Genomic DNA, 288,358 nt, shown 5'->3' with positions numbered 1-288,358 from the left:
ATTCATACACAATGTAGATTGACGTAATTAACCCGCTTATGTATCAGTTGTATGTAGAAAAGTGTGAAATTAGTTGGCACCAGCCCGGAGCTGTCAGAAAACACGTCTTTACACAACGGCGTCCATGTACTATCAAATGATGGTAATTGATTTCGTAATTTAGCTGAAAATATTTCTTGTCTTACAACCATCAGAACACAGTTGAGTGCATTATTATTGCTACCGCAAAATCCAAACAATTTATTTTGATTTGTAAGTTTGATCCTTTCCCCCGTATTACGAAATATCCAGAACTCTAAATTCGACCATACTTCATTAGAATAGTTACAAAAGCAAAAAACATGTATGATAGTTTCATCATTGTTACTACAAAAAGTACACTTCTTGTCAGCCACTACACCAAATCTTAACAAACTGTCCTTCATATATAGTATTCTATTTAAAATCTTGATTTGAAACCACCTCATGTTGATATCTATTGTTGACTGAAATGGAATTTGACAGTACGAACCCCAAAGTACATCTTGAAAATCTAAAAAACGTTTCCACTTTGTAAGGGCTTTACATTCTTTTACTTTGTTTTTTTAGCAAAGACTGATAAATATGTGAACAACCAACATTTGTTTTCACCACAAGGTGCACGGCTTAGGGAATGATAGGTTCTAAGGCCTTACTAGGAGCTACATGTACAAGTGTAGTCATTTTAAAACCTGACCGAATTGCATTACAAAGACCATAGTACTGGAGGAAATTTGTTTGTATGTCAAATCTCCGCTGAAACTCAAAATATGAACAAAAGGAACCATCTATTTTTAGGATGTCATTCACAGTATTCCTCGTAAATTCCAAGCCCCCCCCCCCCAATACCACTTTGTCATTTATTTTAATGTGGGGGTTATTCCAGAGAGGTTGACTTGCAATGTCGTCAATAAGAAGTTCGACCAAGTCTGACCAAGCGAAAAGGATCTCTTTCCAAAATGGATTTGGAGTCAAGTCTGCTAATTTTCTAAAATAATGTGAGCCCATATTCAGGTGAAAAAAATAGGTTTTGGGCAAGAATGAATTGAACATGTGAAAAGTAAAACTTTCTATCTGAGAATCAGTTACAAATCTTCTAATCCATGATATTTTCAGGGATTTAGCACGAATGTAAATATCAATCATCTTAACCCCACCTTTATTATACAGTTGACACATTAAATTTGTTCTCTACTGATTTTATCAGGTTTGTTACCCCATATAAATGCATACAAAGAACCATTTATATCTTTCATAATTTGCGAATTCGGTTCTGGAAGTGAAAGCAATAAATAGTTCAATTTTGGCACCAACAAAAATTTGACTACAGTTATTCTTCCGAGGACAGTTAAGGTTCGTTTGGACCATGAAATAATTTGGCGTTTTATATCTTTAATTTTTTTCAGTATAATTATGATTTACCATCTCTACTAAGTGAACCGAAAAATCTATTCCTAAGTATCTCGAATAACCTTCTGATACCCAATTTAGTTTGTGCTCTGGCATGAGCTGTTTTTTGCAGGCTAAAAAAAACTAAAGTTTGCTGTACATCTAAGCTCTCGTGGAATTAAAAACAAGGGTTAAAATGGATATAAACAAACATTCAACGTGAAGAAAACCTTGTTATAGATGTGCCTATAAAGTACTTTTTCTTCGACAAAGTCTCCAACGTGTAAATAATCGTACTCACCTGTCTTATTTCGAGCAACAAAGCGGAATCACCATCCAGTTATATATTCACGGGCAACTATCCTTTTATTGCATCAAGAGTGTAAACACCTCGATTTCAACAATCTTCGCTAGATGTTGAATCACAGAAGTTTCAGGAAAACTCCTCTTTTCAGAATAGTACACCGCTGACTTAGAACACGATGAACGGGTCAAGATGCCTGATAGGAACTGCATCCATTAATTGCTCTGCAAAATATTCATCCGATTCTACAGAGAATTATCCGATTGATCTGAAATGAGCCACTCTCGAACGAGGGCGATGAGTGTTTACGTACAACGGCGTGCGTTGCGTTGCGTGGGTGTGTGTGTTTGTATCAACAAAATTGTAATTCATAACATTCATAAAAGTCTTTAACGATTTTTCACCTCTGTGGAAAGGAACCAATCTGTCTTTTTTTTTTGCTCGTTATTTGAGGATGCCCGAAAATCTCATATTCGGGGAGCGTGTATATGACTAATTAATATCCTTAATGCAATTGTAAGTGTAATTTTCTCGCTCGTTTCCTTCGCTTGCACAGTTTTGTAGATAACATTGGGCGATGGGTTCAATTTATAGTTATGCCTGTCCCTGGCAAAGATGATACGTCACTGGAAGACCCCATCCGATGAAAATACAACCTTACATCTATGGAAAGCTCAATGAACGTATAATGCAAATATAACGGAATTTATAGTAATTCCATATCGGTATTGCACAAATGCAAATTAAACCCGCATTTTCCGCATACCTCCAAATCACTGGTCAACAAGGGTCAAATTCGCCGCAGTTACGGTGACGGCAACGAGCACATCTACAGGGAGGTGATGTTTTGAACACTTACGTGTGCTCCAAAGAAGTTCAATGGAAAGAAGTTGAATTGATCTGTGTGAAACTCATTTGTATATAGGAAGCTTTATTTCATCCTGTACATCTATTCTTGCAAATGATAGGCCTACGGTCAACGCCGTTACGTTTATGCAGCTACATTTCTTTGCAACAATCTCCCCCTTCAAATTCGCAATGCTAGTTCTTTAAATACATTTAAAACAATGCTAAAAACATATTTCTTTATAAAGCCCTGAATACTCCACTGACCGTTTGCCTTTATTATTTGTAGATTAACGTATGATACTTGTATGAACCATTTAGGCGCGTACGCAGGGGGGGGGGGGTAAAACCCCTCCTATAACTTTTTTATGTGTGTGTTTTTGAGGAAATCCCCCCCTTTTATTTTTTATTTCAATTTTTAAAAAAATTGTAGTAATGGCTGATCCCCAAAAACTGACCTTACCCCCCCCCCCCCCAAACGAAACGAAAATCGACCGGCCAAATTTTCATATTTTGAGAAACACACACAAAAAAGTCCTCTTACCCCCCCCCCCCCCTCCCCTCGGCTGTGTTGCGAAATTTTTGGACCCCCTCCAAAAAAAAAAAAAAAAAAATTGTCCTCTACCCCCCCCCCCCCCCCCCCCGCTTATTCAGCGGCTGGCTGAGTCGTTGCGAAATTTTCGGCGTGATTTTCAAATTTTAACCCCCCCCCCCCCCCTCGAAAATATCCTGCGTACGCGCCTGGAACATTTGTATTTTGATTGTAAGTGATTTGTAATTATGTACATGTATTATTTTTATTTGCAAAGTTTTAATGTTAATTGATTTGATGTTATTTGTAATGCTAATTTTGTTACCTTTATTAGGTGGTCTGTCAACGACAGATCACCTATTGTTTTCAGGTGGGCTGTATCTAATACAGACCACCTTATATTTTTGTTAAAATTGCCTTTATTATCAGGTGGGCTGTATCTAATACAGACCACCTTATATTTTTGTTAAAATTGCCTTTATTATTATTATTTATCAGGTGGGCTGTATAACGTACAGACCACCTTATAATTTCGTTAGAATTGCCTTTATTATTTATTTATTTATTTATTTATTTATTAAATATTTTTCTTATTTCTAACCACTTTTTTGTTAGCAAGATAACGAGAAAATGGCTCGATAAAATGCCTTGAAATTTGGCACACATATGTATAGGCATATGTACAAAGCACACTAACGTTTTCAACATTGACCTTCAATGATGACGTCATCTAGGCGCCATTTTGTAAAATTTTACAAAAATCAACTCATGATCATATCTTAATAACCAAATGCTATTTCTCATTCATATTTATCATGATCAAGGTCAATATCCGTCCGGTCAACTTCAGGTCAAAAAACGCGCGCGTGCGCGTACGTCCGCGCGTTAATGCGCGCGCAAATTTTTTGAATGCTCAAAATCATCTCAAAATCATTTTACATACGTTTTAGGCCATTCTAAGCATTTTTAAAAAATCGCCCACACACACGCGCATGTGCGCGGCGCGCGCGTTTTCGCGCGTAATACTATTACACAACATAGAATCGCCATTCTTTTTCTTTCATAATATTCCACATATTTTTACAAACAAATTGATACCATGCTTGTCTCTTTATGACTATTAATAATGGAATGATCGACCGTTTAACATAAATTTCCGTGCGCGCGAGCTCTTGTAATACATAGCATATATGGGCAAAAACATGCCTATACAAGATCCATTGTAGCCCTTTAGGATGCAAGGTGACCCCAATTTTTGGGTCATATTTTGATACAGTATGAATTGGAGATATGATTTCATGTCTCATTTGACCCTCAATTAACTCATGACGTCATCATAATGGCCTCCAAACTCAAAATTTCAATTTGCATATTATGACGTCAGCATATTTACGGAAAATTGATTGTTTCTCTGTAAATATTGATCGATTGTCTTCAACATTCTCTACAAATAAAATTGGTCAAATTTTCATTTTGACAAAGGCATCAGGGAGTATTTTCGCGATTAAAAAAGGCATGTCAATTTTTCACATTTTGCGTGTATTCTCTGTGGGACATGAGTTTTTCTCAAAACTGGATTCTTTCGCGAGCAATATCTCTGTCGTTTAGCTTCGTTTACGCTGAACTTCAAGTATGTTGTAGCTGAGACAATAAGCTATCTCAAATGTACCCTTTATTTTGTCTCAAATTTTAGTTCGACCAGCCCACCTATACTTGTTCCAAACAAGTATTACAAATCTAGTTTATTTTTCTTATTTTGACCTACTTTTTTGTTAGCAAGATAACTTTGAAATGGTTCAATCAAATGCTTTGATATTTGGCACACATATGTATAGGCATATGGACAAGACACGGTAAGGTTTTCAATCTTGACCTTGACTGATGACGTCATCTAGGCGCCATTTTGTGAAATTTTCTGAAAATCATCTTATGATCATATCTTCATAACCAAAAGGTATTTCTCATTCATATTTATCATGATCAAGGTCAATATCAGTCCGGTCAATTTCAGGTCAAAAAACGCGCACGTCAGTGCGCGCGCAAAAATTTTAAATGCTCAAAATCGTCTCAAATTTTTTTTGCATACGTTTTAGGTCATTTTAAGCATTTTATAAAAAATCGCGCGCACGCACATGCGCGCGCGTTTTCGCGCGTAACACCATTATACAACATAGAATCGCCATTTTTTTTTCTTTCATGATATTTCTCATATTTTTTCGAGGAATTTGATACCATGTTTATCTCTTTATGACCATTAATAACAAGATGAGCGTCAATTCAAGATAAATGTCCGTGCGCGCGAGCTCTTTTATTACATAGCATATATGGGCAAAAACATGCCTATACAAAATCCATTATTGAACCGTGACCTTCAATGTTTTTTTCATTTTTAGATAGAGTATGAGTCGGAAATATGATTCCATGTCTCATTTGGCCATTAAGTGTATCGTGACATCATCATAATGGCCTTGGAACTCAAAATACGAATTTGCATATAATGACGTCAGCATATTTATGTAACATTGATTGTATCTCTGTAGATATTGATCAATTTTCTTCCAAATTTCGATATGATGTAGCTGAGACAATTCTCTACAAGCTCAGTCAACACCATTTTTCATTTTGATGCTTCATCATAGTGAAAATTACGATTAAAGGGCACATATCAGAAATTTCTTACGTTGCGTGTTATGCCTAAGGAAGGTGAATTTCGTTTACATCATTACATCAATGACATTGTTTTTTTAGCAGTATCTCGCTTATTTTTGCTCTATTTTGTCTCAAATTTTAGTTGACCAGCCCACCTATACTTGTTCAAAACAAGTATTATGTCTAGTTTATTCTTTATTTTTATTTCCTACACTTTTTTGTTAACAGGATAACTCAAGATCAGTTTGGTCAATTTCATTCAATTTTAGCACAGTCATAGGTCATTGCCATAAGACGTTCCAGTAACCTTTTCAAGGTCATCGGGTCATCGTGACGTCATCCAGGCGCCATTTTGTGAAATCACGTTATTCATCATATCTTCATGATGCAAAAGCAAAGGTCATTCATATTCATATCACATATATTTCAGGTCAAGGGTCAACAGGTCATGTCATCAAAGGTCACATAAAGGTCACGACGCGCGCGTACATGCGCGTCAAAATTTTAGAATGCTCAAAATCACTTAACTATTGAAGGAGAGTACGAATCAGGTCATTTTAAGCATTTCAAAATTTTCCGTCCGTACGTGTCCCCGCGCGCGGAAAAGGTCAAATTCAATTTTGTTTACATGATTTAGATTCCTCTTACCGTAAATGATAATTTACATTAATTTCAGTCACTTTTGACCTTTCATAAGGCCGTGAGCGCGCGTCAAAGTTCAAAATCCGCGCGTACTGCTATGGGCAATATAATGCAAATTTGATCAAAAACATCCCATTTTAAAAATCAAAATAGCTCTTCAGATAGTCAATTGACCCCAACTTTTATATCATGGTTGGAAAAAGCATGAGTTGGAGATATGATTTGATGTCTCATTTGACCCTCAATTAACTCATGACGTCATCATAATGGCCTCCAAACTCAAAATTTTAATTTTCATATTATGACGTCAGCAGATTTTTGTAAAATTGATTGTATCTCTGTAAATATTGATCATTTTTCTTTCAAATTTTGATATGTTCTACCTGAGAATATTCTCTACAAATGCAGTTATCACGATATTTCATTTTGACAAAAGCATCATGGCTTATTTTAAAGATTAAAGGAGGCATGTCAATTTTTCACATTTTGCGTGTATTCTCTATGGGACATGACTTTTTCTGAAAACTGGATTCTACATTCTCGTCTTTCGCGAGCAATATCTCCGTCGTTTTATCTTTGTTTACGCTGAGCTTTGAGTATGTTGTAGCTGAGACAATAAGCTATCACAAATGTGGCCTTTATTTTTCGATCAGATGCCGGGATCATGCTCATATTTCACTTACAAAGTGGGATTTGAGAATTCTATTTTCCGTTTACGTGTAATCTCTATGGGAAATGTTTTGGTATATCGGTAAGGCACTTGACTTCCGACATCGAGGTCCCTGGTTCGAGTCCGGGCGTCTCCAACAATTTTTTTTCTTCACTTTTTTTTCTTTTTGACCTTTCACTGTATCTCATTTGAATATTAAAACACGTAGAATCGCAAATAATGTAATAAACAACTATATTTAATTTATTATTACCCTATTATCGCTTGATCCATTACTTTTTGCTTGTACTACTTATGGGAGATGACTTTTTCTTAAATCTGGATTCTACATTCCTGTCTTTTGCGAGCAATATCGCCGTTATTTCAGCTTGATTTTTGTTGATTTTTGAGTATGTTGTAGCTGAGACTTTACGCTATCTGAATGTCCCCTCATTTTTTCAATCAGATGTCATCATGGTCTGTTGATGATGATCATCAACATCACCATGATCATCATCATCGTCATCACCATTACTATCAAGATTATCATCATCATGATCATCATCATGATCATCATTGTTTACATGTCTATATAACTTCTCCCTTTTTCAATGTAGTAAATATTGAATTAAAGATGAGCATGAACATAGGAATTGAAGACAGACCACCTAATTCGTCCCCATGACGAATTAAATTTCTAGTTTATTAACTATTTCCCTTCTAAACTGCCTAGAGGCATTATACAATATGCGGTATAGAAACATCTTATTATTATTATCATTATCGTGAATGATATTCGATATACAACACCAGCTATATACATGTACCTGATGATCCTCCACTCTCCACGGGCACATGTAGAGGTAGGCGGGCAGATCTACAGGAGATGATGTTTTGACTAGGTAAAACACATGTAATCAAAAGAAACTCAATGAAGAAAAGTTGAATTGATATTTGTGAAACCAATTTGTATTTTGGTCATCTTTCGTTATCTTCTTCTTCTCGTGGGTCTTTCTCTTATTGGAGGCCACTTTCTTCTTTCTGTTTTCTTCCTCCCAGTTTAATAATTGCATGTCTATTTGTGAATGAACATTTTTATATTTGATATTAGTATTAGCTTTCAGATGAATCGAGCTTCATCACTGTCATGTTTCATTTTTTTATAAATGATATAGGCCTAGTGACGTTGTAAACTATCGAGGCCATTTCTTTCTTTTTAATCCCCCCTTTTTTCGGAAATTGGCAGAAATTGGTTTTGAATAATTGATACACATCACTTTTCCTTCATTATTATATACTTGCTCTTTCTCGACACTGAATTCATCAGTTGATGATGACCTACTTATCCTAATCATATCGGTTTTCAACGATTATACTTATAGCGGTGTTCATGCCATGACTCATTGAATGGATAATGATGATATGTGTATGTCGTGCACGAGTCATTGTACTTCTGGTCGCCATGGCGTTCATTCTTTCTCATCTCGTTTCTCATCTCGTTTCTATTTGTTACCAATGCTGAGAAATAATGATTTCATTTTGGCAGGTTTGCAGTTCAGTGAAAATTTCCCTTTAAAGGTATTTTTGTCTTCATTTTTTCTTACGGAGGGGGGGGGGGGGTTGCCAAAAGTAAAACAAATGAATCATATTATTTGTGAAAGATAATGTATTCAGTGGAAAGGATTAAATATCCAATACTTTGACGTAATACAATATTTAGATTTACACTGTTTGCCTAAATATGTAATAAAATAAATCCCAGGACATAATATCGGTAATAAGAGTACATTTTTGATGAACATCAACCAAACTCTCTCTATTGCTAGGTTGTATTTCTTAAGAGTGTATTTTCGGTATTTATATTTCCACAGTTCTTTACAGAAATCCATTACAAGTTCATCGAATATACAGCCACTAACCTATAAGCAAACAAAACAAACTTTCGTTTCGAAAAAGTTCCTCCTTGCTAACCTTCTTCCAACCGCATAACATTATTTTGTTTCAAAACATCATGCACAAGCAGCACAACCAAATACCATCACAATGGATTCTTTCTTTTGTCTAGGTTTGACACATACATTTTAATTTCATCTCACAGTAAGCAACAGCAAAGTAGAAATGAAAGCATCTTGAACATTTATATAACATTCTTTTATGTTATTAATTACTTTGATTCACGATTAACCTTAAGATATGTCAATGTTTGTAACATGTATTATGCTTTGTTATTTTTGCATCGAATATGAATAAAAGCAATCAATCAATCTCTCATTTGAAACAAAAATGCACATGTTTGAATTTAAAAAGTCATGTTTCTTAAATGTAATGACGTTTTGACCAATGTTGAGCATATAAAGGCTTGTAATATTATTATTGTGCTTTTTTGCAAACTCGGCCATGGACCAGACGCAGAAAATTGTACAGCTAGATGTGAGCATGGTAGATACCTACTTAGCCATCACAATACTCTACCTGTATTGCGACACTACCGTGTGAGTCAAAACAAAAGTTTACACCTGTAAATTACTAACTATTTTAAAAATCATGTATGAATAGTAAATTATTATACATCTTATAAAAGAGTGTTTTATCCCAAATCATTTGGTATCGTTTTTGTGTGGTATGTGTTCACGCTTGGATGAACAGGAGGCATTGTTTGCGAGAGTTTTTTTTATTCACACTGTATATGCAGGGAGGTGAAGTTTTGAATACGTAAAAACACGTATACTCGAGTAAAATGAATGAAAAGAAAATGAATTGATATTTGTGAAACTCGTTTGTATCTTAGGCAGCTCTATTTCAAGCTTTACATATGCATATGCAATACATTGTATACAACCTTAGCTGTACCCTCCCCTCGGGCACTAGTAGAGGTAGGCGGGCACATCTACAGGGAGGTGAAAACACGTATACTCTCGAGGCCATTTCTTTCTTTTTAATCCCCCCTTTTTTCGGAAATTGGCAGAAATTGGTTTTGAATAATTGATACACATCACTTTTCCTCCATTATTATATACTTGCTCTTTCTCGACACTGAATTTATCAGTTGATGATTACCTACTTATCCTAATCATATCGGTTTTCAACGATTATACTTATAGCGGTGTTCATGCCATGACTCATTGAATGGATAATGATGATATGTGTATGTCGTGCACGAGTCATTGTACTTCTGGTCGCCATGGCGTTCATTCTTTCGCATCTCGTTTCTCATCTCGTTTCTATTTGTTACCAATGCTGAGAAATAATGATTTCATTTTGGCAGGTTTGCAGTTCATTGAAAAATCCCCATTTTAAAGGTATTTTATGTCTTCTTTTTTTCAAACGGGGTGGGGGGGGGGAGGGAGAGGGGTCGCAGGGAGGTTTTTGACCGGCGACCGAGTTGACCACGTGCTCTTTGTTTGGAGTAGCCTACAGAGACGATAATAAGAATCGCCAAGTTTGGATAAACACGTTTTAAAAATAAAAAATCTATAACTATACTCAACACTCAAATACTACTGCCGCAAAAAACACAGACAATACAACTACTGTATATTAAAATGGTCAAATTTTGCCCCTGATTTGACGGCGCCATTGTGCTACAAGGTGCCACCTTCATACATGACCTCAATCTGCACGTACGTACATGTACGTATGCGCGAGGCCAAGAACTAAATAAAAGGGACTTTTAGATTTGCGTGGACTGATACGTGTGACGTCCATTCAAGGCAGTGCATTAAAAGGACGTTAGCCTATAATCTAGGCGGAGTGCCGAGCTTTTTTCTTTGCTGCTAGACTAACCCTAAGCAGAACGTCTGATACGGCGAGACTACGAACCGTGAGTCGCGAAGCGGCTCACCGCCTATAATCACTGGTCTAGCTAATCAATATTCATATATATTCTAAATGGCGGATCTATGAATCATTCAACAGCCCTACCAAATAAGGTACACCTATGTTACGTTCGACCAATCAGATATAATGCAACAAAAATATCCCTGCCGGCTTCAATAACGCTACGAATAGCGGATTCCTGCAGTTCTCTGAATTTTCCATTAGGAATGCCTAGTTTGTTGGCCGCATACGATAAACTTTCTCGTAGAAGATCGTCGTCGCATGAACTACCCGCCATCTTGGATGAAGAAAATGACGTAATGTCACGTGATTTATAAAATGCATATGCATAGACTCTTCTCCATACGTGTTTCTGATTGGTTGAGTTCATTTCGTATTCATGAGGTTTTTTCGTACGAAAAACTGCCACGGATTCATGGTCGATAATAAAAAAACAACGACTAAAGCTAGACCAGTGATTATACACCGATTCGGTTTGGGGGTTTTATGTACCTGCCCGCTGGTGGCGGCGCTATAACTGGGGGGCTTCTCCGATCCAGCTGACAGTACAGAGAGCTCGAGAGCGGTTACTAGCTAGCGGAGCAGCGACCCTGGCCGGCCTGGGCGAGGTTCGGTATAGGTTTAGCATACCCGTTGCAATGTAAGCTAGCTAGCTGCAGTCAGACGCCCCCCAGTTATGGCGTCACCTTATGAGGGCGCACTTCCACCAGAAGTCGCCCGAATCGGTGTATAGGCGCCGTATCAGACGTTCTGCTTAAGGTTAGTCTAGCAGCAAAGAAAAAAAAAAAAGTCCCTATTCATGTAACTGAAACGACGTCATTAGGGACTTTTAGATTTGCACGAAGATAATGTGGATTGCTACGATCGACGTCCTTTTAATGCACTGCCTTGAATGGACGTCACACGTATCAGTCCACACAAATCTAAAAGTCCCTATTACATGCTTATTCATGACCTCCTTGTATTGTAGATGTGGTCAATTAGAGCCAATTAACACGATTGTTTTGGGAGATTTTCTTCGATTCATTCATTAATGTTGATTAGATGGCGCTGTTTCTTTTTCTCTGGCTCAAATATTGATTCAGTCATTTGAGGGTTTCACTTTTTTTCAATATTGCTCCACGAATGGTCGCCAATGAGTTTCACAGTTTCCATTCAATCAATTTGTGTAAATACACAAATAAACATTGGCGCATAGACCTAAATATAATATATATATATATATTTTAATACAATTTGCTCTTTACATCACCTTGGCAAAGTTAGTTATCAATAACCAGCTACAGTGAGTGGTATTTGTCTGAGGCGCGTACGCAGGGGGGGGGGGGGGGGGGGGGGATAGTGGGTTAACCCCCATTTCAGTTTTTTTATGTGTATGTTTTGGGACCCCCCCCCCCCTCCCTTTTGAGTTTTGATTTTTGATTTTTGATTATTTTTTTTGTAATAAATCTTTTTTTTTTTAAATCCTATTAAATGGATGACCTAAAAAAGGTGACTTTAACCCCCCCCCCCCCCCCCCCCAACGGAACGGAATGTCGATCAGTCGCTTTTTCGAATTTTGGGACCAAAATATATATATATATATATATATATATATATATATATATATATATATTTCCTCCCCCCCCCCCCCCCCCCGCTTATTCTGCGGCTGGCTGAGTCGTAGCGAGATTTTTGGCCCGATTTCAAAATGTTAACCCCCCCCCCCCCCTTAAAAAAATCCTGCGTACGCCACTGACTACAGATACTAAAAGATAGTCGTCTATCCATAATGCTAAGATGATCGCAGTCAGTACGGCAGTCATAATATTTACTGGGGGGGGGGGTTCTATGGTATAACCTCTACTATACTAGTATCTTAAATTTTGGAATATAAAAAGCTGTATCTGTTAGCCCATCATCAAGTTTGGATCGATCTGTATATATTTTCAAACAGTAACTGTTCCATTTTGTTGAAATGTTTTTAATGCACAATTTAAGTGCTGTATTGGAAGCGACTCTTTCCTTTTCACTTGATCATGTATACTAAAAGAAACATTTGGTTTTAAAAAATGCCAAGGAGGAGTCGGATACTTATTATAATAATTATCATAATCACATCTTTCATTTCCTGAAATCGTGTTCCCTTCAATGGTTTGGAAAACTAGTAAAGAATATGACTAAAAATCTAAAACAAAAAGATATATTTAATTTCATAATATTTATAAAACCAATCTCTGCCTGATAAGGTGACTATTACCCAGATTTGAAATGACAACATCTCGAATATTAATACTTTTAAATTATCGGAAGGGGGAGGAAAGTGATGCAGCCTCTCCAATAGTATAGTTGTAAAGCGCTTAGAGGCATTTGTATATAAAAGCTAATTATTATTATTATTATTATTATTATTATTATTATTTTTTATTATTATTATTATTATTATTATTATTATTATTATTATTATCCCTCACCCTTGCCTCGTACGCACCTATGAAAATAACTCTAAAAGGAATCAATTTTGTCGTGTACGCATGCAGAAAATGAGCAACAAGCGTCTGCATGATGAACCTCAATGAGAGTTGAACCTGTAATATTATCACAGTTTGGGATCGTTAACTTATTCTTTGTTGTGTTTACAACCGAAATTTGTTTCACGTGTAAAACTGTGCCTTTATCTTTTCTCTCACATTACAGGTCCATGGCAGGGTGAAAGTGTCATTCAGATTGGTAGAATTCGGACACACCGGTCAGATAGAACTTTTCGGGTTCGATCTCTGCTTCAAAGTCTTCAAAAAGTAAGAAGATCCATGATGGCATTTAGTTCTGTCTTATACTTTTATAGCTATAATAGGCACCACATTTTCCCAATTTCATCCAAACACCTGTTTTTATCGAAAGGTAATTTTATTTTCATACAGGGTATCATAAAGAAGACATTTCCAAGTGCATCAACATTAAAGAGAGCAGTACCGAGCTTCATTCGAAGCAGCGAAGAAACCTTGTTTTTAGCCGATAAATTTTGTTGCTGTTTATATGATTTCCTGATGGTGATGATGATGGTGATGATGATGAGTGATTAAATTATTATCTGTAATATTCATACGGCAGAAGTTTGAATAGAAGACCCTTTATTGAAGACAGTTTAATAAACAAATTAAGACAAGAGGTTACTTATTAGCCCAAAGTCATTCTCATTTCACCGTTGAATAACATGTATCACCGCATATATTGAACTCCTATACATCTGAATGTGTATATGCTCATTTAACCACTTCATTATGTTGATCGACGACCCAGTATTACAGTCTAAAAACGAAGATTCTATACTCACTGGAATTGCAATAATCAAGTTTTACTATCCTACTGCATTTTCCTCACATGTTTAGCCTTCATCCCCTTTAATATCTGTCTTTACTCAGGGGTGGAGATATGACCGATTGTCCATATGGCAAATTCCAAATACGCCCCCTGAATTCAAACAACGGTGATCATTACTACCCTTCATCTCTACCCAGCAATCTAGACAACCCTATTGGGCCGTATGCATAAAAAGTAGCAATTGCTTGCAAGCAATATTGCTTCAAGCACAAGCAATCGCTTGTCAAGCAAAAGATCAAGCTCAAGCAATTGCTTAAATCCGTATGCATAACATTTTGCTTGTGCTCAAACCTTTTGCTTGCCTCCAGCAAGCAATTGCTTACGATCTCAACAATAGCGACGTCACGCCGGTGCGAACATCATTCATGGGAGAACAAAGGCGGGTTTCGCCAAGTAGTGGAGCGTGGCCTCCATGCTCTCCACCGTTGTCAGACATCCTCCCCGTTTTTCATCATGTTCAGGTATGAACCTGTGTGCTAACCACTCAAAGTTCTCTTTGTCGAAACGGAATAGTTTCCGATAGGTCTCGGGAGCAATTTCTTCTCGATTTATTCTACTCCTGTACAACTTTGGTTTTTCTCTAACGAGCATAAACATGATGCTTAACCGCGAACGTCCCGATTAAGCAAGAGCTCAAGCTGCTATGACGGAGCTTGAAAAGCGTAAGCAATTGCTTATAAGAACAAGCAAAAGGTTCGTTTTATGCATACGTTTTTAAGCAATTGCTTGATCTTTAAGCAATTGCTTGCGGACATCAAGCAATTGCTTGTGCTTGCTAGCAAAAGCATTTGCATGCAAGCAATTGCTTATGTTTATGCATACGGATTCAAGTAAAAGGCTAGCACAAGCAATTGCTACTTTTTATGCATACGGCCCATTGTATTGACTATTGACTCATGGTCGGTGAGTACATTTAGAAAAAAAAAGTAAGAATGGTGATAAGAATAATGGATAATAGTGAAAATAATGATAATAATAAAAATAATGATTATAATTATAATAATAATAATGAGAAAATGATAATGATAATAATAATCATGATAATAATAGTAGTAATGTGAAATTTATATATAGCGCTTAATACGATAACCGTCTCTAAGCGCTTTACAAATATTTTTAACCCGGTGATCGGATCCATTCACGCACGATGTGCACCATCTCCACTCCCTTGGGGAATATTAATACCATTAAGTTCACCGATACGAATGCCTGCATTTGCATACATGATAATCCGTACAGTTTGCACGGGTCATTTTCGCCACAGGGGCTAGCCCGAATATCAACTTTTCAGTTTCTAGATTTCGCAAGCAGGTGAAGGGAGTGAGCAAAGAAAAGCAAGTTTATTATGGTAAGAAAGACTTCGCAATCACATATAATATACAGACATGAAATACAAATTACACATTCAGCCAATCTCGTTGCCGTTATAACCGTGAGGTGACGGTTGCCCGGGTATTGCTATTTTTTTTAAAGTTCATTTTGTATCTTCCATAGACTGGATTTAGGTTCAAGATTGAAGTTTGGGCTATTGGTGCAACTAATCAATACAAGCAATTCAATTACATGTGTATTCCCGATCCAACATCAGCTTTGGCAATAGAGGACACCGTAAACCTGGGTGGAGCAGGAACATCGCTGTGAGTAAACTCAACTTGTAGTGTCCATCTTCAAAATTAATACACCAATTGTATTCATCTTTGAGATTATTCATTTAGTGGCACTAGGCATTCGTATTGCGCCATCTTTCTAGAACTTCTATTCCGAGGCACACGAGGGAAAACAAAATAGATAAGAATCCGAATGAGTTTTCATGTCGAGCAGTGCTGTAAAAGAAGGTAGGATTTCAACTTGGATTCGGAACTCTCTAATGATATTATAGTTTTCAACTGTCAAGGTAACTGGGGTCTTGGAATCTGAAGAAGATGCTGATGTGCTGTTTTTTTTAAACTATACGAACAGGTGTATAATAATAGATCGTGAATATATCAAAATCCTAATGGTATTAATGGTATATTTTGAAGATTACATTAACATAGCCGCATGTACAATCAAAGGTGAAGTTTGCAGACGAAGAGCCATTCATCTGTCCATGATCAAACTGAATGTACTAGAAAACATCCAAACAAGACTAACGAGTAGTAACACATCAGCTTTGCATCTATGTAAAACTTTCATGAAATTTACGTTTTAGAAAAGCTAAGTTGGTTTTAAGGATAATTCAATATCCAACTCCAAATAATACATGATTTGATTGATGATTGTGTTCATGATACTTGTAATTAGTTTAATCATGCACTATCTTTAGATAGAACAAATCATGCTTCTTTGGAACTGATATTTAGAAAAGAACAGCATTTTCAAATAGGAAAGCTAACTATTTTTGTTCTTTTTATTCTGTTTGTTAGATTGGTCGTTGCAGTTAAGGTTTACTGTGATGTGCATTACTACGGAACATCTTCAGGCTGCGGCACTTATTGTTTAGCGAGAGACAACTGTGAAGGCCATTATGATTGTAATGATACTACAGGAGCAAGGGTTTGTCACTCAGGATGGGACGGATCTTACTGCAATATAGTAAGCCGTGTTTTAAAAATAATATTAATTTGGATTAGGGTTTAAAATGGTTGATGATAAATTGTGTAGAGCTAACGCTTTTTCTAGCTATGTAGTGTGTATTCACTCACGCATGGGGATAACCCCCCCCCCCCCCCCCCCACCAGGCGCCGCATTGGCGTCCTAACGTGTTTTTGTATCCTTTTACCAGGGATAAGTAACATGTCGCTCAAGCCGATGAATTTAGTATGCAAAGGACCATTTGGAATGGTGTTTGGTTCTTTTGTCCCACGTGATAGGTATAAAATGTAATCATATCTGTCTAGAACTGCAATTCAGTAGTTTGAGAAGTGTAGTGCTTATACTAACAAAACAAAAACAAAAAAAAAACAATGCCCTTTCCAATTCCAGGTCATATAGACAGGTGGTATGCTTCATTCCTTTGGAATACTATCATGATTTTTTTTAATTATTCATATTGAACAGAGGAAAACCTGGCAGCATTTCTATGAAGCCTCTCCATATTGTAAATATATCCATCCCTTGGTAATTTGTTAATCTTAAGCTAATTTATGTTCAGCTTTATTTAATTTTTACTATTTTTCATCTGTTGCTTTACATAATATTGTTCTTCATAACCACTTTATTCTTTTTCGTTATACTTTTATATCATTTTGTATTCATCATCGCTATATAATATGCTTGATTTGAACCAACTTGTTATAATATACATATGAAAAAAGTTCTCAATATTTTATTGTATTATTATCATCTGTGGTAAATTAATATCTATTATGTCTGGAATAACTGCTGCCAAAGACTTACAATTTTTTTTTTTTCATATACGAACCATGATAATCTACAGACTGGATCCAGTTCTGGAGAGACCAACACCAGTCAAAGTGGTAAGAATTAACGATGGTTTCCTTTTAATTTAGAATTATAAGTGCACTTCCCAAGACATGATGAGACAAGAAAAAATGAAAAAAAATTAGCCTTTTTTTAATACGATGCGTCATTTTGTTGACAATGATTGCGTCAGAAAGCGGCATGATCTTTGACGTGCAGTGAAATTATAAAACAAACGTAATCAAACTGAACACTTCAAACGTTGCTTTTAATAACTAATGTATGTGCTCTTTGCATTTGCATGCTCAATTAGCGCAGGTAATAATTATGCATAATTATAATGGGGGGCGGGGGAGGGGCTAGACAGGGAGGGCAGGGAGGATTACCCTTCCTCATTTCGGTATGTCTAAACGTCCGTTGAAGTTCACATATATGATTATGACTGTTTTTGCCATGATATCTTATTTTGTTATGTTAGAAATCTTGTAATGTTAGCAATAAAAAGAATCTTAAAAACAAATAGCGTAATCAAAATGATGCTTCGTGCGCAACAAGTACGAAGTTATACGTGCATCCTAAACATATTTATTGCAAATTTGTTTCTATACAACTCCGGTATGGATATATTCCGTCATCAATAACGAAAAAGTTGAAGTTTAACCTTGTTTGTACAGAGTAAATTGTAAAGGAAATCGCAACATACGTCACAGACAGTGTTACCAATTTGTGTTTAATTGATCGCAACTTCGGAAATTCATACTCTCTTTAAAAAAAAGAGTGAATTTTCACTCTATTTTCACTTTCTTGGGAGTGACGTCCGTGATCACTTGTTTAGGAGTGAAAATCGATTGATTTTAGAGTGCTCTCTAAGAAGAAAAGAGTGAATGTTCACTCTATTTTCACTACATTTTCACTCTCCAGAGGAGTGACGTCCGTGATCACTCGATATTTTTTAGAGAGTAACTTTTGTATTTTTTGTCGGAATTTGCTCAAACTTTCACTGACCCCCTTTCATCTAGTTTTTCTAATTCTATTATAACCAAATTAATATCATAGTGGACTTCCTTTTTAAAACAAAGATTTACATGTGATTTAAAGGCATCACATAATAAGGATGGATTAGGAATATAAAGTTTTATGGGACAGCTTCGTATTTTTATTTACTTTAATAGCAACATGTGATTGCGAAAGTGATCCAACGGGAATCAACTACAGGGGATACCTATCGCAGACGAGCTCAGGCTTTACCTGTCAAACATGGAGCACACGCTGGCAAAACTGGCCCTCGTTTCTGTACAACGGGAACTTAGCCGATGAGACATTGGACCACAACTATTGCAGAAACCCAGGTGGACTTGGACTCACTACTTGGTGCTTCACCACTGGTAATGCGAATCAACTGGAGTATTGCGCTGTCGGATCTTTTGACCCTGCGTGTAATAATTCTGCTATATCAGGAGGTAAGTGAGTGCATGTTAAAATGATCTCATTAAGGAAAAGGTAAAATGCATGATTCAAAAGGAAGTAATCTCACCCTTATTCTCATAAGAAACGGATCCAAGGTAGTCAAGGGGAAGGGGGGGGGGAGCGAAACATTTTTTTTTCTTTCCCAGACATGATGATCCCCAGAGAAATCAAGGTTATAAACGGGTTCTAAAAAAGGCAAGGGGAATTAGGAGCGGAGCCACCAAGTGTTTCTCAAAATTGTGGAGACACTTCTCTAGGGTTTGTTGACCCCCTTAAAAAAGAAAAGAGATTTCGGATGAGAAATAGTCATATTTATCGTAGAGCAAAGCCTCAAACCATATCCCCAAGACCCCAACCACCAAATGCCTTTGATGCTCCACACCTATTACCTCTTTTTACGCCATTCAATACGACAGCCACCCCAGAGTCGTACGACACGGGTGTGTGCGTGTGTGTGTGTTTGTGTTTGTCCTGGGGGTTTAGAATACAGGAGCACTCTTTCGGGGGTGTGGGGCTAATATGGTACCTGGACCTGCCCAAGTTTTTCTCATCAATTTCTATCAAAACAGTATATTACAAGTATTAGTATAGATTTTAAGATGACTATCTAAAGTCCTGCTTTTTTTTTCGAAGGTGATCGAGGAGGGTAACATCACTTCACAAAACTGTTAGATGACTAAACAAATCGTATCACCTCCAGAACGAGGCTTTACCTCTCCGCCTTTTGCAAACTTTTGTTATTAACTCAACGGTTATTTTCTTCCCTCATCTTAATTATCCTGACTTGATCTTTCATTCCACATTCCGTTTCAAGTTAGAATGTATTATCAATCTTTGTATGCCCCTGTCACTCTTTTTTCTGTGAGTAAAAATGGATCGGATTGCACCATGTTATCTTTGAATTTGAATATTTACCCAATGAAACTGTATATATTGATGTTTCTTTGTTTGTGCTTAATCATTAATTGCTTCACTGCCGTCATAATACAGGTATGCTAGGTAGGAAGATCTTTGCTCTTGGTATGGAGTCTGGGAGGATAACCGATTCTGCTATCACAGCAAGCAGCGAGTACAACACACACAAGAGGGCTGCACATGGCCGTTTGAACAAGAACTTTTCATGGCGACCCAAAGAAGATGAGCATCCGTGGATTCAGGTTAGAAAGTCAGAAGAAAAAGACTAATAAATAATTCAAATCAATTGATAGAAATATAACAACAAATAAACGAATTAAAACATTTAAATACATGAATTAATAGAAACTGCGAAAAGAAATAATGCAGAAATAAAACAAATACTAATTTTCTAACATCATCATCACCACCACCACCACAACCACCACCACCACCATCATCATCATCCTCATCTCCATCGTCATCATCTACAGTGCATCATTCAGAAAGTGAATAATTGGAAAAGACTCCCCAAATAAATGTTTTAAAATACTTTGTGGAAATCTTAGGATCACTTCCAAGGATATGAGCAAGATATATTAAGGATGCATAATCCATACTCACGAATTTTTTGTTGGGGCAGGTATCAGCCAAGATGAGTGTCGTAAGATTTACGAATTTTTCATTTTCTATTCACTAAAAGACACTTCACTAAAGAACAATTAAGCCTTGTTCCTTGTATGTAATGATATATCATATCAAACGCTTATGCTTGAGTGAACAATTAACTGGTGTGTGCCTGGGAAGAATACATTCTTGCGATGTGTTTTCGGATTTAATCTAGCTTTCTCTCTCAACTATTTAGAGAAGATACAGAGAACCATTTTCATAAATTTTCTTGCAGGCGCGTACGCAGGGGGTGTTTGGGGAGTAAACCCCCCCCCCCCTTTGGATTTTTTTTTTTTTTTTTTATTATAAAAAAATTAAAAAAAAAAAAAATTACCCCATGGCTGACCTAAGAAAGGTGACCTTACCCCCCCCCCCCCCCCCAAACGGAGCAAAATGTCAAATTTTCAAATTTCGAGCCCAAGAAAAAAAAAAGTGTCCGCTTCCCCCCCCCCCCCCCCCCCCCGGCGCGATTTTCAAATTTTCCTGAGTCGTTGCGAAATTTTGGACCCGATTTTAAACCCCCCCCCCCCCCCCCCCCCCCCCCCCTTGAAAAAATCCTGCGTACGCCACTGGACGGCGTAACACGTGGACCCGATGAGCCACGTTTAATGATCAATGAAAATTCATTGTGAATATGCGTACTCCAATTATGATAATGTCATCAAGTCGATGGCTATTGTTTAGGTCGGCAACTTCTAATTGTCAAAGCTTTAGATTTCGAGTTTTCAGTGAGCTATTAGTATCACTCTTCTGAGAGACACTGAAATAACTTGATAGCATTGTAATTATTATGTGGCTTATAAGCTTATCGTTGATATTATATCAAATTTTCATCTATTTTATTAATCATTTCCGACAGGGTCTTTAATACAATTTTGTCTAGGGCACAGGGTAGGATAGCAAACAATGGAGGGAAATGGGAAGGCAATTATACACTAAAGTTGTCATCACTATATTATTTTGTCTTAGGCGGCAATGGAAATCACCAAACCGATGGATGTGTGCCGTTGCATGGGGAGAAACTAGGTATGAAGGAAGGAAGGATAGCAGACGCCAGTATAACTGTATCGTCACTCTCTGACCCTGATCAAGGAGCCTTCTATATGCTCGATTGAATCTGGATGCGATCTCGGGTGTTTCTCCTGGAGCATGGATACCTAACACAAATGATCCAAACCCATGGTTAAAGGTAGGCTACATCTCTTCTCTTAGATCCCCCTCTCTCTCTCTCTCTCTCTCTCTCTCTCTCTATCTCTCTCTCTCTTTCTCTGGATAGAGGCCATTAACAAATTCACTCAGTCTGATGGCCATTCGTTTTCTTTTTCTATCTTTTACTACTTTGTGTTTTGGAGTAGGTATGAGTTATGTGCGTGCGTGTGTTTGTGTGTGTCAACAAATTGGTAATTCATAAAATTCATACAATTTAATAACGATTTTCCACCTCTTATGGGGAGGTTGGTGGATGGTGCAGTGCATTTTATAAGACCTGTCGGTTGCAAAAGTAAAGGCCACACCCAGTGCCTCATAATATCAGATTGTGTTATCGCATAAATACCCTAATGCTATAGAATTCCCCATGAGAACCCAAGCTTATACACGTATGTCTTCGAATGGTACTAATCAGCTAAAAATAATTTGTGTACAGCTAAAATGTATAAACCAACCTCAAATAACTTGGAGGATGAAGAAAATGACGAATATATAAAAACCCGACACAAGGAGCTTGGTGTGTGTGTATGTGTGTGTGTAATTGGGTTTTTACAGACGTGTATCAATCAGATATGATTATTTACGTCTGGGGACCGACCTTTAACGTCACCATCCGAAAGACGTGACTCAGTTTCGAACCTGCGTCCTCGGCTGAATCAGTTTGTAACTTCCACTGTTAGCTGGATTACAGGCGCACGCCACAACGCCTAGCAATCACCGAGTTGAAGGGCCGCAATGGCTCCTCGCTGCAAGCAATAAAGAAGTATATCGCTACCAATTTGGGTTCAGTGTGAGCCTTTATATGCTGGCGCGCGTGGATGCGTCGAATTGTCTACTCACAAGTCGCTTTTATGATGATTGAGGATGTATTTCAATTTGAAATATTTCTTTTAACGCATATTTGAAGCTCATATTTTAACTACATGATTATATTAGCGACATTGAATCCCCAGCATTCAGAGCGAATATGTTTTGGTGATTTGTACACTTATACCGCGTCATACCAAAAGACGTTAAAAGACGGGAGTTGCTGCTACTTTGTTTTACGTTCAACAATAAGGGATAGAGCAACGTCGATCTGGCGCTGCTCAGAGGCTGCCGGGCTCACGATCAATTGGACAAAAAGAATTTCCATTTTAGATTTAACCCTAATAGGGCCGGGCTATTTGAAGTCTTAGTAGGGCCGGGGGGGGCCATTATGGCCCGCCCCCCTTAAGATCTCGGCCGCGAAGCGGCCGATCGCCGCGAAAATTTGCACGCATATCAAATGAAGTGTAAAGAATAATATGTTAATTTCAATTTTTTGAAAAATTCACTCATTTGCATATTTATGGTAATTTATGCAAATAAAGTCATAAAAATCACATTTTTACCCATAAATCATATATTATTCATATTTAAGCATTCTTTTTCACTAGATATATTCATTAGACCATTCTGAATAATAATACGACAACAAATTTGGAAGAGCCAGCTTATCTCTTATGTTATCCCTTGTTTTGATAATTTCTTATGTATTTCATTGTTTTTTTAAATTATGTATTTCATTGTTTTTGTTGTTTTATTTCATCTTTTACTACAATTCAACTATTTTGATTCCCAAAACAACCACCTAAACTTTAACCAAGACCCAATAACCCATGTTTGATCTGTTTTTAGGAAAAATGACTTTGCCATACATTTTGTACACAAATCACGAAAATGAGCGATTTTCAGGCTGACATGCAAGGACAAAAGGTCACGTGACCTTGTAACCGTAGGTCCGATTTTCAAAAAAATTATTTTAAAAGTTGCGCAAGGCTTGAAAGAAAAAAGTCAGCGAGCGGCGGGGCGCCATCCATATGCGTTCTCGAGCAATCAGAAAAATTGTGGAGGGGGGGCCATAATGGCCCCCCGGCCTTATTAGGGTTAACTTAATAAAATTTGGAGTCGACTTTAAAAGATTATTATTATTATTATTTCAGATCGACCTTGTGACTGATCATCGCGTGACAGGAGTTATCACACAAGGGCGTGGCCATCCAGTCAACAAGGATTGGACGACATCCTTCTCGCTCTCCCTCGACAAATGACATCGATTGGCAAGAATGGGAAGAGTGTGGATCGACAAGGGTAAGGCAAAGAAAAACAAATTGGTCTACGAGAACACGATCGCGAGGCTTTCCAAAAATAATCTTAAGAAAATTGTAATGGGAGATAACACCAGGGTATTGAAATAAATCTTGGTTGGTTTTCTTGATAGTCTCTATGATCATGTTCTGATGATGTATTTTTATAGTAGGCCGAAGTTTCACACTTTAAAGGTACTATGTCCCTTTTGCAGCCAACCTCAAATTCTGTAGAACTTTGTAGGAATTATGAATATGTCATGTATGTCCTATCTGTGAAATTTAAACGTTAGCAGTGTCCTCGTATTCAAATTATGCAAGGAAACCCGTTTACTTGCTAGACTTCACTGTCAGACACTATTGAGTGACTGACTGGCTTTTTTCTTCTTTGGTAATAACATACATGAAAAGAGTTGTAAAGGCTACATGAGCATTTGTCTACATCAATAACCCACTTCTTGTGATGGCCAAGATTAAACTGATTGAATCTTTGCGCAGCATAAAACGTATGACCATTCGGTACAATATTATTGTCTGAAAATCAAGACTATTACTTTTGGGCTTTATAGCCCTGAAGTCGATTTGACAACTGATATTCATTATTTTCCCACTTGAAGACATTTTCAAGCCCCAACTTTTTTAGGGAAGTTCTAAATAAGTATTTTCTTTCAAATGCAGTTGGAATTTAACTTTTTCATTTTGGGGGGCCTGCAAATGGGACATAGTATCTTTAAGGTGTGTCCTACTAGTCTGTGGGGGTGACCGCTCCCATTCCAAAATCTTGTTGAGCCTTGTCGGAAAGTTGTAAAAACTAATTATCCTCTTTACGGGGGGTGGAAGATTTTACTCTGAAAATAGTCTAGCGACAAAGCTGTTTTAACAGAATAAAAGTCCACCAGACCGAACGTCATATACAAGAGACCAAAGAAATTTCTGGTCTGGTATTCTGCGAGTTGACCGAGACCGAGGTTCAAGAGACCGAAGCAGCGGTAAAATGTAAAAAGAGGGGGCAGAATACTGCTTGGATGGACTATAAACCGGCGGGGTAGGTGTATATAATACCTGCTTTTTCCCTTACAATGTGAAAGTGTTGGTCGAGTCAATTTCTGTTTTAGTAGGGTTATCTGGCCTTGTGACTGCCTGTCGTTTACTTTTTCGTATCATGAACAGTATTCCTATCCGTTTAAACCTGTATAATATATCACTAAACAACTCGCTATGACCTCTAAACTTTATATCGTTTCATCTTTTAATATCAGCTTTAATTTAAATTTATATAGTTTGATAAAAGTATAGTCATTGTAAGTTGTATTGAACTTCCTCTCTTCGACTTTGTTCATTAGGTGTTTCCCGCCAATTACGACAAGTCATCTCCCGTCACTTCTCTGCTGCCTGAGCCTATTGTCACCAGACTGGTTCGCGTTCATCCTAAGACGTATGCACGGAGAGGGGTTATCGCACTGAGATGTGAAGTTCTTGGCTACACCATGTAGACTGTGTGATGAGGGGAATTTGTTGGCGCCATTTAGCTGCAGCCTTGTTGTGGGGAGATTTGTTTTCAAAGACGTTAAACAATGTAAAGCCACGGCGACAAATCCTTTTAGTGATGGACTCAGTAGGGGGACGCATCACCGGGGGGGGGGAGGTGTAGTGAGTACTATTTTTTTTGGGGGGGGGGGCTCGAAAATTTGAAAAATTGCACTCCCCCTTTGAGCGCTAGGGGAGGCCCATCTCCCAACAAATGTAAAATTAACGTGCTTTAACTGTATTTTTGTACCAGGGGAGAGGGCCCCGCTTCCCCCACCCCCCCCCCCCCCTGGATCTGCCACTGCGTGAATAACGACCAAATAATCAATGTTATTTTTCAGTATATTAGTACGACATATACACATGTATATATACCTGAAATTGATTACAAATTTTACATCTGCGCATACGTACATATTTCCCCACGACTTCACTGCCTTGATTAGGCAAGTTGTGCAAATTGTATATTGGCGAGTTCAAAGGCAGAGCAAATAAAAACAAGAATCAGACCTACACTCTTATTTCCACAGCGTCAAATTTCACTCTAAATGGCGTCAGCTGGGAGTCAACTCTATTCCTAGTTAAAGTGACACGGAAAAGGAGTCATATCTTGACTCTGAATTGAGTCAATTCTCAGCTGATGCCACACAATCCGAGTCAAATTGATTCGGAATCCGTGTCACTTAAACTAGGAATAGAGTTGACTCCCAGCTGACGCCATTTAGAGTGAAATTTGACGCCGTGGAAATAAGAGTGTAGTACAATTTAATTGTTACTTTAAAGCCATACTGTACACTGCCGAAAAATTCCCTCTAGCGCCATCTCAGGTCAGCCGAGTTACGCTCTGTTGGCAAGTTGACCATAAGATGGCACTGTCCAATAAACGCTATCAGTTCAGTATCGCTTTAATATGAACCGAACTGAACAGAATGCGAAAGAAAAAAAATGATTTTGAGACAAGACTGAATAGAATAATTATGACATTAGATTGTCAAATTTATAAATTATAGTATATTCTACGTTGATGTGGAGTCCATTTTCTATCATTCTGTTTATAGCTGTTTCACTCAGATTTATAACACATAAACTACAAGTTTTATTGGTTGGGGTTTGGTCAGTTTATCCATACCAACTCCTGTTGGCCATTTATTTATCTGTATTTATTTAACGCATATCAAAAGTAGCCCCATCATAAAGGTTGGCATGCCCTCTGTATTGTATTGTATGTAGACGTTTCTCTTTAAGTCATTCTTATATACAGTTGTACACGTATTTAAATGCCACTCGACTACAAAATGCAATATTATGATTCATTATAAAGTGTCATCTGAAGACAAAATTGTTAAGATATAAAAATATTTGGAGTTGATGTTTGTGTCCATTATTATGTATAGCATTGCAAATGTTTTACTTGATTTTTGTGAGAAAATAGAAATCTATTTTTCATCATTATAATCAGCTTCAGCTTTTTGTGAATAAATATATATATAATTATATATATCAGGAGATACAAATAGATGTTTGTATTGATCGTATAAAAATGATAGTTATGTTAACTAACTGTGAAATATGTATGTACATGTACATCGCAATCATACTGGAAAGCGAATTTAGTTAGAAAGTGCCAATTTACAAGTTAGAATGGTCCCCGAGACAATTTTAGGTCTTCTTACTGTCACTATATTGTGCATATAACTATGTTATAATAATTTACAAGTAACCCAACCCTCTCATGCTTGTGAAATACTTTGTTTTCATCCCAGAGTGATGGGAGAGTGATGGGAGAGAGAGAGGAAGAATTAAAGAATGAGGGAAATATTGGAAGAAAAAATACATCAGGAAGAGGAAGAAAAAATACATCAGGAAGAGGAAGGATGAACCTGGAGAGAATGTCCCCATCAACTTGCATTTCATTTAAAATTACATTTGTTATGGGATTCCAGCCACTGCATTTCACCCTAAAGAGGGAATATAAAAGTCTTTCAAAATTATGACCCATTTTAATGACCGTTTGATTTTTACGACAGGAGTCTTAAAAGTAATCTTAAACACATTTTATTTTTCATACAAAAAGAAAGATTAAACAATGATGTACACTGACATTCAAAGGAATAAAAAAGACACAGCCATGACATTTATTAAACAAATGTTGCAATTTAATAACAACTTACCAACATTAGATGACACAAACCGTACAAGATTTCTGATAAAACACCAGCAAAAGCCTTCCAAAAATGAATGATATTCTATGTACAGACACAAAACTTGTAGAATAACATGTGAAGATGAGACACATTTATCACGAAGTATTTCCCTTTGAATGCCTAAAACATCTGTATCATTTAAAACGTCAATGGCACTCTGGGTTTGTGCCCATGCTGGACAATTATGAAGTTATCATCCTTGAATTGGCAAAACGTTTAAAGGGTTTTCAATCACAGTTTGTTCATACCATTCTGAAAAAATATACCGGTGTTGCCAATTTTAAGAAGAAAGAGTAGCCCTTACGTTGTAAAAAGTCTTTTCTCGAATGGGTGAACAATAGTGCTGCCTCTATTAGCACCACAGCCAATTACAAATCATGGAATTTTAATGGTAAATTGAGATATGCGGGCTAAATTCAATCATTTGGCAACTAAATAGTAAATCTACTAGACAAAAAGTGGAGATTGAGGAAAATTGGATTTATGGCAGCATCATGAAATTTGTTTTTCTTTCATACTTTCGTAAAGGAGTGACACCCGTAATTACTCAGACATAGCACCATTGCTGTCTCATGGACATAGATAACGATATATGTATCAGTGTGAATTTTGACTAACAGCTCCAAAGATTTTTTAAGTAAGTTTACGATATGAGCTCCATTCATATTTTTGGAAACGCTATTCACATTTTTGAAAACTCAATTTATATTTTTGAAAAATCCATTCATATTTTTGAAAGCTTAATTCAAATTAAAAGTCCATTATATTTTGTAATAACTGTTGTCAAGAGCACTGGGAAAACACATGGGTTTACAATAAATAATGTCCCATGCATCAAACTGGAAATTACATTGAACATAAGACATGAAGAACACAAACATCTAAATATTCAATTTAACTCCTACATGAAGGTAATATTTCTTTTCTCCATTTGGGAACCTCAACCAATTCCCTGTGTATTCAATTGTAATTTTCCTTTCCTACACTTGTATCATTGTTTGATACAGAAATGTAATATATCTGGATGAAAAAGGATCTCAAAAAAACTACGCAAAATTCTTCACAAATTTGAAACACAGAATTATATTTACAGAGAAAATGGATAAATCTATACATACCAATAAACTGTAAACGAACAAAAACACTTTTACTTGTACAGACTTTTTTGAATAAAAATCGAGGAACATGACTATATGACGACAATACAAGAATACTTGTTACTTATTTCACTTGGTACATCAAAGGACAAGATTAAAACTTTCTGATTTATACTTGCTTGAAATTTGGTTTAGAAATATCTCTTCTTGTATGGGTGCATGTTGTAGCACAAGATTGATTTTAAAAACCAAATCCTACATAAAATTCCTGAATATTCATTATTTTTGCCCACAATGTTGATTTACAGTATCTTTAGTTTTAAGGAGCACTTAAATGCTTCAAACATGCTTATTCATGGAATGTCTCATCAGAATCATTTATCTCTATAAAAGTTGTTTGTTGTGTTGCTACAATAAGCAGCACATTTCCTTATTTGAATTGTACCTTTCAAAAGAATTGATTTCCTTTAAATAAAAATGACACTTGACATTATTTGTAGATAAATGTTTCTTGAGCTATCAATGCAATTTAATTTGTTACCACAATAATGTGAATACACATGAATTTAACAGGATAATGTTCAGAAGTTTCATGAAACATCTGAAACAACAAGTTTCCATATTTACAGCATTTTGTTTACTTTTTACAAGTGAATGCTACAACGGTACAACCCGATCTTAAAAATTACCCCTATGAAAAAATGGAGCAACCCAAAAGAGAGCTAAATGTCTATGTACAGGATATGTGATGTTTCGAGTCTGCAGGAATAATCCATTCAGAGGTAATCTGAATAATCTAGCGTTGATTCAAAAGAGAGAAAAGAAGAAGAAGAAGATCTTGAGTTACGTCAAGGGAGAGAGAGGGAGGAGGTGAACTACGAAATAAACCAGATTCCTTTGTTGTTGCGGACTTGTCAAACAACTTTAAAAGCACGACAATTCGATAAAGGGGGCGCCTATTTTAGTTACTTGTTCAGAACGTATTGATTACACGAAAAGAGATTTGGGGAATCAGAAAACGACCAATAAGAAAATGTTTACAGACACTTTGCTATATATGCAGCGCATATACTCGAACATTGTCAAAGATGTATACTCTTCCCAGAATGATACATCCATCTTCCGCCAGCATCTTGCCTCTTATATAGTTTCGTACATGTATTTAGCAATAAAACTATCACAGTGTATTATACTATTCATCGAGCCTACAACCAGCGAAGAATACTCTAATTTTAAAGGTACGTACACAGTTTTAACGCGAAAACAAAATCGCGAACATTTATTTTTCTTGCCGGAATACTGATTATGCTTATAAGTATCAAATGATGAATGATAATTTGGTCAAGAAAGGCTGACTATAGTTATATTCATAATAATATAATGATAACTGATAGGGCATTGACACATATAAATTGTGGCTCCCTATTAACGATCCACAAGTATTTTACTTCTTATTTTACCCCTCAGTGTATTTTAATTCAATATGTGCCTGCCTGTGCACTTTCTTTTAAAAACTGGAAAATGGCGCCACATAGGCTAATTGCTGAGATTCCTCATTCTTGGATTATATTCGTTTATTCATTTTCTCTTGAATTATTTTTCTTCTTTTCGTCTTGCCTTTCGACGCATGTGCATGTCAACTCATTTTATTTTAATAGTGAAATCGCGTACAACAATTTGATCCTTTTAATTATACCTTTTTGTATTTGCAGAATTTAAATCACGGAGAATGAATGGTACGAACATTTCTGATGAGAGTGAATGGGAATGGGCTCCATTTATGTGGACATGGTGGGTCATAGTTCAACTCGTACTTTCTATAACCGGTATGGTCGGAAACCTTCTCGTCATCGCCGTGATCGTACGCCGACGTCGCCCTGTCCAGTTCACGGCCAACGTTCTTATCGGCAGTCTTTCAGTAGCCGACTTCTTGACGTCGTTCTGGATGATACCACGCCCCAGTTTCATAACGGTGCCTCCAAACTGGAAGGGCATGCTCTACTGCCGGATCGAGTATTCAAATATTTTAATGTGGATATCCGTGGTTGCTTCAGTGTTCATACTCACCGTAATATCCGTAGAGCGGCTAGTTGCTGTCAAGTATCCGTTCCGATTCAGGTTTCTATTCACAGTCAAACGATCAGTCCGCCTAGTTGGAATGTCCTGGCTCGGATCCGCCATTTTGAATCTCTACATTCTGACTATTTCTAGCCACGACAGCATGCACTATACCTGTGTGACTAAATTCCCGACACGCGGAGTGCACGTGACTGCGGGAGTCCTGCTTTTCATGTTTGAATACCTGATTCCAGTCTCCATCATGACCGGCAGCCATTTTGCCATCATCCGGGAACTTCATGCTCTGGCGCGGAGTTTTCAGGTCAACGGACACGTGCCCCCACCCTCGCTGAAGCTCTTACAGACAAAGCAAAGAATGACACGAACTGTTCTAATTGTCGTCGTAACTTATATTGTCTGCTGGTCGCCGGATCAAATTTGTTTCTTTCTTTTCAACCTCGACCTTTATCGAACCTTCTTGTACTCGGACCTTTACCGGATATTCGTCTGCTTAGCTTTCGTATATTCTTGTTCAAATCCAATTATCTATTCGGTTAGAAACAAAAAGTTTCGTACAGCGTTGTTTGAGTTTTTGTGTGTTTCTCCATCCAAAAAAAAAAAGGCTTCTCTCGATAAGAATTTTTCATCGTTGAAGCAATTGACACTTCGCCAAAATACTTTCGGACCAAGATAGATTGAGGAATTACACGCAGGTAACATTCGCTAATAATTTACACACAGAGTCTTAAATCGATCTCTTTGCATGACGGTCTTTGTTGGCATGACGTCACGGTCGTAGAAATAAATGAAATATAATACAATCCATTTTATTCAGTTAACAACGTCATTGAAATCAGAGAGTTTTTGAGAAAAAAATCCGAAAAGAACAAGGGGTAGGATAGTAAATGATGATTGTTCGTGACGTACACACAGAGAAATAAAATGTGTTTTGGGGAGTAAAACGAAATTGGAAAAATAGGGCGCCCCCTATTACAACTTTTAGGGAGTAAAACACGGAAAAATCATTTAAGGGTGTAATTTTACACCCTATTTGTGAGTGCATATGCGCTACAGCAATGGCTCACCGTGTTGATATAGGTACTGCCAAATAAAGGGAAATTAGCATAATTGACATATTTTAGTCATGTTGGGGGAATTATCATGTTTCATTTGGGCATATTATTTGTGTGAAAGTTATCTGATCAAGAATAAGGGGTTGTACCCCTTTTGTACCGAAGGTTATATTTGATAACTGACTAGTACATATTTGCCTTCTTATACGTGTTCGAGAAGGCAGGATTGTGTATTTAGGTATTTCCACTACATTTGATCCATCCAGGCCAGCCTGCACTTGTCTTGAGTTCACACTAGCTGTTGTTTAGGTATTAAGCAATAAAGCTTTTCGACATGTAACTCGTAAAACAGGTGAGAGCAATGACAGGTAGACAAAAGGGTGATAATCAGTGACTATTAGGTGAATAGAAGCAGGGATGATTGATTGCGTGAGGGATGATCAATTGGTTGATGCTGTGCATAAGAAATCATAACCTTGGGGTGCACATGTACACCTTCTTGTAAGGTGTAAATTTACTCCCTACATTGGGGAGTAAATTTACTCCCTGAGGGGTGTCACTTATGCGACAAGCATCTTACTCCCTATAAATTTAAACCTCTTTTTCTCTGTGTGTACAATATGGCGCTTTCCGATGTAGGACAATTATCTCAACGCCCGATTTTTGTTTTAAGGTTGCTATTATTATTGAGTATTAAATTTGAAGTTTGTTTAAATTCGTTTCGCTTCATCCGTTTTGATTTGTTAAGAACATTTTTAGTAATGTGGTGAATGCATTTACTATTGACATTTTGAAGGTTAATTCCGTGGACAAAAAACCTTCATTGGGATGAATATGAGATGTCATATGTACTGTGACACCCCGTAGATGGATAGCCGCCAGTAGACCATATTCGGACACGCCAGTGCCCTGTGGAGTTGTGGGTCTAAATTTCCAAAAAAGATATTAAATTGGTCAATTAAATCACTGGCCAAAGTACTGACATTGTCAAAGACTATATGAAGAGCTTGATTCCAAAATGAGCTAAATCCATATTTTATCAAAATTGGGTTATTTGTCTTAAAATAATGATTTCCTACATGGGGACAAAATGCACTATATCACATTCGAAAATTTCACCAGGAAGTATGAAAACATTTAGGTACAATATCATGTTTCATTCCAAAAGGAGCTAAATCCAAATCGGTTTCATTCCAAAAGGAGCTAAATCCACTTTGGGTACTTCTGAGTAAATCACCTTTTTTATTTCTCCACTTTCCCTTTAGCCATGTACCGTCATGCTGTTATATATCTTAAAGGTGTCGTCCTTGACCAATAATATATGATAAGAAAAACAATCTACCAGTTACTTGTGATTTTAACAATTTTTTTTAGATTTTGTGGATTTAGCTCCTTTTGGAATGAAACGGATTTACCTCCTTTTGAAATGAAACTGTGATATGTTGTTTACTTTCTTTTCAAGAAGCGTCAAATCTCTTGAAACTTAGATTTTATTAATCGTAATAACTATTTAGATCCTCGCTCGTTAAGATTGTACACGTATGAATGTTTATATTAAATGCTGTCACAAATTCTTCCAAATTCGGATCTTAACCAGATCGTATGGTCGTTTTTACTCCTCCGTCTCCTCCTCTCCTCTCTTTCTCTATCTCTCTTCTTCTCTCTGTCTCTCTCTATCTCTCTCCCATCTCTCTCTCTCTCTCTCTTTATCTCTCTCTCTCTCTCTCTCTCTTCCTTTCTCTTTCTTCCCTCCTTCTGTCCCTTCCCTTGTATCTCGACCCTCTCTATCCTCTATCGTTTCGTTTACTCGATTATCTTGAGTGTGATTTTTGTTCGTGCTTTCAATCAGGTCACCTTAAACTGCTATCACGTAAAACCTCACTCACATCCAACCTATGATCGTATCAGAGAGCAGAATATAATACCACTCAAAGTAAGTAGAGGATATGAATTAAGGTAGAGGTCGTAGAAGAAATTAGAACCCCAAATTAGATTTTGTCCCATATCTTGAGACAAGAACAGATAATGCGGAGCGAGCAAACTAAACATGGTGTAAACTTTGGGTATTTGTACTTCAAACATAATTTTTGACATGTTTAGTGACACCTTGTCAAGCTTTTGGAAACACAGACCGTGTTTGGTGTTGGACGAAGAATAGGACGTGCTTATCATACCAATGGCTTAGTTGTCGAGTTTGGTTTGGTAAGTGGGGACGACTTGGTCAGATGTAGAATCAGCTTTATTTATTTTACCGTTTCCCTGCATGCGACGTACGTTACACCAACTTCCCCACGTATCATTTTAACATTTATATCTTAGTTGCATATGTACAATCAAGCATTAGGGTAATCTGAGTGATGAGATTGTTGCAAATATATTTTAAAAAGCTTTTCAAAAAAAGAAGAGAGAAAATAGATAACACGTTATGAAGGCTCATCGATCATTGGTTATACATGTATATGGCTTGCATTCAACCAACCCGACCAGAGAACAAGTCGTGCTAAACGTGTTTATCTCACTTTAAAAAAAAAAAAAATTGTTTTTTGTTTGTGTTCCACTTCTATTTCCATGATGTTTGATTTTGACTTTCCATCTTTTCATTCGTACGTGTCAAATAGAATGTTAACTTCTGGGAAAGATGAAAAATGATTTGTGAGCTTTTTCATTCACTTTATGTTGTGGAATAATATAATTGGAAAATTTCCCCTGAAAAGTATGGTTCTTTAAATGCCCTCGTACATTCGAAATATGACAAGGTGTTCGGACCAACTGTCATTACTATGTCTGTGTAGTCCTATATACCCTTTTCTTAAACTTTTGTCTTCTTTAAAACTGGTGTTGGTTTCGTTACCTCCAGTGCAATTGATGACTGCGGACCATATGCATGGACGAAACGATCTGATTGGTTACGGATACCGTTCACGTGGTCTTGATGAATAATTAAGCACGCAGCTGGTGGCGGCGTACGTATGTTGTCAACATTTATTTATGCATGCATGCATGCTCACAATTTCACAATTCATTGAAGTTAGCATCACATGAAAAGAATATAATATAACAAATCATTTTCAATTTTACAATCCATTTTAATTGACTTCACGTGAAAAAGAATATAACAATGTTTTATCAAAGACAAGTTGCAACTAATATACAGTATAAAGAATGAACGCACAAAGGTGATGAAACATAAGCAAATAGAGCTTGAATCGTTACAACACCTTTCAAATATAAAATAAATGACAAAAAATATTCCTATTCAAATTACTATTTACAAAGAACAAGAAAAGACAAAAATGAGACGGACACCTGCATGCAGTGCATATTCACCAACGCACTTGCAAACATGTATTTTTTTTGTTTAATTATGATAGAGCAGCTATAAGCCTTGAATAATGGCAATTAATCAATATCTTGGACAGTCATTTATTGTCATGAGTGCGTCAGGCATCCTTCATCAACACTGCGGCATAAAGCTCCGTTCACCATGTGGACATACAGGAAGATAAGTGTGCGTTTTTTAATGTTTGTTTGCCTAGTTTGCTTGCTTTTTGTTTGTTTGTTTTTGTTTGTTTGTTTTTGTTCGTTTGTTTGTCACGTCGGAATTGAGGCCATCGAAATATTTTGATATTCATCGTAGACGTAATTCTTAATACCGTACATCAGCAGATCAATTATATTACAAAATTAATTAAACACGTTCGCAAATACTCTAGACATCAACCTCAAGCAAATTTCAATACTCTCGTCCGTTACCTTTTGAATGTGCGAACATTACAAAGAAATAGTACGTAATCGGAACATGCTTCATATAGGTAATACATGCAGTACTGGGCAGGGGCGGCGATTTCTTTTCATGACCGGGGGGGGGGGGGGACGAAATGTGAGGGACGAGGGTGCAGTGGCGTAATGAGCAAAAACGTTGGGGGGGGTAGAAAAACCGCATTACCACCACTCTCACATGTTACGCAGGCCCTGGGCGGTATTCTGAACATTGTTGTAAGTATTGTGTTATCTTTTGTTGTATCTACCAGAGATAACACAGCGCTAATATTGTTGTAAGTTGGTATTCTGAACATTGTTTTATCCCTGTGTTATCTCTTGAAGGACCGCCTCTATCTTATCTTTGACCACTCTTGACACGCCCATTTTTTTGGACCCTACCAATCAAAATCTATTTTATATAAGCATGATAAGTAGGTCAACCAAAAGGAGTACTTTATGCTACATCTTCGCGGCGCATACTAATCTTTGGCGTAATTAGTTAATTGAGCGCTTATTATATATGCGCGTCCTCATATGCGCTGAGCATGTGGCACATGGATCATAAAGACAAGTCACGCTTTCAAGAAACATCACAGAGATGAGAGCATTAAAATCGTCATATTTTAGCATGTAATTTCTTAGAAATTTCTCATCTGTGATGTCTCCAGTCAACACACAACCTTCTTCTAACTCGTCTATTGGCACTAAGTTGTTCTGGGCAAGAAAGATTGCCGCTATTATATCACCACGAAAGATACAACAAACCCCTACCTGTTGTAAATATTGTTGTAAATACCATGCAAGATAAGATAAGATAAAAGATACAACAACTTTCAGAATACCAACTATCTCGACATATTATCTCTCGTGCGCATATGCAAATGAGGATTAAACGCCACTTTATTAATAATACGCACAATTACAAGCGCACCAAAGTATGAGCGCAGGCGCGGCCAATGAGATGAGAGAAAAGATACAACAAAAGATAACACAAAAGTTACAACAATGTTCAGGGGCGGTATTCTGAACCCTGTGTTATCTCTAATATTGTTGTATCTTTGAAGATAAGATAAAGTTGTTATTCTGAACATTGTTGTAACTTTTGTGTTATCTTTTGTTGTATCTTTTCTCTCATCTTATTGGCCGCGCCTGCGCTCATACTTTGGTGCACTTGTAATTGTGCGTATTATTAATAAAGTGACATTTAATTCTCATTTGCATATGCGCACGGGAGATAATATGTCGAGATAATTGGTATTCTGAAAGTTGTTGTATCTTTTATCTTATCTTATCTTGCATGGTATTTACAACAATATTTACAACAGGTAGGGGGTTGTTGTATCTTTCGTGGTGATATAATGGCGGCAATATTTTTTGCCCAGAACCAACTTCGTGCCAATAGACGAGTTAGAAGAAGATTGTGTGTTGACCGGAAACATCACAGATGAGAACTTTCTAAGATATTACATGCTAGGATAGGACTATTTTAATGCTCTCATCTTAACCAATATAGTGAAAGCGTGATTTGTCTTCATGATCCACATTTAACAGCGCATAATGATGACGCGCGTAATAAGTGCTCAAATAACTAATTACGCCCAAGATTAGTATGCGCTAGGCGCATCTTCAGATATGGCATAAAGTATTCCTATTGGTTGATCTACTTATCATGCTTATATAAAATAGATTTTGATTGGTAGGGTCCATAAAAATGGGCGTGTCATCAATGGTCAAAGATAAGATAGAGGCGGTCCTTCAAGAGATAACACAGGGATAAAACAATGTTCAGAATACCAACCTGTGTTATCTCTGGAAGATACAACAAAAGATAACACAAAAGTTACAACAATGTTCAGAATACCAACTTTATCTTATCTTCAAAGATACAACAATATTAGACATAACACAGGGTTCAGAATACTGCCCCAGGCAACGTTTTTTTCAAAGTGGGGAGGGGGGCTAAGTATTTACGATCAGGTAGAGCAAAGCGAGCGAAGCAATGGAGCGTAAATTGGCGTGGGGTCCAGGGGCAAATCTCTGGCGGGGGTCAAGGGGCGGAGCCCCATGAAACTCAGGGGTTTTAGGCATCTAATTGAGGTGAGATGAGCATCCATGGGGCAGATCCCCCGGGAGTTCAGGAGTTTTAGGAATTTAATTACGGTCAGAGTAGCACATTTTTATACCTTATTTGTGACTTGCACTGACATGCAGGTCACTAATTGGAGTGGGGTACAGGGGGCGGAGCCTCCAGAAGCTCAGGGGTTTTAGGCATGTAATTACGATCAGATGAGCATCCAAGGACCGCCTCAGGGCATTTAATTGGTGGGGTCCAGGAGGCAGAGCCCCCGGAAGCTCAGGGGGAAAATGCCATTTCAGCAACATTTGTAAATCACTGGTATCGAATTAGAAATAAACCACGTTTTAATTTAATTTTTTGAGGGAGAACTTCCCCCAAGCTCCCCCCCCCCCCCCCCATCACCATCAATACGCAAGTGCGAGGGAGCATAGTAAATGAGAGGGATGAAGGTGACGGAAGTTACTATCCTCTCACAGGTTTTGAAGTTTTGGTTGTATCAAAAAAACTACATTCCTTAGCAAAACTATAGTATAAAAACAAGCAATATACTTTTTCCACACTTCACTTTTCTCGGTATTTACTTATACATTTTGAAGGATATTATGCGAGGAAGCGTAGCTGCTGAGTGAGAAAATTTTTGCATTTTTATTTGTCTAAACGCTACACTCTTCGGCCCTCCAGAGCCTAAAAGTGTGTTGCAATCTTTAGTCAGTATTTGCTATACATTTTTGGGGGCATTTTTTTCAAATTTTGAGGGGGGGACGATCCCCCCCTAAACCGAATTGATCGTTGAGTTTTATTCTATTTTCGGACAAAAGTGTCTTCCGTTTTCTTCAGCAGGACTAAATATACATGCTGGTGAGCAATACAGGCATCCGTAAGCCTATTCGGTAGTAACTATCACTGCGTATCGTGCCTATGCTATAGCACTATCAAGTAGTTAGAAATGTCGTATAATGATGATAAGCTTGTCTACCCCAGCATTAGCCAGGTACTCATTTACCTCTGGGTGGAGAGTAGCAAAATTAATGTGGATCAATATTGGGTGCGTTTATTGACCAAATTTTTGCCTAGAATCAGGTTTCTCAAACGTCTTTCAGGCAAATTTAGAAGGTGATAAACGCAAAGCCCTATTTAAAGGTCTTTAGATATGGGCATATCTAAAGACGCAAAAAGGTGTTTTGAATGTGACATACAGCCAGAATCACGTTTCTGAGAGATGATAAACGCAAAGCTATTTTGAACCCCACATACAAATCGGACCACCCAGGTTAATTTCCGGTTCCGAGGCTAGTGCGCGCCATCTGTTGTGTACAAGCATGTGTGTGTAGATGACCTCCGAGAAACTGTCTGCTTCCCGGGTCAAAACAGCTGCGCAGACACAAGGCCTTTATTTTGAATCGTGAAGAGACGATAAACGCGACATCCTGCAAATCACTTTCGTATAGTGGGGTTCGATAGTGGGGTATGATAGTGGGGTACGATATGTACATATCTAGTGGCAAGACCCAATAAACGCACCCAATGTCTTACCAAAGGGAATTAGTGCCGAGCTGCACTGTAAAAAAAGAATTTGTTCATTGGTAATTTTTACGTATTTTTTCCATATAGAATTTATTTGAAAACATTAGTTTTGCCACTTACGCACTAAATTTAAGTCTTGTTAACTCAAACTTTCAATTTAGTAGAACATACATGGAATATTTAAGTAAAATCAAATACATAAGAACTTTAAGTAATTTCAGCTTGTATTAATTTAGTAGTTTTAACTCAAAATCAGAAATTATACGTATTACTCAAACAATTTATGTTGATTATTCTTATTTTTTAAAGTAAGGACCGATGCAGTGCGTAATAGAAATATTTACATAATTTATTAATATTCATTAAGACCAAATTAAACTCTTTTTTAAATAAAACAATTATTTTTTGTGGTTGAATGAAAATTTAAGGACTTTAAAACGTTTACTAATTCATTTAACATGGCTAAGCAAAGACAAGACAATTTTTAATTGTTACCCAGTTCAAAACAAATCAAAACTTGATTTTTCAGGAAATTGTCAACCAATTTTCCTTTTAAGATGCTACGATCAAGTATATATAAAATTTGGAGCCTTTCAATATGTGTCGAATTGAAGCGTATGTAATAGTTTGTGATGGTGGTAGATATATATATATATACGGTTAAATCTTAAATAGAAGTAGTGTTAGTGATTAGTGATTAATCTTAAATAGAAGTAGTGAATGATTAGTGGATGTTACTTGTTAGATTAGATGGGTACCAAATCGTGCAATATGTAATCCTATCATAGCTTTTTTTTAATTATCTAAAATGATGACAATACTTAAATTATTTACGTTAATGTAACTTGATTTAACTGAGTAAACATTTATTCAGCAAAATAAGTAAATTCTACTTAAGATGCCGTAGGTAATATTTACTTAATAAAAACAAGGCAATTCTTTTCCTCAATTTTATTGAGTTATTTCGACTATTATTTTTTTACAGTGTGGGGTTCGCACCATTAACCCTCGGATTGAGAGTCAAGTGAATGAACCACGATACCACGATATTTTCCCAATATTATTATGTTATCACTCTTATATTATTATCTTCTTTTTTCACCTCGCCTTGATTCAGCTTATTTTAGGGTTGATGTGGTTCGCTGTGAGATGCATTCTCTCAACAGGTAAATCACAATCAAACCAATTATCATTACTGCCCCACCTCCAAATGTTTTTTTTTTTTTGCCTTCAAGTTATGTATAACCATGATTATTCGCAATAAAATCATTCAATCATTACACTGCAATACTATCGTGCATCGATATATATGTAGGATTTACCCTTTTTCTGAAAAATCACATGAAAAAAATATTCAGGAAAACCGGATGACAATAAAAATCGAAATCACCCTTCCGTTGAGTACTTTTTTCTGACGTAAAACTGCTTCAAAAATGGATGCGGTCTCCGGTGCGCATTTATAAGAGTGATGTTGCATAAACAAATCAATAACCAAATGAAAAATTGCGTTTCTTTAGTGAGAGAGACATGCACTAATTGCCTACATAGACTTGATTAGTAGGTCTACATGTATAAGTAATAACATCTCGGCTGCAATTGAAATTTATATCGTGGCATCACTTGCATGTAGGCCTAAACGATTTTGTTTTGCCTAACGTAGAACTGCGTTTTATACCACTCACCAGGCGCGTACGCAGGGGGGGGGGTGTTTGGGGGGGTTAAACCCCCCCTTTGGTATTTTTTTTTGTGTAAACCCCCCCCCCTAAATCACCCTAAACCCCCCCCCCTTTGGATTTTTTTTGACCTTACCCCCCCCCCCCAACGGAGCAAAATGTCAAATTTTCAAATTTCGAGACCCCCCCCCCCCCAAAAAAAAAAAGTGACCTCTTACACCCCCCCCCCCCTTATTCAGCAGCTGGCTGAGTCGTTACGAAATTTTTCGGCCCGATTTATAAATGTTAAACCCCCCCCCCCTTGAAAAAATCCTGCATACACGCCTGCCACTCACCCACTATGCAATATTTCAAATGCGTTATTAGATGTGTTAATTAAGCCTGTTATAGTTTCAAGTGCATATCCTTAGTAATTCACAGCAACATTTGCACTTTTAATGTTTGCATTCACTTTTGTAAGATATCATTTTCACATGGCGCGTAAAACGTCGAGCCAAAATGACTCCTCGATCGTGTGTTTTCCCTACCAGACCATCAGGGGTCATCGGTGGGCACAGGGCGTGGTTTCATATCTTGCGTGCCGGTAACATCAGGAAATGGTGACGTCATCCGTACCGTCCCCAAACTTACTCCAGAGGCTCTACGGCTGGACTTGCCGTATTTACAAGAAGGACTGACTCATCTCATTTGCAGAATACCGGGTAAAGAAAAGTTAAACTTATGAACAACAGTATCTTTAAGACAATCTAAGCATGTCAAGGGTGCCACCAGGCGCGTACGCAGACGTGGGGGGGGGGGGGGGGGGGGGTCAGAGTTAAACCCCCCCCCCCCCCCCCCTCAATTTGTTTTAATGTGTGGGTATCGGAGGATAACCCCTCCCCCTCACGAAATATCGGTCGGCTTATTTTTCCAATGTCCGGAACCAAAAAAGTTATTTTAAAAAAGGTGCTCTTACCCCTACCCCCCCCCCCCCCCACCTTATTCAGCGGCCGGCTGAGTCGTTGCGAAATTTTCATCAAAAACTGGACCCCCACCAAAAAACAAAAAAATTGGCTCTTTATTCCTTTATTTCAACCAAAATAATATCTTTACTCTTTCTGCTCATGACCTTGTATAATGCGTACTTAGCATTCTGGATCAAAAGGAAGATGCAAAAACATCACTAAAAGATACATTGTACTGCGGTGAGTTACACTACCTAATTACCTAACCTAAAAACTAATTACGAACAAATTAAATTAGAGACACGAAAACAGAAAAAGCAATACATTTTCAATAATTAATTGCATTTTACCCCGGTTCCCAACGTAACAAAATCCTCTGTGTGCCCATGCCTTGAGCTATAATGCATGGCCGTCCAGAGGATTTTTTTAAGTTGAGGACCGGGGTAAAATGCAATAAATTATTGAAATTTATTGCATTTTCTGTTTTTTTTTTTAAATTTATGTAAACTGCCCCCTACCCTAGTCCCCGCTGTGTACAGTCATGGTTCAGTGACAAGCAACGGCCTCGGATCAGAGAGGCCCCAGGATCAAAACCGTGTCGATGTGCTATATTAGTGCCTTTTTGTGGGGCATTAATCCTTATTACTGTCATTTATGACTTAAGGGCGTAGGTCCTCTAGTTGATAAGCATAGTAGCATACACATGCTTTAGTAGTCACCGAAAACACACATTGGCATATTATTATTCAGTTAAATCTGAGAATGTATACTATTATCTAGATCTATTATTTTTTAATTATTTTTAAAATAATTCCGTAAATTGGGGTAAAACAAAAATATTCCAACTTTATGAGCAACAGTGTATATACTGTAAGGATTGCAATATCAACTTGGTAGGAAGGTGACCTGGACCTGCCGGAAGTCGCATGCACTGCACTTAGAAATGTGTACATAGGACTACATTCCAGGTATTTCTTTCAATATTTTTATTAGTGGCGTTCAACCGATGGCAAAAAAGAAAATTTCGCCACCCCTCCCCCTACTACTCCTTGCCCAGCTAGTCTATGTGATTAAACGAGTGATTCGGAGAGAAAAACAAATCGACCAAGTGGTAGTCCCCCCCCCCCCCTCTTTTTTTCTCCTTTAAACACACAATCTCTAAAGCTGTAGATGGGGAACGCAATGCCGAAAACTACGAGTGTCTGTTTTGGTAATTCCGGATAATTGGATAATTTCTTTTTTTGTTACTATTTATTTATTTTTATTCACATAAAACTGCCTATAATATCAGATTAATTGAAATTTTATTATAAGTATAGGCTAAATAATGTGAAACTTCCCAGCTATGTATACAACTTCTTTTATAAGCTTTCGATCATCTTTAAGGGCATATTAGAACAAAGGAAAGATGTGACATATGGTATGCTAAATTTTTAAAGATAATCATGCTCTTGGCAATAACTCCATTGACGAAGGCTTTTTGTGTCAATGGGAATCGAGTAAAAGGGCCTACTTAATGCTGATGTCCCTCAATGCCGCTCCTCAATTATATGAAGGATCTTCTTGCCATGAAGCAGTGTCACATAATTATGGAAACGTTGTATCATCCGCTCAATCTGACTTGCGTGCATAGAACAAATAAGTATTTTTCCATGAAAAGTGAAGTTTTCTAATATGTGCGTTTCTTTCCAGCATTGGGGCGCTCGGAAGTCATTCGGGTAACATTTCATAAAGTATAATATAAAAAGAACATATGCAAATTTTCTGTACTTTTTTCGGAAAAAATACATTTATCCAGCACAATGTCGTCTCTTTTTGCGTTGGGGAAGAGCAAATATCGAGTTTCAATCACACTTTGGCCGCTCTCGCAAGCTCTCACTCGTTTCACTGTGGTCAAGCGACTTTGGGGCAAGCGGTTAATGAAATACTAATCGTTAGCTTTCTTCTGGTATTAAACTTGTTTTGATTGATTGTATAATTTTGTCGGAATAAAGGAAACAAAAAGGCTCGACCAATAACTTATCAGTGTCTGAATTGACCTTTTGACCTTGAATTCCCTAATGCAAGCGCACTAGTGACGTCATCTTCGCTAAATCGGCGTCTTTTATCGTAGAATGCGACACTTTCACAATGTTTATACATCTTTTTTTTTAACTATTAGTAAGATTTAACATGTTTTTTTCTGATATCACTGAAGTTTGGGGTTTTATTTAATGAGTAATTTTTAAATAAGAGCCATTTTACTGTTTTAATTTACTGGATCGTACCATTCAAGTCGCACGGTAGAACGATTTTCCAACCGCGCCAAATTTAATTTACGTTTCGACATTCTTTTAAATGGGTTCGTGTTGTGAAGAATCCACTGCTTTCTGCTCCAACAAACGTCCACATGCTGAGTCGTTTATCTACTAAATTATTCAAATTTATGAATGCTTCCTAGCTTCCCAGGTGTTTGTGTTGCTGTTGAAGCATTTCATTCACCTGCTATCATTCTTTGTACTCCAATTGCCAGAACGCAAATTTCATTTTGGTTTTATAGTTTCATCGGAGTCGTTTATCAACTATATGTATTCAAATTTATGAATGCTTCCTCCCCAGGCGTTTGTGGTGTTTATGCATTTCATTCACCTGTTATTATTCTTCGTACTCCAATCGTTAGAATACAAAATGAATTTTGGTTTTATAGTTTCATGCAATAAGTAAGTCAATAAAAGAGTATGATCTGCACAATAAAAACAATGTGTGTCCCCAGGCGCGTACACAGGGGGAGTGTTTGGGGGGTTAAACTCCCCCCCCCCCCCCCCTTTGGTAATTTTTTATGTGAAAACCCCCCCTAAATTTCTCTAAACCCCCCCCCCTTTTGGATTTTTATAATAATAATAAATAATAATAATTGTTCCCATGGTTGACCTAAAAAAGCTGACCTTACCCCCCCCCCCCCAACCTAGCAAAATGTCAAATTTTGAAATTTCGAGACCAAAAAAAAAAAAAAAAAAGTGACCTCTTACCCCCCCCCCCCCCCCCCCCCCCCCCCCCCCCCCCCCCCCACTTATTCAGCGGCTGGCTGAGTCGTTGCGAAATTTTCGGCCCGATTTATAAATGTTAAAAAAAAAAACCTTGAAAAAATCCTGCGTACGCGCCTGTGTGTCCCTATTGTACAATGTAATGTGCCCCCTCATTTTGTAATAGTTAATTTACCCATTCACATAATGGAACTACCTGCCCGATGAAGCCAGTGGCCTGTGACCTCTGAGCACTCAACACCGTGTGGGAGTCAGTTTGTGATCAACTTCTTTTATGAGAGGATATTTTCAAATCTCGTTTAATACAAACATTATTATAATAGAAAAATGAATATAGAGATAAGTGATTATGGATTATTATGAATGGCTGACTTTAGGCTTGTGATACTTTAATCAATTTTTAAATAAACGACCGTGAATGAAAATTAAAAATTGAAAAAGCGAAGAGGATTGATTGATTTACACCAAAAAAATATTTGAGAGGGTTGTCGTATACTACAAATAAAGACTATTCATATGATAAATCGCACATTGAACATGGAATATTATGTAACATAATTAAATTTAGCATAGAAGAAGATTTAACAAAGAAGAAAAATACAATTTTGCTAAACAAATTTGTTCGGATATGATTTTATTTCAATATTCAATAAATTATTGTCTATTATTCACATCTGTAAATACGGAAAATTTACGTTTACACTTGCAACTAAAACGTAAACACACTGCCCAGACAAAATCCTACAACATCTAAAAAGTACATTGTATTTATTATAGTAAGATCACTTTACCGTTCGTATTAAACTGTATTATTTACCAAAACGTGTTTTGCTCTTGATAAACGGGGTTCCATGTTGATATACTATATTAAAATATAAGCTTTAAATATCATTTTTACAGGATATTTTGCAGTTTAAATAATTAGAAAACGGTTATTTAACGACTTGTTAAATAGCCAAGTTGACGCACGCGTATTCGTTTGTATAGAAAAGGGCACGCACGGAACCCAAGTCGTACTTTAGTTAACATAACGTTATTTGTTAAATTTAATTTTATTCTTATTCGTAATATACACAAAAACAAGTTTAAGTAATTGACACACTTTGAGTTGATGTGCAAATGATTTTGCTCGATACTTGAAATTATTAAATTTTAACAAAATGTTGGAAAAGAGCACCATTTGAACTTTCCGTAAAATGCATTATTCAGAATGAATAAATAAGTCAAATCTAACATTAAACTAACTTGGGGAATTATTAATGAAATCATCGGAAATGAAAAGTCTTATTTACCAAAGGCATTTTGTTTAAACAAACGATACCATTATTGATAATAATGATGTAGCTCATACTTTTAACTCCTATTGTTGTATAATTATGTAGGTCCTAATCTTAAAAAATGAACTGAATAATAGTGGCATAGATTTTGTCTACATTTCTTCCTGAACCTACATCCTCATCCCTTTTTTCAAGTCTACTAACCCTAATGAAATAATTAGTGTAAAAAGGACCTAAAGTAAAGCACAATGTCACGACAGACTAAGTACATCGCTCCTTAAACAATTTATATATGTAAACGCTTCTCCTTTAACTCACACTTTCAATCTTTCCTTATCATGTGGCGAGTATTATAACTCTCTAAGAAATGCTAAAGTAAATTCGGTTTATAAAAAAAGACAATCCAAGTGAAATAAGCAATGAGTTCAACTCTTCGTAGCATATCCTAATTTCTAGAAAATTGATAATAGGTTGTATGATTTTTTGGAATAATCATGAAATATTGAATTCAAATCAACATGATTTATAAAATTATATTCCACTGACATAACTTTGGTTCAAATGTATGATGAAATATTAAATACAAGGGCCAATATAAAAAAAGAACAGTTAGGATATTAATGGATTTATCGAAAGCGTTTGATCACAACGTTTTTCTTAAAGACCTTCAAAAATATGAAATTAGAGGAGTTGCTCTCTCTTTCTCGTGGTTTAGAGATTATTTATTATTCCGGCAACGGTATTTGGTGCATAATGGGTTTTCATCGGAATTATATATGGAATCCCACAAGGATCAACACTATGTCCCCTTCTTTTCTTATAGTATATTAATGATATAACGAAAGCTTCATCCCTTTTATCGTTTATACTATTTGATGATGACACCAACATTTTTTTATCTCACGAGAATTTGGCTGCAACTATCTCTTAATAGTAATTTCACCCTGCAACATAACAATTACAATTATACCTTTCTCCCCGAAAGTTTAGTTTATCTCTTTCAATCAATGGTAGCTTATATATCATGAAAGGTATCAAATTATTATTTTCTGTCGCTAATAGATATAATCATGATAAAGTATAATTAATGCCGCAAGAAGGGCTAGATACAACGTATTTTACGATTGATTGCATGTCAAATTTGAGGTTCCAGGCCCCTATTGGCAACATACAGTACTCTCATGTTTTGTAAATTATTTATTTAGAAAATAATAGATACTATTTTAGATAGTCACTAATCCAATGTAACAACCATTTACTACATTATTTACAACTGTTTTATAGTCATTTTTGTTAAACATAATCTTTACACTGTTAAATATTCATGATATTCACGATTGCTGAATAAATAAATGTTCATGACAATATGTACACTTCCATTACCCTCCGGCTTAAGCGTGACCTTCACCTCAGTCGAGAATGGCAAATATTCTACCTTAATGTCTTGCCAAATGATACTTTTACCGTGACAGGGATTCGAACCCCGTACCTTGTGCTTCATAGTTCACGGACCTATCCACTCAACCACGACAGCTCCACAGTATGTTTATCCCCTACTTGTGGGTAAAATCAGATCTTACCATATGATGCGAATGCTGCTACTTTTACAAAATATAATAGCAATCACAATAACATTAATATGATGATAATAATAGTAAAAGTGATAATAACAGAATATTAAAATTCAACAACAATAACATCTAGTAGAAATCTTCATGTTATCAAAGTTCCGTCTGATCTGGTATGCCAAGAACCTCATATCTCATGGCCTGGTGCCACTTCCACGTGAGTGGGTGTATTCTGACGTATTGTGCAGTGATTGGTCGAGGGAACAGTATGGTCTCGGGAGTGGTGTTATCGTAGTTTGCTGCGTAGATCTGAAGATCATGATGAAGAAATGATTATGTTAAGGGCATTGCATGGATATTTTGGTTCAATTAAAAATGGTTTATATCACAATATGTTTCGCGGGATAAGCTGAATTGCAAATGTGTAGGCCTCCTCACAAAGTAAAAAACCTGAAATGCTATTTGTTTTTCTTTTTTTTATTTAATTTATCTCCACTTCCTTTCCTTGTATCTTTCTTCATTCTCTTTCTCTAATGTTCTTCTCAAACTTTCCTTTTGTATTTGTATTTTTTATATCAATCTTTCACCTTCTCCTTATGTCTGTTCAAGTATATGTTTTCACTTTTCTTTCCTTTTCTTATCCAGATATTTATAAACTTATCTTCTTCAACATATTTTTCAATATTGCACTTGTTTTTATTAAAAGCTGGGTAATTTATGGACTTTCCTATCACTGTTGTAGTGTATTTTCAATTGCGCCATCATTCGGTGAAGGCGTTCCTATACGCAAGCATCATCACCTGCGCGTCATCAGTTTATGATGCATTATGTAATTTGGCTGTTTAGGAACGTTTGGTCTCGTGGATGCTATTCTACTGAGATGTCCTAAAATATAATATCATTTATACAGTCAGACATAACTTTGGAAAACCAAGCACAGTTAAATATGCCAAAAATGGCGTATAATGCACGATACATATAGACTCTTTAAAGTTCAATGCGAGGCAGTCTGTACGAAAGGCGTGGGAGAAAGCTTGCTATTAAAGTCAGCATGCTCTTTATATGTGCTTTAAAAAAGATTGCTGTGGGTTAATTAGCCTTTAATGATTCGTCATATAATACAACTTTATTTTAATGACCAACGCTTCGGAATAGACATAACCACGGCATAATTCTTTGTCTACAGGGTTTGGGTATCTTTGCCTAATATTTCAAAAAAAATCCTGGATTTAGCTCATGCTGCAATCATAGTTATAGTCAGGAATCCCATGACTTTTACAAGCCGATCGCCTGTCTGATTATCATGGTATTTATGATTAGAAATAGAAATGTCAACAACTGTTTGCCAAACAGCTTTCAACAAAACTATTGGGGAAATGAGTATGGTAAAACCGATCACTCAAAGATTTTTTTACTTTTTTGAAGCACTATATGATCACTTTTAATAGCTATTATTATAGGGCTTCAATATTACACCATATCACAGACACTGATAACACGTAGGGCCATGCATCTCAGATTGATAAAACTAGAAACATTGTTAAACGATGCCTTTAATGTACATCAACAACAGGTCGACGATGCAAGATTTCCATTTGCCTTTTGCACACACAGTCTCGCATTTAACGATAAAGTACGGCTCTATATTTTATGTACTCTAAATAACATGTGCTCAGTTCTCCGAAGTTGTGCCTGGCTGACATATAGTACTTACTCTTTGTTCACCACATTGTGGTTCCAAAGCATAAGTCCATGTCACGTCATCCAGCGAATAGGATACCTTGACAGAAGTAATCCATTGTGCCGTCTCGTATCTGCCTTGTACGATAACACCAGTGACGGTACAGGTCTTTCCAAGATCTATCTGACTCGTCAATGCATTAATAGAAGTAAGACTTAGCAACAAGTATAAACTGATACATAAATATATACATGTTATGAAATAACTTTGACAACCAAAAATTTGGCTACTCTCCTGGAAATAAATACACATTTGTAAGTAATACAATTTAGAGAATGAAGGCGCGTAGCAAAATCAAAGTTTCCCATTGCTGTCCTTCCCCCCCCCCCCCCCCCCCGCTCAGTGTTATTTAGAGTACGCATAATGCTCGTACCCTCTTTTTGAAAGCACCCCCTATCTGCCAACATTTCCGAACCCCCCTTTCGCGGGCTTTTCGCGGGCTTTTCCTGCCTTAGAGACCCCCCTAAATCAGGAAAAATGCTGAATGTACCCCCCCCCCCTAAATTCGGAATAAATTCTCAGGAGTCCAAAGAGATTAGAGAAAAAAAGAAAAACACCCCCCTTTTTAAAGAAATCTCCGGGTGAAAAGTCAAATACACCTCTTTTTTTACAAGTCTCGGGCCGGACTTTGTCGCACGAAAAGTACCCCTTTACCGGACATTTTGGCAACACGCATGCGGTCATTCCGACCTCTGAATGGGGGGGGGGGGGGCGCCAGTGCTGTTAAACAACTAGACCAAGGAGACGGGCCAGTAGTTTCGGCGAAAGAAAGTTAGATTGACTGACAGCTTGACAAATGTTAAATCTTTATTGATCCTTTGTCGGGGGTGGGAGGCAGATGAGTTAAACAATGACAAGCCACGTACCTCAGTCGGATCCTAGCTTTGAGCTTGAATAAGTGCCAAGTTGTGATATATATTTATAATATATATACATATACATCTGTGTGGGGGTGTGTATGTGTGTGTGGGTGTGTGTGTGTGTGTTGTGTGTATGAGATGACGACGAAAATAAATTTGAAGAAGAGAGGTTTCAAGCTCTAAATCCAATGGTTTTTATTAGATCGCAAATTTCGAAATTTCGAAATTCCATGTACATCTTCATCAAGTGATCAAGACAAAAAATTAAGAATGAAAATCCTTTAAAGGTAGTGTGTCCCATTTGCAGGTCAAAAAATGAAATGGGTAAATTCCAACGGCATTCGAAAGACAATACTTATTTAGAACTTCCCTCAAAACTGACGAAAGAGTTTGAAAATGGCTTTTTGTGGGAAAATAACGACCATTAGTTGTCGAATCGACATGAGTGATTGCATTCAGCGAACTAATAGTCTGATTTTCAGACCCTTTACCGAATGGTTGTCCATTTTGTTGCTGCACAAAAATTCAATCAGTTTAATTTTGGCCAATACAAGTAGTGGGTTATTGATGTAGACAAATGCTCATGTACCTGTTACAGCTGATTTTATGTATGTTATTACCAAATAAAAAAAAAACATGACAGTTAGTCACTCAATAATAGTGTCTGACAAGGACGTCTAGAAAGTAAACGGGTTTCCTTGAATGAATTGAATACTGGGACACTGTTAACGTTTATATTTCACAGATAGGACGTACATATTGAAACGTATTCATATAATTCCTGCAAATTTCTATACAATTTGATGTTGGCTGCAAAAGGGACATAATATCTTTAATAGAGGGTTTCCAACTGTCCAAGGCAATACGAAAAAAGTTTAGAAGTAGATAGATAATTACTAAGAAATGTGTCGGTAAAAATCACGTATAGTTACAAGTAAATACTTGCTTTCAAAGCAGTAGGCGAGGTAATATAAATCATCAATGATTAATGCCACCTTTGGGTTCGGGTTCGGGTTTCATTTGGGCTTTACGTAAGAGCGTTAATATTGGAGTTAGATAGTGCTTGAATTCAGTAAGTGTACGACGTTCAGGAAAAACGGAATTTATGCTGAAGTGTCTTTCCGGGGGGGGGGTCGTTATTATAATTTATTTATTTATTTATTTCTGATATTTATGCAGGATGGCACATATCACAAATTTGGTGGTCTTCCATGAGGCCCTGTTTGGTAATAATAAAACAAATAACAGCATCAAAAACAAAATAGATAAATACACAAGCATATAAACAGGTAAAATACAAATTAATTAGTATCCCCATGAAATAAATGATCATTCAAGAATCATCCTTGATCATTTACAAGAAATAGGTGAATGGAATTAGTGTTTAATATCGGACTCACCTTGACCCATTTATCTATGTCATCATCCCTAGCAAGCCATGCTGCCTTTTCGTGTAGAGTAACTCCACCGTTTAATCTTCCATCTGATGCATTGTAATTAAGATGATAATCGGACGAGGAGGTGAGACTAGAGTCTGGGATTCGTCCATCTTCCACTCCCATTCCTTCCCCTTGGATAGGACGTGAACAGCTTACCTCTTCACGGTTCATTGCAGCTGAAGACAACAAACGTACAAACAAACTTTTTTCAGTTTATAAAAGTGATATATTAGGTTATTGTTTAGAAGTTAGTTGCTAAACGAGTTTTCAGAAAACCAAAACTTTTTTAAAACTCGTTTTAGTTCAACTACTGCGAACACACGACAGGCTGGCGTGCATAATAGCATAATAAAACCGCAACGCACCTCGTATAAACTGGAAGCGAACACTAGTGAACTTTTAGAATACCGCCTCTTACCAACAACAGAACGAACGAAACAATACGACTGACCCAAATTTCGAGTCGTTTTGGAGTCGATTTGACGATTAGACTTAGGTTTTAGCGCCGTCAGTGGGTTGCTTGCTAATCGAATCCTCGGTCTTCGCATCTCCTGCCGATCATTTAAACCGTTCGATTACATCACCTACATAGATACCAAGTGTTGTGGTCCGGTGGGTAAGCCACCGGACTGAAGATCACAGGGTCCGCATTTCGATTCCCTGCCCTACACAAGTGTCCTTTAGCAAAACATCAATCTATACATTCACAGGTGTGAATGGGTGCCTGCTATTTTTTCAGCGCTAGTTGCTCTGGTGGCTCAGCTATATCCAGTGTAATAATGTCTAGCGCGGTGAGCGTCACAGCGTGACGTGACAGAGAGGAGCGCTTTATAAAAAAGGTGATATATGTCCTTGTTTAAGTGGCCCAAACGTGCGGATCGATGTATACAGCGCTTAAGGAAAGGCGCGCTTCATCAAATACCTTTTGGATTGGCTAAACTAAGAAGACATTATTATTATTCCAATCCTTCTTTTGCTGCTGGGTCTTTTTAAGGATGTAGCCTCACACTGTGAAAAGTTTGGGCAATATTTTCCAACACTTTGCCCAACGTTGTGCGAATAGTCAACCAAACCATCTATTGGGCAATATTTTGCCCAGAGGTATTAGTAAACGTATTACGTTTACTAATGTTTCGTATTTTGCCCAACAGCTGGTCAAGATTTTCCCAACAAGTGGGCTACCGTAGTCGTGTAGTTGAAGGGTCATATCTTTGACCACATTTTGGACAAAATAGGAAACAATTATGCACTTGTGAAGTAGGGTACTTACGTTTACCAATAATATTGCCCAACAGATGGTTGGGTTGACTATTGGCACAACGTTTGGCAAAGTGTTGGAAAAATATTGCCCAACCTTTTCACAGTGTACCCACCTAATAAGTCATTGAGAGGTCCATAGCCAGTGAGCTCTAGCCTGAGGGCCCGCTGGTCATCATTGGCCGTCTTTGGATGGATACGAAAGAATAGGCATTCGATCGGCTTAAAGATGTTGTGCACCACAACACTATTGTGGTCGTAGTTTCCTGTGTAGACCTAAATGAGATAATACAACCAAAAGATAATGAAATAAACTTGAGTGTGAAGTGTTGAATTTCAATATCTACTGATCAAACCAATTATGTTACTTTTGAACTATTTGTTTCCTTTCTTTGTTACTATTCATTTGTAATACCTCTGTTAAAATTGTTCATACATTCACCATCACTTCTTTACATTTTATTTTTATATATTATGTTTCATTTCATTTCCAGGAACATAAAGGAGTATAACAATAACAAAGAACAGAAGAAAACGGGAAAAAAATAACAGAATAATAGAGACATATCTTCATTTGCACATTTATTGCCACCTTTTTCTTTACATATTGATTGTCTTTCAACTACCAATATCCTGGACCTTTTTCGCCATATTATTAGGCAGTTTGGTTCTTTTAATACATAAACGTTAACACAGCAATTTGTGATTTGGTCACATTTAATGTTTCCGACAAGATTTTAAAAAACATGCTGTCTTTTTTGTCAGTAAGATTTTAATAGAGCTTACATAGCCTATTTTCTGTGTAATTGTCTGTGTTTCTGGGTAATATCTTTCGCATCTCTCCGTCTCTCTCTCTCTCTCTCTAAAATAATAAGTAGATATGAGGGTGGAACAATAAACATCCAATAACGAAGTGGATTCTAGGGCACACTTCGAATTACCCCCCTTCGAATTACGAAGAAAATAGGAAAAGAGGCAAATTATAAAAAGAGGAATAGCAAAGAGAAAAATAGGAAAAGGATGAAGAACGAAGACAATAGTGTCACATTCTATTTATCATTAGATAGACATACCGAAGGTTTCATGATTATTTAATTGTTTCCTGGGCAAGATCTGGAATGTTGTTATTGGAGCTAATCATGATCGGGCAAGGGTAATTTTGCAAAACCACTAAAATTCCATTGATTGGCACATTAGACAAATGAGCAACGGTGCAGAGAGGTCAAGTAAGCAAACCAAGTGTAAATACCTTGACGGTGTTGGTGTTGATATCCTGGTTGTGGGTCCAAGATGCTCCGTCCATACTGGATGAAATTGTGTACGATGTCACCCACTGTTTTTCAGCATTTGCTCTGCCTTGCGTCATGATGGCGGTAATGACAAAGATGGAATTGAATTTGATCTGAAGCCAGGGGTCTTCGTCATCCATAGCGGGTACCCACGCGGAATTACTGTTAAGACGGGCTTTCAGTTCACTCAAATTATTATTTCTCTTACTCGAGATTGTAATAGCCCTGTTTGGAACCTTACCGCTTTCTAGACCAACTGGACTACCTCGAGGTGTACTGCACAGGTTCACTGTTGAAAAAAAATCACATGTCTTTAAAACACAGAGACTGTTTTTAAATGGACCACGAAACTATCACCTTATTAGTTGGGCTAAATCAGCATTCATAGCCATGCGCACTTCGAAGTTCTGGCACTTGTGGGTTAGAAGACATGGGACTCTTTTAATGTTTATTACCAAATGCCTGTCCCAGTTAATCAGAACGCTTTACCTAACCCCGAAATCGAACCTCATCCTCACCTAAAACCCAATTACAACATTGCCCGTATTCTACTAAACCTTAAACTTTTTTTTTTTAAATAACACAGTGTCGTGCTTTTGAAGAATACGGTACTATATCTCTGACAAATTGAAGCCTTGAACAATTGTCGCCCAAGCAAGTTAGTGTCTCAGAATCCCTGTAAATCATATTACGAACCTAATTCGAACATTATGTGCCGAATACCGAAGAGGTTTTAGGTGGAGAGTCTCAACTAATGATAATTAATGCAAACACGTGGCAATTTATTAAGGATATGTACAATAAAACAAACAGAGTGTCTTATTCTCTGATGGCTGACGCTTCAAAACTACACAGAAGAGTTTTAATAAAAAATGGTTTTAACATTATAGATTAGAGAGCTTAAGAGAGGTTTTTAATGCGTAGCTAGCTAATTCCTCAAATTAACGAGCACGGAAAACTAGTGTGCAGTTGTAAATTATGCCTAAGTCTTTCTGAATTTCCATGGCTTTAACATAAAGAATTCCTTGAGAAATAGCTTTGACGGATCCCCAAAAATTAATTTTATATTAAAGGGCTATTTCAACACATTTTCGTTAATTAGATTTTTTTAATTTCATTTTGTTATCGTAAAGGATGTCTGTATGAAATGAAAACAATCAAATTTCTTTTTGGTATGTAAAATATAATTAGATAATCGTTGGTATATATTACATAGTTATGCTATAAAACGAACTTTGGTTTGCCGATTCCTGTCGTATTAGCTGAGACTAACGATCTGAAATCGATCGGAAAGGAAGGCAGTTCCTGGCAATTGGTTAGAGGGAGTTATCGTAAAATTACCAAAGAAGGGATCCCGAAAAAACTGCAATAACTGCCGTGGCATCACTCTATTGTCAATACCAAGCAAAATATTGGCAAAGATAATTATTACACGTATCATAGATGCTGTTGACCAAAATCTCAGAAGGGAACAGGCAGGTTTTCGGAAGGGAAAAAGGTGCACTGATCAGATATTTGCACTTCGTAACATCATAGAGCAATGCACAGAATGGCAGAGGAAACTTTATATTAATTTTGTTGACTTTGAAAAAGCATTCGATAGCATCCACCTAGACAGCCTGTGGAAAATACTACGCAAATATGGGATATCAGAGCAGTTAGTTCTTGTCATTAAGAGCTTTTACACCAATTTTACATGCAGAGTTGGAAACAGTAACCATAAGTTCCAAGTGAAGACTGGAGTTAGGCAAGGGTGTGTCATGTCGGCACTGAATGATAAGACAGGCAACTGAAGACCAAAAAGAGGCATACGATGGACCCTCTTTTCTACACTTGATGACCTCGACTTTGCAGATGATCTCGCTCTACTTATACATACCCACCAGCATATGCAGGAAAAAACATCCAGACTCAGTGATTTTGCCCAGCAAACTGGCTTGAAGATCAGCCAAAAGAAAACAGAGGTGATGACCCTGAACATCTCGGATCCTTTACCAATTCAAGTAAACGGGGAAGACCTACCTATAACTGAGGAGTTTACTTACCTGGGCAGCACTGTCAGGCACGATGGAGGCGCAGGCAAAGATATTAGGAACCGTCTCAATAAAGCAAGAAATTCACTCAGAATGCTCAATAATATATGGCGATCACAGCAGTACAGCACCAAGACCAAGCTAAAATTTTACCAGAGCTGTGTCCTTTCCACTCTCCTGTACGGCTCTGAATTTTGGAGAATGACAAAAACGACCTAAGTAAGCTATCAGTCTTCCACACAAAGACTCTTAGAAGAATATGCCGCGTTTTCTGGCCAAACACCATTTCAAATAAAGCACTGTATGCCCAATGCCATCAAGACAGCATGGAGAACTTCATCACGAGAAGAAGGTGGAGATGGATCGGGCATGTAATGAGAAAGAACAGAGATGACATCACACGAACAGCCCTCCACTGGACACCAGAAGGCAAAAGAAAGAAGGGACGTCCTAAAACCACTTGGCGAAGAACTGTGGAAGGGGAGATTAAAGACCTGAACCACACATGGGATACCATCCAAAGACTGGCCCAGGATCGGAAGGAGTGGAAGACTTCTGTTGCTGCCCTATGTGCCAGGAGGCATTATGGGCAGTAAGTAAGTAAGTAAGTAAGTAACGATCTGTATGTTGTGACTCCATTTGTTTCAAGTCTCCTAGTCAACACATTCCCATTATTCTGAAACACTTACCAGTACAGCAAACAACAGCTATACTCTCCTCCCTAGGATTCATCGCCGCCCTCTCTTCGTACCAGCAGTCAGCAATGCTAGTCACATCGACAGGGCACCTCACAGTCACAGTTTCAGAATTATTATCTAAGGACATAATCTCGAAGAGATCTCCTCCCACTGTCGCATATACATCTTTTGGGATATAATCAGAAAGAACACAAAATATGAAAGAGCATTTGGAACAAAATATATTTGCTCTTCTAAGTCTAATTATGATTTTTCTAAATTATGTATAATTGTCTTAATTCCTCAAAGATATCGATGAGTTCTGGTCGTGAGATTACATTGTTTAAACAAATTGTCTGGTAGCAATAAGAATTATGTAGTACCCAGGAATGGATGTACACGCATTGAGGTAATGAAATCATCGAGGAGGTAGAGAATTTACTCAGTCATGATGGCAGAGGTTTATGGAATTGTACAGATATGTAACATGAAAGTAGGTCCACAGTTTATAGCCATTTCTAATCGTACAGTCAAACCTGCTTTAATGACCACCGGTCTTTTTGTTTCCCTTGAAAATGGTTTCTCATTGAAACATGTACTAATAAGGAACCTGTCTACAAAGACCACTTTTCGTGTTTCCCTTGGGTGGTTGCTATAGACAGGTTTGACTGTATTGATAATATTAGGGTATGTGAAGGATTAATCCCTTTTTAATCTGAAAATTATCCCATCGCCATTTAAAACAAAATCACAGAGCTTACAAATTACTTTTTTCTACTGCATTCGTCTAATAAATTACATGAAAGATAAGGTGGAGTTCTTATTATTGTATTAAATTGTGAAAGAAACTGCTTGGGAGTATTCGGGGGTGGTTGAAAAATGATAACACACATGATTTGAAGCAGACTGTGAGGAAAGGGAATGATATGAAATTGACTCGGTCTTGATATAGTTACATGAAATGTATATAATATGGAATTACACGGACATTTGGCATGAAATTTGATCTCAATATTTCAGCCATTTCTATCTATACTTGAATTTGATAGTATGTGAAAGGGCAATTCCTTTTCAGAGGACATTTCTTCCATGAAATTCAATCCAAACCACCATGAAACGAATCAGAGATATCACCAATTTAGTTTACCTTTACAATAACTTAACCTTTTCTATTTATCTTGTGTATTCGTGAGTTTTGTTGTCCGGACGATCTTGCTTACTCATTTCCCTTTTGCAAATAGCTGTAGAAGAAGTTAATGTCCTCTGGTACAATGGACTGCATGGATGAATATTGATGATGAACTTTAATATCTGACAGTAGATACGTCAGTCACGCCGCCAAATTGACTCCATATCAAGTTCGAACCTACCGAATAATGGCCTTTCGAGTGTAATGTAAAAAGAATTCAGTCTTAAGTACAAGCCCACCGACATCGCCCCCCCCCCCCAAAAAAAGCGTGGTAAATTTAATACACGCGTTTCATAGGTTGTCGACGATAATGCATTTATGACGGTTTTGTGAAACGATGCCATGGCCATGACGGAAACACTGCACTTTAGGTCGGTATCCTTGGTGTGACTAGGATGTACCTGACGAACACATTAAAGGGATAGTTGAGTTATGTTACAGAGGGCGCTACATAATTGTTTGCGAGATAATGAAAACTGAGTGTCAAATTTGAAAGAACATACAATTTAAATGACAAAATCATCTTTGTTCGATCAAATTTAGTTCAGAGACGGCTGAAATATCCATAAATATAACGATGTCTAATATTTGTGTACCACCACAAATTTTCGATAATTTGAAAAAGCCGTTGAAAAAACGAAATAGCGCCTTTTACGTTGTATTTCAGTCAATGCCAATGTTGGCTTTGTTGTTGGCTTTTTCGTGTTGGTTACATTACGCACAAAAAGGCGGCCCATGTATTTTTTATTAATTAATTACTTAACGGTCACTGTATTTTTTGGAAAGTGGAACCGAAATTGTATGGTCGTATTGGCTAAATTTCAAACATGTTGGACTCTAAAATTACCTTCATAGCAATTTTAGGTGATAGAAGGGTACTAGAAACTTTTTAGAAACTAGATTTTTTTTTTTTTTTTTTTTTTTAATAGTTTTTTTATAGTTTTTTTTAAAATAGTTTTTTAAACATGATAAATATTATACCCATCCTCTTATTGCTGTCTTGTGTTTTTTTTCTTCTTATGTTTACCTTGATGTTTTTTTGTGTTATGTTATCGGTTTTACAGTTTTACTCGTATGCTTGTTGTCGTTCTAGTTGAATATCTGCAATTAACTGTCTTATTGCTTGTTTGTTTTGTACATTAATCTGTTAGATATTTATTTGTTTGAATTTACATGTACATATTCATTGCCTTACTTCTTGCATTTGCAACGTTTTACATATTATTGTATAATTCACTGTATATTTTATTGTTATTTTTATGTTTGTGGACCCCTTTGAAAATCAGCTGTGCTGAAAGGGCCATCCACCCTATGAGAGGAAATAAATAAATAAATAAATAAAAAATAGATAAGAATAAGAGCATTAACCATGCACTTTGAAGGCATTTGCGGTCTGAAAACAGAACTCAACTATCCCTTTAAAGTGAACAGAATACAGGACTGTAAACTTGATAAAGCATTTACCTTCATATCCTAGATACTTGCAGACCAACCGTGAAGCGTTCCTGGACCAGTTTAATTGATGGATTAACATGTAGGTTGTAGGACGAGAACGAGATGTGATAACTACTCTTCCTTCACTTTTACTTCCACCGACTAGTCTCACGGACTGGACGAAAGAGTCTTCATGCAATGAATTGAGCAAAAATACAAAATGTAATTATCCTGTTCCAAAAATGTCAGCCCCGACCAAGGATCGATCCCCAGACCATTCGTATGAGAGTTTTTAAAACGAGCCTTTACCAATATTAAAGTATACCACCACGTACCACAGCAACCCCCCCCCCCCCAAAAAAAAAAAAGAATAAACAAAATATAAAATATTTAACTTGTTTTTTTTTATAATCCAGAGGTTGTTGTTGTGGAGTTAGCCCCTCTCTCTCTCTCTCTCTCTATCTATCTGTCTCTGTCTGGCTCTCTGTCTCTCCCTCTGTCTCTCAATCGCTCACTCCTTGTCTTTCTTGCTTTTTCTCTGAATCTGTTTCTATTTGCCTATACCTGTATGTCTGCACTACGTCTTAAGTCGCAAACTGACAATTGAAGTTATATCTTGGAAGACGACCGGGAGACCTACAGGACTACCTTACTCCCGTATATCGATGATGATGGTGATGTCACTCACTCTGTGTCTCTCTTTCTCTCTCTCTCTCTCTCTCTCTGTTTATATCGCCGTTTTTTTTTGTTGTTATCTCTCTCTTTCCCATGTAATTAATGTCCTCCTCTTACCGTACTCGCACCTGTCTCCATAGTAGCCATCCAGGCAAGTGCAGTTAAACCCCTCATCTGTTTCCTCACAGGTTCCTCCATGTTGACAGGGGATCGATAAACACGCTGAAATTACACCACACAATATGCATGTAACAAGTTAATAACTGGACGCCATGACTTGATACTTTAAACGGACACTTGATACTTTAAAACATTGCTCGGAGTACAAAAGAAAATAACATTAAAGAATACAAGCACTTATCAATTTGTATTCTATATTTCTAGGCATGAAATTAAACAAATATAAAATTACATACAAAAACATACACGTTCAATTGAGGCGTGACATATCAGAATGATAGTACAGTGCAAAAGAATAAAAAGACGAGACACACCATCCAACGAAGTACAAAGTTCTTTCGAGACACCCTCATGTAATGTAACGATGAAACTGATTTTTGTTTAAATTAAATATCTGGGAGAGGTAGGAAATCTGAAAGCTACATTACGTCATTCATTATAATCTTTAATGTATAACCTTCACCCCCACCCTCCCCCCCCCCCCCATAAAAATTAAATTAAATGAAAACTGCAAAAAGCAATGATTCTTATAATAAGATTTTCGCTCTTCTGAAAAAAGGCAATGCCGTAAAATCTGCGTGTATTTTGGAATTAATTCAAAGGCTGGATAATAGTATGTATACCAATGCATAATTATGACATTCACCAGAACTTATTCTCTCAAAGTTTATTCCATCCTTGTTTCCTATTAAAGCTGCGCACCTCCAGACCTTGCCATCAGGAGGGGTAACATTGTATTTTGTTTCTTCTTCACAGAATGAGTAGTATTTCTTTCTCAATTATTAAATACCGGACTATCCTCTTTAAGGAGATTCATTCCTCAAAATTGAAAGCATCTAACTCTGCTGTAGAAACCCCAACCTCCTTCGTCGCCTGCTATACAGCGTTAACTCATCTCTGTGTTTTTTATATTTAATTCAATTCAATTCAATTCATTTATTTTTCCTCTTTCAATCGTTCATATTTACAATGATGGTACATTTTAGCATATTCACATATTTATATACATATAGATCAATTTGCACAATACAATACATTACAAAAATAAACATGAAATTGAAAGGGAAGGAGGGCCGACTAAAAATCAGAGCTTGTAAGGTGTAAGCCCCCCTGTAAAATGTATTATTTATAAATTATTATTTTATGAGGAAAAAACGACTACAATAACAATAACTGATTCAGTAATAAATAAAAAAATCACTTTTAAACGCAAAACATTGATAAATACATACATGTTTATAAAAAGAAACAATCAAAGTTGCATAAAGTCACACTACAAATTATTATATAAGATTGGGGAATGCAATAGCCTAGTAACTATTCAAAAGAAAGCTTTTAAGTCTCCTTTTGAAAATTTGTATCGAATTACACTGTATAATATCATTTGAAAGAGAATTTCACAGTTTTAGACCTGTAAAAACAAATGTCTTTTGTGCAAAAGATGTTCTATTTAATGGTAGATGAAAAGAGCTCGCCTGGTGAGTGAGGTAACTGTGAATCGAATCATTTCTTACGAACATATCATTAAAAGGCAAAGGTAATTGTTTAGTGTTGAGCTTGTACATTAACTGTCCAAGATGAAAAATATACAAGTCTTTAATTTTCAAAATGTTATTATTCAGAAAAAGATTATTCGTGTGTGCCTGGAAATCTGCATTATTAATAATACGAATCGCTCTTTTTTGTAATATAATAATAATAATAATATTGGATTCTTATATAGCGCACGTATCGACCTTGCAAGGTCCTCAAGGCGCTCCAACATAAAGAGTCTATTAATTTGGAAAGTTAAAAAGAACGACCGTTTAAAAAAACAAGAAATACCGTACCGGTCCACAGTTGTGTATATTTCTTTACGTGTTTCACAGAAAGAGACTAGTTAGTCCATCTAAAATTACTTAAGCCATGCCGGTTAATAAAAAGGCCTTATGAGTACCTAACTCGTATGGTATCACCAACTCCCTTTTTAGCTCATTCAATACATGTTCTTTTAGTAGTATCGATAATGATTTAATAATGATCTTGCGGGTGAGCCTATTTGCTGTTTGATTTGACTTATGGATAATCAATCTCCCTTTTAAGTCGGCTTAGGCAAGGATATATTGACTGATTGGTGAATACTTAATTGATCCGTAAATAGCAAAAGCAGGTTTATAATATTAGTGCGCATTTAATGTTTAACTCGCTTTTTTAAATGTACCTTTCTGTGGAACGTTGAGGGGATGATACGTATCCTGTCAAAAATTATTTGTTAGCGGTGTATACAACATTAAGAGCAGATCGTTAATATATTTTTGTAACCAATGTGTTATCCATTGTTTTCCCTCTGGTTAAAAATGTAATCATTGACATCATGTATGAATTGCCGGTGCCAGGTAAAGAGACAAACATGTCAGAGGTAAATATGTCAGAGGTAATAATGCCTGGGGTAAAAATGTCAGAGGATAAAATGACAGAGGTTAAAATGTTAGAGGCAATATGTCAGAGGTAAAAATGTCAGAGGATAAAATGGCAAAGGTAATATGTCAGAGGTAATATGTTAGAGGTAAAAATGTTAGAAATAAATTAATGTCAGAGGTACAACAAAAATTTTCGGGGTAAAAATTCGCGCCGTCATAATATCTCAGCATTTTATCACACAAAATGTCCAGACGTAAGCTACTGGGCTAGTCTATTATATTCCTACCTTCTATATCAGAATGTATATTTTATAAATGACTGTGTATTGTACTTCGTACATGTCCTGAGGATAATACAACGTGGAAAATAAATTTGAAACTTATATTTTGTGATCAGGTTTGCATATATTAATTTCTAACATTTCCGATATTTTAAATTGGTTGGTGTTTTAATTTTCACTCGGTTTTGAGGAAGTAAGTAGATAGAATATCAAGATTGAATGAGATACCGTATGGAATCATAAATATAAAGATCGCACAGAAATTCCACAAATTCAGTTATCCGACGCATATTGATGTTCATCTCAGCAAAGACTGTTATGACAAGAAAACGTCAAGGATGTTTTTTCTTCATCAATACGTTATTACAAAACTTTAACAAACAATACCAAAGCTTCGCTTGAAGAGTGTCAGATAATAGGCCTGCATGTAGTAAACGTTGAGACATATCTAGCCAGGTATTTTGTCATGTGCTTTGAACTTGTATGCGGTACGTTTCTAAAGACAGAAATTGTTGTATTTGTTGAGTTAAAACACAGTGTAACACTTATCGGAGGCCATTTTCATCTTTCATGCTTTCTTTTTCCCAGTTCAATTGCATGTCTATTAATTAATGAAAAAATTGATATTTGATATTAGTATTATCTTGTAGATGAATCGAGCTTCGTCATTGTCAGGTTTAATTTTTGTTTTAATGATATAGTGACATCGTAATCTATGTAGGCCACAATCTTTCTATTTTTCCCTCTCTTTTGTTTTTTGGGGGGGGTGTTGCACTTTAGCATTACATATTGGCCTCGATCAGCGGAATCCGCTGATCGAGGCCAATATGTAATGCTAAAATGCTAATGTAGGAATAGTGATGTGTATCAATTATTCAAAAACAGAATTTGTTTTTGAATAATTGATACACATCACTATTCCTACATTAGCATCTACACGCTCTTCTCAACTCTGCACTCATCGGTTTATGGCACATTGGATAAATAATAATAATATGTGCATGTCGCGCACGATTCGTTGCACTTCTGGTCGCCATGGCGTTCACTATTTCTCATCTCGTTTCTGTTTGTTACCAATGCTGAGAAATAATGATTTAGTTTGGCAGGTTTGCAGTTCAGTGAAAAATTCAATTTTTAAAGTTATTTCATGTCTTTCTTTTTTTTAAGGGGGGGGGGGGTAGCTTTAAATAAAGAATCATATCATTTGTGAAATGATAGTGGATTCAGTGGGAAGGATTATAAAAAATTATGCCTCACACCTTTTATAAATCCTGCACCAAATATCCTTCAAACAATATTATCATGATCAGACATAGACGAAAGACTTCATGCATGGCTGATTGTCTACGAAACGGAGTTAAGTCTTTTATCAATTCTGCTTGTTGCTACGGCAGGCAGCCAGTGAAAACGAACTTTTAAAACCAAATTATGGAAATGCAAGCATCAATTTAAACAAACAGAACTTTGTTATTCCTTGCACATTTTTCCTGATTGAGGTGTCATATGAAGTTGCAGAAACTGAACTTTCTAGAAATGTGATTTTCTCATTGAAATTCAGATACCGCCCGTCAAATGACATTTTGGTTTCCTCTCGTAAATTTTTTTTAATCACTCATGCGGGAAATATTTATCATATGAGTTGTATCAAATGAAAGAGGAGGGTCTAAGCATTACAAATATGTGTCATTTATTAATTATAATTTTGATTAGGTTATGATAAAACATCGATAATTCTTGGTTTCGTTTTTTTTCTGGGACGCACTGTATAACATATTAAAGGGCTGGTTATCAAAATAGAGACGATGGTACCCACTAAACCCTGTGATTTTAATTTCCATTTCATCTATTTATTTGATTTATTTGATTTCCATTCACATAAAGTCAAACGACATATGATAGACAATGATTAAAAAAAAAACAGTCATTATGATAGAAAAATGAGTGAACATAATGACATATATCAACGATAATAGTAATGATAAAGATAATACAAATGTAATTTTTTAAAAAAATCATAATAAATTAAGGAAGATGATACCGATAGTAATAAAAATAATAAAAAAGATAATAATAAAAATAATAAAAAAAGATAATAATAACAATAATTATGATAATTATGATAATAATGATGGTAATGTAAGATACGTAAACAATAACCAATGACTGGGGATCAACCCAAAGAAGTACACATTTCTGATTAAGGGCTCTCCTCAATTATCGTTGCCCCCCCCCCCCCCTCCCTAAAAAAAAGTAACGAAAAAGATGAAACGACTAAATGAATACAATGTCAATGATTATAATAATAACTGAAAGACTATACGATTATAGAACAAAATGTGGCAACAGGAAAAATCAGTCAGATTGTTCGAAATGAGTGCACTATGGGAGGCATATCACAAAAAAAGATAACAACTTAACGCATTCACAAATAGTCTATCAGGGTTATCAATACACTAGTCAGCTTTTGCAGAGCGGGAAACAGGGTCCCATTTCACGTTTTCCCATTTCTTCTATTTGATTGATCCGCTGTGCATAACAGCATCAATGAAATCCACTTAGCATGCATTATTTGTTACCATGCCTGGCAAGCTTTATAGAGTGACCCAGAATCATTTTTGTTCAGGAATTATACTTACAATTTTAGTTTAAAGCCGGTCTATTGTTTGCGATATTTGTTAAGTGGAAATTGTAAAGTTGGCATACCTAAATAATAGATTCAATATGAAGTCCGGCGAATGAAGTTAGAAGCTCCGTGATAATGGCTTTTCCCATATAATAATAATCATAATAGTGGGTTCTTGTATAGCGCTCATGTCAGTCAGATTTCACCTTCCTGGCGCTCCCGATTATTACCATTATTGTTGCTTCTTGAAAAGAAGAATTCCATATAATGCTAATTCTTGTGCAAGTTTCCAACTTGAACTTTTAAATGCAGGTGATATTCATCCTAATCCAGGACCAGATAATAATAAATTTAATACCATTCATTATACACCTACTGTGACTAATGCCTCCTCTGAACTCAAGTTCACACAACATGTATATAAGTATAATACAGCTGAGCTTCGGAAGTGGAAAGACAAGTTAACTGAATTACCACATGATGTTTTAAATGTTATCTCATCATGCGGGCTTCAACCTTCTATACCTTGTATACGTAAAACGCGCAGGGGAAATCGAGGTGGCAAACGTAGAAACTGTCACCGAAATGAATGTAAGGCATCACTGCCTCACCGTTCAAAGGATAAACTTGATCAACCACAACAGAGTGTCTCCTTTTGTATGATTAACACCCGCTCGATTCGTAATAAAACCTCTGAATTCAATGACTTTGTTATAGATAATGACCTTGACATTGTTGGTGTATGTGAGACATGGTTGCATCCAGATGATGATGCTGTGATAGCAGCCCTAAATCCAGGTGGTTACAGGTTTTGTCATACACCAAGACCACATAAAAGAGGTGGTGGAGTTGCACTCCTTTATCGTAGTAACTTGGATGTTAAAGTTGTTCCTTCCTCACTTAATATTAGTACATTTGAAATGACTGAAATCAGCATTGTACATAATTCTGTATCTATGGATGTGTGTGTTATCTATAGGCCCCCAAGTGCCTCATCCTCTCTCAAGCTATTCATAGATGATTTCTCTTGTCTCTTAGACTACCTTCTTTTTAAGAACTCTAGTTTGTTAATTGCTGGGGATTTCAACATTCATGTTAATAATGTTTCGCCAAATACCAGGCTCTTCCTCGAAACTCTAAGTGCCTATGACCTTAAACAACATATTCAGGTCCCAACACACATACATGGCCACACTCTGGACTTGCTAATCACTCGCCAGTCAGATATAAATACTGTGACAGATGTAATGGTGGTGGATGGTCTTTCCGACCATTCTGCCATAATTTGTAAGTTGAACTTAACAAAACCTCCTGCTGCAAAAAGTGTGATACACACACGGAACATTAAGTCCATAAATATTGTATCTTTTATGGAAAAAATCACAGAACTATCTCTCCTTGGAAACTGTTCAAATAGTGATGTTTCAGAATCTGTTGAATGTTATAATTCTCTATTAAGAACTGTCCTTGATGAGTATGCTCCTGTGAAACAGAGATGTGTCACAGTTCGTCCTAACACAAAGTGGTACTGTCAAGATATTGCAAACAAAAAACTCCAACGTAGGAAATTGGAGCGCAAATGGCTTAAATCGGGCCTTGAGTCTGATCATGTGAAATATCAGAACCAGCGTCAGTTGGTGCAGTTAAGTGTTCGCGCTGCCAAAACGTCATATAACTCTATGCTGGTTGAAAGCTGCACAAGTACAAGACAGCTGTTTAGAGTTGCAAACGTTTTACTTAATAGAAGTAAGAAATCTCCCCTTCCTACTTATGCGAATCTTGCAGATCGTTTTAACAAATTCTTTGTGGAAAAAATTCAGAATGTCAGATCAGCTCTTACTAATATCGGAGGGTTTGAAATTCCTTTGATTACAGAGAAGACACTAGATAAGCTATCTCCAACAACACCTAATGAGATTAAGTCGATCATAATGAGTTCACCTTCTAAATCTAGTGAACTTGACCCCATACCAACATTGCTTTTGAAACAATGTCTCCCTGCTATTATACCATCAATTGTAACTATAATTAACACAAGTCTTGGTTCAGGGATAGTTCCTGACAGTATGAAGATTGCAGCAGTGCGCCCCACCTTGAAAAAATCCAATTTGGACAGTGAGTGTCTTCAGAACTATAGACCTATCTCAAATTTGTCGTATCTGTCCAAACTCACAGAACGAGTGGCTTTCTCACGTCTTCGCACATATCTTATTGAAAATAATTTAATTGATAATTTTCAATCTGCCTACCGCCCACACCATAGTGTGGAAACTCTGCTAACTAATCTTGTGGACTGTATCCTCTCCGAAATGGATAAAGGTAACATTACTTTTCTTGTGCTACTTGATATGTCAAGTGCTTTCGACACTATTGACCACATAATACTTGTTAAGAGACTACAGTCTCTTGGGGTAACAGGCACTGCGTTGCAGTGGTTTTCATCATACATTCATAAAAGAACCCAGTATGTCTCTGTAAATAACTCCCAATCTGACAAAACTTATCTTTCATACGGTGTGCCACAAGGGTCTGTTGGTGGCCCGTTAATGTTTTCTGTTTACCTTGAGCCAATCAGTACAATAATTAGAAAGCATAATATAAAATATCATTGTTACGCTGATGACATTCAGCTTTTCATTTCTGTACATCCTTCCTCAGATGCAATTGCCGATGCTAAGAGAACTTTAGAAGCCTGTATTCATGACATGAAAGGCTGGATGGATTCCAACGGTCTTAAAATAAATGAAAATAAAACTGAGTTTATCATTTTGGGCTCTAAGAACTCTTTACTGAGAGCAAATCATACTCATTTAAGCTTGCATCTAGGTGACAAAGTTCTAAAGCCAGCCTCAAAGGTCCGTAACCTCGGTGTGATATTTGACAATAATATGTCATTTATTGAACATGTATCTAGCATATCAAAGTCTGTAAGATATCAACTGCGGAACCTTGGGTTCATACGAAAATCTCTGACTCAAAAAGCATGCGAACAATTAATCCATGCATTAATCTCATCCCGCTTAGATTTTTGTAATTCTATTCTATTTGGACTCACAAAACAGCAGCAAGACAGACTGCAATCCCTCCAAAATTCCAGTGCAAGACTCCTTACTTTCACACCAAGAATGTCTTCTATTACGCCTATATTACGCTCTCTTCACTGGCTACCTGTCCAGAAAAGGGTCCACTTCAAAATTATGTTACTTGTTTATCGGGCTCTCCGTGGAATCTCGCCACAATACATTAAAGACTCACTACACTCCTACAATCCAACTCGTACCTTAAGATCTGGAAGTGATAATTTGCTGCAAATTCCCCGTATCCGTCATTCATGGGGAGACCATGCTTTTTCGCATGCAGCAGCCAAATTATGGAATAAGCTTCCCTCATCACTTCGCTGTATTGCAACATACTCTGCCTTTAAAACTCGTCTTAACCCTTACTGTACTGGGCTATTTTGAGCATCCACTGACTGGGGGGGGGGGCCTGGGAGGCCCCCCCCCTATGATCTCGGCCGTCGATTGTCCGATGAACACGAAAATTTGCATGTTTGTAGATATTTACGTAAGGAACAAGATGGTATAATTAGTTTTTTCCGAATATGCAAATTTTTGTCGTTAGCCTAATTAATTATGCAAAATGCGCTAATTTTATGCATTTTACCGAAAACGTGTCAAACTCCACTTTTTGAATGTTGAAACTCATTATTCATATGAAACTTCTTTTCTAACACAAAAAAGTTGTTTTAATGTAATTAATAATGATAATTCATGCAAATTTTGATGCGATTTTCATTTTTTTTAGTTTTTTTTTATGACATGCGCATACTAATTGTTATGTAATGCCTTACAGGTGTATCCGATTTCGACGAAAATGGTATCAAAATGTGCGTAAGACTTGAGGGAAAAAAGTCATGAAACGACAATTTAAAATTCCAAGCGGTTGCGGCGCAATCTCCGAAAATGTCGAGGGGGGGGCCTCCCAGGCCCCCCCCCCCCCCAGTACAGTAAGGGTTAAGACTTACCTATTCCATCTGTAACCCAGTATTTCCTTAAGTTGTATAAGTTTATTTTACTAAATCCATAATTGATATGTTATTTGTATATACATTTGAAATTAATTAGTTATCACCCTTTAGTCTCATTGGCTGCCTGTGTGGGGCCTGTTGGCCTCAGATGCTAGAGCTTCTGTGAATAATGTGCTGACTGGGCTAGTCCCTTAAATTGTCAGTGAACGGAGCAGCTGGAGGGCACCGGGCCCCATCAGGCAGAGCTGAGGATTGAAATGGGTTATAACAAAATATCGCAAAAAATATTGCAAAATTATTTACTTTACTTGTATCAAAGAGAACTGTTGCTGAGCTAGCGCCATGAGCGTCCCTGGACGGTGTGTGCGCTCTATAAGTTTACACTATTATTATTATTATTATAATTTGTAGATAGTTATGCATTTAGCTTTCCGTATATTCGTTTGGTTAGGCTATCTGAGAAAGATGTGGAGACTGACGAGGAATCGACCTTGACTATATTGTGTAACCATGTAGCTAGAGTAAATGCAGTGTCAGAATAACAGTAAGAAATAGTCAGAGATAACGATTGTCTGTGTTATTGCGTCTTTCAAGTTAAATTTATAAAAAATATCCGAAATATCTACGACTCATTTCCCCGTGTATGATAAAAAAAAAGCATTTTTTAAATTTTTTACCAGAATTCAAATGGACCTAGGTAATGCTTATATCCTAGGGTGTAGTTGTACTTTCATTTGTTAGAGTATCTTACCCGATATTGCACATATTAAGTAAACTTTTGACAACTCAAAAGATTAGACCAAATATACCTGGAATGGATGAGGTTATAATTGCCATCACAATTCTTACCCGGTATTGAACAGAAATTGAACAGAACCACCTTTTTGATAACTCCTATTGAAAATCATATAAACTTGATATGGATGAAGTAAGGAAGTGCTGTTGGAGTGATGTTGTACCAAATCTACGGCTCACCTGGTATCGAACAGTGGTACCATGTTGATAACTCCGAGGGTACATTAAATACACTTGGTATGCCTGAAGTAACGGCCTTCTTTAAGACTAATTGTATAACCTCCCCAGTTTCCAACGTCTTAGATGGGCACATAATATTGATAGAACTGGGTTGCTCAGCGGCAAAAGCTGTAAGGTTTCAATAGAAAAGGAGAATTTTAAAATGTTTCTCTGCATGAAATAATATGTACTTTTATACTTAGTTTGTGTAAGAAGACACCAGCCATATAATTCGGAATAAAACATTTGAAAAGGGAAAAGAAAGAAGGACAAGAAACAGAAGGTAATAAAGGAAGAACTGCTCTCTTAAAATAAATCGATATGAATTGGCTTAGACAATTGTTTGAGCAATTAAGTTTTAATTGAAATGAATCAGGAAAGTCGATAATTATATTTTTTACTAGGATTGATTTTTTTTTTTTACGGGAAATATATTTTGTTGTTTTCTTTTATGTTTCACTTCGTTACATTTTATTACATTTCTACTTCATCAAGACAAAAACAATTTGCTTGAAATCAAACGCAGTTGTAATAGACCTGATTATTTATTCCTCATTTTGTTAGTATCTACATAATTATATAAACATTAAACATTCGGTTCCTACCTGTTTCATGAAGTAGAATCACGAGCAACGTGAACACCAACGCAACCATGACGAAATTGTTCACCATGCGACACTGTTTGAATAACTAAAAAATAACGAGAAATACAAACAGAAGATTTTAGAGACTGAGTTCCCCTTCTCTCTTTTAATTTTCCTACGACATTTGGGGGCTGCAGGGCGCATGTATTCACATTTGTACGTGTATTTTCACTTACTTGGCAATCCGATCTTTGTAATAAGTTAATTTAATGTGTATGTTATCAGTAAAAATAGAGAAACAGAATGGCGAAACTTCAAAATAAATCGGACCGACAATATGATTGTTTAAAATATAAGATCACAGTCTATGCAAACGTGAAATTTTATGAAACATCTGCTTATCAGGAATAAATTCTTTCAACTAAACAAATTCCCTTCTAAAGGTTCTTTCGGAATGAAGGTTCTATACAAATTCAGTAAAACTAAAGTTTTGTTGTTTTTTAAAAATATTTTTCCCCTTCCATACGGTTCTTTATTTTCAAAACAAATTTCTTCATATACAGAACATCCATATATCATATACAAATAATTAAATAATAAAAATACATGATCATGTTTATGTTAGCACATTTCCAACACTCTCAAAATATTTTCTAAAGTGAAACCATTTCTTTTTCAATTTATTCTCTCTAAGATTTGTTTGGTATATATATTTTTACATTTCATAATAACGTTTTACAGCTGATAAAATTATATCAAATGATGGTAATTGATTAATAATAATAATAATAATCCGGTTTTTTATATAGCGCCTTATACACCGATCCAACGAAGTACCTAAGCGCTTTACAGATATATTATTACCCCGGTCATCGTAATTTAGCTGAAAATATTTCTTGTCTTACAACCATCAGAACACAGTTGAGTGCATTATTATTGCTACCGCAAAATCCAAACAATTTATTTTGATTTGTAAGTTTGATCCTTTCCCCCGTATTACGAAATATCCAGAACTCTAAATTCGACCATACTTCATTAGAATAGTTACAAAAGCAAAAAACATGTATGATATTTTCATCATTGTTACTACAAAAAGTACACTTCTTGTCAGCCACTACACCAAATCTTAACAAACTGTCCTTCATATATAATATTCTATTTAAAATCTTGATTTGAAACCACCTCATGTTGATATCTACTGTTGACTGAAATGGAATTTGACAGTACGAACCCCAAAGTACATCTTGAAAATCTAAAAAACTTTTCCACTTTGTAAGGGCTTTACATTCTTTTACTTTGTTTTTTTTTTAGCAAAGACTGATAAATATGTGAACAACCAAGATTTGTTTTCACCACAAGGTGCACGGCTTCGGGAATGATAGGTTCTAAGGCCTTACTAGGAGCTACATGTGTAGTCATTTTAAAACCTGACCGAATTGCATTACAAAGACCATAGTACTGGAGGAAATTTGTTTGTAGGTCAAATCTCCGCTGAAACTCAAAATATGAACAAAAGGAACCATCTATTTTTAGGATGTCAATCACAGTATTCCTCGTAAATTCCAAGCCCCCAAAATACCACTTTGTCATTTATTTTAATGTGGGGGTTATTCCAGAGAGGTTGACTTGCAATGTCGTCAATAAGAAGTTCGATCAAGTCTGACCAAGCGAAAAGGATCTCTTTCCAAAATGGATTTGGAGTCAAGTCTGCTAATTTTCTAAAATAATGTGAGCCCATATTCAGGTGAAAAAAATAGGTTTTGGGCAAGAATGAATGGAACATGTGAAAAGTAAAACTTTCTATCTGAGAATCAGTTACAAATCTTCTAATCCATGATATTTTCAGGGATTTAGCACGAATGTAAATATCAATCATCTTAACCCCACCTTTATTATACAGTTGACACATTAAATTTGTTCTCTATTGATTTTATCAGGTTTGTTACCCCATATAAATGCATACAAAGAACGATTTATATCTTTCATAATTTGCGAATTCGGTTCTGGAAGTGAAAGCAATAAATAGTTCAATTTTGGCACCAACAAAGATTTGACTACAGTTATTCTTCCGAGGACAGTTAAGGTTCGTTTGGACCATGAAATAATTTGGCGTTTTATATCTTTAATTTTTTTCAGTATAATTATGATTTACCATCTCTACTAATTAACCGAAAAATCTATTACTAAGTATCTCGAATAACCTTCTGATACCCAATTTAGTTTGTGCTCTGGCATGAGCTGTTTTTTGCAGGCTAAAAAAAACTAAAGTTTGCTTTACATCTAAGCTCTCGTGGAATTAAAAACAAGGGCTAAAATGGATATAAACAAACATTCAACGTGAAGAAAACCTTGTTATAGATGTGCCTATAAAGTACTTTTTCTTCGACAAAGTCTCCAACGTGTAAATAATCGTACTTACCTGTCTTATTTCGAGCAACAAAGCGGAATCATCATCCAGTTATATATTCACGGGCAACTATCCTTCTATTGCATCAAGAGTGTAAACACCTCGATTTCAACAATCTGCGCTAGATGTTGAATCACAGAAGTTTCAGGAAAACTCCTCTTTTCAGAAAAGTACACCGCTGACTTAGAACACGTTGAACGGGTCAAGATGCCTGATAGGAACTGCATCCATTAATTGCTCTGCAAAATATTCATCCGATTCTACAGAGATTTATCCGATTGATCTGAAATGAGCCACTCTCGAACGAGGGCGATGAGTGTTTACGTACAACGGCGTGCGTTTATGGCGCGCCATATGCCCAATAACCCCGAAAAACATTGTTTATCGCCGATAAACAAGGTTTATCGAGCGATAAACCTTGTTTATCGTGAGAAACTCTGTATATCGACTGATAAACACAGTTTCCCTCGATAAACAAGGTTTATTGATAAACAAGGTTTATCGAAAAACACGGTTATTCGTATTTCGTCAGGAGTAGGCGCTTTTTAAAGTTGCACCCAGCTCAGAGCACTGCTCCGTACGTGCGCTTTACACCGTAGAATATACTAACACTTGCTCGCGCTCATGACCACGATCGACATTTTCTGAGTGTTGTTGTTGTTTTTGTTTTTTTTTAGTTTTAAGGGCGTGTGTCATTCAATTATGAATATTTACGCCGAATTCAAATTTTTTTAATAATTTTAAATAATTTTAAATGGAAGCAAAACAAAAAGGAGGGGGAAAAAAAATCGACGCTGTCCAATTTTTCGCATTTTGCGGAGATTCCAGACAGGCTGTCGACATAAAATCATTTAACCGTTTTGTGGAGGTATGGCGAAGTATTCTTAATTCCAGGCTTTTTTCCCAATTTTTGAAATGTTATGTTTATATATCTCTCTCTAACCCTCTCTCTCTTTCAAACTTTCTAGGTTTTCCCCTTCTCTTATCTCTCTCACTCTCCCCCTTTCTTTCTATCTCTCCTCTATCTCTCCTCTATCTCTCATTTATCTCTCCTCTCTCTCCAACCATCTATCTCTACCCTATTTCTCATACCGGGGAAATAGATAAAAGGGAGGAGGCAGAGAGGGAGTGCAGAGAAAGAAAAAGGAAATAGAAAGGGAAAGAGAGAATTAGAAGAAAGAGAGGGAAAGACAGAAGGGTTATATTGAGAGGGTAGGAGAAAAAGAGAGTGAGAGAAAGAAAGGGGGAGAGTGAGAGAGAGATAAGAGAAGGGGAAAACCTAGAAAGTTTGAAAGAGAGAGAGGGCTAGAGAGAGATATATAAACATAACATTTCAAAAATTGGGAAAAAAGCCTGGAATTAAGAATACTTCGCCATACCTCCACTCAGAAAATGTCGATCGTGGTCATGAGCGCGAGCAAGTGTTACGGTGTTGGTATATTCTACGGTGTAAAGCGCACGTGCGGAGCAGTGCTCTGAGCTGGGTGCAACTTTAAAAAGCGCCCACTCCTGACGAAATACGAATAACCGTGTTTTTTGATAAACCTTTTTTTTTCGATAAACCTTGTTTATCGAGGGAAACTGTGTTTATCAGTCGATATACAGAGTTTCTCACGAAGTCACGATAAACAAGGTTTATCGCTCGATAAACCTTGTTTTTCGTCGATAAACCTTGTTTATCGGTGATAAACAATGTTTTTCGGGGTTATTGGGCATATGGCGCGCCATATGCGTTGCGTGGGTGTGTGTGTTTGTATCAACAAAATTGTAATTCATAACATTCATAAAAGTCTTTAACGATTTTTCACCTCTGTGGAAAGGAACCAATCTGTCTTTTTTTTTGCTCGTTATTTGAGGATGCCCGAAAATCTCATATTCGGGGAGCGTGTATTTGACTAATTAATATCCTTAATGCAATACAAAATATTGTAAGTGTAATTTTCTCGCTCGTTTCCTTCGCTTGCACAGTTTTGTAGATAACATTGGGCGTTGGGTTCAATTTATAGTTATGCCTGTCCCTGGCAAAGATGATACGTCACTGGAAGACCCCATCCGATGAAAATACAACCTTACATCTATGGAAAGCTCAATGAACGTATAATACAAATATAACGGAATTTAAAGTAATTCCATATCGGTATTGCACAAATGCAAATTAAACCCGCATTTACCGCATACCTCCAAATCACTGGTCAACAAGGGTCAAATTCGCCGCAGTTACGGTGACGGCATAACACGTGGACCCGATGAGCCACGTTTAATGATCAATGAAAATTCATTGTGAATATGCGTACTCCAATTATGATGATGTCATCAAGTCGATGGCTATTGTTTAGGTCGACAACTTCTAATTGTCAAAACTTTAGATTTCGAGTTTTCAGTGAGCTATTAGTATCACTCTTCTGAGAGACACTGAAATAACTTGATAGCATTGTAATTATTATGTGGCTTATACGCTTATCGTTGATATTATATCAAATTTTCATCTATTTTATTAATCATTTCCGACAGGGTCTTTAATACAATTTTGTCTAGGGCACAGGGTATGATAGCAAACAATGGAGGGAAATGGGAAGGCGATTATACACTAAAGTTGTCATCACTATATTATTTTGTCTTAGGCGGCAATGGAAATCACCAAACCGATGGATGTGTGCCGTTGCATGGGGAGAAACTAGGTATGAAGGATGGGAGGATAGCAAACGCCAGTATAACTGTATCGTCACTCTCTGACCCTGATCAAGGAGCCTTCTATATGCTCGATTGAATCTGGATGCGATCTCGGGTGTTTCTCCTGGAGCATGGATACCTAACACAAATGATCCAAACCCATGGTTAAAGGTAGGCTACATCTCTTCTCTTAGATCCCCCCCCCCCCTCTCTCTCTCTCTCTCTCTCTCTCTCCCCCTCTCTATCTCTCTCTCTCTCTCTCTGGATAGAGGCCATTAACAAATTCACTCAGTCTGATGGCCATTCGTTTTCTTTTTCTATCTTTTACTACTTTGTGTGTGGGGGTATGTGTGAGTTATGTGCGTGCGTGTGTTTGTGTGTGTCAACAAATTGGTAATTCATCAAATTCATACAATTTAATAACGATTTTCCACCTCTTATGGGGAGGTTGGTGGAAGGTGCAGTGCATTTTATAAGACCTGTCGGTTGCAAAAGTAAAGGCCACACCCAGTGCCTCATAATATCAGATTGTGTTATCGCATAAATACCCTAATGCTATAGAATTCCCCATGAGAACCCAAGCTTATACACGTATGTCTTCGAATGGTACTAATCAGCTAAAAAATAATTTATGTACAGCTAAAATGTATAAACCAACCTCAAATAACTTGGAGGATGAAGAAAATGACGAATATATAAAAACCCGACACAAGGAGCTTGGGTTCAGTGTGAGCCTTTATATGCTGGCGCGCGTGGATGCGTCGAATTGTCTACTCACAAGTCGCTTTTATGATGATTGAGGATGTATTTCAATTTGAAATATCTCTTTTAACGTATATTTGAAGCTCATATTTTAACTACATGATTATATTAGCGACATTGAATCCCCAGCATTCAGAGCGAATATGTTTTGGTGATTTGTACACTTTTACCGCGTCATACCAAAAGACGTTAAAAGACGGGAGTTGCTGCTACCTTGTTTTACGTTCAACAATAAGGGATAGAGCAACGTCGATCTGGCGCTGCTCAGAGGCTGCGGGGCTCACGATCAATTGGACAAAAAGAATTTCCATTTTAGGTTTAACTTAATAAAATTTGGAGTGGACTTTAAAAGATTATTATTATTATTATTTCAGATCGACCTTGTGACTGATCATCGCGTGACAGGAGTTATCACACAAGGGCGTGGCCATCCAGTCAACAAGGATTGGACGACATCCTTCTCGCTCTCCTTCTCGACAAATGACATCGATTGGCAAGAATGGGAAGAGTGTGGATCGACAAGGGTAAGGCAAAGAAAAACAAATTGGTCTACGAGAACACGATCGCGAGGCTTTCCAAAAATAATCTTAAGAAAATTGTAATGGGAGATAACACCAGGGTATTGAAATAAATCTTGGTTGGTTTTCTTGATAGTCTCTATGATCATGTTCTGATGATGTATTTTTATAGTAGGCCGAAGTTTCACACTTTAAAGGTACTATGTCCCTTTTGCAGCCAACCTCAAATTCTGTAGAACTTTGTAGGAATTATGAATATGTCATGTATGTCCTATCTGTGAAATTTAAACGTTAGCAGTGTCCTCGTATTCAAATTATGCAAGGAAACCCGTTTACTTGCTAGACTTCACTGTCAGACACTATTGAGTGACTGACTGGCTTTTTTCTTCTTTGGTAATAACATACATGAAAAGAGTTGTAAAGGCTACATGAGCATTTGTCTACATCAATAACCCACTTCTTGTGATGGCCAAGATTAAACTGATTGAATCTTTGCGTAGCATAAAACGTATGACCATTCGGTACAATATTATTGTCTGAAAATCAAGACTATTACTTTTGGGCTTTATAGCCCTGAAGTCGATTTGACAACTGATATTCATTATTTTCCCACTTGAAGACATTTTCAAGCCCCAACTTTTTTAGGGAAGTTCTAAATAAGTATTTTCTTTCAAATGCAGTTGGAATTTAACTTTTTCATTTTGGGGGGCCTGCAAATGGGACATAGTATCTTTAAGGTGTGTCCTACTAGTCTGTGGGGGTGACCGCTCCCATTCCAAAATCTTGTTGAGCCTTGTCGGAAAGTTGTAAAAACTAATTATCCTCTTTACGGGGGGTGGAAGATTTTACTCTAAAAATAGTCTAGCGACAAAGCTGTTTTAACAGAATAAAAGTCCACCAGACCGAACGTCATATACAAGAGACCAAAGAAATTTCTGGTCTGGTATTCTGCGAGTTGACCGAGACCGAGGTTCAAGAGACCGAAGCAGCGGTAAAATGTAAAAAGAGGGGGCAGAATACTGCTTGGATGGACTATAAACCGGCGGGGTAGGTGTATATAATACCTGCTTTTTCCCTTACAATGTGAAAGTGTTGGTCGAGTCAATTTCTGTTTTAGTAGGGTTATCTGGCCTTGTGACTGCCTGTCGTTTACTTTTTCGTATCATGAACAGTATTCCTATCCGTTTAAACCTGTATAATATATCACTAAACAACTCGCTATGACCTCTAAACTTTATATCGTTTCATCTTTTAATATCAGCTTTAATTTAAATTTATATAGTTTGATAAAAGTATAGTCATTGTAAGTTGTATTGAACTTCCTCTCTTCGACTTTGTTCATTAGGTGTTTCCCGCCAATTACGACAAGTCATCTCCCGTCACTTCTCTGCTGCCTGAGCCTATTGTCACCAGACTGGTTCGCGTTCATCCTAAGACGTATGCACGGAGAGGGGTTATCGCACTGAGATGTGAAGTTCTTGGCTACACCATGTAGACTGTGTGATGAGGGGAATTTGTTGGCGCCATTTAGCTGCAGCCTTGTTGTGGGGAGATTTGTTTTCAAAGACGTTAAACAATGTAAAGCCACGGCGACAAATCCTTTTAGTGATGGACTCAGTAGGGGGACGCATCACCGGGGGGGGGGAGGTGTAGTGAGTACTATTTTTTTTTTTGGGGGGGGGCTCGAAAATTTGAAAAATTGCACTCCCCTTTGAGCGCTAGGGGAGGCCCATCTCCCAACAAATGTAAAATTAACGTGTTTTAATTGTATTTTTGTACCAGGGGAGAGGGCCCCGCTTCCCCCACCCCCCCTGGATCTGCCACTGCGTGAATAACGACCAAATAATCAATGTTATTTTTCAGTATATTAGTACGACATACACACATGTATATATACCTGAAATTGATTACAAATTTTACATCTGCGCATACGTACATATTTCCCCACGACTTCACTGCCTTGATTAGGCAAGTTGTGCAAATTGTATATTGGCGAGTTCAAAGGCAGAGCAAATAAAAACAAGAATCAGACCTACACTCTTATTTCCACAGCGTCAAATTTCACTCTAAATGGCGTCAGCTGGGAGTCAACTCTATTCCTAGTTAAAGTGACACGGAAAAGGAGTCATATCTTGACTCTGAATTGAGTCAATTCTCAGCTGATGCCACACAATCCGAGTCAAATTGATTCGGAATCCGTGTCACTTAAACTAGGAATAGAGTTGACTCCCAGCTGACGCCATTTAGAGTGAAATTTGACGCCGTGGAAATAAGAGTGTAGTACAATTTAATTGTTACTTTAAAGCCATACTGTACACTGCCGAAAAATTCCCTCTAGCGCCATCTCAGGTCAGCCGAGTTACGCTCTGTTGGCAAGTTGACCATAAGATGGCACTGTCCAATAAACGCTATCAGTTCAGTATCGCTTTAATATGAACCGAACTGAACAGAATGCGAAAGAAAAAAATGATTTTGAGACAAGACTGAATAGAATAATTATGACATTAGATTGTCAAATTTATAAATTATAGTATATTCTACGTTGATGTGGAGTCCATTTTCTATCATTCTGTTTATAGCTGTTTTACTCAGATTTATAACACATAAACTACAAGTTTTATTGGTTGGGGTTTGGTCAGTTTATCCATACCAACTCCTGTTGGCCATTTATTTATCTGTATTTATTTAACGCACATCAAAAGTAGCCCCATCATAAAGGTTGGCATGCCCTCTGTATTGTATTGTATGTAGACGTTTCTCTTTAAGTCATTCTTATATACAGTTGTACACGTATTTAAATGCCACTCGACTACAAAATGCAATATTATGATTCATTATAAAGTGTCATCTGAAGACAAAATTGTTAAGATATAAAAATATTTGGAGTTGATGTTTGTGTCCATTATTATGTATAGCATTGCAAATGTTTTACTTGATTTTTGTGAGAAAATAGAAATCTATTTTTCATCATTATAATCAGCTTCAGCTTTTTGTGGATAAATATATATATAATTATATATATCAGGAGATACAAATAGATGTTTGTATTGATCGTATAAAAATGATAGTTATGTTAACTAACTGTGAAATATGTATGTACATGTACATCGCAATCATACTGGAAAGCGAATTTAGTTAGAAAGTGCCAATTTACAAGTTAGAATGGTCCCCGAGACAATTTTAGGTCTTCTTACTGTCACTATATTGTGCATATAACTATGTTATAATAATTAACGAGTAACCCAACACTCTCATGCTTGTGTAATACTTTGTTTTCATGCCAGAGTGATGGGAGAGTGATGGGAGAGAGAGAGGAAGAATTAAAGAATGAGGGAAATATTGGAAGAAAAAATACATCAGGAAGAGGAAGAAAAAATACATCAGGAAGAGGAAGGATGAACCTGGAGAGAATGTCCCCATCAACTTGCATTTCATTTAAAATTACATTTGTTATGGGATTCCAGCCACTGCATTTCACCCTAAAGAGGGAATATAAAAGTCTTTCAAAATTATGACCCATTTTAATGACCGTTTGATTTTTACTACAGGATTCTCCAAAGTAACATTAAATGTACACTTAAACATATTTTATTTTTCATACAAAAAGAAAAATTAAACAATGATGTACACTGGCATTCAAAGGAATAAAAAAGACACAGCCATGACATTTATTAAACAAATGTTGCAATTTAATAACAACTTACCAACATTAGATGACACAAACCATACAAGATTTCTGATAGAACACCAGCAAAAGCCTTCCAAAAATGAATGATATTCTATGTACAGACACAAAACTTGTAGAATAACACGTGAAGATGAGACACATTTATCACAAAGTATTTCCCTTTAAATGCCTAAAACATCTGTTTCATTTAAAAAGTCAATGGCACTCTGGTTTTGTGCCTATATGCTGGACAATTGTCCAAGTTATCATCCTTGAATTGGCAAAATGTTTAAAGGGTTTTCAATCTCAGTTTGTTCATACCATTCTGAAAAATATATACCGGTGTTGCCAATTTCAAGAAGAAAAAGTAGCCTTAACGTTGTAAAAAGTCCTTTCTTGAATGGGTGAACAATTATAGTGCTGCCTCTATTAGCACCACAGCCACTTACAAATCATGGAATTTCAATGGTAAATTGAGATGTGCGGGCTAAATTCAACCAACTAATAAGCCAACTAATGATATATCTACCAGTGGAGATTGAGGAAAATTAGATTTATGGCAGCATCATGAAATTTGTTTTTCTTTCATACTTTCGTTAAGGAGTGACACCCGTAATTACTCAGACATAGCACCATTGCTGTCTCATGGACATAGATAACGATATATGTATCAGTGTGAATTTTGACCAACAGCTCCAAAGATTTTTTTAAGTAAGTTTACGATATGAGCTCCATTCATATTTTTGGAAACGCTATTCACATTTTTGAAAACTCAATTTATATTTTTGAAAAATCCATTCGTATTTTTGAAAGCTTAATTCAAATTAAAAGTCCATTATATTTTGTAATAACTGTTGTCAAGAGCACTGGGAAAACACATGGGTTTACAATAAATAATGTCCCATGCATCAAACTGGAAATTACATTGAACATAAGACATGAAGAACACAAACATCTAAATATTCAATTTAACTCCTACATGAAGGTGATATTTCTTTTCTCCATTTGGGAACCTCGACCAATTCCCTGTGTATTCAAATGTAATTTTCCTTTCCTACACTTGTATCATTGTTTGATACAGAAATGTAATATATCTAGATGAAAAAGGATCTCAAAAAAACTACGCAAAATTCTTCACAAATTTGAAACACAGAATTATATTTACAGAGAAAATGGATAAATCTATACATACCAATAAACTGTAAACGAACAAAAACACTTTTACTTGTACAGACTATTTTGAATAAAAATCGAGGAACATGACTATATGACGACAATACAAGAATACTTGTTACTTATTTCACTTGGTACATCAAAGGACAAGATTAAAACTTTCTGATTTATACTTGCTTGAAATTTGGTTTAGAAATATCTCTTCTTGTATGGGTGCATGTTGTAGCACAAGATTGATTTTAAAAACCAAATCCTACATAAAATTCCTGAATATTCATTATTTTTGCCCACAATGTTGATTTACAGTATCTTTAGTTTTAAGGAGCACTTAAATGCTTCAAACATGCTTATTCATGGAATGTCTCATCAGAATCATTTATCTCTATAAAAGTTGTTTGTTGTGTTGCTACAATAAGCAGCACATTTCCTTATTTGAATTGTACCTTTCAAAAGAATTGATTTCCTTTAAATAAAAATGACACTTGACATTATTTGTAGATAAATGTTTCTTGAGCTATCAATGCAATTTAATTTGTTACCACAATAATGTGAATACACATGAATTTAACATGATAATGTTCAGAAGTTTCATGAAACATCTGAAACAACAAGTTTCCATATTTACAGCATTTTGTTTACTTTTTACAAGTGAATGCTACAACGGTACAACCCGATCTTAAAATTACCCCTATGAAAAAATGGAGCAACCCAAAAGAGAGCTAAATGTCTATGTACAGGATATGTGATGTTTCGAGTCTGCAGGAATAATCCATTCAGAGGTAATCTGAATAATCTAGCGTTGATTCAAAAGAGAGAAAAGAAGAAGAAGAAGATCTTGAGTTACGTCAAGGGAGAGAGAGGGAGGAGGTGAAATACGAAATAAACCAGATTCCTTTGTTGTTGCGGACTTGTCAAACAACTTTAAAAGCACGACAATTCGATAAAGGGGGCGCCTATTTTAGTTACTTGTTCAGAACGTATTGATTACACGAAAAGAGATTTGGGGAATCAGAAAACGACCAATAAGAAAATGTTTACATACACTTTGCTATATATGCAGCGCATATACTCGAACATTGTCAAAGATGTATACTCTTCCCAGAATGATACATCCATCTTCCGCCAGCATCTTGCCTCTTATATAGTTACGTACATGTATTTAGCAATAAAACTATCACAATGTATTATACTATTCATCGAGCCTACAACCAGCGAAGAATACTCTAATTTTAAAGGTACGTACACAGTTTTAACGCGAAAACAAAATCGCGAACATTTATTTTTCTTGCCGGAATACTGATTATGCTTATAAGTATCAAATGATGAATGATAATTTGGTCAAGAAAGGCTGACTATAGTTATATTCATAATAATATAATGATAACTGATAGGGCATTCACACGTATAAATTGTGGCTCCCTATTAACGATCCACAAGTATTTTACTTCTTATTTTACCCCTCAGTGTATTTTAATTCAATATGTGCCTGCCTGTGCACTTTCTTTTAAAAACTGGAAAATGGCGCCACATAGGCTAATTGCTGAGATTCCTCATTCTTGGATTATATTCGTTTATTCATTTTCTCTTGAATTATTTTTCTTCTTTTCGTCTTGCCTTTCGACGCATGTGCATGTCAACTCATTTTATTTTAATAGTGAAATCGCGTACAACAATTTGATCCTTTTAATTATACCTTTTTGTATTTGCAGAATTTAAATCACGGAGAATGAATGGTACGAACATTTCTGATGAGAGTGAATGGGAATGGGCTCCATTTATGTGGACATGGTGGGTCATAGTTCAACTCGTACTTTCTATAACCGGTATGGTCGGAAACCTTCTCGTCATCGCCGTGATCGTACGCCGACGTCGCCCTGTCCAGTTCACGGCCAACGTTCTTATCGGCAGTCTTTCAGTAGCCGACTTCTTGACGTCGTTCTGGATGATACCACGCCCCAGTTTCATAACGGTGCCTCCAAACTGGAAGGGCATGCTCTACTGCCGGATCGAGTATTCAAATATTTTAATGTGGATATCCGTGGTTGCTTCAGTGTTCATACTCACCGTAATATCCGTAGAGCGGCTAGTTGCTGTCAAGTATCCGTTCCGATTCAGGTTTCTATTCACAGTCAAACGATCAGTCCGCCTAGTTGGACTGTCCTGGCTCGGATCCGCCATTTTGAATCTCTACATTCTGACTATTTCTAGCCACGACAGCATGCACTATACCTGTGTGACTAAATTCCCGACACGCGGAGTGCACGTGACTGCGGGAGTCCTGCTTTTCATGTTTGAATACCTGATTCCAGTCTCCATCATGACCGGCAGCCATTTTGCCATCATCCGGGAACTTCATGCTCTGGCGCGGAGTTTTCAGGTCAACGGACACGTGCCCCCACCCTCGCTGAAGCTCTTACAGACAAAGCAAAGAATGACACGAACTGGGCTAATTGTCGTCGTAACTTATATTGTCTGCTGGTCGCCGGATCAAATTTGTTTCTTTCTTTTCAACCTCGACCTTTATCGAACCTTCTTGTACTCGGACCTTTACCGGATATTCGTCTGCTTAGCTTTCGTATATTCTTGTTCAAATCCAATTATCTATTCGGTTAGAAACAAAAAGTTTCGTACAGCGTTGTTTGAGTTTTTGTGTGTTTCTCCATCCAAAAAAAAAAGGCTTCTCTCGATAAGAATTTTTCATCGTTGAAGCAATTGACACTTCGCCAAAATACTTTCGGACCAAGATAGATTGAGGAATTACACGCAGGTAACATTCGCTAATAATTTACACACAGAATCTTAAATCGATCTCTTTGCATGACGGTCTTTGTTGGCATGACGTCACGGTCGTAGAAATAAATGAAATATAATACAATCCATTTTATTCAGTTAACAACGTCATTGAAATCAGAGAGTTTTTGAGAAAAAAATCTGAAAAGAACAAGGGGTAGGATAGTAAATGATGATTGTTCGTGACGTACACACAGAGAAATAAAATGTGTTTTGGGGAGTAAAACGAAATTGGAAAAATAGGGCGCCCCCTATTACAACTTTTAGGGAGTAAAACACGGAAATACGCAAGGGTGTACAGAAAAGTCATTTAAGGGTGTAATTTTACACCCTATTTGTGAGTGCATATGCGCTACAGCAATGGCTCACCGTGTTGAAATAGGTACTGCCAAATAAAGGGAAATTAGCATAATTGACATATTTTAGTCATGTTGGGGAATTATCATGTTTCATTTGGGCATATTATTTGTGTGAAAGTTATCTGATCAAGAATAAGGGGTTGTACCCCTTTTGTACCGAAGGTTATATTTGATAACTAACTAGTACATATTTGCCTTCTTATACGTGTTCGAGAAGGCAGGATTGTGTATTTAGGTATTTCCACTACATTTGATCCATCCAGGCCAGCCTGCACTTGTCTTGAGTTCACACTAGCTGTTGTTTAGGTATTAAGCAATAAAGCTTTTCGACATGTAACTCGTAAAACAGGTGAGAGCAATGAAAGATAGACAAAAGGGTGATAATCAGTGACTATTAGGTGAATAGAAGCAGGGATGATTGATTGCGCGAGGGATGATCAATTGGTTGATGCTGTGCATAAGAAATCATAACCTTGGGGTGCACATGTACACCTTCTTGTAAGGTGTAAATTTACTCCCTACATTGGGGAGTAAATTTACTCCCTGAGGGGTGTCGCTTATGCGACAAGCATCTTACTCCCTATAAATTTAAACCTCTTTTTCTCTGTGTATACAATATGGCGCTTTCAGATGTAGGACAATTATCTCAACGCCCGATTTTTGTTTTAAGGTTGCTATTAATATTGAGTATTAAATTTGAAGTTTGTTTAAATTCGTTTCGCTTCATCCGTTTTTATTTGTTAATAACATTTTTTGAAATGAATGTGGTGAATGCATTTACTATTGACATTTTGAAGGTTTATTCCGTGGAAAAAAAACCTTCATTGGGATGAATATGAGATGTCAGATGTACTGTGACACCCCGTAGATGGATAGCCGCCAGTAGACCATATTCGGACACGCCAGTTGCCCTGTGGAGTTGTGGGTCTAAATTTCCAAAAAAGATATTAAATTGGTCAATTAAATCACTGGCCAAAGTACTGACATTGTCAAAGACTATATGAAGAGCTTGATTCCAAAAGGAGCTAAATCCATATTTTGTTATTAAAATTGGGTTATTTGTCTTAAAATAATGATTTCCTACATGGGGACAAAATGCACTATATCACATTCAAAAATTTCACCAGGAAGTATGAAAACATTTAGGTACAATATCATGTTTCATTCCAAAAGGAGCTAAATCCAAATCGGTTTCATTCCAAAAGGAGCTAAATCCACTTTGGGTACTTCTGAGTAAATCACCTTTTTTATTTCTCCACTTTCCCTTTAGCCATGTACCGTCATGCTGTTATATATCTTAAAGGTGTCGCCCTTGACCAATAATATATGATAAGAAAAACAATCTACCAGTTACTTGTGATTTTAACAATTTTTTTTAGATTTTGTGGATTTAGCTCCTTTTGGAATGAAACATGGATTTAGCTCCTTTTGGAATGAAACGGATTTAGCTCCTTTTGAAATGAAACTGTGATATGTTGTTTACTTTCTTTTCAAGAAGCGTCAAATCTCTTGAAACTTAGATTTTATTAATCGTAATAACTATTTAGATCCTCGCTCGTTAAGATTGTACACGTATGAATGTTTATATCAAATGCTGTCACAAATTCTTCCAAATTCGGATCGTAACCAGATCGTATAGTGTGCGCCGGGCTTTAAAAATATGCCCGAGTTTAGTTTGGTCGTTTTACTCCTCCGTCTCCTCCTCTCCTCTCTTTCTCTATCTCTCTTCTTCTCTCTATCTCTCTCTATCTCTCTCCATATCTCTCTCTCTCTCTCTCTCTTTCTTTCTCTTTCTTCCCTCCTTCTGTCCCTTCCCTTGTATCTCGACCCTCTCTATCCTCTATCGTTTCGTTTACTCGATTATCTTGAGTGTGATTTTTGTTCGTGCTTTCAATCAGGTCACCTTAAACTGCTATCACGTAAAACCTCACTCACATCCAACCTATGATCGTATCAGAGAGCAGAATATAATACCACTCGAAGTAAGTAGAGGATATGAATTAAGGTAGAGGTCGTAGAAGAAATTAGAACCCCAAATTAGATTTTGTCCCATATCTTGAGACAAGAACAGATACTGCGGAGCGAGCAAACTAAACATGGTGTAAACTTTGGGTATTTGTACTTCAAACATAATTTTTGACATGTTTAGTGACACCTTGTCAAGCTTTTGGAAACACAGACCGTGTTTGGTGTTGGACGAAGAATAGGACGTGCTTATCATACCAATGGCTTAGTTGTCGAGTTTGGTTTGGTAAGTGGGGACGACTTGGTCAGATGTAGAATCAGCTTTATTTATTTTACCGTTTCCCTGCATGCGCCGTACGTTACACCAACTTCCCCACGTATCATTTTAACATTTATATCTTAGTTGCATTATGTACAATCAAGCATTAGGGTAATCTGAGTGATGAGATTGTTGCACTGGCGTACCTATGGGGGGCAGGGGGGGGCAGAGTGCCCCCCTGACGGGCTCCAGGGAAAAAAAAGAAAAAGGGGAAAGAAAAGAAAAGAAAGGAAAGGAAAGAAAAAGAAAAAAGGAAAAGGAAAGAAAAAAGGAAAGAAAGAGAAAAAAGGAAAAAAAGGAAAGAAAAAAGGAAGAAGAAGAGAAAAGGAAGAAAAAGGGAAAAGAAAAGGAAAGGAATAAAAATGGGGAAATTTAAAAAAAAAGACCATGGCCGTACGCACCAGGGGGGGGGGGGCAGTTGACCACAGATATTTTGAAAACGTACAGTTTTTTTCCTGAAAATGTAGTGTAGGCCTATACCAAATCTTTCAATTCTATTTTTGAAAATGCAAATGTACCCTCATGCAGGCGCGGATCCAGGGGGGGGGGCCGAGCGTGCCTTGGCCCCCCCCCCCCCCCGCAAAAAAAAAAAAAAAAAAGAAGAGAGAGAGAGAAGGAAAAGAAGGGAAAGAGGAGAGAAAGGGGAAAAAAGAGGAAGAAGAAAAGAAAAGAGGGAAGAAGGAGATCGGGGGGGGGAGGACTTGCCTCCCCCTCCCCCCCCCCCCCAATAAAAAAATAAAAGAGAAGGAAGGAAAGGTAAAGAAAAAAGATAAAGAGGAGATAAAGGGAAGGACAAAATAGGAAGAAGAAAAGAAAAGAAGGGGATATCAGTTGCAATTTTCCCGCCAACAAGTTGTGGATCGAGGGGGGGGGGCAAAAGACCCTAGCCCCCCCCCCCCCCCCCCCCGTCCCCGCTAAAAAAAAAAGAGAAGGAAGGAAAAGGAAAAGAGGAGAGCTAAAAGGGAACAAAAAGAGGAAGAAAAAAAGAAAAGGGAGAAAAGAAGCGGAGATTAGTTGCGGTTAATCCCGCCAACAATGTGTGGAGCGGGTTGGGGACCAAAATGACCATACCCCTACCCTACCCCCCCCCCCCCCCAGCAAACCTAAATAGGAAGGGAAGGGAAAGTGAAAGAGGAGAGAAAGGGAAAGGAAAAAAAGAGAATGAAGAAAGGTAAGGGATATCAGTTGCAATTTTTCCAGCCAACAAGGTGTAGATCGGAGGGGGGGGGGGCCACTGGCATACTGATAGGGGAGGGGGGGGTTGGAGAAATAGAATTTAAACGTGGTTTATTTATAATTCCATAACGGTGGTTAACAAATAATGCTGAAATGAGATAATTTTCCTCACTTCATGCGTTTGTTGGAAAATGACAAATTCCTAAATTTACAGCCAGGCAAGAAAATGCTTCTTGAGATGCCTACATATCAGGGCCCGCGGAACGGCGGGGATCGGGATCCTCGAGCCCCTCCCCCCACACTTTCTTTGAAAAAGTATATTAAAGAGAAATAGAAAGAAAGAGAGCGAGAAAGAAAAAATAGTTAACTGCCAGTGTCACATTATAATGGGGTATCAAAATATGCTCATCTGACCATGATTAAAATTAATGCCTAAAATGCCGCCTGGATTCCACTTGGGGCCCAAAGGCGGGCCCTTAGATGCTCATATGACGGTCATTTAATGCCTAAAACCTCTGATTTCTGGGGGCTCTGCCCCCTGGACCCCACGCCAAATAGTGTCCTGCTAGTGTCACAAATAATAAGGTATCAAAAATGCTCATCTGACCGTAATTAAACGCCTGAAACCCCTGAGCTTGTGGGGGCTCTGCCCCCTGGACCCAACCAAGAGCCCTTAGACGGGCCCCTCGATACTCATCTGACCGTAATTGAGTGCCTAAAACCCTTGAGATTCCGGGGCTCCGCCCCCTGAACCCCTAGCCAATTAGTGACCTGCCATTGTAACAATAAGTTATCAAAATAATGCTCATCTGACCGTAATTAAGTGCCTAAACTCCTGAACTTCCGGGGCTCTGCCCCCGGGACCCCGTCTAGGGCGCTAAGGCGGACCCCTGAATGCTAATCTGACCGTAAATTAAAACCTTAAACCCCTGAGCTTCCGGGGCGGACAAGGTATCAATATATGTTCATCTGACAGCAGGCGGTGGGGTGGTCCCCCAATAAACGCCGGCCAAAAAAGAGAGGAGTGTAAAGGAAGAGGACGTAGGAAGAAAAGGGAATAGACAAAGAACATATTTGAAATTCAGACAAGTATTAAGAGTCGAGAACGGTACAACGAATCGTCTTCTTTCTATAATAATTTAATGAAACGTCGAAGCTTCCGCGCTTCGCGCGGAAGGGGGGGGGGATTGATTTTGACTAGGATTAAGAGTCGAGAACGGTACGACGAATCGTCCTCTTTCTCTAATGATTTAATGAAAAGTAAAAGCTTCCGCGCTTTGCGAGGGTGGGGGAAAAGGAATTTAGACAAGGATTAAGAGTCGAGAACGGTACGACGAATCTTCCTCTTTCTCTAATGATTTAATGAAAAGTAAAAGCTTCCGCGCTTTGCGCGGGTGGGGGAAACTAAATTATTTTCGAGAGCGGAACAACGAATCGTCTTCATTTTCTAAAAATTTAATGAAACGTCGAGGCGGGGGAAAAACTGAATTTAGACAAGGATTAAGAGTCGAGAACGGTACAACAAATCGTTTTATTTCGCTAATGATTTAATGAAACGTAAAACCTGTATTCAGACGAGGATTATTTTTGAGAACGTTACAACGAATCGTCTTCTTTCTCTAATGATTTAATGAAACGTAAAAGCTTCCTAGCTTTGCGCGGGAGAGGGGGATGAATTAAGACGAGGATTATGAGTAAAAAACTATACAACGAATTGTCTTCTTTTTCTAATGATTTAATGAAACGTAAAAGTTTTCCCCCTTCGGTTTTTTATGTGTGTATTTTGGAGCAACTCCCCCCCCCCCCCCTTTTCTGTGATTTTTTTTTTTTTTTTTTTTAATTTAAAAAAAATAAACAAAAATATGCCAATGGCTGACCTAAAATGGTGACCTCACCCCCCCCCCCCCAACGGAACAAAACGAAAAAAAATAAGTGTCCTCTTCCCCCCCCCCCCCCCCCCCCGCTTATTTAGCGGCTGGCTGAGTCGTTACGATTTTTTTTCGGACCAAAAAAAAAGTGGGCCCCCCCCCCTAAGAAATCCTGAATCCGCGCCTGCCCTCATGACCAGTTCGGTCGCTCGAACTCCCTTCACTCCTTTTGCTTTTGAGATTCTTCGAAAACTTTTAACGCATCTTTCCCCCTCCCCCACCAGAAAAATATTCCGCATACGGCCCTCAAAAATTAAAACAAATGAAAATAGGAAAATATAAGTGATATAACAAATTCGAAACTCTTCGCTGGCGGGAACTGCTTGCTAGCCTATTTTGTATTAAATGTTTTCACTTGCTCGTCCCCCTGAAAAAAGAAAAGGATTAGTATTGCCTAGAATACAATTGTGCCTGCCCCGACGGGGCCCCGACCTGCAACCATGGCAACAATAACACACAATATATGTACCAAATGTTACTAAAAGAGACTAATTCATTTTTCTCGCTCGCTACACTCGCTCGCGAATAAAATGAATAGACATTGCTTTGGAAACAATTGTGCCCACCCTTGACCTGCAATAATATTAAAAATGGAAGAGTTTTTTCGCCCTCTCGCCAAAAAGGAATTGAATCGCGTTAAATGCGATTGCGTCCATCCTGACCTACACCAATAAAAACAAGTTTATTTATTAATTTCTATTAAAAGAGAATTTATTTTTTTTGCTTGCTCGCTATGCTCGCTCGCCAAAATGGAATTGACACCGCTAACGTGCCCGCCCCAACCTGCAACAACCAGTTAATAATTATGTACCAAACGTTATTCAAAGAAGTTTTGGTGTGCTCGTGCTCGCCAAAACGGAATTCACATCACCTTAGACATGATTGTGTAAGCCCTGCCCTGCAACAAAAAAATCTGAAATTTATGAACCAATTATCATTACAAAAATTTTGCTCGCTCGCTACGCTCGCTCGCCAAAATATAAATAACACCGCTTTTAATAATCACGTCCCTGACATGGAACAATGAACCCAAGTTTTATGTACCATATTTTCCCTATAAAAGAGAAGTGATTTTTTTGCTCGCTCGCTCGCAAAAATAGAAATAACACCGCTTTTAATAATCACGTCCCTGACATGGAACAATGAACCCAAGTTTTATGTACCATATTTTCCCTATAAAAGAGAAGTGATTTTTTTTTTTCGCTCGCTACGCTCGCTAGCACGTGGAATTATGTGCCCACCACTAACCTGCTACAATATCATTAAAAAGAGAAATGTAGGGGGTTGTTCCCGCGCCCTGCATGGGACAATTGAACCAAGTTTAAGTGGCAATTATTAAAAAAGAAGTGATTTTTTTCTTGCTCGCTACACTCGTTTGCAAAAAAATGAAAGTAACGTCGCTAACAAGTGAATGTTCCCACCCCAACTTGCAACAATACCAGTTTATATACCAAACGTTACTTAAAGATTTTTTTTGCTCGCTCACTCGCCAGAAGTGAAAATTAGCATCGCCTTTTTTGTTTGTTTCGGTCGCTTGCCCCCCCCCCCCCCTGACGGAGTACCCCAGGTACGCCACTGGATTGTTGCAAATATATTTTAAAAAGCTTTTCAAAAAAAGAAGAGAGAAAATAGATAACACGTTATGAAGGCTCATCGATCATTGGTTATACATGTATATGGCTTGCGTTCAACCAACCCGACCAGAGAACAAGTCGTCCTAAACGTGTTTATCTCACTTTTTAAAAAAATAGTTTTGTTTTTTGTTTATGTTCCACTTCCATTCACATGATGTTTGATTTTGACTTTCCATCTTTTCATTCGTACGTGTCAAATAGAATGTTAACTTCTGGGAAAGATGAAAAATGATTTGTGAGCTTTTTCATTCACTTTATGTTGTGGAATAATATAATTGGAAAATTTCCCCTGAAAAGTATGGTTCTTTAAATGCCCTCCTACATTCGAAATATGACAAGGTGTTCGGACCAACTGTCATTACTACATAACAATGTTTTATCAAAGACAAGTTGCAACTAATATACAGTGTAAAGAATGAACGCACAAAGGTGATGAAACATAAGCAAATAGAGCTTGAATCGTTACAACACCTTTCGAATATAAAATAAATGACAAATAATATTCCTATTCAAATTACTATTTACAAAGAACAAGAAAAGACAAAAATGAGACGGACACCTGCGTGCAGTGCATATTCACCAACGCACTTGCAAACATGTATTTTATTTTGTTTAATTATGATAAAGCAGCTATAAGCCTTGAATAATGGCAATTAATCAATATCTTGGACAGTCATTTATCGTCATGAGTGCGTCAGGCATCCTTCATCAACACTGCGGCATAAAGCTCCGTTCACCATGTGGACATACAGGAAGATAAGTGTGCGTTTTTTAATGTTTGTTTGCCTAATTTGCTTGCTTTTTGTTTGTTTGTTTTTGTTTGTTTGTTTTTGTTCGTTTGTTTGTCACGTCGGAATTGAGGCCATCTAAATATTTTGATATTCATCGTAGACGTAATTCTTAATACCGTACATCAGCAGATCAATTATATTACAAAATTAATTAAACACGTTCGCAAATACTCTAGACATCAACCTCAAGCAAATTTCAATACTCTCGTCCGTTACCTTTTGAATGTGCGAACATTACAAAGAAATATTACGTAATCGGAACATGCTTCATATAGGTAATACATGCAGTACTGGGCAGGGGCGGCGATTTCTTTTCATGACCGGGGGGGGGGGACGAAATGTGAGGGACGAGGGTGCAGTGGCGTAATGAGCAAAAACGTTGGGGGGGGGTAGAAAAAACCGCATTACCACCACTCTCACATGTTACGCAGGCCCTGGCAACGTTTTTTTCAAAGTGGGGAGGGGGGCTAAATATTTACGATCAGGTAGAGCAAAGCGAGCGAAGTAATGGAGCGTAAATTGGCGTGGGGTCCAGGGGCAAAGCCCTGGCAGGGGTCAAGGGGCGGAGCCCCATGAAACTCAGGGGTTTTAGGCATCTAATTGAGGTGAGATGTGCATCCATGGGGCAGATCCCCCGGGAGTTCAGGGGTTTTAGGAATTTAATTACGGTCAGAGTAGCATATTTTGATACCTTATTTGTGACTTGCACTGACATGCAGGTCACTAATTGGAGTGGGGTACAGGGGGCGGAGCCTCCAGAAGCTCAGGGGGTTTAGGCATGTAATTACGATCAGATGAGCATCCAAGGACCGCCTCAGGGCATTTGGTGGGGTCCAGGAGGCCGAGCCCCCGGAAGCTCAGGGAAAAATGCCATTTCAGCAACATTTGTAATTCACTGGTATCGAATTAGAAATAAACCACGTTTGAATTTAATTTTTTGAGGGAGAACTTCCCCCAAGCCCCCCCCCCCCCCCCCCATCATCATCAATACGCAAGTGCGAGGGAGCATAGTGAATGAGAGGGGTGAAGGTGACGGAAGTTACTATCCTCTCACCAGGCGCGTACGCAGGGGGGAGGGTTTGGGGAGGGGGGGTTAACCCCCCCCCCCTTTGGTAATTTTATGTATGTAAACCCCCCTAAAAAAACCTAACCCCCCCCCCTTTGTTTTTTTTGTTGTTTTTTTTGTTGTTTTTTTTGTATAAAAAAAAAAAAAAAAAAAAAATTATGCCCACGACCGACCTAAAAAAGGTGACCTTACCCCCCCCCCCCCCCCCCAACTGAGCAAAATGTCAAATTTCCAAATTTCGAGACCAAAAAAAAAAAAAAAAAAGTGTCCTCTCACCAGTGAATGAGAGGGGTGAAGGTGACGGAAGTTACTATCCTCTCACCAGGCGCGTACGCAGGGGGGGAGGGTTTGGGGGTTTACCCCCCCCCCTTTGGTAATTTTATGTATGTAAACCCCCCTAAAAAAAAAACCTAAACCCCCCCCCCCCCTTTTGATTTTTTTTTTTTTTTTTTTTTTTGTATAAAAAAAAAAAAAAAAAAATTATGCCCACGACCGACCTAAAAAAGGTGACCTTCCCCCCCCCCCCCAACTGAGCAAAATGTCATATTTCCAATGCAATGCCGAAAACTACGAGTGTTTTTTTTTGGTAATTCCGGATAATTGGATCATTTCTTTTTTTGTTACTATTCATTTATTTTTATTCACATAAAACTGCCTATAATATCAGATAAATAAAATGTTAGTATAAGTATAGGCTAAATAATGTGAAACTTCCCAGCTATGTATACAACTTCTTTTATAAGCTTTCGATCATCTTTAAGGGTATATTAGAACAAAGGAAAGATGTGACATATGGTATGCTAAATTTTTAAAGATAATCATGCTCTTGGCAATAACTCCATTGACGAAGGCTTTTTGTGTCAATGGGAATCGAGTAAAAGGGCCTAATTAATGCTGATGTCCAAAGCACTCCTCAATACCGCCCCTCAATTATATGAGGGATCTTCTTGCCATGAAGCAGTGTCAATAAGGATATTTTTAAATCTCGTTTAATACAAACATTATTATAATAGAAAAATGAATATAGAGATAAGTGATTATGGATTATTATGAATGGCTGACTTTAGGCTTGTGATACTTGAATCATTTTTTTTAAATAAACGACCATGAATTAAAATAAAAAATTCATAAAAAAGTCATATACTACAAATAAAGACTATTCAATTCATATGATAAATCGCACATTGAACATGGAATATTATGTAACATAATTGAATTTAGCATAGAGGAAGGTTTAACAAAGAAGAAAAATACAATTTTGCTAAACAAATTCGTTTGGATATGATTTTATTTCAATATTCAATAAATTAATGTACATTATTACATTCACACAATCGTACATTTGTAAATACCGAAAATTCACTTTTACACTTGCAACTAAAACGTAAAAACACTGCTCAGACGAAATCCTACAACATCTAAAAAGTACACTGTATTTATGATAGTAAGATCACTTTACCGTTCGTATTAAATTGTGCCATTTACCAAAACGTGTTTTGCTCTTAATAAACGGGGTTCCATGTTGATATACTATATTAAAATATGAGCTTTAAATATCATTTTTACAGGATACTTTGCAGTTTAAATATACTATTAGAAAACAGTTATTTAACGACTTGTTAAATAGCCAAGTTAACGGACGCGTATTCGTCCGGATATAGAAAAGGGCACGCACAGAACCCAAGTCGTACTTTAGTTAACATAACGTAATTTGTTAAATTTAATTTTAAATATTCTTGATATACACAAAAACAAGTTTAAGTAATTGACACACCTTGAGTTGATGTGCAAGTGATTTTGCTTGACACTTGAAATTATTTCATTATAACAAAATGTTGGAAAAGAGCATCATTTGTATATTTTTTCTAAGCAATGGTGATAACTAGAAAAAATATTTTAACGGACCTGTAGGGGTATCAATAAACATGTATTTTACAAATAATTTAATCCATGGAGAATGATCAGAATTATTTACTCAGACTAACATAAACACTGCAAAAGACAATTTTGATAAGAAGCTACAATATTTATTTGAAGAAGAAAAAAAATGGATAAAAAGTAAATGTATTGCAGTTTATCGGAGTAAAATACCTTAAAAAACTAAGGCAATTTTAAGATCTTTACACACGAGAAATAGAATTATAAGATATGTTTATGTGACACTACCACTCAACATTAATGGATACAAAACAGATACCGGAATAATTTTACCCGAGGTAATTTGAACTTCCCGTAAAATGCATTATTGAGAACGAATAAATAAGTCAAATCTAACATTAAATTAACATGGGGAATTATTAATGAAATATATATATTAATATAATATAACGAAAGCTTCATCCCTTATATCATTTATACTATTTGATGACGACGCCAACATTTTTTTCTCTCACGAGAATTTGGATGCAACTATCTCTTAATAGTAATTTCACCCTGCAATATAACAAATTACAATTATACCCGAAAGTTTAGCTTATCTCTTTTAAACAATGGTAGCTTATATCATGAAAGGTATCAAATTATTATTTTCTGTCACTAATAGATATAATCTTGATAAAATATAATTAATGCCGCAAGAAGGGCTAGATACAACGTAATTTTACAATTGATTGCATGTCAATTTTGAAGTTACAGGCCCCTATTGGCCACATACTCTTATGTTTTGTAAATTATTTACACTGTTACACTGTTAAATTTTCACGATATTCACGATTGCTGAATAAATAAATGTTCATGACAATATGTACACTTCCATTACCCTCCGGCTTAAGCGTGACCTTCACCTCAGTCGAGAATGGCAAATATTCTACCTTAATGTCTTGCCAAACGATACTTTTACTGTGACAGGGATTCGAACCCCGTACCTTGTGCTTCATAGTTCACGAACCTATCCACTCAACCACAACACCTACACAGTGTGTTTATCCCCTACTTGTGGGTAAAATCAGATCTTACCATGATGCGAATGCTGCTCCTTTTACAAAAGATAATAGCAATAACAAAGAATGAAAATAATAATGATGATGATAATAATAGTACTAGTCATTATAACAATAACAATAACTTTAATATGTTGATAATAATAGTGAAAGTAATAGTGATAATAACAATAATAGTTATAATAACAATAATAATAACAATAACAAATGAAATAATAATGAAAATGATAACAACAATAACAATAATAACAGAATATTAAAATTTAACAACAATAACATCTAGTAGAAGTCTTCTTGTTTTCAAAGTTCCGTTTGATCAGCTATGCCAACAACCTCATATCTCATGGCCTGGTGCCCAATCCAAGTGAGTGGGTGTATTCTGACGTATCGAGCAGTGATTGGTCGAGGGAACAGTATGGTCTCGGGAGTGGTGTTATCGTAGTTTGCTGCGTAGATCTGAAGATCATGATGAAGAAATGATTATGTTAAGGGCATTGCATGGATATTTTGGTTCAATTAAAAATGGTTTATATCACAATATGTTTCGCGGGATAAGCTGAATTGCAAATGTGTAGGCCTCCTCACAAAGTAAAAAACATGAAATGCTATTTGTTTTTCTTTTTTTATTTAATTTATCTCCACTTCCTTTCCTTGTATCTTTCTTCATTCTCTTTCTCTAATGTTCTTCTCGAACTTTCCTTTTGTATTTGTATTTTTTATATCAATCTTTCACCTTCTCCTTATGTCTGTTCAAATATATGTTTTCACTTTTCTTTCCTTTTCTTATCCAGATATTTATAAACTTATCTTCTTCAACATATTTTTCAATATTGCACTTGTTTTTATTAAAAGCTGGGTAATTTATGGACTTTCCTATCACTGTTGTAGTGTATTTTCAATTGCGCCATCATTCGGTGAAGGCGTTCCTATACGCAAGCATCATCACCTGCGCGTCATCAGTTTATGATGCATTATGTAATATGGCTGTTTAGGAACGTTTGGTCTCGTGGATGCTATTCTACTGAGATGTCCTAAAATATAATATCATTTATACAGTCAGACATAACTTTGGAAAACCGAGCACAGGTAAATATGCCAAAAATGGCGTATAATGCACGATACATATAGACTCTTTAAAGTTCAATGCGAGGCGTGGGAGACAGCTTGCTATTAAAGTCAGCATGCTCTTTATATGTGCTTTAAACAAATTGCTGTGGGTTAATTACCCTTTAATGATTCGTCATATAATACAACTTTATTTTAATGACCAACGCTTCGGAATAGACATAACCACGGCATAATTCTTTGTCTACAGGGTTTGGGTATCTTTGCCTAATATTTCAAAAACAATCCTGGATTTAGCTCATGCTGCAATCATAGTTATAGTCAGGAATCCCATGACTTTTACAAGCCGATCGCCTGTCTGATTATCATGGTATTTATGATTAGAAATAGAAATGTCAACAACTGTTTGCCAAACAGCTTTGAACAAAACTATTGGGGAAATGAGTATGGTAAAACCGATCACTTAAAGATGTTTACTTTTTTGAAGCACTATGATCATTTTGAATAGCTATTTTTTTAAGGCTTCAATATTACACCATATCACAGACACTGGTAATACGTAGGGTCACGCATCTCAGATTTGAAAAACTGGAAACATTGTTAAACGATGCCTTAAAAGATAAAGACCAGTTATGGTCATGCGATTGCATTGTAAAAGAAACGTTGTGGAATCGATCAGAAAAGGTTGATCATCTAGCACATAAGTATTGGTGTACTGGAAGGTTCTGGAATCATCAAAATGATAAGAAATTTGGCCCAGTCTTGGTTACAAGCACTGTACACAGAAAGATGTATATGGGACTAGGCGACACGTGCGCGATATCTATCAGGTCCAAAAAGATATAATAATTTACCAAATATATCAATTAGTAGGCGGTTTCTCGGCAAAATTTGTATCATCACGTATTAGTTAAAACATTTTCTTTCACATGATTGGTAATAAGAGCTTTCATTTCATATTTTGAGAGGGGGGGGGGCGTTTCCAAAACTGATCTTTACTTTACCTTTAATGTACATCAACAACAGGTCGACGATGCAAGACATGTAGTACTTACTCTTTGTTCACCACATTGTGGTTCCAAAGCATAAGTCCATGTCACGTTATCCAGCGAATAGGATACCTTGACAGAAGTAATCCATTGTGCCAACTCGAATCTGCCTTGTACGATAACACCAGTGACGTTAGAGGTCCTTCCAAGATCTATCTGACTCGTTAGTGCGTTAATAGAAGTAAGACTTAGCAACAAGTATAAACTGATAAATAAATAAATACAGTTATGAAATAACTTTGACAACCCAAAATTTGGCTACCCTCCTGGAAATAAATACACATTTGTAAGTAATACAATTTAGAGAATGAAGGCGCGTAGCTAAATCAAAGTTTCCCATTGCTGTCCTTCCTTTTTTTTTTGATTGGCATAGGACGCCAGTGCCCCCCCCCCCCACTCAGTGTTATTTAGAGTACGTATATGCTCGTACCCTCTTTTTGAAAGCACCCCCTATCTGAGGACTGCCAACATTTCCGAACCCCCCTTTCGCGGGCTTTTCGCGGGCTTTTCCTGCCTTAGAGACCCCCCTAAATCAGGAAAAATGCTGAATGTACCCCCCCCCCCCTAAATTCGGAATAAATTCTCAGGAGTCCAAAGAGATGAGAGAGAAAAAAGAAAGACACCCCCTTTTTAAAGAAATCTCCGGGTGAAAAGTCAAATACACCTCTTTTTTTACAATTCTCGGGCCGGACTTTGTCGCACGAAAAGTACCCCTTTACCGGACATTTTGGCAACACGCATGCGGTCATTCAGACCTCTGAGTGGGGGGAGGGGGCGCCAGTGCTGTTAAACAACTAGACCAAGGATACGGGCCAGTAGTTTCGGCGAAAGAAAGTTAGATTGACTGACAGCTTGACAAATGTTAAATCTTTATTGATCCTTTGTCGGGGGTGGGAGGCAGATGAGTTAAAAATGACAAGCCACGTACCTCAGTCGGATCCTAGCTTTGAGCTTGAATAAGTGCCAAGTTGTGATATATATTTATAATATATATACATATACATGTGTGTGGGGGTGTGTATGTGTGTGTGGTGGTGTGTGTGTGTGTTGTGTGTATGAGATGACGACGAAAACAAATTTGAAGAAGAGAGGTTTCAAGCTCTAAATCCAATGGTTTTTATGAGATCGCAAATTTCGAAATTTCGAAATTCCATATACATCTTCATCAAGTGATCAAGACAAAAAATTAAGAATGAAAATCCTTTAAAGGTAGTGTGTCCCATTTGCAGGTCAAAAAAATGAAATTGGTAAATTCCAACGGCATTCGAAAGACAATACTTATTTAGAACTTCCCTCAAAACTGACGAAAGAGTTTGAAAATGGCTTTTTGTGGGAAAATAACGATCATTAGTTGTCGAATCGACATGAGTGATTGCATTCACCGAACTAATAGTCTGATTTTCAGACCCTTTACCGAATGGTTGTCTATTTTGTTGCTGCACAAAAATTCAATCAGTTTAATTTTGGCCAATACAAGTAGTGGGTTATTGATGTAGACAAATGCTCATGTACCTGTTACAGCTGATTTTATGTATGTTATTACCAAATAAAAAAAAAACATGACAGTTAGTCACTCAATAATAGTGTCTGACAAGGACGTCTAGAAAGTAAACGGGTTTCCTTGAATGAATTGAATACTGGGACACTGTTAACGTTTATATTTCACAGATAGGACGTACATATTGAAACGTATTCATATAATTCCTGCAAATTTCTATACAATTTGATGTTGGCTGCAAAAGGGACATAATATCTTTAATAGAGGGTTTCCAACTGTCCAAGGCAATACGAAAAAAGTTTAGAAGTAGATAGATAATTACTAAGAAATGTGTCGGTAAAAATCACGTATAGTTACAAGTAAATACTTGCTTTCAAAGCAGTAGGCGAGGTAATATAAATCATCAATGATTAATGCCACCTTTGGGTTCGGGTTCGGGTTTCATTTGGGCTTTACGTAAGAGCGTTAATATTGGAGTTAGATAGTGCTTGAATTCAGTAAGTGTACGACGTTCAGGAAAAACGGAATTTATGCTGAAGTGTCTTTCCGGGGGGGGGTGGGTCGTTATTATAATTTATTTATTTATTTATTTCTGATATTTATGCAGGATGGCACATATCACAAATTTGGTGGTCTTCCATGAGGCCCTGTTTGGTAATAATAAAACAAATAACAGCATCAAAAACAAAATAGATAAATACACAAGCATATAAACAGGTAAAATACAAATTAATTAGTATCCCCATGAAATAAATGATCATTCAAGAATCATCCTTGATCATTTACAAGAAATAGGTGAATGGAATTAGTGTTTAATATCGGACTCACCTTGACCCATTTATCTATGTCATCATCCCTAGCAAGCCATGCTGCCTTTTCGTGTAGAGTAACTCCACCGTTTAATCTTCCATCTGATGCATTGTAATTAAGATGATAATCGGACGAGGAGGTGAGACTAGAGTCTGGGATTCGTCCATCTTCCACTCCCATTCCTTCCCCTTGGATAGGACGTGAACAGCTTACCTCTTCACGGTTCATTGCAGCTGAAGACAACAAACGTACAAACAATTTTTTTTCAGTTTATAAAAGTGATTAGTGATATATTAGGTTATTGTTTAGAAGTTAGTTGCTAAACGAGTTTTCAGAAAACCAAAACTTTTTTAAAACTCGTTTTAGTTCAACTACTGCGAACACACGACAGGCTGGCGTGCATAATAGCATAATAAAACCGCAACGCACCTCGTATAAACTGGAAGCGAACACTAGTGAACTTTTAGAATACCGCCTCTTACCAACAACAGAACGAACGAAACAATACGACTGACCAAAATTTCGAGTCGTTTTGGAGTCGATTTGACGATGTAGGTTTTAGCGCCGTCAGTGGGTTGCTTGCTAATCGAATCCTCGGTCTTCGCATCTCCTGCCGATCATTTAAACCGTTCGATTACATCACCTACATAGATACCAAGTGTTGTGGTCCGGTGGTCCGCATTTCGATTCCCTGCCCTACACAAGTGTCCTTTAGCAAAACATCAATCTATACATTCCTAGGTGTGAATGGGTGCCTGCTATTTTTTCAGCGCTAGTTGCTCTGGTGGTTCAGCTATAACCAGTGTAATAATGTCTAGCGCCGTGAGCGTCACAGCGTGACGTGACAGAGAGGAGCGCTTTATCAAATACCTTTTGGATTGGCTAAACTAAGAAGACATTATTATTATTCCAATCCTTCTTTTGCTGCTGGGTCTTTTTAAGGATGTAGCCTATACCCACCTAATAAGTCATTGAGAGGTCCATAGCCAGTGAGCTCTAGCCTGAGGGCCCGGTGGTCATTATTGGCCGTCTTTGGATGGATACGAAAGAATAGGCATTCGATCGGCTTAAAGATGTTGTGCACCACAACACTATTTGAGTCGTAGTTTCCTGTGTAGACCTAAATGAGATAATACAACCAAAAGATAATGAAATAAACTTGAGTGTGAAGTGTTGAATTTCAATATCTACTGATCAAACCAATTATGCAACTTTTGAAATATATGTTTCCTTTCTACGTTACTATTCATTTGTAATACTTCTGTTAAAATTGTTCATACATTCACCATCACTTCTTTACATTTTATTTTTATATATTATATTTCATTTCATTTCCAGGAACATAAAGGAGTATAACAATAACAAAGAACAGAAGAAAACGGGAAAAATAACAGAATAATAGAGACATATCTTCATTTGCACATTTATTGCCACCTTTTTCTTTACATATTGATTGTCTTTCAACTACCAATATCCTGGACCTTTTTCGCCATACTATTTAGGCAGTTGGGTTTTTTTTATACATAAACGTTAACACAGCAATTTGTGATTAGGTCACATTTAATGTTTCCGACAAGATTTTAAAAAACATGCTGTCTTTTTTGTCAGTAAGATTTTAATGGATTTTACATAGCCTATTTTCTGTGTAATTGTCTGTGTTTCTGAGTAATATCTTTCGCATCTCTCCGTCTCTCTCTCTCCCTCTCTCTCTAAAATAATAAGTAGATATGAGGGTGGAACAATAAACATCCAATAACGAAGTGGATTCTAGGGCACACTTCGAATTACCCCCCTTCGAATTACGAAGAAAATAGGAAAAGAGGCAAATTATAAAAAGAGGAATAGCAAAGAGAAAAATAGGAAAAGGATGAAGAACGAAGACAATAGTACCACACGCTAATCAGTGGCCTTGTATATCATCTCCCCCAATGAGACCGGTACCCTTCCCCCCCCCCCCCCCCCAAAAAAAAAAAAAAAAAAATTATGCCAGCGCCCCTCAATATCTGGGCTTACACTACGCCACTGATTATCATCATTTATTTCATTGAGATTTAAACTCTTTATATGCCACACAAATAATCTTCCTGTAGTGTCACATTGTATTTATCATTAGATAGACATACCGAAGGCTTCATGATTATTTAATTGTTTCCTGGGCAATATCTGGAATGTTGTTATTGGAGCTAATCATGATCGGACAAGGGTAATTTTGCAAAACCACTAGAATTCCATTAATTGGCACATTAGACAAATGAGCAACCGTGCGGAGAGGTCAAGTAAGCAAACCAAGTGTAAATACCTTGACGGTGTTGGTGTTGATATCCTGGTTGTGGGTCCAAGATGATCCGTCCATACTGGATGAAATTGTGTACGATGTCACCCGCTGTTGTTCAGCATTTGCTCTGCCTTGCGTCATGATGGCGGTAATGACAAAGATGGAATTGAATTTGATCTGAAGCCAGGGGTCTTCGTCATCCATAGCGGATACCCACGCAGAATTACTGTTAAGACGGGCTTTCAGTTCACTCAAATTATTACTTTTCTTACTCGAGATTGTAATAGCGCTGTTTGGAACCTTACCGCTTTCTAGACCAACTGGACTACCTCGAGGTGTACTGCACAGCTTCACTGTTGAAAAAAATCACATGTCTTTAAAACACAGAGACTGTTTTTAAATGGACCACGAAACTATCATCTTATTAGCGCACTTCGAAGTTCTGGCACTTATGGGTTAGAAGACATGGGAATCTTTTAATGTTTATTACCAAATGCCTGTCCCAGTTTATAATCCGAACGCTTTACCTAACCCCGAAATCGGACCTCATCATCACCTAAAACCCAATTACAACCGTATCCTTAACCATATTGCCCGTATTCTACTAAACCTTAAACTTTTTTTTTTTTTAAATAACACATGGTCGTGATTTTGAAGAATACGGTACTATATCTCTGACAAATTGAAGCCATGAACAATTGTCGCCCAAGCAAGTTAGTGTCTCAGAATCCCTGTAAATTATATTACGAACCTAATTCGAACAGTATGTGCCGAATACCGAAGAGGTTTTAGGTGGAGAGTCTCAACTAATGATAATTAATGCAAACACGTGGCAATTTATTAAGGATGTACAATAAAACAAACAGAGCGTCTTGTTCTCTGATGTCTGATGGCTGACGCTTCAAAACTACACAGAAGAGTTTTAAAGGTAATACAAAGTTTTGGTATGGGGTCATGAATTTGTTTCAAATGAACATATTGGAAGTATATGTGATCTTACAATATTCAGTAATCATTGTCGCTGTTGAAATCGAGTCTAAAGTAATGAAATTTTAAATAATAAGCTATTCATGTTGTATAGCTCCCTCTCAAGGTCAAGATATCAATTTAGCTATAATACAATGTTTCTTGACTAAAACCGACCGATTGGCTATTCCCGTTTGCAAATTATATATCACAACTACGTCTTCTGAGATTTTCATGGTCGCAGCTACCATTGTTTGGCCGTAGGCGCTATTTGAAATTTATCAAAATTTACCGGGAGCACCGGTAAATTTTGATATTTAATTTTTCTCGGAAGCAGAAGTGTTTTAGGGGCTAAATTTTCTGGTGCTTATAATACATCCACATGGGCATCCAAATATATACAAATTGTAAAGATTCACTATCCAGCCAATTTTCAAAATTTACCAAAACTTTGTATTACCTTTAATAAGAAATGGTTTTAACATTATAGATTAGAGAGCTTAAGAGAGGTTTTTAATGCGTAGCTAGCTAATTCCTCAAATTAACGAGCACAGAAAACTAGTGTGCAGTTGTAAATTATGCCTAAGTCTTTCTGAATTTCCATGGCATTAACATAAAGAATTCCTTGAGAAATAGCTTTGACGGATCCCCAAAAATTTTCAACACATTTTCGTTAATTAGATTTTTTAAATTTCATTTTGTTATCGTGAAGGATGTCTGTATGAAATGAAAACAATCAAATTTCTTTTTGGTATGTAAAATATAATTAGATAATCGTTGGTATATATTACATAGTTATGCTATAAAACGAACTTTGGTTTGCCGATTCCTGTCGTATTAGCTGAGACTAACGATCTGAAATCGATCGGAAAGGAAGGCAGTTCCTGGCAATTGGTCAGAGGGAGTTATCGTAAAATTACCAAAGAAGGGATCCCGAAAAAAACTGCAATAACTGCCGTGGCATCACTCTATTGTCAACACCAAGCAAAATATTGGCAAAGATAATTATTACACGTATCATAGATGCTGTTGACCAAAATCTCAGAAGGGAACAGGCAGGTTTTCGGAAGGGAAAAAGGTGCACTGATCAGATATTTGCACTTCGTAACATCATAGAGCAATGCACAGAATGGCAGAGGAAACTTTATATAAATTTTGTTGACTTTGAAAAAGCATTCGATAGCATCCACCTAGACAGCCTGTGGAAAATACTACGCAAATATGGGATATCAGAGCAGTTAGTTCTTGTCATTAAGAGCTTTTACACCAATTTTACATGCAGAGTTGGAAACAGTAACCATAAGTTCCAAGTGAAGACTGGAGTTAGGCAAGGGTGTGTCATGTGCTGCCCTATGTGCCAGGAGGCATTATGGGCAGTAAGTAAGTATGTAAGTAACGATCTGTATGTTGTGACTCCATTTGTTTCAAGTCTCCTAGTCAACACATTCCCATTATTCTGAAACACTTACCAGTACAGCAAACAACAGCTATACTCTCCTCCCTAGGATTCATCGCCGCCCTCTCTTCGTACCAGCAGTCAGCAATGCTAGTCACATCGACAGGGCACCTCACAGTCACAGTTTCAGAATTATTATCTAAGGACATAATCTCGAAGAGATCTCCTCCCACTGTCGCATATACATCTTTTGGGATATAATCAGAAAGAACACAAAATATGAAAGAGCATTTGGAACAAAATATATTTGCACTTCTAAGTCTAATTATGATTTTTTCTAAATTATGTATAATTGTCTTAATTCCTCAAAGATATCGATGAGTTCTGGTCGTGAGATTACATTGTTTAAACAAATTGTCTGGTAGCAATAAGAATTATGTAGTACCCAGGAATGGATGTACACCCATTGAGGTAATGAAATCATCGAGGAGGTAGAGAATTTACTCAGTCATGATGGCCGGACGATCTTGCTTACTCATTTCCCTTTTGCAAATAGCTGTAGAAGAAGTTAATGTCCTCTGGTACAATGGACTGCATGGATGAATATTGATGATGAACTTTAATATCTGACAGTAGATACGTCAGTCACGCCGCCAAATTGACTCCACATCAAGTTCGAACCTACCGAATAATGGCCTTTCGAGTGTAATGTAAAAATAATTCAGTCTTAAGTATACAAGCCCACCGACATCCCCCCCCCCCCAAAAAAAAAGCGTGGTAATTTTAATACACGCGTTTCATAGGTTGTGGGCGATAATGCATTTATGACGGTTTTGTGAAACGACGCCATGGCCATGACGGAAACACTGTACTTTAGGTTGGTATCCTTGGTGTGACTAGAATGTACCTGACGAACACATTAAAGGGATAGTTGAGTTCTGTTGCAGAGGGCGCTACATAACAAGTGCGTAGCCAGGAATTGATTTTAGGAGGTGCGGTAGTAAGCGTGCGAATCACTTAAAGAGCGAGCGAAGCGCGCTCCCTAGGGGGGTGGGTGCAGGGAGGGGGGAGTTCGCGCGGAAGCTTTGAAAGAAGACGATTCGTTGTACCTTTCTCGACTCATAATCCTTGTCTGAATTCAGTCCGCCCCTCCTGCACGAAGCGCGGAAGCTTTGACGTATTATTAGACAAAGAAAACGATTCGTTGTACCTTTCCCGACTCTTAATCCTCATCTGTATTCAGTCCCCCTCCGCGCGAAGCGCGGAAGCTTTGACGTTTCATTAATTTATTAGAGAAAGAAGACGATTAGATGTACCATTCTCGACTCTTAATCCTTATCTGAATTCAGTTTCCTCCTCTCCCGCACAAAGCGCGGAGACTTTGAAGTTTCATTAAATTATTAGAGAAAGCTAAACGACTCAAAGTACCGTTCTCGACTCTTAATCCTTGTCTGAATTTCACCCCCCCCCCCCCCCCCTCGTGCTAAACTTTGACATTTCATTAAATTATTAGAGAAGAAGACGATTGGTTGTACATTTCTCGACTCTTAATCCTTGTCTAAATTCAGTCCCCTCCCCCTCCTCCTGCGCGAAGCTTTGACGTATTATTAGACAAAGAAGACAATTCGTTGTACCTTTCCCGACTCTTAATCCATATATGTATTCAGTTTTCCCCTCTCCGCGCGAAGCGCGGAAGCTTTCATTAAATTTCATTAAAGTTTCATTAAATTATTAGAGAAAGAAGACGATTCGTTGTACCGTTCTCGACTCCTTTTCCCTTTTTCTTCCTACGTCCTCTTACTTTTTTCTTCTCTTTCTCTCTCTTTTTTTTTTGGCCTGCGTTTTTTTTTGGGGGGCGACCGCCCCCACCGCCCCCCCTGGCTACGCGCCTGCTACATAATTGTTTGCGAGATAATGAAAACTGAGTGTCAAATTTGAAAGAACATACAATTTAAATGACAAAATCATCTTTGTCGATCAAATTTAGTTCAGAGACGGCAGAAATATCCATAAATATAACGATGTCTAATATTTGTGTACCACCACAAATTTTCGATAATTTGAAAAAGCCGTTGAAAAAACGAAATAGCGCCTTTTACGTAGTATTTCAGCCAATGCCAATGTTGGCTTTTTTGTTGGCTTTTTCGTTTTGGTTACATTACGCACAACAAGGCGGCCCATGTATTTTTTATTAATTATTTACTTAACGGTCACTGTATTTTTTGGAAAGTGGAACTGAAATTGTATGATCGTATTGGCTAAATTTCAAACATGTTGGGGTCTAAAATTACCTTCATAGCAATTGTAGGTGATAGAAGGGTACTAGAAATGTCATAGATAAGAATAAGAGCAATAACCATGCACTTTGAAGGCATTTGCGGTCTGAAAACAGAACTCAACTATCCCTTTAAAGTGAACAGAATACAGGACTGTAAACTTGATAAAGCATTTACCTTCATATTCTAGATACTTGCAGACCAACCGTGAAGCGTTCCTGGACCAGTTTAATTGATGGATTAGCATGTAGGTTGTAGGACGAGAACGAGATGTGAAAACTACTCTTCCTTCACTTTTACTTCCACCGACTAGTCTCACGGACTGGACGAAGGAGTCTTCATGCAATGAATTGAGCAAAAATACAAAATGTAATTATCCTGTTCCGAAAATGTCAGCCCCGACCAAGGATCGATCCCCAGACCATTCATATGAGAGTTTTTAAAACGAGCCTTCACCAATATTAAAGTATACCACCACGTACTACAGTACCCCCCCCCCCCCCCCAAAAAAAAAAATAAATAAATAAATAAAATAAAATAAAAATAATAATAATAATAATAAAAAAAATATATCTCTTTAACTTATTTTTTTTTAATCCAGAGGTTGTTGTTGTGGATTTAGCCCCCCCCCCCCCCTCCCTCTCTCTCTCTCTCTCTCTCTCTCTTTCTCTCTCTCTATCTTTCTGTCTGGCTCTCTGTCTCTCCCTTTGTTTCTCAATCGCTCTCTCTCTCTGTCTTTCTTGCTCTTTTTCTGTCTCTGTTTCTGGTTGCCTATACCTGTATGTCGCTCACTCTGTCTCTCTCTCTCTCTCCCTCTGTCTATATCACCGTTTTGTGTATCTCTCTCTTTCTCATGTAATTAATGTCCTCCTCTTACCGTACTCGCATCTGTCTCCACGGTAGCCATTCAGGCAAGTGCAGTTAAACCCCTCATCTGTTTCCTCGCAGGTTCCTCCATGTTGACAGGGGTTCGATAAACACGCTGAAATTACACCACACAATATGCATGTAACAAGTTATTAACTGGACGCCATAACTTGATACTTTAAAACGGACACTTAATATTTTAAAATTTAAAACATTGTATACAAAAAATAACATTAAAGAATACAAGCACTTATGTACTTGTATTCTATATTTCTAGGCTTGAAATTAAATTAATACAAAATTACGTACAAAAACATACACGTTCAATTGAGGTGTGACATATCAGAAAAGTAGTACAGTGCAAAAGAATAAAAAGACAAGAGACACATCATCCAAAGAAGTACAATGTTCTTTCGAGACACCCTCATGTAATGTAACAATGAAACTGATATTTGTTTAAATTAAATATCTGGGAGAGCTGAGGAATCTGAAAGCTACATTACGTCATTCATTATAATCTTTAATGTATAACCTTTACCCGTCCCCCCCCCCCCATACAAATTAAATTAAATGAAAACTGCAAAAAGCAATGATTTTTTTTAATGAGATTTTCTGAAAAAAAGGCAATGCCATAAAATCTGCGTGTATTTTGAAATTAATTCAAAAGATAATAATATATATCAATGCATAATTGTGACATTCACCAGAACTTATTCTCTCAAAGTGTATTCCATCCTTGTTTCCTATTAAAGCTGCGCACCTCCAGACCTTGCCATCAGGAGGGCCAACATTGTATTTTGTTTCTTCTTCACATAATGAGTTGTATTTCTAGTTCCTCAATTATTAAATACCGGACTATCCTCTGGAAGGAGATTCATTCCTCAAAATGAAAACCATCTAACTCTGCTATTGATACCCCAACACCCTTCGTCGCCTGCTATACAGCGTTAACTCATCTCTGTGATTTTTATATTCAAAATGAACGACCGTTTTAAAAAAAATACCGTACCGGTCCACAGTTGTGTTTATTTATTTACGTGTTTCACAGAAAGAGACTAAGTTAATCCATCTAAAATTACTTAAGCCATGCCGGTTAATAAAAAGGCCTTGTGAGTACCTAACTCGTATGGTATCACCAACTCCATTTTTAGCTCATTCAATACATGTTCTTATAGTAGTATCGATAATGATTTGATAATAATCTTGCGGGTGAGTCTATGTGCTGTTTGATTTTACCGATGGGCAATCACTCCCCCTTTTAAATCGACTTAGACAAGGATATATTGACTGATTGGTGAATACTTAATTGATTCGTAAATAGCAAAAGCAGGTTTATAATATTAGTGCGCATTTAATGTTTTACTCGCTTTTTTAAATGTACCTTTCTGTGAAACGTTGAGGGGATGATGATTATCCTGTCACAAATTATTTGTTAGCGGTGTATACAACATTAAGAGCAGATCGTTGATATATGTTTGTAACCAATGTGTTATCCATTGTTTTCCCTCTGGTTAAAAATGTAATCATTGACACCATGTATGAATTGCCGTCGCCAGGTAAAAATATAAGAGACAAACGTGTCAGAGGTAGATATGTCAGAGGTAATAATGCCTGGGGTAAAAATGTCAGAGGATAAAATGACAGAGGTTAACATGACAGAGGTAAAAATGTCAGAGGTACTATGTCAGAGGTAAAAATGTCAGAGGATAAAATGACAGAGGTAAAAATGTCAGAAGTAGAAATTAATGTCAGAGGGTACAACAAAAATGTCGGGGTAAAAATTAGCGCCGTCATAATATCTCAGCACTTTATCACACAAAATGTCCAGACATAAGCTACTGGGCTTGTCTATTATATTCCTACCTTCTATATCAGAATGTATATTTTATAAACGACTGTGTATTTTACTTCGTACACGTCCTGAGGATAATACAACGTGGAAAATAAATGTGAAACTTATATTTTGTGATCAGGTTTGCATATATTAATTTCTAACATTTCCGATATTTTAAATTGGTTGGTGTTTTAATTTTAATTTGGTTTTGAGGAAGTAAGTAGATAAAATATCAAGATTGAATGAGATACCGTATGGAATCATAAATATAAAGATCGCACAGAAATTCCACAAATTCAGTTATCCGACCCATATTCATGTTCATCCCACCAAAGACTGTTATGACAAGAAAGCGTCAAGGATGCTTTTTCTTCATCAATACTTTATTACAAAAGTTTAACAAACAATATCAAAGCTTCGCTTGAAGAATGTCAGATAATAGGCCTGCATGAAGTAGACGTTGAGACATATCTAGCCAGGTATTTTGTCATGTGCTTTCAACTTTTATGCAGAACGTTTCGAAAGACAGAAGTTGTTGTATTTGTTGAGTTAAACATAACAGAGTGTAACACTTATCGAAGGCCATTTTCATTCTTTCTTTTTTTCTCATTTCAATTGCATGTCTATTCATTGAAGGTAATACAAAGTTTTGGTATGGGGTGGTGAATTTGGTTCAAATAAACATATCGGAAGCATATGCGATCCTACAATATTCAGTGATCGTTGTCGCGCTTAAAATCGTGTCTGAAGTTATGAAATTGTAAATTATAAACTCTTTATGTTGTATAGCTCCCTCTCAAGGTCAAGATATTAATTAAGCTATAAAACGATGTTTCTTGACTAAAATCGACCGATTGGCTATTCCCGTTTGAAAATTGTATATCATAACTACATATTCTGAGATTTTCATGTCGCAGCTACCATTGAAGGGCCGTAGACACAATTTGAAATTTATCCAAATTTACCGGGAGCCCGGTAAATTTGTATATTGAATTTTTCTCGAAAGCAGAAGTGTTTTAGGAGCTACATTTTCTAGTGCTTATAATACATCCATAGGGGCATCTAAATATATCAAAATTGTAAAGTATCACTATCCACTCAATTTTCAAAAATTCCCAAAACTTTGTATTAACTTTAATGAAAAATTTGATATTTTATATTAGTATTAGCTTGTAGATGAATCGAGCTTCGTCATTGTCATGTTTATTTTTTGTTTTAATGATATAGTGACGTCGTAATCTATGAAGGCCATAATCTTTCTAACCCCCCCCCCCTGTATTTTTTGGGGGGGTGTTGCATTTTAGCATTACATATTGGCCTCGATCATCGGAAATTGTTTTTCCTACACTATTCCTACATGTACTTCGGTTTTCAACAATTATACTAATAGCGGTGTTCATGCCATGGCACATTGGATGGATAATTATAATATGTGTATGTCGCGCACGATTCATTGCTCTTCTGGTCGCCATGGCGTTCATTTTTTTCTCATCTCGTTTCTAAGTTTTACCAATGCTGAGAAATAATGATTTACATTTGGCAGGTTTGCAGTTCAGTGAAAAATTCCGTTTTTAAGGTATTTCTTTTTTTTCTTCTTCTTACGGGGGGGGGGGGTAGCTTTAAATAAAGAATCATATCATTTGTGAATGATAGTGGATTCAGTGGGAAGGATTACAAAATTATGCCTCACACCTTTTATAAATCCTGCACCAAATATCCTTCAAACAATATTATCATGATCAGACATAGACGAAAGATTCCATGTATGGTTGATTGTCTACGAAATGGAGTTAAGTCTTTTATCAATTCTGCTTGTTGCTATGGCAGGCAGCGAGTGAAAAATAACTTTTAAAATCAAATTATGGAAATGCAAGCATCACTTTAAACAAATAGAACTTTGTTATTCCTTGCACATTTTTCCTGATTGAAGTGTCATATGAAACTTTTTAAAAATGTGATTTTTTTTTCTTTGAAATTCAGATACCGCCCGCCAAATGACTTTTTGGTTTCCTCTCGTCAAATTGTTTTTAATCACTCATGCGTGAAATATTTATCATATGAGTTGTATCAAATGCAAGAGGAGGGTCTAAGCGTTACAAATATGTGTCATTTATTAATTATAATTTTGATTTGGTTATGATAAAACATCGATAATTCTCGATTTCGTTTTTTCTGGGACGCACTGTATAACATATTATTTGATTATTTTATATATTTGATTCATTTGATTTCCAGTCACATAAAGTCAAACGACATATCATAGACAATAATATAAAAAAAACAGTCATTATGATAGAAAAATGAGTGAACATAATGACATATATCAACGATAATAGTAATGATAAAGATGATAGAAATGTAATTAAAAAAGAAATCATAATAAAATAAGGGAGATGATAATGATAGTAATAAAAACAATAAAAAAGATAATAATACAAATAATTATGATAATTATGATAATAATGATGGTAATGTAAGATACGTAAACAATAACCAATGACTGGGGATCAACCCAAAGAAGTACACATTTCTGATTAAGGGCTCTCCTCAATTATCGTTGCCCCCCCCCCCCCCTCCCCCTCCCTAATTAAAAAAAAGTAACGAAAAAGATGAAACGACTAAATGAATACAATGTCAATGATTATAATAATAACTGAAAGACTATACGATTATAGAACAAAATGTGGCAACAGGAAAATTCAGTCAGATTGTTCGAAATGAGTGCACTATGGGAGGCATATCACACAAAAAGATAACAACTTAACGCATTCACAAATAGTCTATCAGGGTTATCAATACACTAGTCAGCTTTTGCAGAGAGCGGGAAACAGGGTCCCAGTTCACGTATTCCCAAGAGCTGCTAGTTACCATTGTTTCTATTTGATTGACCGCTGTGCATAACAGCATCAATGAAATCCACTTAGCATGCATTATTTGTTACCATGCCTGGCAAGCTTTATAGAGTGACCCAGAATCATTTTTGTTCAGGAATTATACTTACAATTTTAGTTTAAAGCCGGTCTATTGTTTGCGATATTTGTTAAGTGGAAATTGTAAAGTTGGCATACCTAAATAATAGATTCAATATGAAGTCCGGCGAATGAAGTTAGAAGCTCCGTGATAATGGCTTTTCCCATATAATAATAATAATAATAGTGGGTTCTTGTATAGCGCTCATGTCAGTCAGATTTCACCTTCCTGGCGCTCCCGATTATTACCATTATAATTTGTAGATAGTTATGCATTTAGCTTTCCGTATATTCGTTTGGTTAGGCTATCTGAGAAAGATGTGGAGACTGACGAGGAATCGACCTTGACTATATTGTGTAACCATGTAGCTAGAGTAAATGCAGTGTCAGAATAACAGTAAGAAATAGTCAGAGATAACGATTGTCTGTGTTATTGCGTCTTTCAAGTTAAATTTATAAAAAATATCCGAAATATCTACGACTCATTTCCCCGTGTATGATAAAAAAAAAAAACATTTTTTAATTTTTTTACCAGAATTCAAATGGACCTAGGTAATGCTTATATCCTAGGGTGTAGTTGTACTTTCATTTGTTAGAGTATCTTACCCGATATTGCACATATTAAGTAAACTTTTGACAACTCAAAAGATTAGACCAAATATACCTGGAATGGATGAGGTTATAATTGCCATCACAATTCTTACCCGGTATTGAACAGAAATTGAACAGAACCACCTTTTTGATAACTCCTATTGAAAATCATATAAACTTGATATGGATGAAGTAAGGAAGTGCTGTTGGAGTGATGTTGTACCAAATCTACGGCTCACCTGGTATCGAACAGTGGTACCATGTTGATAACTCCGAGGGTACATTAAATACACTTGGTATGCCTGAAGTAACGGCCTTCTTTAAGACTAATTGTATAACCTCCCCAGTTTCCAACGTCTTAGATGGGCACATAATATTGATAGAACTGGGTTGCTCAGCGGCAAAAGCTGTAAGGTTTCAATAGAATAGGAGAATTTTAAAATGTTTCTCTGCATGAAATAATATGTACTTTTATACTTAGTTTGTGTAAGAAGACACCAGCCATATAATTCGGAATAAAACATTTGAAAAGGGAAAAGAAAGAAGGACAAGAAACAGAAGGTAATAAAGGAAGAACTGCTCTCTTAAAATAAATCGATATGAATTGGCTTAGACAATTGTTTGAGCAATTAAGTTTTAATTGAAATGAATCAGGAAAGTCGATAATTATATTTTTTACTAGGATTGATTTTTTTTTTACGGGAAATGTATTTTGTTGTTTTCTTTTATGTTTCACTTCGTTACATTTTATTACATTTCTACTTCATCAAGACAAAAACAATTTGCTTGAAATCAAACGCAGTTGTAATAGACCTGATTATTTATTCCTCATTTTGTTATTATCTACATAATTATATAAACATTAAACATTCGGTTCCTACCTGTTTCATGAAGTAGAATCACGAGCAACGTGAACACCAACGCAACCATGACGAAATTGTTCACCATGCATGCGACACGGTTTAAATAACTAAAAAATAACGAGAAATACAAACAGAAGATTTTAGAGACTGAGTTCCCCTTCTCTCTTTTAATTTTCCTACGACATTTGGGGGCTGCAGGGCGCATGTATTCACATTTGTACGTGTATTTTCACTTACTTGGCAATCCGATCTTTGTAATAAGTTAATTTAATGTGTATGTTATCAGTAAAAATAGAGAAACAGAATGGCGAAACTTCAAAATAAATCGGACCGACAATATGATTGTTTAAAATATAAGATCACAGTCTATGCAAACGTTTAATTTTATGAAACATCTGCTTATCAGGAATAAATTCTTTCAACTAAACAAATTCCCTTCTAAAGGTTCTTTCGGAATGAAGGTTCTATACAAATTCAGTAAAACTAAAGTTTTGTTGTTTTTTTTAAATATTTTTCCCCTTCCATAGGGTTCTTTATTTTCAAAACAAATTTCTTCATATACAGAACATCCATATATCATATACAAATAATTAAATAATAAAAATACATGATCATGTTTATGTTAGCACATTTCCAACACTCTCAAAATATTTTCTAAAGTGAAACCATTTCTTTTTCAATTTATTCTCTCTGAGATTTGTTTGGTATATATATTTTTACATTTCATATAAACGTTTTACAGCTGATAAAATTATATCAAATGATGGTAATTGATTAATAATAATAATAATAATCCGGTTTTTTATATAGCGCCTTATACACCGATCCAACGATGTACCTAAAGCTATGGTCACAAATTAGAGCAGCGACCGACCGATCAGTAGCCTGCTCGGTCGCTGCTGGAATTAGGCATCGCCCAGCGATTAGTTCGGTGCCCGGGCGGCGACCGCCCAGGCACCGAGCGTATTTTGGGCGGCGGATGAAAAGTGGGCAGGCGCCGCCCAAATTTTAACTCCGCGCCAAAACTTCAGCGGCGACCGAGCGATGCCCTAACAACGAGCGGTGACTGGCCGGTCACCGCTCGGTGGCCGGGCAGCCGCCGGGCAGAATTGGTTAAAAACTCGCCGCTCGGCCGCCGAGCAGGCTACTTTTGGGTAATGTGACCATAGCATAAGCGCTTTACAGATATATTATTACCCGGTCATCGTAATTTAGCTGAAAATATTTCTTGTCTTACAACCATCAGAACACAGTTGAGTGCATTATTATTGCTACCGCAAAATCCAAACAATTTATTTTGATTTGTAAGTTTGATCCTTTCCCCCGTATTACGAAATATCCAGAACTCTAAATTCGACCATACTTCATTAGAATAGTTACAAAAGCAAAAAACATGTATGATATTTTCATCATTGTTACTACAAAAAGTACACTTCTTGTCAGCCACTACACCAAATCTTAACAAACTGTCCTTCATATATAATATTCTATTTAAAATCTTGATTTGAAACCACCTCATGTTGATATCTATTGTTGACTGAAATGGAATTTGACAGTACGAACCCCAAAGTACATCTTGAAAATCTAAAAAACTTTTCCACTTTGTAAGGGCTTTACATTCTTTTACTTTGTTTTTTTTAGCAAAGACTGATAAATATGTGAACAACCAACATTTGTTTTCACCACAAGGTGCACGGCTTCGGGAATGATAGGTTCTAAGGCCTTACTAGGAGCTACATGTGTAGTCATTTTAAAACCTGACCGAATTGCATTACAAAGACCATAGTACTGGAGGAAATTTGTTTGTAGGTCAAATCTCCGCTGAAACTCAAAATATGAACAAAAGGAACCATCTATTTTTAGGATGTCATTCACAGTATTCCTCGTAAATTCCAAGCCCCCAAAATACCACTTTGTCATTTATTTTAATGTGGGGGTTATTCCAGAGAGGTTGACTTGCAATGTCGTCAATAAGAAGTTCGACCAAGTCTGACCAAGCGAAAAGGATCTCTTTCCAAAATGGATTTGGAGTCAAGTCTGCTAATTTTCTAAAATAATGTGAGCCCATATTCAGGTGAAAAAAATAGGTTTTGGGCAAGAATGAATTGAACATGTGAAAAGTAAAACTTTCTATCTGAGAATCAGTTACAAATCTTCTAATCCATGATATTTTCAGGGATTTAGCACGAATGTAAATATCAATCATCTTAACCCCACCTTTATTATACAGTTGACACATTAAATTTGTTCTCTATTGATTTTATCAGGTTTGTTACCCCATATAAATGCATACAAAGAACGATTTATATCTTTCATAATTTGCGAATTCGGTTCTGGAAGTGAAAGCAATAAATAGTTCAATTTTGGCACCAACAAAGATTTGACCACAGTTATTCTTCCGAGGACAGTTAAGGTTCGTTTGGACCATGAAATAATTTGGCGTTTTATATCTTTAATTTTTTCAGTATAATTATGATTTACCATCTCTACTAAGTTAACCGAAAAATCTATTCCTAAGTATCTCGAATAACCTTCTGATACCCAATTTAGTTTGTGCTCTGGCATGAGCTGTTTTTTGCAGGCTAAAAAAAAACTAAAGTTTGCTGTACATCTAAGCTCTCGTGGAATTAAAAACAAGGGCTAAAATGGATATAACCAAACATTCAACGTGAAGAAAACCTTGTTATAGATGTGCCTATAAAGTACTTTTTCTTCGACAAAGTCTCCAACGTGTAAATAATCGTACTTACCTGTCTTATTTCGAGCAACAAAGCGGAATCATCATCCAGTTATATATTCACGGGCAACTATCCTTCTATTGCATCAAGAGTGTAAACACCTCGATTTCAACAATCTGCGCTAGATGTTGAATCACAGAAGTTTCAGGAAAACTCCTCTTTTCAGAATAGTACACCGCTGACTTAGAACACGATGAACGGGTCAAGATGCCTGATAGGAACTGCATCCATTAATTGCTCTGCAAAATATTCATCCGATTCTACAGAGATTTATCCGATTTATCTGAAATGAGCCACTCTCGAACGAGGGCGATGAGTGTTTACGTACAACGGCGTGCGTTTATGGCGCGCCATATGCCCAATAACCCCGAAAAACATTGTTTATCGCCGATAAACAAGGTTTATCGAGCGATAAACCATGTTTATCGTGAGAAACTCTGTATATCGACTGATAAACACAGTTTCCCTCGATAAACAAGGTTTATCGATTTCCCTCGATAAACAAGGTTTATCGAAAAACACGGTTATTCGTATTTCGTCAGGAGTGGGCGCTTTTTAAAGTTGCACCCAGCTAGCTCAGAGCACTGCTCCGCACGTGCGCTTTACACCGTAGAATATACCAACACCGTAACACTTGCTCGCGCTCATGACCACGATCGACATTTTCTGAGTGGAGGTATGGCGAAGTATTCTTAATTCCAAAAAAATGATTTTGAGACAAGACTGAATAGAATAATTATGACATTAGATTGTCAAATTTATAAATTATAGTGTATTCTACGTTGATGTGGAGTCCATTTTCTATCATTCTGTTTAAAGCTGTTTTACTCAGATTTTTAACACATAAACTACAAGTTTTATTGGTTGGGGTTTGGTCAGTTTATCCATACCAACTCCTGTTGGCCATTTATTTATCTGTATTTATTTAACGCACATCAAAAGTAGCCCCATCATAAAGGTTGGCATGCCCTCTGTATTGTATTGTATGCATGTAGACGTTTCTCTTAAAGTCATTCTTATATACAGTTGTACACGTATTTAAATGCCAGTCGACTACAAAATGCAATATTATGATTCATTATTTAGTGTCATCTGAAGACAAAATTGTCAAGATATAAAAATATTTGGAGTTGATGTTTGTGTCCATTATTATGTATAGCATTGCAAATGTTTTACTTGATTTTTGTGAGAAAATAGAAATCTATTTTTCATCATTATAATCAGCTTCAGCTTTTTGTGAATAAATATATATATAATTATATATATCAGGAGATATAGATATATGTTTGTATTGATCGTATAAAAATGATAGTTATGTTAACTAACTGTAAAATATGTATGTGCATCTACATCGCAATCATACTGGAAAGCGAATTTAGTTAGAAAGTGCCAATTTACAAGTTAGAATGGTCCCCGAGACAATTTTAGGTCTTCTTACTGTCACTATATTGTGCATATAACTATGTTATAATAATTTACAAGTAACCCAACCCTCTCATGCTTGAGTAATACTTTGTTTTCATCCCAGAGTGATGGGAGAGTGATGGGAGAGAGAGAGGAAGAATTAAAGAATGAGGGAAATATTGGAAGAAAAAATACATCAGGAAGAGGGAAGATGAACCATGAGAGAAAATGTCCCCATCAACTTGCATTTCATGTAATTAGCCAATTACATTTTTTATGGGATTCATGGCCACTGCATTTCACCATAAAGAGGGAATATAAAAACTTTTTCAAAATTATGACCCATTTCAATGACCATTTGATTCGTTCACAGGATTCTCCAAAGTAACATTAAATGTACACTTAAACATATTTTATTTTTCATACAAAAAGAAAAATTAAACAATGATGTACACTGGCATTCAAAGGAATAAAAAAGACACAGCCATGACATTTATTAAACAAATGTTGCAATTTAATAACAACTTACCAACATTAGATGACACAAACCGTACAAGATTTCTGATAGAACACCAGCAAAAGCCTTCCAAAAATGAATGATATTCTATGTACAGACACAAAACTTGTAGAATAACACGTGAAGATGAGACACATTTATCACAAAGTATTTCCCTTTAAATGCCTAAAACATCTGTTTCATTTAAAAAGTCAATGGCACTCTGGTTTTGTGCCTATATGCTGGACAATTGTCCAAGTTATCATCCTTGAATTGGCAAAATGTTTAAAGGGTTTTCAATCTCAGTTTGTTCATACCATTCTGAAAAATATATACCGGTGTTGCCAATTTCAAGAAGAAAAAGTAGCCTTAACGTTGTAAAAAGTCCTTTATTGAATGGGTGAACAATTATAGTGCTGCCTCTATTAGCACCACAGCCACTTACAAATCATGGAATTTCAATGGTAAATTGAGATGTGCGGGCTAAATTCAACCAACTAATAAGCCAACTAATGATATATCTACCAGTGGAGATTGAGGAAAATTAGATTTATGGCAGCATCATGAAATTTGTTTTTCTTTCATACTTTCGTTAAGGAGTGACACCCGTAATTACTCAGACATAGCACCATTGCTGTCTCATGGACATAGATAACGATATATGTATCAGTGTGAATTTTGACCAACAGCTCCAAAGATTTTTTTAAAGTAAGTTTAGGATATGAACTCCATTCATATTTTTTGAAACGCTATTCACATTTTTGAAAACTCAATTTATATTTTTGAAAACTCCATTCATATTTTTGAAAGCTTAATTCAAATTTAAAGTCCATTATATTTTGTAATAACTGTTGTCAAGAGCACTGGGAAAACACATGTGTTTATACAATAAATAATATCAGATGCATCAAACTGGAAATTACATTGTACATTGACATGAAAAACACAAACATCTAAAGATTCAATTTAACTCCTACATGAAGGTGATATTTCTTTTCTCCATTTGGGAACCTCGACCAATTCCCTGTGTATTCAATTGTAATTTTCCTTTCCTACACTTGTATCCCTGTTTGATACACAAATGTAATATATCTAGATGAAAAAGGATCTCAAAAAAACTACGCAAAATTCTTCACAAATTTGAAACACAGAATTATATTTACAGAGGAAATGGATAAATCTATACATACCAATAAACTGTAAACGAACAAAAACACTTCTACTTGTACAGACTATTTTGAATAAAAATCGAGGAACATGAGTATATGACGACAATACAAGAATACTCGTTACTTATTTCACTTGGTACATCAAAGGAAAAGACTAGAACTTTCTGATTTATACTGCTTTAAGAATTTCTCTTCTTGTATGGGTGCATGTTGTAGCAAAAGATTGATTTAAATAATCAAATCCTACATGAAAATCCTGAATATTCATTATTATTGCCCACTATCTTGAGTTTCAAGGAGCAATTAAAATGCTTCAAACATGCTTATTCATGGAATGTCTCATCAGAATCATTTATCTCTATAAAAGTTGTTTGTTGTGTTGCTACAATAAAAAGCATATTTCCTTATTTGACATTTGACATTAGTTGTAGATAAATGTTTCTTGAGCTATCAATGTAATTTAATTTGTTACCACAATAATGTGAATACACATGAATTTAACAGGATAATGTTCTGAAGTTTCAGAAACATCTGAAACAACAAGTTTTCATATTTACAGCATTTTGTTTATTTTTTACAAGTGAATGCTACAACCCAATCTTAAAAATTACCCCTATGAAAAATTGGAGCAACCCATAAGAGAGCTAAATGTCTATGTACAGGATATGTGATGTTTTGAGTCTGCAGGAAAAATCCATTCAGAGATTAGGTGTGGGCAACATCATCTTCTAGGAAATCTTGAGCTTGGTCCTTGCTGATGACATCGATGTGACTCACCTATTGAGAAAATTGAACCAGAGAAATGAATAACATTTCACACTGCATAGTCTGCGATTCACTTCTTCGACATGTATAAAACATAATAAAATTTCACAATTTCTCTATAATACATACTTTTTGGAGATCAAATTATGATCAAACTGATCAGAGGATAATTCATTATGAACATCTCACAACAAACTGAGTTACATCATGATAAATAAAGGGAAATCAAACATCTGATGCATACTGAATTGATATTGGGCCATACGCATATAACGTAGCAATTGCTGAAATTTTTTTGCATAAAATGAACTTTTGCTAGTTCATATAAGTATTTCCTTTGTTGTTTTCAAGCCCTCGTCATATCTCAGCTGCAAAGGGCCAGCTAATGACGTATTCACCATACACAATGCCTATGGTTCCTGTGGGGGGGGGGGGGCCTTTCATAAAGCTGAGCGTAAAGTTACGCATGATTTTACGAATGACTTGAATATGAAGAGCTAAATGGGATCCTGAAATCCTTTTAACTGTATAAGCTAAAGTTGAAATATTTAGATATAGATTAATCTTATCATTGTTAACAAAACATTTTAATGCAAAGTTAAGTTTTGGCTACAATTTAATTGAGATTTTGGGAAATACAGTCACACTTTGTTAAAATGTCAGGAAAAACTTTGGGCATCCTATCTGGCTCTTCATATTCAAATCATTTGTAAAGTTATTTGTAACGTTATGCACAGCTTTATGAAACACCCCCCAGGTATTGTGCATAGTAAATACAAGATCAGCTGGCCCAGTGCAGCTAAGGTGCTCTCAAACATAACTGTGGAATGTCCTTAGGTGATACACAGAAGGAATAAGCTCACCTTATTCCTAAACTTGACACCGTAGAACTTGTCAGCCGATTCCAGCAACTCCGGCCTGAAGGTGGTTGTGATGAACTGAGCGTTGGCTGCAAGCTCATGGATCATGTCTGTGAGATGAGAAGAGAAGAGAAGAGAAATAGCTGAAGGAAGTCCAATTTTGACAGTTGGAGGTGAAGGTCATTCAAACCAAATCTGTATGTATTATTAAGTTATGGCTAATGCACAAGTTTGATATGACATGATACATATGGTTCAACTATGGAAATTTTCAATTTCTTTGTAACTCTTGCACATGAATATGTATACAACATCAACTGTTTAATTGTTGTTATTTTGTTACCCACTTGAATACATTTGTAACATTGTGTTATGTTGTTAATAAATTCAAATTCAAATTATTTCAAATCAAATTCACTTGACTCTCAATCTAAGGGTTAGGGGTTTGACTCCAAGCCTGGCACTATAATCCTTTGGCAGACATCAATCCATATTTGCCCCACTCTACCCAGGTATATATGGGGACAAGGCAATTGCTGGTGTTATAATAATTTAAGAGACTTCTGGAAGAACAGCATTGATGCTGATCAGGCTCCCAAGGTAAACAAATTATTCTTAGTATTATTACACAATACTTTAAGACACCTGAAGATTTAAACGGCACATTTCCATGAGTTTAGCGACTGCAGAATTTCGTTGCATTCCCTAGAAAAATCCAAGGAGCTCATAATATCACTATGTTCCTATACACACCATCAGATTATTCTGTATCTTCCCTTCAGAAGTGAGTTGATTAAAGTGTTTAGCTTTCCAACAAGAAAGAAAAACAAACCCAAGTCATACCCTCCAATGTTTTTGTATGTACTGCTCATAGAAAAAGAATACACAGGAGCCAACAATTCCTATTTTGGAAGAGTGATTCCCGTTTTGGGGGGTTCGAACTAGTTTCATAAACCTTGTGATACTCTCTTTTTCTGAAATCTTCTGTTTCAAAGCATACAAAAACAATGTATTTCTACTTTTTCTTTAATGGTCCCATTTCTTTTTTTGAGGAAAGTTGGCAGAAATGCCAATGTATCAATATTTCAGAGCAAAAAGCTAGGAGAAAAAAACTCCTGGTAATTATTACAAAAAGGAAGGATCTCTTACCTGCCACTGCTTTCCTATGCATGGCATCAAGGGCAGAGTCGATCTCATCGAAGAGGTAGAAAGGGGCGGGGTCACATTTCTGGATGGCAAAGATGAGCGTCAGGGCGACGAGTGACTTCTGACCTCCGGACAGCTGCTGCATCTCACGAGTCTCACCGGCCTTACCAGAAAATGATACCTAAAAGAATGACAGCCACAGAAGGTATGGTTATAAATGTAAAGACCATGAACAGACCTATATTGGTATTTTGCACATTTGTCATTTATGTTATGGGTCCATCAACTTCTCTCAAGCCATCATCTTTATCGGTTGCTAATGATCCAGTACACTTCTCAATGTATATATATATATATATTGTTTGTGATTTTTTTTAATGAAATAATACATTGAATTGAATCGAATTGAACATGTCCTACCTTGATGCCCACTCCTGTGAACTGTTCTACCAATGGAATTCCACTTGAACCTGATGCTCCTTCATTCTCCAACTACAAAAAAGACATACAACATAACAACACTTGTTAATAATAATAATAACAATAATAATAATAACAATAATCTTGTTTATCCGGGGAAGCCTCATAAGCTTCAATGCCATTCTTCCTGAAGGTCCTGCACTCATTATTTCCCCAGCGATTGCCACGCATTTAAGCCTGGGTGGAGACTGGCATATGTGGAGTAATGACTCGCCAAAGGACATTAGTCCCGGGCTGGGATTCGAACCCTCAACCCTCGGATTGGGAGTCGAATAAATGAACCACTATACCATGACGACACCTACCACTTGCTAATCTAGCTCTAGCACAACAATTGTATGTTTTAAAGTATGCACTGCCCTACGGAAGAACAGTCCATGGCCTGAGGTAGGCCTCTGTGCTTAAAAAATAAATGAAATGAAATAAATGAAGCTTTGATTTCTCACCTCCTGGGAGGTTTCATAGTCTCCCTTCTTCATGACTAGTGTGGCCTTGCCTCCAGGCACCAGCTTCTCAAAGACCTCACTGAAGTACTTGGACACCTGCTTGAAGGTCAGCTGGATGGCTTCGTACTTACGCAGCTCCAGGACGTTCATCAGATCAGTGATGGCCTGTAGATAAAAGGGGGATTGATCCAATTATTAACCCTTCTTGTCCCACCAAGATTTAGAAAAGTTCTGTCACGAATGAACTTTCAAGCATCATAACGATCACTTAAACAGATCCGTGCTAACTCTGACCAGGGGACAACTCGCCCCAGCTGCAAAAGCAGTCATTTTTTTACATTTTACCTTGTGATCCGCAGTCCGGGGACATATCCACTCGTCCATGACACCTCTATGATATTAGCAGGATGGGCATGAAAACCAAACAAGTTTACTTACAGCATGGCCATTGTCCAACTCATCCTTGCGTTTGATGAGTTTCTCCTTCTGATCAGAAAAGTTGACGAACTGGTCGAGGGCCTTCTTGTTGACGTGGCTGTACTTCTTGAGCTCCTGGTTGCACTGTTCAAGTTTCCTGAAGAGCGCCTTGAGGGAGAGATGGGTGTACTTCTCAAAGGCATCGCTCGGAAGGGAACCAAGCTCACGGATCTTACGCATGCACTCCTCTTTCTGCGACATAACAGGAATAACGAAATATGAAATAAGAAATGTGTTGTTTGTATCAAGTGTAGAGGCATGTGTGCAAACTTTAGACAGAAGACAAAGACCAGCTAAAAAGCTGCAGTCATCTTGCGCAAGGCAATCCTTCCAGCACTCATTGGATTGATGCTATGGAAAGCCGATTGGTATTTATACTACATGTATTTTTCTATTTTTTTTATATCTAAAAAAAGAATGTATTCCCTCAAATCGGAACGTTCCGTTTTTCTTGGTTGTAAAAACTTCAAACACGGAACGGTTAGAAACGGAATGGTTGGCAAGTGTGCTATAATTGTTACGCTTTCTTTGTTCCTACCTTCTTGAGTAACAAGCTCTGTTTGTTGGTCATCTTCTCCAGCATCTTAGCATCATCCTGGATCTTATCACCAAACTCTCTCTCCTTGCTCTTCCATTCCTCCAGGTCACCTTGCTTACTGCTCTGCTCTCTGTTCAACCCTTCCAGCTGACCCTCAATGTCTAGGAAGGATTAGAGAACAATGAATAATTGCTTCATCGGTTCATCATAGTGACTAAAGTCGAAGAACAAAACCAGGGTCAATCAATATTCAATACACCCCAACTTGATACAAGAAATATATTTTGACAAGATATTAATCTACATTTGCCACACTCCACCCAGGTGAGGTAAATGGGTACCCGGTAGGAAGAAATTCCTTGAATACTTGAGCGCCTTTCATGGTAGCTCGGCTCAAGCTGGGGTAATAACATGATTGCAGGACCCTCAGGGAGAATAGTATTGATACTGATGAGGCTACCCAGGGTAAACAAGACTTATTATTATTATTATTACCAAAACTTGTTCAACTATGGGATGGTTAGTTGTTTTTTTCTCACCTTCTAGCCTCGACTTATTGGTATCAATAGCAGTATCAGCTGTCTGCATCTCCATCGTATTATTCTCAAGCTTCTGACGGCGATCCTCAATCGAGATTTCTTGAAGTTCCTGCCAGGAATCACATCAAATTGATATTAAAAATATTTGTCTTTAATTATTTAAAAAACGAAATATATAATGTATGTATGACCAGTTTGAAAGCGCATGGATTTGTTAGAAAACTATCCAGACTAACCCATAATCTGAGAGAGAGAGAGATATAAAAGATACATTTCTTCTTAACAAATACTTGTCAAAGAGAAGATCATCTTCCTAATTTATTATTAAGTAAAGTGAAGGATAGATTTAACAGAATAAAATTCAATTCTCTTGTTGGGTGTTTTCTCAGGTACGAACCCCAATAGGAATGGAGTGGTTGATGGCTACATTTCTTATGACTAAAGAGACCAAACCTTCACCGATGGACTCTTGCAATTTTTGGAAAGGAAAAACTTGGTTATCCCTGAAAATGCCAAGTTATTAAGGCCATCTCACAGCTCAAAGGATTCCACCCATCTCCAGAACTCAGCCATTGAGCAACAAAATATCTTGAAGTTTTGCTTGTAAATAAAGAAACTCGGTACAAATATAAATATGGAGTTTCGTTTTCATCCCATTGTCCTAAATTTGGTGTCGAAAGATGCGCTACTCTCAGGGCTTAAATTCATAAAAGCATGGGCTAGAAAAATATTCTCAGTTAAAATTGCAGAAAAATGAGAGGGGAGGGTGGAATCCCCCCCCCCCCCCCCCCCACCCAACCCCTGGCCCTGAAGTTGAGATAAGCTTTCTGATAATATATACGTAACTTTGAAACCAATTGGCTAAAACGTCTCCAAACAAAGTATATATCTACAGTAGGCTTGTGGGTGCACCATGTGAGAGAGAGGGAGGACTGCCCACATGGAACGTCGAGCCACTCCCGCCACTCATCCTCTCCAAGCGCTATAGTTCTCCAAAGAATTATAAGATAAGAGAGATAACCAACAGTCTTTTTCAAGACTATACCAACAGTCCTTTTCAGGACTATAAACCCTCAAGAAAGATTACTGAGAGTCCTTTTCAGGACTCCTCAATCCTCCCTCTCTCTCACATGGTGCACCTGCAAGCCTACTGTATATCTACATCACCATGCAAGCCGATACTTACAAGCATCATCTAAAGTATATATCATAAAGTATCCTTTCCCCAAGAGCAATGCAGAAAAGAAAAAGGTATATAAAAGGAGAGATGGAAAGAGAGCCAGACTGACCTGCATGAGCTGTTCACGTTTCCTATTGAGATTGCCGGAGAGGTAGTTCTCTATCTTGTTCTTCTGTCCTTCAAGCTGCGGGGAGAAAATAATTTGGTATAACAACAAATCATCATAATGGAATTAGATAATTGCGTAAAGGCATAGTTTAACAACGTTAAATCTGAGATGCACAGCCCTACGTGTTATCAGTGTCTGTGATATGCTGTAATATTGAAGCCCAAAAATAATTGCGCTTCAAAATGACCAAGAAGTGCTTCAAAAAAGTAAAAATTGACTGTATGTTATGAAAACCGTTAAGAAAACAAATTTTTATATTTTGATTTCCAATCATAAATATCTTGATAATCAGACAGGCGATTGGCTTGTAAAAGTCATGGGGTTCCTGACTGACCTGAAGGGTTATAATTATCATTGCAGCATGAGCTAAATCCAGGATTTTGTATAAGAATCTGAGACAAAGTTACCCAATCCCTTTAAAATCTGTCTAAAGATTTTTTTTTTTTTTTTTTGGGGGGGGGGGGGGCAGAGCACATTGAGTGATATAATAGAAACATGATTTCAATTTCTGCAGGTTCTAATATCCATGTTTATCAAATATCAGTACAAATTTTGATCCATTAAATTTACAATTCAATATGACCCAAGCGAATATGCTCTTCATATCAGTAATATGTAATTAAATGAAAGTCCACCATGCTGCAACTACAATAAGCAATGACCTGTTGCTGCAATATGCAGTCACTTCTAATTCTATTTCAAAAACATATTGATACATTGATACATAAATGGGTACCTGGCAGGAATTAATTCCTTGAAATGCTAGAGCGCTGTAATGGCAGCCGTGCTAAAGCTAATCGGGAGCACCAGGAGTGTCAAGTCTGACAGACATGAGCACTATACAAGAACCCACTATTATTATTATTATTATTTCATTCAAACACATGAATAATGTAAAAGTTAACTGAAATCACCAGTGATGCTAATATCAAGTGGAAAACTAAATTCATCATATCTTCTGTAATTTCTTCCCCTATATTCAGAGTATTGACTATGACAAAACAAGATCTACTGCCTAATGAAAAAGGAAATATTTGGCTACCTTGACTCTTTCAGCGAGGGCTCTCTTGTTCTGTTGGTTCAAGTCCTTGATCTCATCATTCAAGCCGTCAACCTCCCTCTGATCACCCATGCTAAGCTGTGAAAGTAAATCGGTACCTGCAGGGGAAAAGAACAATAAATGTAACAGCCAAAACATCATTGTGTCTTCTATTATGATATGAACAATTTTATATTCCAATAATTTGGTAAGGATAGACCTTTGGTTCCTTAAAGAAATGTTATTATCAAATTATATGAAATAGCATTCCAGCAGCCTTTTTTCATTAAGAATTTTTTAACATTGTAAATTATTTTTGTAATCAAATTGACATAAAAATTACCTTTAGGATTCCATTTGAACTACATGCATCCCTGAAATATATTGAGCAGATATTGCAACTCTTCCTATACCCAGATTCAGGAAAATTTTGTAGATGCCTCACTAATAATATGGTACATAAGAAAGATGTTGTATTGCCCTTTGTGACCAACCCAAAAATCTCAAAATCTACTGTCAGCTTTTTTAAGAGGTTTTTTTTCTTAACCATATTTTTTGAGAAAAAAATGTATTAAAGCATTCAAAACTGAGAAATATAAGCCCAAAGAGGGAGTTAAATTTTAAATTTTTTTTTTTTTTAAAGATTTCCGACTGACTGGCCAATGTTTGGGCACCTAAAGGGTAATACAACATCTTTTTTTTAGGTTTTACAGAACGTTGTCAGCCCCACTTTTGTGTGTTCATCCCTCAAAAAACATATCTGACAATTTTGAAATTAGTTTGACTAATGTTAAAGCCGAGTATTTGTGCCTCACAAAGAAGCTTGATATGCCTACCAATTTCTTCTTCCAGTGAGGATGCCGTACTACGCATGGCCTCAAGGTTTGTAGCCAGACTCTGAAGACGCCGTTCCTTGGGCGCCATGGACTTCTGGATGACCTGACTCTCCTCTTTCATGATCCTCATGTCACTTCGCATCTTGTCGTAGATGTCCCTAATCAGAATCATAGAAGCAGCAAAGTTACTATCATGATTGCTGTTAATTTTTTTGGGGGTACTATTACTACTATCAATGTTAACATAATTATCATTATTACAAATGTCATAGCTTGAACTGAAGTGACACTGATCCTGAGTTCTGGTAATGAAATCATGTTTTTAGAATTTTTTTGTCAAAGGATATGTTTAGAAGTCAATCTTAATCGTAAAAAAGAAATTACTGCATGCATTGAAACAGCAAAAAAACAGACATGCACATATATCAGAAAGGATCATCAGTCCTGGGGCCCGTTTCACAAAGTCTTTTTTTCAATGACAAATAACAAAAATCAATGACAACTCTGCTGATAACCAATCAGAAGCAAGGATTTCAGTGGCTTATAATAAAAACTGTCATTTGTCACTGATGCCAAGTTTTGTGAAACGCCCCCCAGATATCAATATCTTCCTTAATCTCAAGATGACATGATTTTAAAATATCAATTGCCCTTTTATTTATTTTGACCCTCTGCCTTCAAAACTGAAAGCCAAACACCCTAAAACATAAATCAATTCCTTTGAACTAATCACCAGCTTCAAAAATCATTTGAGAATGCTCCCGTACTCGACTATGCATTTTAACCGGGTGACTCTGGGTATATAATTGGTGCTAATGGATTATTTTGTATACAAATTTCCATATTCCATTGTGTTTTAATTTCTACTGCTATTTTTTTTTTTTTTTATCTACAATACTTATTTTTCCAGGAACCTATAATATACAAGCACTGCTTTTGAATATTACATTCTACTTAATCTTTTTCATAAATTGAGAATCATTGAGACCTGCTCATTTATACTACATGTATTGTATAATTTTTGATTTTTATATGTATGTTTATATTTTTTTGTAAAATGTGGAACAATAAAAGAACAACTTGCAACTTACTTGTTCTTTCTGTTCTTGGTCTCAATCTTCTGCATGTCGCTCATGAGACTGGTGATGTCGACCTCGACCTTCTGGAGCTTGTCCCTCAGCTCCTTGTACTCCTGCTCCTGGTTGCTGAGCCGAGTCCTCAGCTCCACGATGCCGCTCTGCAGCTCCAGACGAGACTTGCGCGTGTCGTAGTAGCCTCCTGTGATGGCTCCCTTGCGACTGACCTGGTCACCTGTGTGTGTGGTAGGAGGGGGAAAAAAGAAAGAGAGTAGAGGAAGGAAAGGATAGGATGAAGAGGAGGAGGAGGAAAGGATGAACAGGAGGAGGAAGAGGAAGAGGAGGAGGAGAAGAAGAAGGAGAATGGGAAGAAGCAGGAGAAGAAGAAGAAAAAAGGAAGTGACAAATAGAGAAAGAAAATAAATCATGAGGGGAAATTTTGATTTTTGGTTTCTGGTTTCAAGTGATAATCAGAGTTTCCCTCAAAAAAATAAGCTTATTGTTTAATAAACTCAGTTTTTCGGTCATTAAACTTAGTATATCAGGATAAACTGAGTTTATCAGACTTATTGGGCATTGGGCTTGCCATATACATACGGATGGACAGACAACCAGAAAATATAATGCCTCCGGCTACTTTGTATAAAAACTTGAAAACCTTGAAGAATGGACGGTATAAGTCACTTACCTTCAAGGGTAACACAATCAAGATTCTGAGTGCGAGAGAAGCTGGTGGCAACCTCAATGTTACGACAGATCAGAGTCTTGCCAAAAACATGCTTGTAGATATTGGCAAGGGTATCCCCATACTCCAGATTAGAGACCATCGGAAGAGCATCCTAAAAGGATAACAAAAGCATCAAAATAAGATTGTTCAGGAGGGAACCAACAGGATATCGGATATTATGTATTTGAGAAGGCAAGTTGGCTCAGTTTGATAAAGAGTCTACCTGTCAAAGAAAAAAAAATTCTTTCCCAAAGTAGCTTTATTATCTAAAATCAAATGTTGGAAATCCACATTAAAGCTGATAATTTGGCAAAACCAAAGTTCAGCATTCTAAACTTTATATCTGATAACTAAATGTACATGACTATGATGGGACATTGAAGAAAGTTGCGATCAATTGCAAATCCCCCAAATCAAGCGTAAGGATTGCGATAAATAACGCCCCATTAGTAAGAGAAAAAGAGAGAGAGAGAGAGAGAGAGAGAGGGAGGGAGGGGGGTGGAGAATAAAAGCTAGATCTAGTTAACTTGATTTAATTGTTAAAACGTTAATCCTAACAAAATCATAGGAAATTTAGGAGACTGGTGGGGCGTTGCAAGAAAGTTGAGTTGCAATTGATTGCAAGTATCAGTTGCAACTTGCAATCAATCGCAACTTTCCTGCAACACCCCATCAGTAAGAGAGAGAGAGAGAGAGGGGGGGGGGGGGAATAAGAGCTAGATCTAGTGAACTTAATTTAATTGTTAAAAATTTAAACCAAACAAAATCCTAGGAAATTTAGGAGACTAGTGGGGCGTTGCAAGAAAGTTGAGTTGCAATCGATTGCAAATATCCAGTTGCAAAATCAATCGCAACTTTCTTGCAACGCCCCATAAGGCCTATAAAAAAAAAAATGTTGTATTGCCCTTTGGGACTGAAAAAGGTCGTTTTGTTTTTTAAACTGTTTTTTTTTAGAGAAAAAATGTATTAAAGCATTAAAACTGAGAAATATCTGCCCAAAGAGGGAGTTAAAAAAAAAAGAAGAGATTTTCGACCTACTGACACATGTTATGGCACCTAAAGGGCAATACAACATCTTTTTTGTTTAGGCCTAAGATTTGGACTTACTGGTGATTCAGGGTAGATAGTATCCCTGACTTCTAGACGGTTAAGAGGCATAAAGGTGACTTCACCAGCCATCTTATGTTTGTTCATCTCGGAGAGAATCTTCGTACTGATCGTATCGGTATCCACAATATGGTAAAACAATCTATAGAAAGAGATAATGGTTTGGAATAGCGTAAGGAGAGGGGAACTTCAAAACAAAAGCAAAATACTCGAAGGGAATCCAACAAAAATTGGCAAAGCAGACTGGTGAAATTCTGAACGAAATCAGACAAAACAATGAGAACGTCACAATTTGACACTTTACCATGCTTCCTAAAGCCTTGAGTAGAGAAAAAATATGTCAGTCTTGGGCTGTGTCAGGAGCGTTTTTAAGTAGATTTACTATAGAGTACCTAAGCTGTGACATCATAAAAATCTATTTCTCAATTTAAACTTCATTTTTCGAAAGAGCATCAAAAATAATGTCAAAATGTTGAATTGAATTGAATATGTTAAGTATTGGCTGAGATATGACCATCTGAATAAATAGATTTCAATAGGAAATCACTGTCATTTTGCTCTGGTTCATTATGTTATGCACAATAGCAAAATAACAGTGGGTTTCTTTTGATAATAAATTCATTCGGATGGACATATCTCAGCCAATACTTAACATATTCAATTGGTTTTCAACATTAGGAAATAAATTTTGATGCTCTTTCGGAAAATGAAGTTCAAACTTGGAAACTCTAAAAATAGTTTGTTGATGACGTCACACTTGACCACGCTAGGATTGACATGGGTTTGTGTCTGCTAACTAGGTATCTTGCACAATGATATCTTGCTATGTCCAGGAATACCCCCACTTTGGTTTATGATTGAATTTAATTGTTTCTTCATCGTGAAGAGAATATTTCCATCTGTACTATATTATAAGAAATATTATGAAATTCAGTGTTTCTTCCAACGAGTACATATGAAAAAAGGTTACAATGGATTAATAATAATAATAATAGTAATAAAGATAGATTTATTGAGCGCATAAAAAACCAAAGTTTCTCTATGCGCTTTACAAAGTAAAAAACAATCAAGTACAAGTATATTTAAATAGTTACAAATTAAGAACGAAATATAAAGACCTTAAACTAAAGACATGTAGCTAAGAGAATTCATTAATGGAAATTCTTTATTTTTCTTTGTTTGATGTCCGATCAGATTTACTTCTTATGAACCCTTTCTCTCTAAAAATAATAATAATATCATTTATATAGCACTTACTACTAATATTTGTAAACATTGTCCTATCATTACCCCAGTATTAGCCAAGCTACCCTGAATAATGCACTCTGGCATTCAAGGAAGCTCTTCCAACCAGCTACCCATTTATACCAACTTAGAGGCAAATGGAGATTAATGCCTCTCTATATATCCTCCAGAAAGTAAAACCTAATTTCTTTGGGCATCTACTTTTAAAGGCATCGTTTAACAATGTTGATCTGAAATGCATGGCCCTACGTGTTATTAGTGTCTGTGATATGGTGTAACTTTGAAGCCCTAAAAAAAATTGCGCTTCAAAATTATCATGAATGATTCAAAGAAGTAAAAAATCTTTGAGTGACCGGTTTTCCCATACTCATTTCCCCCATAGGCTGTTGTTATATAAACCGTCAGGAAAACAAATTTTTAAATTTTGATTTCCAATCATAAATGTCTTGATAATCATACAGGCGATCGGCTTGTCAAAGCCATGGGATTCCTGACTGACCTAAAGATTTATAATTATCATTGCAGCGTGAGCTAAATCCAGGATTTTGTTTCACAATCTGAGACAAAGTTACCCAATCCCTTTAACTGACCTGCTGCCAGCAGTGACCTCCACACAGGTGTTAAAGCGAGATGCGCAGGAGAAGTTCTCGATCAAGACGCCGTGGTAACCTTCCTGGACTTCTGGATGGATGTTCTTCTCGCGGAAGTTGTCCAGGACTCGCTTGATGCTGTCGATACCTCGAAGGACAGCCTGGAAGAGAATGAGATTCAAATTAGAATAACCAGGGGGGTGTTTCACAAAGATCCTAAGCCAAACTTAACTCTAAGTTGGACTTAAACATTATGGAGAGCAATTTGTAGCCTTAAAATGAAATATATTCAAAAGCAAAATTTCAAATATTTTAGACTTTTCATCAATTCCACATGAAGAACATGAAATTTCATTGATAATAGAAAATATGAATGATTTACATCAACATTCTATGCATTTTGAAATAACTTTTACAAAATATTTTCATAGATGCTAAAGGCTTTTCATAATTGCTAAGTCCAACTTAGGACCATTGTGAAACACTCCCCCGGACTTAAAGTAATGGGCAGTTCTAACATATTAAACATGGACTTGACATTCAAAACAGTTTAGGGTTATTTAAGACAGTTTTAAGCAAAATTGAGAGTCCTGAAACAAATTTCAGATGCATTTGATTATCAGTGACATACAAAGCAAATTTCACGGTATATACCGAATGTACTTCACTCCTACTGATATATCACTCAAAGTGAAGAGCTTATTGAGCTCTTCTGTTTGATAACAAATTTATCACAGTGGCACACAAAGTTACTGATGTTCACAGTGCTGAGCGAACTACAATGTCTTTCACATCCTACCACATACCCATTTAACACTTGGGTGGAGAATGGCAAATTTGGATAAATGTTTTGCCAAGGACTGAAGTGCCAGACTGGGATTCGAACCCTAAGCCCTTGAATTGAGAGTCAAGCAACATACCAGTTCGTAGATACAATCTGTGCATGCACAGATAAAGGTCACTTGTACAAAATTGTAAAACTCACCGAGACTAATGCATGCACCTGTGATATATTCCATTGAATACAGGTGGAAGTAATCCTTTCAAGAGGGCAAACAAAGAATCACCTCCATGACTTTAGCTGTGACTATTCCAAAATGCACAAAGTGGGATTATCTATTTTTTAAAAGATCTGTGGATATTTGGGGTCATCGAACCACTACAATACCACCATGTTGAATATGTACATACCTTTCCTATCATAGATCGGAGGGTTTGTTCCTTCTTGTGCAGTTCTTCTCTGGTCGTAGCAATCTCTTGCTGAATGCTGTTCTCCTGTCTCCATAGAGCACTGAATGAAACATATCACAGAGAGCATATAAACATGTTATATAAGGTCAGACCAGTGAACTTCTACACTTAAGTATCTGCTGGATAACACCCCTCCCTAACGATTGCGAAGAAACCCCATCCACCAAGGACAATTAGCCTTGCCACAACTGTTACGATATGCTATATCCGAATATCCGGTATCCATCATAGTTGAATAAACTTCTTAGACTACACTAAGCTACGCGTCTTCTGTGTTCTTCTTTATCTTGGCTACCAAAACAATCCAGTTTACCGACTCTCTATTATCCTGAGTAATATACAAAAAATTCAGATGTCAACACTATCCAATCTCAACACAAGGTTCTGATGATTGTAATATTGTGTTGTTTTTTTTCTGGTGTTTTATCATTAGCAACAGCTTTTAGTACAGATCACTCGATCATTCTGCTTAGCTATTCAGCAGTGACAAAGGAAATACACATGGTTGAAATTTACGCCTTACTTGCGCTCATTTTGGAGGTCATCCTTGCGTTTCTTGAGGTCATAATGGCTTCTGTTGGAGCCTTCCACCGTGTCCTTCATCTGCTCAATGTCAATGTTCAGTTTGGCCATCCTTCCCTCCAGATCTTCGTTCTTACGGATGTCAGATGTGATGTCATCACGCAGCCTTGAGATCTGGTTGCATCAATAATGCTTTTGTAAATATCTTATTTTTATTCAGATTCCTACTGGGACCTACAGAATACAAGCTTTGCTTTTTAGTAGATCCCCCACTTTATTTAGCTTTTTCAATGTATTTATCATACTTATGATTGTATCTTTTGTCACAACTATTACCATGTACATTACCATGTACTTAAAAGGCATGTATATCTGACAATTTCAATTGAATGCCAAAGATAGTTGTCAATTCTATTCATTTATATGATTGATATTGAATTGAACTGTATTGAATTAATCTGGTTTGTTGACTAAAAACATACATTAAAAAGAGCAGCAACAAGGTTGAAACAAATTTGATTAACAAAAGGGAAAGAGTTACACTATAAATACAGTACTTACATTAAAAAATGATTCATAAAATACAGTAATATACAAAATAAGAATAGCACTGCATGATACAATTAACATGGAAATGAAAAGGACAGGGCCGAGGAGATAAAGATCGAAATAGAAGAAAGTGATGTAATCGTAATAATTTTTGCACATTCATATTTCCATAAACATGAGAGTTAGTCAGGTGTTCAAAATTAAGGATCTAGGCGTTTTACGTTGTATAAACAAATGAGTATGTTCATTACAGGAGCCTTTTTATGCACTAATATCGTACTCAGCATGATGGCTTTAGATGATAGATGCATACAGCCTCAACTCTAGTCTTGATAGATTGTATAATGAACTCAATCGCTTGCATCATTTGTACAATATTAACTTGTTCGTACCTGTTCCTCTTTGTCCTTGATGGATTTGTTAAGAGCTTTGAGTTCTTTGCGGATCCATTTGTCCCTATCGTCTCGGGTGGTGAATTGGTTGCCCCGACCCTGCTTGGCAAACAGCTCCGTACGACGCTGCTCACATTGCTGTAATCTGGAAGTAGAGAGAAGCGATTTTCATTCCCATCCAATCCAATCTATAACCCCGGTGCACCCTTTAAGATCTGAATATGATCCGATTTAGGAAGAATTTGCGCTGGCATTTGATATATGAAGATTCCAACATGTACAATCTTAAAGACAGAGGATCTGAATGGTCAAATGATAAATAAAATCTACATTTCAGGGACGTTCATGCTAGATGATTAGACAGATTTGTACATGTCAAAGAAATGGCAGCTGCATGCAACAAAGGACTTGCTTGTATTCACTGAGCTCTGTTTAAGATATATAGAAATGTGATGCGTATTCTACTTTACGTCAACATGTTTTAAAAAGCAGCAGTTTTGCTGCAACATATCTGTAGGAGCCTTTAGGTTGTAGAGTCAAACCTGCTTTAGTGACCACCTGTCTACAAAGACCACATATTTCATTTCCCTTGAAAATGGTTTATCATTGAAACATGTACTAAAGGAACCTGTCTACACAGACCACGTTTTGTGTTTCCCTTCAGCGGTCACAAGCCACAATAGGGACTTTTAGATTTGCGTGGACTGATACGTGCGACGTCCATTCAAGGCAGTGCATTAAAAGGACGTCGATCGTAGCAATCCACGTTGTCGTTGTGCAAATCTTAAAGTCCCTAATCATCACAGCTAGCTAGACACCCACCTGGCTGTGCACTGCTCTTCCTCCCGTTGAAGATCCTCATAGCGTGGCATGATAGCTTCCAGCTCTCCTTGCTTACCACTGATCTCTGTGTCTAACTTCTCCATCTGGACCTCAATGGTACCCTAATAGAGATCACATAAATGACGTCAACTCAATGTGGCGTAATCTTGACAAAATCACAAAGTGTAAGTACTTTTAGGAGAATAAGATAAAGAAAATTAAAAATCCTCAAAATCAAAAGTTTTCTCTAGTCGTATAAACTATAAGGAGCTGCCGTTTTTAAAATGTATTTCTTTTTCATTGACGTTACTAACTGCAATAAGATAACTGCAAGGAAACCTTTCCTTTAAAAATGTAGATAATACTACAGGTTTTTCTTTAGTACCTGTATTGCTTTTATAACGCAGTTGAAAAACAGAGAACATCATAAGAAATATTTCTCTGTATTCACTTAAATTGTTTATCTTGCTTTCTAAAACACATTAACATAAAAAGATGCACAAACGCAACCAATATCATTTGCAAGTAGAAATGTCATGCAGTTTCTTTTAGAACAATGTAGCTTTAAAACCAAAATGTCATTGATGCCAATATCAAGAACATGTGATCAATTTAGCCCTTTGAAAAATCCTGACGGGAAAATATAAAATGAGAGTATATTATTCACCTTGGCATCCACATCCCCCTTGACTTCTTCCTGCAGGTCTTTGACGGATAACTCTAGCTTGGCACGTCGCTTGATCAGATCTTGTCTCTCATTGGTCAGGTGATCTCTCTCCTCATTGGCCGTTCTCAAGCGACCTTTCAACTCTCGAAGCTCCTTGTTGATCGTCTACAACAAAATTAGCAGTGAATAAAATTGATGGTTAAGACTTTCTGTTTTTTTTTTCTTTCTATTTTTAATTATCCTGCCATCTGCTGCTCACAATGTCCTAATATGTTGACAGCAATGTCCCACAATGCATCACCAATCGCATGACATGCGCATGATGATGTTTGGGTACAGGAACCGAAAATCCCTCCATGTACGCTTTCACCGAAAGAGGGCACGATCACAAATACATACAGTATCTGTAAAATACCCAGCCTTTTAAGCTAAACAGCCTAAAAATAATAAGTATTCATTTCTATAGCTTGGGAGAATTCAAGCTCAGAATACTGTTTCCAATTCTAATTTCTCTGGTATTTTCAGGATTACATCTCACCTTACAAAATACCTGGAAAATAGAAATACTTTCTGTAAGATTTTTACCTTGATTCTCTTTGATGCCTCCTCCTGTGCATCTCTGATGTGTTTAGTCATCTCTCCACTATTCTCACGTTTGTTGGCAAGCTAAATAGGAATGAATACAGCAAAAATATTACAGAGCTGCCAACCTTCCAAAGCAATCAGGAATCTCTCAGGGTAAAAATTAAGCAAAAGTAGGAACACATTGTATTTTGTATAGAACTTTATATAGAAGTTTTCAGGGGGGAAAGGGATCTAAGGTTCATAACATGATTTTGGAGGCCTATATGCTTTCTGGTGCAATCTGGTAATCTGATCAATATGTTTTTAACACATTTTATGAATATTTCATAAATACTTTAGTTTAGAAGGAATGTCAACCTGTTGCGAATTTATCAAACTAGTACAATAAAACTTAAAACCTGTCACTATTACATGTTTTAACTCCTTGTGGACCGACCCGAGTGATACGAGAATGAACCATGTTCTGAGATTTTCTTCTCATGACTTACATCTTCAAGCTTCTTCCTGGTGTCCATGAGTTCCTGGTTATGAATGGTGTACTCGAGGGATCTAAGAAGAAAAAGAGAGAAAACAGCATGTTAATACTCGTACATCATTCACGTTTCCGAAACAGACAGTATGCACTAACTCCACAAGCTCCATTATGGGATACCATATCATATCAATGTCTCTTCTAAATTAAAGTATTTGTTTGTCTGACATTGCAACCTGAAAAGATAACAATTAATCCTTTGCCAAATTATATATAAAACAGGTCATCAAGATTTTCTCATCCTTGTTTTGTTGTAATGTTTTACTATGTGCTGAAGGAACCGTATGTCACAGGCCATTTGTGCCCCCCCCCCCCCCACCAAAATCCACCACTAATGGTTACAGAGTTACATTAATACTTTACAAAAAGTTGTGATTCATATCAATCAACTGTTTATAAAAGGAATCAATTTCAAAGTTGTGATTTTTTTTTGATTTTTTTTTTTTTTTTTGGGGGGGGGACTTGCGATTAATTTGCATCGATCGCAACTCTTTATCAAGACGTGTATGGAGGAAAATTATACCAACCTTCTCATTTTATCCCACTTCTGATACTGCTTCAGTTCCTCTTTCTCTTCCTCCAGCGTCTGCAGTCTCTCCTCGATGTACTTTAACAAATCTTGGATTTTCTCCCTCTTACCCTCTATAATAAAGTAAAGATAATAAAAATAAGACCGGTTTCTTCTATAACGCTTTTTATTACCAAGGTCATTGGATTTAATTACTATTCTGTACATTATAGTGCACATTCTTCACTCCCTGGGGAGCATTATAGATAGGGATTTATGCATATTGCATAGAGCTGTGCAAGAATACTCTATTGCTTTCACTCAAACTTATACGTCTCTTCCACCAATTCATTTGATGTGAGTAATACTATGACCCTTCTATGTTGTTTTCAGAAACCATTGCATTTTAGTAGAACAATGCATCATTAGGAGAAAATATTATTTTTGCCAATTTGAAGAACAATAGTGGTCCAATAATTCCCTTAAAAATAACCCTGTACTGAGAGGGATCTTTTTAAAATTCAAGAATAATGACAAACCTGTTTCTTTGAGGATGGTTTGACTCTCCGACTTTCTCTCGTCATAGACTCTGGTCCCAGCCACTTCTCTCAATAGTTTGAGACGCTGCGAGTCAGGGGCTGTAGCCATCTGGTTTATCTATCACAAGAAATGATCACCATCCAATTAAACTTTCATTGAAAATGCATGAAAGAATTATTTCAATCATATTAACTGCAAAACAGGTCAAAAGCTGATAAGAAAATCCCTGAAAAAAAAACACCCACAATATTATTAGAGTTATGTTAAATTCATAATATCCATTTCCAAGTAATACTGTAAACATTACTCCACATAAACTTTGTGTTAAAGGTGGCTTCTGTTGTGGCTGTTGTTGTAATTTCGAAGGGTCCTGAATATATCTGAGAGAAAAAACCTGAGGTAGAATATGGGTTAGACTGTATGAATACTGTATCAGCAGAAAATAGCGTTCAACCTCATGCTTGAATATGAAGCCCATTTTTTGGACGATCTTTATTTCATCAAAGACGTGGTGAGGTTTAAGGAGGTGTTTGGAGTTTGGGCACTAGGTTTGGGTTTTATGTCCTAGTTCTTATTTGTTATGGCAATTACCATGGTTTTACCAAGAAAGGAAGAAACAACCTCCCTCCCAGAGAACCAGCTCGCACCCTTACCTTTCCTTGTTTCACAACATAGTAAGGATTACTCCTGGAAAATCCTGCACTCTCTAGCAAGTTCATCACATCAGTTTTCCTAGGGTAAATAAGATAAATACAATTCAATTCATTTATTTGTTCAACCATCAAAATATGAATACAATCAAAAGAAGTTACAACAAAAATTTAGAAGACCCCGGAGAAAGCAGGGCTTATTATAAAAAGGGGCCACCAAATTGAAATACATAAAAAGATCAACAATACTTACACAAAGGAAATCACCATCAAACATTAATATAAACAAGGAAAAAAGATTAGTACACTTCTTGCAGCGGTAATACAATTTATTTCCAAGAATAAAAAAAAAAGTAGTGGGATGTCTTCTTGTAATCTATTGTGTATGGGAACCAAGTGGCCCCAATGTTAACGCTGATTATATTACCAACAGTATTAATTCTGATATAGCTTTCAATTTAAATCTGTTTATCATTTCAAAACCTCAGACTAGGCCTAAAAAAAAAATGTTGTATTGCCCTTTAGATGCCAAAACATGCATTGGTTGGCCGGATATCTTTTCCTTTTTTTTTTCTTTTCTTTTTTTAACTCCCTCTATAGGCTGATATTTCTCAGTTTTGAATGCTTTAATACATTTTTTTCTCTAAAAAACAGGTTTTAAAAAAAGCCGACTAGATTTCAAGATTTTGGGGTCAGTCGCAAAGGGCAATACAACATCTTTATTTTTAGGCCCTATACATCAACTTGAATGTACTACGTAATCAACCTTTTCATGGTGCTTCCACCAAACAGCTCTTCTCACAATGTCATTGTTTAACAAGCTCTCAACTTTACCTTTAAGTTGTATTGAGCAATAAAAACACGGGTATCAACTTACGTGACCATTTTCTTGTCCAGGAAGTACTGATCTTTCTTGGAGCCGATGACACGACGCAACGTCACCTCCTCTTTCTCAATCTGTACACAAAACACGCACAAACATCTCTTTAATTCTAGGGCCAGGGGATCCCACCACTAAATGGTATTTCCACAATAACTTTGTAGTATTTTTTCTGACCCTGTGCTCGCAGAACGAAGCCCTGAGCATCTTTTTTTACTCCAAATTCATGAACTTCAGACCAAGGGTTATTGTGTTGAATTCGAAAACTTTGCTATACATGATGATATTGCAATCTCTCTATAATAATACACACAATGCCCTAGCACTGTAAAATAACAATGTTTCTGTTTGCAGGAGCTCTTTAAGGAATTGGCATTATAAAAAAAAGCGTGATTTTCTGACAGCAATATTAAAGTATGCTTTTGTTTTCACCAAAGATCTTTTTCAGTTTAACAGAGCTCTTTTGGAGCTTTACTTCTTTTTTTGCTGAATCCTACCTGCCCCCCCCCCCCCCCCCCCTCCTCAAAACCATCCCATGATACTTACAGGAATCCTGTTGTCGCTGTTCTCAAAGATAATCTCAACAAAGGCAGAGATTACCCTCGGGCCAGTACCTTCATGCAAGAGACCCTGGCGCTGCTCTGGCCGAAGATTGTTGAACTCATCGCTGAGAACAAACTGGATGGCTATGTACAAAAGTAAACAATAGTATGTTGAGATTAAATTGCAGTTCATCTAGTGAATAACTAGGTCACTCACAGGAGACAAGGATGGTGGTCTAATAGGCAGGTTGATTCAGTACAGGTTTCAAGAGAAAAAAAGAAAACAAAATGAATGCAACAGACCCTGGCCCTGCTCTGGCAAAGGTTATTGAACCTATCGCTAAAAACAAACTGGATGGCTACATGTATGAACAAGAGTACACAGAAACATCTCAAGGATGAGTGGGGGTTCATTCCAAATGGAGAACCAGTATAATAAAGTCTGCTTAAGGGAAATAACAAAATTGGTCTTTATAGGCGGTCTTCGTAGACAGGTTACCTTTCTATACAGGTGGTCACTCAAGCATATTTGACTGTATCATCAAACCCAAACTGAACTGATCAGATCTGCATGATGAACTTTATAAATCCATTAGCAATTGGCCAAATCAATTACGCTGAACCAGTTACCAGCATTCCGATTTATCCTTTCTCATTTCAAGGCCATACACAATACTAAAAAATTGAAGGTAAAGACCAGTATTGGAAACGCCCCAATTTCAAAAAATGAAATGGAAGCACTTATTACCAATCATGTGAAAGAATATGTTTGAATAATACATGATGATAAAAATGTTGCCGATAAACCGCCTACGATACTAATTGATATATTTGGTAAATTAGTTTATCTATTGGGTGTGAGAGATAAAAACGCATGTGTCGCGCACGTGTACAGTGCTTGTAACTTTATGAAGACTGGGCCAAATTTCTAATCATTTTGATGATTCCAGAACCTTGCAGTACATCTATGCTAGATCACAAATCACAAATTGTCCGTCCAAACAGATATGAAATCAACCACTAACTCACCGCACTATTCATTACCACCCTAAATTTTGTAAGGATGAAGACAAAAAATGGCATAAGTATACTCTGCTTGGGAACATTTGTGTATGTTTCTAATCGCAGACTTACCATAGAAAAAGTTGCTTTTTCCAGATCCATTTCTACCAACTGTAATTTAAAACAAATGAAGACATGTTACATAAGAGAACAAAAGAAAGTTAATTGTCACACACAAAATAAAATGAAACTGCTATGCAAGTACAGATGAATTTTTGTCATCACTATCATCCTCATTATTCATCGTCATCATCATAATCATAGTAGTAACAGTATCATTAATATCATTAGTAATGTGCACTCTATAAGTTTACACCATTATTGTTATTATTATTATTATCATAATTATTATAATTATCCTTGTCATTATTATCAACATCATCATCATCATCATCATCATCATCATCATCATCATCATCATCATCATCATCATCATCATCATCATCATCATCATCATCATCATCATCATCATCATCATCATCATCATCATCATCATCATCATCATCATCATCATCACCATCATCATTATCCAGAACACATACACCTGTAAAAATCTATAATACAGAAAAAAATCACAACCCTTTGTTTTCATTATTCCATGTACATGTGTAGAGTGCTGTAGGATCCAAGGATCCTGACGAAACAATGACACTTCATTGCCATCCAACCTCTTGGCTTGACACATATATATATAATATATCATATCAAAATACAAAAAAAAAACCTCTTAATTTAGTCAAGAAAATACCTCCAGAAAAAGATCAACAATATCGGACTAACATACAATAAAAAGTGCTTAACATCATGATCATTTTGCCAATGACTAGTAGTTGTTTAATAGTTTCATTCCCATACTTGTGAAATAATTTGATACTCACCAACAACATTGTGCTTGGGGCTGAAAGGATCCACAATAGTTTGGTCCCTGTAGGATCGGAACCCTTGTATCGTCACCTAGAAGATAAACAATTAGAAATTAGAATAATGGTGGAAGGTACAATTGAAAACGTTTAATTGACTTACTGTACACAGGGTGGTCCATGGCCATAAACATCTCCTAATACTAACAGTAATTTTGAGTAGTTTGTCTTTTCTGATGTTCAGTTCTGAAGAATATCTATGTATGATAACGTACCTTTGTTTGGGTTTGTTCTGGCATGTATTGCAGCTACAAGTAGCTATGTGTACCTAATGGCTGTTGCACATTCTTCTGTGAGTCTCAAAGCTCTCAAATACAGCTGTACGAAACTCACCAGAATTCAATAAAAATTGGCACTTAAGCGACTAGATAGAAACAGTAAAATCCTTGAAGGGATTTCCCGGATCTGTTATCTACCAGTTCCACAGCAGGCAAGCCTTGTATATTCTCTAGTTTTCGTACCCATCAACTCCATTCCTTCTCCAAATGTGAAAACTAAATAATTTAAAACATGTATCCCACGCCGGCGCTCGCAGTGCGGAAAACTACCTCTGCGGTGATCAGAAATTGGAATATGAATTATTAGACAGAGAGATTGTGTGTGCGCTGCGATATCCAGCTGCATAGATTTAATTATGCGATGAGATACTTTTGAGCTTGCGACTCACACAAAATCGGGTTCTAAATCTGAAAAATACTAGAAATATAGCTCATTTTATGGTACCCATTTTCCTTTACGGACATACGTATGATACTCAATTTTTCAGATTCAGGAAGGGGGACCGCCGATAACATCGCTAAAATGTATTCAAGGAAATATTTTCCATTGCAAATGTGGTTCTTCAGTTACTCTGGCAAGCATGTTATTGGTTAGACCGAAAGCTTCAGTCTCTATATCGTCGGTTGTTCCAAAAAACTACGTCTGGCTCCACTAGACCTTCGGATATAGAGACTGAACGATCGCCTATGCCATCGTACGTTGAAGATACAGTCTACGGGTATACGATAAGACGATACTGCCCTGACGCTAAGTTAAATCCTTTTTTTGTTATAATCACATGCACTATCATTTACAATTCGAATTTAAAATTAAACCACACATGATAAACATTAAGAAAATATGTACCTTGGACCTCTGCATATGAAATCTTCTTCAAAAAAGTGTTATTATCTATTCCACTTGACTGTCTTCAGACGTCAGCCATCTTGAATCAAAGTAATGAATATTCATGCCAAAGTTTTTTAGTCTCCACCCCATTGACCTCATTCATAGACGTGCGCGTACGTGCACGTACATGTACATCACGCTGCTGCTACTCACGTTTGAGTTCTCGTGTTGTCTGCTTCACGTGCGCGCGCTATCCTCGACGTGACGCACGGAGGAGCTAGCCGAGGCGAGGTCATTGAATATTCATTAGCCACCATTTTGATTTTTGTCGGTCAATGCTTGACGTGGGTCATCGAGAAGCAGCCAAAAGCTTGGTAAGTCCTTTTATTTCTGTTATATTTATATTTCGTTGGGAAGGGGGGTAAAAAGGGAACTTTTAGGGACTGACAATTGCCTAGAAAATTACTGCAATTGAAGATAAATGATGTATTTCCCCTTAAGTTTGTGATGTTTGTGGGAGGGGCGTAACGGCTAAAATCTAGCCTTGATATCTTCAACATACGATGGCATAGGCGATCGTTCAGTCTGTATATCCGAAGGTCTAGTGGAGCCAGACGTAGTCTCAGTGGAACAACCGACGATATAGAGACTGAAGCTTTCGGTCTAGTTATTGGTAGACCTACATATGTGTGGGATATGTGATATTAGATCTAAAGTCCTAAACTCTATTATGCAATGTCTTTTAAAGGGATTTTACCATGCATACAACGGACCGGCCGAAAACTGCTGAGGCGAGGGGCCGAAAACCCCCTCCTTTACTTGTTTTGAGAAACGGGACCGCGCCCCATCGATCCCCAGGGCCAGGGGCCAGGTAATTATTTTTAGGATGATCTATCTTAAATCGACTTAGATCTAGTCTAAATCTTAGGTCTAGAATGCCTTGCCCTTGGCGGTGTAATTTTGAATAATTATGTTACATTTGTGTAGCCTACAAATCATGGTGGTTTACAAAACTAGGTTGGTTAAACTAGGTTGAGTTAGGCCTAGAGTCTAGATCCTAGCCCTAGACCTACTCGAGTCGAACTTAGTTTGGTGGCAAATTCACGAAACTGGCAATTCACAATTAGGATCTAGGGTCTAGATCTAGTCCACGAACATGACAAACATGCTTTTTAAATCATACTCAGCTCATCATACTCAGTCAAAACAACCAGATGTAAGGTCCTAAGGAAAATATCTAGATATAATTCACAGCATTGTGACGACTGTTGACCTGTTGGTGTCTCTTTCTTTTCTTTTCTTTTTCTTTCATTTTAATTTATATTCAGCCACTTCATACTGCATGAATGGGACCGAGAGCGCGAGAAATGACCGCTATTCGTGGAAGTTCAAAATTCGAAGTAATAATTACCTGTTTTATGTACATCTTAAAGCTGTCACTTCAGTAATAGATTATTTCAACACATTTAACCTTGATTAGGGAGATGCTCAATCGGCTGTAAGTCCATCCAAAAGGCTCGACGCCTGAAACGCCTATTCAGAAATCGCGAGTTGTCTCAGCCGCTGAAATTCAGCTATTGTCCATTCAATGATCCAATGAAAGCCCGGTCTAGCGGCGTAGAAATTCGCATGAAACTGAACGCTCAGCTTGCAGCTAGCAAGAAAAAAAACTAAACAAAATGGCGCGCTTTGTTCAGGAGGACAAGTCTATTTTTATATAGGGGTATAATACGGGATTGGATTTAAAAGCTTGTCAATTGACAGCTAAGTACACCCAACTTCATACTCATTTTTACCCTAAATTGAATTAAAAACTGGTCATGAGTATATGATGCAAAAATAGTAAGTTCAAATACTGTAAAATATAAGACAAAATCCCTATCTAATATTTTGTTGTTCTTTCATGAATAATAAAATAGGCCACACTGACTTAATTTTGATATGTGTTATTGTACTATTTTGTAGATGGATCGGGGACCGAGTGTATGGTAGAAATTAAGAAAAAAAAAAATCATTACAGAGAACAAAATGTGTCGTTTTATTAATCTGTGTTCTAAAATTATTCCTTTATAAACACTAGAATAATATCCGAAGTGTTTATTTAATATATTTATTAAATTATTTAAATTCACTCAGGAGTGCGTGAGAGGGGGGCTAGCTCAGATGGTAGAGCGCTCGCTTAGCATGCGAGAGGTACCGGGATCGATGCCCGGGTCCTCCAAAGGCATGGAATTAATTCCATTTTTTTTTCCCCCTGACATCTATAACGGCTTGATGGTGACTCTTCTATTCTGTAGTATACTTAGTACAGTTAAACCTGCTTAGTGACCACCTGTCTACAGCAAGCACATTTTTTGTTACCCTTGAAAATGGTTTTCCCATTTAAACATGTACTAAATGTCTACAAAGACCACTTTTTGTGTCAAGTTCCGGACTTGGGCGCGGGTCGCTGTAGACAGATTTGAATGTAGTTTGTCGATATTGAGTATTTCTTCAAGTTCCTTTCAAATTTCTCAAATTTCTTGCTCGGTTGCAACATTCCCTCGCATATACATTAGTAAGTAGTAACTAGTAAGTTTAACTGTACAGTAATGTAGAAATCCCTTAACCGTAAGTACGTATTACAGACAATCGCCTGTGCTAGACAGGGCAATTACTGATATTAAAGGCATTCTATGAGGTTAAGGGGGCGTGGTTTAGAGGATGATAGGTGGGAAGATGCCTCTCTTAGCAATTTGATATAATATGTCATGATAGTCAATGACTCTTTAGATGACCGCAAAAGGGCACATCTGGTAAGCGACAGCTAGTGGGAAATATAGAAAAGAAAAAGGACTCTTATCAAGAACAAGAGGAACTTATCTTGCTTTAAAGGGGCACATAATTATCAGAGGTAAAAAAAAGGGGGCATTTAAAAGAATTAGGGGAAGGGGTACTTAACAAAAAGTGAAAAGGAGCACTTATCAGAAGGGAAAAGGAAAAGTGCATTAATTAGGAATGGAAAGCGGCCGTGTCAAAGTAAAATGGGTGCTTAACAGAGATGAAAATTAAGGCGCACTTATTTAGAAGGGGAATATGCACTTTATTACAAAGGAAAAGAGGCATTTATCACATTTGGATATTGATGCTAATCATAATAGGTGGAAAGGGGTATTCATAAAAAGGGGGCACTTGTTAAAAATACAAAGGGGCACTTATTAGAAGAGAAAAGGTCAATTATTGGACATGGAAAAGGGACACTCATCGCAGGTAAAAAGGGGAAAGGGGCACATAATAACTTGAGTAAACAGGGTCATTTTTTCATCGTAAAAAGGGCACTTTTTGGTGTACTTGAAAAAGTGGGACACTGTGCCTCCACCCTCCCCCTTGCTCCACAGTCTCTGTGATTGATTTCATATCATTCTTTTGTCTCGCTAGGGAGACGGGAAAATGATTTGCCCTATATTTTTGGAGAGAAAAACACCTCCCCCAACCCCCAGTTCGGAGCCTACCTTGTGATTGAGGGTTTGTTGAGTATATTATGAAGCAGTGTGTTCGTTGATGTGTGGCGAGAAAGCGTAGCGATCTGAGATTTTGAGATTGGAGTGGCGACACAGCGTTTTTGTGTCTTTGTTTTTTAGAGCAAAATTCAAATTATTATACATACTATATCTAATTGTGGACGCGACAGTCGTGGACTTTGTACGGGGGGAGGGGTTAAAAATGTCAGCCCTCCCCCCTCCCCAGTCAGAATAGAGTAAAGGCAAGTAAGCGACCATGAGAGCAAATTTGGTATTTTCTTGGGGGTGTGTAGTCCTGAAAAGGACTGTTGTTATCTTTCTTAGCATATAGTTCTAAGGAGAATTATAGCGCTTGGAGAGGATGAGTGGCTCGACACTACACACCCCCAAGACAGATTACCGAGTCAGAGTCCTTTCCAGGACTCCTCAACCCCCCCCCCCCTCTCTCTCTCTCTCTCTCTCTCTCTCTCTCTCACACATGGTGCACTCTCAAACCTACTGTATATCTACATCACCATGCAAGCCGACACTTACAAGGAGCATCAAAACATATATTGTACATTACAAGTCAAAAAATAAAGTTGATAATTTGGTACTTGCCTTTTTATTGTACCTTTGTGGTGGTGATGTTGTTGTTGTCGTTCTTATTTTTGTTATTTGCAGGCTAAAAGAAAGTCAACATTTATTATGAATACACAGATCTTAAACTTATGTGTTACAACTTTAGCATAATACGAGACGATTAAGGGGAGACAAAGTAAGATGTGACTTTCGTTGCGTGAGTAATGGTGGAAATTAGAAACGGTAGTCGTTAGCTTAGCCTATACCGATAACAACAGGTATGGTTTTTTTCAATCGTGTCTTACACAGTGAGTCTTTTTGAATCAGGAGAATGGTTAGAATAAAATCAGTTATGCGTGTAACTTACTAAATATTACGTAACACATATTTATACAAATAATATAACCTCTCAATATCCTATAGCAAGGGGGACTAGCTCAAATGGTAGAGCGCTCGTTTCGCATACTAGATGTACCAGGATCGATACCTGGGTTCTCCAATAGAGTGGAATTTTTTTTTCTTCCCCCCCCCCCCCCTTCCCCCCCCCCCCCCCCCCCTTACACCTTTAACGGCTTGGTGATGACTCTTCTAGTTCGGTTTAGTAGTTTGTTGATATTGAGTATTTCTTCAAGTTCCTTTAAAGTTTCGCCATTCAATCTGGAAAATTATCTCGCTCGGTTGCAACGCTCCCTCGCATGTACACTACGCAGGATTTTTTAAAGGGGGGGGGGGGTTAACATTTCTAAATCAGGCCGAAAATTTTGCAACGTCTAAGCGAGCCGCTGAATAGGCAGGGCAGGGGGGTACATTTTAAATTATTTTGTTGGTCCCAAAATTTTCGCAACGACTTAGCCAGCCGCGGGAATAAGCACGGGGGCCGGGGGGTAAGAGCACAGTAGAAGGGGAGATAAGGTCACTTTTTGGGGGTCACCTTAAATCAAAAATCACATACATAAACAAATTTGAGGGGGATTCAAACCCAAAACCCCCCGCTGCGTACGCGCTTGTGTATTACATAGATTCGCCTGTGCTAGTCCAACTCCTTCATTGTCTAAAGCTTTATTTCCTTTTTTTTAAGGGCAATTACATATAGTGACATTCTATGAGATACGTTAAGGACACGTGGTTTAAAATTATCAAAGGATGATAGGTGGGAAGATGCCTCTCTTAGCAATTAGATATAATATGTCATGATAGTCAATGACTCTTTAGATGACCGCAAAAGGGCACATCTGGTAAGCGACAGCTAGTGGGAAATATAGAAAAGAAAAAGGACTCTTATCAAGAACAAGAGGAACTTATCTTGCTTTAAAGGGGCACATAATTATCAGAGGTAAAAAAAAGGGGGGCATTTACAAGAATTAGGGGAAGGGGTACTTAACAAAAAGTGAAAAGGAGCACTTATCAGAAGGGAAAAGGGAAAAGTGCATTAATTAGGAATGGAAAGCGACCGTGTCAAAGTAAAATGGGTGATTAACAGAGATGAAAATTAAGGCGCACTTATTTAGAAGGGGAAAGATGCACTTTATTACAAAGGAAAAGAGGCATTTATCACATTTGGATATTGATGCTAATCATAATAGGTGGAAAGGGGTATTCATAAAAGGGGGCACTTGTTAAAAATACAAAGGGGCACTTATTAGAAGAGAAAAGGTCAATTATTGGACATGGAAAAGGGACACTCATCGCAGGTAAAAAGGGGGAAAGGGGCACATAATAACTTGAGTAAACAGGGTCATTTTTTCATCGTAAAAAGGGCACTTTTTGGTGTACTTGAAAAAGTGGGACACTGTGCCTCCACCCTCCCCCTTGCTCCACAGTCTCTGTGATTGATTTCATATCATTCTTTTGTCTCGCTAGGGAGACGGGAAAATGATTTGCCCTATATTTTTGGAGAAAAAACACCTCCCCCAACCCCCAGTTCGGAGCCTACCTTGTGATTGAGGGTTTGTTGAGTATATGAAGCAGTGTGTTCGTTGATGTGTGGCGAGAAAGCGTAGCGATCTGAGATTTTGAGATTGGAGTGGCGACACAGCGTTTTTGTGTCTTTGTTTTTTAGAGCAAAATACAAATTATTATACATACTATATCTAATTGTGGACGCGACAGTCGTGGACTTTGTACGGGGGGAGGGGTTAAAATGTCAGCCCTCCCCCCTCCCCAGTCAGAATAGAGTAAAGGCAAGTAAGCGACCATGAGAGCAAAGTTTGGTATTTTCTTGGGGGTGTGTAGTCCTGAAAAGGACTGTTGTTATCTTTCTTCTAAGGAGAACTATAGCGCTTGGAGAGGATGAGTGGCTCGACGCTACACACCCCAAGAAAGATTACCGAGTCAGAGTCCTTTCCAGGACTCCTCAACCCCCCCCCCTCTCTCTCTCTCTCTCTCTCTCTCTCTCTCTCTCACACACATGGTGCACCCTCAAACCTACTGTATATCTACATCACCATGCAAGCCGACACTTACAAGCAGCATCAAAACATATATTGTACATTACAAGTCAAAAATAAAGTTGATAATTTGGTACTTGCCTTTTTATTGTACCTTTGTGGTGGTGATGTTGTTGTTGTCGTTCTTATTTTTGTTGTTTGCAGGCTAAAAGAAAGTCAACATTTATTATGAATACACAGATCTTAAACTGATGTGTTAAAACTTTAGCACAATACGAGACGATTAAGGGGAGACAAAGTAAGATGTGACTTTCGTTGCGTGAGTAATGGTGGAAATTAGAAACGGTAGTCGTTAGCTTAGCCTATACCGATAACAACAGGTATGGTTTTGTTCAATCGTGTCTTACACAGTGAGTCTTTTTGAATCAGGAGAATGGTTAGAATAAAATCAGTTATGCGTGTAACTTACTAAATATTACGTAACACATATTTTTACAAATAATATAACCTCTCAACGTCCTGTAGTCAAGGGGGACTAGCTCAAATGGTAGAGCGCTCGTTTTGCATACGAGAAGTACCAGGATCGATACCTGGGTTCTCCAATATGGTGGAATATTTTTTTATTTTGATTTTTCTTCTCCTCCCCCCCCCCCCCCTTACACCTATAACGGCTTGGTGATGACTCTTCTAGTTCGGTTTAGTAGTTTGTTGATATTGAGTATTTCTTCAAGTTCCTTTAAAGTTTCGCCATTCAATCTGGAAAATTATCTCGCTCGGTTGCAACGCTCTCTCGCATATACACTACGCAGGATTTTTAAAGGGGGGGGGGGTTAACATTTCTAAATCAGGCCGAAAATTTTGCAACGTCTAAGCGAGCCGCTGAATAGGTGGGGCAGGGGGGGGGTACATTTTGAATTATTTTGTTGGTCCCAAAATTTTCGCAACGACTCAGCCAGCCGCGGGAATAAGCACGGGGGCGGGGGCGGGGGGGGGGGGTAAGAGCACATTTTTTTTTTTTTTTTTTTTTTTTTTTTTGGGGGGGGGGGTTCCAAAAAATTCAAAACGCCTCAGTAGAAGGGGGGGTAAGGTCACTTTTTGGGGGTCACCTTAAATCAAAAATCACATACATAAACAAATTTGAGGGGGATTCAAACCCAAAACCCCCCGCTGCGTACGCGCTTGTGTATTACATAGATTCGCCTGTGCTAGTCCAACTCCTTCATTGTCTAAAGCTTTATTTCCTTTTTTTTTAAGGGCAATTACATATAGTGACATTCTATGAGATACGTTAAGGACACGTGGTTTAAAATTATCAAAGGATGATAGGTGGGAAGATGCCTCTTTTAGCAAATGAATATAATATGTCATGATAGTCAATGACTCTTTAGATGACCGCAAAAGGGCACATCTGGTAAGCGACAGCTAGTGGGAAATATAGAAAAGAAAAAAGGACTCTTATCAAGAACAAGAGGAACTGATCTTGCTTTAAAGGGGCACATAATTATCAGAGGTAAAAAAAAGGGGGGCATTTACAAGAATTAGGGGAAGGGGTACTTAACAAAAAGGAAAAAAGGAGCACTTATCAGAAGGGAAAAGGGAAAAGTGCATTAATTAGGAATGGAAAGCGGCCGTGTCAAAGTAAAATGGGTGCTTAACAGAGATGAAAATTAAGGCGCACTTATTTAGAAGGGGAAAGATGCACTTTATTACAAAGAAAAGAGGCATTTATCACATTTGGATATTGATGCTAATCATAATAGGTGGAAAGGGGTATTCATAAAAAGGGGGCACTTGTTAAAAATACAAAGGGGCACTTATTAGAAGAGAAAAGGTCAATTATTGGACATGGAAAAGGGACACTCATCGCAGGTAAAAAGGGGAAAGGGGCACATAATAACTTGAGTAAACAGGGTCATTTTTTCATCGTAAAAAGGGCACTTTTTGGTGTACTTGAAAAAGTGGGACACTGTGCCTCCACCCTCCCCCTTGCTCCACAGTCTCTGTGATTGATTTCATATCATTCTTTTGTCTCGCTAGGGAGACGGGAAAATGATTTGCCCTATATTTTTGGAGAGAAAAACACCTCCCCCAACCCCCAGTTCGGAGCCTACCTTGTGATTGAGGGTTTGTTGAGTATATGAAGCAGTGTGTTCGTTGATGTGTGGCGAGAAAGCGTAGCGATCTGAGATTTTGAGATTGGAGTGGCGACACAGCGTTTTTGTGTCTTTGTTTTTTAGAGCAAAATACAAATTATTATACATACTATATCTAATTGTGGACGCGACAGTCGTGGACTTTGTACGGGGGGAGGGGTTAAAAATGTCAGCCCTCCCCCCTCCCCAGTCAGAATAGAGTAAAGGCAAGTAAGCGACCATGAGAGCAAAGTTTGGTATTTTCTTGGGGTGTGTAGTCCTGAAAAGGACTGTTGTTATCTTTCTTCTAAGGAGAACTATAGCGCTTGGAGAGGATGAGTGGCTCGACGCTACACACCCCAAGAAAGATTACCGAGTCAGAGTCCTTTCCAGGACTCCTCAACCCCCCCCCCCTCTCTCTCTCTCTCTCTCTCTCTCTCTCTCTCTCTCTCTCTCTCACACATGGTGCACCCTCAAACCTACTGTATATCTACATCACCATGCAAGCCGACACTTACAAGCAGCATCAAAACATATATTGTACATTACAAGTCAAAAAATAAAGTTGATAATTTGGTACTTGCCTTTTTATTGTACCTTTGTGGTGGTGATGTTGTTGTTGTCGTTCTTATTTTTGTTGTTTGCAGGCTAAAAGAAAGTCAACATTTATTATGAATACACAGATCTTAAACTGATGTGTTAAAACTTTAGCACAATACGAGACGATTAAGGGGAGACAAAGTAAGATGTGACTTTCGTTGCGTGAGTAATGGTGGAAATTAGAAACGGTAGTCGTTAGCTTAGCCTATACCGATAACAACAGGTATGGTTTTTTTCAATCGTGTCTTACACAGTGAGTCTTTTTGAATCAGGAGAATGGTTAGAATAAAATCAGTTATGCGTGTAACTTACTAAATATTACGTAACACATATTTTTACAAATAATATAACCTCTCAACGTCCTGTAGTCAAGGGGGACTAGCTCAAATGGTAGAGCGCTCGTTTTGCATACGAGAAGTACCAGGATCGATACCTGGGTTCTCCAATATGGTGGAATATTTTTTTATTTTGATTTTTTCTTCTCCCCCCCCCCCCCCCTTACACCTATAACGGCTTGGTGATGACTCTTCTAGTTCGGTTTAGTAGTTTGTTGATATTGAGTATTTCTTCAAGTTCCTTTAAAGTTTCGCCATTCAATCTGGAAAATTATCTCGCTCGGTTGCAACGCTCTCTCGCATATACACTACGCAGGATTTTTAAAGGGGGGGGGGGTTTAACATTTCTAAATCAGGCCGAAAATTTTGCAACGTCTAAGCGAGCCGCTGAATAGGTGGGGCAGGGGGGGGGTACATTTTGAATTATTTTGTTGGTCCCAAAATTTTCGCAACGACTCAGCCAGCCGCGGGAATAAGCACGGGGGCGGGGGGGGGGGGGGGGGGGGGGTAAGAGCACATTTTTTTTTTTTTTTTTTTTTTTTTTTTTGGGGGGGGGGTTCCAAAAAATTCAAAACGCCTCAGTAGAAGGGGGGGTAAGGTCACTTTTTGGGGGTCACCTTAAATCAAAAATCACATACATAAACAAATTTGAGGGGGATTCAAACCCCAAAACCCCCCGCTGCGTACGCGCTTGTGTATTACATAGATTCGCCTGTGCTAGTCCAACTCCTTCATTGTCTAAAGCTTTATTTCCTTTTTTTTTAAGGGCAATTACATATAGTGACATTCTATGAGATACGTTAAGGACACGTGGTTTAAAATTATCAAAGGATGATAGGTGGGAAGATGCCTCTTTTAGCAAATGAATATAATATGTCATGATAGTCAATGACTCTTTAGATGACCGCAAAAGGGCACATCTGGTAAGCGACAGCTAGTGGGAAATATAGAAAAGAAAAAAGGACTCTTATCAAGAACAAGAGGAACTGATCTTGCTTTAAAGGGGCACATAATTATCAGAGGTAAAAAAAAAGGGGGGCATTTACAAGAATTAGGGGAAGGGGTACTTAACAAAAAGGAAAAAGGAGCACTTATCAGAAGGGAAAAGGGAAAAGTGCATTAATTAGGAATGGAAAGCGGCCGTGTCAAAGTAAAATGGGTGCTTAACAGAGATGAAAATTAAGGCGCACTTATTTAGAAGGGGAAAGATGCACTTTATTACAAAGGAAAAGAGGCATTTATCACATTTGGATATTGATGCTAATCATAATAGGTGGAAAGGGGTATTCATAAAAAGGGGGCACTTGTTAAAAATACAAAGGGGCACTTATTAGAAGAGAAAAGGTCAATTATTGGACATGGAAAAGGGACACTCATCGCAGGTAAAAAGGGGAAAGGGGCACATAATAACTTGAGTAAACAGGGTCATTTTTTCATCGTAAAAAGGGCACTTTTTGGTGTACTTGAAAAAGTGGGACACTGTGCCTCCACCCTCCCCCTTGCTCCACAGTCTCTGTGATTGATTTCATATCATTCTTTTGTCTCGCTAGGGAGACGGGAAAATGATTTGCCCTATATTTTTGGAGAGAAAAACACCTCCCCCCCCCCAGTTCGGAGCCTACCTTGTGATTGAGGGTTTGTTGAGTATATGAAGCAGTGTGTTCGTTGATGTGTGGCGAGAAAGCGTAGCGATCTGAGATTTTGAGATTGGAGTGGCGACACAGCGTTTTTGTGTCTTTGTTTTTTAGAGCAAAATACAAATTATTATACATACTATATCTAATTGTGGACGCGACAGTCGTGGACTTTGTACGGGGGGAGGGGTTAAAAATGTCAGCCCTCCCCCCTCCCCAGTCAGAATAGAGTAAAGGCAAGTAAGCGACCATGAGAGCAAAGTTTGGTATTTTCTTGGGGGTGTGTAGTCCTGAAAAGGACTGTTGTTATCTTTCTTCTAAGGAGAACTATAGCGCTTGGAGAGGATGAGTGGCTCGACGCTACACACCCCAAGAAAGATTACCGAGTCAGAGTCCTTTCCAGGACTCCTCAACCCCCCCCCCTCTCTCTCTCTCTCTCTCTCTCTCTCTCTCTCTCTCTCACATGGTGCACCCTCAAACCTACTGTATATCTACATCACCATGCAAGCCGACACTTACAAGCAGCATCAAAACATATATTGTACATTACAAGTCAAAAAATAAAGTTGATAATTTGGTACTTGCCTTTTTATTGTACCTTTGTGGTGGTGATGTTGTTGTTGTCGTTCTTATTTTTGTTGTTTGCAGGCTAAAAGAAAGTCAACATTTATTATGAATACACAGATCTTAAACTGATGTGTTAAAACTTTAGCACAATACGAGACGATTAAGGGGAGACAAAGTAAGATGTGACTTTCGTTGCGTGAGTAATGGTGGAAATTAGAAACGGTAGTCGTTAGCTTAGCCTATACCGATAACAACAGGTATGGTTTTTTTCAATCGTGTCTTACACAGTGAGTCTTTTTGAATCAGGAGAATGGTTAGAATAAAATCAGTTATGCGTGTAACTTACTAAATATTACGTAACACATATTTTTACAAATAATATAACCTCTCAACGTCCTGTAGTCAAGGGGGACTAGCTCAAATGGTAGAGCGCTCGTTTTGCATACGAGAAGTACCAGGATCGATACCTGGGTTCTCCAATATGGTGGAATATTTTTTTATTTTGATTTTTCTTCTCCCTCCCCCCCCCCCCCCTTACACCTATAACGGCTTGGTGATGACTCTTCTAGTTCGGTTTAGTAGTTTGTTGATATTGAGTATTTCTTCAAGTTCCTTTAAAGTTTCGCCATTCAATCTGGAAAATTATCTCGCTCGGTTGCAACGCTCTCTCGCATATACACTACGCAGGATTTTTAAAGGGGGGGGGGTTAACATTTCTAAATCAGGCCGAAAATTTTGCAACGTCTAAGCGAGCCGCTGAATAGGTGGGGCAGGGGGGGGGTACATTTTGAATTATTTTGTTGGTCCCAAAATTTTCGCAACGACTCAGCCAGCCGCGGGAATAAGCACGGGGGCGGGGGGGGGGGGGGGGGGTAAGAGCACATTTTTTTTTTTTTTTTTTTTTTTTGGGGGGGGGGGTTCCAAAAAATTCAAAACGCCTCAGTAGAAGGGGGGGGTAAGGTCACTTTTTGGGGGTCACCTTAAATCAAAAATCACATACATAAACAAATTTGAGGGGGATTCAAACCCCAAAACCCCCCGCTGCGTACGCGCTTGTGTATTACATAGATTCGCCTGTGCTAGTCCAACTCCTTCATTGTCTAAAGCTTTATTTCCTTTTTTTTTAAGGGCAATTACATATAGTGACATTCTATGAGATACGTTAAGGACACGTGGTTTAAAATTATCAAAGGATGATAGGTGGGAAGATGCCTCTTTTAGCAAATGAATATAATATGTCATGATAGTCAATGACTCTTTAGATGACCGCAAAAGGGCACATCTGGTAAGCGACAGCTAGTGGGAAATATAGAAAAGAAAAAAGGACTCTTATCAAGAACAAGAGGAACTGATCTTGCTTTAAAGGGGCACATAATTATCAGAGGTAAAAAAAAAGGGGGCATTTACAAGAATTAGGGGAAGGGGTACTTAACAAAAAGGAAAAAGGAGCACTTATCAGAAGGGAAAAGGGAAAAGTGCATTAATTAGGAATGGAAAGCGGCCGTGTCAAAGTAAAATGGGTGCTTAACAGAGATGAAAATTAAGGCGCACTTATTTAGAAGGGGAAAGATGCACTTTATTACAAAGGAAAAGAGGCATTTATCACATTTGGATATTGATGCTAATCATAATAGGTGGAAAGGGGTATTCATAAAAAGGGGGCACTTGTTAAAAATACAAAGGGGCACTTATTAGAAGAGAAAAGGTCAATTATTGGACATGGAAAAGGGACACTCATCGCAGGTAAAAAGGGGAAAGGGGCACATAATAACTTGAGTAAACAGGGTCATTTTTTCATCGTAAAAAGGGCACTTTTTGGTGTACTTGAAAAAGTGGGACACTGTGCCTCCACCCTCCCCCTTGCTCCACAGTCTCTGTGATTGATTTCATATCATTCTTTTGTCTCGCTAGGGAGACGGGAAAATGATTTGCCCTATATTTTTGGAGAGAAAAACACCTCCCCCAACCCCCAGTTCGGAGCCTACCTTGTGATTGAGGGTTTGTTGAGTATATGAAGCAGTGTGTTCGTTGATGTGTGGCGAGAAAGCGTAGCGATCTGAGATTTTGAGATTGGAGTGGCGACACAGCGTTTTTGTGTCTTTGTTTTTTAGAGCAAAATACAAATTATTATACATACTATATCTAATTGTGGACGCGACAGTCGTGGACTTTGTACGGGGGGAGGGGTTAAAAATGTCAGCCCTCCCCCCTCCCCAGTCAGAATAGAGTAAAGGCAAGTAAGCGACCATGAGAGCAAAGTTTGGTATTTTCTTGGGGGTGTGTAGTCCTGAAAAGGACTGTTGTTATCTTTCTTCTAAGGAGAACTATAGCGCTTGGAGAGGATGAGTGGCTCGACGCTACACACCCCAAGAAAGATTACCGAGTCAGAGTCCTTTCCAGGACTCCTCAACCCCCCCTCTCTCTCTCTCTCTCTCTCTCTCTCTCTCTCTCTCACACATGGTGCACCCTCAAACCTACTGTATATCTACATCACCATGCAAGCCGACACTTACAAGCAGCATCAAAACATATATTGTACATTACAAGTCAAAAAATAAAGTTGATAATTTGGTACTTGCCTTTTTATTGTACCTTTGTGGTGGTGATGTTGTTGTTGTCGTTCTTATTTTTGTTGTTTGCAGGCTAAAAGAAAGTCAACATTTATTATGAATACACAGATCTTAAACTGATGTGTTAAAACTTTAGCACAATACGAGACGATTAAGGGGAGACAAAGTAAGATGTGACTTTCGTTGCGTGAGTAATGGTGGAAATTAGAAACGGTAGTCGTTAGCTTAGCCTATACCGATAACAACAGGTATGGTTTTTTTCAATCGTGTCTTACACAGTGAGTCTTTTTGAATCAGGAGAATGGTTAGAATAAAATCAGTTATGCGTGTAACTTACTAAATATTACGTAACACATATTTATACAAATAATATAACCTCTCAACGTCCTGTAGTCAAGGGGGACTAGCTCAAATGGTAGAGCGCTCGTTTTGCATACGAGAAGTACCAGGATCGATACCTGGGTTCTCCAATATGGTGGAATATTTTTTTATTTTGATTTTTCTTCTCCCTCCCCCCCCCCCCCCTTACACCTATAACGGCTTGGTGATGACTCTTCTAGTTCGGTTTAGTAGTTTGTTGATATTGAGTATTTCTTCAAGTTCCTTTAAAGTTTCGCCATTCAATCTGGAAAATTATCTCGCTCGGTTGCAACGCTCTCTCGCATATACACTACGCAGGATTTTTAAAGGGGGGGGGGGGTTAACATTTCTAAATCAGGCCGAAAATTTTGCAACGTCTAAGCGAGCCGCTGAATAGGTGGGGCAGGGGGGGGGTACATTTTGAATTATTTTGTTGGTCCCAAAATTTTCGCAACGACTCAGCCAGCCGCGGGAATAAGCACGGGGGCGGGGGCGGGGGGGGGGGGGGGGGGGGTAAGAGCACATTTTTTTTTTTTTTTTTTTTTTTTGGGGGGGGGGGGTTCCAAAAAATTCAAAACGCCTCAGTAGAAGGGGGGGTAAGGTCACTTTTTGGGGGTCACCTTAAATCAAAAATCACATACATAAACAAATTTGAGGGGGATTCAAACCCCAAAACCCCCCGCTGCGTACGCGCTTGTGTATTACATAGATTCGCCTGTGCTAGTCCAACTCCTTCATTGTCTAAAGCTTTATTTCCTTTTTTTTTAAGGGCAATTACATATAGTGACATTCTATGAGATACGTTAAGGACACGTGGTTTAAAATTATCAAAGGATGATAGGTGGGAAGATGCCTCTTTTAGCAAATGAATATAATATGTCATGATAGTCAATGACTCTTTAGATGACCGCAAAAGGGCACATCTGGTAAGCGACAGCTAGTGGGAAATATAGAAAAGAAAAAAGGACTCTTATCAAGAACAAGAGGAACTGATCTTGCTTTAAAGGGGCACATAATTATCAGAGGTAAAAAAAAAGGGGGGCATTTACAAGAATTAGGGGAAGGGGTACTTAACAAAAAGGAAAAAGGAGCACTTATCAGAAGGGAAAAGGGAAAAGTGCATTAATTAGGAATGGAAAGCGGCCGTGTCAAAGTAAAATGGGTGCTTAACAGAGATGAAAATTAAGGCGCACTTATTTAGAAGGGGAAAGATGCACTTTATTACAAAGGAAAAGAGGCATTTATCACATTTGGATATTGATGCTAATCATAATAGGTGGAAAGGGGTATTCATAAAAAGGGGGCACTTGTTAAAAATACAAAGGGGCACTTATTAGAAGAGAAAAGGTCAATTATTGGACATGGAAAAGGGACACTCATCGCAGGTAAAAAGGGGAAAGGGGCACATAATAACTTGAGTAAACAGGGTCATTTTTTCATCGTAAAAAGGGCACTTTTTGGTGTACTTGAAAAAGTGGGACACTGTGCCTCCACCCTCCCCCTTGCTCCACAGTCTCTGTGATTGATTTCATATCATTCTTTTGTCTCGCTAGGGAGACGGGAAAATGATTTGCCCTATATTTTTGGAGAGAAAAACACCTCCCCCAACCCCCAGTTCGGAGCCTACCTTGTGATTGAGGGTTTGTTGAGTATATGAAGCAGTGTGTTCGTTGATGTGTGGCGAGAAAGCGTAGCGATCTGAGATTTTGAGATTGGAGTGGCGACACAGCGTTTTTGTGTCTTTGTTTTTTAGAGCAAAATACAAATTATTATACATACTATATCTAATTGTGGACGCGACAGTCGTGGACTTTGTACGGGGGGAGGGGTTAAAAATGTCAGCCCTCCCCCCTCCCCAGTCAGAATAGAGTAAAGGCAAGTAAGCGACCATGAGAGCAAAGTTTGGTATTTTCTTGGGGGTGTGTAGTCCTGAAAAGGACTGTTGTTATCTTTCTTCTAAGGAGAACTATAGCGCTTGGAGAGGATGAGTGGCTCGACGCTACACACCCCAAGAAAGATTACCGAGTCAGAGTCCTTTCCAGGACTCCTCAACCCCCCCCCCTCTCTCTCTCTCTCTCTCTCTCTCTCTCTCTCTCTCTCTCTCTCACATGGTGCACCCTCAAACCTACTGTATATCTACATCACCATGCAAGCCGACACTTACAAGCAGCATCAAAACATATATTGTACATTACAAGTCAAAAAATAAAGTTGATAATTTGGTACTTGCCTTTTTATTGTACCTTTGTGGTGGTGATGTTGTTGTTGTCGTTCTTATTTTTGTTGTTTGCAGGCTAAAAGAAAGTCAACATTTATTATGAATACACAGATCTTAAACTGATGTGTTAAAACTTTAGCACAATACGAGACGATTAAGGGGAGACAAAGTAAGATGTGACTTTCGTTGCGTGAGTAATGGTGGAAATTAGAAACGGTAGTCGTTAGCTTAGCCTATACCGATAACAACAGGTATGGTTTTTTTCAATCGTGTCTTACACAGTGAGTCTTTTTGAATCAGGAGAATGGTTAGAATAAAATCAGTTATGCGTGTAACTTACTAAATATTACGTAACACATATTTTTACAAATAATATAACCTCTCAACGTCCTGTAGTCAAGGGGGACTAGCTCAAATGGTAGAGCGCTCGTTTTGCATACGAGAAGTACCAGGATCGATACCTGGGTTCTCCAATATGGTGGAATATTTTTTTATTTTGATTTTTCTTCTCCCTCCCCCCCCCCCCCCCTTACACCTATAACGGCTTGGTGATGACTCTTCTAGTTCGGTTTAGTAGTTTGTTGATATTGAGTATTTCTTCAAGTTCCTTTAAAGTTTCGCCATTCAATCTGGAAAATTATCTCGCTCGGTTGCAACGCTCTCTCGCATATACACTACGCAGGATTTTTAAAGGGGGGGGGGGTTAACATTTCTAAATCAGGCCGAAAATTTTGCAACGTCTAAGCGAGCCGCTGAATAGGTGGGGCAGGGGGGGGGGTACATTTTGAATTATTTTGTTGGTCCCAAAATTTTCGCAACGACTCAGCCAGCCGCGGGAATAAGCACGGGGGCGGGGCGGGGGGGGGGGGGGGGGGGGGGGGTAAGAGCACATTTTTTTTTTTTTTTTTTTTTTTTTTGGGGGGGGGGGGTTCCAAAAAATTCAAAACGCCTCAGTAGAAGGGGGGGTAAGGTCACTTTTTGGGGGTCACCTTAAATCAAAAATCACATACATAAACAAATTTGAGGGGGATTCAAACCCCAAAACCCCCCGCTGCGTACGCGCTTGTGTATTACATAGATTCGCCTGTGCTAGTCCAACTCCTTCATTGTCTAAAGCTTTATTTCCTTTTTTTTTAAGGGCAATTACATATAGTGACATTCTATGAGATACGTTAAGGACACGTGGTTTAAAATTATCAAAGGATGATAGGTGGGAAGATGCCTCTTTTAGCAAATGAATATAATATGTCATGATAGTCAATGACTCTTTAGATGACCGCAAAAGGGCACATCTGGTAAGCGACAGCTAGTGGGAAATATAGAAAAGAAAAAAGGACTCTTATCAAGAACAAGAGGAACTGATCTTGCTTTAAAGGGGCACATAATTATCAGAGGTAAAAAAAAAGGGGGGCATTTACAAGAATTAGGGGAAGGGGTACTTAACAAAAAGGAAAAAGGAGCACTTATCAGAAGGGAAAAGGGAAAAGTGCATTAATTAGGAATGGAAAGCGGCCGTGTCAAAGTAAAATGGGTGCTTAACAGAGATGAAAATTAAGGCGCACTTATTTAGAAGGGGAAAGATGCACTTTATTACAAAGGAAAAGAGGCATTTATCACATTTGGATATTGATGCTAATCATAATAGGTGGAAAGGGGTATTCATAAAAAGGGGGCACTTGTTAAAAATACAAAGGGGCACTTATTAGAAGAGAAAAGGTCAATTATTGGACATGGAAAAGGGACACTCATCGCAGGTAAAAAGGGGAAAGGGGCACATAATAACTTGAGTAAACAGGGTCATTTTTTCATCGTAAAAAGGGCACTTTTTGGTGTACTTGAAAAAGTGGGACACTGTGCCTCCACCCTCCCCCTTGCTCCACAGTCTCTGTGATTGATTTCATATCATTCTTTTGTCTCGCTAGGGAGACGGGAAAATGATTTGCCCTATATTTTTGGAGAGAAAAACACCTCCCCCAACCCCCAGTTCGGAGCCTACCTTGTGATTGAGGGTTTGTTGAGTATATGAAGCAGTGTGTTCGTTGATGTGTGGCGAGAAAGCGTAGCGATCTGAGATTTTGAGATTGGAGTGGCGACACAGCGTTTTTGTGTCTTTGTTTTTTAGAGCAAAATACAAATTATTATACATACTATATCTAATTGTGGACGCGACAGTCGTGGACTTTGTACGGGGGGAGGGGTTAAAAATGTCAGCCCTCCCCCCTCCCCAGTCAGAATAGAGTAAAGGCAAGTAAGCGACCATGAGAGCAAAGTTTGGTATTTTCTTGGGGGTGTGTAGTCCTGAAAAGGACTGTTGTTATCTTTCTTCTAAGGAGAACTATAGCGCTTGGAGAGGATGAGTGGCTCGACGCTACACACCCCAAGAAAGATTACCGAGTCAGAGTCCTTTCCAGGACTCCTCAACCCCCCCCCCTCTCTCTCTCTCTCTCTCTCTCTCTCTCTCTCTCACACATGGTGCACCCTCAAACCTACTGTATATCTACATCACCATGCAAGCCGACACTTACAAGCAGCATCAAAACATATATTGTACATTACAAGTCAAAAAATAAAGTTGATAATTTGGTACTTGCCTTTTTATTGTACCTTTGTGGTGGTGATGTTGTTGTTGTCGTTCTTATTTTTGTTGTTTGCAGGCTAAAAGAAAGTCAACATTTATTATGAATACACAGATCTTAAACTGATGTGTTAAAACTTTAGCACAATACGAGACGATTAAGGGGAGACAAAGTAAGATGTGACTTTCGTTGCGTGAGTAATGGTGGAAATTAGAAACGGTAGTCGTTAGCTTAGCCTATACCGATAACAACAGGTATGGTTTTTTTCAATCGTGTCTTACACAGTGAGTCTTTTTGAATCAGGAGAATGGTTAGAATAAAATCAGTTATGCGTGTAACTTACTAAATATTACGTAACACATATTTATACAAATAATATAACCTCTCAACGTCCTGTAGTCAAGGGGGACTAGCTCAAATGGTAGAGCGCTCGTTTTGCATACGAGAAGTACCAGGATCGATACCTGGGTTCTCCAATATGGTGGAATATTTTTTTATTTTGATTTTTCTTCTCCCTCCCCCCCCCCCCCTTACACCTATAACGGCTTGGTGATGACTCTTCTAGTTCGGTTTAGTAGTTTGTTGATATTGAGTATTTCTTCAAGTTCCTTTAAAGTTTCGCCATTCAATCTGGAAAATTATCTCGCTCGGTTGCAACGCTCTCTCGCATATACACTACGCAGGATTTTTAAAGGGGGGGGGGGGTTAACATTTCTAAATCAGGCCGAAAATTTTGCAACGTCTAAGCGAGCCGCTGAATAGGTGGGGCAGGGGGGGGGGTACATTTTGAATTATTTTGTTGGTCCCAAAATTTTCGCAACGACTCAGCCAGCCGCGGGAATAAGCACGGGGGCGGGGGCGGGGGGGGGGGGGGGGGGGGTAAGAGCACATTTTTTTTTTTTTTTTTTTTTTTGGGGGGGGGGGGTTCCAAAAAATTCAAAACGCCTCAGTAGAAGGGGGGGGGTAAGGTCACTTTTTGGGGGTCACCTTAAATCAAAAATCACATACATAAACAAATTTGAGGGGGATTCAAACCCCAAAACCCCCCGCTGCGTACGCGCTTGTGTATTACATAGATTCGCCTGTGCTAGTCCAACTCCTTCATTGTCTAAAGCTTTATTTCCTTTTTTTTTAAGGGCAATTACATATAGTGACATTCTATGAGATACGTTAAGGACACGTGGTTTAAAATTATCAAAGGATGATAGGTGGGAAGATGCCTCTTTTAGCAAATGAATATAATATGTCATGATAGTCAATGACTCTTTAGATGACCGCAAAAGGGCACATCTGGTAAGCGACAGCTAGTGGGAAATATAGAAAAGAAAAAAGGACTCTTATCAAGAACAAGAGGAACTGATCTTGCTTTAAAGGGGCACATAATTATCAGAGGTAAAAAAAAAGGGGGGCATTTACAAGAATTAGGGGAAGGGGTACTTAACAAAAAGGAAAAAGGAGCACTTATCAGAAGGGAAAAGGGAAAAGTGCATTAATTAGGAATGGAAAGCGGCCGTGTCAAAGTAAAATGGGTGCTTAACAGAGATGAAAATTAAGGCGCACTTATTTAGAAGGGGAAAGATGCACTTTATTACAAAGGAAAAGAGGCATTTATCACATTTGGATATTGATGCTAATCATAATAGGTGGAAAGGGGTATTCATAAAAAGGGGGCACTTGTTAAAAATACAAAGGGGCACTTATTAGAAGAGAAAAGGTCAATTATTGGACATGGAAAAGGGACACTCATCGCAGGTAAAAAGGGGAAAGGGGCACATAATAACTTGAGTAAACAGGGTCATTTTTTCATCGTAAAAAGGGCACTTTTTGGTGTACTTGAAAAAGTGGGACACTGTGCCTCCACCCTCCCCCTTGCTCCACAGTCTCTGTGATTGATTTCATATCATTCTTTTGTCTCGCTAGGGAGACGGGAAAATGATTTGCCCTATATTTTTGGAGAGAAAAACACCTCCCCCAACCCCCAGTTCGGAGCCTACCTTGTGATTGAGGGTTTGTTGAGTATATGAAGCAGTGTGTTCGTTGATGTGTGGCGAGAAAGCGTAGCGATCTGAGATTTTGAGATTGGAGTGGCGACACAGCGTTTTTGTGTCTTTGTTTTTTAGAGCAAAATACAAATTATTATACATACTATATCTAATTGTGGACGCGACAGTCGTGGACTTTGTACGGGGGGAGGGGTTAAAAATGTCAGCCCTCCCCCCTCCCCAGTCAGAATAGAGTAAAGGCAAGTAAGCGACCATGAGAGCAAAGTTTGGTATTTTCTTGGGGGTGTGTAGTCCTGAAAAGGACTGTTGTTATCTTTCTTCTAAGGAGAACTATAGCGCTTGGAGAGGATGAGTGGCTCGACGCTACACACCCCAAGAAAGATTACCGAGTCAGAGTCCTTTCCAGGACTCCTCAACCCCCCCCCCCCTCTCTCTCTCTCTCTCTCTCTCTCTCTCTCTCTCTCTCTCTCTCACATGGTGCACCCTCAAACCTACTGTATATCTACATCACCATGCAAGCCGACACTTACAAGCAGCATCAAAACATATATTGTACATTACAAGTCAAAAAATAAAGTTGATAATTTGGTACTTGCCTTTTTATTGTACCTTTGTGGTGGTGATGTTGTTGTTGTCGTTCTTATTTTTGTTGTTTGCAGGCTAAAAGAAAGTCAACATTTATTATGAATACACAGATCTTAAACTGATGTGTTAAAACTTTAGCACAATACGAGACGATTAAGGGGAGACAAAGTAAGATGTGACTTTCGTTGCGTGAGTAATGGTGGAAATTAGAAACGGTAGTCGTTAGCTTAGCCTATACCGATAACAACAGGTATGGTTTTTTTCAATCGTGTCTTACACAGTGAGTCTTTTTGAATCAGGAGAATGGTTAGAATAAAATCAGTTATGCGTGTAACTTACTAAATATTACGTAACACATATTTTTACAAATAATATAACCTCTCAACGTCCTGTAGTCAAGGGGGACTAGCTCAAATGGTAGAGCGCTCGTTTTGCATACGAGAAGTACCAGGATCGATACCTGGGTTCTCCAATATGGTGGAATATTTTTTTATTTTGATTTTTCTTCTCCCTCCCCCCCCCCCCCCTTACACCTATAACGGCTTGGTGATGACTCTTCTAGTTCGGTTTAGTAGTTTGTTGATATTGAGTATTTCTTCAAGTTCCTTTAAAGTTTCGCCATTCAATCTGGAAAATTATCTCGCTCGGTTGCAACGCTCTCTCGCATATACACTACGCAGGATTTTTAAAGGGGGGGGGGGTTAACATTTCTAAATCAGGCCGAAAATTTTGCAACGTCTAAGCGAGCCGCTGAATAGGTGGGGCAGGGGGGGGGGTACATTTTGAATTATTTTGTTGGTCCCAAAATTTTCGCAACGACTCAGCCAGCCGCGGGAATAAGCACGGGGGCGGGGGGGGGGGGGGGGGGGGGGGGGTAAGAGCACATTTTTTTTTTTTTTTTTTTTTTTTTTTGGGGGGGGGGGGTTCCAAAAAATTCAAAACGCCTCAGTAGAAGGGGGGGTAAGGTCACTTTTTGGGGGTCACCTTAAATCAAAAATCACATACATAAACAAATTTGAGGGGGATTCAAACCCCAAAACCCCCCGCTGCGTACGCGCTTGTGTATTACATAGATTCGCCTGTGCTAGTCCAACTCCTTCATTGTCTAAAGCTTTATTTCCTTTTTTTTTAAGGGCAATTACATATAGTGACATTCTATGAGATACGTTAAGGACACGTGGTTTAAAATTATCAAAGGATGATAGGTGGGAAGATGCCTCTTTTAGCAAATGAATATAATATGTCATGATAGTCAATGACTCTTTAGATGACCGCAAAAGGGCACATCTGGTAAGCGACAGCTAGTGGGAAATATAGAAAAGAAAAAAGGACTCTTATCAAGAACAAGAGGAACTGATCTTGCTTTAAAGGGGCACATAATTATCAGAGGTAAAAAAAAAGGGGGGCATTTACAAGAATTAGGGGAAGGGGTACTTAACAAAAAGGAAAAAGGAGCACTTATCAGAAGGGAAAAGGGAAAAGTGCATTAATTAGGAATGGAAAGCGGCCGTGTCAAAGTAAAATGGGTGCTTAACAGAGATGAAAATTAAGGCGCACTTATTTAGAAGGGGAAAGATGCACTTTATTACAAAGGAAAAGAGGCATTTATCACATTTGGATATTGATGCTAATCATAATAGGTGGAAAGGGGTATTCATAAAAAGGGGGCACTTGTTAAAAATACAAAGGGGCACTTATTAGAAGAGAAAAGGTCAATTATTGGACATGGAAAAGGGACACTCATCGCAGGTAAAAAGGGGAAAGGGGCACATAATAACTTGAGTAAACAGGGTCATTTTTTCATCGTAAAAAGGGCACTTTTTGGTGTACTTGAAAAAGTGGGACACTGTGCCTCCACCCTCCCCCTTGCTCCACAGTCTCTGTGATTGATTTCATATCATTCTTTTGTCTCGCTAGGGAGACGGGAAAATGATTTGCCCTATATTTTTGGAGAGAAAAACACCTCCCCCAACCCCCAGTTCGGAGCCTACCTTGTGATTGAGGGTTTGTTGAGTATATGAAGCAGTGTGTTCGTTGATGTGTGGCGAGAAAGCGTAGCGATCTGAGATTTTGAGATTGGAGTGGCGACACAGCGTTTTTGTGTCTTTGTTTTTTAGAGCAAAATACAAATTATTATACATACTATATCTAATTGTGGACGCGACAGTCGTGGACTTTGTACGGGGGGAGGGGTTAAAAATGTCAGCCCTCCCCCCTCCCCAGTCAGAATAGAGTAAAGGCAAGTAAGCGACCATGAGAGCAAAGTTTGGTATTTTCTTGGGGGTGTGTAGTCCTGAAAAGGACTGTTGTTATCTTTCTTCTAAGGAGAACTATAGCGCTTGGAGAGGATGAGTGGCTCGACGCTACACACCCCAAGAAAGATTACCGAGTCAGAGTCCTTTCCAGGACTCCTCAACCCCCCCCTCTCCTCTCTCTCTCTCTCTCTCTCTCTCTCTCTCTCTCTCTCACACATGGTGCACCCTCAAACCTACTGTATATCTACATCACCATGCAAGCCGACACTTACAAGCAGCATCAAAACATATATTGTACATTACAAGTCAAAAAATAAAGTTGATAATTTGGTACTTGCCTTTTTATTGTACCTTTGTGGTGGTGATGTTGTTGTTGTCGTTCTTATTTTTGTTGTTTGCAGGCTAAAAGAAAGTCAACATTTATTATGAATACACAGATCTTAAACTGATGTGTTAAAACTTTAGCACAATACGAGACGATTAAGGGGAGACAAAGTAAGATGTGACTTTCGTTGCGTGAGTAATGGTGGAAATTAGAAACGGTAGTCGTTAGCTTAGCCTATACCGATAACAACAGGTATGGTTTTTTTCAATCGTGTCTTACACAGTGAGTCTTTTTGAATCAGGAGAATGGTTAGAATAAAATCAGTTATGCGTGTAACTTACTAAATATTACGTAACACATATTTTTACAAATAATATAACCTCTCAACGTCCTGTAGTCAAGGGGGACTAGCTCAAATGGTAGAGCGCTCGTTTTGCATACGAGAAGTACCAGGATCGATACCTGGGTTCTCCAATATGGTGGAATATTTTTTTATTTTGATTTTTCTTCTCCCTCCCCCCCCCCCCCCCTTACACCTATAACGGCTTGGTGATGACTCTTCTAGTTCGGTTTAGTAGTTTGTTGATATTGAGTATTTCTTCAAGTTCCTTTAAAGTTTCGCCATTCAATCTGGAAAATTATCTCGCTCGGTTGCAACGCTCTCTCGCATATACACTACGCAGGATTTTTAAAGGGGGGGGGGGTTAACATTTCTAAATCAGGCCGAAAATTTTGCAACGTCTAAGCGAGCCGCTGAATAGGTGGGGCAGGGGGGGGGTACATTTTGAATTATTTTGTTGGTCCCAAAATTTTCGCAACGACTCAGCCAGCCGCGGGAATAAGCACGGGGGCGGGGGCGGGGGGGGGGGGGGGGGGTAAGAGCACATTTTTTTTTTTTTTTTTTTTTTTTTGGGGGGGGGGGTTCCAAAAAATTCAAAACGCCTCAGTAGAAGGGGGGGGTAAGGTCACTTTTTGGGGGTCACCTTAAATCAAAAATCACATACATAAACAAATTTGAGGGGGATTCAAACCCCAAAACCCCCCGCTGCGTACGCGCTTGTGTATTACATAGATTCGCCTGTGCTAGTCCAACTCCTTCATTGTCTAAAGCTTTATTTCCTTTTTTTTTAAGGGCAATTACATATAGTGACATTCTATGAGATACGTTAAGGACACGTGGTTTAAAATTATCAAAGGATGATAGGTGGGAAGATGCCTCTTTTAGCAAATGAATATAATATGTCATGATAGTCAATGACTCTTTAGATGACCGCAAAAGGGCACATCTGGTAAGCGACAGCTAGTGGGAAATATAGAAAAGAAAAAAGGACTCTTATCAAGAACAAGAGGAACTGATCTTGCTTTAAAGGGGCACATAATTATCAGAGGTAAAAAAAAAGGGGGGCATTTACAAGAATTAGGGGAAGGGGTACTTAACAAAAAGGAAAAAGGAGCACTTATCAGAAGGGAAAAGGGAAAAGTGCATTAATTAGGAATGGAAAGCGGCCGTGTCAAAGTAAAATGGGTGCTTAACAGAGATGAAAATTAAGGCGCACTTATTTAGAAGGGGAAAGATGCACTTTATTACAAAGGAAAAGAGGCATTTATCACATTTGGATATTGATGCTAATCATAATAGGTGGAAAGGGGTATTCATAAAAAGGGGGCACTTGTTAAAAATACAAAGGGGCACTTATTAGAAGAGAAAAGGTCAATTATTGGACATGGAAAAGGGACACTCATCGCAGGTAAAAAGGGGAAAGGGGCACATAATAACTTGAGTAAACAGGGTCATTTTTTCATCGTAAAAAGGGCACTTTTTGGTGTACTTGAAAAAGTGGGACACTGTGCCTCCACCCTCCCCCTTGCTCCACAGTCTCTGTGATTGATTTCATATCATTCTTTTGTCTCGCTAGGGAGACGGGAAAATGATTTGCCCTATATTTTTGGAGAGAAAAACACCTCCCCCAACCCCCAGTTCGGAGCCTACCTTGTGATTGAGGGTTTGTTGAGTATATGAAGCAGTGTGTTCGTTGATGTGTGGCGAGAAAGCGTAGCGATCTGAGATTTTGAGATTGGAGTGGCGACACAGCGTTTTTGTGTCTTTGTTTTTTAGAGCAAAATACAAATTATTATACATACTATATCTAATTGTGGACGCGACAGTCGTGGACTTTGTACGGGGGGAGGGGTTAAAAATGTCAGCCCTCCCCCCTCCCCAGTCAGAATAGAGTAAAGGCAAGTAAGCGACCATGAGAGCAAAGTTTGGTATTTTCTTGGGGGTGTGTAGTCCTGAAAAGGACTGTTGTTATCTTTCTTCTAAGGAGAACTATAGCGCTTGGAGAGGATGAGTGGCTCGACGCTACACACCCCAAGAAAGATTACCGAGTCAGAGTCCTTTCCAGGACTCCTCAACCCCCCCTCTCTCTCTCTCTCTCTCTCTCTCTCTCTCTCTCTCTCTCTCTCTCACACATGGTGCACCCTCAAACCTACTGTATATCTACATCACCATGCAAGCCGACACTTACAAGCAGCATCAAAACATATATTGTACATTACAAGTCAAAAAATAAAGTTGATAATTTGGTACTTGCCTTTTTATTGTACCTTTGTGGTGGTGATGTTGTTGTTGTCGTTCTTATTTTTGTTGTTTGCAGGCTAAAAGAAAGTCAACATTTATTATGAATACACAGATCTTAAACTGATGTGTTAAAACTAGCACAATACGAGACGATTAAGGGGAGACAAAGTAAGATGTGACTTTCGTTGCGTGAGTAATGGTGGAAATTAGAAACGGTAGTCGTTAGCTTAGCCTATACCGATAACAACAGGTATGGTTTTTTTCAATCGTGTCTTACACAGTGAGTCTTTTTGAATCAGGAGAATGGTTAGAATAAAATCAGTTATGCGTGTAACTTACTAAATATTACGTAACACATATTTTTACAAATAATATAACCTCTCAACGTCCTGTAGTCAAGGGGGACTAGCTCAAATGGTAGAGCGCTCGTTTTGCATACGAGAAGTACCAGGATCGATACCTGGGTTCTCCAATATGGTGGAATATTTTTTTATTTTGATTTTTCTTCCCCCCCCCCCCCCCCCTTACACCTATAACGGCTTGGTGATGACTCTTCTAGTTCGGTTTAGTAGTTTGTTGATATTGAGTATTTCTTCAAGTTCCTTTAAAGTTTCGCCATTCAATCTGGAAAATTATCTCGCTCGGTTGCAACGCTCTCTCGCATATACACTACGCAGGATTTTTAAAGGGGGGGGGGGGTTAACATTTCTAAATCAGGCCGAAAATTTTGCAACGTCTAAGCGAGCCGCTGAATAGGTGGGGCAGGGGGGGGGGGTACATTTTGAATTATTTTGTTGGTCCCAAAATTTTCGCAACGACTCAGCCAGCCGCGGGAATAAGCACGGGGGCGGGGGCGGGGGGGGGGGGGGGGGGGGTAAGAGCACATTTTTTTTTTTTTTTTTTTTTTTTGGGGGGGGGGGGTTCCAAAAAATTCAAAACGCCTCAGTAGAAGGGGGGGGTAAGGTCACTTTTTGGGGGTCACCTTAAATCAAAAATCACATACATAAACAAATTTGAGGGGGATTCAAACCCCAAAACCCCCCGCTGCGTACGCGCTTGTGTATTACATAGATTCGCCTGTGCTAGTCCAACTCCTTCATTGTCTAAAGCTTTATTTCCTTTTTTTTTAAGGGCAATTACATATAGTGACATTCTATGAGATACGTTAAGGACACGTGGTTTAAAATTATCAAAGGATGATAGGTGGGAAGATGCCTCTTTTAGCAAATGAATATAATATGTCATGATAGTCAATGACTCTTTAGATGACCGCAAAAGGGCACATCTGGTAAGCGACAGCTAGTGGGAAATATAGAAAAGAAAAAAGGACTCTTATCAAGAACAAGAGGAACTGATCTTGCTTTAAAGGGGCACATAATTATCAGAGGTAAAAAAAAAGGGGGGCATTTACAAGAATTAGGGGAAGGGGTACTTAACAAAAAGGAAAAAGGAGCACTTATCAGAAGGGAAAAGGGAAAAGTGCATTAATTAGGAATGGAAAGCGGCCGTGTCAAAGTAAAATGGGTGCTTAACAGAGATGAAAATTAAGGCGCACTTATTTAGAAGGGGAAAGATGCACTTTATTACAAAGGAAAAGAGGCATTTATCACATTTGGATATTGATGCTAATCATAATAGGTGGAAAGGGGTATTCATAAAAAGGGGGCACTTGTTAAAAATACAAAGGGGCACTTATTAGAAGAGAAAAGGTCAATTATTGGACATGGAAAAGGGACACTCATCGCAGGTAAAAAGGGGAAAGGGGCACATAATAACTTGAGTAAACAGGGTCATTTTTTCATCGTAAAAAGGGCACTTTTTGGTGTACTTGAAAAAGTGGGACACTGTGCCTCCACCCTCCCCCTTGCTCCACAGTCTCTGTGATTGATTTCATATCATTCTTTTGTCTCGCTAGGGAGACGGGAAAATGATTTGCCCTATATTTTTGGAGAGAAAAACACCTCCCCCAACCCCCAGTTCGGAGCCTACCTTGTGATTGAGGGTTTGTTGAGTATATGAAGCAGTGTGTTCGTTGATGTGTGGCGAGAAAGCGTAGCGATCTGAGATTTTGAGATTGGAGTGGCGACACAGCGTTTTTGTGTCTTTGTTTTTTAGAGCAAAATACAAATTATTATACATACTATATCTAATTGTGGACGCGACAGTCGTGGACTTTGTACGGGGGGAGGGGTTAAAAATGTCAGCCCTCCCCCCTCCCCAGTCAGAATAGAGTAAAGGCAAGTAAGCGACCATGAGAGCAAAGTTTGGTATTTTCTTGGGGGTGTGTAGTCCTGAAAAGGACTGTTGTTATCTTTCTTCTAAGGAGAACTATAGCGCTTGGAGAGGATGAGTGGCTCGACGCTACACACCCCAAGAAAGATTACCGAGTCAGAGTCCTTTCCAGGACTCCTCAACCCCCCCCCCCTCTCTCTCTCTCTCTCTCTCTCTCTCTCTCTCTCTCTCACATGGTGCACCCTCAAACCTACTGTATATCTACATCACCATGCAAGCCGACACTTACAAGCAGCATCAAAACATATATTGTACATTACAAGTCAAAAAATAAAGTTGATAATTTGGTACTTGCCTTTTTATTGTACCTTTGTGGTGGTGATGTTGTTGTTGTCGTTCTTATTTTTGTTGTTTGCAGGCTAAAAGAAAGTCAACATTTATTATGAATACACAGATCTTAAACTGATGTGTTAAAACTTTAGCACAATACGAGACGATTAAGGGGAGACAAAGTAAGATGTGACTTTCGTTGCGTGAGTAATGGTGGAAATTAGAAACGGTAGTCGTTAGCTTAGCCTATACCGATAACAACAGGTATGGTTTTTTTCAATCGTGTCTTACACAGTGAGTCTTTTTGAATCAGGAGAATGGTTAGAATAAAATCAGTTATGCGTGTAACTTACTAAATATTACGTAACACATATTTTTACAAATAATATAACCTCTCAACGTCCTGTAGTCAAGGGGGACTAGCTCAAATGGTAGAGCGCTCGTTTTGCATACGAGAAGTACCAGGATCGATACCTGGGTTCTCCAATATGGTGGAATATTTTTTTATTTTGATTTTTCTTCTCCCCCCCCCCCCCCCCCCCTTACACCTATAACGGCTTGGTGATGACTCTTCTAGTTCGGTTTAGTAGTTTGTTGATATTGAGTATTTCTTCAAGTTCCTTTAAAGTTTCGCCATTCAATCTGGAAAATTATCTCGCTCGGTTGCAACGCTCTCTCGCATATACACTACGCAGGATTTTTAAAGGGGGGGGGGGTTAACATTTCTAAATCAGGCCGAAAATTTTGCAACGTCTAAGCGAGCCGCTGAATAGGTGGGGCAGGGGGGGGTACATTTTGAATTATTTTGTTGGTCCCAAAATTTTCGCAACGACTCAGCCAGCCGCGGGAATAAGCACGGGGGCGGGGGCGGGGGGGGGGGGGGGGGGGGGGGTAAGAGCACATTTTTTTTTTTTTTTTTTTTTTTTTGGGGGGGGGGGGGTTCCAAAAAATTCAAAACGCCTCAGTAGAAGGGGGGGGGTAAGGTCACTTTTTGGGGGTCACCTTAAATCAAAAATCACATACATAAACAAATTTGAGGGGGATTCAAACCCCAAAATCCCCCGCTGCGTACGCGCTTGTGTATTACATAGATTCGCCTGTGCTAGTCCAACTCCTTCATTGTCTAAAGCTTTATTTCCTTTTTTTTTAAGGGCAATTACATATAGTGACATTCTATGAGATACGTTAAGGACACGTGGTTTAAAATTATCAAAGGATGATAGGTGGGAAGATGCCTCTTTTAGCAAATGAATATAATATGTCATGATAGTCAATGACTCTTTAGATGACCGCAAAAGGGCACATCTGGTAAGCGACAGCTAGTGGGAAATATAGAAAAGAAAAAAGGACTCTTATCAAGAACAAGAGGAACTGATCTTGCTTTAAAGGGGCACATAATTATCAGAGGTAAAAAAAAAGGGGGGCATTTACAAGAATTAGGGGAAGGGGTACTTAACAAAAAGGAAAAAGGAGCACTTATCAGAAGGGAAAAGGGAAAAGTGCATTAATTAGGAATGGAAAGCGGCCGTGTCAAAGTAAAATGGGTGCTTAACAGAGATGAAAATTAAGGCGCACTTATTTAGAAGGGGAAAGATGCACTTTATTACAAAGGAAAAGAGGCATTTATCACATTTGGATATTGATGCTAATCATAATAGGTGGAAAGGGGTATTCATAAAAAGGGGGCACTTGTTAAAAATACAAAGGGGCACTTATTAGAAGAGAAAAGGTCAATTATTGGACATGGAAAAGGGACACTCATCGCAGGTAAAAAGGGGAAAGGGGCACATAATAACTTGAGTAAACAGGGTCATTTTTTCATCGTAAAAAGGGCACTTTTTGGTGTACTTGAAAAAGTGGGACACTGTGCCTCCACCCTCCCCCTTGCTCCACAGTCTCTGTGATTGATTTCATATCATTCTTTTGTCTCGCTAGGGAGACGGGAAAATGATTTGCCCTATATTTTTGGAGAGAAAAAACACCTCCCCCAACCCCCAGTTCGGAGCCTACCTTGTGATTGAGGGTTTGTTGAGTATATGAAGCAGTGTGTTCGTTGATGTGTGGCGAGAAAGCGTAGCGATCTGAGATTTTGAGATTGGAGTGGCGACACAGCGTTTTTGTGTCTTTGTTTTTTAGAGCAAAATACAAATTATTATACATACTATATCTAATTGTGGACGCGACAGTCGTGGACTTTGTACGGGGGGAGGGGTTAAAAATGTCAGCCCTCCCCCCTCCCCAGTCAGAATAGAGTAAAGGCAAGTAAGCGACCATGAGAGCAAAGTTTGGTATTTTCTTGGGGGTGTGTAGTCCTGAAAAGGACTGTTGTTATCTTTCTTCTAAGGAGAACTATAGCGCTTGGAGAGGATGAGTGGCTCGACACCACACCCCCAAGACAGATTACCGAGTCAGAGTCCTTTCCAGGACTCCTCAACCCCCCCCCCCCCCCCCCCCCTCTCTCTCTCTCTCTCTCTCTCTCTCTCTCTCTCTCTCTCTCTCACATGGTGCACCCTCAAACCTACTGTATATCTACATCACCATGCAAGCCGACACTTACAAGCAGCATCAAAACATATATTGTACATTACAAGTCAAAAAATAAAGTTGATAATTTGGTACTTGCCTTTTTATTGTACCTTTGTGGTGGTGATGTTGTTGTTGTCGTTCTTATTTTTGTTACTTGCAGGCTAAAAGAAAGTCAACATTTATTATGAATACACAGATCTTAAACTTATGTGTTACAACTTTAGCATAATACGAGACGATTAAGGGGAGACAAAGTAAGATGTGACTTTCGTTGCGTGAGTAATGGTGGAAATTAGAAACGGTAGTCGTTAGCTTAGCCTATACCGATAACAAAAGGTATGGTTTTGTTCAATCGTGTCTTACACAGTGAGTCTTTTTGAATCAGGAGAATGGTTGGAATAAAATCAGTTATGCGTGTAACTTACTAAATATTACGTAACACATATTTATACAAATAATATAACCTCTCAATATCCTATAGCAAAGGGGGACTAGCTCAAATGGTAGAGCGCTCGTTTCGCATACGAGATGTACCAGGATCGATACCTGGGTTCTCCAATAGAGTGGAATTTTTTTTTCTTCCCCCCCCCCCCCCCCCCAACCCCCCCCCCCCCCTTACACCTATAACGGCTTGGTGATGACTCTTCTTGTTCGGTTTAGTAGTTTGTTGATATTGAGTATTTCTTCAAGTTCCTTTAAAGTTTCGCCATTCAATCTGGAAAATTTTCTCGCTCGGTTGCAACGCTCCCTCGCATATACACTACGCAGGATTTTTAAAGGGGGGGGGGGGGTTAACATTTCTAAATCGGGCCGAAAATTTTGCAACGTCTAAGCGAGCCGCTGAATAGGCAGGGCAGGGGGGGTACATTTTAAATTATTTTGTTGGTCCCAAAATTTTCGCAACGACTTAGCCAGCCGCGGGAATAAGCACGGGGGCCGGGGGGGGGGGGTAAGAGCACAGTAGAAGGGGAGATAAGGTCACTTTTTGGGGGTCACCTTAAATCAAAAATCACATACATAAACAAATTTGAGGGGGATTCAAACCCCAAAATCCCCCGCTGCGTACGCGCTTGTGTATTACATAGATTCGCCTGTGCTAGTCCAACTCCTTCATTGTCTAAAGCTTTATTTCCTTTTTTTTAAGGGCAATTACATATCGTGACATTCTATGAGATACGTTAAGGACACGTGGTTTAAAATTATCAAAGGATGATAGGTGGGAAGATGCCTCTTTTAGCAAATGAATATAATATGTCATGATAGTCAATGACTCTTTAGATGACCGCAAAAGGGCACATCTGGTAAGCGACAGCTAGTGGGAAATATAGAAAAGAAAAAAGGACTCTTATCAAGAACAAGAGGAACTGATCTTGCTTTAAAGGGGCACATAATTATCAGAGGTAAAAAAAAAGGGGGCATTTACAAGAATTAGGGGAAGGGGTACTTAACAAAAAGGAAAAAGGAGCACTTATCAGAAGGGAAAAGGGAAAAGTGCATTAATTAGGAATGGAAAGCGGCCGTGTCAAAGTAAAATGGGTGCTGAACAGAGATGAAAATTAAGGCGCACTTATTTATAAGGGGAATATGCACTTTATTACAAAGGAAAAGAGGCATTTATCACATTTGGATATTGATGCTAATCATAATAGGTGGAAAGGGGTATTCATAAAAAGGGGGCACTTGTTAAAAATACAAAGGGGCACTTATTAGAAGAGAAAAGGTCAATTATTGGACATGGAAAAGGGACACTCATCGCAGGTAAAAAGGGGAAAGGGGCACATAATAACTTGAGTAAACAGGGTCATTTTTTCATCGTAAAAAGGGCACTTTTTGGTGTACTTGAAAAAGTGGGACACTGTGCCTCCACCCTCCCCCTTGCTCCACAGTCTCTGTGATTGATTTCATATCATTCTTTTGTCTCGCTAGGGAGACGGGAAAATGATTTGCCCTATATTTTTGGAGAGAAAAACACCTCCCCCAACCCCCAGTTCGGAGCCTACCTTGTGATTGAGGGTTTGTTGAGTATATGAAGCAGTGTGTTCGTTGATGTGTGGCGAGAAAGCGTAGCGATCTGAGATTTTGAGATTGCAGTGGCGACACTGCGTTTTTGTGTCTTTGTTTTTTAGAGCAAAATACAAATTATTATACATACTATATCTAATTGTGGACGCGACAGTCGTGGACTTTGTACGGGGGAGGGGTTACAAATGTCAGCCCTCCCCCTCCCCAGTCAGAATAGAGTAAAGGCAAGCAAGCGACCATGAGAGCAAATTTAGGCATTAGTATTTCAAATTGAAAACTACTCAAACTTTGTTAAAGTAGAAGACAATCTTAGATGTAAACACAATTCCCGTGATTTTTATTTTTTTAAATAAAGGTATGGCTTTAATTGTTGTTGCTCTCATAACTGGTGATCAAGTATATCACGTCAGGATTGTAAGAGCCTAAGCACAGTCAAGGGGATTGTACGTCATGCAACATGTTTGATCGATGCAATCACCGACCTGCTCACATTTTTACCTATTGCCCTACTCCAATCAATAACATTCTTCATTATAAAGCATATATTTACAGTAGGTTTGCGGGTGCACCATGAGAGAGAGAGAGAGAGAGAGAGAGAGAGAGAGAGAGAGGGGGGGTTGAGGAGTCCTGAAGGACTCTGACTTGGTGATCTTTCTTGGGGGTGTGTAGTCCTGAAAAGGACTGTTGTTATCTTTCTTAGCATATAGTTCTAAGGAGAACTATAGCGCTTGGAGAGGATGAGTGGCTTGACACTACACACCCCCAAGAAAGATTACCGAGTCAGAGTCCTTTCCAGGACTCCTCAAACCCCCCCCCCCCCCCATCCCCCTCTCTCTCTCTCTCTCTCACATGGTGCACCCGCAAACCTACTGTATATCTACATCACCATGCAAGCCGACACTTACAAGCAGCATCAAAACATATATTGTACATTACAAGTCAAAAAATAAAGTTGATAATTTGGTACTTGCCTTTTTATTGTACCTTTGTGATGTTGTTGTTGTTGTTGTCATTCTTATTTTTGTTGTTTGCAGGCTAAAAGAAAGTCAACATTTATTAGGAATACACAGATCTTAAACTTATGTGTTAAAACTTTGCCTATTGTACAACTATGTATTTGTCGTCACTTCTTTTGCGACCATAATTATATGGAATAATATTTCAAAGGACAATTAACTTGGTCAAAATCCTTTTGCGTCAATTTAGATCAAGCAAAAAATACTCTTTGTCAATTGAAATTCATTTCCTGTCACATTCAGGTTCAATTTCATTTACTTTTTTCGATTGCATATAACCCTGTGATGCATACTACCATAAAATGTGCTTATAATTTAAAGCAACTAAGAGCAATTTGTTTATATTGCTTTCTTCCTTTCCTTCCCCTCCCTCCCCATCTCTCATTGCCTCTCCCTTTACTATTCTCTTTCTCAAACTCTTCTTTACTCTTTTTTGTCATGTCTGTTTGTCTGTTTGTCTCGTTGTCTTTCTCCCTCCCCTTTTTCTCTATTTGCTCTTCTCTTTTCCCCATCTCGTCTTTGCTCCTCAATCTTTTCCGTTTGGCTTTCTCCCTCTATGTCTCCCTCCTTCACTCTCTCTCTCTCTCTCTCTCTCTCTCTCTTATTCCTGCATGCCCTTCAGGATTACAATCACATGTGACGATTAAAAACAAAACAGTATTTTGTATATTTTATGATCTTTTAGTCAATGATATTTATCAACATAAAATAGCACACACATTGCACACACTGACATATATACATATAATAATGTTACAGGAAAGAAATAGATACACATGTATGACAGTGAGGGTTTTCAGTACCTAAATACTATTTTACAGACAAATTTTTTAGAGAAAATTGATAAATATCCCACAGCAAAATTTCATTTTTTATACATAAATTGTATTCATTTATCACTGATTTGAAGCATAGGTTGCAGCTCATACCTCTAGTAATTCTTAAAATATAATAATAACCGTTATATTCCTCTCTTTAGTATGTTGAATAAAACTAGTCATCTGATTGGCCGAACAATTGCCCGTTGCCCGGATAATGGTCAATAGGTAATGAGAAAGATGCCTGTTGCCCAGGTAATGGGACACAATACATAGTTAAATTTTGATGAGATCCCCATTAGTTTATGTGTAAAAAGTTTCTATGTGTGAGCGCGGATACCATACAGTGTGTGTGTGCGATTCCAGAATGATCGTAACATTAAAGCAACTTTCCAGCAAAGATTAACAGACAGTGTCTCAGATTTGCTGTGATGTTTTAACCAATCTTTACTCAGGAAAAGGATAAGGCAAGAATTCTTTGTAGATTGTTGTGTGAATTTGGTATATAAAAGATATGGACTGTTTTAAAATCGAGGCATAGCCCTTTCTCAAGGGGCTCTCGGGGTCATAGCAGGATGTAACATCCCCTTAAGCCTATAGAAACAGCTATGCCTCTCATAGCAGTCAATATATCTATATTATTTAGAAAATTGACTTCTATGACCTTCACCTTTGACCTACCGGTACTTTGAACTCCAAATATAATCAGATTGGTGCACGAGGTAAGTGCACAGGTTTAAATCTGTAAAGGGTGACACATCTGCAAAGAAGAGAAAACATTCTGCCAATCCGAGCAGAGAGACACTCAGGCCCAAGAAAGATCCTAAGGGAGAATATGCTGAGAAGAGGAGCATGGGAGACACAAGGACAGATAGAGGTCATTGCCATGGCAACCAAGATGGAAAGGAAGTGTATTTATTTCTTGGTTTGTTCACAGTAGTCATGGAGAAGGGCAGCCATGTAAATCCTTTGCTCAAACTCATTGACAGGTTCAAGCAGGAAGCGATCTTGACCAAAGTTGACACTGAGGTAAGGGCTATAGGTGCACAGGGTCACAGTTCATCGTTACCATTTGTTTATGTATTCATGGTTTGTTCACAGTAGTCATGGAGAAGGGCGGCCATGTAAATCCTTTGCTCAAACTCATTGGCAGGTTCATATAAGAAGCGATCTTGACCAAAGTTGACATTAAGATAAGGGCTATTGGTGCACGGTGTCAAGGGTTGGCTTGGTTGGTCATCTTGTAAAAAGTTGAATAGTCTCCCTGTAATAAAACGATATCATGAAATGAATATATTCAACGATTGTCAATTTATTGACACTTCATTTGTTTGGATTTGTTTTTAGGAGGGGGTATGTGATATGTCTACATATGGAGTGCAAGGAATGCAAGTCTGACAGACATGAGCACTAAACAAGAAACCATCATTATTATTATTATATAATTCTAAAGTACTTTATCATAATTCATTGAATCCAATGACAGCTCACTTTTGTTTCTTAGTTTTTTTTTGTTTCCCCCCCTTTCTATTCTTCAACACTACATTTTCCTCCACTGATCTCTATTTCCTCTGTTTCTCTCCCCCTTGTGTCTACATCAGCCTCCCCTTCCCCCTCCTGTCTAGTGTGCTCCTCTCCTTATATACCTCTTTCCACCCTCCCCCCCCCCCCCCCCCCCCCCCCCCCCTAACCCCCCCCCCCCCTCCCTCTCTCTCTAACTCACTTCTCTCTCTCTCTCTCTCTCTCTGTTTCTCTCCCCCTTGTGTCTACATCAGCCTCCCCTTCCCCCTCCCGTCAAGTGTGCTCCTCTCCTTCTATACCTCTTTCCACCCTCCCCCCTCCCCCTCTCTCTCTTCCCATCCCCCTATCCCCCTCTCTCTCTCACTCACTTCCCTCCCCTCTCTCTCTCTCTCTGTTTCTCTATCTCTTTGTCCCTCCGTTATCTCACTCTATCCCTTTCTCTTCATGGTATAAAGATGCTGCACGAAATGGGTTAAGCTGTCAGGCTGAGTATGATAGGTGCATCACAGCCTCTTCAAGAGCTGATAGATCCTGTAATGATGAAACTCCTAGATCTTTGTTATTTGGTGTAAAAAGAATTCGTTTCCAGATTGTTTTGTGTCATTATCACTGGCAAATAAACCTCAAGTTCCAATAAGCTTACTTTAGCACACGCACACACACAGAGATAAGTGCACTTACCTCTACAGGTGTCAATGCGCAGTGCAGTGCATGTATTAATCAACACACAGTATAAGCGCATTAACCTCTACACGCACTGCTGTGCATTAAAAAATTGTTGCATAGTATTAGTAATGGAAACTATCGCACACATTTGTTCATGATCGTCACAGTAATTGAATCACACTTAACCGCGTTTGACCAATCATTTGATTAGGGTCCAGGTGGGTGTTTCACAAAGATCTTAAGTTGAACTTATATCTAAGTTGGACTTAACAATTATGAAAAGCCGGTAGCATCTATGAAAATATTTTGCAAAAGTTATTTTAAAAGGCATAAAATTTTGATTTAAATCATTCATATTTTCTATTATTAAGGAGATTTCTTGTTCTTGATGTGGAATTAATGAAAAGTCTAAAATACTTGAATTTTCTCTTTGGAATATATATTTTTCAAGGCTATAAATGGCTCTCCATAATGTCTAAGTCCAACTTAGAGTTAAGTTCAACTTAGAATCTTTGTGAAACACCCCCCAGGAGTGAGTTGTATGATACTCACTGATGGGTTGTCCATTGACGGTGAAGAAGACTACCCCCGGGGGAATGAGGAGAGCGCATCCAATCGTCAGGACAGGACACTTGGGAACCTGCACAAAATAAACACATGATGCATTGATATAAAATGCGCTCTAGAATGTATGCATTTTAACTGCTCAAATGACACCAAGTGGCCATGTGTTTTTCTTTCCTACTGGAAATGTTAAAGCCTCTGAACAATACAATCATGTTTAAGGACTTTATCAGAATGTTAGAAAATGGAGTTTTTTTATTATGATCGAAAAAAACAATGACTTTTTCTTATTATCCTTTTCTGAAATTCCTGACATCACACGCAATGTGGTCATGCAACTAGAATGAACACGCTAGGTACAGAAATATTTGCCATTTCTTTTAATGCATTTGGTATATTTACTAAGGCTCTGAATCAAATGTTAATGGGCCAAGCCAAATACGTGGAATGCTTGCCCCAAAAGAGATAATAAACAGCACAAAGATTCATTCAAACACAATTTTCAACAACATTGCAGAGAAATTACTGGAAATATCAAAAGGAGTAATTGATATACACTAACATTGCATTTAAATTTTGAGACTTTCTAGATAAATATCATTAGTTCAATTACTTCCCTAGCTTAAAACTTAACAATTAGCAGACATGCACTGACAAATTAGAAAACCTGCACATGATAAACTTTCATTTATCTACAGATATACTTTATAAAGATAACACTAAACATATAATAAATAAACTTGAGAAATTCATAGAGAACCTGTTATTGCATGAACTTTTTTGTTTAAATTGCATCATAATGTGAAAGAAGATGTTATTTAAGACACACTTCTACAAAGATCCCCCCTCCCCCCCCCCCCCAAAAAAAAAAAAAAAAATGTGTTTGAAGACAACTATTGATAAAAGAATACATAATTTGGGTTTTCTGTTGTATGCAGAAAACCTTAACGTTGCATTCTTTCATCAATTTTATTCGACTACAAACCCATTTGTTTCGAAATCCTATCAGAAATGTGTCTTAAATTACATCCTCTTTCACATTATGATACAATTTGAGTAAAATTTTGCCGTCACATTTTTGGGGCTACCAACATTTTAGAGGGGTTCTAAGCCTTGTTCAGCTATGCAGCCGCAAACTGAGGCAATTTGTTTTTAATGATGATGTAAAGTATACTACCCTTAACATTTCTGTATCTTGTAACACAGTACTACGTGAATACATGGAGGACCTACATTGCACACAGTTGGCATTCATCTACACATTAAAAACCACAGTGTCTCTAAACAAGCCTTTACCTGCTGCAAACTGTTGTCTGGCATAACAAGCTCGTCTTCCTCGGTCAGTACTGCACAAACCTGGACACTAGCATCTGCACTGCAGAACCCTATCACGACTGGTCTGGAAAAAAAACACAGAAGAATTCAGTTTAATACTGGTTCTGTTTCTCCTGGCAAATGCATCCAAACAACTAACCCCCAAGTCAATAAAAATAAAAATATTAATAATATTAATAATAATAGAGTATATTTGTGTAGCGCATAATAAATTGTAAATTTCTCTATGCGCTTTACATTTGAATATATAAACAACACTAATACAACAATAAATAACAAAATAGATAAGCAAATGACAAAAAATATTTATAAAAAAGTAAACCAATTAATGCACCAATAATTACACCTATTAAATTAATTAACATTACATATAACAAATTCAACAAACGGACAGACACTCATCATGTCGTATCAGCCTCCCAACCAGCAACGGACAAATTTACTCTAGGAGGAGACCCTTGAAAACAAATAGGTTTTCAGGGCTCTTCCAAAGCCGTCAATGCTTCCAACAACTCGAAGCTGGTCAGGAAGCTGATTCCACAAGACAGGCGCTGCCGTTGAAAAGGCACAAGAACCATATGTTTGGGTTGATGGGGTAGGGACAGTCAGGAGATTCTTTGTTGAGGAGCGGAGATTTCTACGGGGTATGTAAGAGCAAATGATATGAAGATAAGTCGGGGATTTAAGAATCATCACCTTGTAACACAACATAAGAACTTTATACACAATTCTTTCTTTTACAGGTAACCAATGAAGGCGAGTTAACACGGGTTAACATGGGTGTAACAATAACGTATTTGCATAGGGTAGTGACCCTTCGGTATTAACATTGCTCTTCCTGCAGGTTCTGCAATTATTATTTTCCAAGCGTTGCTAGGTACCCTTTATCAAAGAGGGACAAACCAGGATTAAACACGTTGTCCCATATTCAATTCAATACTTAAGTTTGAAAAAAGAGTATTTTACTTAATCTTCGGCTTGGATAAAATACTTTAAAAAGCCAATTTGTGTATTCAGTTCAAACTTTTAGCTAAGTATTTTACCCTAAATTTAAGACAGCTCCAATGAGACTTAAGCCAATTATTTGGAGGCCTTGATTGGCAGCAAATGATTTTATAACACAGTAATGTAACCTGTGCACAATTATATTAGCGCGGATTCCTTTGATTGACCGTGTGATGTCACAATGCTTATCGGTAAGTATTTTACTTAGATTTTGTCTTATGTATGTAAAAGTCTAAAATGCGATTTGAATAGGAGATAAGTAAATTTCTTAGCTTAGAAATTTACTTAGTAAATTTCTTACTTATTCTAAGTATCAAATTTAATTCTGGCCCTTGTCCCAGGACGTCAGCACCAAGCGAGGATCGAACCCAGGGGTCCAGGGCCCTGTTTCATAAAACTTGATATCAATAACAGGTTACAAGCTACTGTTATAAGCTACTGAAATCATAGCATCTGATTGGCTGAGAGCAAATTTGTCATAGAAATTTAGCAGTTGTTATAGATAACAAGTTTTATGAAACGCGCCCCAGGACCTCTCAAATAAAAGTTTTAAATTCTCACTCTTACAATGACACATTCACCCCTTGACAATTACTATACACATTCTGAGAATCAAAATGGCATTATTGATTGGGTCTCAAAGAAACTGTGGTGGAAGTGGCAACCAGAAGTGGATTGAGATGGATGGGTCATGTGTTGAGAAGGGAAGATGATGAACCTGTGAAAAGGGCATGGGATCTGGAAGTGGATGGCATAAGAGGGAAAGGGAGACCAAAGATTTCATGGAAATATAGGTGAAGAAAGAAAGAAAGACAGAAAGCAGTAAGGTTGGTTTAAATGAGGAGGATGCGCGAGACAAGAAGAAGTTGAGGGAGGTAGTGTTCAACATAACGCAAAAGTCAATAATCCCTTGTTGGCGAAAAACAATGCCGACTCTTATAAATGATGATGAGGATAATGATACCCCTCTGGCTCTCAGGAGACAATCATTCTTGTAGACTATCTACTCCTACTTTTATGATAAAAATGGTAAATGTATGAAAACAACAGACAAAAAAGAGCTACAGTCAACATTGAGCATGCTCTTATAAGAACTAGGGATTGCATATCGAAACAAATATACAGTGAATATGATCATTGTCTTCCTTTGGATCTTACCTACGATCCACGTGGCTGATGTTCACTTCAAAATAGAGAGAAGGCGGAGGTTGGAACTCTTCTGCTTCTCCACCACCCTCTGCATCCTCTGATCCCTGGATTCCTATTGGTCCTGCCTGGTCACCTGACCCTGCTTCACTATGTCTGATTGGTTCGAATCTCTTCTCAAAGGCCTGCCTGTACAGGGAGTAAGATTCCTGCTGGAGCGATGCGTCCACCTGCGCAATCTTTGCCATGGCGACGTGGCGCGGGCTGTCCGTCATCTCGGCAAATGCTTCTCCACCCATTTCGGCATATCCAAAGTCACTACCAGCCCCATCATTTCCATCGTCGATATAGTCTATGGACTCGACATCTCTTGAAAGATCTGGCTCTTGAAGAGGAGCCATTTCTGGAAGGCCACTCTCACTTGTCAAGCTATCATGGTAATGTCCGTCACTACTGTGGATTTGTGAGAGGGGTTTTATGTCAGGGAAGACACTGAAATCATCTTGGAATGGTAGGTCAGGCCCTTGATGAGCTTGGCAGAAAGGAATGTAACCATCCGGAATGACATCAGAGTACCTGTAATTTTGATAAACAATTAGCATGTTAATCACTCTTTCAGTACATGGCCGATAATCTGATATTACCTACATGTATATCTTAAAAGAGTAAGAAAAATGTGTGCAGGTTTGAAATCCAGTGAGAAGTATGGCCACTAAGCTACATGGCATATACATGTATCATTATCATCATCCTCGTAAAGCATCTGTTTTACCCACGCTGTGGGGTTGTACGTTTCATTTCCTTTATGACCTTTCTCCAAGCCTTAAAGTGATCTGATAACTTTGTCTCAGATTCTGAAACAAAATTCTGGATTTAGCTCATGCTTGAATGATAATTATAAACCTTTAGGTCAGTCAGGAACCCCATGACTTTTACAAGCCGATCGTCTGTCTGATTATCAAGATATTTATGATTGGAAATTGAAACCAGAGTTTGCGTTTTCCTAACAGTTTTCTTAACACTACAGTATAGTAAAACCGGTCACTCAAAGATTTTTACTTTTATGAGGCATTTCTTGATCATTTTGAAGCAGAATTTTTTTTTGGACTTCAATATTACACCATATCACAGACACTGATAGCACGTAGGGCCAGGCATCTCAAGTTTAACATTGTTAAACGATGCCTTTAAAGTCTTTGGCATCCTCCTGGGTAAGGGCAGATGCTCTTGTGTCTTAACTTTTGCATTATTTTGTGATTACTTTACTGAAGCTGACAGAGTATTGGACAGGGCTCTGGATGAAAGTATATTACCTGAATGTTGAGTCTCCAAAGTTGAACCTGATATGTTGGTCAGTTGAGAGAGAGCAGGCAGGATACCAATCTTGATTAAGATCCAGACCTGTATACAGTAATAACACAATCACATTCATGTTGCAACTTCAATTCAATTTCAATTTTAACTTATTCATGTTTTCAACAAAACATTACAAATCAATTATGAGCATTTAAAACAAATGTAAGAAATACATGTTGGAAACAGAGGGGTTCACTAAAAAGCAATGCTTGTACAAGTGTGAACACCTCAAATGATACTTAGGACTAATGAGTAATTAAATTAACTAATCTGTAACTACAAAAGGAACTACAAAATAGGGGAAAGAAAATTGTTTACATCCTCTCTAACATTCCCCTTCCCCTCTTCTCCATATCTACTCGCTCCCTTTCATTTAATCAAATTTAATGTACCGTAGGTTTTAATGGGAAACACTTTTCAAGGGAAATTTTAAAAAATGCAGACTTTATAGACACGTGGTTGCTATTAAAAGCAGGTTTGACGATCTTACAGAAAATCTGGAGAAAAACCATAGATATTGGATCTCCATAATACAAAATCTTGTAAAGTATTCACGGAAAGAAGTGTTTTTCATGAATAAACATAACCTTCCGCCTTCAAAAATATACATTCACATTAAAAGCTTTCACAAGTCAGGCAATGTACTTAGAATCCTTCTTGGGCTTGTAGGTTATAAATATCTTTATCAAATTTCTTTTACAAAAAAATAAATAAAGATACTACAAATAAACTCACCTTGGAATGCGACACCCATATTGATGCCTCTCAACCAGAAACTTGCGTTTCCGTGACGATCCATCAAACAGCTCACTACATCTCCAACTTGCCATTCAAGACCATATTCATTATTCTGAGGGGTCAAGTGGAGTATTATAAATGTTTGAATTTAGGACATATGAACTTTCATTGTAATCCTCCATATAATAAATAACATTGGTATGAAAATGAGAAACCAAACAGATATCAGACTTTCAGGACTTGAATATAAACTGTACAAGCCTGTGAAACGATCATAACTACGGTGCATTAAATTACAAGTTCTCTCTTTAACTCTGTGTGTAAGAGGTTTTCATCCTCATATTTCATGCCCAAATTTTCATTCCAATTCTCAACTAAACAATAAAAGTGCTCTTTAAAGAAGCACATTCACCCAGACTTGGCTTTCTAATAATTATAGGTACTCCTCCTCCTCTTTTTTTCTTCTTCTTCGTCTCCCTCCTCTTTTTTCTTCTTCTTCTCCCTCCTCCTCCTCCTCCTCCTCTTTTTTTCTTCTTCTTCTTCTCTCTCCTCCTCCTCTTTTTTCTTCTTCTTCTCCCCCCTCCTCCTCCTCCTCTTTTTTCTTCTTCTTCTCCCTCCTCCTCCTCCTCCTCTTTTTTCTTCTTCTTCTCCCTCCTCCTCCTCCTCCTCTTTTTTCTTCTTCTTCTCCCTCCTCCTCCTCCTCTTTTTTCTTCTTCTTCTCCCTCCTCCTCCTCCTCTTTCTTCTTCTTCTTCTCCTCCCTCCTCCTCCTCCTCCTCCTCCTCCTCCTCCTCCTCCTCCTCCTCCTCCTCCTCCTCCTCCTCCTCTTTTTTTCTTCTTCTTTTTCTCTCTCCTCCTCCTCTTTTTTCTTCTTCTTCTCCCTCCTCCTCCTCCTCCTCTTTTTTCTTCTTCTTCTCCCTCCTCCTCCTCCTCTCCCTCCTCCTCCTCCTCTTTCTTCTTCTTCTTCTCCCTCCTCCTCCTCCTCCTCCTCCTCCTCCTCCTCCTCCTTCTTCTACTCTTTCTTCCCTATTGTTAACAAATACATGAATGGATAATTTTCTAACCAGAGTTTCAGTGATAGGTCCATTCCACTTCCTACATCTAGCTCCATCAAACGCACACGAGTTGAGATCATCTCCTACTCCAAGACCTAGACAAATTACAAGAGACAACTTAATAATTAATGCACCTCGGAATAAAATTTCTAGATAGACGGCGCTATAGAAATGCCTATAATTATTATTAATTATTATCAGGATCAAAGACAAAGACAATAACTGTTAAAGCTTTGTCAACCACACTTCCTCCATAAATCTCCTCACTCTTTCAGCAACAGAGAACATCATATTCAGTTCAATCAACATCAGCTCTTTTCTTTCTCATTCCCGAATCCTGAAAACAGGCCTCGCTTTAAATTATTTATGCCTATGGAAGAAGCTCCCTGCATTTCTGAGAAATAGTACTTCACTTGACTCTTTTTTTTTTTTAAATCTTAATTAATTTGTCCTTGGACTAATAGCACCGTGTACCATCTACAAAAAATGATACATATATCAATTTTTGCATTATTATCACTAAGGGATTAGTTTATGTAGGAACTAGGAAGGCAAATTCTACTGCTGTAAAAACCAGACACTTTAGTGTGCACTTACAAAGTCACAATATGACAGAAAGTGGGTCTTGAAATAATACAAATTTTAATTGATTGAATTGATATTGATATTGTTTCTGATGTTCATATGACAGTTTTTTTTTGTTTTGTTTTTGTTTTGTTTTTTTGGGGGGACTAGCTCTTTAAAACAAAGTAAATATCAAATGCAGACAGCTAGAAAGTAGTTCCTGTATCCCATCAAGAAACAAGATCAGGCAATTCTGGTAGGATCCATTTTATTCCAATCAATAATTCCATTTCCATGATGTAGCAAATGCTGGCTTTGTAGATGTAAAGTGGAAGTGTATGTTAATTTATTAAATTCTGTACCAAATAAAATGATAAACCTAGCAAAGATTAAAAAGCCACATCAAGTACAGAGACTGCAATAACCAAACACTGAATTCTAAGTTAACATTTAATATTTAATATTACTTCAATCTTAAGTATGTTGAATTCCTGATTTAATTTAAATTATTTGTATGCGCCACGAGCATCTCTAGAGATGGATATGTTGCGCTTTATAAATATAGTTATTATTATCATTATTATTAATGTAGAACCACTGACCTTTCTCTGGTCCAAATGTACACTGTTTTGTTGCCCAACCAACTTGAATGATGCCATTGGACTTCACCTCTACCTGTTTGATGAGAATACAAACATTTTCATATCTTAAAGGGACTTGGTAACATTGTTCAGATGAGAGAAAATGGTGCTAAGGTAGTGACTTCAATGCTAGATGTACAATTTAAGATAATCTGAAAGTTTGAGTGAAAACAGATCATTATTAATGATAACAAATGGGAAAAACTGATCTGATCGATTCCTTATTTCTCCCAACTATATTATTACATTTTAATTACATTTTAGGTGAATGTAAATTGTCACAAAGCAATGTATTGGCTCTATATACCATTCCAGACATTTAAGTGTTGAAAGATTTTAAAAAGCCTGTCTTATGTCATATTTTCAAGGAAAAACGATTGTGAAAACTCAAAAATGGTTGGGAGAATTAACTGTTAAACACTGTTAGAGGGTGTTGCACAGTGACGCCTTAAAACAAAAACATAAATGTCCATGTGGTTTGAGAATTTTCTCAGATTTTTTTGCTTGTTAGAGGGTAAGTACAGTAGAAGGAATATAATGAGTAACATTTCATACAAAAATTCCAGTTTTTTCATCAACCTTCAACAATGTTACTGAGTCAATTTAAATAATCTACCACTAAAGTTGGCAAAAAACATGTGACATGTAGAATGTAAATACTGTGTTGACTATTATAATATATATATATATATATATATATATATATATATAAATTTGTGTATTGCATCGTTTGAATGCATCTCAATGAAAACATAACATTTGAGAACGAAATAAAATCTATCAGAAAAGTCATATAATATGCTATAATTGTTAGACAGGAAACAGTCATCTATATTTTCTCATTAAAACTAGACATATAAAACCTGCCAAGCACGTGATACAGGTGAGGTAGGTTAATGCCAAATCTGTATAGCAGGCAAGAGTATACTACCCCTGCACGAATGCAGTAGTTAACAAAAGATTAATGCATACTTAATGTAACAAAATTTATTGCATACTTCTTTGTGAAGTGTCTCATTACAAATATTACATTTACCTGTAACGGATGATTGTAATTCAATAGCCAGAATGCAAAACGGATATATTACGTGTTATTAGGTAGGGCAAGCCATAAGGTTTGTCCTACCTGGCAACAATTAATGTATGCAGTTTGGTTACATTATAAAAGTAGATGCTGCTTGTAAGTATCGGCTTGCATGGTGAGGTAGATATACAGTAGGTTTGCGGGTGCACCATGTGAGAGAGAGGGAGGATTGAGGAGTCCTGAAAAGGACTCTCGCTAATCTTTCTTGAGGGTGTGCAGTCCTGAAAAGGACTGTTGGTGTAGTCTTGAAAAAGACTGTATGTTATCTTTCTTTCTTAGCTTATAGTTCTAAGGAGAACTATAGCACTTGGAGAGGATGGGTGGCAGGAGTGGCTCGACGTTTCGAACAGGTTGACTATCCCTCGTCACCAGCCAATTTCAGGACTCCTCAATCCTCCCTCTCTGTCACATGGTGCACCCGCAAGCCTACTGTATATTATAAAAGTAGTCTATTGGTTTGTATTTACCTCATAATACCAGCCTTCCAGATGTTTGTTTGTTGACTGCACTTCTCCATCCTTAACATGAGGAAGAGGATTCACGGCAATAATGCTTTCAAATGTCCAGCTGTCGTTTCGGATCTGTGGGTACAGAAAGGGAGGAAAGATAGTTCATTCTTATACAGCGCTTTTCAGGACCGCAGGCCCTCTCAAAACGCTTTACTGATATATATTATTACCCCGGTCATCGGATTCAGGCTTACCTGCACACAATGTATGCACATTCTCCACTCCCTGGGAGCATTCCAGCCAGGTGTCAATTTTATAAGCGCACACTTCCTCGTCTAACCACATTAACTTTCATATCCTACCAGGTATCCATTTAACACCTGGGTGGGGAGTGGCAAATGTAGATCAATGTCTTGCTAAAGGGCATTAGCGCTGCGGGGGGACTTGAACCGCGGACTTTGTGATCCACGGTCCGGTGACATATCCAATCGACCATGACACCTCTTTTCCATAAGGCAGCACATGCGCAAACAAACGTGCAGAGATTTAAACAAATTGTTGAAAAATTTACCTCTAGATGGTCAGCACTGACTAGAAGAGCTGGCGTTCTTGTTGTTACATCAAGTTTGACAGTATTATCTGGTGCTACTGGCATGTCTGTGGCAGCAAGCTTGGTCATTGCAATAGCAACAGGGAGCTACAAAAAATAGAAAAAAATAAAACTTAGCCTGTATTTTGATATCATGTACCTTCATATCAAATTTCATTAAAATCTGTCAAACATTACTGAAGTAATCGATCGGAAAAACAAAATTTGTTACGGACGGACGTATGGCAGCGTTTCTATATCCCCTCCGACTTCGTCGGCGTGGGGATAATAACTATTACTGGTAAATTGTGATTCAGTTTTGATTTCATTTTGATAAACATGTAGATTCTGCTTTACACATTTCACTCTCTTATTCATTAAAACATTGGCATGTCCACTAGCGTTTACATTTACATGTAGCTTTATATTTTGCTTTGTGGTTTCTAAAATGCATAAGAACAACAAGCTGTATTTGCAGGACAAAGCAGCCAGCCTTGCATGGCTTTACATTCATTTTATATATACTATATATTCATTTATCAAGAAAATAACTACACCTACAAATGTACAGTCAAACCTGCTTTAGTGACCACCTGTCTACAAAGACCACATTTTTTTGTTTCCCTTGAAAATGGGTTCTCATTGAAACATGTACTAAAGGAACCTGTTTACAAAGACCAGTTTTTGTGTTTCCCTTGGGTGGTCGCTATCGACAGGTTCGACTGTACCACAATTGTATTTTTCATTTTACATTTGCACCATATACAATGTTTCAATAGTAATCAGTCAGGTTTGAGGTTATCCCTGATTATTAGGACTCTGGGAACCCTGACTGAACCCTGGATTACAAATAATAATTGACTACAAAAATTAACAGGTAAAGTCTAGTTCCAGTCATGTGATCGCACTGTGAAAGAAACTGGGTGGAAGCAAATAAAAAGGTTGATCAGGTAGCAGATATTAAAGTATTGGTGTAAATTATGAGGCTTTAAATCATCAAAATGTTAGGAAATTGGCCCAGTCTTGCTAAAAGTCATGTGCACTGTACACAGAAATGTGTATATGGGCTTCAAAAACATGTGGCATCAATTAAAGTGCGGTCCACAACCTTTAGCTGTTACTTGTCATATTTCAAATATGAGTGCATTAAAGAGCCATCCTTTCCAAGGGACTTTTTTTCTTCTATAATACTCTTCCACACTAACATGAAAAAGCTCACAAACTATCAAGTTTCTCTTAAAAATAATAAAATACTGTCTTACTGCTGTGGCTTTCATCGATTCTGATGAGCAGAGGAGAGTAGCCCATAGAGCATACATAGCTCCAGATAGATGAAGAGAGGACTGCACTGCTCTAGAAATATCTGTTTAAGATCATGGAAAATCATAGGAAACAACCAGAAGTTACAGAGAAAATAAAACGTCAGGCTACTATTGTTATTAGGGGGATATTAATTCCCAACCTGTTCATGACATTGATGCTGCCTGTAATAAAACATTTTCGGTCTTGAAGACAAAAGAACCATTTCATTACCTGGCAGGAATTATTTCCTTGAAATGCTAGAGCGCCATAATGGGAGCCATGGTAAAGCCACTGTAATAATCAGGAGCGCCAGGAGTGTCAAGTCTGACAGACATGAGGGCAAGATCCCACTATTATTATTATTTATTATAAACATGTAAAAGAAAACACAAGCTACAAAAGAGACAGTTTGAGGACAATGTGAAATATTGTGGAGATAAAGACACTTTGTAAACAGTGCAGCACTTAAGATTTTTGTTGAGGCATATTCAAGAGCCAAAGCAAACATTGCAGTCTCTTTGCTGCCATAAAGTGCTGCTAGAGAAAAAAAAGGGTAAAATTCCAATATCACTGATATAATCCTGTTGCACATAAAAATGCATTAATGCAGATGTGCCAAGTTACTACATGTATGTCTGTACCAGTTATAAGACACTGCTCCTGTAACAATTGCTGCATTGTAATTTTCTACCATAACAAAATAATTTGCTTCAACACTATACCTAACCCTAACCCCTATCCTAAACCCAATTGCAACCCTAACCTTAAGCTTTGAATGAAATAAAACCTGGCGCAATTGTGGCCAGAGCAATGTAGGATCACTAACTGTAACGAAACAGATTGTAATGACCTACCATCATCACATGTGTTGAGAAGATGAGCTATCGTAAGAACAGCAAACTTGGAGAGATGATTCGTCATCTGACTTTCTTCACTCTTATCTTCTGCTGTGTTTTTAAAAAAGAAAATAAAAAGAAAACAAATTACAGTCAATCAGACCCATTATCATTAGCTTTTTACAGTACAACAAGCATGAAATCACTCACTGTCTTAACATGTTAAAGCCCATCTGTACTAGTTTGGCTAGGAGGGATAAGACCACCCAGGAAGGTCACTGACAGGTGGCTATCTCATCAACTCAGCTCTCAATTAACATAAGAAAAAGAGGACCATGGGGGACCAATCGTCACTGATTAGGCATTGTTTTCTATATAGAGGGAGCAAGTAGCTACAAGTAGTACAGTGGGCCTTTAAATACAAAGTTGCAGTTCAAATCACATGACAACCCCTGTAATGTATGGACAATTTGTTCATTTAACGGTGCTAAAGGCTTTCCAAACTGTCTTTGTTAACCAAAAAATATTACAAAAAATAAAAAAGTATTGTCTCACCATCCTCCACCTCGGCAGCAAGGTTAGAGTCGGTTGCCATGGAAACAGAGTCAGAGCTGCTCCTGAGTCTCCTGTTCCGTGGCGGCGGTGGTGGATGATGGAGTGGTTGTGATGCTGCAAGTTGCTGGACCGTGTTGGTGATGGCAGACACGGCCTCAGCCAGGTTCCGTTCGATCAAGGCTAACGATTCGGCGGTGGACTCCAAGTCTACCTCATCCCTATGAAATCAAGAGGGAGTTTAAAATTGACAGTCGAGGCTAGGGGGGTGTTTTACAAAGATCCTAAGTTGAACTTAACAATTCAGGAAAGCCGTTAGCAACTATGAAAATATTTTGTAAAAGTTATTTTGAACGGCATACAATGTTGATTCAAATCATTCATATTTTCTATTATCAAGGAGATTTCATGTTCTTGATAAAAAGTCTAAAATACTTGAATTTTTGGCTTTTGAATGTATTTCATTTTAAGGCTACAAATGGCTCTCCATAATTTTTAAGTCCAACTTAGAGATAAGTTTGACTTAGGATCTTTGTGAAACACCCCCCCCCCCCCACCCAGGAGGGGTTTAGTGTCTATGACAAAACCTTGGATAAAAGGGCAGAAAGGGCAGTAATGATATCATTATCAGACACTCACAGGTTTAAGTCTAAAAGGTGGTGCACAGAGACCTCACCAATGCGCTGGCAGTATAACAAGGAAATAACTTAATTGGCATTTTTTTTAAATCAAGCCCTAATTGTACAAACTGGACTATGCGTTCAAATATTAATTTAAATTCTGCACTCTGCTCTCGAGGGCAACCTGATACAATACAATACAATCTGGACCGTATCTCCAAAAATTAATACATCACAAGAAATTAATCATATCAAATCAATAGCTAGAAATACTTCAAAATACTTAATTATGGTACAGCATTACAACACAGGGTACAGTTTCATGAAACCGTGATATGTACAAGTTCACTGACATCCCATTGTAAGTGTGTTAAATTTAATTAACATGTTTCAATGGGTTGTCAGCAAACTTGCACTTATGATTATTTCGTGAAACGCTGCCCTGAAGTATATACTTTTAAATTGGAAAACTGGAAAACTACAACATAAAAAACATTTCCTGAATATATTTAGATAAAAATGGTATATATTTGAGGTTCTTACAAAGGATCATCTCCGAGTCCCAGTGCACTTGGAATGGCTCGACTATGTGGTCTGGATAAAAATAGGCTGTATGAAAAACAAGAAAGAAAATCCAGTAATTATATATTTATCAGAGAGTAAAACTGTTGAGAGTTCACTTTAACACAGTGAGAAATATTAACCACAAAGAACGATATTCTGAATTACTGTACATATTTCACAAAGGAAATGAGACATTAAAATACATCTTATACTACACACATGTAGTATAAAGCTCATATGATTTGTTGTTTATCATGAGGAATTGTCCACCAAGTGGTCAAGGTAATACAATGGTTCAAACACTGATGAAACATTCCTTTGGCTCCCCTTATATCATATTCCTGCACACCTCATGCACCTGTAATTTGGATCTCGCTTAATTACCATTGATGTATGAAATTGCATGTTCTTGATTGATGTACTTTTACAAATTTGATGTTATAAATAGATGGAATCTAAATAAAGTGAATTGAATTAAATTGTATTGAATAACATGTCCTTGAATAGACTGATTTACATGTACATTTATATTCTTTTCAAGGAAACAAGCACTTGATATTGAACGGCATACTTGTTTGAATCGATCATTACAATGGTGCTAAATAGGTACTTTATATTGTCAATTTAGAACTCTGTGTTAAATGATACGAGTTTTGGCTCTCAGCTGGCAATGTGTGATCTAGTTTAAAGACTGCTAACTGGAAAAAAGAAATGAGATTGATATATTAAAGGTACTATTTCCCATTTGCAGGCCAAAAAATGAAAAAGTTAAATTCCAACTGCATTTGAAAGATAATACTAATTTAGAACTTCCCTAAAAAAGGTGGGGCTTGAAAATGTCTTCAAGTGTGAAAATAACGACTATTGGTTGTCAGATAGACTTTAGGGCGTTAGAGCCCAAAAGTAATAGTCTTGATTTTCAGACAATTGTACCGAATGGTCATACGTTTTATACTGCGCAAAGATTCAATCAGTTTAATCTGGGCCATCACAAGAAGTGGGTTATTGATGTAGACAAATGCTCATGTACCCTTTACAACTCTTTTCATGTATGTTATTACCAAAGAAGAAAAAAAGCCAGTCAGTCACTCAATAGTGTCTGACAGTGAAGTCTAGCAAGTAAACGGGTTTCCTTGCATAATTTGAATATAAGGACACTGCTAACGTTTAAATTTCACAGATAGGACATACATGACATATTCATAATTCCTGAGTTCAAAGTTCTACAGAATTTGAGGTTGGCTGCAAAAGGGACATAGTACCTTTAAAGCAGGTGGTCTTTACGTACAAGTTAATTTTGTACAGGTTTCAGTCAAAAACATAGTCAAACGAAACAAACCAGGTCTTGAATTCTCGCTACCCCAAATAGCGATTCTGCCGAGATCCGGGGAAAATCCTGAAAACGCGCATTGCATTATGGGATAGCTTTTCGACATTACAGCTTCCTGTGCAGGCGTTCGTGATCACAACCCTCTCTTTCACGGTAGAGTTTAACGGCCTTTTGTGCTAAAGTCACTAATTCTGCCCGAAGCTTTCCATTGCATATTATAATCTGTACAAATTACACTGATTGGCATCGATTTTAGCGTGCGTGAAAACTCTGCACAGCGAACACAGGCGCTAGCGCCAGCGGGATGGGACTCTATACCGGAAGTTGTAGTGACGACCCGAGAGAGTGAAAATTACCTCGTCTCGCGAATTTCGAGATTTTCGTACCTATTTAGGGTAGCGAGAATTGACAGGTGTCCTTTATATACAGGTGGTTGCTACAACAGGCTTGTCAGTATGATGACCAACATTATAACAAACATCACTCTGAATTTTGGTCTTAACCATTATCAGGTATAAACTCTCTGGATTAAAAGAATACCTTGCAGTGTCCACCGAGTCATCCGTTCTGTATCCAGCCCTACTGACCGGTCTACTGCCCATCCTAGTGATGGGGCGACTGCCCACTTGACCCTGCTGCTGAGTGGACAGTATAGCATTCAGCCAGAAGTTGACCAGACCATTGAGAAGGTTGACCACTGCAGCTACGGTGTCAGCAGTCAAGAGAACTGACCTGTAGTGGTCTGATGCAAAATGGGAGAAAGGAAAAATGACATGGTGAAATATTTCCAAAGTTTTTACAGTTTGGCATTAATATATCACAAAAAAATGAATAAATTGGCATGGTTCAAGTTACAAGTGATGATCAATGATGGATGTTAATGATACAGTTTAATATTTTTTGTAAATCTTGCAGCAATTATGTAGCTAATATCTTTCACTGTGTTTGCAGAAAAATATGACTCTTCTCTTCTTTCTTTGTTTTCAAAGTACATATAAAGAAATGCTCTTGATATAGAAGCCATTATTCCAAACAAAAGGAATTTTACCGGAAAATATCCCAAATTGTTATTAATTTTCTTGGATATCTTGCTGAATTTTTCAATTTGCATACCTGTAGACCTTTTTTTCTCCATAGTATCTGTACCTCAAATATAAATAAAGAATTCCATGTTGGTGTGGTTCCAGGGAAGTAGACTTACCATACATAGCTAGGACCCTCAGCACTCTCAAAGCTCCATGGGAATGGGCCACGGCAAGCGGTTCTGACTTGAGCTGATCAACACCTTGTTGAGCAAAGTAACTACAAGGAAAGCAGAAGATGCACACATCAATGTACTCTAATTGTGTACTTATTTTTTATTTATATCCGTGTTTCCATATGAATATGTCATTGTACATTTGCTACTGTGTATTATCTATTTGTGTATATTATTTTCTATTGTATATTGTTCATGTGCTTATGTCAATGCCAACAACTGAATTTCCAAATGGACCAATAAAATTAATCTGAATCTGAATTCGACTTATTCATTTATTTCTGTTTGGAGAATAGCGTTGAAAAGAGCCATACTAAAGCTTTTTGACTTGCACTCATCAGAGTAAAACGCAAGAATGAAACAGAAAGCCGAAATTGATCAATACAAATGGAAAATAAAAGGAACAAGGCACGAATATAACGAGCACTGATTGGCTGTCTAAGGTGACTGTAAATTAGGCTTATTGCCAGCCGGTTATACTGGGATAATCGCTAGTTATACCAGGGTAAAATGTCTAAGCACCATGAGCATCACAGTGTGATGGAAATTAGCGATATACAAGAAGATATTATTAAAAGGTACATGCATGACCATTCTCTAAAGTACAAACTCACTTCACCATTGCGACGAGTTGGTCCACAACAGCTTGACATTCCAAGACCTGGTTCTTCTGGGACTCGTGCCGGACCAGGACCTCTAGGAGTTCTAGATCCGAGACCCGGTTGATCGGACTGTTGGCTGGGACCGCCATGATGCGATGGAGTAGGGGAAGAAGGATCAGAGTCCGAATACGCTGATTCACCACCAGTGCTGTGTTTGGATAACATCACAAGAAGTCTGACATAAAATAATCATAATAACAATCCTATTTTAGATTAATTATAATAATATTCTGCTTTTTATATAGCGCACAATACAACGATGTGCCTAAGCGCTGTACAGATATATTATTACCCTGGTCATTGGATTCAGGCTTACCCGCATACAATGTATGCATATTTTCCACTCCCTGGGGAGCATTCCAGCCAGTCGCCAATTCAAAATCGCACACTTGTTCATCCGACCAAATGAACTTTCGCATCCTACCGGGTACCCATTTAACACATGGGTGGAGAGTAGCAAGTGCAGGTATATATCTTGCCAAAGGATATTAGTGCCGTGCCGGGATTCGAACCCTCGACCTTAGCATCTCCAATCAAGCGCCTTAAACCACTCGACCATGACACATCATACAACATGTACTGCTTTGTATCATTATTATGGAAAAAGAGGTGAACACCAATGAATCCCCATACAATGTCCATCCATCCTGGAACATTTTTGAATGTACATGTATCCAAGGCTACTCCAAAGATTTCACTAAAATAGTGGTAATTGTGCAAATGAAAACTGACTATTTTGATTGGGTGGCAAGGGGCTAAAAATGGGAGATGGCTGATTGTCATGCTTATCATAAAATTTTAAACAACAATATAAGCTATGCTTTTTATTTAGGCTCCCCATATTTTACACTGTTTTTACCTTGCCTATCATATCATTTGAAACTTCATACATTTTCCGTACATTATACTCGATTTGAAATCTTTAATATTTTTTTTGTGTGCGTGTGTGTAATCTACTCGATATAAGCTTGTTTTTAAAAAAAAATTGTTTTTAATTGTTTTTTGATGTAAATGTGGAATAAATAAACTTCAAACTTCAAATATTTGGGATAGGTTCGAACCTACCCATCCAACAAATACAATATTTGAGAAGGCATAAAATATGTTAATGTTGCCAAACTGAGCACATACCTCCTGAAACTTGAAGCTGGACAGCGATCGGTTCTTGGTTCTTTGAAATGTGCATCACATCCAACTCACAGTCTGCATCTACATTGGCTACGATGCAGCAAGATTGACCCTGGTCCAAGTCTAGAGGGTCTGAGGTCACCACTCCAGACTTGGAATAGATCTTGAAACGAAGACGGTTCTCAAGAGCTACATGTGAACAAGATTTTAAAAAGATATGTTTTAAAGCCCATCTGCACTAGTTTGGCCAGGAGGGATTAGACCTCCTGCAAGGTCACCGACAGGTGGTTATCTCATCAAATCAGCTCTCAATGAAAAAAAAAATTAAAAGCGGATCATGGGGGACCAACAGGCACGATTAGGCATTGTTTGCTATATAGAGGGTGCAAGTAGTTATAAATAGTGTAGTGGGGTTTTAATACAATATCATCATGCAATAACAATATCAGTAGGTAGGACCTGGTCAGAATCCAACATCTCCAGAATAAGTGTGCTCGACTATCAAAAACCGAAAAGGTCCCACGCTACTCCATTGTTGAATGAACTTCACTGGCTCCCAATTACTGAAAGAATACAATACCAAATACTTGTTAACACTTTTATATCTTTGTAAACCAAACTTCCTCTATATATCTCCTCATTCTTTAAGCAGCAGCAAGTATCATATTCACTTTGATCTACTTCAAATCCTTCCTTTCCCATTCCCAAATCTCCAAAACAGACAGGATTCACAAAAAATAGAGAAAACTGAGAGCTCAAATAAGATGCCGAGTCATGTATGGGCAGATGACCAGACTTCTTATTCGACAGAGAATAGATGATACCATAAACTCCCTTACTAGTGAAAAAGCTCATTTTCTCTCAACATTTCCACAAGCAAATGAAATCACTGTCTCTTACCTTTCAAACAGAGAGGAGCTTGTGGTCCGTTGATGGTGAAGATGACCATGTTGCGTTCGCATGTCCTCTTGGACTGCTGATCTAGGATAGGTATGTTGGATACCTTCCTGATCAAGGAAGCGAGGTCATCTTCATTGCTGGGTGTGTAATGCCAAACCTGAAGTTTCTTCGACAGCAGTGTCTCCCACATGGTGATGTTGATCTAATAACAATAATGATAATAATAATAATCATAGTATAGTCATATTTACTCAATGTAGCCTCGTAGATAATGGTGGTGGTGGGGGTGGTGGTGGTGGTTATTTTACCTGACTGCTAAGGCATAAATGTTTGATAGTAAGCAACCAGAGAATAGTAATAATACTTTTTCAGGGAGCCCTGCAATTGTTATTAATCCCAGCACAGCCAGGTACCCATTCAATACACATGAGTACACAGGGTCAAAAGTGGGTAAAACACCTTGTTCAAGCATAGAGTCAACAAACATTGAAACAAACCCAATACAAGAGAAACCAAAGAGAGTCAAGCACCTTCGCCAATATCCCATGGTACTCCTACTATAGGATCAATACACAGTACCTCAGAACAACTGCAGTATTACCCCTAACAAATTAGTAAACAAAACCTTGACAACCACCCTAACCCTGAACCCAATCCTAGCATTACCCTCAACTTAATCCTTATCCCAACCCTACATTGCACTGTGCTCAGGATGGTCTTCTGCAGTTAAGTCATTATTCGGACAATTTTAAAGCCTGTCTGCACTAGTTCGGCCAGGGGGATTAGACCTCCCTGCAAGGTCACTGACAGGTGGTTATCTCATCAAATCAGATCTGAATTAACATAAGAAAAAGAAGATCATGGAGACCAACAGGCACCGCTTATGCATTGTTTGCTATATATAGAGGGCGCAAGTAGCTATAAGTAGTGCAGTGAGGCTTTAAAGCTTAAAATACACATGTCTTTCATATTTCTATTCACATAATGCTTTGCAAAGGAAGAGATGAATAAAACACATAATGTGAGTACGCACCCCAGGATGCGTTAGCTGCAGGGTCTTCTTCTCAATCACTACGGTAGCAGAGTCCCTCTCACACCGAACATACACATGAATGGGCTCATCTGAAAAGCGAGAAGAAACACAATGAATGAACAGAGGCAGACTACCGTATATGTCATTAAGTAACATACTGTGACCCTAAAATCTATTCAGTTCATTGGTTCTGCAAGATACATACATGACCCGAGTTTGGCAGGAATCCATCAAACAGTTCTTCAGATAACACGATCACAAGAACGGGACGTCCAGACGTACAGACAACCCCAAAACATAATTGTGTGTATGTGTGTGGGTGTGCAGAAAAATCCCACAACTGTAACACCAGAAACTTTCATAATGGAAGCTAACAGAAGAAATACTTAAAACACAACCATCTCTATTGCAAGAAACTATTGCGAATAGCAAAAATGCAGTGTGTTGTTTGAATAGATTCAATCATTTGGTAGCATGAAACATTCACACATCTTAACCGCTCATAAAAATCACAAGCATTCCATTCCTTTCTGGTTTTACTTCACTGAAACTCTGATCATAATTCAAATCCGAATAACGATGCATTTTCCTTTATTGATATTTGCACTATAACTATCAGGTCAGGGGCATGCATTGCATACCTGCCAACATTTGAAAATAAGAATTAAGAATTTTTAGCATGGTATGCCTTCGAAAATAAGAAATCGCACTTGCAGCGGCAGCGTAACTGCCAATACGCGGTAAATCTGTACCAAAAAGGGAATACAACTTCGCTGCTCGATTATGCAGCCATTCAACGCACACAATACGTAAACTCTCAAATCACGGCACATGATAAAACAAGCTTAATATGGCTTTAGCGCAAAAAAAAAAAAAGGTCAGGACCTAGAAAACCAGAAAAACAAAATATTCTGGATTAATCGTAAGGGTTGGCAGGTATGGCATTGCATTCCATACTAGGGCTGTATCTTACTTACCTAGTACTGCCATCATGACCAGTGTTTTGGCTGCCATGGTAGTGATCTGACCGTTCTCATGGTCACCTAATGACAGGTCAATCAGGGTCTTTAACCCACCGGAAGCCAGTATTTCCACTTTCACTGCATCTGAAATGGGAACAAAGAAGGGTATAAACCTACAAAAGATTACAGAACACTGTGAAGTTCTGCGTGTAACTTGACAATAATTGGTTTTTCTTCTTTCTTTAGTATTTTTTAATATAGGATATCTAAACTATATAAACTAAACAAAAATTGTCATCAGTGACAAATGACAGTTTGTGTTATAAGCTACTGAAATCCTTGCTTCTGATTGGTTATCAGCAGATTTGTCACTGATTTTTGTCATTTTGTCATTGAAAAAAAGCTTTGTGAAACAGGCCTCAGGACTTAAATAGGGAGAAGGAGACTTCTACCTGATGTCATGGCTAGATTCAAAAGCAAGGCCGATGCCCAGAAGACCAGGTCTGGGTCATGAGACTGGGCCAGGCTCAGGATCATTTCTAAGGCCCCAGCTCGGACCAGCCGATGGGGGAGCTGTTCGCACCCGCAGAACAGTCCAAGGGTCTCGGCCAGGAGGCGTAGCATCATGTTATCACGGGTGGTGGAGAGCGAGAGGAGGGACTTGATCAAAGCGTCGTTGGTGTAATCCAGAAGTTTCTCCAATGCCTGGCGACCTGAGAGGGGAAAACACAAAATCTTACAACAAATGGCGACTGGCTGGAATGCTCCCCAGGGAGTGGAAAATGTGCATACATTGTGTTGCGGGTAAGCCTAAATCCGATTACCGGAGTAATAATATGGGCTGCGCCTAGAAACAAAGTATTAGGGGCATTATAAATGTGAGCTTTTATCATTATTATGAGAGCACTTTATTTCTTGAGGTCACCAAGTGTAAAGTTTGTCCCTCCATTCATTCCCAACTTACTACATATGTAACACTTAAAAATTAATGAGTAATAAGGAAGTTTTTATATATCAGTTAGCACTGAAACATCTACTTTGGATGCTACTAAAAGAACCAACAAATATATACAAAGACTCCAAAGCAGACTATACATGTTTACATTTTCTGATTGGTAAATTTACTTTAGAATATATATAATATGTGAAATCCAACACATGATAATTCTGATTTTTAGAAGGTTTGACATACAAGATCAAATTGTCTGAGTACACTAAGGTTCAAGTTTAAATGAGCTTAATTGCTTGAACAGATATCAAATGATCTAAGGTTAAACATACCGGTACCCATAATAGCCAAATTATTCAATAGTACCAAAAGGAATCAGGTCTTTTGTTCCTACTACCTTTACCAATCCAATAAACTCTCAATGATCCAAGCTAAAACTTACCCATCATAGCTAGATCATGAACCAGTACCAAAGCCCAATGCACTACATCTTTGTTTCCACTCGCTAGGCAGGTAGGTAGGTGACTAATCAATGCCTTGTTCTTCATGAGCTCTCTTGCAAAGGGATCTAAGGAGTTAAAGTATCAACATGAAATAACCAAAGAGTGATTATTTTTGTTTGTGGGGGGAGGGAGGCATGTTTACAAAGTGTATAGGACAGCTACCCCTTAGAGGAATTAACCCAAATTTATCTTCATAGTAACCTAGGGGTAAATTTTTATATTTTGGGGTAGTTTGCTGGAGAGGAAGAAGAGGGCCTTGTTGTGATAGAGGTAGTTTTCCAGTAGCTGATTGTCTTGCAGTAATAGCTTAGAGCTAGTTGTCAATGATTCAATTTAGGGATATTAAGCGAATAACTACCTTTGGTGAAGGTGATGGGACAAACTATCACTTCCGAGGCGATCTGGATGTAGCTATCTTTCCGAAGCGAAGCTGAGGAAAGATAGCGTATACATTCTGATCGACGAGGAAGTGATAGTTTGCCATCGCCTGAAACCAAAGGTGATTATTTGCTTTATATTCCACATCTAAAACAATTTAACTACAAAAAGGAAAGGATGTGTATGCATCTACATAACAGACACCATGCCCAAATTCACACCAAAAAAGTTAAACAGCTTAACCCAACCCAACCCCTTGAGGGTACGGTGCGTGCATGTGTTTGTTTTAATTGCGCTCATTGGTAATGCGCACTTAATTACGCATGTTTTAGTGCGCTTTTGGATAATCTTCAGTGAAAGTGCGTTGCCCTGTGTAGATAGTAGTACTATCTACACAGTGTAACAAACTTTTTGCTTCTGCCATCAATAATGGGCGAACTATCTTTCATCACGTGATTTACTTTTGACCAATCGTAGAGCAAGATTCTTAGTATGTGGAATATAACATAATATATCCCACTATATTGGCACTTGCAATGTGCCTAATAATGTTGCGCTGTTTACATAAGAATTTAGACTAAAAACGCTTTATCATAAAAGAAAAGTATAGGGCTTGGGATGTGATTGGGTTTTAGGTAAATTTGGAGGCTAGGAATACATGTAGGTACATATAAAGTGCTGGGTCAATATTTAAAGTAAACAATTAAAGTTATGTTAGAATTGTTTTGTTTTATTTATTTGATTGGGTTAAAAACATCAACACGTAAAGTTCAGGAACTCATAATGGTTGATTCACAATGAAATTGAATGGTGTAAACAAAATTGAACCAAAAAATATACACCTAAGAAAAACCTGTTGTTTTATGCACATGAAAATGTGGTTACAATACAATATTCAACGAAAGAAGCCAGGCTATAGCAAGTCCAAAGCGAGAGATGACAAGGAAATCCAGAAGGAGAGAAATGATGAGGGAGAGAGAGAGTGGGGAGAGAAAAAAAGACAGAAAAAGGGAGGAGATAGAAAGAGAGAGGTGGAGAGAGAGAGAGAGGAGAGATCGTCGCCCAGCTGGCAGAAGGGCGCTAGCGCGCGAGCGACTCTAAACTACTTTTCGAATTATTCGCATTTAAAGATTTGTTTTGCATTTACACTGCTTTCGTCCCGAAAATTGGTTTAAAAACTTAAAAGACTAAATAGAAATGTTTTAGTAGAACACGGCCACAAATTTCTTTCAGAAATAAGTCAGTTTTATAAAAGTTTGAGGCGATTTAGTGCTAAGGCCCTTCTGCTTAGCGCTTCATTTTTTACCTGCAATTCGTGCTAACGCCCTTATGCCAGCCAGGCAACAAGATCTTTAAAAGGTGAATAAGAAACAAGGCAAAACAACGTAAAATGAGACTGCAGAACAACAGTTGAACAATATTCCTGATCCATGTTCTTACCGTTTCTGAGAGCAAGGAAGGCAAATATCCTGAGAATGAGTCTCTGAACCGCAGCTTCGCTAGCCATCAATGTCGCCTGAAGGTTTGTGACTAGACAAGGTAATTCACATAGCTCCTTCCTACAAACATCTGTAGAGAAAGGCTACAGGTGTTAAGTATTAAACACATTCATTTCCTGAAAACATCTGAAGAGAAAGACTAAAGGTATCAAACTATTCATTTCTCAAGACATCTCAAGATATAGTCTATAAGCATATTCAAAAGTACACAACACATTGTTTCCTGTAAACATCTAACGATAATACTCTATATACAAATACATAGGTCGGTTTTTCAATCATGTAAAAGGCAGACTAAATTCAGACCAGATTAAAACCAGAATACCAAACCTAGAATGTCGCCTTACATAACTAATCCAACAAAAAAAAATGTAACCATATCAAGACTAAATTGGTCTAGTACATCAAATTTACAGTAAAATTATAGTAGTTTATCAGAATAATGTCAAATATTCAAAATGGGATTAAAAATGTCAGTATAGGTTGAACTCAGTAACTGAAGAATACAAAATGTCTAAAAACAAATTACAATATAGTTGGTGGACTTACTGTGAACAGCAAACTCATGTAGTAAGGCCACTGACCAGAATGATACTTCTACATCATCTGACTTGGTAGAGACAACCATAGGGACCAGTGCATCTTGCTGAGCAATCTCATGGATGAACAGGGTTGCATCTATGGCATAGAAAGGAGAATGAAAGGAAACATGAGGAAGGTTCCTACGAGAGATTTCTTAAGAATTTTCACACAAAAAATATTTGAAGTCCTATTGTTTGAGATGAGCTGCACAATCTACTAATAGATGTACAGCAAATCATGAGAATCTTTGAACCAGGAGAAATATGACAAGCAATATCTACTGCTATATGGCCAGTGACTGTACAACCAGACGGTTTCTGCTTCATGCCTCCATGGCGTAGACATGTAGAATAAGAAGCAGACATCTCTGTCCTCCTGATTGGTGGTCTCCAGTAGGACAAAGACATTAAAGCCACATTGTCCTACTGGTAGCTACTTGCTCCCTCTATAAAGAAAACAATGTCTAATCGGTGACCATTGGTCCCCCATGATCCTCTTTTTCTTATGTTAATTGAGAGCTGAGTTGACGAGATAATAGACAGATGGCACTCATTGGATAAGGTCACATTTTCTTGCTCGTCTCGAAGTCTCCAAAATTTTCTTTAAAATTTGGGACTTTGGAAATATGAAACTGGAATTCTGATTTTACCACCTAAATATTCAACATTCAGAGATTCTACACAGCAATGTCTGGACCCGAAGGCGATCCCGGGTACATGAACTTGAGGACTCGCAAACACCCTTCAAGCGCAAAACCCAAACCTACCACGGAGCCACGTACTGCTACCAATAGGAGTCCGCCAAACTCCCGCCCGGGAAGCCCGACAAATTCACATTCATGAAGCCTGGTTAACGGGACGATGTCCATGCTACAGGAATGTGAACCCATTGTGCCGGCTACTACCAACAGTGAAGACGTGGAGCTCTCCAGGAATACTGCAGCTGGGTCGGACCAGATCAATGTCGTCGATAACCCCTCACCAGGTCTACCTAATTTAGATAACTTCTTCAAAGAGGCATCTGTAAAAGTTGAAAAAATGATCAGAAGCGCGGTGGATAATTTCAATGCAAAGTTGAAGGATCTTGAAGCCAATATGGAAGCCTCGTTGGAGTTGAGCGTGAACGTGTTGATAACCTGGAAAAGCAAATCGATGAAATGAAAAAGGAAATATCCACCTTCAAAGTTAGATTGATAAGTATGAAAGTGATGCAAATAAAAATGAGTGTTCCTCCATGTGAAATAACATTTGCCTTGTAGGAATCCCTGAGCCTCTGGAAGGTCATCATGATGATTGTATCCAGATAGCTGTAAACATCATTCGCACCCATTTCAAAATAGAAAGCAGAGATGAGCGCGCCCACAGAGATGGGAAAAAGGTCGAGGATAGACCATCCCATGTCCTGATGAAGCTGCTATCTTATCGAGATAAAGTAAACATAATGCGGAAACATAGAAAGGCTCTGAAAGATAAGAATTTCTTCAATATGGATGACCACACGCCCGTCGACCTGTGATAGAAGCAAAAAAGGAGCTAACAAGTCCGAGATCTCTAACCACCTGTGCAGTGACCTTGCAGAGTGGTCCAATCCCTCCTGGCCAAACTAGTACAGATAAGCTTTAAGTGTCAGGAAGCTTCATAACAGAACAAATTTTTATTACAAAAAAATTATTAATAAAAAAACAGTTCTTGTGTGTAATATCCCATTACATTTAGATAGCAGCAGATTCAATTCATCTTTGGATATAAACTTAAATTTTTAAGGAGCCAAAAACCTTAAATCATGAGTGATTTTTCAAATACAATTACAAAGAACATCAAAAGGTCGAAAGCATTACTTTTTCTTCTCTTGCTTTTCTTTGGCTTGCATACAAAAAGGAAAATACTTTAAAAAGTGCTATCAAAGAAGGGAGAAAGATATTCATGCATACGGTAATTACAAATAGTTTATGTGGTAAGGGCCTGAATAGTTTCCATCTCACCTGTGCTTTGTGCATTAGTCAAAGTGACTAAGAGCTGGTAGCAAATCTTCTGTAGCATGACATCACCATGATGAAACACACTCTTCTCTCCAATAATCCTAAAGGCATCTACACTGGCACAATTCTTTCCTGCAAATATAAGACAGAATATTACAATTACAGTAGTATAATAGGCTGGTTAAATGTTATTATTTTTAATCAATATGACTGCATAAAATTTTCAACAATTTGAAAGTTGGGTAGGATAACAAAAAAAGATAATGTATTTTACAAGTATAACAAGATTTAACGCACATAAAACTTTAAAAACATTTTTGATTAAATACACTTTCAAATGATGATCATTTTGTAATCGTATCAGTCTATTTTGACATGTCAATTTTGTTGATTATGTATCATCTTTTATATTGACAAAATGTATTGATTGTTCTATGTGCATTGGGTGTCATTACAGAAAGAAACATAATGTGTGCTTTACATATCTACAGACATTATTATCATTAAACTTAATTACACGGTCTAAGAATTTTAACATAATGACCTTGAGAGATTACACACTACGGCCCGAATTCACAAAGCAAGGTTTGAGCTCAGACCAAGGTTTGAGCTCAAACCCCCTTTTGTTTCGCCAAACCTCCTTTTGTTCTTTTCAAACCAGGTTTGTAAAAAAACGCGTAAAACGCGTCATATGGCGTACGAAAACCAAGGTTTGTCGACAAACCTCCTTTGTGAATTCGGGCCTTTAAGTCTTCATACAAAATGGATTATGAATGGATAAATGAAAGTACCTTGCATTGTCATCTGTAGAAGTAAGAGCAGAGAGTACCTCTGGACCTCCTTGTTCCTTGATTTCTCCAACAGTTCCAAGACGATGATGGCCAGATCTTTGCTCTTCATCTGCTCTAACTTGGACAGGAAAGCTGGTAAAAGGAGGTTAAGGATAACAAGAATTTGTCTTTAATAATCAAAATAATACATATAATATTGTTATTGTCATGTACATGAATATTATCATTATTATTATTATTGTAATTATCATTATTATTATTATTATTATTGTTATCATTATTATTCTTATTTTATCATTATCATCATCATCATCATCAACATCATCATCATTTTTACTATCATTATCTCATTATTATTTATCACCATCATTATCATCATCATCATCACCAGTATCATCATCATCATCGTTATTATTATAATTATTATAATTACAATCTAACATCATTATTATCATTGATACACAGATTTAATGTACCTGGATCCGTGGATAGATCATAGATGGTAGCCAGCGTCATGCGTTGCATTCTATCAGGGAAGTCTACATCAGGTATATGGGTGCGATAGTGAGTCCATCTATCCATGGAGGAGGAGAGGGTGGTCACTAGGGTCTGGAGGATGAAGAGATCAACCTGGAATACTCTCTGGTCAACTGGCAACAAAAAAGAAAAAGGAGGTACAGGGGGGTGTTTTTTACAAAGATAAAAAGTCGAACTTAACTCTAAGTTGGACTTCAATATTATGGAGAGCAATTTGTATTTTGTAGCCTTTAAATAAACAATATTCAAAAGCAAAAATTGAAGTATTTTAGACTTTTCATAAATTCCACATCAAGAACATGAAATCTCCTTGATAATAGAAAATATGAATGATTTCAATCAACATTTTACGCTTTTTAAAATAGCTTTTACAAAATATTTTCAAAGATGCTAATGGCTTTCCATAATTGTTAGTCCAACTTAGGATCTTTGTGAAACACCCCCTGCAGGTTTAACTGTCACTCTGTTAAAGGTAATTTGTCACATTTGCAGCCAACAACAAAGTCTGTAGAACTTTGCAGGAATTATGAATATGTCACGTATGTCCTACATGTACATGTATCTGTAAAATTTAAACGTTTAAACTATTATTCAAATTATGCAAGGAAACCTGATTATTTTCTGACTTAAATGTCAGGCAATATTGAGTTACTGACTGACTTCTTTTTTTTCTTTGGAAATAACATACTGTAAATAAAATGAGCTGTAAAGGGTACATGAGCATTTGTCTACATCAATAACCCAATTCTTGTAATGGCCAATATTAAACTGATTGAATCTTTGCGCAGCACAAAACATACAATCATTCGGTACAAGGGTCTGAAAATCCGACAATTACAAAAGGATTGCAATCACGAAAGTCAAATTGACAACTAATGGTTGTTATTTTCCCACTTAAAGACATTTTCAAGCCCTTTCGTTTCGACGGAAGTTCTGAATTAGTATTATCTTTCAAATGCTGTTGGAATTTAACCTTTTCATTTTTTGGCCTGCAAATGGGACATACCCTGTAAGGTAAAGTTAATTTACAAATGGAACGACATTTCATACACTGGTACAAATATTCAATGTCAATCTAGACATGGGATGAAAAACCATTGCAAAAGAAAAACAGGAGTTGTGAAAACCTAAGAGCCAATATTCCCTTCCATTTTTTTTTTCATCACTTGGATATGTGTCAATTACTTGTACTCTTTAAAACAAAATAAAGAAAAATAAACAAAGAACGAAAGAAACATTAGCATGTCCTCAAAAATATCTTTAAACCCATTAAATTTCATTTAAAAACCTAATGATGAATCACCTTGACTGGTCTGTCTTGGCAAATTCTCTACACTTTAAAAAATAAATTGTAATTCATAGTTTTACAATAACTAAAGAGAAAAGTGATGGTGAATGGAGAGTAAGAAAATGAGTCGAAGAAGGCAGACTTTGAGAAAAAGAAAGACGAAGACAGATATTTACCACTTTTTAGGATAACACAGAGGGCTGTGCATGCCTGAAGTGCCTTCTCTTCATCACTGCTCCTGCAAGATTTCAAGACATACAGAAATGCTTCTCCTGCCAAAAAGTACAAAAGAGAGATATCAAGATACCATTTTAAAAAAGATTACTCTTTGAATCTTCTCTTAAAAGATAAATGAATGATCGAATAACTCAATTAATAAACATATAAATAAACAAATGAATTAATTTATTAATACTGTCCTCTGCAGTATTCCACAAGCAAATTCTTTGACATTAAATTCTCAGTTTTACATCACAATTATCACCATATCACCTCCATCTGACATTTTGCACACTATTGCTGTTAAAACAGAATTAGAAATGAAATAAAATGGCAATCATTTATAATATCTTAATAATTATAAAAAAGTTGCATATTATCATATTTTCAACATTAATAGGTTTTGGAAGAAATATTTGGTAGAAACTAGATACATTTTTGTTTTTTAATCTCATGCTATATGATGAAAAAAGAGTCAACACAATTTCCCACAATATGATTTAATAACAAAAAGTTATAATTTCTTCAAAATTGGCGAACGGAAACTTGGCCTTTCTCTTCCATTATATTTCCATAGAAACTTACGTTTTGTTATTCTATCAAGCAGCATTTGTTCAGCACTTTGTCTCAGCCCTACATTGGAGGATTTGGCCAACTCTGAAAGAGCTTCATTCGAGATTGCTGAAAATAAAATGGTATACAATAGTCAGCTTCCTGCAAAATTTCCACAAAGAAAAGAGAATGTATATGTATTCCAGGGCTGCCAACCTTTGGAAAGAGTTTTGAGTGAGACATTGCGAGGGCGCGAAGCGCCTGAGGGTGAGATGGTGTGGAAGGGGGGTGTCCCCCCTTCCACGGTAGGGAGCTTTTACAATTTTGCAATTGAAATGGTGCAATCTGGTGCATACTTTAACCCTGATTCCACAAATACATAAGGCAGGATTCAAATAGGTTAATTGATTTCATGAAGTACACTGACCATGAAAAATACAAACTTCCACAGTCGAAGAGGGCTAAAGAGGACGGCCCAGGCCCATTATCCGATCACAAACACTGAGCAACCCGGGCAGGGCCGGGCTGGGGGCCGGGCGCGATGTACAGCGATGACAGACCATGGCATCGACACTCGCTTGTCGTGTCTCGCACAAAAACCCCGCTTCATAGTAAAGTGACGATGTCACTCGCACATGCAGGATAAGCCAATCGCAATTCACTATCTTGTCTTTGCGCGGCAAACCGAAACCAATTTGCATTGATGATTTAGCTTTGCGCATGTTTGGTTAAAAAAATGTTGAAACTTTCGGCAGGGATATTGAATATCCAATATAATAGACATTTTTTTTTGTTTAGTTTCTATTTTCGGGGTTCAGCGTGAGAATTCCTATGATCAGCGTGAGAGCGTGAGAATTGGGTGAATTGCGTGAGACTCACGCAGATTGCGTGAGAGTTGGCAGCTATACTATTCCTCTATTACACACATACATTGTCTGCTTTCATCCCCTTTTCATTTAATGAGTGTCATGGGTGCATGTAGACCGAAAGCTTCAGTCTCTCTAATCGTCGGTTGTTCCACTGAGACTACGTCTGGCTCCACTAGACCTCCGATTATAGAGACTGAAGTCTGGGGACCTCTTTCTGTGAGGCACCGTACGGAACAAATGGTTCGGTTCGACCGGACCGCGATGAATGAGATATGCAACGAGATTTTCACTCTTTACATCCTCATACATGCTGCAATATGACAATAATTTAGAGTCTAATTAAAAATATCATATATATAGCTTATTTGACTTACGATAGCTTGCTCATTTAGATCCTAAATTAATGATTAATCCGAGAAAGTCTCGTCGTCAACATTATCCGTCTTGGTTTTAGTTGATGAATATTCATTTTTTCTTTTCGAACGTCCAATAGCTACCGTAGCTACGTACGAGTCGGCCCAGCTTGACCAACGAACTCCCACGAAACGAGTGCTCTGATTGGCCATTTGGCTATGTTTTGGTAGGTGGACCCGGAAATATATCGGCCGCCGGGTAATATTTCGAATGCATGAACGTACCGTTTCACAGTTCGGAAATACAAATTGGATAATTCATATAAGTAAGTCCGTAAATTATACATTTAATATTAAGTTATCAAATTTTGATAACTGTAATTAGGACAAATGACATACCGACCTAATTTACATCTGATTTAGAAATCAGAAAATTAGATCTAAATAAAGAAAATCGGGGAGAAAATGTTTTGACACAAAAAGCTGCCATTGTTGGCTATAGCTACCCCCACGGTACGAGATCTCTGGGTTGCCATCTGTATTGGGGAATGACAACAATTGTCAGTTTTATTAAAGAAATGACCCAAATCAGATGGTTATTGCTGTCTAGGGTGCATGTAGAATAATTCAATTTTCACGCTCCAGTTTCTCTTGTTTCATTGTTACAGTATAACACACGTATAAGGTATAGTTTTTTTTCAAAATCTAGCGCACATCGTGCGTATAAGCATTTTCAGACCCTCGAAATGCGTGATATCACGCCTTATGGTATGCGTGATACTTGGTAGATCTAGCTCTGTTGTTAAATTGATTTTCCATCACTCAGTCTTAATCATCTCACTTGATCGAGTCATAAATGATTAAGACTAACTCATTTAATCAGTGCAATGCTAATATCAAATATGAATGAAATACCTAGGCCTAGCCTATTCGGTCATATTTCTATGATAAAGTAAAAACTTACCATCCTCAATCCTCTGTTCCAAGTTTCTACTGACGACCTGACGCAGCCAACTCCGTAGGTATTTCACCAGAGCGAAACCAGCCATTCCGACCCCAGCAGTTCCGCAGAGAATGACAACGCAGCTCCGCAGAGTCATCGCGGGCGATTTAGATGCCATAATTGTCTGATTAAAAGTGCATGATTGAAATAGATTGGATTAATTCAAATGCTCAGACACTTTGATTAATTTCCATTCCCTCAGTGGCTAAAGTGCCTTCGACTTTAGGATTGTAATGATATGGTAAATCGTCAAGATTGATCTACGAAGCACCGTTTCGAAATTCGAGTTCAGCGCCATTGATTTCCAGATCCGCGACTACTTTGATTTTCGCTGCTTCTCAAATATTTCGAACCATGCGTATTTTGGAATAGATGGGAAAAGTCGAGCGAAAGGTCTAATACAGGGATTTCTCCAGAATTAAACATCGCGCCCAAAATTTAGAGACAGGTAAAAGCTCATTTCTACTTTATTTTGGATTGTTTATTTATTATAATAACAAAATACTATAAAGAAATATACAGGAAATACCTTAAAGTGAAAATGTGATAAATAGCGTATTCCTTCATCTGATAATCAGTGGCAAATCTGATGACGGTTGTTGTGTCGTTTGCGGTGGTTGGAGAGTGTCCCTTGTGTTTGTACACAAAGCCAATAATGGTAAAATTTTGAATGCTTGTAATAATGACAGTGGTAATGGCAAATCGTGATCTGATGAAGTGTTTCGATGTTGACTGAATGAAAGCGGGAGTCACTATTCTTTTGATGTTGTTACTTAATAAGATGGAGTATACATACTTACTAGTACTAGCTACTCATTTGACCTTGAAGTTCAAGCTTCTTCATTGATACCTGATCGGTATGCAAGCATCGTTACTGCAATACCGGGCCGGGAAAAAGGTCTCGGACTGGATTGTTGCAAACTTTCTTGAGCTGACAAATTAATAAAGGATAAAAAAGTTAAAGTTTTGAATAACTTAGACCGAATACTCTTATTAACTACTGATCAAGTCAGTGCCATGTATGCATATGGGCATGGAAAACTATGGTATACAAATTACAATGTACAAAAGTTAAAACTATAATATAAAAAAAAAATTCAAACTAGGCCTATTCAAAAAATTTGAATTGGTATTTGTTTTTTAGTACTGATTAACGATTAAAGTCCAACATTTTTGTTCACGCAAGGAAACCTGGTACCGCGTACCGGATAATTGTGATCATCCCCCCCCCCCCTCCCCCTCTCTCATTCTAAACAGATATATACGCTACTTGATCCTAAACACTATTTCAGTGAATAACGTTATGCCAATAGACCCTAGTATAATTTTGGTTGGTTTATCTCGTTCCACAGATATCTTTGGCTTCATGAAGGATCAACACATCAACATCTCCACACCCTGAAGGCTCACCATGGCATCTATGTCGTTTAAGGTCACGCAGGGTGACAATGGAAGCCACATATATAAGGCTCTCAACCATAGCAGTAAAGCCCTGGAGATGCTTGCCCAGTGTTGGCGCCAGTACCCTAGTCTCTGTGACGCCATCATCAGTGTCCAAGACCTGCAGTTCAACGCCCACAGGGCCGTCCTGATGGCCTGCAGCGATTTCTTCCGCGACATCTACCAGGCACTTCCTGCGGGAGGTCGCAACCCGGACCTGCTTCGGAAGAGCATTTGCCTGTCCAAGCTGGCCCCTGCGTCCTTCCACATGTTCCTGGAGTTTGCATACACAGGGAAGCTGGATCTAAGCATGGGCACGGTGGAGATGTGGCTGGAGATAGGGATCACCCTGAAGGTGCCAGTGGTGAAGGAAGCTGCCTGTGCCTTCTTGAAGGCTCAGACCAACTCAGATAACTGCATGGACATCATCGCCATTGCTGAGAAATTCAATCTGTCAGCGATCAAGCACCAGGCCAATCGGGCGATGTGCGAACGCCTCATCCAACTTTCCCAATCATTCCATGGTAATTTCTCTTTTTCTTAACCAGTGATTCTACATACAATGTTTTCTCCAGCAGCATTTTATCCAAGATGCTTTATTTGTCAAAGTAATGTGGTTAGGCTTAAGGGTTATGATTGGGTTTTAGGTAACTACATTTAGGTTTCGGATGGGGTTGAGGTGTAGTAAATAGTATTCTTTCCAGGGTTGATGCTAGGAATTTTGTTCGTTGAATAAATTGGCTGTAAACAATGGTTGTAGGGGATTCGTTGTGCACCTTTTTTTTTCTTCAAACTATTTGTATCATTAGAGTGATAACTAAAAATATTTCCCAAGTTAAAATGAAATAATAAAACCTTTAGTTTTCTTGCAGTTTTTTATAATTCTATCCAGCCTGAAGTTATAATTCTAAAAGCAAACACACAATTAATTTGAACCCTTCAATATATATCATTACAAATAACACACTAAAGAATTATTGAAACAAGGCCAGATGTGTGAATTCAAAAGGAGTAAGATTATAGTATGATAGACTTAAAGCAACAGAGCGTATACACTATACAAAGCATTTTGAATTGTGACTGGGATCAGTATATTTGTGCTGAAAGTTTTTCAGTAGGAATCACATGTCACAGGAAGCTCAATTGGAAATGTATGACATCAACACATCATTCTGTTCAATTGTTTGATTATTTTTTAATAAATGTTTTGTTTGCTTATTCTGTGCAGAAGAAACTCTCCCTTCAGATGAAGCAGAGATGTCTTCAGATGCTGAAGACCTCAATGATGGAGGAACTGAGATCACAGAGAGCATCAGTGATGCTGAAAATGAGCAGTCATCAAAGTTTCCTGCCCCAAAGACATTTCCAAGGAAATCACCTCTACGTCCCGTACGGCAAACAAGATATACCACAGTGAGCAAACAGCGAGCATCTCCTAGGAAGGTGGAAACCAAAGCTGCCTTGAAAGCAGTCACCCTCAGACGTAAGAAACCTAAGAAGTCTCCAGAGCCAAGGGCACCTTCCCAACGAGTCATGTCGATCAGACAGCGTGCCTTGAAAGCAAAACAAACTGCTATTGGTGTTGCTGCAAAAGCGAAGAAAGACTACCCATGTAAATTCTGTGATGCTATATGTAAAGGACACAGTGCTTTGCGATGCCACTACAGGAACAATCATGCCAAGTGCAAAAAATGTCGCAAGGTGTTCAGAGACGATGCAGAACTGACAGTACATCTAGAGGCTCACAGACAGCGTCAGCTCAACTCAAAGAAGATAAGAACCTACATTTGCCCGTACTGTGGAAAGAATTGTAACGTGAACTCTGCGTTGAAAATTCATATTCGTACACACACTGGTGAGAAACCGTTTAAGTGTGATATTTGCGATGCTCGCTTCATTCAGTCCATTAATTTGAAGCGCCATGTTCTGTCTTATCACAAAAATGATGAGCCGTATGCTTGCAATATCTGTGGAAAGAAGTTCAGAGTGTTGGTCTACTTGAAGAGCCATGAGGTAACTCACAGCAAGGATCGTCCCTTCCAGTGTGAGGCCTGCGGTGCAATGTTCAAGCGGAAGAGTGACCTACGAAGCCACAGGCGTGTCCACAACTCTGTAAAACCCTATGGGTGCAACACTTGCCACACCAAGTTCAAGACCACCAATGACCTCAAGGCTCACATGCTTATCCACAATGACAAGAAGCCACATGTGTGTGACCAATGTGGTGCAAGCTTCAAGCGAAGTGGTCACCTTAACAGGCATGCTAAGATCCACACCAAGAACAAGCCATTCCGTTGCGAACAGTGTGGGGCACAGTTCAATCGCAAGGAAAATCTTCGGAGTCATCAACGCATCCATTCTGGAGAATACCCATATAGTTGTAAAGTGTGCAGTGCTAACTTCCGACATCTCAGCAGCCTGAAGATGCATGAAAAGAGTCATTGGCCGTAAGTAGTTGTAGTGTAGAATGCTAAGTAATGATGATAAAGGAGATAACTATTTCATTGTATCTCTTTCTGGGTAACACAGATGGAGCAGTCATATAAATCCTTGAGGTGAAGGTCTTTGTACAGTTAAACCTGTCTATAGCGACCGCCCAAGGGAAACACAAAAAGTGGTCTTTGAAGACAGGTGATCTTTGTAGACAGGTTCATTTAGTATATGTTTCAATGAGAAACCATTTTCAAGGGAAACTAAAAATGTGGTCCTTGTAGACAGGTGGTCACTAAAGCAGGTTTGACTGTAGTTGAATTTAGCTTTCGGCTCAGAGCTGGCTAAAACAACATTATTAGAAAATTGTTTAAAATTCTACATGAGAGAGGAGGTACCATACTTTCAGATCATTCAGGAACCAAAAAGATTTGTCTGGACCCTCGTGCTAGGTTTTGTACTTGATGAAGAATCGATAGTAACATTTAATCCATGGAAAACCTTCTTTATTGGTATCAAGATGTCAATCAAAGCTTTAAATAAAGTTTTTAAGTAAACGAAGAAGGTTTTCTTTCAATTTTCTTCTCAAAGAGGGGTGAGGTAGATGCCTGAACGAAATTGTTTGGGATGTCTAGATGCACAAAAAGGCAATTGTATCTGCGTTGTTGGATACATTTGTAAAAATTATGATACCACTTTTATATTTGCTTTTGTAGTGTGAAAGCTCCACAGAAGGATGAATCCCAGGATGCGAACCGGAATCCTGGTCTACTAATGCACCTCTTGACCCCAGCCAATAGGACACTATCAGCCACACCCATGGTTCCAACAGAGGAAGCAGAATCGATTCAATTCACTGCAACACGTCAGGGAGTAGTACCCATCCAGCTCCATGTTGCCTCTTCCAGTCTGCAAGAGCTAGCTGGAGGAGGAGGAGTAACAACTTCAAATGGTATTGATATCAATCTGGTTAACCTAGCAACGGGCACCTTGAACCAACCCAGCCACTCTCCTTCACCACCTCCACAACCTGCTCGACTACAACCTGTGGTACCCCAGCAGGTTCAGCAGCTGATCCAGCACACCACTCCAAATCCAGCGGCCTTGCTGTCCCTTAACACCACCCAGGCCTTGGCCCAGGTCCAAGCTGAAGCCCAGGCCCAGATCCAAGCTCAGATCAATTCTCAGTCTGTTCCTCTGCAGCTGACCACCCAGCATCACAGTCACCATGCTCGTCATCAACATCATTCATCCGGTCACCAGACTGTCCCGTCATTGATCTCAGGAACCATTCCAACAGCTGTAGTGCAAGAGACCCACCAGTTTATTTTGCAATGAAGTAATAAAAAGTTATTCAATTTTAAATGCCTCTAATATGACATAAAATATGACAAAATCTGCTTTTAAAGTGTTTTTATGCCTCCGCTACAAAGTAGCCGGAGGCATTATGTTTTCTGTTTGTTTGTCACTCGTCCGTACGTCTGTACGTCCCATTCTCATTTTATTGCGTTATCTCAAGAAACTATTGTTGGATGACCCCCAAACTTGGGTCATATGCATCTTGCAGAACCAATGAACTGATGAGGTTTTGGGGCCAAAGGTCATGGGGCTCATTATGTCTGCAAAAATAGCTTGTGAGCAATACTGACGGACGGATTACTATCAAACTCAGGGCATGTATGTATCTTGCAGAGCCAATGAACTGATTGATTTTAGGGTCATGAGGTCAAAGTTCAAAGGGTCATACATGTATATGAAAAATACCTTGTAATCACGATATTCTAAGAACCTGTTAACGGATTACAATCAAACTTGAACTTTTTGTAATTGCTTCTATTTTGGTTTGTAAAATCACCTCATGGCGGAGGCATCATTTTCGACTGCCTACAGTTGAACATGCATCTTGTTTTTTTAAGGAACAAGGAGACTGAAAATGTTTAGGGCAATTCCATGATTCTTGCTGAAATACAGTCATGTCCATCTTGAACTTGAGACAGGACTAAATGTATATATGCAAAAAAATCTTTGCTTCGCATTCAACATCAACTTTGAGCACAGTGCACCTATTTTGAGTTGAACCTCATGAGTGTTGTTTATGTGTTAAATTGCATATGCCAAATCCCACCGCTGCCACCATTTGATGCATTTTAGGGGGTTTTCTCACTTGCTCTCATGCACATTCCAACATGAGCAGTCACTTTATTTTGGGAACTTGCCAAAGTACATATTGCATGTCGTGCAAGACACACAGACTCACTCAGTCAACCTTTACTCCGTGCTCACTCGGTCCTATGATAATGAGAGCAATCAAGCACGCAACCATGCACACATTCATGAATGCAGTTAACAAACAATGATGGAGTTAGGGAATTATATCGTACCCTTTAACTTGTCTTGTCAAAGAGCTCTCTCAATAACTATTTTGTCACAATATTGCACAACATATCCAGCACATTTATGAGAGCTTTTATACTTTATCCAGAAATACTGTTACGGACATTACATACAAGGTATAGCATGTATCGCTGTATATGCGTAGAGGAAATACTTTGTATTCTGCACTATGATATTGATTTCTGAAGACGGATACCCTGGCCCTTGCATAATAATCATTTGTAACAACTCGCCATCAATAAATACAATTGCACGAGTTCATTAAGATTCTGACTTAATGAAATGATTGAACTGACAATAGTGCATTTGAAAGTGTGCCATGGGACTATGTAAGTACAATAAACCTACAACTTGGATACTATTTTTATGCTAAAAATTCTGTTGAAAATTAGTAAAAAAACAAACTTTAATGCATTCATTTAAATTAGAGTTGACTCATGCTCAAGTATGGTTTTGATATGATGGAAAGTCTAATGTCTGACATTTCTTTTATATTATACAAATATACCAAGCTGTGAGAAAAAATAGTGGAAATTATCTATCTGAGGAGGGACTGGCATAGTATTATTTTTTCAGAGGGGCGAAGCCCGAGGACAAAATAGTAATTATTGCCAGTCCCTCCAAAGATATATAATTTCCACTATTCTTACAAACTAAATGCTTGGTAAATTTGTTTTCTATCCCTTCTTTACGAACCCTTTAAAGGTCAGTGTAAGGTCAACGTTTGACCTACTGATTGGCTGGCATATGGTTTTTAACGCGCTATCAATGACATCCAATGTCACCCACATTGGGGTATTGAAGAAGTTTACAATCAGTTTGAATTTGTCAATTTAACCTGCGCACAGTTATATTTACGCGCATTTATAATGAGATGCGCTAATTGCGCATTACTTTTGATTGAACGTGTGATGTCACAATGCAATATCTACCTGAAAATCTCAAAGAGAGCGTGCGCAGTTCTGCCCAGGAAAAAATAGTGAAAAATATTGGAGCTCTGGCAAAGATTTGTTGTTAATAGTGAAAATTATATATTTTATCACGTGACCACTAATTGACCAATCATGTATTTAGAAAAGTCATGAATAGTCATAGAAGGGATATACATGTAGTACATTAAGAATCATGAGTTTAAACAACATTGTCAGTACTTAAAAGCCTAATCTATGTATTATTTGTTGATCACCCTTCAATTCTTGACATGAAATAAGTCTTCAAGTTTGTAATACATGTTTAATATATTTACATTCGTAAGCTTACTTAATTTTATGTTTCCTTACCACTCATTCTAAAAGTAAGTTTCTCATACTGAAGGCTTAAACTCTTAGATTATATAGAAAATGCATAGGTATGCAAAAAGTCCAAATGTCCCAAAAATGTTATTTGCAATACATGTAACTACCAAACGATTTAAAAAAAACATTTGAAACTCACTGTTTATACTTCACTGGTAATTCGTTTGTAATTCTAATATATGAGATAAGAATAAACAAAGTTATGTTTTATGAATGACCTCTTGAAGTAGTACAAATTTTCTAAGATGTAATCTACATCACTCTGGATTTGCCCTTATGCATTCTCCATTACATGTAGCTTTGTTTAAATCATATTTCACATTCAGTAAATGTGAAAAATTAAAATTTGCACTAAAGTCAATGAAAGGGAGTACATCTATAGGTCCAAATCTAGGTCTTATACGGTACACACATCCACACTTATACCGACTATGAGTTTACAACACATATTACAAATGAGGTTGAACTAGACAGAGTTTAAGTTATAATGGTTCCTTTTTATTGTTCACTGCAATTTACAAGACTTCCCTTATAGGGCAATTCCACGGTAACGGAAGGACACTCAGACAAGATTTTTGAACTTCAGGTTCATACTAAAAGAACTGTTTTATTAGTATAAGATGTGAAACAGTACAGATATAATACCTATATAAGTGCCTTTAATTCTCCCCCAAAAAATTGTCATTATAGTTAAGTAGTTTAAGAATGTGCATATTAATTATCTCGGTAACGGAAGGACATAAAAATGGACATGGTTTTTCCAGTTAATTAGTGTTTATCCAAACTATGTGAAGTTGATGAAGCTTTCCACTTGACTGAAACACATTTTGTTCCCCATAGTTTAATACATACTAATAAAACATTTCTTTTAGTATGAACCTGAAGTTCAAAAATCTTGTCTGAGTGTCCTTCCGTTACCGTGGAATTGCCCTATATCAACCATATCAATTTATGAACCCATTCTTTAATTTCAAGGAGAAAAATCTTTTTTCTCTCTATATTTAATATGCAATTTAAAAAATTTGAGCAGTATTGAAATAACACATATAAACGTAAGTATAGCAACAGGATTCTAGCTAGAAGGACCTTTGGGCACTAAAAAGACATACATTTCTTGTAGAAGATTATCTATAATTTTCTTTTGTTTTTAATCCACATGATGTATTGGATGCCTCTTTTAGGACACCATGTTTCTCAATTAAGACACCGAAATTTTCCATCCTTGCTAAAAGAAAACCTGCTTGATGATCAAACCAGGCATGTGGATCTAGAATGAGAAAACAAAGACGTCATACATATCGTCGCTGTTTTCACGAAGTGACGGTAGTGATAAAAAATTGCATTCACTTTGCGTTACGATTTTCCTCACTACCGTCACTTCGTGAAAACAAGGACGATATGTGTGCTCCTGGCACTGTCAGTATTTAAACAATTTTCACAGAGGATCCTGGTACCCACAAATATTATTTTGTATCATAGTTTGTGTATGCACTCGTATCAAAGTATACACTGAATTGGAGGGCGAGTTTATTTTCCAAAGGTTTGAAATTGATTGGTAGTTCCCTGGAAGGAAGTTGCTAAAGTGAGGGGTTCCCAAAATGCAAAAATGTTCTCAAGATTCAAGATACCAGTACTCTTGCCATTTGTATAATAATGCATCATTTAATGTTTAATAACCTAAAAGGTTTTATGTTTTTGCATACATAATATATTTCTAGAGATAAGTTATCCCAAAAGGTAGGGATTTTTCAATGTTTTGTGCAGCTGATTAAAATTTACAAAGAATGTTGCTTGCTCTTCAAAATTAAGTAATTTGCTAATATTTGGGATTTTCTCAGGAATCCTGATACCACCAATATTGAACTTTGACTGTAAATGATAGAACTGTATTTGAATATTTCCTTTTGATAATATCTGAGCTAGTGACATTGTTTTGCTCAATCCTTTCCTGGTATTTTTTTATTCTATTTATTTACTTATTCATTCATTTCTGCATTGTTTATCATAATTGCATGATATAACCAAGATGAGATTGAACTTACAATAGCAGTAGACTTTAAAAAGACAGTTACAATCATAAAACATTAGCAGCAATACTGCATGGAGAAACATGCAGAGGTTTATCAATACTAATGACGGTAGCTATAATAACAAATTAAAAAGCTAAAAATGTGTAACGATCCCCAAATATACATGTAAAACATTTTCAAGATGGAGAATAAATGCATAGGAATAGAGTAGAATAGCCCTTACCTGTTTAAAATAAATGTATAAGTTAAGAGGAATATTACGATGATTATTTCATTTACATACATTGTATCGAAGAGTATAAAACGTCTGTTAGAAGCTAGAACGTTTACGCATATACATCCGTAGAAATAACAATCCCATTGAAAGAATCATGAAAATCATGTCATGACATGAAATTGATTTTTGATTTTTTATGTCAGCTCAGTTGATTTTGTTTGTATTTCTTCTTTTGTTATGAAAAATAAGAGGTTGACACTTGGTGCTCCATGAATCAATGGAAAAGGTCAAGCCATGTTTTACTTTCTGTTTTTATACATACAGGACATTATATTCACTTAATTTTATGAAGATTTTGATGGACTTAGTTGATGAAAATTGGGATAATGTTTTAAGATGTTGATGTTAATGACATTTTTGAAATATATATGTGTAAGGGATGAACATTTCTATTCTCATATATAATTCAATTAAAGAATAAAATACATATTTTGATATAGCACACAATTTGTGAAATGTATTCTTTACTTTTAAATTTAAAATTGGAGAAGCCGGAAGTCCTTGCCATGGAGCATTAATGTTTTGCAATGCATTCTCTTGTTTTAATTGACTTTCGGTCGGTCTGATGTTGTGGCCAAAAGGTAACTATTGGCCACAGGGAAGTGTTTGAAGACATGCTTCATAAGTTCCACTTGTTATGTTCAGTTTTGTTTCAGAGGGCGCTTGTCGTAACCCATACTGTTTGTGGTATAATATATCTCTTTTACACAAGAAGGAAAGCGATGCAATAACTTTTGAATTATATGACTGGGACGCTCTAGATATCTGCACAGAATGATGTAGAATAGGAAATAGAGATGTGAACCTCCTCTTTATGACCTATCTCACTGTTGAGTTGGAGATGCTTTGCCGTGCCTTGTAACGAACGACGATAGCAAAGATCGGGGGGGGGGTCCCCCCCCTGAAAATTAGAAAAAGGGCAAAACAAAAAACGTTTAGCAAATACTGACTAAAGACTGCAACAGTCTTTTAAGCTGTTTTAGGCACTTTTAGACCAATAGAAATGCAAAATTCGCTACGCTCCCTTGCATAATATCCTTCAAAATGTACAAGTAATTTTGTAGAAATTCTGTATTCCATTGGTATCACCCCTCGCATTTCGTCCCGGGGAGGGGGGGTGCCGCCCTAATGGGTCACTTACTACACAAAAATCCCTAAACATGGGTCCCCTTTTTTCAAAATATTCGGGTATTTGCATGACAAACACTAAAAAATTGTGAAAAATGGGCTTTACTTCGAGAAAAATCTGCCAAATGACCCCTAAATGGGTAGGGGTTTCGAGGCTTCAGCAGGACACCCCCGTCCAAATCAAATCTGAGTAACCCCCTGGGATTTCATCCCCCCCCCCCCCGGTCATGAAAAGAAATCACCGCCCCTGCTGTCGACCCAGGGTAAATGGCTCTTGGGAATAGCAGTATTAATACATGTACTTCTGAGGCTATCTTGGGTATAAGACCGTATACAGTGCGAGTCGCGAAACCCTAATTCAACCCTTTTTGTTATTGAAAAGTAAAGGTTTCGTTATTGATTTAAAAATTCTTTCCAACTAAAACTTGGTGCATGATAAATGTACAACTTCAACAGGTACGTCACATTTTCAAGAAAATGGCTGCGCCCATATCATGCTGAAAGGCATCACATTCCCATCATGCCAGGAATATCTTCATTTATATATATCTTGTACATTTTCGTAATGAATATTGTACATCAAAGGGTAGGAATACATCTCATTTTTCAGAATATCTACACTTATTCTTTGGGTTTAGGTTTCCTTTAATCGCAATTATAAATGACACATATTTGTAAAGCTTTGATCCTCCTCATTCTTTTGATGCAACACATTATGATGCATATTTCACGCATGAGTGATTAATTAAAACAATTAAAGAGAGGAAACCAAAAAGTCATTTGGCGGGCATTATCTGAATTTCAAAGAGAAAATAACATTGCTAGCAAGTTCAATTTCGCCCTTTCATATGACACCTCAATCAGGAAAAATGAGTCAGGAATAACAAAGTTCTGTTTGTTTCAAGTAATGCTTGAATTTCCATAATTTGATTAAACGAGTTCGTTTTTACTGGCTGCCTGCCATAGCAACAAAAAAGAGTTGACAAAAGAATTGACTCCTTAAAGAATTGACTTCGTTTCGTTGACGATCAGCCTTGCATCAAGTCTTTTCGTCTTCTTTGTGCATGGCTGATCGTCAAATGCACCAAATGAAAGAGGCGGATCTATAAGCGTTACAAATATGTGTCAATTATTAATTATAATTGTGAATAAGTTATGATAAAACATCGATAATTCTCAGTTTCTTTTTTTTTCTTGGACGCACTGTATGAGCCAGAAAAAAAAGAAACAGCGCCATCTAATCATCACAGATGAATAACTCGAAAAAACAGTATTGCCAGGCGGAATTTATTTTCCCGTTTGGACAGTTTTTTAAAACCCAACAGCAACATTACGCTGAAGCGTTGATCTATTACGTAAGAAACTATTTGCTGAAGAATAGAGGCGACAATCCCGGGGAGGGGTGATGGGGCACAACAAAGTTTCCCTTTTTATAAATCTTCAGATAATAAGTGCCCATTTTCTTTTAATAAGTGTCCCTTCTACCTTCTCATATTTACCCCTATTCTAATCTGATAGGTGCCCCTTCTACTCTTCTAATTTAAATTATGTTAACGTCCAGTAACGAAAGCCTTTCCACAGGTCAGTACACGCAGCTCCAGTTCACAGTAACCATCCATTGTTTTGAGCCAAAGGTCAGTGACTTACAATTTTAAAAAAAAGTTATAGTCGAATGCTTTTGCATAAAACCGGATTGTACGATATTGGGGACTTTTAGATTTGCACGACAGCAACGTGGATTGCTACGATCGACGTCCTTTTAATGCACTGCCTTGAATGGACGTCGCACGTGTCAGTCCACGCAAATCTAAAAGTCCCTATTGACTTTTGATTCACTTTACTACAAAGACACCAATGACGAAAGAATGACACCCTTTTGCGAAAATTGAATATAAATTATCAGAGAAGAAAGGTAAATTGAGCTCCCACTTTAGGAAATGGTCACTTTCTTTCTAGTATAATTTTGGTCCCCTGGCATTTGATAAATAGGTTACTTCCTTATTGTCAATTATGTTATTCTATTGTTAATATTACTATTTTTCAGTGGAGCCTCTCCTTGACGAGTCCAGTCTCGGTTTGTATGAGATTCAATTCAGGTTCTATTACCTCTAAATGTATTGGCTACAGTGGAATACAGCCTTATGTACACTGTTGGCCATAATGGTGGAATAAATTTGTTTACCCCGATTTATGGAAAGATTTTAACAATGATTTATTTCTACTAGATCTAGATAATACATTCTCAGATTTTATTGAATAATAATTGGTGAGTGTTTGTTTTGCGTGACTGCTAAAGCATGTGTATGCTACAATGATAATCAACTAGGGGACCTACGTCCTTAAGTCCTAACTGACAGTGCCCCGACCCCTAAGATAACAAAAATCCTCTATGTGGGCATGCCTTGACCCATAATGCATTGCCCTACAGAGGAATTTTTTATGTTGGGGAACGGGGGAAATGCAAAAAAATTATTGATAATTTATTGCATTTTCTTTGTTTTTTTGTATTTTGGGGGGCGCCGACGTACCCTAGCCCCCGCTGTGTACAGTCATGATTTAATGGCTAAGCAATGGCCTCGTAACTGTGAGGCTCCAGAATAAAAACCGTGTCGATCAGCTATATTAGTGCCCTTTTGTGAGGCATTAATCCTCATACTGTCAGTTATGAATTAAGGACGTAGGTCCCCTAGTTGATTAGCATAGTAGCACACACATGCTTTAGCAGTCCCGCAAAACAAACACTCGCAAATTATTATTCAATAAAATCTGAGATTGTATACTATTATCTAGATCTATTAGGAATAAATCATTGTCAAAATCATCCTATAAATTGGGGTAAAAAAAATTATTCCACCATTATGACCAACAGTGTACATCAGGTTTGAGTGAGCAATGTTACACGGGACGCCCATATTAATATTATATTTATTCATTTATTTATTAATTTATTTGAACATCTTTATTAAGGATAAACATGATCAGCAAAGCTGTTTTCAATTGAAATACAATTTAAAAACACACTACAATGAGTGTATGTAACATTAAAATACATTTTCAAGGTTTGAAAGAGAAAGTGCATGGTACACATGTTTATAAATATTAATACACAGTAGTAAAAAGTACATTTATATCATTTATATGTTATTATAGGACGAGGAAGTAATCCCTCCGTTGCTCAAACGTTTGCCATTTCAATTCTGAAAAAAAGTGACATGTGCGGTTAGAGTAATCAAATTACTTAGTAACTATTCGTGCTGCCTGTTTTTGGAGTTTAAATATTAATTCACTGTTTTTAGCGGAACAACTCCCCAAAACTGAACAAGCGTAATCATTGCCAGGTTGCATAGTTGTCTTACATTAGGTATTCAATAGATTACTATTTACAGTTGAGCTTAGTCTTCTTAATGCATGTACTTCATACGAAAGTAATCGACATAAACGTTTTAACGTGAATACCCCATGTAAGGTGACATTCATCATCAACTCCAAGATATATCTCACATTATGTACTTGTTGTAATATATTTCCATCAATATTAATTTGAGTTCACCCTTATGTTTTGAATTAAGTCGAAATAAGCATGACATTTGTTTTTAAAACATATATTTGTAAACCTTTTTCATGATACAAATTATTAATATCATCAAAACAAGTTTGTAATCTTCTTTCTATTTTAGCAAAATTTGAACCAGAAATATGACATCATCAGCAAATATGTTACAACTTCCACCAGAACCACTTTGAACATTATCATTAATCAAAATCAAGAAACAAATCTGGCCCTAAAACCCCACCTTGCGGAATACACACAGTTAACTTAATTGGTTTAGATTGTCTTTCATGACATCAAACAACCTGCCTTCTATTTGAAAGATAACTTATAAACCATTGAAGCTCATTTCCTTTAACACCATATTGTTAAAGTTACATAAGAGAAATTTATGATCTATTGTATCGAAACATTTAGATATAATTATCTAGACATCAAGCGCCAACCATTACATGATTATTAAGGGCTTCGTACCAGTCATCAACAACCAGGCGCGGATCCAGGATTTCTTAGGGGAGGGGGCCCAACTTTTTTTTTTTTTGCTCCCGAAAATTTGAAAATCGCGCCGGCCGAAAAGTCGCTCAGGGGGGGGGGGGGGGGGGGGGGGGGGGGGGGGGGTAAGCGGACACTTTTTTTTTTTTTTTTGGAGTCCCAAAAAAAAATCGCAACGACTCAACCAGCCGAAAAGTCGCTCAGGGGGGGGGGGGGGGGGGGGGGTAGTGAGCAACAAGATGGAGGCATGTTACAAAAAACAGATTGATTCATGAATACCAATGGGGCCGGGCCTAACATGCGACTATCTCTGAATACAAGTATGAAATCTTGCGCTTAACCAAGTAGGTCCATGGCCTAACTAAATCATACTCATGAGGTCTCATCTAAGTCCAGATTCAATATCTATTAAAACATTTCTTCGCAGCCGGACGGTTGAATAGTAATAGTAATAGTTTTGATGCTGCTTGTAAGTATCGGCTTGCATGGTGATGTAGATATACAGTAGGCTTGCGGATGCACCATGTGAGAGAGAGGGAGGATTGAGGAGTCCTGAAAAGGACTCTCGGTAATCATACGGGAGGATGTGTAATCCTGAAAAGGACTGTTGGTGTAGTCTTAAAAAAGAATGTTGGTTATCTTTCTTAGCGTATAGTTCTAATGAGAACTATAGCGCTTGGAGAGGATGGGTGGCGGAGTGGCTCTACGTTTCGAACAGGTTGACTATCCGTCGTCAGGAGTGATAGTTTTATATATAAACACATTCAAAACTAACTACATGTATATACAAATGTACAGTTACAATGATGAGCCAAGGAATTGAGATGTAAAATAGAAAAACAAAAATTGTTCTCAAATTGTACTTATGCTTCTGTGAATTCCTGCTGAAATATGAATTATACAGGTTCCAGTCTAAAGAAAGTAATTAGTATGGGTTGTAAGAAATTAATATAGAAAAATGACATCATCAGGTTGGTTAATTCTTCGAAGCTAATTTACAATTGAGAAATTTTCGAAGTAAAACAAAGATAATTATCTGACTGAATGTTTATACAAAATATGACGATATCACATTAAAATACCTCCTGATATTTCGACTAAAATCACACCGGAAAATGTCCATAAAGTTTATTAAGTGAAATTGAAGTGCCATTGTTTATAGCATTGAACATTTTATAGCAGTGAACCATTGTTCACGTTTTACAAGCTTTGCTTGTAATGGATCACTCTTTTTCATAATACGTTTTTCATTATGTTTCTTTTCATTAATTCTACGAAGTATGCATTTTCATATCATGTTATACTACGTTTTCATCTTTTTGTTTTATTACTATTATCATTTATATTGTACTGTGCTGAAAACAAATCTAATTTGAACGAAAAAAAAAATATTCTTAGTACATACATACATACATATTGGTATTTATTTAGCGCCTTTACATGAACATGCTCAAGGCGCTTTACATTTCAAAATACAAACATAATACTTATATACTCTCCAAGTGCATTACACTCTAAAAAAAAAAAAAAAAAAAAAATACATCATGATACTGAACTGAACAGATTATTTTCCCAGTTATTATTCACATCGGGTTATACAATTGCAGAAATGAGCTAGTCGCCTTAGAAACTTTCATCTCTTGCTCTCTTTGCTCTTTTATAATTGAATATTAATATATCAGACAGGTATGATAATATGCAGCTACAAACTAGAATTTCGAAGCTGCAAATGTGGTACTCGATTACTCCCTCCTTTTTTTATTGACATTTCTTGTACATACATGTACTAGTTTTTATTCCCGTCAAACTCAATCTGTTGATAATTCTCAATTCCCAGAAATAAAAGATCCTTTGCAAATTCACTCTATTTATCACCTGCAAAAAGCTGTAGAGTTCTTTAGCAGATAACATTTAAAACTAAGTGTAGCTCCAATCCTTTCCAAATAATACATCATGTTCATGGCATAAAGTTGGCCATTTCGCCAATTGTTGTACTTTATATGTTGGTTGTTGTTGTTGTTGTCGAGACGAACGCGCTCTTTGACAGGTGCTTATCCTTTTCAGCGTGAGAACAGCCAGGCTACAAAAGAATACAAATGAAATGATAAAGTGTGAATGTAATACAGTTGGCGTTGAAATGCTTCAAATCATAATATTCTAGGAAGCGTTTCACATTAGTTTGTGGGGAAGGAGTTGTCAACAAATGTTAAAGTTTTTCTCGTAGGAAACTTCAATGTATTTATATGTGATGTTTTCATGTTAATGATATTATAATGTAACCTTCAAACTAATGCTGATCCCTCTAGCTTCATACATGAATATATAGAGAGAGGTCTATAAGATTATGTGCGTGTGTGGGGGCGTCCGTGTGCGTTTGTGTGCATGTGGGTGTATGTACGTGTGTGTATGGGGAGTTTGTGTGTGTGTGAGTGTTTGTATTTAGTTGGTAGTTCTTCCCATTTCCATAAAATGCCTAAAAAGTGGATGATTAAGAAATGTAAGGCAATGCTGAGAAAAGCGTTTATTCTTTAAATTGCGATTCACGGTTCATTAAAAGGGGCATGTCTGTAAACGTGTAACAGCGACTGTCGGATCAAATACCTCAAATGTACAGAAATATTTTAAAGTATTAAAGGTATTGTATCAGAATGTGCATTATCCATAATCTACACAAACAAAACAAGATCTACCTCTTTATTATGGACCCATTTTACGAAGTGGAAAATAAAACTAAAGGCACTCTGGCTGTAAAATCAATCAGAGGGACCTATATGTTGTCATGACAAAGACAAAGACATAGTAGAACGACAGGAATAATCAGGGGGTAGCCGGCGCACCCAGAGGACGTGCACCGCCCTCACAACTATGAGAATACATAAAGTGATAGCCTAAATGATGATAGTACCTGTGCAAGAGTCGAGCGTCTTTCACTGGTCAACTCAATGTCTCTGCCATCAACTACGCGACGCACTCGAAGTTTGAGTTTGGTTCGGATCTGAGTGAAAGTAAAAAAAAGTAATTCCATCGTATAGGCTCAATATCCATGTAGTCATGTAGTTAGAAAATCAGATCCCTAAAGATGGTCGTAGTACATGCGCACCGTTTTTTTATTTTTGTTTTGCTCCAGACAATTTGAAAATCGCGCCGGCCGATAATACGCTCAGTGGGGGGGGGAGGGGGGGGGGGGGGGGGGGGGAGGGGGACCCTGTCACTGTAAACTTGGTGTTAAAAAAGGAAATTTCTTACATTATACACTTCTAAGTTTTCTTTAAATAATGAGCGCGTCTAAAACTTGTCATCAGCCCTGAGTCTCAGTGACTCAGTTGTCATATTTTATGTAAATCAATTTTATTCAGTGCGTATCCTAAAAAAGTTTACCCAACTTTGGTAGCTTCTAATAAAAAAATGTATATCCTGTGTGATCTTTGTGCTGCCGAGGAAGACTGAACAGCAGGCTTTTCGAAAAGTATTGTCAAAATCCTCTTGTACCACGTTTGGGCTAAAGCAATGAATGTGGGTTAAAAGCCGTTATGTGTGTATGTGTTATATCATTCCAAAACATTTGCTCCTTCATTTACAATGACTATTAGGCAGTTGAAGAAAAAAAAGTGTTAACATCAATTCAAACTCAAAGAAATGCTTATACGAGCAAAATTTATGAAATTCTCTTCAAAGTGATGATTAAAATCTTGCCTTTATTCGCATCCCTTATATTATGAAAGTCTGACGTCAATTTCGTTGATATTTATCATCATAAATGTTCTTTCTTGCATTTGGGTTTAGCAATCTTTAAGTTTTGGATCGCTATTCGAGATAAACACCTTATGCTCCTTACACGTGTGAAATGACGCATTAGACAATTAGTGAGCAGAGAGAACTTAGATAATTATCATGAGACAAGAAGAAAGTAGGCTGTTTATAATAATTAAAAGGTTATCCCGTCGATTGAAACAAGGTTCTGTGAAAGCCTAGTTGCATTGCATAATTTTAAACAATGAAACACTGAAGCACGGGGCACAATTTAACTTTTAAAATGATTTAAGACCAACTGTTTATTGATACGCCCTGTATTATATACCATTAGTATTGTTTGAATATTTTGTATATGATTTTGTCAATAGATGCAGAAATATCTGCTAAAAAATAAAAACAATTAGCTTACTTCGTCATTTGCTGCAACTTGAAACACGAGAAGAAGAAACCCCTATGACAAAAAGAGTAAATAAAAATATTTTGTTTTATTTAGTTTACTAACATTTTAAAAAACACTCGCTCATTTTACTCTCTCATAAATCTCTGTAATTTATGAAATGGTGGTCCACGAATGTCATTAATTTTGCAAATAATATCATATTGAAATCAAAATCATGAAATCTGCAAATTGAGGAAAGTTGCAATGGGAAGAGAACGTGCAACAAATTAATGTATCACCCCAGCCCCCCCCCCCCCCCCCCCCCTCATGACGCCAAGACACGCAACTGGAATACAGACTCGGTCTAACACATTTTCATTGAGATGGAGAGAACATAATATGTCATCACTCGCTTGAATCCCCCTCCCCCCTCCGACGCCAAGGTCCAGATACACCACTGGACTAAAGACTCAGTCCAACACAATGTCATGTATTCTTGAATTGATAAAATAAAATATAGGGGATGAAAATTTAATACTGTTACCTGAAGCGAATTGAGAATGGCAAAGATATACTGGAAACTGACGTGAAGATTCACAAAGATTCCAAAAAGCCATGTCAGACCAAGTGTAGGTGCCAAGATAGTGACGGCTCGGAGACTGGACCTGCATAGACGACAAACAGAGAGAGCAAGATTAAAGCCCCACTGTACTACTTGTAGCTACTTGTTTCCTCTATATAGAAAACAATGCCTAAACGGTGACCATTGGTCCCCCATGATCCTCTTTTTCTTATGTTAAATGAGAGCTGAGTTGATGAGATAGCAACCTGTCAGTGACTACTCTGGGTGGTCTAATCCCTCCTGGCCAAACTAGTACAGACAGGCTTTAAAAGGACCATCAAGGCTCTTTTACATTTAAACGTTTAGCTCATCCAAAAAATACAAAGTATGCACATTTGGTTTGACATGCAACTGGCGATAATTTATCGGATATCCCCGATTTTTCAAATCTTACTGCATAAGAAGTTGAATTTACCCATTATGACTGTAATATGAGATCTTTAAAATGAAAAGGAAAGAAATGTATGTCATCCGCTTACGCGTGGAAATCTCTTCCTTTGCCGTACACAATATACATTAAAGTTGTAATGGAGAGAGAACGTGCACTGCCATACCCTTACTCGCAAATTAGGGAAAGCATATTCATACATGTATCACAATTGGCTCGGATATGATTCGGTGAATAAACATATACATATATTTATGTACATGCATATAAATAGGGGCTACCTCTGTATAAAAGCCACCTGTCTATAGTGTCCATCTATTTTGTCTCCCTTGAGAAAGAAATATGTGTCGTAGAACCTGTCTAGAAAAGGTGGCCACTATAGTGGCCACTTGTTCGGCTTCCCTTAATTGGGTAGCCTTAATATGCAGGTTCGACTGCATAAATGTTGATATATATATATATATATATATATATATATGTATATATTTATTTGTATCGCGATCTTATGTATGAATCAAGAAGAAGATCACGCGAATCGTAATCTTGACCAATAAAAGGATACACTCTGAGAGCTACGATCGCGTCATGTGCGTACACAATGTATGTGTGTGTGTGGGAGTGTTTGTGCGTTTGTATGTGTGTGTATGTATGTATGTCATATTCATTCGTACCAAAGCTTATCCATCTCGGATTTATTCTTGAAAGCCTTCACAGATAAGAACGACCGCATCGCCCAAAAGAACGCACTCATGCTGACCTGTTCCAAATCAAGAGATGAAAAGGAGCATAGTTATTTAGTATTATATATGCATAAGTATCTATCCTATAAAATGACAACAATAAACTAACTATGTAGATGTCTTTTAATTCTGCAACCAACTCAGATTAATTTTAATGCACATTTGCGTCTGTTCAGTCACTTTCTAGTGGCAAAATACATGTGGCAAAATAAAGCATAAAAGTTACTGTTTTAATTTAAAACAAACCGGGAAATCAATATTAAACATTGTTCGTATTATGACGAGATAAGCGTTTAATTTTTTTTTTACAGTTTTAAGGTTAAGCAAAGCTTGAAAAGAGCAGAATTCTAAATTCCATTGCAATGCTTTCTGACTATTAATTGTCATGCAAGATTTGTCAAGATTTAGGATTATGCATTTGATTTTCTAATTTTGTTTGCGTTTTGTAAATGTAAACACAAACCACAAGAATGGCGATGACAGGACCGATAAATGCCCAGACGCCTCCCTCCTCTGTGGACAACCAGCAGCTGAAAAAAAGAGAGACAGAAAGAAGATGTTATTCTGGTCAGTGGCGTAGCTAAGAGGGGGCACGGGGTAATAAAATAAAATGGCGGAAAAGGACGAATAAAGGGAAATAATTGAAAAGCGGAAGGTGGAGGGAACGTGGAGGGAACGTGAAATGATGGCCACATGACTAACTCTCACCTCCATTCCCTAATTCATAGTCTAGCTGATTCGCATTTCATCCGTAAGATTGATTGTTGATGCCCCCCCCCCCCCCATAATTGAGGTGCCCCTCAATATCTGGACCCTTGAGACGCCATTGATTCTGGTAAAGTATTCCCCATTTCTATTTTGCTTTAAATAGTTACATGTAGATCCTTCACTGGGTTTTTTATATTGAATTATACAAATCCATTTCGCAAGCTCTTTCCTTATATGGGTAAAAAGCGCGCCAAAATTTGCTCCTCAATTTAGGATAAGGACCGCTTAAACAATGATAAAAACACTTAAAAACACCAGTTTAGCCAATATAAATGTAAAACAAGCCAAGCTTATATTCACTCAATGTTATATATCGTGAATGATTTTTGTTTCTCTGTTTCTTCATATATTACTCTTAGAGGGAATAATTTGTATCAGATCCAACTAGACTTTCAAATACAGATGGGATATGACAAAACATTTTAATGTATGTAATTTAGTTTGTATGCTAGCAATGAAAAAAAATGATTTAAAAAAGGACATTCTCACTAGGATCCACTTGTATACAATCCACTCTTAATAGCGGCTGTCAGTCCAACAATCACTGCAGGAAGTCCTAAAGACATGAAGAAGAAAACAAATGGAAAACCAATTATTTGTTTGTATTTGTACTTGGATTTGAAGATCTGTTTAAGCCATAGTTACGAGCAAGAGAGAAAGGGTAGTTTAACGTAATTGTATTTCTGTTTGTATACGTAATTTTACATGTTCAAGCAACGGTTATACAGTCTTATCAATACCTGGGGCACTGCAATTATGATTATTATTCCCCCACACGGCCAGATATCCATTTAATCCATCTGGGGGGAGAGGGAATGTGGGTATAATAGCACCTCGTCCGGGAATGTAAACACCTAGGATCGAACCCGATAATACATTTGCTCCTGCAACAAATGATCTGTGTTTTATTTTGGCAAAGGTATATGGGGTTATAGCCTTAAGGTTTTAATCATTTTAGGTTAGGTTAAGGGTAAGGATGGGGTTTTAGGTGAGGTGGTAATAGTGGTGTGTCCACGGTTGAAGTTAAGAAGTGGGTAAGTGTAGGAAATTTATGCTGAGCAATTGCCGCAGGAGAAAATGGTGTGTAACCTCGACCAAGGAACTCTCAAAGGCCTTCACCAATACATCACAATGTCCCTACAAATGCTATAGGAGTAACGTGATGGTTTCCCTGCAAAGCTCACCCCATCCAAAGAGGGCATAATGCCTCTTTTTCATTCGAACTTTAGAGAGCATCTGGTATCCTAGTTGCAGGAGAATGTAGATACCCTGACCTAGCATCCAACAGAAGACAGACAGGAACGCAAAATGGGTGAATCCAGCCACAAGACCGCACAGTACCTGATAAAGATTCAATAAGATATAATCATACCACTTTTTTACCTCCATGCTTATTTCTGATCTGACATGGACAGGGCTCTGTGTCATAAAATCTATGATCAATAACAACTGTCACATTTCAATAACAAATTAATGAAATGCAATTATATTAATCCAGTATCTCTTAAAGGTGTAGACCAGTTTTGGAAACGCCCCCCCCCCCCCCCTCTTAAAAAAATGAAATGGAAGTTGATACGTGATGATACAAATTTTGCCTGGAAACCGCCTACTAATTGATATATTTGGTAAATAATTATATCTATCCGGACTGGATGGATATCGTGTTGTCCCATATACATCTTTCTGTGTACAGTGCTTGTAACTTTCCCAAGACTATGTCAAGTTTCTTATCATTTTGATGATTTTAGAACCTTGCAGTACATACCAATACTTATATGCTAGATGATCAACCTTTTCTGATCGATTCCACAACGTTTCTTTCACAATGCAATCGCATGACCAAAACTGGTTTATACCTTCAACAGTTTTCTGGTTATTTTGACTGACTTGTAGTTGATTTAAAATTAAAAAAAAATCACAAAACAGGGCAAAGGTTTTACTTCCACCTGACAACAGTACCTGACATAATCTATTCCCTGGAATGCACTATGTGATGGTAATGGTTACCAGTGCTAAAGTGATAATGTGATTTTCTTTTTTTTGGTCAAACCATTTCAAACGCATGTTATGACAATGAACATTTAATGAGACAAATACATCCTACAAAACAGAATGATATATTATCATTCTTTAGAATTAACAAACTTGTTTGTTTTCAAGTAAAACGAAAATATCTAGAAGATATTTTGGGGTTAAAAACTATTCTGAGGTTGCATTTTGATCAGTGAAGAGATACAAATTACATTCCAACTGAACGTTCGACCATGAAATGACCATCATTTGTACTTTAGTCAGTACTATTAAATCTTAAATTGAAGAAAGTCATTGATCATGCGTTCTTGCATAATATACAGATCATTATCAGACTCAAATGTATACCTTGATATTTCTCGCATGCTCAACTCCAGAGATAAAGAGAATCTGAGCTACAAAGATGGCGATGCATTGGTTCTTGATCAAGAAAATTCGAATGCTATAAATCCTGAAAAAACAGAGTTAACGATAAGAAATTAAAGAATTGAAAAGAAAGTCTTAGTTTCTCGTTTTAAAAGAGTATCAAGAACAAATCAAGAGAATACCTGTATGTCAACTGCAGCTGCTTTAAGCATGTGGAATCTATCAAATCAGGCTGCACTTAATCCTTATTTTTACTAATCAATCAAATGAGAAAGGGTCCATTATTCCTAAGGTTCGTAATTCTACAAAACGATACTAGGTTCTATGTCTTTTTTAATGTATTAACGTTTGGAAAGATGAACTCTATTTTCTCTTTGGAAATACGAACCTTCAGAACTATTTGAACCTTCGGATTAACGAATCTTTGGAATTGGGAAACTTCGGAAAAAATATATGTAACCTGCATTTTCAAAAACGTTGTTTGTTTGTTTGTTTATTTCGTTTTGTTTTACCTGCCAGGCTAGGAAAGCATAATGTATGCTTGTAAGTAAACGGCCAGGGGACCGACGGCTTTAAGTCCTCTTCAAGGGACTTGGCAATGAGGATTAACACCTTACCAAAGGGCACTAGCGCATCGACTTGGTTTCGAACCTCGGACCTCCCGGATACGAGACCACTGCTCAACCACTGAGCCTTCGCGCCTCCCTTTTTTTATTCAGATTTTGTTTTAATCACCTGAATTGTTTTAATTGGGTCCTATACATACCTGACAGAGAAAAGGATAATCAATGCAATGATAAGAGATACAAGTGAGATGGAGGTCCCTATGTATGTGATGACCGACAGGCGTTCGTTGTGCTCAGCTGAGTTCTGTTTAAATCAAAGCAAAAAGATACATACTTAACAAACTAAGTTGATGTTTTCAAAGAGAATTAAGAGGCGGAGACCTTCATACATTAAAAAAAAGGATGAAAATACCCTCCATTGCAAGTCTTGCGATAGGGGTCACTTTTAAATCATTCGTGTACTAAATATCTAATTTTCATGTACAGCATTCAACATTGCTTGCGTTTGATTTTGGGTTTTCATGAATCTGAGTTACAGCCAAAAAAATTCTAACAAGTAAACAATGCTTTACAAACAAAACTAAGTAATCTAAAACTTGAAAACAGTGGATATTATGTAATGGCATAATTCTGCACGATCATTCATAAACAAATCGATTGATTACTGGGATGAGTCTTTTCCGAAGCGATCTCTTTATCGAGCTTCCTAACATTTTTTGTAGAATTTGTGTTGGTTTTTATAAGTCGATTTTCGCTGTATAGCCTTTTACTCATCATGATTTTACCAGCATGTTCAGAGAGGTAGGGTATATATTATAAAGGTATAGAGACGATGTGCAAAATAAAAGTAAATTAATCACTTTTTCGATCACAATTTCCCTTCATTTAAGTGTTTTTTCCTGCTTTTCCTCAAACTAAGTTTCAATACGCATAAAGCTTAAGTTGTCCTATTAATCTATATTTAAAATATTGCTCTTACTACGTCATCGGTTAACATTAGGATGGCAAAGTTGGTAAGGTGGTTACATGAGCAGATAATGAAGTCATCATCCTCGTCATCATCCTCGCCATCATCATTATAATCATTATCATAGTCTTCATCTTTCCTGGTACAGCCATCGGTTGACCATGTCAAACTGCCTCCACTAAAATCACAAAAGATTAAAACAGTGCTTGAAATGTTCGATTTGAAAGTTTCATAATATTTGCTATTATCATTGTTTTCTTAGCAGTTGATTTAGTTCGTCTTCTATTTTTCTTCTTCTTTTACTACAACTTCTTCTTTTTCTTCTACTACTCCTTCTTCTTCTTTCTTTTCTCCATCTTTTTCTTTTTATTATTATTATTAATATTATTCATCATTATTACTGTAATTATTATAGTATCATTATTATTATTTTTGTTGTTATTGTTATCATTACTATTGTCATAAATAATATCGGCATTTTATCATTATTATTATTATCATCATCATTATTATTATAATCATTACGAGTATTTATCATCATTACTTTGTTTAATGTTACCATTATATTAATCATCATTTCTTTCCATAAACTTCGGTTAGGAGTCGTTCTGACGGTGTACGTATTAAACTGAGGTATGATTACGAAAAAGGATTAATGAGAGACAGGCAGAGAGTATAAGAGGGTGGAAGAGGAATGGCGGGAAAATTTTAAGCTACCTGTCTATCATGAATGCACATGTCGGTTGGTAGTCTTCATCAGGAGGCTAAGTATGATAATTAGAAGAAGACAGTGAGAAAAACATGAAAGTTAGGTCTTTTGAACTGTTGCTAAATGGTACATACATACTTATATATCAATGCAGATTAAACATCTTGGACACAACAATAACAAATAATAGATAACAAGATGTAGAGAGGTAGATATATTTGTAACCATTAAAAAGGGGGCACCACCCATCTTTTTCACTTTATTTGTGCACTATATTGTCAAAATATTAAAGTAATCTGGTTCACTTTTGACGTCATCACCTCCTATCCAATTGAATATAAAGGGGTGGAAATTCACTGAGCCAAAATGGGTTTATGCCTCTATTTACTTTCCAATCGCTCCCTCTTCGTATGACCAAGCAAAAGTGTTAACCCTTTATAGCATGAATTTAATTTGGTCAACAACTTATTACAGAAAAATACAAAACCACCATCGTGTTTTCCGACTATGAAGTGATGTTCAACAGAGTATTAGTCATTTGGAATCATTCCAAAATATTAATTGTCTGCGGCGCAGCCATGCACCTCAACCCCCACCCACACACACCCAAACACACACACACACCTATTTTGCCACTGCACTGTGCTGATCGGATATTACAGTCTTTGAGGATGAAACGCAGTGTGTCAAAAATGATTGATGTCAAAGTATTTTTATTATTCGTAAAGCCTATAAAACGAACCAATTAGCAAATCACCAATTGAGCACTTTCATAGATACGGAATATACCTCGCACGTCATATTGCGAGTACTCTTTCAAGGTTGACCTCAACCTGTATACATAATTCAAATGTTAAATATTCATAAAGTAAAATATCAAATAGAAATTGATGTTAAGTCATTCTTTGAACCATTGCGTCGATACAAATTGTGGCTCACGGCTGTTGAAGGGTCAGTCTAATAAGCAATTTTAAAATGTCTTTTTATCTTATAGTAGGCCTATTAAACTTGACACAAACTTCAATCTAATTCATTAATTGCAAATTATAGGATGGCTGTTAAATCGATAATTACATTTTATTTCCTCCTATTAGCAAACCGATGTTGTATCAAAAGACACTTTGATATCCATCAGTTACCAGCCGGGAAAAAAATGAAATTGGATTTGAGTACTTCTGTTTGCCAGATATTAAATTGCGGCAGAAAGGGTGATTAGACAATGCATCCATTCATCCACAGAATTATTGTAGACATGTAAAAACTAATTAGGTTAAGTTAAAAGGATTGGAGCCGTTACAAGTGCAACTGCTCAAAACGATTTTCAAAAGCATGAATAATATATATATATAATATATCATAGAGCAATTTAATTGTTTTTCTTCGATTCTTTATACAGCAGGATATGCGATCTTTTTCAATGCACATATTTGACCATGCGAGTTAATTTTAATTTCTTGTTTGGTCTGTTGTCGGTCGGGTGTTAGTATCATTGGTGTGACTGAGATAGAGCCCAAATTTCCCTCTCATTTTTTTTTCTCTCTCTCTCTCCTCCCCCCCCCCCCCCTCTCTCTCTCTCTCTCTCTCTCTATCTCACACACTTTTTATCCTCCTCCGCCTACACCTCTTCCTATTCCTCCCCTTCCTCCCCTTCCTCCTCCTCCCCTCCTCCTCCACCACCCCCTCTCCTCCTCCTACCGCAACCCCTCTCTTCCCCCTTATATTTGTGATAAAGGTTTGAATCATGGGAAGCTTGGTCATGGACATTTTATTCTACATTTCATGACCTATAAAGCACCAGCAATTTTTTTTATCAGAGCAAGCCCCATGACGTAGACAATCTTCTAACATAAGTGAATCGATTATTTTGGGAATAAAAGGATGGGGGAGTAAAAGGGTGAGGAGGGTATAATAATAATAATAATAATAATAATAGCCTAATAGTCCACTCCAAATTTTATTAAACCGAAACGGAAATTCTTTTTGCCCAATTGATCGTGAGCCCGGCAGCCAATGAGCAGCGCCAGATCGACGTTGCTCTATCCCTTATTGTTGAACGCCAAACAAGGTAGCAACAACTCCCATCTTTTAACGTCTTTTGGTATGACGCGGAAGAGAAAGCAAAATATTCCTACCACCTTCTAAACCGTACCCGGACACCTATCCCTACCCCTGGACATCCACCCCCGGATAACCACCCCCAGTCAGCTACCCCCTACGGCAACCACCCTTTAGGACGACTACCCCCAGGACAACTACCGCCTAGGACAACTACCCCTAGGACATCTATCCCCGGAAAACTACCCCCAGACAACTACCCCCAAGGATAATTGTCCCGGGGTAGTTGTCCTAGAGGATGGTTGTGCGTGCGTTATGGTCGATGCAGCGTGATCCATTTTGACGCTTCTCATTGGCGCTTCATGCTTGAACACATTTTATAATATACCATAACTTATTGTTATGTTCGAACATTTCAAAATGTGATGGACAAGGCTACTTAAATTGTCTAAGGCTGATTTTTCGAAAGTCTTGTGAAAACTCGTCAGTGTTCAATTAAATGTCGTTCCCTAAGACATTATCACATAGTTTGATGTGCCTGTGTGTGGTGTGTGTGTGTGTGTGTGTGTCTAGCAGTGAGGAAAGTAGCTAGTTACAGGATTTATGAATATACACTGAATTAACGTACCTTCAGCAAAGGCAACTTCAACGTGATATTTTCTCTGAAGGGGGTTGAGGTTATTCCAGAGATCAAAATGACCAAAATATCTGAGTTCAGTTCTCCAAAGCTGCAACATCAAAATGAAAAATGGAAAAATAACCTCATTCACTATTGATTCAATTTTTTCAGTAAGAAACGAAACATATTATATAAAATATCCTTCAAACTAAGAACCTTATTACCGGCCAGGGTGCTTACGATAGGCAAAATCGTGAGCACGGATGAAATCTTAAGAAATATATTGAGAAAATCTGAGAAATAAACCGCCAGAAAGTATAACGGAAAGTGATAAACTAATAGTATTAAGCAATACTACATACATACTCAGAAGGGTTAGGAGCTCGTGGTAATGTCGAAAGTGCAGTTTAGTACATGTATATTAAAATGAAATTTACAGTGGAATTGGGTTTTTTCGAAGAGTTATTTCACCTCTTGTCTTTTGTTAATGTTAAGTAACATAACGCCATCGTGTTTTCTATTTACGATCATTATTATGAACTGTAATAGTGTTGGAAACTGAATCATGTTTCGCAGAACAAGTTAAAAGCAAACAATTTTGTTTAATGCAATGAACATGATGAAATAAAACAGTCGGCTGTCTGTTGAATTTTTTACCTCTTGTCTCGCTAAGCAGGGATATTTGTATTCACCACATGCGTTGAAGCTCAATATTGAAAGATAATATTGAATTAAAAGACAAAAGCTAATAATGATGATGAAATATTTGTTACATCCTAGCTGAGTACAGAACTGTTCCACATAACGCAAACACAGATATTTTTGGAAAGAAAATTGTATGTTACGATTCTGTCTCAAATTAGAGGTTCGAAAGTTGAAGCAAAAAGTAGTGCATTACCCCTCTTTTCCAGCAACAGATGCGTTGGTAAAGTCGAAGACTTTTCCTGAGAGCACGGCAAATACACAAGAAATCGTGGTAGACGCATTTTCTGAAAAATCGAATGGTTTTATTTAAATATAGAGGTTAAATGCAGTTAAATTTAGTCAGACGAGTGCGAATTCCCTTGTAAAAGATTTTTTTTTTAATGGAACAAGAAGGTGACATTAGATTATAAAATCATATATTAGAATAATAACAATACAACAGTAAACAACAGTATGAATTCAACAAAAAATAATGAAATACCTGTACAGACGGTTTTAGGTTTTGTTTTAATAAAGAATCAACACTTTTACAAATCAGTCCTCTGCGCATGCACATAATTAACATTTTTAAAGACCCTTAATTTTAAATTTAGATTAAGCCTAAAATAATAAAAACACTATCTTTTTCCTGGCACCAACGTAGACATTAATTTATCAGCTTTCTACTCTTTCTCCAATCTACCAATCATCTATCAACAATTGTGCTAGATTTAGTTGGATTTCTTTCATCTTTTTCTTTCTCCAATGAACGGCCAATTATTGACCATTCTGAACTGCTATGCAGTTATCATTCTCCAAGATTGCGGTGAGATTTATAGACCCTTTAGATCCGGGCTAATGTATAACTCCCCAGTACAACCCATCATGTGGGGAGTGTTTTTAAAATGAAAAGCTGTGTGTGATACGAATGCACTACCTCTGTAGGATGCTGTTCAGTGATCTCAGAAATGAACGAAGTCATGTCATCATAAATAAATCAAGGGCCGGTTGCTCACGAACCGTCAGATTCGTTGCGTTAATTATTACCTGCCCTAATCAAACCAGTGATTATTGACGCAGCACACACGTCAATGATTCATGATAATGCTTAAACTGTTACATTTCGCATTAACTTTATCTTAAATACCATTATATCATGGTGCGTCAAAGGCCGCATCAGTCGTTGACCCATTCCTGCGTCAGCAATTGACGCCTTGTGTGTCTTACGGCAGACTAGTTATGATAGTGTTATTTCCCTTACCTGAGATGATAGAAGACAATGGGATGTCAACAGCAAGAGCTCGACGGCCAGCACCAAATTCTTTTTTTACCTGTTCTTCATCTCTGTCAAAAACTTGAGCTTGAATTACTACCAAAGATATAAAGAAGAAAAAATATTAACTAACGAAAAACATTGACAAGGAAATGTCATGAAACAACACACTGTGTTTCACCGCAAACATGCATCCGTTAGAGAAATAAAAAGACGGATGAAGCTCAAAATCGTTTTCAAAATTTATTCTCAACTACATCATGCAATGATAATGGTAATTCAAAATAGAATCGCATCTTAACCAAACGAATAACATGTACATTGTTTAATAAAAGACCTACGATCTGGCCTAACTACAGTATGATTTGAAATCAGAAATACCAACTAGTCTGCTAACGTCATGAATTTCAGATCTCTCACGCTAGATCCAAGGCGACAAACATGATATTTAGTTTCCAGTCATGTTGTCAACAAAGTTATTCCAAAAATTGTTAAAAGATCTTTCGGCCTTATTTTAAAATATTGACGTTAATCCTCTTGGTTATTATTCTCTGGCATTGTATAACCATCAATGATAATGGATATTCAACTTACTAATGCCTTCTCGCTCAAATATGAAGGGGTGGGTGTCAAGATTAGAACGCCAAAGAACAGATAGACTCTCAGCGACCTGCTTGAACTTTTCCTGTTTTACCTCGTTTGTGATGACAGAAGACGCGTCATTCCCGTCTAGGACAGAATCCAACATCTTGTTTAGGGTGTCCTTTTGCTGCAAATAAATGAAAATTGTAAACCTTCTTACAGTAGCGAAACCAGGTCTTGATTAACTGGGGATTTAATCCGCCCAATTTAAGGAGAGGTGGAATCATTTGTACAGCGCCATGAGCTTATTACAAGTTGCATTGATTTTGTGTTTGGGGGAGGGGTTCCTGGGTCTGGGCGGGGGCTATATACTGGTTACGCCATATATTATATTAAAGAAAGTCAATAGTACTGGGCCAGAAGGGATGAGACCACTCAGCCAGGTCGATGACAGGTGGATATCTCATCAACTCAGCTCTCAACTAACATACGAAAGAGAGGATCATGGGGGACCAACAGGCACCGATTGAGGAAGTTTTCTATATAGAGGGAGCAAGTAGCTACACGTAGGACAGTGGGGCTTTAAAATAGGAAACAAAACAAAAAAGCTCAAGACATACTTTCGGCAATAAAAGATGACGCAGTCTTTGATGCACTAAAGGTAATATATGGCATCGTCCGAATAATGAAGAGAATGCAATCATAGAACGCAAACGGTAATAACGCAATTGAAAAATACGCCCTGTGTGCAACAAGCGTTAGATCAAGTTTACACTTACCAAATCAGCCACATCAGATTGAGTCGGATTTGTACGAGGTGTAGGTGTAGGAACTGGGCATTCAGTCTCATCTGAAATTGATATAGTCAAGTGGATAGCATCATCGGATACGGAGTATTAGAATCTCTTTATTTCTACCTTTTTCACTGGTAAAAGAAAAGGCTACTTTCTATTTTCTCTGTCTCTTTCTGTCTTCTCTTCCTGCCTATTGATTTATCTCTCTCTCTCTCTCTCTCTCTAGCTCCATTCCTTTCGCTCTCTCTCTCTATCTCTCTTTTGAGTTACGACTAAATATAAAACTTCATTTGTACGTAAGAATTTCAAAGCAAGCAGCATGACCAGTACATAATGATATACTGTAGGCCTAACTATATATTCAGGGACCATAGTAATTAATTACCAAAATCTTCTATTGTTGTGGTCTCCAATCAGTAAAATGTTAATACATGTACCTTCTTAGTTCCATTCACATTTCTTGGAAATGAAAATATATAGCATCGTTCATTCGTTCACTTATTATCATAACTGAGGGGGTGTTCCATAAAGAAGTTACGCATGACTTTACGAATGATTTAAATATGAAAAGCCAAATGGGATGCTCAATCATTATTAACTGCAGCAACTAAAGTTGGACTGTGCAGATGTAGATTAACATTCTTATTATAACAAACATTTTTAATGCAAAGTATATTTTTTGCCATAATTTAATTGAGTTTATTGGAAATATAGTCACACTTTGTTAAAACATCACGAAAAACTTTGGGCATCCTATCTGGCACTTCATATACAAGTCGTTCGTAAAGTCATGCGTTACTTTACGATCACCTTTATGAGACACCCCCTGGACTTACTTTGGCAGGTAACTATATCGCAGAAACTGTTATTAGAACTAATGTATGAAACATTGTTTGCGGATTTCCGTTCCAGATATAGTGTGGTGCAGAAGTTTAATGTGCCACCCGCACACACCAAAGGGCAACGTTGGAGCGAACACGAATGGTAAACACTTAGATCGATTTTATCCAGAGACTGGTTGGCAGAAGATCCATCATTAGTCAAGTTGAAAGTCATGTCTCGAGGACACAGATAACTTGTCCCATTATGACGGTATTCCATGGAAAGATGGAATTCATCAAGGCTGGTCAGATTCCAATTGAAGTGTGAAGTTATGTTGATTGTGACGTTATTCACAGCGTTTTCAGATATAACCGATGTTGATGTGGATACATTTGTGCTTTTAAGAGGACCTAAAACATAAGTAAATGAAACATGAAAGATGATGAGAAAAAGAAAATACTTAATGTAAATGCTGGATCTAGCTGTAAAAAGAACCTACGACTGTTTTGTTATAGGCGATGGACAGTCGTGCGACTACTGATTTGATTGTGCTTAAAACCCCATCAGGATTATGTTTTCCTCTTTATAACATGTAATATTTTCGCACTTCGATCTCAGGGGTATCTCCCTGAACGGCGAATGCTTATGAATGAAGCAAATGTTGGCAGTTGGCGACTGTTAGCGACAGTTTTTGCGAAGATTAGCAACGATTTTCCATCCTTTGCCACTATTTGTGAATGTTTGGGACGTTTAACGAACCTTGGCGAAACCCTAAATCCGCTACATTCGCAAGCATTCGCCGCTCAGTGAGATACCCCATTTAGCAATTATTGGACCAAGTAAAGAAATATACAAACAAATATAATGTAGGGTTATTTACCAATGTCTACAAATTGTATGTCTAAAAACTGTATATTTTTGCTTTGAGATTTCCCTTTGTAAATGCCCCTTTTTTGTGGAAACTGCCCTTATTTGTTGGTGCCCCCCTCACTATGGAAAACGCTTCGCCGCCCCTAGTTGTTGTTGTTTGCATTACATATATTCTAATATGAGGAAACAAATACAGTTTGATATGGGTAAATTCGAAAGATTTAAAGCATTCAATTAATCACGAAGTACCAAATGTCGTACTTACTCAGACATTTAATGTTATCACACTTCTGACCAGTCGATGTTGCATCATGGCTGACGGGAAGTCCAGTGGCACCAATTTGTGCAAATGCCTCTACACAAAATCGCATGCCATTTCCGCATGTCGGACCGCCTTTCAAATCAATGTCCATGATGTTGTTCTCTAAATGTTCAAGATGGTCTTTTGATATCTTTAGTGCTAAATTTCCAGATGTCCTTGGGAATGTCCACTCTTGTTCTGCGTCCATGACCCTATTGAGGATGAGCCTGGCTTTGAGTACGATTTTAAGGTCCACGATGTCTGGCGAGATATTTCGAAGAAATTTCACTTTCACATCAAAGGTAATGTTATTAGGTTCTCCTTCTCTAATAGAGTCAGTTCTTAGATCAAGAGATTCTATACGAATCGAATCTGCAAGAAAAGAGGGTATTAAGAGAATAATTGTTTTAAACTTAACATTTGAATCATTCCGCTTAATTTGGGATTGATCAAGACCTACCGCAGTATAGAGTTTTTAGATGTTTAAACGATATCATTAATACATCAATCGTATTTTGAAATAAATCCAAAACTGAAAATAAAAATGTGAACTCACGTTTAAGTTTGGCATCTCCATAGACTTCAAACCTCATGGCCGGGTAGTTATGCCATTCGTCAATATAAATCCGAATGAAACGACATAAAGTGACCGGATGAATTAAGTTAAAGCGGGTGATATCTGAATTGGAATTTGCCCGGAATATCTGTAAGTAAGAAGAAGTGACTTATTTCATACAGTTGTTATATTGCATACACTGTACATGCAGGCCTGCATACATAAGTTCAAATTCAGAGTTACATTTATTTTCTTCCATTTTTATTTCATATTAATAGAATATGTCTATTAAACCCATAACAATGAAGCCATCAATTATTCATGGAAGTAATAATGAGTAAAAACATATGCGTACATCATTTCGAAAATGATAATCTCATCGCTCCCGCTACATGGAAGATACCTATTATGTACTATATAATAGAAGCACAGTGGTTTATTAGTGAAGGCTCTTGACTCTCATACGAAAGGACCTTGGTTCAATCCTTGCTCAGTGATTACATCCTTGGACAAGGTGTGTTGCCTGCGTTTGTTCCTCTTCACCCAAGTTTATTAAATGGATACCTGACGATGATTGGCTATTAATTATTGCAGGCTATCCTCGGTGAATAAGACTCAAATGTATAAACATTATATATCATAATATCGTGCATCAAAAATGGGTTTTTATTGGTTGAGCGCTTTTCACGTGACCAGAAATATTTCAACTATTTTATGGTTGCTCTGAAAGAGTACTACTTGGGAGTACTGTTTTGGAGTAAAAATACTATTTGGAAGTACTGAGAGTTGTTATAATAAACTTTTTTTTTTAAGTAAATTTTTTTCATGCAGGATATAAAACAAATATACCCTGCCTTCTTTTCGAGGTACTGGTTAAAACTATGCGCCTCGGTGACTTCAATAAGACTATTGGAGTCACCTCTTGCCTGTAGTTTTAAACCAGAACCTCTCAAGACAGTATATATTTTTAAACTATCCCAGTAGTTAAACAAAAATAATGAAGGCTATATGCTATTGAATAACTGATTACTTACCACCCAACATCTCACCCTCACCCCATCATCCTCTTACAAGAAAAATCCTATCTAATCGACATTCATTATAAGCGTCCTTAGCAGAGTATGTTATGCATATTTTGATATCCTTTTCTATCCATGGATACGCCACTGACATTCTTATAGGTAACTCACTTCCGAATCATTTTGTGCAGAAATATTGTTGATCGTTACGTTGTTTTCACCACAGCCGACCACATACGATGTAACCCAGCCATCTTTGTGATTTCCATATCCCCCTTGCGTTCCTATGCCAACGATGTTGTTAGGGTATGAGAGATCGACCTGCGAGAGAATAAAAATGCTGGTATTAGCATAGTTATTAATTGAGAAAGGCTTATAAACGTTCGTATTCTGATCATTTGAGAAAGACAATTTATGAAAATGGACCTACAGTTCATGGATATTGAGAGAGACAGAAAATAATTGTTTGAGTCTGAACCAATAAAGATGGAACCAAATGGGATCCTTGAAACTGAATCCTGCGTCATTATTGCTAGGCTCGTTACATAATTATAATTATATATTAATTTTTTTTTTTTTTTAATTGGTTTGATTTGTTTGTTTGTCTTTTTCTACTGACCTGAATCCACGAATGCTCATCTTCTTTGGGTCGCCATGAAAAGTTCTTGTTCAAACGGCCATGTGCAGCCCTCGTGTATGTGTTGTACTCGCTGCTTGCTGTGATAGCAGAATCGGTTATCCTCCCAGACTTCATACCAAGAGCAAAGATCTTCCTACCTAGCATACCTGTATTATGACGGCAGTGAAGCAATTAATGATTAAGCACAAACAAAGAAACATCAATATATACAGTTTCATTGGGTAAATATTCAAATTCAAAGATAACATGGTGCAATCCGATCCATTTTTACTCACAGAAAAAAGAGTGACAGGGGCATACAAAGATTGATAATACATTCTAACTTGAAACGGAATGTGGAATGAAAGATCAAGTCAGGATAATTAAGATGAGGGAAGAAAATAACCGTTGAGTTAATAACAAAAGTTTGCAAAAGGCGGAGAGGTAAGGCCTCGCTCTGGAGGTGATACGATTTGTTTAGTCATCTAACAGTTTTGTGAAGTGATGTTACCCTCCTCGATCACCTTCGAAACAAAAAAGCAGGACTTTAGATAGTCATCTTAAAATCTATACTAATACTTGTAATATACTGTTTTGATAGAAATTGATGAGAAAAACTTGGGCAGGTCCAGGTACCATATTAGCCCCACACCCCCGAAAAAGTGCTCCTGTATTCTAAACCCTCCAGCACAAACACAAACACACACACACGCACGCACCCGTGTCGTACGACTCTGGGGTGGCTGTCGTATTGAATGGCGTAAAAAGAGGTAATAGGTGTGGAGCATCAAAGGCATTTGGTGGTTGGGGTCTTGGGGATATGGTTTGAGGCTTTGCTCTACGATAAATATGACTATTTCTCATCCGAAATATCTTCTTTTTTAAGGGGGTCAACAAACCCTAGAGAAGTGTCTCCACAATTTTGAGAAACACTTGGTGGCTCCGCTCCTAATTCCCCTTGCCTTTTTTAGAACCCGTTTATAACCTTGATTTCTCTGGGGATCATCATGTCTGGGAAAGAAAAAAAAATGTTTCGCTCTCCCCCCCCCCCCCCTTCCCCTTGACTACCTTGGATCCGTTTCTTATGAGAATAAGGGTGAGATTACTTCCTTTTGAATCATGCATTTTACCTTTTCCTTAATGAGATCATTTTAACATGCACTCACTTACCTCCTGATATAGCAGAATTATTACACGCAGGGTCAAAAGATCCGACAGCGCAATACTCCAGTTGATTCGCATTACCAATGGTGAAGCACCAAGTAGTGAGTTCGAGTCCACCTGGGTTTCTGCAATAGTTGTGGTCCAATGTCTCATCGGCTAAGTTCCCGTTGTACAGAAACGAGGGCCAGTTTTGCCAGCGTGTGCTCCATGTTTGACAGGTAAAGCCTGAGCTCGTCTGCGATAGGTATCCCCTGTAGTTGATTCCCGTTGGATCACTTTCGCAATCACATGTTGCTATTAAAGTAAATAAAAATACGAAGCTGTCACATAAAACTTTATATTCCTAATCCATCCTTATTATGTGATGCCTTTAAATCACATGTAAATCTTTGTTTTAAAAAGGAAGTCCACTATGATATTAATTTGGTTATAATAGAATTAGAAAAACTAGATGAAAGGGGGTCAGTGGAAGTTTGAGCAAATTCCGACAAAAAATACAAAAGTTACTCTCTAAAAAATATCGAGTGATCACGGACGTCACTCCTCTGGAGAGTGAAAATGTAGTGAAAATAGAGTGAACATTCACTCTTTTCTTCTTAGAGAGCACTCTAAAATCAATCGATTTTCACTCCTAAACAAGTGATCACGGACGTCACTCCCAAGAAAGTGAAAATAGAGTGAAAATTCACTCTTTTTTTTAAAGAGAGTATGAATTTCCGAAGTTGCGATCAATTAAACACAAATTGGTAACACTGTCTGTGACGTATGTTGCGATTTCCTTTACAATTTACTCTGTACAAACAAGGTTAAACTTCAACTTTTTCGTTATTGATGACGGAATATATCCATACAGGAGTTGTATAGAAACAAATTCGCAATAAATATGTTTAGGATGCACGTATAACTTCGTACTTGTTGCGCACGAAGCATCATTTTGATTACGCTATTTGTTTTTTAAGATTCTTTTTATTGCTAACATTACAAGATTTATACCATTACAAGACAAGATATCATGACAAAAACAGTCGTAATCATATATGTGAACATTATAAGTATGCATAATTATTACCTGCGCTAATTGAGCTCGTAAATGCAAAGAGCACATACAGTAGTTATTCAAAGCAAGGTTTGAAGTGTTCCGTTTGCTTCCACTTGTTTACTGTTTTCACTGTCACATCAGATCATCCCTTTTCTGACGCAGTCATTGTCAACAAAATGACGCATCGTATTAAAAAAAACCCAACTTTTGTTATTTCTTCTTGTCTCATCATGTCTTAGGAAGTGCACTAGTAATTATAAATTTGTAATAAGCATTGTTTATTCTTACCACTTTGATTGGTGTTGGTCTCTCTAGAACTGGATCCAGTCTGTAGATTATCATGGTTCGTATATGAAAAAAATGCAATTGTAAGTCTTTAGCAGCAGTTATTCCAGACACAATAGATATTAATTTACCACAGATGATAACAATAAAATATTAAGAACTATTTTAGTATGTTATAATAACAAGTTAGTTCAAATCAAGCATATTATGATCAATACAAAATGATATAAAAGTATAACGATATTATGTAAAGCAACAGATGAAAAATAGTTTTTAAAAAATAAAGCTGAACATAAATTTGCTAACGATTAACAAATTACAAAGAGATGGGTGTATTTACAATAGGGAGAGAATCCATACAAATGCTGCCAGGTTTTCCTCTCTTCAATATGAATGATTAAAAAAAATCATAATAGTATTCCAAAGGTATGAAGCATACCACCTGTCTATAAGATCTGGAATTGGAAAGGGCATTATTCTTTTTTTTTTATAGTATGAGCACTACACTTCTCAAACTACTAAATTGCAGTTTTAGACAGATATGATTACATTTAATACCTATCATGAGGAGGGGGGCAAACTAGGTCCTGAAATGTAGTCAAATACCAACCGCTCCTCCACCCCCCCCCCCCCGCCTCACCCCACACACACGAACACATACACACATCGATAAACGAACCAACCACCCTTCCAAATAGTTCTTTGTATACTAAATTCATCGGCTTGAGCGACATGTTAGTTATCCCTGGTAAAAGGATACAAAAACACGTTAGGTCGCCAATGCGGCGCCCGGTGGCTAATTTTTTTTCCCAAACAGGTTTGCCAATGCTAATATATCCGGTCATCTGATTGGCTGATATGTTACGTCTTTAGCAATGACGTAACCGTTAGGGTGAGTGACAGGGTTATAGAAATCATGCAGAATTATTGTTCATCAACCCATCGTTGGCTCAATCGGTAAGGTCAGCGTAATACAATCTCAGAGTTGTGGGCTCAAGTCTCAGTTTATTCAATTTTTTTGCCTTTATAAATAGTAAGGCAAAGCAATAAAAAATCAAAGTCTAATTGTTTGTGACCTCTTTACAAGCTGCTAATGACGTAGAACATATCAGCCATTGAGAAGAACGGAAATATTAGAAATTGCAAACCTGTTTGGGAATAAAAATTTCGCCGCCCGGTGGGGGAGTTTATCCTTATGGGTGAGTAAACACTACATAGAAGAAGCATTAGCTCTACATAAATACATCATCAACCATTTCAAACCCTAATCCAAATTAATATTATTTTCAAAACATGGCTTACTATATTGCAGTAAGATCCTTCCCATCCTGAGTGACAAACCCTAGCTCCAGTAGTATCATTACAATCATAGTGGCCTTCATAGTTGTCTCTCGCTAAACAATAGGTGCTGCAGCCTGAAGGTGTTTTGTAGTAATGCACATCGCAGTAAACCTTAACTGCAACGATCAACCTAACAAAAAGAATAAAAAGAACAAAATCTTTAGCTTTCCTATTTGAAAATGCTGTTCTTTTCTAAATATCAGTTCTGAAGAAGCATGCTTTGTTTTATGCATGTTTTATGTTTTATAGTGCATGATTAAACTAATTACAGATATCATAAACACAATCATAAATCAAATCATGTATTATTTGGAGTTGGATATTGAATCATCCTTACAACCAACATATCTTTTCTAAAACGTAAATTGCATGAAAGTTTTACATAGATGCAAAGCTGATTTTTTACTACTCGTTAGTCTTGTTTGGATGTTTTCTAGTACATGAAGTTTGATCATGGACAGATGAATGGCATTTCGTCTGCAAACTTCACCTTTGATTGTATATACATGTTATGTTAATATGATCTTCAAAATATACCATTAGGATTCTAATTCACACCAAGCTTGGCAAGCTATATTCACGATCTATTAATAGACGCCTGTTCGTATATAGTAACAGATCGGCACATCAGCATCTTATTCAGATTCCAAGTTACCTTTGCAGTTGAAAACTATGATATCATTAGAGAGTTCCGAATCCAATCTATTTTTCCCTTGTGTACCTCAGAATAGAAGTTCTAGAAAGATGGCGCAATAAAAATGCCTAGTACCACAAAATTAATAATCTCAAAGACGAATACAGTTGGTGTATTTGAAGATGGGCACTACAAGTTGAGTTCACTTACAGAGTTGTTCCTTCTGTAGTCAGGTTTACGACGTGTTCTGTTGCCAAAGATGATGTTCCATCGGGACTATACTTGTGATTGTAGAGGTAATCAGCAATTTCGTCGTCTGGATAAGGCGCTTGAGCATAACCCCAAACTTCAATCTTGGACCTGAATCCAGTCTATAGAAGATACGAAATGAACAGATTGAAGATGACTACAACAACCCTGTATAAGCAGACACGGCTGTCCCCCCCCCCCCCCGAAAATGTTAAAATAGCAATACCCGGGCAACCGTCACCTTGCGTATTACGGCAACGAGTTTGGCTGAATATTTATATATTATATGTGATGGCGAAGTCTTTCTTACCATAATAAACTTCATTGCTTTTCTTTGCTCACTCCCTTCGCCTGCTTGCGAAATCTAGAAACTGGAAAGTAGATATTCGGGCTAGCCCCTGTGGCGAAAATATCCCGTGCAAGCTGTATGGATTATGATTTAGGCATGGGCAGGCATTTGTATCGGTGACCATAATGGTATTAATTCCCCCCCTAAGGGAGTGGAGACAGGGGCGTCGCCAAAGGGGGGGGGGGGTGTGGGGGTGCGACACCCCCCCCCCCCCACCTGTCAGGATATTGTCGGTAAAATTGCGCTGCCGTCGGGAAAAAGAGAAAAGGGGGAGGGAAAAAAAGAAAGGGAAAAAAAGAGAGGGAAAAAAAAGAGAGGGAAAAAAAGAGAGGGAAAAAAGAGAGGGAAAAAAAGAGAGGGAAAAAAGAGAGGGAAAGGGAAGAAAAGAAAAAAAGAAAAGGAAAAGAAAAGAAAAAAAGAAAAAGAAAGGAAAGGAAGGAAAAGAAAGGAAAGAAAAGAGAAGAAAGAAAGAGAAAAAAAAACGAGGGAGGAGAGAAAAGAAAGGAAAAGAAAAAAAAAGTGAAAGGGAAACAAAAGAAACGAGGGTGAAAGAGAGGAGAGAGAGGGGAGGTAAGAGTATGAGAGAGGAGGAGTGGGAGTAAAAGAGAGAAAGGGGTTGTTGGGTGGAGTCGTCTCGTCGAGGGAGCAAGAAAGACACGGGTAAATATGTTGCTGTGTCGGGTCAGCTGTGTCGGTATTCTTGATCGATCCTCGTGTACTATATCAATGCAGAAGTTTGAAGTCGGTGAGATGTATATATATTGTCGGTCGGCCGACAAGTTTTTTTCCCTACGAACTGTGATTTCTTATCCGCTGTGATGACTTCGAGAGTGACTACAACTACAATACTTGTATTTTTTCGAAGTTTCACTTTCCTATAATATCAGCTAAAGAAATCAGGGGTTTAAAATTTTCGGGGAAACTAAATTCAAACAAGGTTTAAGAGTCAACAACGGTACGACGAATCGTCTTCCTTTCTTTATATTGTGATGAAACGCCTAAAATTCCGAGCTTCGCGCGAAAGGGGCAACTTCATTTAGACGAGTCGAGAACGGTACGACGAATCGTTTTCTTTCTCTGGAAACGTCAAAGCTTCCGCGCTTCGCGCGAGAGTGGGAAACTGACTTCGGACAAATGGGGCATATTAAAAGTCGAAACCGGTTCAACGAATCGTGTTCTTTCTCTAATAATTTGAGGAAACGTCAAAGCTTTCGCGCTTCGCGCGACAGGAGGAAACTGAATTCAGATGAATAGGGCTTAATAAGATTCGAAAACGGTACGAGGAATCGTCTTCTTTCTCTAATAATTTAAGGAAACGTCAAAGCTTCCGCGCTTCGCGCGAGAGGGGAAAACTGAATTCAGACAAAATTAATAGGGCTTATTCAGAGTCGAAAAAAGTACAACGATTCGTGTTCTTTCTCTAATAATTTGAGGAAACTTCAAAGCTTCCGCGCTTCGCGCGAGAGGGAGAAACTGAAATTAGATGAATAGGGCTTAATAAGATTCGAAAACGGTACGCGGAATCGTCTTCCTTTATCTATATTGTGATGAAACGCCTAAAATTCCGCGCTTTGCGCGGAAGCGGGAAAACTTTATTAAGACGAGTCGAGAACGGTACGACGAATCGTCTTCTTTCTCTAATAATTTAAGGAAACGGGAGGGGGAGAAACTGAATTCAGGCAAGGATTAAGAGTGGAGAACAGTACACCGAATCGTCTGCTTTTTCTCATAATTTTATGAAACGTCAAAGCATTCGCGCTTCGCGCGGGAGGGGGAGAAACTGAATTCAGACAAGGATTAAGAGTGGAGAACAGTACACCGAATCGTCTGCTTTATCTCATAATTTTATGAAACGTCAAAGCATTCGCGCTTCGCGCGGGAGGGGGAGAAACTGAATTCAGAAAAGGACAAACAGTCGAGAACGTACAGCAAATCGTCTTCTTTTTTATAATAATTTAATGGAGCGTCAAAGCTTTCGCGCTTCGCGCGGGAGGGGGAAAACTTCATTCAGCTAAGGATTAACAGTCGAAAACGGTACAATTAATCGTCTTCTTTTCCTTATAATTTAAGGAAACGTCTAAGCTTCCGCGCTTCTGCGCTTCGCGCGGGAGGCCCATCACCCACACCCCCCTAATGAGCCCGCTTTTAAGTGATTCTCTTGCTCTTTACCGCCCCTCCCTAAAATAAGATCCTAGCTCCGCGCCTGCATAAATATGATGCTGACTAAATTGAATAAATAATTCGTATATTTATGTCGTCGAGGAAAATGACAATTTTTCGCATTTGCAAGTACTATAGATAGTCCATAGGAAAAACAATTTAGCCTTCGGCCCCAGGTTTATAGGGTTGAATTTGTAAATATTGGACATTTAATTTTGTCGGTAATTGGTGGCTAGTTTTGTCGGTAATCGTTGGCCTCTACACCCCCCCCCCCCTCCACTGAAAAAGGTCTAGCGACGCCCCTGAGTGGAGATGGTGCACATTGAGCGTGAATTAACCCGATCACCGGGGTAATAATATCTGTAAAGCGCTTAAAGACGGTTTTTCGTATGAAGCGCTTTATATAAATGTCAGATTACTACTATTATTATTATGATTATTATTATCATTATCATTTTTTCATCATTATTATTATAATTATAATAACAATTATCATTATTATCATTATTTTCACTATCACCAATTATTCTTATTATCATTATTATTTTTTCTCTAAATGTACTCACCGACCATGGGTCGATAGTCAATACAATAGGGTTGTCTAGATTGCTGGCTAGAGATGACGTGTAGGAGTGATCATTGTTGTTTGCACTCAGAGCCGGGCGTATTTGAAATTTGCCATAAGGACAATCGGTCATATTTCCAGGCCTGAGTAAAGACAGATATTAAACGAGATGAAGGCTAAACATGTGAATATAGAAACTTCATTTTTAGACTGCAATACTGGGTCGTCGATGAACATGATGAAGTGGTTGAATGAGCGTACACATTCAGATGTATAGGAGTTCAATTATATGCTGTGATACATTTTATTCAACGATAAAAAGAGAGTGACTTTGTGCCTTAGAAGTAAATTCTTTTCTTGATTCTTTATATATTTGTCTTCATTATAGGGTCCTCTATTCAAACTTCTGCCCAATGAGTATTACTGATACTAATTTCATAATAAAAAATTATAATCATAATAATAATATTTTAAATTCCACTCCAAATTTTATTAAGTTAAACCGAAAATGGAAATTCTTTTTGCTCATCGCTCATCATCATCATTATCATATAACCATCAACAAAAGTTATCGGTTAAAAACGATCTTTCTTCGCTGCTTCGAATAAAGGTCGGTACTGTTCTCGATTAGGATGATGCACTTTGAAATATCTTCTTTGTGATACCCTGTACGTAAATAAAATTGTCTTTCGATTGAAAAAGGTGTTTGGATGAAATCTGGAAAATGTGGTGACTATTATAGCGATAAGACAGAACTAAATGCAATCATGAATGTTCTTACCCGTTAACGACATCGAAGCAGAGATTAAACCCAACACGTTCTATCTGACCGGTGTTTCCGAATTCTACCAATCTGTATGACACTTTCACCCTGCCATGGATCTGTAATGTGAGAGAAAAGATAAATACACAATTTTACACGTGAAACAAATTTTGGTTGTAAATCCAACAAAGAATAAGTAAACAAATCCTCACTGTAATTACATTACAGGTTCAACTCTCATTGAGGTCCATCATGCAAACGCTTGTTGCTCATTTTCTGCATGCGTAAAGACAAAATTGGTTCCTTTTGGAGTTATTTTATAGGTGTGTATACGAGGCGATTGTGAGGGATGCGTGGAGAGGCTGCAGCACTTTCCTTCCCCTTCCGACAATTTAAACGTATTAATATTCGAGATTTTGGGCAATAGTCACGTTATCGGGCAGAGATTAGTTTTAGATATACTATGAACTTAAATGTTTCTTTTAAGGTATTAGATTTTTAGTCTTATTCTTTTCGAGTTTTCAAAACCATTGAGGGGAACACGATTTCAGGAAATGAAAGATGCGATTATGATAATCAGTGTGATTTACAATAAGTATCCGACTCCTCCTTGGCATTTTTTTAAACCAAATGTTTATTTTAGTATACATGATTAAATGAAAAGGAAAGAGTTGCTTCCAATACAGCAGTTAAATTGCGTATTAGAAAACATTTCAATAAAATGAAACAACTGTTTGCAACTATATACAGATGGATCCAAACTTGATGATGGTCTAACAGGTACAGCTTTTTATATTCCAAAATTTAAGATACTACTGTGGTAGAGGTTATACTATAGAACTACTATAGGACCTGAATTAACTAATCACATGCGTCACTTTTATCAGCAATTATGGCAAATCAGTGGGAAACAACAGATAAAGGAACATTCCTATTTCAGATCCATCCATATAATATATCGAGACTTATTAGCTTATCTGGATTTTGTAGAAATGATGAAAGATTATTACATCAAATGAGAATGGGAAAATGCATATTAAACTTTTTCTAATTCAGTATAAATGAAAATGAAAAAGGCCTTTGTGATTTTTGTCATGAAACTGAAACAATTGAACATTATATAATGGTCTATAAGAAATACATACGAGACAGGAAAAAGTTGTTTTCAAGGTTGAAAATTAAAAAAAAATGAGTTTACATAATTTATTGGAGAAAGAAGATCATCTTATAAAAGCCACATATAGATATCACTCATTGTAGCTGGTGAGTGATTACTAACTCTGCCAAGGTGATGTAAAGAGCAAATTGTATTTTTTTGTTGAAATATATTATATATCGGTTTATGCGCCAATGTTTATTTTGTATTTATATTATTTCATGTTCACACCATTGATTGAATGGAAACTGTGAAACTCATTGGCGACCATTCGTGGAGCAATATTGAAAAAAGGTGAAACCCTCAAATGACTGAATCAATATTTGAGCCAGAGAAAAAGAAACAGCGCCATCTAATCATCATTGATGAGTAACTCGAAAAACAGAATCTTTTTAGATTGGACAGCCTTAAAACAAAACAACAACAAACAACAAGTAACAAGCAGTAACTAAAAAGACTTTATTTCAAGCTAGTTTATCATGATCTCAGATTTTAGTCGCATTTCAATCATAACTCTTTTGAGGCAGTGTTCATTTCTTCCATTACACGATCACAAGTCCAGATTCTTTTCGTTTGTATATATTTTTAATTCTGCAATCATCTATATCCGAGCGAATCCCACACAGAGCCCGGTGTCTCCACTCATCGCGCAATCCCACAAAACAATCGTGTTATTGGGCACTAATTGGGCAAATCAACAAGGAGGACATGAATAAGCATGTTAATGACGTCGTGTCAGTTCAACATGAATATTAATGTTCTTGACCGCGCGCATACGTACGTACGTGCAGATTGAGGTCATGTATGAAAGTGGCACCTGTAGCACAATGGCGCCGTCAAATCAGGGGCAAAATTTGACCATTTTAATATACAGTCATTGTATTGTCTGTGTTTTTGCGGCAGTAGTATTTGAGTGTTGAGTATAGTTGAGTTGAGTTTTTATTTTTAAAACGTGTTTATCCAAACTTGGCAATTCTTATTATCGTTTTTGTAGGCTACTCCAAACAAAGATCAAGTGGTCAACTCGGTCGCCGGTCAAAAACTTCCCTGCGACCCCTCTCCCCCACCCCGTTAGAAAAAAAAGAAGACATAAAATACCTTTAAAAGGGGGATTTTTCACTGAACTGCAAACCTGCCAAAATGAAATCATTATTTCTCAGCATTGGTAACAAATAGAAACGAGATGAGAAACGAGATGAGAAAAATGAACGCCATGGCGACCAGAAGTACAATGACTCGTGCACGACATACACATATCATCATTATCCATTTAATGAGCCATGGCATGAACACCGCTATAAGTATAATCGTTGAAAACCGATATGATTAGGATAAGTAGGTAATCATCAACTGATAAATGCAGTGTCGAGAAAGAGCAAGTATGTAATAATGGAGGAAAAGTGATGTGTATCAATTATTCAAAACCAATTTCTGCCATTCGATGCCAATTTGTAATTCTAAAATGCACCCCCCCCCCCCCGAAAAAAGGGGGGATTAAAAAGAAAGAAATGGCCTCGATAGTTTACAACGTCACTAGGCCTATATCATTTATAAAAAAAATGAAACATGACAGTGATGAAGCTCGATTCATCTGAAAGCTAATAATAATATCAAATATAAAAATGTTCATTCACAAATAGACATGCAATTATTAAACTGGGAGGAAGAAAACAGAAAGAAGAAAGTGGCCTCCAATAAGAGAAAGACCCACGAGAAGAAGAAGATAACAAAAGATGACCAAAATACAAATTAGTTTCACAAATATCAATTCAACTTTTCTTCATTGAGTTTCTTTGTATTATACGTGTTTTACATTGTTAAAACATCATCTCCTGTAGATCTGCCTGCCTACCTCTACATGTGCCCGTGGAGAGTGGAGGATCATCAGGTATATAGCTGGTGTTGTATATCGAATATCATTCACGATAATGATAATAATAATAAGATGTTTCTATACCGCAAATTGCATAATGCCTTTAAGCAGTTTAGATGGAAAATAGTTGATAAAAAAATATAAAGGAAACAAAATAAGCATTACAAATAACATCAAATCAATTACCATTAAAACTTTGCAAATAAAAATAATACATGGACATAACTACAAATCACTTACAACCAAAATACAAATAGTTCATAAATTAATAGTATCATATAAAATATATTTTTAAAAACGTCAGAAGGCTATTCTGGAACAAGACTTTATAAAGAGATGTGTTTTTAGTATTGTTTTAAATGTATTTAAAGAACTAGCATTGCGAATTTGAAAGGGGAGATTTTTCCAAAGAAATGTAGCTGCATAAACGAAAGAACGTTGACCGTAGGCCTATTGTTTGTAAGAATAGATGTACAGGATAAAATAAAACTTCCTTATATTCAAATAAGTTTCACACAGATCAATTCAACTTATTTTCATTAATTTCCTTTGGAGTATACGTGTTTTACGTGGTCAAAACACCACTGTGCCCGCCTACCTCTACATGCGCTCGATGATAGTTGAGGAACTAATAAGACATAGGCCGACAGCTATATTGCATATCATAGATGTAAAGGATGGAATAAAGCTTCCTAATATGCAAATGGGTTTCACAAATATTAATTCAACTTCTTTCATTGATTTGCTTTGGAGTATGCGTGTTTTCACCTCCATGTAGGTGTGCCCGGCTACCTCTACATGTGCCCAAGAGGGGATGATGATAAGCCATACAGCTAGTTTTGTAATTGAATAATTATCATAGATTACAATCACTAAAAGCAATAGTCTGATTTTCAGATCCTTGTACCGAATGGTCGTACGTTTTGTGGTGCGCAAAGATTCAATCAGTTTAATTTTGGCCATTACAAGAATTTTTTTTTTTAATGTAGACAAAGCCCATGTACCCTTTACAGCTCAGTGTATGTATGCTATTACAAAGAAAGAAAAAAAGTCGGTCAGTCACTCAATTGTGTCTGACAGTGAAGTCTAGAAAGTAAACGGGTTTCCTCGCATAATTTGAATATTAGGACGCTGCTAACTTTTACATTTCACAGATAGGATATATCAGGGAGGTGAGACATAGACAAGTTCATAATTCCTGCAAAGTTCTTCAGAATTTGATGTTGGCTGCAAATGGGACATAGTACCTTTGAAAGGGTAATTTTTCACTGAACTGCAAAGCTGCCAAAATGAAATCATTATTCCTCAGCTTTGGTAACAAATAGAAACGAGATGAGAAAGAATGAACGCCATGGCGACCAGAAGTGCAATGAGTCGTGCACGACATACACATATCATCATTATCCATTCAATGAGCCATGGCATGAACACCGCTATTAGTATAATCGTTGAAAACCGAATTTAATCCTACTATGATTCAATTCAATTCAAAATTCTTTATTTCCATTAAAAAACCAACAAATATATACTTGTGATGTAGTACAGACAGTTCAAAATATACAAATCATGAGCATTATGTTAAGTTAATATAAACAAACTGTGAAAATGAGTAGCAGGAAAAGGGAGCACCTGTAGGAAGCTTATGTTAGCTTGTTAATTCAGGCGTCCAAACGAGTAAAATAATTACACAGATATAATAGCATAATAATGATTATTGCGCATGGATTTAATTGTCGAAATAAAGGTTTAGAATGGACCAAATAATTAGAGTTTACATAATATCATAGACAACGCTTCTGAAGTAAAAACAAAATAAGGGTTTCAACTTAGAAGGACTTGTATTTGCCCACACGATGCTACCATATGACAAATAAGAGAGAATGAGTGAATTATAATCCTAAACAGTACATTTCCTGGTAAATAATACTTCAGCTTTGACAATAATCCCGTAGTTTCACTAATCTTTGTAGAGATCATGGTAATATGGGATTTCCATGACAGTCTTTCATCTATGAGAATACCTAAAACTTAAATATTTGAGACTTTTTCAGTAATTGTTTGATCAATATATAATAGTGGAACTTGATTTGTTAATTCTCTTTTGTTACACTGAGCTGTTCTAAAAACAATACATTTGGTTTTTTCTAAATTAAGCGATAGTTTGTTTACCTTTTACCACAGAGATACATTCTTCATGTGTTCATTAAACTGGTCTATCAGTGAGTATAAGATATTATGGCTTAAGAACAAAGAAGTGTCATCAGCAAACTGTAGAAATTTTAAGGAATGAGAAGAGTTGCATATGTCATTTATATATAAAAGGAAAAAAGGGGCCCCAAATTTGACCCTTGTGGAATTCCAGATTAAATCAGTAATTTGGTAGAACTGTATCCATTATATTTAGTAAATTAGTACCTTTGTGAAAAATAACTCTTAATCCGATTCAACGCAATACCTCTAATACCATAATTAACTAATTTCTTAAAGAGAATAGAAAAATCAATGGTATCAAACGCCTTACTCAGGTCCATACAGACACCAAATATAGACACTGTTTTGAATACAATGCATTAAACAAGGATATCATGAACATATATTAAAGCATGGTCAGTAGAATAATGGGTTCGAAATCCAAATTGATTTTCATGTAATATATGGTGTTTAGATACAAAGTTGCATATTCTATCATAATCTCTCCATGATTTTTGAGAAGCATGACAAAAGTGATATAGGACGAACATTACCAATAGTGTGCTTATCCCCCCTTTTAAAGATTGGGATAATTGTTGATACTTTTAATTGTGAGGGTACTATTTCCATTTGAAGAGAGAGATTAAAACATAACCTAAAGGTTTTGTGATAACATACCTGACATACTTCACAATATCTGGACTAATATCGTCCCATCCACACGACTTTTCATTTTTAAAAGAGTACATTATTTTCAAAATGTCATCTTTATTAATAGGTTTCAGAAATAAAGTTTCCTCTTTCGGAGACATCATAAAAGAGGATTTTTTAAATATTCGTTGAAAACACTGGATATCAATTGCGGATCCGTGTTCATCCTTTGTGCATAAAATGTTGTGGTAAGATGGCTTTTCATTTTTTTAATATATTATTAATCAATCGCCATGTTTTCTTGAGATCAGTTCTACAATAATTAGACTTTTGATAAAAATACATTTTATTTGTCTTTCTCCATTCAGATGACACTTTGTTCCTAATCTTCTTATATTTGTTTTCATTTTCATATGTAGGATTACAACAAAACCTTTTATAAAGTTTGTTCTTCAATCTTATTTTTGTCAACAAGTTTAATGATACCCAAAACCTTTTGTTTTTATTTTTCTTATTACTCCTAACAAAAATGAAAGATTCATTATAATGCCGTTGAAAGTTCGAGAAAAAAAACTTCATAGGCAACATTGGGATCTTTACTTCTTAAACATCTGTCCATTCTTCAGAAGATAACTTGCAGGAAAATTACTTCTTTGTGTTATCATTGATTGTTCTCATTTTCTTTCCCTTATCGTACTCATAACATGTTTGAGCATTATTCAGTATTACAAAAACTGGCAAGTGGTCTGATTAGGATAAGTAGGTGATCATAAACTGATGAATATAGTGTCGAGAAAGAGCAAGTATATAATAATGTAGGAAAAGCGATGTGTATCAATTATTTAATGACAATTTACGTCGTGATATGCCAATATGTAATTCTAAAATGCACCCCTCCCCCCAACAACAAAAAAGAAGAACAAAAAGAGGAAAACAAATAGAAAGAAAATGGCCTCCATAGTTTACGACGTCACTATATCAATGAAAAATAATTTAAATATGACAGTGATGAAGCTTGATTCATCTGAGAGCTAATACTAATGATAGATATCAAATTTTTAATTCATGTATAGACATGCAATCGAACTGAGAAAAAAGAAAGGAAGAAGTATATTGCCTCTAATTAGAGGAAGACCCACGAAAAGAAGAAGACAAAGAAAAAGAAAGGAGAAAAGTTTAAATAAAATAATACAAGATAAGAAATGATTTATAGATGAAGAATAAAAGACCAAGTGTTGAGGTGGAGAGCATGAGAATGCGAAGAAGATGACGAGAAGGAAAGAGGATGTAATGGATTCGTTGGTGGAAGAGCAAGAGAGACACGGAGACAGGCGTACGAAGAGAGAGGGAGAGACAGAAAAGAAGAGAGAAGGCAGATGAAAAGACGGACAGATAGACAGAGACAATGAGACAGAGAGAGAAAGATAGGGGAGAGAACCAGATAGATAAGATATGGATACCGTGAGGGATGTTGACAGGTGAATCCTGAATAGAGACAGTAGGCCTACATAGAAATACCATGGTATAGGCCTGACATTTTAAATTTCACCTCCTGTAAGAGTATAGTTTGCAGTTTAACCAATTAGAGTATTATATAAATAATTCATGTTTGCGACTGCATTATTGAATATACGTCCCAGAAAAAATGAAACCGAGAATTATCGATGTTTTATCATAACTTAATCACAATTATAACTAATAAATGATACATATTTGTAAAGCTTAGAGCCTCCTCCTTCATTAGATGCAACTCATATGATGCATATTTCACGCATGAGTGATTAAAATGAATTTGAAGAGAGGAAACCAAAAAGCCATTTGGCGGACGGTATCTGAATTTCAATGAGAAAACTACATTTCTAGAAAGTTTAGTTTCTGTCCTTTCATATGACACCTCAATCAGGAAAAATGAGCAAGGAATGACAAAGTTCTGGTTGTTTGAAATAGTACTTGACTTTCCATTATTTTATCAAATTAATTCGTTTTCACTGGCTGCCTTGCAGTAGCACCAAGGAGAATTGACAAAAGACTTTGTTGACAATCAGCCATGCATGAAGTCTTTCGTCTACGGCTGATTGTCAACTCCGTCTTTTGTCAATTCCGTTCGTTGCTACGGCAGGCAGCCCGTGAAAACGAATTCGTTCTTAAATCAAATTATGGAAATGCAAGCATCACTTTAAACAAACAGAACTTTGTTATTCCTTGCTCATTCTACCTGATTGAGGTGTCAAATGAAAGGGCAGAAACTAAACTTTTTAGAAATGTGATTTTCTCTTTGAAATTCAGATACCGTGCGCCAAACGACTTTTTTGTTTCCTCTCTTCAAATTGATTTTAATCACTCATGCGTGAAATATGCATCATATGAGGTGCACCAAATGAAAGAGGGGGCTCTGAGCTTTACAAATATGTGTCATTTATTAATAATAACTGTGACTAAGTTATGATAAAACATCGATAATTCTCGGTTTCGTTTTTTCTGGGACACACTGTACACTGTACGCACGTAAAGTCGCAATGGGATAATAAACGAGACTTGTCGAGTTCATGAGAGAAATTTAAAAAAAAAAAAAAAAAAAAAAAAAAAGGTATGCAATACAGGTTTAAAACAAAATCTTCTTACACTAAATTGTTGTATATTACATGTCATGGAGTGGGAAACTTTTTGGAATTTTATCATTCCAGTAATCAACATTATATACTATATCTTTAATAATCACTGATACCAAGTAATTTTATACTGCTGCTTGAATGTGCTTGTAAAACCACCAAGCTAATTAATCCAAAACACAATCTAGAGATATGACATTTTCCATCGGAGCTTTGACCCCACTTTGCATAATGTATGCAAGAGTTGCGTGGCGGGAAGGTTGAATAAGAGTAGGGCGTTGGTCATTGACTGCTATCTAACGAGGCAGTGCGGACCACCCGATTTTGCTCCAGCAAGGATCCGTGATAAATAGTTTTTCCTTGTGTGGTGTTAGAGTCGGTTTGTAATGGAAGGTGTTTCAGGCAATATTGAGCAGCCAGTAATCAGAGGACAAGAAGGTGAGTCTGTATCATTAGTGCTCTGACTAATGCAATAAATGTGGCCGTAGCAGGGGCTTTAACGCAAGCGATTGGGGGATCCATAGTTATGTTGATAATCAACTTGAATCGCAAAAGAAAGCAAACGAAAAGGCTTCTTTTGACATACAAAAGCTCAAAGCAAAGAAAGTACAGTTCGGGTTCAAGGGGAACGAGGAACAGGTAAACTTTAATTGCTCCATTTTAGATCAATTACAGGAAGCCAAGAAATCACTTCCTTTGGGCAGCAGTGCTGCTCCAATCCTTAAGAAAGCTGAAGAAGATCTAAGGCAAAGGAACAAGTTGGTCAAGCTTGCAGATAAGTCTGAAGCGGGGTGGTTGGCGGTTGATGAGTATTTGGCGGATGATTTAGCAGAGGATAGTGAAGATGATAAAAAGATCCGTTCTGCCCAATCCAGGGCAGCAGCCAGGAAGAAGAAGACCGGTCTCAAATCTGTTCCTAAAACCAAGCCTTATCAGGCGAGGAGACCGATGGCTTCTCCTGCCAATCCGGCTTATATGCCCAGTTATGCTAATAATTTTCGTGGGCCAATCCGCCATAATACCCCTTACACGAGACCATTCAATCCCACCTATCAGTCAGGCCCCAAGTCATCTGATTTCTGCTTCGCATGTGGGAAGACGGGTCATTGGAGACGGAATTGCCCTGGTTATAGCCCCAAATTGTCGAAAGACGGCCAGTAAGGGAATTAACGTTGGAGAGCAGAATAAAGGTAAATATTATCGGTTTCGAGTATTGGCTTTATTTGCAGTATTATGATACCCCTTTTATACAAATAAAAGGTTTACAGAATTGTTATTGGTTTTATAAATTTGGAACAGAATGAAGTGATAGGTTGTATAACGTTCACTTGTTATATGAATTGGTTAAAATTTTATTCAATTGCTTATGTTTAGTAAATGAGTAAAGGGATGATATAATGTAATATCACGATATCGGTAGACAGTCTATGAAAGAGTGAGGCATGAGAGGAAAGATAGGATGGTGAATTTTGCAAATTTCATGTTCTCGAATGAAAATGGTGATTGACTATATACTGAGATTCCATTGTCGCCTACATAATAAAGAGATTTAGATGTTGTGGTGATTTAAAATTGTGGTTTCACTAATTTTATGCACAGAACCCCGAGATTTTCGTAAGATGAGACATGCTGGCCCTAGTGTATCAGCCTCGGATATTCCCAATTTTCCTACCACAAATCTAATTAGTACGGATGCAGACGCGATGATGGTGGAACCAGTAGTAGCCCCGGATTTAAGCAAAGTGGAGGTGTTGCCTTAAAAATTGGACACAAACCAACCAGATAGGTACGATCCTGAGTTTTTTATTAATAATTTTCATGAATATGAACAAGGAATTTCAGAGCCATTGGTAAAAGGAAGGCTCAAAGCATCTGTTGAATTTTGGTGTGCTATTGGTGCGGAACCAGAGATTGTGAGTATTGTTTGTGAAGGGTACAAATTACCTTTTGTGAATACACCACCTTTAGCTTGTTTCAAGAACAATAAATCTGCAATTAAGTATAATGATTTTGTTTTGGAAGCTGTGAATGAACTTTTGGCTAAGAACCTTATTGTAGAATGTAAAACTAAACCTTGCGTAGTGAATCCCTTATCAGTTTCAGTTCAGAGCTCTGGTAAGCTAAGACTTATTTTGGATCTTAGGTATGTAAACCAATTCTTGTGGAAACAAAAGGTCAAGTTTGAGGATTGGAATATTGCTCTTGAATTTTTCCAACAAGGTGACTTTATGTTCAGTTTTGACCTTAAGTCTGGATACCATCATTTTGATATTTTTGAGGAACATTGTAAATATCTAAGCTTTAGTTGGGAGATCAGAAAGGTAGTTAAATACTTTTCTTTCCAGGTTTTGCCGTTTGGTCTATCGACAGCTCCGTATATATTCACTAAATGTATCCGACCTCTTGTCAGACATTGGAGGAAGAAAGGGTATTTTATTATTGTTTTCCTTGATGACGGTTGGTGTAGATGTGATTCTTTGCGTTCATGCAAGTTAGTATCAAGTAGTGTCAAAGATGATTTGTTAGCCGCAGGATTTGTGCCTAATATTGAGAAGTCTGTTTGGACCCCCACAACCAAGTTGAATTGGTTGGGTATGATTTGGGATTCAGAGGCAGGAGCTATTAGAGTGATTGAACGCCGTATCTCTGATATTTTTGAATGTATTGATAGGCTGTCTTTGAAATTTCCATTGGTTTCAGCCAGAGAATTAGCCTCTCTTGCAGGTAAAGTTATGTCCTTGTATCCAGTTGTAGGGAATGTTTCGCAACTGAGAACTAGATTTATGTACATGGAGGTGACAAAACGCCTACATTGGGACAAGGTTTATAAGTTAGCCGTTGGCAGTTCTGTATTCAAAGAAGTTTTCTTTTGGAAAGAAAATCTAAATAGATTAAATAACAGAATTTTGTTTGAGTATTCGACACCTCAAGTGTTACTGTTTTCAGATGCTAGCAACATTGGATGTGGCGCCTGGACGGCTCAGTGTGGAGAACTGAAATTTTTCCAGAATTGGAAGTGTGATGAAATTGGTAAAAGTTCAACATGGAGAGAACTCAAAGGAGTTTCATTGGCAATAGAAGCATTCTCGCCAAGTTTAAAAGGAAAGAAGGTCAAGGTGTTTACTGACAACACTGGTGTAGAGGTCATTATGAGAAAAGGCAGTATGAAGGTCGATTTGCATGATTTAGCATTGCGTATTGCTGATTTTTGTAACAGTCTACCCTTAGAAGTTTCTGTGCAATGGGTCCCGAGAGATGAGAATGTAGAGGCAGATATCCTGAGTAGACAAGAAGACTTCGATGATTGGGGTGTTACTGTTTTTTAAGTTCATTGATACTAAATGGGGCCCGCACTCAGTAGATAGATTTGCTGATGAGTTTAATCATAAATTGCCGGTTTTTAATTCTAAATTCTGGTGTCCTTCTACTAGTCAAGTAGATGCGTTTTCTGGTGATTGGAGTAAGGAGAGGAATTGGCTGATCCCCCCTATCTCCCTGGTGGGAAGGGCGATCAAACATGTTAAAGTTCGCCGGGCTTTAGCGATATTGATTGTGCCATCATGGCCGTCTGCCCCATTTTGGCCTCTTTTGTTTTCTTCAAACAGTAGTTTCAGTAACCTGGTGGTTGAGGTCATGAGATTTTCTGATCCAAAGCATATCTTTGTTCAAGGTCGTAACCCTAATTCTATTTTTGGGACTTCCAAGATGACAAGTGGGGTCTTATGCCTGAGGTTGGATGGAAGAAATTCTAGGGTTCCATAAGTTCTAAGTAGAATCTCAGGAGGTAAAAGTGGTTTGAGATTGGAAACAGAGATAATAGTATATACATGAATGTGATATTGTTATGGGATAACAGGATTGATTGTGCAGCATTGCATTTTAGAGAGTTATAAACCCGCATGGTATTCTCTCCAGTTATACGTTTGTATAGTAGGTTGGTCATGTGGATGACTAATTTTGAGTGTTTTCAAATATATTTAACCGTTTGGTTTGATGAACTCAATTTTTTCGTATGAGAACAACATTTTCAATTTTTCTCTGTATATTGAATTGCAGGATAACAAGTGACCATAAATCATTGCAGGAAGTGTTGATGGCATCTAGAGCTACTAGCACTGTTGCGAAATACAGGAAAGCGTTTGAAGATTGGAAGTCATGGTGTGCTATAAACTGTGTGTGTGAGTTACCGGCACAAAAGGCGGATATCGCAAGGTATTATATGTGCATGTATAATAATGATGCACCCTATTCAAGGATTGAAGGAGCACATACTGGTATTAAATGGTTTCTTGACTGCTCGCCAGTAACCGAGGTGAATCCCTGTAATTCAAGATTTTTGCATCTACTTCTTGCAGGCTTGAAAAGAATTCTAGCTCATCCAAAATGTAAGAAGGAACCTATAACTCCAGATATTCTGAATAAACTTGTTAATAAGTATGGTTGTTCTAATTGTTTAAAGGAAGCCAGATTGTGTTCTATGACACTGTTAGCTTATGCAGGCTTTTTTAGGCACGCTGAGCTAGTGGAGCTCAGAGAGTGTGATATTTCTGTACATACTTCACATGTCAAATGTTTCATTCAGCATAGTAAAACTGACCAATATAGAGAAGGTGCCTGGGTGATTATTGCTGCAACAGGTAAACCTACCTGTCCAGTTGCCATGTTGAATAAATATATGCTATTAGGTGACATCATTCCAGGTTCTTCAGAGGAATACCTTTTCCGCCCATTGACGCTCAAGAAATCCTTGAAGAAATATGTTTTGAGAGGGGGCAAATTGTCGTATACAACATGCCGTGATCTTTTTAAGGCTGCATTATCGTCAATAGGGTTAGATTCTTCATACTTTGGCTTGCATAGCCTTAGGGCAGGTGGTGCCTCTGCGGCAGCTGCCTTAGGTATATCTGATCGTCTTTTCAAGAAACATGGAAGGTGGAAATCTGATTCTGCTAAGGATGGTTATGTAAAAGAATCGCTTAAGAACCAGCTCAGTGTATCTCTTAATATTGGTATCTAGCTGAGTCTGAGAAGGTATAGTAGGAATTCACAATTTCCTAATGTTATTATGTTAAAATCTTAAAGTGGACGATGCGCCAGTGTGCAGGTTTGTAAATATGGTTGAACTATTGTAATGTTCAATGGATTGTTAAGTAATTTGACAATTATGCTATGAATTGTATTAACGGATTTCGGATGGACTGATTTGACTATGGACTACTGTAACCTGTGATCTTTTGGATTCAGTTTGGATAATAAACTAATATGATGTGTTTGCAAATTATAGTGTCTGTCCCGTTCTTTAAACCTTGAAATGGGGGGAAACATAGCGGAGGTGTCCGCAGCCGTCCTAGATGAGCGGTGCTCCCCTAAGTGTTTGGAAAGTAATTGTATATGTTTTCTTCAGCAGGTGGGTGAAAGCGCGATGGAAAATAATTCATTTTCGTTTGAACAGCGTGAATTAGAAAATAATGACATTTTCCATCGGAGCTTTGACCCCACTTTGCATAATGTATGCAAGAGTTGCGTGGCGGGAAGGTTGAATAAGAGTAGGGCGTTGGTCATTGACTGCTATCTAACGAGGCAGGGCGGACCACCCGATTTTAAAAATTCTAAAAGAATTTTTTCTTCTTTACAGATTCTTTAGGAAAGTTGAATTTCTTGCTTATGTTCTGCATGACTAGATGGTGCCAGGGCTTCGCAACCTTGCCTTAACAGGAGATGTGTGACAATTGTCATAGTTTGCTTACAAGTTTGGCTCGACAGGTGGAGTAGTTCAATAGATTGTGCTTAAAATGTTGGCTTGACAGGTGTAAGAACGCACATTGACGAAAAGAGGTGTTCTTTTCATATGCATAATTTTGCATACGTAAGTATTTGAGAAGGTATGTATCAAATTTCATTATCCAAGATAACCCGTGTGTATAGTGTTACTTGGTGCCAGTAAACGAGACGTACGCAGCCGTCCTAGATGAGCGGTGCTCCCCTAAGTGTTTGGAAAGTAATTGTATATGTTTTCTTCAGCAGGTGGGTGAAAGCGCGATGGAAAATAATTTATTTTCGTTTGAACAGCGTGAATTAGAAAACAAACGCTAATGATGTACCTTCAGTTTTCTGGAGCTTTGAAAATAAAACGTCAGACAATATGCTTTAATAATATTTCATCCTTTATCTCTCAGATATTCAACATACAAGACTAGCTATAATATATTACCATCTCCTCTCCTCGGGCACATGTAAAGGTAGGCGGGCACACCTACAGGGAGGTGATGTTTTGACCACGTAAAAACATGTATATTCCGAAGAAAATCAACGACAAGAAGTTGAATTAATATTTTTGAAACTCATTTGCATCTTAGGAAGCTTTATGTCATCCTTCACATCTATGATATTAAATATACAACATTAGGCACATGTAGAGGTAGGTGGGCACACGTACAGTGATGTTTTGACCCCACACGTTTTGACCAGGTAAAACTCGTATAATCCAAAGAAAATCAATGAATAGAAGTTGCATTTATATTTTTGAAACTAATTTGTAACTTAGGAAGCTTTATTTCATCTTTTATCTCTCGGATATTCGATATTATATAACACTTGTCTAGCTTTATGCCTTATTACACTTCCCTCTCCCCGGGCACATGTAGAGGTAGGCAATTAAACAGGCACATAAAAACGACAATAAGAATCGCCAAATTTGTATAAATACGTTATTAACATACAACTCACAAAATATACTTAACACAAAATATACTACTACCGCATAACCACAGACAATACACCCGTACATTGTTCAAATTTTGCCCCGACTGTGCCCCAGCAGAAGATCGTGAACGAATAAGAAATTGGTGGTTCCCGAAGAAGAAACTTATTACCGGGTGAAATTTAAATTGTGTTTGGACTGTAATTACTTCAGGAATTTGCTGCAAAAAGGAGCATTATCTTCACTTCTCACTTCCGCCAAGTTGCTGGGTGAGGAATAAAATAGTTTTTTGAACAAAGACAGCCAGACTTACAAAAAGATTCAAATGAAAATGGTGCCTAAATGTACTGGGAGGATAAATCTATCAAGAGATATCATGAAACCCATGATTAAATATTCATACTTCCATCAATACAACTTTTAAAAAGTGGGAACTTTTTTTTGACTCACTCTGTATATCGCGTTTTTCTCGAAACTGGGTTTTTCGAACGCGCAGGCGTTCGCGTCCTTCTGCCCGGCACACGACGATCTTGTCTCCCAAACATTTTATAAGACACCGGAGTGTTTTGTTTTTAGTGTTTAAATAAAATTACTTACCACTGTACACAGCGCCAAAAGGAGAATGAATGTCCATCCCATCTTGAATGTGAGTGGGTTGCATATGGCTAGGAGTACCTCTCAATTGCCTCTGACTTAAGCAATGGTCCAAACAATTTCAAAGAATTCGTCTAATCAAAGAAAATCACTGTAAGAATTGTTTCCCTCATGAAGATACACCTTCATATGGGGAAATTAGTTGTTGTTTTCTATTCACTTAGTACTGCTGAGTTGTTTCTAGTACGATATCCAAAGCGTCTGTGAAAGTTTAGACCGAAACAAATATTTTCAAAGCGAATTTGTGTTAACAGGATTGGCACATGCAGTATTGACACACGCATGTTTCAATAACGTGAATTTAAAATCGACCGTCCTTGCATTGATCCCCATGTAGAAATACCTCAACCAGAAGGAGGAGGAACAGCTCGATCGGGAGCTCGATAAACAATGCAGCAAAAAACCTGTCCACAAAATCATTAACAATCATGTTAAACGTGTTGCTATCCTGATAACAAGATTATGCATATGCTACATGTTATGTTTCCTAGTAACTGATACCACGTGATGCGAGGTTTCAACCAATGACATTGCACGAAAGAAAGTACCCGTCACCCAAAGAGCCAGCGAATGATCACAGTACCCGAAAAGTCATCCATAATAGAGAAATTATAAATATACATGTTCATTAGTTTAATAGGTTTCATCGTGCTTTTAACCGCAACTCGTGATACGGTGTGCCATGGGTTGTCCTATACATAATTAATACTCTGGCGACAATTGCCCTGGGATTCATTTCTGAGGGGTGTCGTGGTCTAGTGGATACGTAATCGGACTGTAGATCACATGGTTTGCGGTTCGAGTCCTTCTGCGGCACTAAAATGTCCTTTGGCAAGACATTAATATAAATGTGGGGTTAAATGGGTACAAATAGGCAAGAATTCCTTGAATGATGTGAGCATCGAAATTGGTAGCCTATTAAAGGAGGGTCGGGCTATTTTTATGCGTCGCCTTGAGCACCTTGTGTGGTGAATTATGTGTGCTATAAATATATCAAATATTATCATTATTATATTATTCTTCGTGAGAAGTTGAAATAATTAAGTAGACATTTACTATTAAAAAAAGTGTTCATAGTATAATATGTGTATGTGCACACTATCACCATGTGAGCTCACGTTTGACACTATTACAGGTATAAACGTAATTTGTATAAACATATACTAAAAGAAAATAGGAATACATATAATAATCTCCATGCTGCCTTAATATGGGGTGACGGTTGCCCGAATCAAGGGCGGATCCAGCCGGCAGCGAGGGAGAGGGCCCAAGAGGGAGCCCAATTCGTGAGAAAATATTTAGCGGCGACTCAGCCAACAGGCCGTATAAGCGGGAAGGGGGGGGGGGGGGTAGTGGGCATTTTTTTTTGCTCATCAAAAATGTTTTTTTTGGCCAGGGAGGTCGTTTTCTTTTCTTTCTTTTTTTAAAGGTAAAATTAACGTTCCCATCTTTTTTGTAACCTATTTTTGGGGCCAGGGGAGGGGGCAGGGCCCCCACCCTCCCCCTGGATCCGGCTCTGGCCCGAATACTATACAGTAGTATTAATAATTTCCCATTTGCTGGGGATGCGTGCAGCCCCTCTCCTCCTCTCCCCCTCTCCTCTAATTATTCGTCGAACGCCTGAGGACACAAATATCAGGCGACGAATTTGATCTAGAAAGGACTCCTAAAAGTTCTCAGCACCTGACCTGGAAAATTTAATGAATAAACGTCCTAATTTACAACAAAAAAAGTGATTGTGTCGTGCATAGGCAAACATATAGAGTATCAAGGTCCGATTAGGAGCACCAATCAATGAAATGAGTGGTGTTTTTTTTTTTTTTTTTTTTTTTTTTTACATTTTAAAACGCGTACACCCCGTTTGATTAAATATTAAAACAGCACTATTCCTGAAAACGTCATTATCGTAGCTGAGTAAAATAAGGCTCGTTGTAAAATCGACTCATATTCGATAATTGATTATTCTTGGCGGTTCATTATCATGCGTGTTGGAGTACAGAAAGACCTTGCTTTAGTCGGAAACATTAATACTGAATCGGCCATGAGAAAAGGTATTGAATTAATCCCTCAGTGGTGATAGATGATTAGGCACAATATCGCTTTCAATGTCCAATTAATTGGATAGCTCACTAATTTAATTATTTACGTTTCCATCACAACCTATTTATATTCTTAATTCGTTATTGGATTTCTAAAACTTAAAAATTAAAATCTTCTGAATTATGTCTTGACTTATGATGACTTGTATGACACTGAGCAATGCTCAATGATGAATCTCTACCAGGAATCGAACCCTGGTTCTCGGCTTGTAACGCGAACTGCCTTATAATCACGAGACCATGCACGGAGACGGGCCCGTTCGGCGACACCAGATTGAAGTGGCCTACTTATAGCTTGTTCGACCTTTACCAATTCTTTGTCGAGGGCAGGCAGATAATATTATGTACATATATGGGGCAAAGTTCATGTGTATATGTTCAGACGAGAGCGTGTGTACTGCCCAAAATGTATAAATAATGGTATAAGGTCCATGTGATGACAACCAATAATTTTAATGGGTATGGGTTTAGCTTTCGGCGCCTTGGCCTAATTTTTCGGAATTCATTGCTAATTAAACAATATTGACCGTAAAAAGACATCAACAAACTAAATCTACAAATTTTGAGGCAACATTGAAAGCAGCAATATATTAAAAAAATAAAACAAGTCATGTAAATCACAGAGAATACCTTTTTTTTTAAACCATATTTCGAATAATAATCATGGGGCCTAACCTAAATAATTATTAGAAGTTTACAATGGCGATAAGAAGCTATCATTTCGCTTTAAAATTCCGCACATATCAATGGCAACTCTAGCCTCGTAATGAATATTATGAGGACCATAAACAATTCCTCGATCAGTTGCGCTTTCAAACCCTCGATGGCCCTAACCTCTGCCCCTATATATTGACGTTTCGGTTAGACACTTGACTCGTCTCCGCTTTAGCTATGCAGAGCAAGTTCACGATTCAGACAAGAGTAGGCATATACTTATCATAACGAGAAAAATACAGATTTAAATGTTCATTTTCAATTTAAAGAAAACATGGCTTCGTCGGAAACATCTTCATTGAAATCGTTTTGTATAGTTACAGGGGCAAGCAGAGGCATTGGTCGTGCCATTGCTATCGCCTTGTCTAGCAAATTTTCTGCGGAATCTCATATAGTTTTGACAGGACGGTCTGTCGATGCATTGAACGAGACACAGCGGATGGTACAGGCCGCTGCTCCAGGCGTCCACTGCAAGGTTGTCATCGCTGATCACTCGGATGAGGGTAATATTTCCAGCATTCTTTCCGAGATCACGAAGGACGTCAATCCGGATGAGTTTCAGCGTTTTCTTCTCATCCACAACGCCGCTAGTTTGTGGGATGTGTCACGGTATGCTGGGCAGTTGACCACGTCTGATCTGAGAAGTTTGCAAGACTTCTGTATGCTGAATATCACTTCAGCGCTACTTCTAACCTCTCATTATCTGAAGACATTTCCTCAGAGAAATGGAGTGTCCAGAACGATCGTTAATATATCATCACTCGCTGCTTCGGTACCGTTCCCCGGTTGGTAAGTTTTTCTCTTTTATTAATATCTTTATGTTAACCGTTTGTACAAACATCTCTTTATCAATAAAACAACTGGGCCGCCTTGGCTTTGTTCTAAAGCTCACATTGAACATTGATACAAAGACCTATTATATAGACCTGGTTTCCAGCATTGATTTCTCGAAAGCCACTGCGATCTTTTTTTCGTTTTTACAAGGTAGAATTTTGAAAGCAAACGATAATGAAATATGCAGTCGATGTAAGTCTTATTCACCATGAGGGGCTCCTTCAATGTCTTTGCCAAGATATCGTTTTGATTTACTTTCATCAATACTTCATTGTAAACCATATAGGCCTATATATATATATATATATATATATATATTATAATTGTACATGTAGCCTCATATAAAGTTGTGTGTGTGTACGTGTCAGTATGTCTGTGTGTTCTTGCGCGTTATAAGTTAAAATAAACCCAAAAAAAATCTGCACCATCTTTTTGTTTTGATCTTTTGATTGAGATATACCAAAATAATTGAATGCAATTTTTGCATGCGGTGTATCTTTTGGTATATATAGTCAGTTTGATTATTATTCATGTACTTGCATGTTTATGATGATTTTTAGTATGCCCTCGAAATTGACCATTGTCTCTGGAGCATTATGTGTCGTATAATTCTTATTTCGGCTTATACATGGCATGCATCGACAGTGATCGACTGGTAAACCTTTTAAATGGAATATGCATCAGAGTTTTGTGGTTGATCTTCTGTTGTAGAGTCCGCCCCCCCCCCTTTCCCCCACACATACACACGCACACACACACGCACGCGCACACACACGCACACAGACACAGAAACAACACACAAGAGATTTTGCACCTTTCAAGCTTCAACTTTCAATCGAAACATTTAGAAAGTATGTTTTATTTATGTGATTAGTGATTTGATAGTAATTGTATTTTTAAAAGATGATGATGATGATGATTCACACATTTCACAATATTTATGTTGCGCAATTTTATCTTTAAAGCCCCACTGTCCTACTTGTAGCTACTTGCTCCCTCTATATAGAAAACTTCCCCAATCGGTGCATGTTGGTCCCCCATGATCCTCTTTTTCTTATGTTAGTTGAGAGCTGAGTTAATGAGATAGCCACCAGTCAGTGACCTCGCTGTTTGGTCTAATCCCTTCTGGTCCAGTAGTGTTGACGGCCTTTAAAATTAAAGACGCATGCACCTTACTGAATTCTTATAGTAAGTTAATAAAGGGTCCATAATTATTTCTAATTACATGTACCTTGCTTTTGCAGCTCCGTATACTGCATGGGAAAGGCTGCCAGACACATGCTCTTCAGGACCATAGCCCTAGAGGAACCCGGTGTCCGGTTCTTGAACTATGACCCAGGTGTGGTGGATACGGTGATGTTTAGAGACTTAGCCACCAACAATGTCAGTCTGGATGCCAAGCAGATGATGGAGAGGCTTGAAACCGATCAGCAATTGCTCAAACCGGATCAAACCGCCGCAATGCTGCTCAGCATCTTGGAGAAGGATGCGTTTGAGTCTGGCGCTCATCTGAGTTATAGCGATGATTTTGCGAAGACATTCGATGATTTTAATAAGAAATAAGTAATTTGAACTCTGAGTATTACATTTCAAAGGGCTTATCAGAACACCGACATACCTAAGTATATTCAGTGGCGGATCCAGGGGGGCGTGGGGGCCCGGGCCCCCTTCCCTGGGGAAAAAATACAGTTAAAAACATGTTAATGTTACCTTTTGGGGGGAGATGGGCCCTTCACCTGGTGGGGGGGGGGGGGGGTGCGATTTTTCAAATTAGCGAGAGCAAAAAAAAAAAAATTCTCACGAATTGGGCCCCCTCCCATGCCGCCGGCTGGATCCGCCCCTGAGTATATTACTGGGAAAATAGTTAGTAAGTCTATTCTAACTTGTTATATGATAATGTTTGAGGATTTTTGTACCCATTTGCTAAGAAAGCAAGTACATTAAATGCTTGTAAGTAAGCTACCAGGGGACCGATGGCTTTAAGTCCTCTCCAAGGGACGTGATAATGAGGATTGACTTGTAGGGCCAGTGAACACATCCATGTGGGAACGTTAGATTTATATAATTATGGTGTCAGCGGGAAACATGTTCTGGACTATTTCGTATACTGTATATTAAATCGTGGGCCTCCATCATGTCTATGTAGCAGTAATCGTAGAGATGTTACTGGCCCATCGTGACTTATAAGGTGCGGAGGACGATGATTATGTTGATGATGTGTATGATGATGACGATGGTGATATCATGATAATAGCATGAACACTAATGGTGATGACGACGATGATGATGATGATGATGATGGTGGTGATGATGAGGAAGATGTTTATGACGATGACAATGATGACGATGATGGTGATAATGACAATGATATTTTAAAAAATGCAGATGAGAATGGTGATGTTATGATAATGGTGATGGTGATAATGGTGTGTATGCTGGTGATGATAGTGATGATGACGAGGATGATGATGGTGATGATGATAATGATGATGAATGATAATCATGGTGGTGATGGTTTTGGTGATGATATAGTAGTGGTATATGACCTAGTGTTGTTGAGCTGAATGCGGTTTTATTTACAGACTCTGAAATAACACGTCCGTAATCAAATCTCGTAGATTCATGTATGTAATTATGAATGAAATAGAAAAATTCCTCAATCTCAATAATTAAAACAATGAAATACACATACAGGTTGTAATCAACTATTTCTCGTATCATATTCAATCAATCATAATGTTTTCATGTATCTTGTTTCATATTTGTAATCATGTTAATATGTTTCGTATACAAAAATATCATGTAACATGTGAATGAAGGTTTCGAATAAAAAAAAAATCCAAAGATTGTAATGGACTTGATTAAAGTCATTTCTTATTAAATTTATCAGTTATTGTCGATTTTGTTTTATTTTACTTGCCGCTGGATTCGGTCTCTTGCAAAAAGGTAGTACTGGAAAATGGATATACGGCCCTGTGGTGTCACTTTATAAAAAAAATTATAATGATTTTATTTTTATTTTATTTTTTTTAAAGGGAGATGGTATTCAGTTTCCATGTGCAGTATTAAGTCATAATTCGCGAACACCAAACTTGGTAGAAGTGGGTGCAAGTCTCGCACACATCAAACCCGTGGTGCCATCAATAAATACATGTACTCCTTTTAGTCCAATAAGACCTGTTCGTCATTAAACTGATGGGTTATCCGAGTGATTACACAGGGGCAGCGGAGCGTATTTAAATGGGGGGGGGGTGCACCAACAAAAAGGGCACTTTCTGGAGGAGAAAAAAATGCTAGGAAAACCTCAAAGATATATACATACGTAGGTCTTTATATACCTCTTCATTCTGATTACTAGTAGTTTATCAGCAGGGGCGGATCTACGGGGGGGGGGGGGTAGGGGGTTTAAACCAAGTGAAAATGTCATGTGCATAGAAAAACGCCATCACTGCTTGTTATGGTCTCTATTGTGTTAGTAGATGCCAGGAAAACATCACTTACGGGTGTTTAAAATAGCACCTAAAAAATCGCCTCGCCGCTATGCGGCTCGGACTCCGCGGCTCGCGGACGATGCTCCGCATCCTCATTGGGTCAAACCCCCCTCCCCCTAAGCAAAAAGCTAGATCCGCCCCCTGATTAGGGATGGTTTCATTGTTTCTCCTTTTACATGGTTTCGGAGATACTGTTTAGGTATGCATACTTAGCAGAACGGTGTGATGGTTTGAATATTTATTTGCGAGCGAGCGAGCGAGAAAAATGTATACGATGTGTGGGAGAGGGAGAAAAATTCCTATCATGATGGTCTGAAAAGATCTTTAATAAGAAACAAAATCATAGAAACATAAAATGCGAGCGAACGCGATCGACCTTTGGATTAAATTGAAGAAAAACCTGCTTTTGGTAGCTTTAAATGAGGAGCACATGTTATGGTGAAAGGGAAAGGGAGCACATATCCAGCACATAAGGACACTGGAAAAGATAGTACGTGGCAAACTTCAAAGTAAAAATCGGAATTATCAGAGGTGCAAATATGGCACTACTAGCACCTGATAACTTATGAGAACGGAAAAGGGTCACTTATTACAAAGGAAAGGGGGCATTATCAGAAGGACAAAATCACTTAAAAGATAGGATAGGAGCACGTGTCAAAATAAAAGGGGCACTTATTACAAAGTTAAAGTGGACACCTGTCAAATTCTGATGAGGGCACTCACCGGAGATGAAAAGAGTCATTTAAAACTGTCAAAATGAAACCCCAAAGGGGGGGGGGGGGTGAATAATCAGATTTGGTTTAGGCATGGGTGTGCCGTTCAAGCCTTAAAACCCCTATCCATTATTAGGGGTCATTTTGGATCATTTTCTCGAGAGAAAAAAAAGACCAAGTTTCACAATTTTCTGGTGTTTTTCCCGAATACTTTGCATATTTTGGAAATTTTGAAAAAACGGACCCATTTTTTTATGGCATTTTTGTTAAAAGTGGGACCCATGTTTAGGGATTTTTTGTGAAAAGTGACCCATTAGAGCGGCACACCCCCGTATGTCCTTATTTGTGAGTACCCCCCCCCCCCCCCCCCCAAATAAGACGTACACCTGTCGGATTTGAAAAGAGGCACTCACCTGAGATGAGTAGGAGCACTTGTGAGAATAGAAAGGGCCACTTATTACAGAGGTAAATGGGCACTTGTCGAAAGAAAAGAGGCACCTATGATATTTTAATGTAGGCATTTATCAGACGTGGCTCTTATTAAAAGAAGAAAATAAGGGCATTTATCAGAAGGAAAAAGGTCACTTATTAGAAAGACTTGGAAGCACGTGTCAGAATAAAAGAGGGCCATTTGAGAGGTAAGAAGTGGCACTCATCAAATATGAAAAAGGGCACTTATCAAAAGAGGAAGGGGCATTTATCCCAAAAGAAAATGAGGGCACTTGAAAAAATAAGCACCTAGCTCTCAGATTTGAATACGGGCAATTATCATCGGTGAAGGGGGCACTTATCAGAGGTGGTAAGAGACACTTATAAGAATGTGGAACGGGCACCTATTAGAAATAAAAAGGGGCACTTATCTGAAGTAAAAAGGGGGGCACAACCACTTTTCATATGTAAAATGGCCGGGGCACTTGAAAATGTGGGGGCACTACCTGCTTGCAGCCTGCACCCCCTGCTCCGCCGCCTCTGAATTTGTATAAATATGCTCGGCCTACTAAAGGGGTCAATGTCGCTACTCATAAGGACCGTTATTCATAAGGTCAGCTATTCGTAAGGTCCGCTATTCATAATGACCGCTATTCATAAGGTCCGCTATTCATAATTACCGCTATTCATAAGGACAGCTTTTCATAATTTGGGAAAAGGGTCATTTTTCTTAAGGACCGCTATTCATAATCAAAGAAGAAGGTCGGTATTCATAATATGAGAAGAGGGTCGCTATTCATAATACGAAATCGGAGTCGTTATTCATCAGGGTCCCTATTCATAACATGAGAAGAGGGTCGCTATTCATAATGCAAGAAGAGGGTCGCTATTCATAATGCAAGAAGAGGGTCGCTATTCATAATACGAAATGAGGGTCGCTATTCATAATGCATAATGAGGGTCGCTATTCATAAGGGTCATTATTCATGAGGGTCATTATTCATAATCGATGAAGAGGGTCG

General features: G+C 37.6%; 9 protein-coding genes, 1 long non-coding RNA gene and 12 other non-coding genes across 23 annotated transcripts; 17 read left to right on the top strand and 5 right to left on the bottom strand.

The window, feature by feature from the left end:
- Window positions 1–16,637: 16,637 nt before the first annotated feature.
- Window positions 16,638–19,107, top strand: LOC115924275. The gene is made up of 3 exons (XR_004064252.1): window positions 16,638–16,800; window positions 17,645–17,684; window positions 18,801–19,107. It is a non-coding gene; the product is annotated as an uncharacterized LOC115924275 (long non-coding RNA).
- An 11,425-nt stretch (window positions 19,108–30,532) lies between these two features.
- LOC115924129 (nociceptin receptor-like) lies at window positions 30,533–31,555 on the top strand. Its single transcript, XM_030985940.1, has one exon. It carries the CDS (start codon window positions 30,533–30,535, stop codon window positions 31,553–31,555), a length of 1,023 nt encoding a protein of 340 aa, XP_030841800.1.
- Window positions 31,556–84,407: 52,852 nt separating this feature from the next.
- On the top strand, window positions 84,408–86,136 carry LOC115924128 (D(1A) dopamine receptor-like). Its single transcript, XM_030985939.1, has 2 exons — window positions 84,408–85,105; window positions 86,094–86,136. The coding sequence occupies exons 1-2, from the start codon at window positions 84,408–84,410 to the stop codon at window positions 86,134–86,136; spliced, it is 741 nt and encodes a 246-aa protein (XP_030841799.1).
- Window positions 86,137–97,947: 11,811 nt separating this feature from the next.
- On the bottom strand, window positions 97,948–116,174 carry LOC105445848 (lactadherin-like). The gene is made up of 10 exons (XM_030985938.1): window positions 116,126–116,174; window positions 115,484–115,651; window positions 109,861–109,965; window positions 106,781–106,939; window positions 104,370–104,698; window positions 103,031–103,190; window positions 102,089–102,303; window positions 100,921–100,922; window positions 99,769–99,967; window positions 97,948–98,104 (listed from the first exon to the last, which is right to left on the bottom strand). Exons 1-10 carry the CDS (start codon window positions 116,172–116,174, stop codon window positions 97,949–97,951), a joined length of 1,542 nt encoding a protein of 513 aa, XP_030841798.1. The 3' UTR covers window position 97,948.
- Window positions 116,175–120,736: 4,562 nt separating this feature from the next.
- Window positions 120,737–148,310, bottom strand: LOC594026 (structural maintenance of chromosomes protein 3). The gene is made up of 30 exons (XM_030985548.1): window positions 148,075–148,310; window positions 145,515–145,590; window positions 144,709–144,747; window positions 143,579–143,718; window positions 143,030–143,109; window positions 142,156–142,234; window positions 141,502–141,619; window positions 140,982–141,096; window positions 140,411–140,471; window positions 139,923–140,003; window positions 139,338–139,502; window positions 138,671–138,792; window positions 137,849–137,993; window positions 136,909–137,081; window positions 136,326–136,425; window positions 135,135–135,295; window positions 133,300–133,441; window positions 132,154–132,304; window positions 131,481–131,700; window positions 130,390–130,547; window positions 129,557–129,672; window positions 128,455–128,529; window positions 127,166–127,274; window positions 126,627–126,787; window positions 126,050–126,280; window positions 125,612–125,776; window positions 125,106–125,177; window positions 124,689–124,866; window positions 123,543–123,649; window positions 120,737–122,691 (listed from the first exon to the last, which is right to left on the bottom strand). The coding sequence occupies exons 1-30, from the start codon at window positions 148,087–148,089 to the stop codon at window positions 122,620–122,622; spliced, it is 3,627 nt and encodes a 1,208-aa protein (XP_030841408.1). The 5' UTR covers window positions 148,090–148,310; the 3' UTR covers window positions 120,737–122,619.
- A 501-nt stretch (window positions 148,311–148,811) lies between these two features.
- Window positions 148,812–148,884, top strand: TRNAA-AGC. The gene has a single exon. It is a non-coding gene; the product is annotated as a tRNA-Ala (tRNA).
- Window positions 148,885–153,640: 4,756 nt separating this feature from the next.
- On the top strand, window positions 153,641–153,713 carry TRNAA-UGC. Its single transcript has one exon. It is a non-coding gene; the product is annotated as a tRNA-Ala (tRNA).
- Window positions 153,714–156,215: 2,502 nt separating this feature from the next.
- On the top strand, window positions 156,216–156,288 carry TRNAA-UGC. The gene has a single exon. It is a non-coding gene; the product is annotated as a tRNA-Ala (tRNA).
- Window positions 156,289–158,785: 2,497 nt separating this feature from the next.
- Window positions 158,786–158,858, top strand: TRNAA-UGC. The gene has a single exon. It is a non-coding gene; the product is annotated as a tRNA-Ala (tRNA).
- Window positions 158,859–161,346: 2,488 nt separating this feature from the next.
- On the top strand, window positions 161,347–161,419 carry TRNAA-UGC. The gene has a single exon. It is a non-coding gene; the product is annotated as a tRNA-Ala (tRNA).
- A 2,508-nt stretch (window positions 161,420–163,927) lies between these two features.
- TRNAA-UGC lies at window positions 163,928–164,000 on the top strand. Its single transcript has one exon. It is a non-coding gene; the product is annotated as a tRNA-Ala (tRNA).
- A 2,506-nt stretch (window positions 164,001–166,506) lies between these two features.
- Window positions 166,507–166,579, top strand: TRNAA-UGC. Its single transcript has one exon. It is a non-coding gene; the product is annotated as a tRNA-Ala (tRNA).
- Window positions 166,580–169,090: 2,511 nt separating this feature from the next.
- Window positions 169,091–169,163, top strand: TRNAA-UGC. Its single transcript has one exon. It is a non-coding gene; the product is annotated as a tRNA-Ala (tRNA).
- A 2,509-nt stretch (window positions 169,164–171,672) lies between these two features.
- On the top strand, window positions 171,673–171,745 carry TRNAA-UGC. The gene has a single exon. It is a non-coding gene; the product is annotated as a tRNA-Ala (tRNA).
- Window positions 171,746–174,251: 2,506 nt separating this feature from the next.
- On the top strand, window positions 174,252–174,324 carry TRNAA-UGC. Its single transcript has one exon. It is a non-coding gene; the product is annotated as a tRNA-Ala (tRNA).
- A 2,503-nt stretch (window positions 174,325–176,827) lies between these two features.
- Window positions 176,828–176,900, top strand: TRNAA-UGC. Its single transcript has one exon. It is a non-coding gene; the product is annotated as a tRNA-Ala (tRNA).
- A 2,525-nt stretch (window positions 176,901–179,425) lies between these two features.
- On the top strand, window positions 179,426–179,498 carry TRNAA-CGC. The gene has a single exon. It is a non-coding gene; the product is annotated as a tRNA-Ala (tRNA).
- A 3,140-nt stretch (window positions 179,499–182,638) lies between these two features.
- Window positions 182,639–218,468, bottom strand: LOC591592. Of its 2 annotated transcripts, XM_030985546.1 has the most exons (31): window positions 218,117–218,468; window positions 215,964–216,059; window positions 215,336–215,431; window positions 213,811–213,984; window positions 213,335–213,466; window positions 212,547–212,675; window positions 210,533–210,661; window positions 209,925–210,053; window positions 208,046–208,171; window positions 207,107–207,367; window positions 206,670–206,798; window positions 205,693–205,781; window positions 204,660–204,861; window positions 203,763–203,948; window positions 202,584–202,779; window positions 201,913–202,013; window positions 201,252–201,453; window positions 199,361–199,426; window positions 198,201–198,418; window positions 197,664–197,756; window positions 196,770–196,870; window positions 195,490–195,615; window positions 194,937–195,050; window positions 193,347–193,419; window positions 192,190–192,275; window positions 191,125–191,239; window positions 190,347–190,434; window positions 189,046–189,609; window positions 186,844–186,946; window positions 185,536–185,623; window positions 182,639–184,060 (listed from the first exon to the last, which is right to left on the bottom strand). In XM_030985546.1, exons 1-31 carry the CDS (start codon window positions 218,271–218,273, stop codon window positions 183,873–183,875), a joined length of 4,557 nt encoding a protein of 1,518 aa, XP_030841406.1. In that variant the 5' UTR covers window positions 218,274–218,468; the 3' UTR covers window positions 182,639–183,872. The 2 variants fall into 2 exon arrangements, with proteins under 2 accessions (XP_030841406.1, XP_030841407.1); XM_030985547.1 differs by lacking the exon at window positions 215,964–216,059.
- Window positions 218,469–218,479: 11 nt separating this feature from the next.
- LOC591571 (zinc finger protein 37) lies at window positions 218,480–223,659 on the top strand. The gene is made up of 4 exons (XM_791128.5): window positions 218,480–218,603; window positions 219,508–220,119; window positions 220,824–222,042; window positions 222,742–223,659. Exons 2-4 carry the CDS (start codon window positions 219,567–219,569, stop codon window positions 223,361–223,363), a joined length of 2,394 nt encoding a protein of 797 aa, XP_796221.2. The 5' UTR covers window positions 218,480–218,603; window positions 219,508–219,566; the 3' UTR covers window positions 223,364–223,659.
- Window positions 223,660–237,344: 13,685 nt separating this feature from the next.
- On the bottom strand, window positions 237,345–241,230 carry LOC115924336 (adhesion G-protein coupled receptor D1-like). Its single transcript, XM_030986477.1, has 7 exons — window positions 241,225–241,230; window positions 241,026–241,182; window positions 240,349–240,397; window positions 239,537–239,603; window positions 239,005–239,090; window positions 237,868–237,988; window positions 237,345–237,395 (listed from the first exon to the last, which is right to left on the bottom strand). The coding sequence occupies exons 1-7, from the start codon at window positions 241,228–241,230 to the stop codon at window positions 237,345–237,347; spliced, it is 537 nt and encodes a 178-aa protein (XP_030842337.1).
- An 11,607-nt stretch (window positions 241,231–252,837) lies between these two features.
- On the bottom strand, window positions 252,838–255,275 carry LOC105440557 (neuropilin-1-like). Its single transcript, XM_030986476.1, has 3 exons — window positions 254,675–255,275; window positions 254,227–254,376; window positions 252,838–252,852 (listed from the first exon to the last, which is right to left on the bottom strand). Exons 1-3 carry the CDS (start codon window positions 254,837–254,839, stop codon window positions 252,838–252,840), a joined length of 330 nt encoding a protein of 109 aa, XP_030842336.1. The 5' UTR covers window positions 254,840–255,275.
- Window positions 255,276–282,046: 26,771 nt separating this feature from the next.
- Window positions 282,047–284,432, top strand: LOC578162 (sepiapterin reductase). Its single transcript, XM_778351.3, has 2 exons — window positions 282,047–282,658; window positions 283,948–284,432. Exons 1-2 carry the CDS (start codon window positions 282,144–282,146, stop codon window positions 284,264–284,266), a joined length of 834 nt encoding a protein of 277 aa, XP_783444.1. The 5' UTR covers window positions 282,047–282,143; the 3' UTR covers window positions 284,267–284,432.
- Window positions 284,433–288,358: the final 3,926 nt, after the last annotated feature.

The sequence above is a fragment of the Strongylocentrotus purpuratus genome, unplaced genomic scaffold (assembly GCF_000002235.5).
Source record: "Strongylocentrotus purpuratus isolate Spur 01 unplaced genomic scaffold, Spur_5.0 spur5_scaffold_15, whole genome shotgun sequence".
NCBI lineage: Eukaryota > Metazoa > Echinodermata > Echinoidea > Camarodonta > Strongylocentrotidae > Strongylocentrotus > Strongylocentrotus purpuratus.
This window is presented reverse-complemented; position numbering and strand designations above follow the sequence as displayed.

Coding starts and splice junctions, on each gene's coding strand:
- LOC115924129 (XM_030985940.1), top strand. CDS start 30,533: ATGAATGGTACGAACATTTCTGATGAGAGTGAATGGGAATGGGCTCCA.
- LOC115924128 (XM_030985939.1), top strand. CDS start 84,408: ATGAATGGTACGAACATTTCTGATGAGAGTGAATGGGAATGGGCTCCA. Junction 85,106..86,093: donor CTGAAGCTCTTACAGACAAA/GCAAAGAATGAC, acceptor TGATCCATCCAG/GCCAGCCTGCACTTGTCTTG.
- LOC105445848 (XM_030985938.1), bottom strand. CDS start 116,174: ATGGTTGCGTTGGTGTTCACGTTGCTCGTGATTCTACTTCATGAAACA. Junction 115,652..116,125: donor GATTCTACTTCATGAAACAG/GTAGGAACCGAA, acceptor GAAACCTTACAG/CTTTTGCCGCTGAGCAACCC. Junction 104,699..106,780: donor AGCTGTTGTTTGCTGTACTG/GTAAGTGTTTCA, acceptor TTTTTTCAACAG/TGAAGCTGTGCAGTACACCT.
- LOC594026 (XM_030985548.1), bottom strand. Junction 141,620..142,155: donor ATGTTGTGAAACAAGGAAAG/GTAAGGGTGCGA, acceptor TTCTTGTGATAG/ATAAACCAGATGGCTACAGC. Junction 132,305..133,299: donor CTATCTACCCTGAATCACCA/GTAAGTCCAAAT, acceptor TTATCCTTTTAG/GATGCTCTTCCGATGGTCTC.
- LOC591592 (XM_030985546.1), bottom strand. CDS start 218,273: ATGGCATCTAAATCGCCCGCGATGACTCTGCGGAGCTGCGTTGTCATT. Junction 215,432..215,963: donor GCTTGATAGAATAACAAAAC/GTAAGTTTCTAT, acceptor ACTTTTTGGCAG/GAGAAGCATTTCTGTATGTC. Junction 195,616..196,769: donor AATCGATGAAAGCCACAGCA/GTAAGACAGTAT, acceptor TATTTTTTGTAG/CTCCCTGTTGCTATTGCAAT.
- LOC591571 (XM_791128.5), top strand. CDS start 219,567: ATGGCATCTATGTCGTTTAAGGTCACGCAGGGTGACAATGGAAGCCAC. Junction 220,120..220,823: donor ACTTTCCCAATCATTCCATG/GTAATTTCTCTT, acceptor TATTCTGTGCAG/AAGAAACTCTCCCTTCAGAT. Junction 222,043..222,741: donor CATGAAAAGAGTCATTGGCC/GTAAGTAGTTGT, acceptor TTGCTTTTGTAG/TGTGAAAGCTCCACAGAAGG.
- LOC115924336 (XM_030986477.1), bottom strand. Junction 237,989..239,004: donor TCCGAGATGGATAAGCTTTG/GTACGAATGAAT, acceptor TCGTCTATGCAG/GTCCAGTCTCCGAGCCGTCA. Junction 237,396..237,867: donor CCATTCTCAATTCGCTTCAG/GTAACAGTATTA, acceptor TTTTTGTCATAG/GGGTTTCTTCTTCTCGTGTT.
- LOC105440557 (XM_030986476.1), bottom strand. CDS start 254,839: ATGCTAGGTAGGAAGATCTTTGCTCTTGGTATGAAGTCTGGGAGGATA. Junction 254,377..254,674: donor ATGAGCATTCGTGGATTCAG/GTCAGTAGAAAA, acceptor ATTCTCTCGCAG/GTCGATCTCTCATACCCTAA.
- LOC578162 (XM_778351.3), top strand. CDS start 282,144: ATGGCTTCGTCGGAAACATCTTCATTGAAATCGTTTTGTATAGTTACA. Junction 282,659..283,947: donor TCGGTACCGTTCCCCGGTTG/GTAAGTTTTTCT, acceptor TTGCTTTTGCAG/CTCCGTATACTGCATGGGAA.